This window comes from Podarcis muralis, chromosome 5, assembly GCF_964188315.1.
Source record: "Podarcis muralis chromosome 5, rPodMur119.hap1.1, whole genome shotgun sequence".
Taxonomy (NCBI): domain Eukaryota; kingdom Metazoa; phylum Chordata; class Lepidosauria; order Squamata; family Lacertidae; genus Podarcis; species Podarcis muralis.
This window is the reverse complement of record NC_135659.1, coordinates 22248372-22485023: the sequence shown is the minus strand read 5'-3', so window position 1 is coordinate 22485023 and position 236652 is coordinate 22248372. Positions and strand designations below refer to the sequence as shown.

At 40.9% G+C, this 236652-nt stretch overlaps 4 protein-coding genes, 3 long non-coding RNA genes and 1 pseudogene across 18 annotated transcripts; 4 read left to right on the top strand and 4 right to left on the bottom strand.

Annotated features, from left to right (window-relative positions):
• Window positions 1–1816: 1816 nt before the first annotated feature.
• WDR47 (WD repeat domain 47) lies at window positions 1817–40498 on the bottom strand. 4 transcript variants are annotated; one of them, XM_028732597.2, is made up of 16 exons: window positions 40131–40491; window positions 26959–27125; window positions 26240–26323; window positions 22677–22761; window positions 21266–22068; window positions 18729–18855; window positions 15351–15529; window positions 14763–14993; window positions 12260–12335; window positions 10601–10758; window positions 9021–9101; window positions 6815–6984; window positions 5602–5772; window positions 5147–5278; window positions 3863–4081; window positions 1817–3357 (listed from the first exon to the last, which is right to left on the bottom strand). In XM_028732597.2, the coding sequence occupies exons 2-16, from the start codon at window positions 27114–27116 to the stop codon at window positions 3215–3217; spliced, it is 2817 nt and encodes a 938-aa protein (XP_028588430.1). In that variant the 5' UTR covers window positions 27117–27125; window positions 40131–40491; the 3' UTR covers window positions 1817–3214. The 4 variants fall into 4 exon arrangements, with proteins under 4 accessions (XP_028588430.1, XP_028588431.1, XP_028588433.1 ...); XM_028732598.2 differs by lacking the exon at window positions 9021–9101 and having other exon boundaries at window positions 40131–40490; XM_028732600.2 differs by lacking the exon at window positions 40131–40491 and having other exon boundaries at window positions 26240–26319; window positions 26959–27080.
• LOC114598679 (uncharacterized) lies at window positions 3208–9639 on the top strand. The gene is made up of 4 exons (XR_003707119.2): window positions 3208–3347; window positions 3899–4131; window positions 5066–5284; window positions 9040–9639. It is a non-coding gene; the product is annotated as an uncharacterized LOC114598679 (long non-coding RNA).
• On the bottom strand, window positions 24356–25457 carry LOC144327708 (uncharacterized; annotated as a pseudogene).
• Window positions 40499–47880: 7382 nt separating the features above from the next.
• Window positions 47881–125163, bottom strand: CAMSAP2 (calmodulin regulated spectrin associated protein family member 2). 3 transcript variants are annotated; one of them, XM_028732573.2, is made up of 18 exons: window positions 124735–125163; window positions 104516–104775; window positions 82582–82743; window positions 82173–82256; window positions 76214–76246; window positions 75308–75449; window positions 73623–73762; window positions 63586–63679; window positions 61762–61855; window positions 60706–60788; window positions 58623–58692; window positions 54561–56736; window positions 53224–53360; window positions 52161–52381; window positions 51202–51271; window positions 49800–49915; window positions 49278–49396; window positions 47881–48548 (listed from the first exon to the last, which is right to left on the bottom strand). In XM_028732573.2, the coding sequence occupies exons 1-18, from the start codon at window positions 124871–124873 to the stop codon at window positions 48243–48245; spliced, it is 4446 nt and encodes a 1481-aa protein (XP_028588406.2). In that variant the 5' UTR covers window positions 124874–125163; the 3' UTR covers window positions 47881–48242. The 3 variants fall into 3 exon arrangements, with proteins under 3 accessions (XP_028588406.2, XP_028588407.2, XP_028588408.2); XM_028732574.2 differs by lacking the exon at window positions 76214–76246; XM_028732575.2 differs by lacking the exon at window positions 104516–104775 and having other exon boundaries at window positions 124735–124864.
• A 723-nt stretch (window positions 125164–125886) lies between these two features.
• LOC144327761 (uncharacterized) lies at window positions 125887–139080 on the top strand. Its single transcript, XR_013392855.1, has 3 exons — window positions 125887–126201; window positions 126618–126697; window positions 138060–139080. It is a non-coding gene; the product is annotated as an uncharacterized LOC144327761 (long non-coding RNA).
• Window positions 139081–145931: 6851 nt separating this feature from the next.
• Window positions 145932–155354, top strand: DDX59 (DEAD-box helicase 59). Of its 4 annotated transcripts, none has more exons than XM_077928385.1 (8): window positions 145936–146137; window positions 146952–147781; window positions 148674–148841; window positions 149410–149499; window positions 150279–150530; window positions 152616–152768; window positions 154300–154428; window positions 155049–155354. In XM_077928385.1, exons 2-8 carry the CDS (start codon window positions 146963–146965, stop codon window positions 155310–155312), a joined length of 1875 nt encoding a protein of 624 aa, XP_077784511.1. In that variant the 5' UTR covers window positions 145936–146137; window positions 146952–146962; the 3' UTR covers window positions 155313–155354. The 4 variants fall into 4 exon arrangements, with proteins under 4 accessions (XP_077784513.1, XP_077784511.1, XP_077784512.1 ...); XM_077928386.1 differs by having other exon boundaries at window positions 145938–146050; XM_077928384.1 differs by having other exon boundaries at window positions 145938–146133.
• A 5490-nt stretch (window positions 155355–160844) lies between these two features.
• On the top strand, window positions 160845–192676 carry KIF14 (kinesin family member 14). Of its 3 annotated transcripts, none has more exons than XM_028732571.2 (30): window positions 160845–160954; window positions 162744–163976; window positions 165389–165640; window positions 166759–166849; window positions 167424–167522; window positions 168403–168455; window positions 169222–169252; window positions 171233–171340; window positions 172108–172224; window positions 173182–173300; window positions 174406–174578; window positions 175281–175428; window positions 175885–175948; window positions 176108–176292; window positions 177113–177215; window positions 177421–177581; window positions 178386–178533; window positions 179894–180046; window positions 180914–181031; window positions 181975–182065; window positions 182479–182617; window positions 183304–183404; window positions 184395–184471; window positions 185329–185550; window positions 185673–185857; window positions 186551–186709; window positions 186942–187064; window positions 188018–188092; window positions 189339–189477; window positions 190560–192676. In XM_028732571.2, the coding sequence occupies exons 2-30, from the start codon at window positions 162862–162864 to the stop codon at window positions 190952–190954; spliced, it is 4944 nt and encodes a 1647-aa protein (XP_028588404.2). In that variant the 5' UTR covers window positions 160845–160954; window positions 162744–162861; the 3' UTR covers window positions 190955–192676. The 3 variants fall into 3 exon arrangements, with proteins under 3 accessions (XP_028588404.2, XP_028588405.2, XP_028588403.2); XM_028732572.2 differs by having other exon boundaries at window positions 181972–182065; window positions 186945–187064; XM_028732570.2 differs by having other exon boundaries at window positions 181972–182065.
• LOC114598669 (uncharacterized) lies at window positions 168240–228501 on the bottom strand. 2 transcript variants are annotated; one of them, XR_003707111.2, is made up of 3 exons: window positions 228010–228500; window positions 224701–224785; window positions 168240–168352 (listed from the first exon to the last, which is right to left on the bottom strand). It is a non-coding gene; the product is annotated as an uncharacterized LOC114598669 (long non-coding RNA). The 2 variants fall into 2 exon arrangements; XR_003707112.2 differs by lacking the exon at window positions 168240–168352 and adding an exon at window positions 196909–197014 and having other exon boundaries at window positions 228010–228501.
• Between the last annotated feature and the right edge of the window lie 8151 nt (window positions 228502–236652).

The following is a 236652-nucleotide window of genomic DNA, read 5'->3' as shown; positions in this document are numbered from 1 at the left end:
ATAACAGTGCTTAGCCCATTTGCAAAACTAAGCAGGGCCCGGTGTGGTTTCAAATTGGATGGGGGACCGCCTGTTGAAATACCTACATTGTAAGGGGGTTGGACTAGATGATCCTGAGGGTCTCTTCCAAATCCATGATTTTGCGAAACCCGGGACTCTTATGCAGAAGACGGAATTGTAGCTGGTGTACTACAAAACGGCTGAAAGGTGTAGTAGCCCTGTCCTCCTTGGCGGGTGGGCGGGCAGCCGCTTTAATTTAGAAGTACCCACTGATGGGGGACGCGGGTGGCGCTGTGGGTTAAACCACAGAGCCTTGGACTTGCTGATCAGAAGGTTGGCGGTTCGAATCCCCGGGACGGGGTGAGCTCCCGTTGCTCGGTCCCTGCTCCTGCCAACCTAGCAGTTTGAAAGCACCTCAAAGTGCAAGTAGATAAATAGGTACCGCTCCAGCGGGAAGGTAAACTGCTCTGGTTCGCCAGAAGCGGCTTAGTCATGCTGGCCACATGACCTGGAAGCTGTACACCAATAAAGCGAGATGAGCACCGCAACCCCCGAGTCAGCCACGACTGGATCTAATGGTCAGGGGTCCCTTTACCTTTACCTTACCCACTGATGGTAAATTCTGTCACATCCTCAAGCTTCATTTAAGCTGTGTAGGTTTTGTTTTTGTTTTTTAAAGTGTATTGTCTTTAATATAGTAAAACTTTTAAAGAGGTCCATTACAGAACACTGTTGCAGAACAGTATGTGCACCTACCGTTCTCCATTAATCTGTGTTGTCTTTTGTTGAGTTTTCAGGGATTTGTTTTACTGGATTATTATATAGGCCACCAAAACTGAGCACCTTTTTAAAGGGAGAACAGTAACACCCACAGGAGATAGACCAGCCAAGATTTTAGGTACCATAATCGTGTAATGCACTGGTTTTCCAGCTGGTGGATTGGGAGAGTTTCAGCCTGATCTAAGTGGGGTCACAACAGCAGCATGCAAACATATGTTAAATGATTAAGAAAAATTCAGGTTCAGCTCCTGAATTCTCCTGTTAATGGTCTTTTTGTCAGGGAGGTGCATGCCTTTGCCAGGGTATGCTCCTACTGTCTTGATGCAAATATCTGTTTTGTCTTGGAAGGTTAAGTACCCTGAGACTTAAGCTGCATACACACTTACCTGTTGAAAGTGTGAAACCATATATCTGAATAAGGTATTATGCATACTTGCTTACAAGTTGCTGCTTTCAATCCACAAACATTATAGATCCTGCCATCCACAAAGGTGGGTATGGTTAGGTGATACACACTAAAATCCCTCCCTTTGATAGGGTTTCCTACGCTTTTTCTATACACACCTATACAATATCTCCCACAGGAACTTGAGTACCTGTGCATGTAGGTTATAACTGTTGTTGTAATTTGTACATTAATATTATTGGACAAGTTCAGATTTTCAGACAATCAGAAAAAAGCAGGAACTGTCAGTTAAAAGTATTGCTATTTTTCTAGGGGAAAAGGTGCGGGGACACCTCCCTCGTTCTTTCAGAATGACCCTTGCCCACTTTGAAATAGGCATAAGACCTCTGGAATATGTGGGTATTTTCCTCCCTGCCTGAAGGAAAGCCACCCAAGCACACCCATTTGAGTTGGCAATCTAGAAAGCCCTGGAAGAGGAGTAGCCACATGTATAAGACTAATTGAAAGACTTAATTAAGATCAGGAGCAATATTTTTAAATTTGTCCCATTCCTTGTTTTAGAACAGCATCCATAGTGCATTGTATAATAATTAGTGTATGACATCTTTGAGCATAGAAATGCCAAAATAATTTCTCATTTCTCTATCAGGTGTCAAAGTCTTTATTGAGTTTAAAGCACATATACATTTCTATGGTAACCTCAACTTTTTATGATAGTTAAAAAGGTCTTGCTACAGTGCACATAATTTATTAATAAGAACCAAGTCTTAACTGTACTTCAAATAAATAACCTAAATATTCAAGAATTTAATTTAAAAGCATAACTGTACAATATGAAAATATAAACAATACATAAAACATAATACTCTAAAAGATATTTAGAAATAAATTTGTAATTCTGTATTATATAGACAGTGCAAGAAATAAAAAAAATTCAAATAAGCCTCTGAACTGGGAAATCATTTACTTTTACATTATCATGCAGACATAGCATTTCAAGCCATGCTGTTGCCTTTAATATGGTACTCTACATGCACACACAGGAGAAACAGCATGTGCAGCCAGAGGTTGCTTTGAAGACTTCATCATAGTCATTTCCAGAGTTACAATAGCAAGCTACTTCTCCGCTTCATATATATTAAAATCTTCAGCAATACAATCAGTTCTGATAGAAACTTCAGAGAAATCTCTAGCTGCATATAGTTTTCTCCCATGTGTGCATGAGGGTTTGAGGGATCGTGGCTGTAGTTATTAAAATTACTGTTACCAACCTTATCCAACTGCATGCTTTCTTTCCTACAGTACCTTACAAAGAGGTATTTTGTTGCATTCAAAAGTTTTAACATCTCTTCAGCAAACCAATAGGCTTTTCCCCCACCTAAAGCTTAGGAGTGTAGAACATCCAATCAAAACAATCCCAGTTAAAAACCAATATATTATACCTAATGGACTGTGATCAAGAGTCAGCCACTACCTAACCACCTTTCAAGTTCACAATTATAGATACTAAAATCAAAATATGAAATTTTGATGCAAAACAAATTTGACCACTAGTTAAGATGTGATGTAAGCAACGGTGTAGAATACAGCATAACTAGTTGTTGTTTTAAAAAAATCTATTTTGTGTGGACCTAGCGATATTTCATGTGAACTTGAGTTAATTATGAATCAGTTTTTATTCCTGTAGAAAATAAAATAGTCATAGAGGCAAAGACCAGAGAATGCAATAAACACTAAACTGTAAACACATAATTAGTCTTTTGGAGTGCACACTGACATTGCAAGAGCTTGTTCAACAGACTTCGGCAACAAGACTACGATAGGTCACAGCAGCATGAGATCACATGGAAAGCACTGAACAATAATACTATCACACACCAACACCTCCTAGCAATCAGGTAACTGAAGGGAAACATCTCTTCTCCATGAGATGCTTTCCTGATCAAATGCTGCTCTTTTTAATGCCTAATTTAATGTTCCAATAGTCTTAAATGTGTGTGCTTTATCTGTTGGCTTAAAAACTACTCTTTAGCCGTTATAGGTCCAGAGTTTTACAGTTCTGTCTGCAGAAGATGACAAGAAGGAAAGATCTTGTGTATGCCATCTGCACTGAATCACTTTGTCTTTATGCTCCCCTACCACCATTGTTGGGAGCTGCTTGGTAAGGTCCCCTGTGAAAAAGAAATAGAATCATTATTGTTTACCTGAACTTTTTACAGAATCACCATTCACTTCACTTGATTGCATTTACAACTTTTACATCACATCCTGATAACTCAGTAACTCATTAAGGTCGGTTCATATGCTGCCAAGGGGTAGTGAAAGCAGCAGCACAGATGATTTGTTCTTCTTTCCCCATTTCTACCTTTACAGCACAAGGCTATACATGTCTACTGAATTGAGGGGAGCTTGCTCCCAAGTAATTCAGCATAATTCCAATGTGTAAAGAACTTGCAGGCCTCAATAGCAACAACCACCTTGCGCTTCAGAAGCCCTCTGAGGTGAACAGATCTTGCTCACAAATCCCACTTCATACTTTCTAGAAGTAGTAAAGTTTGAAGCAGCAGCTACCCATTGTATTTCTTTCTCTGCCTTCTGGTAATCCATGAAATTGTCTTAAAAAATGAAAAATGAAAACTCCCTGTTGTTTCATTGCTGATTTAGCAGTTAAATTACCTTGCAAGTCTGTCACTTTTATTTTCATATCATAAGAACCCGTGAGAAGGTAATGAGCCCCAGGGGAAAAGCGGACAGAACGGACATCACTGGAATGAGGATGGTAACTCTGCACCATTCGCCCTCCACGAATATCATACAGCATGCAGCTGGAATCCTCCTGGCCTGTAGCTAGAAGACGACCACTAGGATCTACAGCTACTGATGCCACAGCACTGCCTGCAAGGAGAAATCCCATAAATGAAATCAGTACCATTTCTCTAGATAAGGTGTGTGTTGTTTACAATAAAGATTTTTTAAAGAAGTCTTTATAAAATATAGATCAGAATAAAGGTAGATGCATTTCCAGGCATCTGATACAATTCAGCATAGGGACCAGGGGAGATGTAACTGAGCCAAAGCATGTGCTATTGAGATAATCATTATTCTTCCCCTGCCTTTGCATGCCTGCCTTTTCTTCCATTTCCCTGTTTATTATAGGTTGTAAGTCCCTTGGGGCTGGGGCCTTCCATACCTGTTCCTTGGCGGGGGGGGGGGGACCACATGTACATAGATGATATGATATGATATTAATAAATCTTTCTAACTGTACTATCACTTAATTGTTTACTTGTACTGTCATTTAAATTTAGATAAATATGGCAGATATGGTTGTTTATCCTTGCAGATCTGCTATAAATGTACTTTTAACTAACAGCAAACACTGGTTAATGTTTCAAACAAGTTCTTCTGTATGCTAAAAAACAATCTTCAATACCAGTATGAGACAGGAAATGGACCTAACCCTTGGCTCCTTAAAAACTGGCAATCATTGCCTTTATTTTGCTGATAAAAGGCATCAGATAAATTTTAGAAGGATTGCTAGCCTTTGCACTTACTCATTTTAAAATCTGATGTCCCTCTCTTCATCCAAAGACAATAGCGTGGGTTGCAACAATACATGAAGCAGTCAATAGTTTAAAAAAATTAAATCAGCAACATAGTAAATTAATGTGAAAGTTTTATAGAGGGCATTCCCCTACACCAAAAAAGTCTGATTGAAAAAGAAGGTTTGCAGCTGGCCCCTAAAGCTGAAAAGTGGTACAGCCACACCTCCAGGAGTTAGTGCTTTCTATATCCAGGGTCCTATTACTGAAATGGGCCCTTGTACCTTGTGAACAGAAGTTAATTTATGTGAATTTGTTTCCAAATATTTATGCACAGAACTTGCTATTTTCCAAGCAGCAACTCTACTGGCCAACCATGGCAAGGATTTTTTCTTGGCTTCATCATCAGTAACCTTACCAGTTCCATGAAAAGTTGTTCCAACAACGCGAACACAACTAGGTACTCTGAGATCCCAGAATCGTACGGTCTTGTCTTGGGAGCCAGACGCTATCATCCATCCACTCCATGTATAAAGTGCTAAAATGTGACCTGCATGTAAGGAATTTTGATTTGTATTAATTATTAATAGAAATATTGATATTATTACATTGATGATTAAAATTATGGATATATTAGCTAGGAATGCACGTTTGTCAGCAAAATGCACTTTTGTCATACAAGTAAGAGAAATGACACGTTCTACATGTAACAAGGGTAGTTTTGCCAAAATTTGCGAATTTACACAGTAAAGTGTACAATGTGGTACATTTTAAACTTTATTAAAATGGTTCATCAATCCAGCAACACACACTGTTTGTTGTTAGTAAAACTGATTGAGACCAAAGGCTACCAAAGCTTGACCAGAAACGTACCAGTATGACCACTCAAAGCATGGAGGCCTTGCCCTCGCTGGCAGTCTGTTGTATAAATATTGCAGTCCCCAGCTCCAGCGCTTATTAAAATGGCACCACCACTTTCGGGACCTTCCATAAAAGCTAGATCCCTAATGGTTCCATCATGCATGCTGAATTCCAAATCTGGCCCTAAAACAGATGGAGAACAGAGTGAACAATTATCACACACAGAGAGAAAATTAGGAGTTTTATAACCATTCAGGACACTACTTAATGTTAAAACACAGCAACGTTTGAGTCTAACCAAACTGTTTACAAAAAACAAAACTCTCAATCCCACACACAGAAAAATTGTGCCAGTCTGGTATCGGGTTGAAACGTACCGCACTACAGAATTACTGCCTTCAGGTAGGTAGATGGCACAGTATATAACAAAAGTTATACATTTATACAATGGTTTACATTTATACTACTACAACTGGTCTGGTTTTTATTATAAAAAAATCTTCCAAAGATTTAAAGCTAAGGTTCTTAATTTTTTTAAAGCTTTCTTACAATACCATAATCTTTATTGTCAATGTCCCATACAGAACAACGAAATTGAAAATCTACATCATACATTCTGAAACCAACAAGCCTGCTATCCCAGCTATCTCAGCCTGGTTAGCCCGCTAAAAACTCTGATACCCCATAATTAAATACATAAATACAAATATTCTCCCATAGAGACGTTACACTGTGTTTAAAACCAAAATCGCATTTGAATAGAAACTGTTTCTCAGGTGGCTAGTCCTAGTCGTTATAACCCTGTACCTTCTTCCAGAAGGCAGAAGCTGAAAGAGATCATTTCCGGGGTGTGCACTATCCTGCACTATCTCTGCAGCTTTCTTATGGCACCTGGAAGCATAGATTTGATCCAAGGTGGGAAGAGTGCACCCAATTAATTCTCTCCGCAGTCTTTACAACCCTGGACAGCATTGCTTTTTCCCTGACCATGCAGCTCCCAAACCACACACACAGACCATAAGTTAAGAACAACAACCCAAGATGGTGGCGCGTGCAGACGCTGCGACTGACAGCTCCTTGGAGAGGAGTCGGGGTTTGTTAGGACAAATTATTTATAGCCGATATGCAAGCTTTCTCATCCCCTAAACAATGCAAGAAATTATATGCTCTTAAGTGTATAAAAAGTCAATTGTTACAAGCAATTGTAACAACAGTTTGTACTTACCTGTTGCATTGCAGGTGTCTGCATTGAAAGGTAGCACTTTAACATATTTGTCATTGGAACCAGTTGCCAGCAATTGTCCACAGGGACTCCAGGCCACACAATAGATTGATCCTTTGTGATGTTTGTTCCTTTTGAAACGTACCGCGGGCTGCTTAGGAGTGTTACTATCACTAGGGGGGGGCAAATGAAAGTGAGATGATTTAGTGCTTTTGCATGTCTGGACAGGATCTGTAACAAAAGGCTAATAATTCTACTCTTTTGGAAGGATAGAGTAATTAGCAAATATTTTAAAACGACATAACTGCATTTAAAATTATTTATCGTTTCTTTTGTATTAAAAATATGAACTATAGAAAGGGTCCCTCTTCTAAAGTGATGCACTTTTAAGGAGAGTGTGTTTTTCGTGAGCATGCAAAAAAGCCTACCTTCAAAAGGCTTATATTAATTGTTTTAATGAGCTGTAAAGTGCTTTTTAAAAAATGGTGCAGAACACAGCTGCCCAGCTCCTACTGGAACCTTCTGTAGCAAGGCAGGTGCTCTGCCATTGAGCTAAGGTCCTTCTCCAACATTTAGAAACCCTTTAAATTAATAGAAATACATTTTAAATGAAACACACAATAAACAAATGGCTTGGTGGGAACAAGGTAACTTCTGCCCAATACCACTGTCCTTGTCCAATATGGGATCCCAACACACTGTTCTTAAGAGAACCTGAGAGATCTAATTATCAATCTCTAATCACTAATCTAGTTTTGCCTTTAGCAGAATGTAGGGAAATCCATACTTTCTAAACTTGTAAAATCATTTCCCTCACCAATGCACCTGCCTACCAGAAGTTCAGCTGAGACAACAGAATTTAATTAATTAAATCAGAATTTAATTAAAACACAACAGACTGCTTCTGGCACTACCGCAGCTAAAGCCAAGCCACTTTGTTTTCAGATTACAGGAGTCTCCTTCAGATGTGCACATTCAGCATTAACTGAACAAAGGGGATCCCAGCCTGCATCCCCATTTGCCAAAGCAGGGTGCAGGCTAGGATCCAGTTCCTGATAGGGGGGGGGGGCTTCTGCCCACCTATCAGGAAGGGCACGGCAGTTCCAGTTCCCATGCTGGGGCTCCAGTGAAGCCTCTGCTGTCCTGCAACACCGCCGCACCAAGAGGGGTGAGCAGACTTTCAGAACATTTAGGAAGCATGACAAACATTGGAAGGCAGCTACAGGAGACTTGCAAGACTATTGGTCTCTTCAGATTTTGACCATTGCATTAATGGAAAAGTTAACAAGGTAATAACAATAAGCAAAAAGAAACCAACAAGGGGGGCATGGGAATGAGTGCGCAAGCGCCACCCCCTGACCCTTCATGAGCACAGAAGGTTCTCTACTTCAAACAGTCACCTTCCAACACACAGAAGATGATAAGGATATTGAGGATGAAGCTAGCACATTCAACCCCTACAGTTCCCCACCACAGTACGTTTTTGTTACTACTGAATGTGCATGCCTGAAAAGCCGGGATACCACAACTTCCACTTTGCCAAAGCGAATTAGCCACTTCTAATATAACACTTTAAGCATTGTAAAGGCAAAAAATCAATGGAAAACAAAGGACTTCAAGTAATCTTGGAAGAGAGGAAACCATATTTCATGATTTTCAGATACAGTCACATAACAGTTTCCATTTCTACTGTAGTTTTTCATGTGCAAAAATCTTGTCTCTTGGAAATTGCAAGACTGCTTTAAAGTTCTTAGTTAAAAAGGTAACAGAAATAATAATCTGCCTGCCATTATTTTTCTTCTCTATCTTAATTTAACCATTATTTATTAAAGATGCAGGAAAACAGCTGATTAACAATCATTACTTACAAGCAAAAGTAGAAACTGTAAAAGCAGTGGAATCATGTAAATATTTGGCTACTGGACAGTTTAAATAAAAGCAAGATGCTAATAAGGCAACTGAAAGCTAATACAACCAAGAAGCTTTTAGTGATAGCAGATTTTTTTTTAAAAAAGGTCATGCTGCAGAAGCTGTAAAGTGAGGCTGTTGTAATGAAGAGTGAAAGCAGAGGAGTACAAAATATGGAGAAAGTGGTATACTCAAGTAGTTATGGAGCAGGCACATAATACAAAGCCAAAAGAAACAAAGCCAAATGATCTGGCAACTCCAAAGTGTTTGTAAGAGGAAATACTGTAAATTTACTAGTTACTTTGTTGTCATCTTTACAGAGGAAGACTGCGAAGATCTGCCTAAGTCAAATACCAGTTTTCGAGGAACAGCAGAGGAGGAGCTAAACAGCATATAAGCAAACAAGTTATAAATGGACTAAACACACACACACAAAATATTCTGTAAGAGTAACATATTTATGGCTTTTTAAATTTCACAAGGTGAAGGCTGGCTTGTGATGGGTCACATTTAAAACAGCAGCAGCACTACACTCGGCAACATTTTATAATGCAAACAGCCAACTCCCTGAACAAACATCCCATCCTACTACAGCGTTTGCTACCGACATTTGCTCCCATTTGCCATGCTTGCAGCCACACAAGTCCACAGAGGTGAGAAAGGTAAGCATGATACATGGAGGAGTTCAAACTACTTCATATTGTTTTTTGTTTTACTCAGATGTTTGAGCAAAAGTGAAATAGCATGGGTCCAAAAACAATTTCAAGTAATTTCACCAATTTCAGTGAAACAGCTTGCCAAACTCACTAATATTAGAACTCGCTACTGGTCACCTATGCATAGTAATTGATGTTACTATGAGCTACAGTGAACCTCACAAAAATCCTGTAAATAATAAAGTAACTTCTATTTGGCATTTATTTTTTGTTTGTTTGTTTATTTGCTAACCATAGTTGGACAGTCAAGAAGTTCACCTTACGGTAGTTATTCAGGTAGGAATCTGCTGAAATTCCTTTTTTAAGACTTCTGTTTCTGCTTGTTCTGCTTCCTATACATCAGAATATTTAAGATTGCCACTGGCAACCTCCATTTTTCTATGTACATAAAAATGTAAGGTTGTTATCGTGCAGCCCCCATTGAAGGATATGTAACCATCACAATCCTGAATTTGCAAGAGAGGGGAGCAAAGAGATGGCAGATTTAAACAACAGCAGAGGTTTGAATAAAACATGTTTGGAGGTACACAGAAGAGCTGTGAGGGAACAGACGTTGATCTGAAGGAGCTGGGGGGGGTGTAAGGCGTAAAGATTTATTTAGCTGGGTTGGCGAGCAACAAGAGCAGGGACAGCAGCCCCAAGTTCATACATAAAAAGTTGGGCAGGGAGAAAACTTTATTTTCACTACGTATAAGCTTTCACTTCAATATCAACAGCAAAACATATGGTAACTTCTCAGCAACGGCACAACAGTAACTGGCTTCCAGTTTAGCATTGGTTCTAAAATGATCTTGAGAACAGTGTGAATGTTTTGTCTGCCTTAAATTTCCTAACCATGCTTATAAAAATGCAATGAGGATAATGGGGCAAAAATTGTGTCACTTATAATGCCAATGTTTCAGATTGCTTTTCAAAAATGAAGTTATAGAATACTCATATTCTATTAATATAAGAGAGTTTTACATTTTTCAGAGTAGCCCGATTCGTGTGAAATACCTAGAGTAATATTTTTGTAGCCCTCAAGGGGTAAAGTTCCACAATAATCAATGACATGTTAAAAAATAAGAAATGGAGAAAATGAGGGTCAGAAAAGCAGAGCAGAAATGGATACAAATGTCAGACATAACTGATGGGGGACAGATTAACAATCAATAATTACTCCTACCTTGATTCCTGGAGTTCTGGATAGGCACATACTCTTAAAGTTTTAGAATTTGAGCCAACAGCATAAAGAGTGCCACTTGGATGAAAAGCCACAGCTCTGACAGCTTGTGTATCTTCTAGGGTATTGACACAAATGAATTGCTTTTTTGATTTGTCATCCTGTTGTGTCAAAAGTTACAATACAAGTGACTATTTCTCCATAGTTCTTTACAACTAGAATGCCATACATGATATTATTCTACTATTAGGAAAAGGTTGCATATCAACTCAACATACGAAAGCAACACCTGGTTTGGGCAATAGTTCAGGGATTCATAAACCGTAATTTGTGAAACTGTGAGAAACGGTCAGGGTTGAAAGCCAAAACTTAAACTCTCTACTGTTGTCCAAGGATTTCCCATGTTACACATTATGATATAATGCCACCCCCAACAATTTTGATGCATGGGGAACACACTACATTTAGAATTCTGGATGTAAAAACTAAGGGTACATTTTCACCTTCACTGGGGTGGAGTCTATTTAAATGAGATATTTGGTTGGTGTGCTTCTAAACACACTGCAATGCTTGTAGTGTGCTACTAGGTAACACTATACTACACTACACACAGGTTTTGATATTGGAATGTTCATTATCCGAAATCTCAGTTATCTAAAAACAAAAAGTATACCCAAACCTCACTACACAAACAGCTGATTCAGATATCTGAACAGCCAGAGTTTGCCCACTTCCTGACTTGCATTTATTTTGCTGGCTAGCAGCAGCCATTTAGGGCAGAAACCATGGAGGGAAGGAGAGGGATTGGACAAAGTGGGGAAAGATTGCACAAATCAACTTTTCCTTTGTTTGGCTTTTGCTGATTTGCAGCAGTTTCAGGTAGAAACCATGGCGAGGGAGGGAGGGACAGACAACGGACAAATCACAGATTAGAAATGTTCCCATGGGAAATAATTGAAATCATCAGCTCATTATGTGAATGCTCCCCTGATGAACAATTTCCTGGGAATGCACTGTCTTCAGAAAGTTGGACCTGTGTGTACTACGTGGCAGAATACAAGTATGATAAGGAACTCACATTTAGGACATTTGTGAATTTACAAAAATAATGATAATGAATGCTATATTTGCACCAGCCCTGATGCTGCAACAGTGACATGATTATACAAACTATGGCATTTAGGTAGCCTGGGCAAGAAGTTCAAGTTGCATCCATCTTAAATGCTTGGGATAAGCATGAAACAGTCACGTTCTAGTTTACAGCCTTAACATTTTTGTGTGAAATGAAAACACACTCATTTAAAAGGTCAGGTACTACAAAACACATTTTTAATATAGTTTAGTTTCCTTTTATTAGTTATGTGAATAAAAACAGTAATTTTCCTCGGCTTTCTGGGACACATGAAGCCTTATGGAAAAGATACCTAGCATGAGTCTTAAATATGGGACTGTCATTTTTTTAGATATTCCACAGTCATATCTGTTCTTGATGTCCAAGTGATTGGCAGTAAGACTATGACTATATTTTGGGGTACTCCACCATAGCACTGTACAGTTTCTTATTGTTTACCTGTCATTTTTTACATTTTGAAAAAACCAACAATAAAACTTTTTTTAGGATGGAGCCTTTTCATTGTAATGCAAGATGCTATTAAGTCCTACCTCATCACCACTTGCTCTTGTTAAATTCCCTGGAGAATCTTCACGTTGTGCTGGAATGGCACCATGCTCTGGCATTCTGTTTTGATACACAAAATTTAAATTCAAATTTAAATGTAACTTTCCCTGTTATTTACACCCATGTCACCTTCCTCTGCTTCCCCGTCCCCTTGCTTTCTTGGTGCTGCCCTCCATTCTTCTCCTTTCCCTTCTTATTCTAAATCAAGCAACAAATGTAAATTTATAATTGTCTGTTGCTAGTTATTCAGCAATAAACTGACATCTTCAAATTCTAGAGTAAATATTGAAGATATTTTTATGTGCTGCCATAATTGAAGGACATTATTGAGGAATGCCCTATGAAGAGAGTTTGTCTACGTGGAGGTAATCTGCCTGAATACTTGCCCACTACTTACTGGTTTGCCCAAGCTATGAGGACTTAAAAGCAGCCATGTTCATATAATTAAATTGTTTAAGTATTTGACTAACTTGGGGGGGGGCAGGTTCCCCTGGACCTCTGAAAAAGTGGCCTGTTTTGCTTTTAAAGTAGCAATTTTAAGGAGAAAAGTTTATGGGGATGATGAGTTAAATTCTTCAGGGTAGCAAATTCTTATCTGATGGATAACTGTGTAATGTATTTTATTCTGTTTTATGTGTTTTATCTTTAGTAATAGCTTCAAGTAGACTAAATAATTAATGCTTTTTTGTACAGCTCATGAACAAAGTTCTCTGAGCAGTTCACAAAAGTTATGAACCAAATATATAAGAAAATATCAATGCAATGCTCACAAAACCATTAGATATTCAGTATAAAACAGCTACACACTAAAACAGTATAATTAAAAAGATCCCCACCTGGCACCAAAGACCACAATGCAAAGACCAGACAAACTTCTCTGGTGAAGGCACCAATGCAGCACAACTCAAAAGGTCCTTCCTCCCCACTTCTCCCCATCTGATGGGCACACCTGGAGATTGCCAGCTCTTCAGTCCTTTAGGTAGCCTAGACCCAAGCTATTTAGGTCTTTAAAAAGTTAACAACAGCACCTTGAATAGGGTCCAGAAATACAGTGGAAGCCAGTGCAGATGACAGAGCCCAGTCTACTGAATATGGCAAGTTAGAACTGTTGTGGGCCCCAACGGACAATTATGTAACTATGTGATTTTTAACCCTGCCTGACGGAACAGTCCAGGGAGGGGAAAGTATACACAGAAAGAGGTTTTTGTGGGGCTTTGTTTGTTTTTTTTATTCAGGGGAACAGAAAGGTTAGGAGCTAATTGCATGAGGGGGAAAAGCCCGTTAAATTAAAGGAGGGGTAAATAAAAACGGATTAAGCCAAAGTGGTCGATATCAGGGCAGAGAGTTGAAAAGAGAGAAAGAGGAGTGGCTGCTGAAGGGAGAGAGCAAGGCTGACAGAAAGGAATACTGACCGCTAATATATAATTTTTTTATTATTAATTTTCATTTAAAAAACCCCAAAAGTCAACAAATCAATAATACCCGCACAACAATAAACAACAACAAAATAATAATAATATAGTTTCCATTACAATCCTTCATCATCTTGTTTATATCCCTCCTATATATACATGTTGACCTCCTCCCCCCCCCCCCCCCGATTTCGGGCTTCATGGAAAAGCTTCTTTTTTGCAGTTTTGTTATTAATTATTTACACGTCGTAAGATGTATGTCAAACCTGCTATGGTTTTTAAGTTTCTAAAATTTTCTTCAATGTATGTAAAAAACTTACTCCAGTCACTAATAAACTTTGTACCTTTTTGGTATCTAATTTTTTGCGTCATATTTGCTAGTTCCGCATATTCAACTAATTTTATTTGCCAATCTTTGACAGTTGGAATATCCAAATTCTTCCACTTTTGTGCTATTAATATCCTGGCGGCCGCTGTTGCATATTGAAATAATGTCTGATCTTCTTTTTTAATTTCATCTCAAATTATTCCCAACCGCTAATAGACTTTGAGAAGAGGCTCTGCAAACTGCTTCTTCAGGCAGGAGAGAAAAAACAGAGAGAGACACCTGCCTCCCAGAATTCTATGTTCTCCTGCCTCATCGCCAGATGAGATCATACAATGAATGGATTCCAACCAGCACAAATAGACTGAAAACACTCCAGGAAATGAATGCTCACTTGCTCCTTGTATGTTTACTTGTAAAAATTTTATCCAAATTTGGGATGGGTGGTATCCATTACTCCTATTTTGCTGGTGCAAGAGATGTGGGCTAGCAGAAATGAACTTTCCCCTCCTCTCTTCAGCAACTCCCTGTGTGCAGCCTCCAGATCAGCTTCAGGGAAGATTTTGGTGGTGCGGGTGAGGAGGAGAGGAAACTCCACTGCTGCTGCTCTGGATACAGTCAAAAGTATTCTACCAAATGACTGAGCAAGGCACAATATGTTGCGAGGGCGGCACATCAAATTGATCTGCATATTATTAATCTTAGTTCAGAAGTAGCACTGACATGCACAAGAGTGTTCCAAGTACTTACATTTTATTTCCATGGACAGGTGATTCTTCAAGAGAGGGTATCTGATTAGTGGACCCAAGTTTCTGAGGTGTGCTTGTACTGAACTGTACATTAGCATTTGCTGTTCTCTGACTAGAATCTGGAAGGATGGATACGGTTCCTTTGCTGCCACTGCAATGCTGGTTTAGTGTTTGCACATCATTTCCCAGATTGTCAATTCCCATATTTAACTCCCCCAACTTCTGAACAGACCTGCAGGATAACATTAAAAAAACATAAATGAAGAGCTATGAAAGCATAATTACTATTACATTCAATGTAATGTTGTCATCAATATGGTATTTGGTTAATAAGACTTAAGAAAGGCATCAAATCAATACAAAAAGAACGTCATCACATCCTATCAGCAGATGCTGGGGAATTTACTGTGAAAGTCATTTTATAACAAAATTATACTGAAAATTATAATCAGATTTGAAAATATTCTTTTTAGCGACTGTCAGCATTTATTTCAAAGTAAATTCCATTGACTCTAGAGTAAGGCTAAGATTGTAGTCTTTGCTATTGAACAAATCATGGCCTGAAAACCACAAAGATATCATAGCCAACCTGTTAAGAAACTGCTCTGTAAGATTTTGCTGTGCATCTGAACCATCCTCCTGGTTTACCCCTCCTTCTAATAACATTTGCTGATATAGTTGTCGCTGTTGCTCCTTCTGTTCTAAGTGCTGCTGGTATCGTAATCGCTGTCGGTAATATTCCTGAAATTGGTCTGTTGAATCACGAAGCTAAACAAGATTTGACATAAATAAAAGCTTAGACATCATCATTCTCATTACAGTTCTTTATCACCACGCCAATAAAACTTTACATTACCAGAGGCAGGAAAAAAAGCAATGGCTCTTTACTTAAGTGTAACACAGCATTAAACATTTGGTGGTGTATGCTCATTCTGTCTTTTACCTCACCTGGAAAACATGAAGACACACCTGTAAACTTACTGAAAGTGGTTGTTTTTTTAAAACAAAACAAAACAAAACAAAACAAAACAAAACAAAACATAAAGGCTTGGAAAATCATGAACAAAATTCTAGAATGCATAATTTGATTTTAAATGGAAATCTCCCATGACTAGACAACAAAGGAAACACATTTCTACATTTGCTGCTGCCACAAATTTTGTGTTCACTTGCCAGCTCAAAAATTTTGGTCAAGGCAATCAAGTTTTAAAATTTATTGCTTCGTAAAGGTAGATACTGAATGGAGTGGGAAGAAACATTTTGCAAGCATGTTACAAGGAAAACTGCAACCTCACCAAGTATACCAAGAACGTATGTTGTCCTATATACTTGCCCAAATTAATGGCAGGTCTGCTTATATGCCACAGTCACAACTTTTATCTCATTTTGTACTGCAAGCAGGCAAGCTTCAACAAACAGGCATGAAGTCCTAATGCATGGGTAGGCAAACTAAGGCCTGGGGGCCGGATCCGGCCCAATCGCCTTCTAAATCTGGCCTGTGGACGGTCCGGGAATCAGCATGTTTTTACATGAGTAGAATGTGTCCTTTTATTTAAAATGTATCTCTGGGTTATTTGTGGGGCCTGCCTGATTTTTTTACATGAGTAGAATGTGTGCTTTTATTTAAAATGCACCTCTGGGTTATCTGTGGGGCATAGGAATTCATTCACCCCCCCCCCATCAAAATATAGTCTGGCTCCCCCACAAGGTCTGAGTCCCCCTGCTGAAAAAGTTTGATGACCCCTGTCCTAATGCTAAGTAGTTCCAAAACAGAACTAGCTTTGGAGCATGGAGGCAAATTGCATGCTTTGCCTGGTTCTGTGGCTCCCTGCTCCCCATTGGTTGGCTGGCTTTAAAAAGAAGACTGAAGTGGAAGACATCCCTCCTGTGCTGTGCTGTGCTGTGCTGTGCTGTGCCACATCTCAGTCCTCATAAAAGAGCAGGGATTTTAAAAATAGCAGTACTGAGTTTCTAAAGAAGAGCTGTTTTCTGGATTTCAGTGGAGGACTGAACTTCTGTAGAAGTTTTATCACAATGGACTGGATCAAGAATTATAGGTTTCTTAATTCTTCCTACACCATGACTGCAGCTCCTGAAAAGCTACTCCTGACTATGGTGGACCCTCTGGAACAGTGTGAGGAAGAGCTCAAGGGTCATTTCAGCAGAAGGGATAAAATTGGCTAAAGCAGCAGATGCACCTTTGTGAGTAGAGATTTTCATTGATCCCCTTCTCACTATAACCCCTCCCCAACCCTCATGGGATACTTTGGAACAGATGCACAGGCCTGAAATGACAAGGAGTGGATTGCAAAGAATTATTCTCCCCTTGATCCTATCCATTGTGTTATAAATTGTAGGAATGGTTTCCCCCATAATGACACTTTCTTCTATATACCCTGGAGAGAGTGTGTAAGCAAAAACATCAAAACATCCACACAAAATAATTTTTTAAAAAAGAAAATCTTGAATAAAAATAAATTAAAAATAATAATCATAATAAAAACATCCACACAAATCTACTTCTAAATACTGGGACTGCATGCCATGAAATAAAATTGCTGCATAAATATATTTGGGACCCCACAAACCCCTTTTTACGTTTATTTTTTTTTTTTCATGCATAATTTTTATTGGTTAGCAAAATCATAATACAAAAGTAAATAGTGTCCATATTCTTCTTATTTCACAAAAGACTTCCTTCAGCCGTTCCACGAATCGTCCATACAAACATTATAATAAATCCGCATTTCTTTATCTGTAGTGCCGCAAGTCATTCTCCTTCATCTGCTTTCCTTTGGCATTACCCTTTACTTCTTACAGAGCACCTTTAAAACCCACTAGTGTTATCTGATCATCTGTTAAGCTTTCCAGATATTTCGTAAAGCTTTCCCAATCTTTAATAAACCTCTGATCTTTTATATATCTAATTTTTCCTGTCAACCTGTCCATCTCCGCATAGTCTAGTAATTTGGATCTCCATTCCTCTATTGTCGGCAAACTCTCTTGTTTCCAGTTTTTTGCTATTAGGACCCTTGCTGCCGTTATTGCATATTGGAACAATTTGTGGTCTTTCTTCTTTATCTCCCTTCCTACCAGACCTAGCAAGAACGCCTCAGGTCTTTTAACAAAGGTATATCTTAGCATTTTCTTCATTTCGTTATATATACTCTCCCAAAAACCTTTGATCTTTTGGCATTCCCACCACATATGGTAAAAGGTCCCCTCCCTTTCCTTACATTTCCAGCATTTGTTGCAGGATCCATACATTCTGGCTAGTTTTACCGGGGTCAGATACCAGCGATAAAACATTTTCATTAAGTTCTCTTTAAGTGACACACAGGCAGTGAATTTTAGATGTTGCTTCCAGAGTTTTTCCCACTCTTCAAAATAAATATTGCGACCAAAATCTCTCGCCCAGTGTGTCATTACCGCCTTGACCTCCTCATCGACTAAGTTCCAATCTAATAATTGCTTATACATTTTAGATAAGATTTTTATATTGTTCTCCAAGATCTCTGTTTGGAATCTGGACTTTTTGTCAGCATATCCTTTGTCTTTGACATCTTTCCTGAACATATCATTTATCTGGTAGTAGTGCAGCCAATCATATACTTGGGATTTAACCTGATCGAACGGCCTCATTTTCCACTTTCCCTCCTCCTTCATTAACAGTTGCTCGTAGGTTGCCTTTTTACGTTTATATGGCAATCAGTAGAGTATCTTACAGAGGGACACATTCACACACTTTTTAGATGAATCAAGAATTAAGTATGCAGAATGCACAGCAAGCTTGCTTGCTACAGAAAAGCAAGCTTCAAAAAAATCACGTTGCACAGGAGTTCCCATTACAGTACGCATTGCCTATGAGCTGCCGAAGAGAACACTACAGTATGCATTTTGTTATTACCAATCAAAGCAGAAAAATTCAAAGGACCTTTATTAGGTGGAAGCAAAAATATTCCATTACCTCATTTTTTTCTTGCTTGGCTGGTCCTTGATTCTGTGTTCCATTTGCTGGCTCTTTTTCTGGAACTGAGTTCTGGCACACAGTCTCACTGCCTGACAAAGGCTGGGGATCCACTGGCGTGTCACATCTTTCATGGATACAGAGACCAGGAAAAAGCGTTTAAAGTTTTATTTTATGTTAAACCATTTTGCAAATTGCATCTTATATATACAGATACTCATGATTTAAATATATGCTAACCATTTCCCAAACTTAGGCCAGAAAAAAATATTTCCACAACTATGATAGCAACATTTCCCTCCATGCTCACAGTCCTTCACTGGTCTCACAGAACAGCTGGGTGACAAAGAAAGTGACATATCTAAAAGTATGGGGGGGGGGTAGGAACTGAGCTTTACTATCTCTCAAGACAACAACTGACAAAATGTGTTCCCCTGAAAATAGCAGAGGGAATTGGAGTTTGCCACGTGGCTCAAGACCCATAGCAAACTAAGGGAAGCAATATCTCTCAAGATAAACAATCTAGTGCAGGAGCAAATGTTATTGTGAGAGGTCCAGAGGGTACTAAAAGAAAGTAAGGCTTGTCCATACTTCCACTTGTCCTGATGCTTTTTCCCTGAAAACCCAATCTACCAATTAATCGGAGCAAAAGTCATTCAGTTTACACATGGATTTATGTTCGCTCCGATTCAGCAGTAAAGAATCGATTTTCATGGGGAAAGCGGTGGGGGAAAGCAGAAAACTAATCAGACCTATGCTTTCTAGGTGTGGGACAAGCAAAGTGTGGGCGAGCACTAAGTGAAGTGTCCCACCAGGACTAGAAAAGTGATGTGAAGATCCTTTAAGACAAAAGAAGTATCAGCAACAGGAGAAGACCCATCGAGGCACAACATATAGATTACCAATAATGCTGATGCACTCTATTTTTAAGTGGACCACAAAAGTCCCAGCTAGATTCTAACATGCCTACAGAAAATTTGGCAGAGGTCGTTTAAGAGACTCAGCCATCTGTTCAGTAGCGTCAGCATGTGGCAGCCCGGGTTTTAACACTATTAAAAACACAAATAAATATATCATAAAACAGAACAAAACAGCCTCAGGAAGTTTTGGCAGCACCTAAATAACAAACAGTTTCATCTTAGAAGTGTGCATGCACATGAAAGCTTATACAGTGGTACCTCGGGTTACAGATGCTTCAGGTTACAGACTCCGCTAACCCAAAAAAATACCTTAGGTTAAGAACTTTGCTTCAGGATGAGAACAGAAATCGTGCCGCAGCGACACGGCGGGCCCCATTAGCTAAAGTGGTGCTTCAGGTTAAGAACAGTTTCAGGTTGAGAACAGACCTCCAGAACGAATTAAGTTCTTAACCTGATGTACCACTGTACCCAGAACAAATTTAGTTGGTCTCTAAGGTGCTACTGGAGAATTTTTTAATTTTTTTTTACTGTGTCAGACCAACACAGCTACCTACCTGAATCTAGTATATCTTAGTCTATCTACTTTCCTCCTTTCATGACCTAGGCTTCCATGACTCCGCCTTTAGCCAATTCTCTTCTGACCTAACCATTCACTCCACATGAAAGAGTTCTTTTCTCTGGTATCCTCAGGAATATAGTCTCATCCCTTCTATATTACCTCTCTATGACCTCATCCTATCCCACGTATGTCAATACTATTTATACACCAATAAAACCAAAATAAACACTCATCAGCATTCAGGTAGGTAGCTGTGTTGGTCTGACACAGTTGAAATATATATAAAAAACAAAAAAACAGAGAAAGAGAAGCAGCCATATCCACTTTTTGACACATCCTCTGCTGGTTTGAAGCCCAGAGTTGTCTGAAGATGAATGCAGAAGAAGAAGAAGAAGAAGAAGAAGAGTTTGGATTTGATATCCCGCCTTTCACTCCCCTTCAGGAGTCTCAAAGCGGCTAACAATCTCCTTTCCCTTCCTCCCCCACAACAAACACTCTGTGAGGTGAGTGGGGCTGAGAGACTTCAAAGAAGTGTGACTGTGGAGGAGCGGAGACGCGAACCCGGTTACCCAGATTACGTGACTACTGCTCTTAACCACTACACCACACTTTAGACCAGAAAAAGGTTAGCCACCCCTGCATTAGAAGTTAACACAAATGTGTAAGAAAATGGAGACCTTAATGCATTATATTGCACAGCAGGTTCAAGAACCAGTTTCTTATTGTAACTACTGTAAGGTCTAATCCAGTGTTTCCCAACCTTGGGCCTCCAGCTGTTTTTGGACTACAACTCCCATCATCCCTAGCTAGCAAGACCAGTGGTCAGGGATGATGGGAATTGTAGTTCAAAAACAGCTGGAGGCCCAAGGTTGGGAAACACTGGTCTAATCTATACTGGTGGGTTATAACGTTATAAATGCATTATATAAATGTGACACCAGGAGGCGCTGTATAGCAGTCAATGAAAACTGCATTGAGAGCTATACAACTTTTCTCTTTTCTTAGCGTTTTTTAAGATCAGTGTAGATCCAGCCTTAGTGTGGTAAAGGGCAACTTACCGCTCAGGTGACTCTTCGTAAATACTGTGGCAATCTGTATTTTCTAACATTAGACTTCGAGTAAGATTCTGTACTCCTGGGTAATGGAAGTTAGCGAAGGAATGAGACATGGGAGATGTTTTTGTCCCAAGATCTGTGATGCGTTTTTCATTAATTGTCAATCCACAGGAGAGTCCATCCAAGGCAGGGTTCAAGGAACGCGTCATGTAAGCATCAGCAGATTGAGGCCTCCTCATGGGTGAGGATGGGTAAGGAGAAAGTTTACTGATGAGGGGAGTCAAAAGGTCAGCATAGGCAGCTTTTGTAGGTTTTAGGAGTTTATCAACATGAATATTCAGCATCTTTTGTTCAAAAGCGCAAGAAAAAATAGTAGAGGGCAGATTCTGAAGCCATGACAACAAACTAAGGTCCAAGTCATCGCACCCATTACCACATAAAAGGTCAATGCCGAGCAACACTTCACTCTCCGTAATTTCTTCTCCTGTTGCTTTACTCTGACAAAACTCCACACAACATTCATACAATAGCCCCTTCATCACAAGCTGAAACAAACGATTGTTGCTTGCTTTAAAGCCAGCCTCACTTAGTTTTCTATCCGCAGGAATGAACTCAGCTACCATGACGCAAGCCTCTTCAAAACAGTGAACTCGTGCGGTGCTTGGGTTCCAGTCTTTGAATTCTGCATGGTTGGTCAGACGAGGCAATGTGAGAAGTAAACACAGTTTGCTATAGTCTTCTTTAGAAGGACAATATTCTTCCAGAGCATGTAGGCACTGTACAGCCTCTTTCATTGTAAATTCCAACTGAAAAAAAGAGAGTACCCCTATTTAAGGCTAAAATAATGTTTTTTTATCATACATAGCTGCATAAAGATACAGGTAGATAAATTACTTTGCTATTCACCTATTAATAATCAATTGCAGTATTATGAGTGTCATCTTTCCCCACATATGAAAATACAACTTCAACCTGTGTGACCAATAAAATGCTGTTCAACCGAACATTTTTCTATGATATCTAGTGCTGGCACAATTTGTTTTCTAGATAGTTTTCTAGGTCAAGTTTCAGACATCTTGGTATAAGGGCCGTTTCTTTAAACATTGATTAAGGTTTGATACCTAGCTCACTTTTTTCCCTACTCCAACTTGCATTCAGCACCAGATTTATCCACCTTGACACCTTAATTTTACAAGGCACAGTTCAGCCCCACGATAATGGGTTGTGAATCACTGTATCAAGTGGTCTTCAGTTTTTACTTTCTACACAGATATCCTTGCGTTACAGTTCTTATAACAAAAATGTAAGACTTGAAAACGAACTTTAAGAAAGACTTGAATGCCTTCTAAAAAGGAGAATACGATTGTATTTTATACGTTTAGCTAGAGTGCTGTGATTAGATCACAAGGCTTACATGTTGAGGCTCATCTTCTGCAGACATTGCATTGTTTACACATAAGGCTTCTAGAAACTTCTGCTGCAGTATGATATAGCGAAACCTATGCATAAGAAAACAGAAATACAACTGATGTAACAGTGTAAATTAATGTGAACTTTGGTACAAAATTATAGCAGTTAACTGGGACTGCTGTTCCTGAAATTTTGGAAGATCATGTTCTCACACAGGGTTGGGGAAGGTTTAGGCATGCACGGGTTTCAATTTGGTCCACAAGGCTGTTGTTGTTGTTGTTAATTTACTGAATTTATATACCGCCTATTCCCAGAGGTCTCAGGGCGGTTCACAGAACGAAATCAAAATATGAAACCACAAAATAATCAAAATAAAAACAGTCCAATAACCCCCCTCTCAAAAAACCCCTCACATTTTAAAAGGGAATAGGATGTTAATCAAATCAACCAAAGACCTGGTTAAAAAGGAACATTTTTGCCTAGCGCCTAAAGGTGTATAATGAAGGTGCCAGGCAAACTTCCCTGGGGAGAGCATTCCACAGACAGGGAGCCACTGCAGAGAAGGCCCCTTGTCATGTTGTCACCCTCCGGACCTCTCGGGGAGGAGACGCACAAAGAAGGGCCTCAGAAGATGATCTCAGGGGTCCGGATATGTTCATAATGAAAGAGGCAGTCCTTGAGATACTGTGGTCCTGAGCCGTTTAAGGATTTATAGGTCAAAAGCAGCACTTTGAATTGGGCCCGGAAACTAATTGGCAGCCAGTGCAGTCAGACCAGGATCAGTATAATATGCTCAAACCGTCTTGCTCCGGTGAGCAACCCAGCCGCTGAATTCTGCACTAGCTGAAGTTTCTGAACCGTCTTCAGAGGCAGCCCTACATATAATGCATTGCAGTAATCTAACCTTGAGGTTACCAGAGTATAGACAATAGTAGTTAGGCTATCCCTGTCCAGATAGGGGTGTAGCTGGGCCACCAGCTGAAGTTGATAGAAGGCACTCTGGGCCAGAGGCAACCTGAGCCTTGAGCGACAGCAAAAAATCCAGGAGTACCCCTGGAGCTATGAACCTGCTGCTTCAGAGGAAGTGTAACCCCATCAAGAGCAGGCGATCTCCCACCCATCCGGTCTAGGGAACCACCCACTAACAGTGCCTCAGTCTTATCTGGATTGAGTTTCAGTTTGTTGGCTCTCATCCAGTCCATTACCGAGGCAAGACACTGGTCCAGCACTTCCACTGCCTCACCTGCAGATGTAAAGGAGAAATAGAGCTGAGTGTCATCAGCATACTGCTGACAACGTACTCCGAACCTCTGGATAACCCCACCCAGCGGTTTCATGTAGATGTTAAACAATGTGGGGATAGGATTGAGCCCTGTGGAACCCTACATTGAAGATTTCACAGGGCTGAAAAGCATTCCCCAAGCAACACCCCCGGGAAAGACCATCCAAGTAGGACTGGAACCACCGCAAAGTGGTGCCACCCACCCCTAGTTCAGACAGTCACTCCAGAAGGATACCGTAGTCAATGATATTGAAAGTCGCTGAGAGGTCGAGAAGAATTAACAGGGACAGGTTTCCCACGTCTCTCTCTCGACAGAGGTCATCATACAGGGTGACCAAAGCAGTTTCTGTGCCAAAACCAGGCCTAAACCCCAATTGAAATGGAGAAATGGATCCCGAAAATCAGTTTCTTCCAAAAAGCGCCTGGATCTGGTTTGCGACCACTCACTCCAGAACCTTGCTCAGGAAGGGGAAATTAGCAAATGGCTGGTAGTTAGGTTTTCCGAATCCAGGGAAGGTTTCTAAAGGAGTGGTTTTACCACTGCCTCCTTCAAATAGGCAGGGAACACCTCCTCTTGTAAAGAGGAACTGATCACATCCCTGGCCCAGCCAGCTGTTCCCTCCCTGCTGCTTTTTATCAGCCAAGAGGGGCAAAGGTCTAGAGCACAAGTGGTTGCCTTGACTGATCCGAGCACCTTGTTCACATCCTCGAACCTTACCAACTGAAACTCATCCAACACAACAGGACTAGACTGTGCTCTGGACACCCCATGAGATTCATCTGCTATAACAGCTGAGTCAAGATCTGGGTGGATGCAAGCGATTTTATCCTCAAAATGCTTTGCAAACAAGTCGCAGAGAGTTGCCGTTGAATCTATCACTTCCTTTGGGGCAGCCTGTAAAAGGCCCCATACAACCTGGAAAAGCTCTACTGGGCAACATAATGAGGATGCAATGGAGGCAGCAAAATATGCCTTCTTTGCTACCTTTACTGCCACTAGGTAGGCTCGATAATGAGCCCTTACCAGTGTTCGGTTGCATTCATTCGTCTCTTTCCTCCACTTGTGTTCAAGCCGTCTCCCAGCTTGTTTCCTTGCCCTAAGATCTGGAGTATACCAGGGGCCAAACAGGCTCCACGAAGTGGGAGAGGGCACTCAGGGGTGATCCTGTCAATAGACCAAGCCATTTGGGTGTTCCAGAGGTCGGACAGGGCTTTGACAGGGGCACCAGTCATCTCTGCCGGAAAACATCCCAGAGTCATTTGGAATCCCACTGGATCCATCAGCCTCTGAGGGTGGACCTTCCTAATAGGTCCCCTGCCTCTGCAAAGGGGAAAAGGTGCTGACAGCTTAAACCTCAACAGGAAGTGATCTGACCATGACAAGGGACTGATGTCAATAACCCTCACCTTCAAATCACCCTGTTCCTGCCCAGTTGAGAAAACAAAGTCCAGAGTGTGGCCTCCCATGTCCCTTGGGCCAGTGACATGTTGGGACAGCCCCATGTTTCCCTCAAGTCAAGTCTTCCTTCATATGTGACAACAGGCATATGGCAGGCAGAGGTGTGGCTGGATTGGTTGTGTAACAGAGTTCTTCATGGGGAGCTTGATGATGTAGCCTATCCCTGCAGAAAGCAGAGTTGAATCCACAGCCCATCAGCTGAATTAAAGCCTGCCAGATCAGCTGTGCAACTCAGTTCCCCATGGGGAGGAGAGCTTGGCTGCACAGCTGATGCCTGCAGAAAACAGGGCTGAAGCCTGTACTCAGTGCATCTGAAGCTGAGTATACGGCTAACAAAGCCCCTTGTGCTACTGTTCCCCAGCACCTAACAACCAGCTGGCTGTTGGAAGCACTGAGCAACAGACTTTGACAGGTGGGTGAACCAAGCCAGCTGTCAATCATCATCATGGCATTAGGTGAATTGACAAGTGGGTTCTCCTGCTCACCTGTCAAAGTTGGCCCATGCGGGTAGGGACAAATAAGGATCTAGCCCACTGCAACAAAAAGGTTCTCTAATCATTGTTCCTTTGTTATCCCAAATCCTAACTATGAGAGCTTATCCAAACACTGCTATTTTGTTTCTACTTGTGTAATGGAATTTTAGTGAGAGCTGTGATGAAAATGTGTTATTCTTATAGAGTTAATTGAGAAAAGCTTGTAAGGAAGAATGCAATGCAGATATAGACACTGCAACAGTTCTGAAACTGTATGAAGGCTGAGTGCATGTTTAATTGTTGTGTTGCATAAATGGGATCGCCATGGTATTGAAAAATTACTATAAATTTACCTTTTCTTATCAAATTTGTCCATGCACTCCAAAGGTTGGATGAACTGAAGAACCTCATCCCACTGACCATCAAGAATCAACTGTCTTTTAAGAGAGAGAGAGAGAGAGAGAGAGAGAGAGAGAGAGAGATCTATTGAATTCTGCTGGACTTTCAATTTAGTTTTTAAGCTAACCAAAACATCCCTTCCCTCAACTACAGCAGCTGACCAATCAGCTTTACAAAGTCAATGCTTTACAAAGTAGTTAAGAAGATTATTTACTAATTTAAATAGAAAAAGGTAAAACCTTTTTACAGGAAGTCAGAAAATTGTCACCCTCCTCTTTCTGTTAGCAGAGGTGTCCGCAGGATCAAAGGACTGAAAGTCACAACTGGATGCAATATAATTTGTATTGCCTTGTGCTGAACAGTATTATCTGGTAAAAGTTAGGTGGCTCAAAAATGTAAACTGACAATAATCTAATAATGTATTAATGCATGTTTCAGATACTTATAGGTATAGCAATACACTTGTCATGTCTTGCAGCCAAGTGCTTAAAAGGGGTTATGGATAAATTTTATTCAGTACACATACAGAAATGGATAACAAGTCAGTCAAGATACTGTAAAGCCCAAGATGGATCAAAGCATTTTAAAGGCATGGACGTGAGTTTAAACAACAGCAACAAAAATGTGAGCTTTGTTTAAACAGTATCCTTAATACTATGATAATTATTTTTACCTTAAGAAAAGCATATCATCTGAGAACAGTCCATTAATTACTCCACTTTCTTTCTCCAGAGCCAACATACTGATATGAAGTTTTCTTGAATTCAAAAAATCCAGTATTAGCTTGACTATTTCAGCTTCTTTTACATTCACTGTCTCTTCTGCCGTCATTGTGAAAGACTGGAAAGAAGAAGAAAAAGCTACATATAAAATTGGGATTGACCTGCATCTTGTTAGCAAACAGACATCGTCAAATGCATTTTTTTCTTTGTTTACATGAAACATGCTACAGCTTGGTAGCACGCTTAACCACTAAAGTTTATGCAGCTCAATGTAGCATCACTAATAATTTGGCCCAATTGTACAGCTAGCAGTTCAGCTTCATACAGAGGGCCACGAATATCAAGGGCAGATTATGTTTTACTTAACTATGTTTCAGTTTACAAGCGTTTAGTAGCATAAAGAACATTTGAACAACAGCTCCTTTAGAAAAAAACTCAATATGTGTTAAAGCAGAATATCTGGCTATTCAGAAAGTGGACATTTTGTTGGTTACATTGGGGGGGCGGGACCCCATAACAGTAATCTACTTTAGAATTATTAATATTATTAAGCAAAAATAATTGTTAATTTTACCATGAATTATCAGCATGATTGAATAACATAACAATCTTGCAAACTGCTACCTGCATTTTATCAAAGTGCCACTTGCGTGCTATGGAGTATTTCTGCCTACATTTTTGTTTTAGCAAATTAATATTTAAGATCCAGGCAAAAAGATTACTTAATATAGACTTCATGTGATTTGGCCTTTCCTATCGTATGCTCCAAATCAAATCCAAAGATCAAGTAAATGTGCACTATCAATAATGCCATCTGTGCATTATGCACTAACAAAATGAAACAAAAAAGAGAAAGGGGGGATTTTCAGTGGCTGCTGCAACATTCACTTTCTTTTGAATATTATTTTATGATAAACTATGTACAAGACTTTTTCTGTTTAAGTTCCTGCAGAAGGTTAAAGGAAGGAGTAAAAATCATTGTATTTATTTGTTTTTTTTAGATTTGTAGCTGCTTCTCAGTTACTTGTCTCAAGAATGGAATACAGATTGAAATCTTACACTGAGTAATACAAAATGACCATTTCGACCACACATCTCCTTACCACTTGACAGGATATAAACTAGTATGCCAAGTATTAATATGCATACTGTTTTCATTTACCATTTGCTTAATGAACTGTTTGTATCTGCCAACTGTATATGAATCTGTATTTGAAACTTAGTCATTTGTGTTCTAACAGTAAGGTTTCAAATCTCTTATTTAAAATTCTGTTTGAATAAATGTTTCACAAGTCCCTCTGCCCAGCACTTGATACAGTCCTAAACCTCTGTATATATAGAAATTTTGAACTGGTTTCTTGCTGTTTTTCCTTCTTCCCATAATAATGTCACATAAAAATGGTGATTAGCTGTCACTTTCCACTCCACATACACATAAACATGTGCATTTGTCACTTACAACATGATTTCCTACATGGAAATTATATCTGTAGGAAAAGAGTCTTGTGTGAAGTATTCCCAAGAGTGTTCATAAAAAGTCACTATTATGTATTTCATCTACAGAGATAGTCCATAAGGAGGAATCACTCTAGTGTTTGTAAAATGATAGTGAGAGGTAATGCTCATGGTATGCCAGACATGAAGATTTCATCCTGAGCATTTGTACTATTCTACTTCATAGTCTTCATGATTATTCTTTCCATGGTTGTGAGGGTCTCATTTAAACAGCATATCTAGCCCAGCAAACATACTGTTAATAGGTACTGAGCAATACAATACAAGTACTGAATCTTTGTAATCACAAATAATTCTTCATGTTTGAAAGGATTGCACTGTATTAAAAGAAGCATGTACATTTTGCTTAAGGCTGAAGACAGATCTAGAAAAAAGGGATCAAAGGGTAAGCTGAAAGGAAGTACTGGAGAAGCTGCTTCTCTACTAGCAGATGGATGGGGCCAGAGTATACGTCTCTTTAATTCTGCAGTTGCAGCAGTTTCCCAACCCTGACAAACTCCCTACTGGTCTTCCCTCCTTCCATTATGTTCTACCTGAAGAGTAGGGAATGTAGCTTCTTCAGCAGTCTTTAATCCTGTGGCAAACTGGGGTCACAGTGTGCTTGCCTTCAGCTCTGCAGTGCAAGGACAACTCCCATGATTCATTGTTAGTCACAGACATGTCAGTTTCCAGCACTGCTTTCTCCAACCCAGAACTTCAGAATCCCAATTGTAAGAACTCACAGGCAGAGTTGCAATTGAGACCAATGATGTAGGGATATGCACATGTCAATCTGGATCTGTTAATTAGTATGTCAGTTGTATTTTAGTACTGTAGTTATATTTCATTTCCTCGTTTGTATTGCATTTTAGGTTTTGCAGCATTTCATGGCCTGTCTAGCATGCACTGTCTTTGTCAGAAACAAATGTGAGCTCAAAAAGATCCCGCCAGACACAATATCAAGGGAGTGAGATTTTGCATTAAATAGGACTGGCTCTAATCTGCAGTCAGATTTTAAGACACAGAAGGCTAGAATAAGAAGAATCACATATTGACATACACACCCATAAATCTGAGCCTATGCTCTTGGCTGACATATATGGGGGGTTGGGGTGGAAAGAGGGAGAGAGAAAATAAGAAGCAGCTGGGCCACAGAAGGTGTTAGTCACAGAACACAAAACAACTCTTTGCTCAGTGTATGTGGAGGAGAAACCACAAAGACTCTGGGCAAGTGAGATGTCTTTCCCTCTTGAAGGCAGCTGCTCACATTTCATCATAATTGTTTCAGTTCCCATTAAGCATTTGGGACAGACATTTGATCCTTGGAGATATTCTCTGTATAGATGGGAACATCAGAGGAACTAAACTGATTGACAACTGTAAGTACAAAAACTATATAATATTTTATCACAGCCTCTAAAATCGCTCCCCTTCTCCATCTCAAAAGATCCCAGATTTTTAGTAGTATTTTTAATGATACTATGATTTATCAAATAATTTAACAACCTCATTTTCAGGAATCATGTTTAGCTATCCACTAAGTTTCTTAGGATTAGGAGACTACAAATACATCTCATGTGAAACAGGATCCCAAAATTTCAATTTTACAATTTAGAGTAGTACAGATAACATACCTCCTGTGTTAGTAATTTTATTAAATATTTATACATGCTATTGATGCAGAAAGTGGTATGATATACAATACGTTGCCAGGGAGTAGATTTACACTAAGCAGCAGCTTGAATGGGAGTGTCAACAGAAACCTTTTTACAAATTAGATGTCTTACACACTTCCTAATATATAAGTAGAACAGGCACCAATACCTTCCCTAAGTTGTATAGAAGACGAAATTTCAGCATGTGCAGCTTTTCTCAACCTTGCATTACAAACTCAATCTGCTGGAATTCCCTCTCCTACACAACAATCAAAGATGCATAAACCCTTTCTTCTCTTGTATCTGGTCACCCAGAGTAAGATTATGATAGACAGGCTCACTAGAAATTAGCAGAAGGCAATATTCTAAATTCGCTTAAGGAGGGTGCAATCATCAGTTCTATAACAGTAACTAAAAGACAGTGGTGGGAACCTCCAATCCAGCTTAATTAGGCCTGCCAGGACTCAGATGTTGGCTCACCAGGCCATTTGGGGCAAACCACATCCACCTTTTCTGGCCCAACATCGTAGGAAAGGTCAAGCATCAAAAAATTATTTGCATCAGCAAGTCAATACAGTGAAAGAAAAGGCATCAAATTCAGAAAGTACTGATTTTTTTATGCAAAGAAAGAATTTGGAACACACTCTGAATTCAAGTTAAGGATGCAAATAAATGATCTTCATTTGCAGAGAGCCACATCTCCCTAGGAAAGATAACAACAACAACAACAACAACAACAACAATTTATTATTTGTACCCCGCCCATCTGGCTGGGTTTCCCCAGCCACTCTGGGCGGCTTCCATAGAAACAAAAAATACACTAAAATATCACAAATTAAAAACTTCCCTGAACAGGGCTGCCTTAAGATGTCTTCTAAATGTCAGGTACTTATTTATCGCTTTGACATCTGGTGGGAGGGTGTTCCACAGGGCGAGCGCCACTACCGAGAAGGCGCTCTGCCTGGTTCCCTGTAGCTTTGCTTCTCGCAATGAGGGAACTGCCAGCATTCTGGATTAGTTGTAGTTTCCGAGTCACCTTCAAAGATAGCCCCACGTAGAGCGCACTGCAGTAGTCCAAGCGGGAGATAACTAGAGCATGCACCACTCTGGCAAGACAGTCCGCGGGCAGGTAGGGTCTCAGCCTGCGTACCAGGTGGAGTTGGTAGACAGCTGCCCTTGATATAGAATTGACCTGCGCCTCCATGGACAGCTGTGAGTCCAAAATGACTCCCAGGCTGCGCACCTGGTCCTTCAGGGGCACAGTTACCCTATTCAGGACCAGGGAGTCCTCCACACCAGCCCGCCCCCTGTCCCCCGAAAACAGCACTTCTGTCTTGTCAGGATTCAACTTCAATCCATTAGCCGCCATCCATCCTCCAACCGCCTCCAGGCACTCACACAGGACTTTCACCGCCTTCACTGGTTCTGATTTGAAAGAGAGGTAGAGCTGGGTATCATCTGCATATTGATGGACACCCAGTCCAAACCCCCTGATGATCTCTCCCAGCGGCTTCATATAGATGTTAAAAAGCATGGGGGAGAGGACGGAACCCTGAGGCACCCCACAAGTGAGGGCCCAGGGGTCTGAACACTCATCCCCCACCACCACTTTCTGAACACGGCCCAGGAGGAAGGAGCGAAACCACTGTATGACAGTGCCCCCAGCTCCCAGCCCCTCTAGACGGTCCAGAAGGATGTTATGGTCGATTGTATCAAAGGCCGCTGAGAGATCCAGCAGAACTAGGAAACAACTCTCACCTTTGTCCCTAGCTCGCCGGAGATCATCAACCAGTGCGACCAAGGCAGTTTCAGTCCCATGATGAGGCCTGAATCCCGATTGGAAGGGATCCAAATGGTCCGCATCCTCCAGGCGTGCCTGGAGTTGTTCAGCAACCACGCACTCAATCACCTTGCCCAAGAATGGAAGATTTGAGACTGGGCAATAGTTGGCCATACTGGCCGGGTCTAAAGATGGTTTTTTAAGAAGCGGTTTAATGACCGCCTCTTTCAGCAGATCTGGGAATGTTCCCTCACAGAAGGCAGCATTCTACACCCCGCAGAGCCCATCGCCCAGCCCTTCCCAGCTTGCTTTTATTAGCCAGGATGGGCAAGGATCAAGGTGACAGGTGGTTGGTTTCACGCGTCCAAGCAGCCTGTCCACATCCTCGGGGGTAACGGATTGAAATTGATTCCATGCAACTTGACCAGACAGAGCTCTAGCACTCTCCCGCCCCAGCCCTGCTCCCACGGTGGTGTCTAGATCCTTCTGAATATGAGTGATTTTATCTGCAAAAAACTTTGCAAAATCGTTGCAGGAGATCTTGGTGTCTTTACAAGGCCCCGGTGGTAAAGGTGGTTCCGTTAAATTGCGAACCACCTGAAAGAGTCTCCTGCTACTATTTTCTGCAGATGCAATAGAGGCGGTGAAGAAAGTCTTCTTCGCCGTCGCTATTGCCACTTGGTAGGCTCGACGTTGAGCTCTAACCTGTGTCCGGTCAGATTTGGAGTGAGTTTTCTGCCACCGACGCTCTAGCCGTCTCAGCGATTGTTTCATCGCCCTCAGCTCTGAAGAAAACCACGGGGCTGTCCGGGCTCCATGCAATCGGAGAGGGCGCTTCGGAGCCAAGGGATCCTTCACATCCCTGGTTTTAATTCAAGCCAGGCTGCAAAGGAAGAATAAAAAGTGCACTCCCAATTCCTTCTATTGAACTTAAATCACCTGTCAAAAAAGCCCTTGGAGGATGGGGGACCTCAGAATCCACCCCACCCTGATATAGGATGCAAAGAGCACTGCTGCAGCACTAATATTGCTGTGTGTGCTGCTTCTTGTGAGCTTAAAAGCTGAAATAGGTAGCACATGTTGTGGAGATTACACTGCAGTGCTCCTTTCAGCTTTGCCTAAGCACTGGAAGTAAGACGCATCAGATGTTACATAGCTATTATTGAAGTCCCAGTCTAAGAAGTTATCCTCCTCGCTATATATGGAACAGAGAATTAACATTCCTGTTTACATGTAATGCTAAGACCATGGCTTAGCACAAACAGCACACATGCCACCTCTTGGGGAGGAGATTGTGGTTTGTCTTTATGCGTCATCTGAATTTAGGTTCATGGTTTAAGCTCTCTCAGACAAACCATGAGCTGTATATCATAGGACAAGCCAAGCAGAAAAGTGAAGTGTGAATTGGCCCTAAACACACAATCATATTCCCTTGGAAGGAACAATCATTTTTGTTTATCATAGCTTTCAATTCTTGAATTAGAAGCTGGTAATGAGTGTTTTAAGTGGTAAGGAAAAACTAACAGCTCTTATTTAAAAGTCCTGTACTAGTGACCAAGTTTTTTAATTTGATGAAAAATAGAAGTTGGGATGTTTGTCATGTTAATACTGATGGAGATATCAAACATTTATTGACCTAGTATTTGTCTCACAATTGTTTTTATCATGCATAAAAATTGGGATAAAGATAGAAAAAAGTAACAAAGAGTAAACTACAGTACCCTGATCCAGATAAGAAGATCCTGGAGATAAATGTTAGGACAGTGGTGTTGTGTGAGCCCCACAGCACCAAGGGCAGGTGGGCACAAGCACTCGGAGATGGGGCATCCTGGGGGCAGAGGGAGAAGGGGCCTACCACAGTACCCCAGCAGCCCCATATGCCTGGCATGCCAAAGGAAAAACAAGCCTGACTTGGGAGTGGAGCAACTGCTGCTGCCACCCACACCCCAGCCCCAAAGGCCAGCCTGGGCATGGCTTCCCTCGATAAAAGAACTATTGGGGGGTGCCTGGTTGTGCCCCCTTAAAAAAATGCACCCAGGGCAATGCCCCCCAAGCTACGCCACTGTGTTAGGAAGCAGGCTTCTGCGCAAACATTATGTTTTGGATCAGGACATGCACATTCAAATTAACTGTACTTTCCAATGTGCACCCAAACACAGACATCTCCTATAGGTACTATATTCTTTTATTTTCAATGAGATGCATATTTGGATGTGCATCCACAGTCTAGTACAATTATGAGTGAATACCATTTTTACGCATGACTAAAGTTGGATTGGGGCATTGTCTCTGCATTTGGAAAGTTCTGTCTCTCATATACAGTACTTCATTCTGTAGAAGAACCCTACAGCTTAGTCACAGGGCAACAAGACAAAAAGTTTAGTTCTACCAAAGAAGTAAGTCCAGTAAGAAAATAAGCTTATATATGTGGAAGCATTTTGTAAGTAACTAGTCAACGGAATTATAATGTTACTAGAGATTTATAGGCTCAGAATAAACAACAGAAAAATTAAAGGGAATCCTGTCCTCCCCCCATTTTTCCAGTCCCCCACCAGGTCTTTACATCTCTAAAATTAATAAAACACACTGGTTCATCACTATATTCATATCAGGGACTATAAGGCATACACAAAGGAGAGTTTATCACATTGGAAGATAAACCACCATCCAGAAAATCTGAAAGATGCAGCTCAAGCTCCTCAGTATGCCACAGCCAGCACATATGGCACACAACGTCACCAAAGTGATCCAAGGCTAATACTTCAGAATGACTGAAGGATTTAGAATCCCTTTCTTTTTAATACACATTTTGAATTTGCAGGTTCTCTTCCAATTCTGATTTAATTACTTGTTGAAAAAGCAAAGCTTTCATAGCGTACCACCACTCAGACATTCCAATATTTTTTACAGAAATGTAAGTCATATATCCTTACTCCAGATAACAGCTTATATTGGACAGCTATGACAACCAATTGACACAGATGGAAATAACTAAGGCTTTGCTTCAGTAGCGTCTTTCTCTGTGAGAGTTAAATTGTCATTGCATGCAATCTTGACTAAGCCTTTTCTAAGTAGACTAGCAAGCGCTGCCGTCATTGCATGAGACAATGGTCTAAAATAAATGCAAGCATACCATAAGGGATACCAAAAAGAAAAATAAATTCAAGGAGCACATTGCTAAAAATATTAAGACAATAAACAAACATGCATGCTGGGAGGGCTCTGCCCCAAGGCTTGCTCTGCTGTCCAACCCCACCACCAGCACTTCCCAACATTAGCCCCCTAAAGCTTCCCCTTCCCACCCTATGCAACTACTAAATTTCCTTTTCACTTTCGCAGCCCTATTTTTGAAACCACTTCTCTCCTCTGTTCTGCATCTGCACTTTGTCCCCAAAACTAGATGACTTTAAAAGGGGATTAGACAAATTTATGAAGGATAAGGCTATCAAGGCTAGTAGGCCACTGCTGGAAAGCTTGCTGGAAATCACAAGTGAGGAGAATGCTGGTGCTCAGGTCCTGCTTGCATGCCTTCCATAGGTATCTGAAAAGGTGGAGAGATTTTCCTGCCTGAAAAACTTCCTACCTTCTCACTATTTGCAACTTCCAATTTACAGTGCAATCTTATGCATGTATACCTGTACTTGGACCTCATCTACACTATACTGCACTAAAGTAGTAAAGACAGTTTTAAGCAGCTAACCACTTTGAACAGTTATGCTTTCCTGCAAAGCAGCCTGAGACCTAAAGTTTAAGGGTGCTGAGAGCTGTTAGGAGGCCCCAATTCCCCTCACAGAACTACAGTTGCAGGGACTGATTGCTAAACCACACTGGAATTGTAGCTTGGGGAGCAAAATAGGGGATCTCCTAACAACTCTCAGCACTCTCTCAGCAACTACATTCCCATGATGCTTTTGGGGAAGCCACAGCTGTTTAAAGTGATATAGTGATATAATGGAAAGCCAGTGTCGTGTAGCGGCTAGGATGTCTGGCTAGGACCTGTACAACCAAGGTTCAAATCTCCACTTAGCCATAAAGCTCACTGGGTGACCTTGGGCCAGTCACTCTCAGCTCAACCTACCTCACAGGGTTGTTGTGAAGATCAAATGGGGAGGAGAACTATTTACGCCACCTTGAGCTTGCTGGAGGAAAGGTGGGATATAAATGCAATCAATCAATCAATCAATCAATCAATAATTCTGCTTTAAATACATAGTGCAGATGAGGCCTTAGAAGTACGGTAAATCCCACTGAGTTCGATGGGACTTACTTCCAGATAAGTGAGTACAAGATTTAAGGCTTAGTACGCAAGTAACAATTTATTTCTTAAAGGCTGCTTTAAGGTAATAAATTGAACATTGTCTTAAATCACAAATTAATAAATGTATTTTATAGATGCTAAGATTATATTTTAATTATAATTTAGTGCCTTTAGAGCTAAATTACTGTGAGTATATCTAATACTAAGTTTCTTCCCTCCGCTGTAGCTTGTGGTTTGGCTCTCTTCGTATATTTATTCAGCAAGCTAGATGAACTGTGTGATGCAATGTGGCTTTAACACGATCATATTGCAGAACACAAGTTGTCAGGTAATTCTGCCTTGAAACAACAGGCTCACCAACAGTACAATCCTATGTATGTGTCAGAAGAATGCACTAGTATGGTACTTCCCATCTCTAGTGTGTTTAGTATTGAAGCCTGCCTGAAGCACTTGTTGGTTCCTTTCATTTCTTTGATTGTTAAACTGAAGTGTTAATAAAGAAATTACAATCTTCTTTAGAAAGGGAACAAACTGTACTTAAGGTCACCCTCAATTTGAGACAGTCCTTCAAGCCCATAATTTGAAAAATTAGTTGCTATTGTGTAATGATTTATCTCCCCAAATAGCACAGTAGCATCTAAAGTAATTGTAAACAGAAGTTCAATATACAACAGAAAACTAAAATAGATTAATATGCAAATAACTGAATATGCATTTGGCATAGTATTTATTATTATTTAAAACACATCCTGACAAAGCACAATTTCTGCAACACAAAAAGACAGGCACCTAGGGGCCAAGACACTAGTTTATTATTCCATATTTAGCCTCTCCTAACAGCCTTTTAATCAAAGGCTAAGGATAAGTATTTGTGGCAAATAGGTATTAAGGTAGCATTTAAATTTTAAAAGGTACATAGATTTATTTACATTATGACCATGTATTACTTATTGTTCAGTAAGAAGCATATTTGAGGGTCAATAACTTTGAATATGGATAAAAAGTGCCCTTTATTTTGTGATTATAACACATATCCACTGTTTATTACAGGGGTGGGAACCTGTGGCCTTGCAAATTATGTTGGAGGACAACTCACATCAGCCCTAACCAGCAGCACCAGGATGATGGGATTTGTAGTGCCGCAACATCTGGAGGGCCACATGTTCCCCACCACTGGTTTACAATAAACATTCCACACAACTATATGCACTTAAAGGGAAAATCCCAGTGCTTTTCAGCTCTTCACAGCACCCATTCTAGTCATTCTTATAATAATATAAATAGGGCATTCCAATAAAAAGCAAGCACTTTTACCCCCTTTTTATTTTATGGTAAGGAAATGCATATGTTTAACCCTCTGACTGAAATAAAAGGAGAAGTAGAATTGCTTTGTTTTAGAAGGATTGTGCTTCAGCAATATTACCCAAGCCAGGCCACGACAAAGCAAAAGCACTCAGTGACCCACTATTTTTCAACTCTTTGGCTTACTAAGGGAAAACAATTGCTTCTAATTGCAAAAACCAAAACCTCCATTCAATAAATAAAGAGCAAATGCTTCACATCCTCCTGCTCCATAGCTGTAGTCTATTGGCCTGCCAGAAAGGATGCATGTCAGGTGGTACAAAATTACTATACAGTATGTTCCTTATGCTAGGGATGAAAGGAAGATGGTAGCTCTATCATAATTAGCACACCTTTTCTGGTAGTGCCACAGTGCTTGGATTGAACCTAAGATATAAAAATGCAACAGTGCTGCAGACAGGAGGTAGATGCAAAAATCCAGTGTCTCGAAAACTGATCCTGGTGTCAAGATTACTGAAGAGGACAGAAAGGTTTCTTTGGAAGTACTACAATGAGGGGAACCTCAAGGGAATATTAGCTATGATTCCTAGATAGATTTCAGCCTGGCATCTTTCAAGTAAACCCTATATGGGAGAAGTGGGGTGGGAAGAGCCTGCAGCATAACAGCAAGAATAAAACTCTCATCATCATCATCATTATTAAAATTTCTATGCTGTCCTTCATAGGCCAAAGATTGCATAATTAGCCAAAGGCCTGGGAGAAGAGAAATGTTTTTGCCAGGCACCTACATTGGGATATCTACTTCTTACTTTCAAGCGGCTCCTAGAAAATTTATTTGGCACCAAAATTTTGTGAAAATATTTGTGAAAGAGAAAACCCATGAGGAGGCTTCAAGAATAGCCAAGTGCAGAAGTTATCTGTTACCGACCAATGGGGCACTGAAAAGCCACAGCCTTTGCACCTTTACAGAGTGGTAAGCTAAAATAATTCTCATGATCTATGTTGCCCCATTTATGCCAAAATGAATAATTTTTGTTGTCAAATAGCTTTGCATTCTCTTGTTTTCACCTGCTATAATTTATTCTCCAACTATTATTTGTCTAAAAGATTATCAAATTAAATAGATGAGCCAAGCAAGAACCAAAGGAAGGTGATAAAATAAACTAATTACAGCAATTAATCAGGAGATGAAGAGGAGAAAAGGCTATTCAAAAGATTACCATATAGAAACAGGAAGGGGTCACTAGCATAACAGTTATATCAGCATATTATATTTATTTAGCCTTTCTCATGTTTGACCTATTGCTATTCAGGTTTCCAAACCAGAATACACCACAGACACATGGGACTCCTGAAAAGTCATGGGCATTCATTATTATGTTCATGGCATCCTTCAAACTAAGGTTGTCAACAAATTGATTTGTTCTTTGTTCAAACAAAGAACAAAGTATTCCATTATTGTCTCGAACTATTGTATACAGTCGCTGCAACATCTGCAGCTGCCTTCTGCCAATATGTTTTGTCAAGTTTGCATTCCTCTATTCAGAATGCATCCACAATAACTGTCACCCTTCGTTCGTACACTCACAGGATTGTCACTAAACTAAACACATTCTAAAAGAAGCATGCGCATGCATGCATCCACGAACCCACCCTTCCTTCACTGCAGCTCAGTTGTGTGAACAAAGGATTGTAACAGGGAACTGGATACTTGACACTCAAGTTTTTCCTGCTAAAACACGCTGAAAAAGCTACTGTGCTGTGACACAATAAGGCCATCCCTTGCAATGAAATTACTTAGGAGCAGGGACTTTAGGACACAAAACTGGAATGCTTCCTCGGGAAAACGCACAATTAAAAACCTCAGAGCAGGTAAGACAGGCTATAAAAACACCCCATCTTTTTCTTTTTTTTTGCCTCCAGACAGTGACACTGCAAACCTGTTTCAGGCATCCTCTCCTGTCAAGCACACCAAGCACAGCACAGAGAAACAAACAATGTCTCTTATGTGCCCAGGACAGATCTGGGTTACTTAGGGAGAGCAGCTTTGCAGGTGCTTAACCCGTTCTGGGAGGTTTGCCCTGCTAATAATGCTGCAATAACAAAGGCAGAAGAGGGAGGTGCGGGGACGAGAGGAGGAGACGTTCGCCAGAGAACGGGAAGCAAAATGCAACAAAACCATGGGCAACGGACAAAACTGAGCAGCAATGCACACGCATACAACACTTTCCCCTCGCGAGGCCGGCGGAGGGTGAGGAGAGGCAGCCGTGGCGACGAAGCATGCACTGACTCAACGGGAGACAAATAAGAAGGATGGGGGTTTTTTTTGGGGGGGGGGTAAAGAAAATGGTCCTTTCGCTCATTCAGCACCAAAGCAGCCCAAAGGAGGCTGTCGCTTCGCCCCTCCCGCCGCCACCACCACCACCAGCAGCGCCAAGCCCTTGCCCTGCCAACGCCTCCAAGGGGTGCCCCCCAACGGGCCCTCACTCGGGGCCTCCCCTCAGGCCCCGGGCATCCCTTCCCACCCTCCCGCTCCTTCAATCCGGTTCTTTCCCCACTCAGCGGAGGCGCCGCCACCCACCCAAGCCAGGGCAGCCGTAGGGCCCATCCCTCAGGGAAGAGACAGATGCTTACCTCAGGGGAGGCTCCCTCCCAAAGCGGCGAGGGGAGACCGGGGCTGGCGGGGGCGCGCAAAATGGCGGCAAGCGGAGCCTCGCCACCGGGGTAGTGGCAGGGAGGGAAGGAGGGGAAGAGGGTCCCGTCGCCAGCAGCCAACGCGGCCCTGCCTGCCTCCCTGCGCCCAGCTGCTCCTCGCCTTCCCGGCCCGGCTTGTGTAGTGGCGGCAGAGCCCTGGCTGCGGTTGTCAAGCGGCTTCTCCAATCAGTGCCCGGCAGGCCGGCTCCTCAGGGCCCCGCGGCGCCTGGGCGGGGTGACAGCGCAGCCGCCTGACTGGGAGAGCCAGGGAAAAAGGGGCGGGCGGGCGCAGGGGCGGCGTCCCTTCGGGAGGAATGGCTCGCCCAGCCCATGTCGGGGAGCGGCGCGGGCGGGAGGCGCGACGGGGATCGGGGGTGGCAGCGGCGGGCCAATAAGGAGCGAGGGAATCCGGGGTGTGGATTTTCTCTTCTCCTCCTCCTCCTCCTTTGGCAAGATTGCTTTGCATCTGTTTGGGTTTTTTTCTTAATCGCATCTTACGGAGGGTGTTTTTTTTTGTCTCCTCCTTCGCATCCTCTTCCCGCCCCAATAATTCCTAGGGTGGGTGTTTTAAAGGCTGTTCTCCCGTAACATTAATAATGTCAAACTATTATTATTATTATTATTATTATTATTATTATTATTAAAATGGGATACTGCCCTTTATCCATACATCTCAAGGCAGTTCGCAACATAAAGAATGCAAGATAAAAACACCAAAAACAAGAATAAAAACAATAACAAAATACACACATACAAACTAGCCGTTCCCAATGGCATGATTAGCAACCACGTCTTTCTTCCAGACACGTGTACATTCTAGGCGAGCCCCTTAAAGGCAGGCCATTCACACAAGCAGGTTGTTGGGTAATTGATGCAAGGCAGGAGGGTCTGTAGAGGTTTAGCCAGCTACCCCACAGGGGCCAGCCCGACATTTTGGCACCTGAGGAAAAGCACAAAATGAGCGCGCCCACTCCCGCACCATGGAAGAAGGGGTGAGTGAAGATCCACGGGTGAAGGGTGGTATACAAATGTATTTAACAATAACAAGACATTGGGAATACGATCTGGGGAGGAGACTAGCAGTGCCTAATAGAATAGAATAGAATAGAATAGAATAGAATAGATTCTTTATTGTCATTACACAAGTGCAACATTGCACAAGTGCAACGAAATTGGATGCCATCCCTTAAAAACAACAAAAGCAAAACAACAACAACAACCAAACAAACCACATTCCAGCCACACCCACACCAACACCCATCAAACTCCCAGGTCACACTATCGAGTTACAGCATTCAAAAAGGCCACAGCTCTTGGATAGAAACTGTTTTTCAGTCTATTTGTCCTTTACTTGATGTTTCTATATCTCCTGCCAGAAGGCAGTAGTGCAAACAGACTGTGTCCCGGGTGAGATGAATCCTGCAGGATGTTGTTTGCTTTCCTAAGACAACGGGAACCGTACAGTTCTTCCAAAGATGGGAATATGCACCAAGAGGTCGCTGGAGGGGTGACTTGGGGTGGGGAGCTGCCAAGGAAGTAGCAGCAGTGCCAATGGCATTCCTTGGAGGTCAGATCTGCTGCCCCTGTGGATCCTGTCACCTGAGGCATTCGCCTTGCCTTGCCTCCTGGGTGGGTCAGCCCTGTCAACACTGCAGTAATGTGTGCATTGAGTCTTAGACCCCAATTACACTACAGGGAGAGGTAGCCATTACTTGACAGGTCACCATTTTGGCTGTTATTAATTCACAAATTGTCATTTCCCAAACCTCTTCATGATTAATGCCCTTATTATACCCAAATAATGCTTGGTGGCATGGAGTATGTTAATACTTAATTGGTCCCATTTCTGAAGCTAGGGAAAACTCAAAGTCCAACTGGTGCCAGGTGGTTTTTTGTTGCATGCTGCACAGAAATCTCCTCCTTCTGTGTGATTTATATATCCTCCCCCCCCCCCACCTATTTGCATTAGAAGGGTAAAATTCTGATTGATGTGGTTTTGGTAAGAAATCATATTTGTTCCATTTTGCCTTTCAGCTTCTGTTTGTCCTGCTCCCCTTTCTTCTGACTGGGTCAAGCTCAGACGTGGGTTGCTTGCCAGTGCTGGGGCCTGTACCACAGTCTTGACATCACAGTAGCATTTTCCTCTATTTTTGCAGTGGAAGCTGCTGGCTTGTTGCCAGTGCATGTAATTACCATCTGAGAGCTTTCTTGATTCCAGTCTGTCCTTGTCTTTTCTCACATTTTCCACTGCTACAGAAAATCCTTTTTGCCATAAATGTAGTGACTGAATAAACAAATACTGGGAAGTAAAAGCCATTACTGCATCCTTCCTATCTGCTCACCAAAATGGATGGTTCTGTTATTAATGAATTGCCTTAAATCTGTATGAGTTATTAAATGTGTTAACAAAGTACCTTGTTTATCTATTCTTTGCTTGGAGGCACTGGGTGGGAAATACTTAATATTTAGAGCATTAAAAAAAACCCCTCTATATTTTGTTTTCATAGATAATAAAAGAACAAAGCAACAGTGGAGGGTGCAGTGAAGGAAACTGTTATATATATAATATCCCAGTCTGATGAAGAGCTCTAGAGAAATGGAAAGCTTTTGTGACATTTTGGTTGGTCCTAATAAATGTATTCCTTGATGGATTATGGACCAACATCACTTTATTTGCTTTGTGTGTTTTCTTTTGTTTCAGCCTCACAGCTTGTCCCATCAAAAGAAATGCTCTCCTGGATAACATAGCATTCACTGAACATTGTTCACAAATCCACACAAATAGTTTACAAATGGTTTCGTGGTACTTACTCAACACTTCTGGAACTGATCCAAATTCTTGTACTACCGGTTTCTAGGCTTGTCAAAACAATAAGCAATATTGATTTAATGTGACAATTCTACACATCCAAGCAGCTTAATAAATGTGTTTACACTCAAGAGGCACTTGCCAGGACTTGCTATCTTAGATGGAAAGCTCTTTGATATAGTAAGACATGGGTGATGAAATACTACTTGATACAAGAGCTGAGTTTAACTAATTACAAAAAGAGTATGGTGAGAGTATGCATGTATATTAACATATTTCAAAACATCAATACTGAAAAGGATTAGCACTTTTGTCGGGAACTCTCACTCTGTGATGCTACATCAAATTGTGAGCTTCCCTACAAGCCAATCCTATAGCGCTGGGACAGGGAAACTCAAAACATGTTGCATAACAGAGTAAGTGTTAAAACATGTTTGACAAAGAAGAATTAGCCATGGAAATGATGCTTTGGTGACAGATCACAAAAACATCTGGGACAAGCTCTGGACTTGGTAGGATTTACTGTAAATACGCAGTTTAGGATTGGACTGTGTTTATATTGTAAACCGCCCTGTGATCCTGATGAAAGGCAGTGCAGAGATTTAATTAATAAGAAACTGTATAAACTGATGTATCGTAATTTGCACACAAGTGCTCATTAAAAACAATGGTAGAATTAGAGCTTCATTGCAGCAAGAGATAAATTATAATTTCAAGGCACAGAGATTACTGCTTGGTAGTGTGTGCAACTATCTCACGTGTGTGTCTGGTGAAGGTAAGAAAATAACGTGGGAGCTCATATGGGTCAAATTTATACCAGAAATAAATGTGTGAATTAGCTCTGTGAGATAAAATTTGCCAGTGACTTGGGCTTCACATTTTCAGCATGACTGGCCCTACTACCAAAATGGCATATGCAACATTGTGAGAAAGTACAAGTTTTTAGGAGTTTTATGAACAGTCCCATCTCACCTGCACCCCCAGTTTAATCAGTTGGTTGAATCAAAAGCATGAACAAGCTCTGTAGTCTGCTTATCCAGTTAACAGAAGACAGGTTGTTTCTAGCACAAGGCTATATACCTACCACACCTTTAAAGCACATTCTTTCCCTCAAAGAATTCTGGGCACTAGTTTAGTTTGTTAAGAAGAAGAAGAAGAGGAGTTTGGATTTGATATCCCGCTTTAGCACTACCCGAAGGAGTCTCAAAGCGGCTAACATTCTCCTTTCCCTTCCTCCCTCATAACAAACACTCTGTGAGGTGAGTGAGGCTGAGAGACTTCAGAGAAGTGTGACTAGCCCAAGGTCACCCAGCAGCTGCATGTGGAGGAGTGGGGAAGCGAATCCAGCTCCCCAGATTACGAATCTACCACTCTTAACCACTACACCACACTGGCAATCAAGGGTTTTTGGGAACTGTAACTCTGAAAGGGGTAAACTAGTGTTCATAATTTTTGTGGGAAAGGATGTGCTTTAAAGGTATAGTGTGTATGCAGCCTAAATGGGAAGAAATTATCGAGCACATCCGCAGCGCTCCTGTGGTGTGTGTCCTTTGAAGAAGCCAATAATAATTTTCTGGCTCAGTGTTGACCTGTGCCCATGATGAAAGCAGGGCATGTCAAATGGATGTAGTTCACTTGTAGCTAACAAAACCTTCAAGTCAACTCTGGCTAAAATGCTGCCTTCTGAGTTGACTTCTGTCATGAGCCCCATGGAGATGTCACAGAGGGGATGGGCCAATTATGAGGTTTTTTTGGGAGGGTGATAAGTAAAACAGGGAGTTGGAGCTTAATAACCCACAAGAGGACCCAGGTGGGCTGAGGAAGGTGAAACTGGGATCTCAAGGAATGCCTCTGCTGGAGGAGGGGTCTCAAGTGAGTCAGGAGCTGGATCCTGGGGAAGGTTCAAGTGGGTTGTCAGAGAGGTGAGCTACCCCCATGATATCGGACATCTCTGGTCAGGCACCTCCTCAGTAAGCAGCCTCTGCCTGGGGACGTGACAGAGTATGCTGGATACTGAGCTGGCACCTCCATCATCCATGACACAGAGAAGCCAGTGCCAGCACAAACCAACAGGCCCAGCCCACTCCCAGAAGTGTCCATTTGATTGCTCAGATCAGAGATGCCTTCACAAGCTGCATGCTGGCAAAACCTTTTGCCAACCATAAATGTATACATTTAATGGCTTCAGAGGATAAACTGAAAACGCGTACCAAAAAATGAAACCGCAACATTGTTTTTGGTGCCATGCTTTTTATTTAAATGGAAGGGAAGGACTACACTGTACTAGGTAGGTAGCACTATGACAATATCTTACAGCACAGCTTCTGAAAAAATAGGGTAGCAATGCTCCACAAAAGTGGACAAGTAAGCACACGATACACTGTACATTTCTCAACGGACGGTGCCCATTTAAATTAGAAATAAACAGAATTTGGCTTTAAACAGCCAAAGAATTTTTCCTTAAAAAAACCACCAACAGTCATCCAAAAATGGTTTCAGTAGCTACCGTGACTGTCAGAGCTTGAACACCTGGCCTGGAAATTAGGATGGTTGGCAAATTCTGGCATATAAACAATAAAAACACCCCGCTCCCTCGAGGAAAGCACCGGTGTGTAACTGATAATGTCACTGATGAACACCGGACTTCTCCATGAAAGGCTTTTATTTTCTTAAACAAGATCCCAAATGAAGACATACTGTCATTAGAAAATTTGCAAGCTTAAAAAGAAAAAATCCTGTCCTTAGCTCTCCAAGTAAGTAGTAACATTTTAATCGCCAAAGTCTCAATTTTTTAATTGTATTATTCACATCCTACCTTTCAACATTGCACAGACATCTTTTTTTCTGAACGTTAGACAAAATTCATAATACATTCAATAATTTAAAATGACACTATGTTGCCACATTTTAAAAGAAATTATCCTGTTTAGATAGGTGTGCATGAATCAGTCAGTGGTATGTATCATTAAATTATATTTTTCTTTTAGCAGGAATAGTTTAGTTAAAAATCCTTCCATGTGATCTCCTCCATCATCTATCCCATTTATGTCCTATCAGCTCACCCCCAACTTGGGCAAGTTTTAACTTAGATGTATGCTTACATGGGTATGAAATATATTTTCCCTATGCCATTAGTTGGAGGATAAGCCTTGTTGGTAGAATGCATAGACCTTCTATCTCCTATTTTTAAAATATATATAATATATACACAGTATGTTTACACTTGAAATAGAAGATGGGTTAGATATCCTGGTTCATATACATGCAAACAGTAGGAATCAGCTAACCACAAATAGATCAGAGCCACATACCTATTAAACAGGTGGGTTTTGTGTTGGGTTTTTTTACAGTTTTAACAAATATACATAAATATAAGAACATAAGTTAAAGTAAATATTGATTGCATTTCTGGGAAAATGCTGATAAAGAACCCAGACACATTGATGCCTAAGGCCTTTTCATAATTTTAAAAAGGGCTGTTCTCTAAATTATTTAAGGACTTATCATTCCTATACATCATCTATATAAAGAACAGAAGCAGACTGTAGTGAAGTACTACCTCTCCGAGTCAAGCAGTTCAGTGGGAGAAGTGTACAGAATTTTAAGTTTTCCTTTGTAGGATGCATAATAAAAAGTAACAAACACTTTAGACAGCTAGTTCAAAACTGTCTTGAAGTTCCAACACTTGTCACAACACTGAAACGGAACAGGTTTAGCAATAATTCAAGTCTTTTCCTGAGAATGAGGTTCCACCTAGATCCCCTCCCACCCCCCAACTAAGTCCTCTGGTGTACAAATGTCAAAAAAGCAATCACAAAAATAAGGGTAGGTTTCAAGTTTGAGCTTTTCCACCTGCTGAAACAGTGCCTTGCTATATCTGTATAGGAATCCTGACAATAAGAAAGAAAAAGAAAGCAACAAGCAAACCTCCAAACAGAAATAACTTCTCTAAAAGAATCAGATGTGCAGCCCTTTGTTAATACTGAAAAAAGGTGCCCCAGTGATTATTTTGTAAATGTTAACATTGCTGTATGTGTGTGGCTCTCAGCCATTCTCGGTTTCAATACACTCAAGATTGTCATGTATCATCATCAATACCATAATTTATATTAAACAAAATTAAATTGATGTCTTGGAAGAAAAATTACTTTGGTCCATATACTGGATGGCAACCTGGTGACACATCAGAATAGCTTTCATAGAGCAGGCTTACTCAATATAATTTTCTTCAAGTTTCTCAGAAGGACTCATACAAAGTGTCTACTTTTAAGACAATTAATACTGTTTTGCTTAGGATTTTGAAATAGCCATCCAGGCCGTAATCTCAGGAAGCAATGGTAGATGTCTGCATTTGTTTAGTGGTGCTATTTTATTTGGGTCACCTGTCATGCCACAGACACGTATCGTCCCCTTTGCTAAATCTCAGAATGTTAAACAGCTGTTTGGACTGAACTGTAAGTGGACTCCTGTTCAGAAGAAAAATGCAAAACACAATAGTGCATGCAAAGATCTCCCGTCATGCTTCCCTGGATCAGGGCAATGGTGGATTTCTAAATATAATGACAATACCTTTATAAAATAAGTTTCCTTGTGGAACAAGCAATGACAGCCATCACATTTCCTTGCCAGAGGTTAAGACATGCTAGCAACATTTAATCCTGGACATCCTCTCCAAGGAACTTTCCTGGTGCAAAACCCTTTGAAATGAATGAAAGTCAAAAAAAGGAACGGATAACTTCATTTCATTGCAAAAAGGTTTGTGCCCTCTGTTACCGGCAGGCCACTTAAAATTTAACGGTGTGGCAAATCAATACAGAACATTTCTCCAGTGAAGATATAAAGAGCAGAAGCAAATTCCAAAACAAGCATAACACACCAAAGTATAAGGCAATGAATTTAATATATACTTTAATTTCAGTCACTACAGATTTGCAAACATTCAATAATTCAGTGTTTTAAAAATGAGAGGAAATGAACCCTATAAACTGTGAGCACATACCCATCTCCACTCTGAGTCAGTCTTTCATGAGCACACGAATGCATAATCACTTAAGTGTCAGTTTTCTGCAAGTCTTCAATACTGTGTTTACATTCCAGTTGTGCATGATGACAGAGCTTTTCTCTTCAGATCCAAGTTCAAAGAAATCTTGTTGGCAAATAAGAACCTATTTTCTAATAGGCAGCAAATACGAAGTGCAAGTTTGCCACAAACGTGGCAAAGTACCCAACCCCCCTCCAAGTTACTATGCCTTTGCAGGTAAGAGTTTTTTCGGTGTTACTGGTCTCTTGCTCTGCCACAAATGGCTGTGGATGGTAATAGCATCGACACTGGCAGAGAGCGTTTTAGCAGGTATGTGGCTGAACTGCTTCCTGTCAGAGTTGTACTTATAGAGCCCCTCAATCATCTTCTTACTGATGGACTTGGGGCCTATTCCAGTCAACTTACTGATTTCTTCTGTCTCAGGGCAGTACGTGTACAAAGATCGGAACTGGCAGCCTGAGTCGCGGAAAAGGATAAGGAAGTTGTTGGCATCTGATTTCTCCATTTCCTGAAAGGGGGAGGGGAGGAAAGAGGGTTCAAATTGTGCACAAGTTAACATCCGGTTTATGGGTATTTTCAATGCTCCTACACTTATGACAGAAACTATTTCATGTTATTGAAAATGTAATAGCATTGTGAGCTTGGCTTATTTACACATGTATGAAGGCATCACAAATCCAGCAACACAGATACAACTTTCATATCATGGACCTGAAGTTGCACATTCAGTTGCCATTAACTATTCAACAGTAAATTATAGAGAAATCAAGTGTTATACATGCATGTGTGAACAAGCAATATAGGGTGCCAAGAGTAATTTTAAAAACTACATTCCTGGTGCACCAGACAGTTATATTCTTATTTCAACTAATGTTATAACTATTTAACAATCTTTATCATCAGAACAAGCTCATGAGAAATGTTAGTAGAGAATTTCACGGTGTATGTATTCCTATTCTGGCAAGAATATTGTATTAAGGAGACAGCTTAGCTTAGCAGAGGACCCAGAACAGAGGATGAAAAGGAGGTTAGGAGTTTCAGTGCTATGGCTGCACCAGGAATACTATTAATGCACACCATTAATGTTTAAGGGGTCTTGGTAAACAGAAAGACTCCCCTCTGAACTTGCAGTGTAAAGAAATCTGTCCCCCCAACACTTCCTCCCTACCCACAACCTGAACTTCAGATTTTCAGTTTCTTCTCCCCACCCCCCTTCCCCTTTACAGGTTTGCCTTACCTCTAATATTTTATTCTTCTGACCTTCGTTTACTTTTCCAGCCAAGCAGCAATGAGCCAAGGCATTCTGGATTATATGTTTGTTGGATTTTGCACTGGGTTCTTTGTACAGCTTTGGTCCTAGAGAGAGAGAGAGATTTTTAAAAACATATATATGAATAAATGAACATGGTTTAGAGCAGGCAGAGGCGAGGAACCTTTCTGGCTCTGGGGGCCAGACCTTTATAGCTGCACTCCATGGGCCAAATTTGACAGGTGGCCAGGGCAAGGAATTTCTAAGGAATTTCCTTCAAACCAAACTCTTAATACTCCAGCTTCTCAATCTTTATTATGGTTGGGGTATTTAACTACCACCTGATACTAAGTCAAGCAAGATTGTAATCTGGTACACTGGCTTGCTGTTATTACTCTATTACTTTTTCTCTGCTACTTACCGGCTCTCCCCACCACCATCACCACCCCAAAGCATCTACATGTTCTTGTTTGTAGCAAATAATTCAGCACCAACTCTTAATATGCCAACCTGTATATTCTGTAGCAGAAGCCACAGAAGATGTTGTTGATGCATTTTCCCAATCCTTTTCTCCATTACGACTTCCGCAACGACTTGGAGATATGAATCCTTCCACAGATTCAGACCTAAAAGTTGCATTTAAGCAGGAAAGAAGATTTGGCCAATTTATTACCAAGCATGATTTCACAATGAAAAAAAGGTAGCATTTCACACTGAAAGACCTGAAGATAAAGCACTGTTAAACACAAATATGGAATCAAATTATTTAACAGCACGTAAGTTCTTCCAAATGTCCAAGTAGCTTCAGCAATGAGTGGGAAGAATGTCAACTGTCCATCAGGCAAAGCTGGCTAAATTCAGAAAAATTGGTGGGTGTTTCCAGCCCCTTTGCCCTTATAAAGCTATCAATGAATATGAAAGCACCCCCTCTACTTCATATTAGTCAACACAACTTAGAGAATTTAATTCACTCGTAGATATTTCAGTGGCTTCTTAAAATTAAGAAGAGCTGAATGATTACATTTTTAGAAGTGCCATCCTGTGTGTCACGAAATTAAAAGATGCCTGCTTCTTGGGAGACAGCATCTTAAAAAGCAGAGACATCACCTTGCCAACAAAGGTCCGTATAGTTAAAGCTATGGTTTTCCCAGTAGTGATGAATGGAAGTGAGAGCTGGACCATAAAGAAGGCTGATCGCCGAAGAATTGATGCTTTTGAATTATGGTGCTGGAAGAGACTCTTGAGAGTCCCATGGACTGCAAGAAGATCAAACCTATCCATTCTTAAGGAAATCAGCCCTGAGTGCTCACTGGAAGGACAGATCCTGAAGCTGAGGCTCCAATACTTTGGCCACCTCATGAGAAGAGAAGACTCCCTGGAAAAGACCCTGATGTTGGGAAAGATGGAGGGCACAAGGAGAAGGGGACGACAGAGGACGAGATGGTTGGACAGTGTTCTAGAAGCTACCAGCAAGAGTTTGACCAAACTGCGGGAGGCAGTGGAAGACAGGAGTGCCTGGCGTGCTCTGGTCCATGGGGTCACGAAGAGTCGGACACAACTAAACGACTAAACAACAACAAATCCTGTGTGTGTTTTGTGTCCTTTGTATGCCATTCCGTGTGTGTTACTACAGGTGTTGGCTTATACCTAGCAGTCCAATAAAAAAATGTACACATCAACAGAAGCAATTAAACAATTCCCTCAGCCTGGAAATTAAATATGTGTAGATCTGTTTTGTGACGACCGTGTATGGAAACGGCTATAGGAACATACTCAAAGTTGGTCTAATCTGAAGAGCCATGAACTATTCTTAATTATGCATTAACCACTGCCTCACTGAATGCACACTGTTGTGCCAAGTCACATAAATATGATCATTTCCCTCAAATGTAAATTGGAACTGAATATTTACCTTGGTGTTCTCTTGCCCGATTGCACACTATCGTCTCCGGTGTTCAATGATGCCAACGAAAGGCTAGATGCTGAGGGGAGATGGGGGGAACAGCAACACAGTGAAGGTGTGAGCCTAGGTAAATGCAAGGAACTTTAAAAGAATGCAGATACAGAAAACAGAGTCTGTGAATTAGATGCACCACCAGGAAAGAAAAGTTGCTAAGTTTTCTAAGAAATATTCTCTCTCTTTACTGGCCCTATGAACTCTACATCTGTAAACATATAATGCGTATTTTATCCTCATAAGTCTTTATATAGTAAAGGTAAACGATAGCATGGTTATAGGTTGTTCTAAACCTAAACATCACCACGGAGCTCTGTATCAAAAGTATGGAAACCTACTTTAAAAGTAGAGGCAATGTTGTCGTATCGGTCCAGGTCATGCTGACTCAAAATTTAACTATGTAAGGAGTGATGAAACAATCATTCTTTGCAACTTTTCTAATGTGATAACTAGGCATAATGAAAACCAGTAGTCTGGTAGTGTTTAACAACCCCTCTGCCCCCCAATCTTTGGGCAAGTGACTTAAAACAAAAAGCAAGAGGGGAGGACAGATACAACAGAAGGTTTAGTGTCACCCCAGGATTACAGGGCCTTGAAGAGGAAGTAGCTGTGCATCACTTTTCAGTTTCTGAGTACAGTGGTTCCTCATTTTTCGAACATAATTCGTTCCGGAAGTCCGTTTGAATTCCGAAATGCTCAAAAACCAAAAGCCTCAAAACCGAAAACTCAAAACAGAAGCTGCATTTCCTGTTCAACTTCTGAGGCACGTTCAAAAACCAAGGCACTTAGTTCCAGGTTTTCGATGTTTGAGTTCCAAAACATTCAACTACAAAGGCGTTCGAAAACCGAGGTACCACTGTACTGCATGTCAAACCTGGAATTGCAGCATCAAGACTCCTCTTTATATTTATTACCTGGAGGACCTTTGATTGGAGTTTTAGGTGACTCAATATGATCTCTGTGAATGGATTTTGGACGTGGCTTCTTTTGTTTGGACATGTGGAGGCGAGGCTTTATGACAATGTCCATATCTTCCATCAGTTTCAGCTGCTTCCGCCTTATATATTCTTGCTTAATAAACTCTCGACGTGCTCTTTCATCTTCCTTCTTCTGACGTTCTTCCTCAGACTTCCTCCTTAGAAATTCAGCATCGCCATTAGCAAAACCATCCTTCTCACAAACTAAAACCAATTTTTCTGATTATAAGTTACCCAAATGCTAAGTATCTCTCTTACATTCCCAGAACATATCCTGGTTTCCAAATTTTAGTGTACATATTTTAACTGTATGCTCATGCTAAGCTTTGTGGAGCAATTCACACAAGTACTGGCATAGTCCTAAAGATCCAGTTGAACCAGATTAGGGTAAATATTAAGTGAAATGCCCCTTAGTACTTCAGTACCACCTAACACTTTAGTATTGTGTACCCGTAAATATCAAGTGGCTTTTTAGGTTTCTTGGTAATATTCAAAGAATAATTATTTTGAAAGTTTAATATTCCTTAGTTATGCAAGAAATTTATTTTAGAGTGTTCACATTTTCCTGAAGGTCAAGATTGGACACAGAGCGTTTCATTCATTCTGAACACAGGAGAGCTGCAAATAGCTTCTCTTTGCGAGTGATTGTTGCAATGGCTGATGTAGGTGCCTTTTTGCTCACTGAAGGGGTGAGGCACAGCCACACCAATGTGTGGCCGTGCCTCTTTCAGCTTTTTTAGATGTGGCAGCCATTTTGTGTTATGCCACACCTCTGGGCACCCATTTTGTGACTGGCTTTCTAAAATTTCCAAATGTGTCCCACTGGCCTAGAAAGGTTGGTGACACCTATCTTAATCAGTTAGTAGAAAGTTTTAAGTGGTCTTAGCATAGGAAACAGTTTGACAACAAGGATCCCTCGAAGGGTATAGCAATTAGGCATCTGATTTCTAAATTTAAGTTGAACTCTCTCAGAATGACTAGCATCTGCAGTTGATCTTACTTTGTTTCTTCTTTCTTATATTCCAACTCTGCTTCCAGTTGCTGCTTCCGAAGTAAGGTTTCTCTTTCCCTTCTCAATCGCTTCTCCAACAATGCCGCCCGCTTCACTGCCATTTCGTTTTCAGCCTTTTGATCATCCTTGAGGCAACATTTAGGAAGGAATGTCAATCATTATCTCAACATTGGTAGAAGACTTTATCCACAGTACAACCATTGAACTAAAATGGATTGAGATCAAGAGACAAATTTAAGGATTGGTCTGAAGCAGGGGTGTGGCACCTGGGGCTTCCAGATGTTGCTGAACTACAACTCCCATCACCCTGATCATCGGTCATGCTGATTGGGGTTGATGGGGCCAAAAACACGGGGACCGGCACAGGTTCGCCATGCCTGGTCTAAAGTTACTGAGACAACTATATCAAAATATGCAAAGTCTAAGGTAAAGATAAAGGGACCCCTCACCATTAGGTCCAGTCGTGACCGACTCTGGGGTTGTGGTGCTCATCTCACTTTATTGGCCGAGGAAGCCGGTGTACAGCATCCGGGTCATGTGGCCAGCATGACTAAGCCGCTTCTGGCAAACCAGAGCAGGGCATGGAAACGCCATTTACCTTCCCACCGGAGCGGTACCTATTTATCTACTGGAACTTTGACGTGCTTTCAAACTGCTAGGTTGGCAGGAGCAGGGACCGAGCAAAGGGAGCTCACCCCGTTGCGGGGATTCGAACCACCGACCTTCTGATCGGCAGGCCCTAGGCTCTGTGGTTTAGCCCACAGCACCACCCGCATCCCAAGCATGCAAGGTCTAGTACTTATTAAAATTGTTCAGTTGTAGTATTATACCCTGCTGGTAGCTGTGCTAGATTAACCACTCTTCTATAAAGGATCACACTCCTCTATGGACAGAGCATGTCTGTATTACACTCAACTGCAATCCTGTAACCTATGATATGGTTTATTTACAATACATTTGCAGGGAGAAGTGAATACAACTCCACTTGCAGAGGAGCTTAAATCATTTATTATCTGCCCTAGTGTTTTATTTTGAACAATACACGATGGTGAGAAAGGCAACAGAGGTGAGTCATTCCCCAGCTCCTGCCTGTTGCAACTGTGCTTCAAAACAGCTTCTCAAGCAAGTGCTTAGCAAGCTGTTTGGAGCATGACTGTGAGGGGTGGATGATCCATGGGAAGAGTTAACCAAACACAAGCCACCCAGGTCCCACTCACCATAGACTCTTGCCATACCCTCTGTTACACAGGCCCTGACCACCTGCCCACCCCCACCAGAGGCAAAAAGATCCTAAATGCATGCTTGTGATGTCCTCATTCACTTACCTTGAAAAAGAATCCACAGCACACTTTTTGGTCATCTTCCAATTGTTCCTTGTCACTCTCACCCTCTGATTTCTCAACAGACTCTTCTGACTTTTCCGGTGGCTTCAAGTCTGTGAGGGAAACTTCTATGAGGTTCACAGTTTTGGATGCAGGTTCTGCAAATCCTGGTGGGTTCAGCACCTCTTCATTTGGGGTAAGGCAGACAGTTTCTGTAATGGGATGCGAAAGTACTTCAGACACTGTAGATTCCAGAGGCCTGGCCGGTTGTTCCTCTGGCTTCTCATTTTCTGCCTGTTCTGCTTCTTTCTCACCTGCTGTTTCTTTGTTGGCCTCTCCCGTTGTATTTTTGACCTTCAAGCGGTTACGTTCACCATCATCTCCAAAACAAACAAAGGATCTAGTTTGAATTGATGCCTGACTTGGAGAAAATCTTCTCAAACGAGGAAGGCTGTCCACAGATCGCGGTGCAGTCAAAGTGCGATTCAAAGGTGCTAATTTCAGTTCATTTGGCCTAGGAGTCCTTTGCATTTTACTGGGGAGAGTGGAATTCTTCCTAGAGGATGACTGTGGGGACTGGTGGGAAGATCGGGGAGATTCCACGGAAAACGGGGCAACAGGGAAGGGTGAGCCCGCAAACCTTAATGAAGGCTTCAGCTCCTGAACCTGCTTCTGAGGAGAAGGCTGAGGTGGTGAAATAACCCAAGCCTGTTGCTCCCTCATCTGCATTAGCATCTCTTGCTGAAGTGAGAGGCGTTGCATTTCTTGCTGCAGGAAATGAAGAGAAGAATTGAGCTTCTCAATAGATTTTGTATATTCCAGAAGGTCACTGTCATTTAAGTTTTCTTCCGAGGGGCTCACCAAATTGCATTGCTTTTCTATATCAACCGGTGTGTTGGGGGACTTCAGCCATTTCACGTGAGGATTTTCAGTGCTTGCTTTAATTGCCTCTGTGGCCTTGTTTAGTTGTTCACATGGCTTTTGGGCATCTTTTTCTTTCGGCCTACTGCTGTCAGTGAATACTTTCTCATCCTCTGCTCCAGCCGCCTCTTCTCTAAGTGGTGAAATCCCGTCACCTTTCTTTTTCACAATGTTAAGGAACGCCGTCCTTCCCATTTTTTGTCTCTGCTTCGTGAAAGCAGCCTCAACCTTCTTCTTCTGGGCTTCAATCGCTCGCCTCTTCTCTTCCAGCTTCATTTTCAGTTGCACCATTTCAGAGGCCAGTAACTGTGTGGTATCTCTTGCCTGAGGGAGAGGAGATTCCTCAGGTATTTGAGCCCAAGAAACCATGTGAGGAATGTTCAGCTCAGAACCTTCTGGTGTAGTTTTCTGAGAACTGCTGCCACTACTTCTGCTGTCTGTATGATTCAGCTTCTTAAATTTCTGCTCTGCAAAGCTGGTCATTTTAACACCTGAACTTGAGGACGCACTACTGCCTGCTTGTGATTTGGCACTTACTGAGCTTGGACAAGGGCTCAATTGTTCCTTATGGTTGATGCCTCTGCTATCAAATTCTTGAAGGAATCGAGATGGTTCTTCCATATCAGAATCCAGGCTTACAGTATAGTCCCTCAAGGTTGAATCCTCATCCATAGTCTCTGGAATGTCTGAAGGGACATGTATTCCAGTATCAACTTCTGTATTGTCAGTCATGGGACTGAGAGCACCTTTTGTATCTGCAGTAATATCGGGATTACTCTGGTTGGGTTTAATATTTGAATTCAGGATGCTCATCTCCTTGTTGTGAAGGAAAAACCCATTTGTAATTTGCTCTGGCTGAGTAACACTGGGAGATTTCTCACTATCGTGGATAATCTGCAAAGCCTGCTCAATGCTTGGTGTCTCAATCCGATTGCCAAATTCATCGGTAACCAACCTGTTTTGTAGCGCTCCATTGGGCAGGCTATATGGGTTAATCTGGTTCGCATTCCTTTGATTGCTGTCGGCCTCTAGATCACTGCAAAATTCCGTATCCCTTTCTTCTTCAATATCTTCACTTTCCTCTTCGCCATTCACAGGCTTGAAGGACAGGTTCTTTCTAACAAGTCTGGGCATACGGCTGGTATTTTGCGCAATGCCTTCATTGCTGAGAGATCTAGTCATTCCTCTGTTTCGAGTCTCACGGATGCTGTCCTCTTTATCAAAAGAAATGTCAAATGAAACACCATGTGCTGAAGATCTAGAAAGGGAATTAAAAATGAGAATGCCATTAAAGCAACCCTCCATTTAAAATGTTGGAAACATTCCAGCATTTTTATATTGAAAAAACAATATATTTTATTTTATAGCATTAATGCTGGCTTCAAACTCTAGCAGTAAAATGCAATACAAGGTGATAGCATTATTAGCATTATCTAGTCCTACATCCATTGAGCATAAAGATAAGGTCTGCACCAAATGTTTGCTCATTTCAAGGTTTGGGGCCCTCCATATATATAGTAAATAAACAAATCCCTACCTTGCCTCTTTTTGATCTTCTGTGCAGCCCTTGTTTCTCACATCTGTTGCCCCTTTGCTAGGGCTTCTTTCTGCTTGAACTATGTGATCCCAGCCAGCCAGGGATCAAGCAGTGAATATGATATTATATCGTTACAGCACTACATAGCCAATCAAGATATGACTACCTGATGTCACTGAGGGCAAACAAAACAGACAGAGTGAGGGCTGTTCTTCTTGGACTGGTCATATAGGTGATCCCAGCCAATGAGATCACCAATTGCCCTCACTCTGAATGGGCAAACACTTTTACCCTCTTTTTGTTACAATTTGTTGAAAGACTGCCAAGCGGAAGGGTGCTTTTTCCTGCAGAAAATGACTTCAAATCCATTTGGCTCAGGCCCAACAAAAATCTACTATACAGTTATTTAATCTTCTGTTACATACATGTATTTCTTGTTCTGAATATCTTGCAAAATGTCCTTGTGACCATTATATCATTTTTGTAAATATAAAAGTGAAAACCCTTCTCAAAAAGGAGTAGGGATGTCCATTCTCTCTTGACAATTGACAGAAGCAAACAAGCAAGTCAGGAAGAAAGACCCACCACACAATTTGAGCTACAAGAGGAGGCTCCGAAGTGGTGCAGAACTTCCATCTATTTCCCCTTTCTAAAATGCATGTGCTGGGGGACATGTCGTATTCCTTCTAGGGTAGTTTGTCCATCTTTGGTCCCCACCCTGCACTCAACTCTTGCCAGTGGCTCCTAGAAGCTGTCTGCATGGGACAGCAGCCACACCCTGGGAACAGCTTTGACTGGTCGGATAAACCAGGTGAAGGGTAGCCAATGGGTCTCAAACCTTCAGTGAGTTAGGGACTTTCCCTGCATTCAAAGACAGGCTCAGCAGACAAGACCAGTAGTGGGTCTAAGGATCAAGAAGGCGGTTTCTGCACATGCTGTAGAAAGAAGTTAGGGGCAGATGGGGCTTGTCAACCTGGGAAGGTAGCACATCCAGGAGAAGGAAAACTCTTATCCTAAATCTCTGCTGCCTTGTGGGATATTATTTTGGAGATGAAAGCGCTAAGGAGTGAACCATACACAAATGCAGAATGGAGGCCCTAAGATAGTTGGATGGAGACTTGTATGCCTCCTTCCAGCAACTCCTGATGCCAAGCGTATTGCTTTCACATGTAGCACGTACATGCACAGGATCTGCTTATTCTGTACCATCTTCCACAAATGAGAGGTTATGGATCTTAGAAGTGGGGCCTATGTCTATGGATTTGCATCTATAGAGCTTTTCACTTTAATGATTCTCGGCGACATCCAACAACGCTTGCCTGCCTGTGCAAGCATAGCAGGACCCCAACACTGGTTCTGGAGGGTCCCCCAAACCTCTGCAGGGTGAGGAGGAAAGATAAATGCAGAAAGCACACTTGTTCATGCTATATTAGATCTTGCTTTGTATGTGTATATGAGTCCTGCGGCTTTTCAGTGTACTTCCCCATGTGTAATCCATGAACGGTTTTTCAGAGCGAGGATATTCAATTGAAGGATTAATTTTGCATCACACAACAATAAGAAATGAAACATTATAGCAATATAGCACCAACTAACCAATGACTTACCTCTTTTCTTTGGGCCATGTTCCTACGTATCCATCCATATAAGACATAGATGTAGATCGTCTAATGCCGCCTATCCAAAATCAAAACAAAAAACATATAAGGGTGAATTCTTTTGAAACTTTTAAAAAGAGGATTAAAAAACTTCCAGTTAACAAATCAAATAGGTGGCTTCTGCTCTTGATCTGATTTAAAGCAGATAGACCACATAAATTAATTTACATCTCATTCAACATTTTGCAGAAAATTATCAAATAATGCACACCTATGGCTCTGTACATTACTATCCAGGTAAAATCCTAAGCCAAAGTACTTAAATTCACCGACATCAGTTATGTTGGGAATGCAACCATTCAATGTACTTCTGTCGACAATAAATAACATGAATTGTGTTTATGCCATTAATACTCCTCCCCTATTTAAACATATGCTTTACTGTGGGGGAAAAGAGATACACAGAGATGTGAATCACAAAAAAATTAGTTCTGCAGAATATTCCCACAATAGTCTATATTACTGCTTGCCTATGCCTTGTACTTTAAAAATATACGAAATGATTCAATTTAACTTGAAAAGTGTGATTCGCTTGTTCCTACTTCTCTTGCTCCACTTTTTGTGTTAATAATGGATAGCAAGGGAATAGAGTATCAGACTATGATGGGAGATCCAGATTCAAATATCCACTGAGCCATAAAACTCCCTAGGCAACATAGCATCAGTTACTGCCTTCATCATAAGCTACCTCTCTGGGCTGCTGCAAGGATAAGGTGGGCCAGAAAATGAAAAAGCATATTGCATAAATAAAGCTTTCAAGGATAGATCTAACATAGGAATCTGCCTTATATTGAGCCAGACCCAGACCATTAGTCCAACAAGGTCAACTCTGTCTACTACACTGACTGACAGCAGCTCTCCAGGATTTCATACAGGTGACATTCCCAGCAGGGGAATCATGCCTTTCCATGCAGGCTTGCAGCAGCTAGAAGTCTGCCTGCCAGCCTGCACACTTCCCTGGCCGCTCCTCCGCTGTTCTGGGCGGCCGGACGTGGCACACAGCCTCCTTCGGAAAGGGAACAAGGGATGGGATGAGGCACCAATACATCTCCTTGCCAAAGCTGCAAAGCATGGGGAGCAGTAATATAGCTCCCTGCCAAGGGTGCAAGGGAGCCCAGGTACGTGTCAGGAGCCAGAGTCAGGTGAAGGTGAGAAATTAAAAAAACCACCAGTATCAGTGAAGTTAACTCTTTATTCAAAGAAACCAAAACAGCCCAGGCCTAGTGATCCCAGCAACTCTTCCCAATAGCTCTAGCTCCAATGAGACAGTTGTGAGGAATGAAGGTCCCCGTTTTCCCACAGCTGCCTAAGTCCCCTCCTCTCCAGGGCTTTCCCCCCCAAGAAATCAGAGACTATGTTGGTGCGCAACCAAACTCTCCTCTGCTCTTTTCATTTCTATGTGTGTTCTGGGAGACCAGTGCAGAGGGGAGCTGCTCACAGCAGGAGGGGAAGACTCCCTGGCTTCTTCAGTAGCCTGCCTCCTCCCTGTCTCCTGGCCTCACTCCTCTCCAGCCTCTGGTTCTGGACTGCTGTCTGTCACATCCTCTTCCTATTCACTAATCCCTGTTGCCTCTTCAGCTTCTGACACCTCTCTTTTCCCAGTCTGCTCCCTCTGACCACTCATTGCCATCCTACCACCAGCCCCTTGGCTCTGAGCCTTCTTCCCCTGAGGGCTTCCTTGGGGGTTCCTCAGTGGGTGCCTCCCACCACTCTTTTGCATCCAGTCAGTCCATGACATCACACACTTGATTCCCAGCCCTACTTGGAGATCCTGGGAATTCAACATGGGATTTTGTACAAGCAAAGCGGCTGGTCTACCTCTGTGCTGCAACCCTTCCCCTTGTAATTCTAATAGTCTAATAATTCTCGGCACTCATATGTAGCACTCTGTAGTTTAACACTTAAAGATAATGGTTGGAAAAAAGGTTCCCTTCTTCTGGCAGAAGACATGCTACCAACAAAGGAAGGGAACCTTTGGATAAAACAAATCTGAACAGGGCAAAAGCAGAATCTCTCAGCATTTTGCTATTACCTGGAGCAGGTGTATAAGGCTGCTGGTGAGCATGGCTAGCAGCTGGAATCTGATGAGATGGTGGGAAAGCTGGGCCTTCCACACTGCAAACAACCAAAAACAGAACACCACGGTTAACTTCTTCTAATTTAAAATCTTGCAGCCCTGAACATTTCAGGAGACAATATCATGCTTTAAACAAGGCCTGAAAGCACGAATTTAGTGCAATTAAAATATATTTCTAGATTTGAAAGGTCAAATTTTAACTGAATCTGTTATCATATGAAAAGGTATTCAGTAAGACTTGTATTGGCACAATAATTTGTACTTCTGTCTCAATTCAGTCAAAGAGCAAAATAGAAATTTCCTACAACACGTGAGTTATCTGTGGCATCTGAGGGGAACTATTATCTTCATTACAGAATTTCTTAAAACATCACATAACTGCGATACTATGGCATTTTTAGAAATTTTAATTCCATGTATGAATTGCGTGTTGGAAATAATATATTCGGTGCTAGTAGTGTTACAGTCAAATGTGTTTATAGCTCAGTTGGAGAAGAGAAGCCATGGAGTAAAGTGAAATTCTCCCTTAGTTTCTCACAATGCCACATTACTTTTTCACAGATGCGAAAGGCTGCTGGAAGAAAAACTGAAACCCGCCCCCCCCATGGAGGCACAGCTGATTGCGCATTGACCCTTGTATCACAGAAAAATCTTATGGACACCACCAACCAAACATTTATAAAGGCTAATTGACTTCCTGCTGAATAGAACACCAGATCCTTAACAAACAAGATATTTGGGCCCTACAAGGCTCTATTAATTCCACTAGCAAGTTTATAAGCTGTCTCAGCGACAAAATGAGGACTTTGTGTCCTGACACTTGGAAGAACGAGCTTGTTGTGGTGGTGGTTTGAAAACAGACTCACTATAGTTGGTATTAAAGCTTGTGGTTAAGTTAACAATAATAAATAAAAAGAGCCAAGCCAAAAAAGCATTGTTGGGCACTGTTGTTGTTTTTTAGTTAAAACTAGCCATATAAAATACCTACAAAAAGGAGGTTGGGAATTATACCTGGCTATCAGGTCAGAATCATGTGAAACTTCTGGATAGTTTCTTCTGTTGGCATTGGCAGCAGGAACAGAGGATGCTTCTTTTGCAACATCAGCTAAAACAAAGATTGACATTTTATATATTATAGCTGTAGAAATAAAAGTCAACAAAAGAACAACAGCCAAGCTGGGATCCGTAACATCAGAAGAACAAGGAAGTTAACACTATACACATCCATATAAATAACTAAATTTCTTTTTTTTTAATATATCTTTAAAAAGGTAAAGGTACCCCTGCCCGTACGGGCCAGTCTTGACAGACTCTAGGGTTGTGCGCCCATCTCACTCTATAGGCCGGGGGCCAGCGCTGTCCGGAGACACTTCCGGGTCACGTGGCCAGCGTGACATCGCTGCTCTGGCGAGCCAGAGCCACACACGGAAACGCCGTTTACCTTCCCGCTAGTAAGCGGTCCCTATTTATCTACTTGCACCCGGGGGTGCTTTCGAACTGCTAGGTTGGCAGGCGCTGGGACCGAACAACGGGAGCGCACCCCGCCGCGGGGATTCGAACCGCCGACCTTTCGATCAGCAAGCCCTAGGCGCTGAGGCTTTTACCCACAGCGCCACCCGCGTCCCCAATATATCTTTATTAATTTAAAATAAATACATTTATGAGAAAACAGACAGACAAACAAGTAAACAAACATACAAACATACAAACAAACAAACAAATAACAGAAGAATCAAACAAACCACCACACTATAAGATACAACAAGATTAATATAACTATCATCATATATACTCCTGGTACTGAAAGCAATTATAAAACTTATAAAGAAGAAAATTAAAAATGACTTCCAATTAATCTCACTGTACTTTATCTATCCATTACTTTATACCGCACATTTACATATTTCTTATATATTTTCTTTTTACCTCCCTACAAATTTATATTTATACAATACAGGGATCAGTCTAATTCTGCCAAGATGTTTCCTTTTATACCATAGTTTTCTAAATATTCTTTAAAGATTCTCCAATCCTTATAGACTTTTTGTTTTGTTTGGCCTCTTGCCCTTTCTGTTGCTTTTGCTAGCTGCAGATATTCTACCATTAGGATATGCCAATCTTCCGTGTTGGGTATTGTTGTGTTTTTCCAATTTCTTGCTACTAAAATTCTGGCCGACGTTATTCCATACATGAACAATATTCTTTTCGATTTCCCTATTTTTTTTGGCAGGATGCTTAATAAAAATATTTCTGGCCTCTAAATAACTAAATTTCTTAGCCACAAAAATTTAAAGCAACCAGTGTGACACAACTCTAGAGTAAATTCATGTAAGAACCAAGACACAGGCAAAGCTTCAGTTGGTTTAGAATGCAGCAGCAAGGGTGCTCATGACAATGCAGCTGTGTGAACATATTAGAACATTTGCATGGGTTGCCAATATGCTCCTGGGCACAATTCAAAGTGCTGGTTACCTTTCAAATCACCTGCTACCTAATTTTTTTTAAGCTGGCAATGCCAGGGATTTAAGCTGTGACCTTCTGCATGGAAAGCACGTTGTGTGGCATTACCACTGAACTACGGTCCCTCTCCTCAAACCCTGCCCAAGCTCCTGCTGCTATTTGCACTGTGGAAAGGGGGTTTGAGAAGACATTTGCCTGTGTCTGGGCAGATGCAGCTAGTGTGACTTCCCATCCTCACCAACTGTAAATATGACCCCTATTTTAAAACTAGTTGCTGGCCAGGGGGTTATGTTCTGAGTTAATTCTATTTTAACCTGACACCCATGGAGCGCACATAATTTAGCATAATGTGAAGCAACTAAGAAGAAAGGTTACCTTGAGGATGAACTACAACTCGAGGCTGAACAAATGATGGCTTCACTACTTCAAACCACCAGAAGAGCTCTGCCATGAACACCAAATAATTGCTCTGTAAATTAGAGATGGAAGCTTAATTAGAAGTAAAAAACACAGAGATGAATTCAACATCGTGCCCTTTAAACTGTTCCATCAGCACAAGAACTTCAACTTGCTGGACAATATGATCTCCTTTCTACTCCCCACCACCCGCTGTTCTGGAGATTCTACACACACACACACACACACACACACAAACCCAAGCTGATGGCAGGGAGGAGGCAGAAAGTTGCATTGCTCTAGTGAGGCTTTATGTGCTTGAATTTGGTCCATAGAGTATAAAGAAAATCCACCTTTCTAGGGAAGAGCACATGGTTACAGTATATTAAGTCCCCCCCCCCCATCTGTTCTGTACTAAAAAGTGAATCCATGGTTAAAACAACAACAATGTTGTGTGCTTGATATGACAACTACCACAAGAGGCCTCACACTACACAGTATTGCTAAAAACCACATGTAGAAAATTCCCCAAGCCAATGTTCAAAATGTAATTACTTGTCCGCATCTTTGAAGATAGCAGTAATGTGGCTTAATGAAATTTGCTCGTATTCTTGCATGCCATGAACTTAATGTGCAAGTACCAGGTTCCTCATATGGATGTCAAGGCCATAGCCTGACAGACTGACTGGACTACAACAATAAGTGATAGAAGCAGGGAATAGTAAGCAAGGATAATGGTACCAGTTTTGAGGAAGAAAGCCTGTCATAAATGGGAGTCCCCAGACAGGACTGAAGGAAGAAACCACTGCAGGGGGTCCCATTCTAGAGGAACTAGATCCAGTGCTATCTGTAAAATTAATATGTTGCTATGGTTTTTGCCCTCCAAGTAAGAACATTAAAATCCAGGATATTTTTCAAGAATGGCAAAGATGGTACAATTTAAATTACTGTTCATGGTTTATGTTCTTTTTCAAAGACTGAGTAAAATACTTTACGATTCTGGTCAGACTACTAAATAGCTTCTGACTATACCAGTTTGTATTCATTAAATACAGATAAATGGCTTTGAGTATCATTTCCCCTCCTGGCCACAAGATGGCAATAAAATGAAAGACTAAAGCGCTATATTTCAGCTGCCAAATGAAGCAATTAGGGCAACTCCTTACTCCTACACCTTTTACAATACAGAGTTATCTTGGTTGTCGCACTTAATCCATTCCGGGAGTCCGTTTGACTCCCAAAACCATTCAAAAACCAAGGCACGGCTTCTGATCGGCTGCAGGAGTTTGGCTTCCAAAAAACATTCACAAACTGGAACACTTCCTTCTGGGTTTGCGGCGTTCAGGAACCGATTTGTTCGGCAACTAAGCTGTTCGGGAACCAAGGTACGACTGTACATACGTCCTTCATTACCATGCCATGCAACTGTATAGCCATTCATCAACATTTTTCTAAGAGCATGTTATATTTTAAAACTGAAAGTTGACAGAAGGTATAAAAGAACACATAAGTGAGGAAGTAGTTAGAGTCAAGCTGAGATGAAGGCCCCAGTGAGGTACTGTGTATCACTGCCAGCTTGGTTGGCACTAATGCAAAAAAACCCAAACCTCCCATGTATAGCTCCTTGGGGTGGAAGGGGGAAGAAAATGTACTACTTATTGGTCCCAGATACCAGTGCCTTCTCTAAGACCATTGGTTCGTCTAGTTCAGTATTGTCTACCAAGTGTCACTCTACACTTACTGTCAGCAGTTCTCTAGGTTTCAGATGGAGGACATTCCCAGTGCTACCTGGAGCACTGAACCTGGGGCGTTTTGCATGCAAACCAGATGCTCTACCAATGACCTTTGGCTCTTCAGGAAACTGGATATGGTCATGGAGCAGCAGTGGAGGCCAGAGCAAAACCAAACTTACTGTGACCTTAAGCAAGAAATTCAAGGAGCCAAAATTATAGCTAGGACCATCCCTGACAAGGTTGAGGACTGTTCAACTTCTTCCAAATGTTTCCAGTCGTACTACACGATGACATCATAAAGAGATTGAGCACACTGCAAAGTAAACTAGCTGGGACTTTGGAACAGGCAATTCTTTGGACAGATTGACTCTTACTTAGGACAGAATGATCCTCTACTGCTCAGAAAGTTGGTGCACTGATGCTCATGCTTAGGCGCGGACTAAAGAAAGAGAACAAAAGCCTTATGAAATGGGCTCACATCCCAGAAAATGAAAAGAAATGAGGAAAATAAGCTTGTGTAATGATGTCAGATTCGGACCTTTATCATCTGTGTATAATAGATCCTCATGACAGTGTAATAATTGCTCAAACCTTATAAGAAGCAGTGGCTCAATATCAGAGGTATTGTTTTCCCCCCTTATGGTATACTGTGGGTGAATGAGGAAGACCTGTGATCCAGCCTTTCTCAATATTTAAGGAAATTTGATATAGCTGCTTTGCCGGAAACCTGAATGCTCACAAAAATGTGATTAATGGGTGTTTAGTATACATGCTAACAGCGGTAGCACCCATAAAGAGTGGCAGAGCAACAGGAGATCTAGCCTTTCGATAGCCACAACATTAAGGCTTATAGTAACTCTTTTGTTTCAGTACTCTTCCAACCCTGTGTTCCCCACTATATGATAATTATTCTGGGACCAATTGGTGGCTGATTTACTAAATCTGCAAAATGAATATTCTATTGCAGGTGGTGTGTAGGACTTACTTCTGTGTAGACAAAGCTAGGACTGTGCTGTTAACTATCTTAAATCAGTCTGGAAAATGAGTTTTTGATCAAAGAAGATGGGATGAGTAATCAGAACACAAAGGATTGTAAAATAGATATGCTTTCTAGTTCATTCTGTTAAATAGTTTTAATTTAATTATTTTAAATGGGAATTCTAAGGAAGGTTTTGATAAGGCGTTTACATATTTAGGTCCCACAGGAGTGAATGGAGTTCTTAGGACTTTATGAGTGGGAAGAATGTCCAGAAAGTGACCAACAACCTCTGTTGATTCAATTTGTATTTAATGGTAAAACAAAACTTTTGCCCTCTGAACAAAGCCATAAAATTGAATCAGTCCAAACTACAAGACACAAATAAGGACCAGTGTGAACTGGTCATCAAACATATTTTAATCTGCATTTTTATAAGCCTGCAAGCTGTCCAGAAAACCAAGTTAAAGGAGTGGAATATAAATAAAATGAACAGACAAATTCCTTTTTCAATTACTGTGCAGCATGTTTGCTGCAGGATAAGATTTATAAATATGAAAAATAAGGGGGGGGGGGCCAACTGATTTTTAAAAAATGCTTGACATCCAGAAACATAGCACAAACACACACACACACACACACACACACACACACACTACCTCCTCCCCCACTATACATTTCAGCAACATCATGGAAGACTGTTTTTGAGCCACAACATTGTAAAAGCCATTGGCTCTGTTTGACTGATTTCTAAGCTCAGCTTTGAATGAGCCTTTGCCCATGTCTGCAGTTCCTTGGCTCTTCTCTTCTTGTTGCCGCAGTAATTTCATGCAAGCTACAAATGGCATTGGAGAGGGAGGGGGGAATGCTGCCTTTGATATTAAAATGAACAGGAATATTTTCCATTCAAGAGAGAAAAGAGGTGGGAGATAGCACTTCAACATTTTTTTATTGGATTAAAAAAAACACATTATACTGAACCAAGTATTTCATGTAATATACAGGCCAGGCTCCAAAGTGCTGCTCAGGCAAACTTAAAGGGTTTGCACTAGCCCCATGGAATGTGCCACAGGGGGACCAAATAAATAAATAAATATGTATTTAAAGCCTTAAACAAGTTTTAAATCTTGTTCATATCCTGCCTATGACATCTACTGAGCCACCTATTATCTCTCTATACACCATACAGTATTTGACAACATTTCAAAACACTCAGTAATTTATTTAACACTAGAGGGCAAGGTTGAGATTTCCAGTTTTACTTTGCAAGCATATTCTAACCTTCATTATTCTCCATAGGCTAGCCATTGACTTAAATGTCACAAAAGATGAGGTCACAGTGCACTAAAGGAACAATCCCTTTATTCAACTATGTTAGTGAGAGCTTCCAAAGGAGTTTTCATCCTTTGTTAAACGTTTGGTAGTGCAGCACACTCCAGCCTTCTGGATTGCTTATTGTATAGGAGTCTTATGTTCCTATTTGGATGGCTGCTTCCAGAAGGAGGTGCTGGAGGACTGTGGCTTTGCCCCATGGTTTTTATGCTATGGTGCGCTTCAAGGCCCTGCCTTGTCCCCTATCTTGCAAATTGAAGGGTTTCATTTCTCATATTCAGATGAGGCCATGGATGCGTTAAAACTAGCGCCTGAAACTGAAGCTCAACAGAAACAAGATAGAGGTACTGCTGGTGAGTGGCTTGCCTGACTTGTGAAGTGTCAGTCAACCATTTCTGAATGGTGTTGCACTCCACAGAAAGAAGAAGAAGAAGAGTTTGGATTTGATATCCCGCCTTTCACTCCCCTTCAGGAGTCTCAAAGCGGCTAACATTCTCCTTTCCCTTCCTCCCCCACAACAAACACTCTGTGAGGTGAGTGGGGCTGAGAGACTTCAGAGAAGTGTGACTGGCCCAAGGTCACCCAGCAGCTGCATGTGGAGGAGCGGAGACGCGAACCCGGTTCCCCAGAATACGAGACTACCGCTCTTAACCACTAAACCACACAGGAACAGGTCTGCAAATTGCGGTTTTCCAGATTACCCCTTAGTGTTGGAGGCCGAAAAGGTATACATGGCATAATGTACCTGTTGTAACCTTGACAGGGATAATCCGTCCCACCACACTGTTTTATGCGTTGGTGCAAAACAGAGTAGTGAGATGACCAAACAGGACTGGTGGGAAATGGACCATGCTAGTTTTGAATCAGTTACATAGACTACCAATCTGTTTCCAAGCACAATCCAAAGTGCTGATTCTTATCTTTAAAGTCTCTATATAGTTTAGAACCTGGGTTCCTGCCCTTTTCCAATAAACTCATGTGGACAATGGGGCCAGCAAGTGGAGGCTGTTCCATGTTTAGGTCATTGGGTGAGTCCTATCGTATCACCCAAACAGGACTCAGGATGTGTTCTTTTCTACTTAGACACATTGGTTACAGAACAATTTTTCCAGGAAAGCTCACATGGCACAGTCTGAAGGTTTTCCAAAGCCTGGTGAAAATCTTTATCTGCCTAGGCTTTTTACTTTGTTATTATGTCAAGACTGTTCGTTGCTTGCTGGTTTCTTTTTTAAAATGATGATGATGATGTAAAACACTCTGAAAGTCTTTGAGCAGTGGAGTAACAATAAATTAGCAGCTAAGAGACTGAATGAATCCCTTGCTTCTGCCATGAATTCTCTATGAGGTTTTATTCAGATCACTTTTCTCTCACAACCATACAAGAGAGATAATTTTATGGAAATCTCTTCCATTTGAAGTCAGACCATCCCCATCCCCGCGGAACACCTGCTACCTACTGTAGACTTTAAAAAAAATAAAAATCCTGCAGGCATTTTAACTGAATTTTGATTTTATATTTCTAACTGACTTTCTTTATTGTATTTTTGTACATCACTTAAGGGATGGTTGTAGTGAAGCAGTATATAAATTGCTTAAATGAATAATTCTTACAGGGCTGTTTTCAGAATTAGCACAATGCATGTAAAGCATTTAAATTTCATAGTACAAGACATATAAATTCTAAATATTATTATGGAAATGTTGATTGTTATAATCAAATAGCCTTTGATATTTTTCAGAATGAATGGATAACAGGTAAATTCACTCCCCTTAGATCTGGCCATGTTCTCATGTACTGAAAGTCACAGCTGTTAAAGAGGCATATGTATATGAAGCTCAGTAGAAAGGTAATTGTGGATTTATCATATTTATGTTTGAGATAGTGGATATGAATCCAAACTACTTCAAGTCTTTTCTTGTGGACACCTCTATGGCTCCATAAAACACAAGTAAAAGACAAGGTGGAATGCAATGAAGTGCTAAAGAAACTATTCTGCTGTCACAATGATTTCTCCTTGCACAACAGAACGTTCTCCTGCTCTTCTGCCCCTTAAGGTACCCCTGCCCGTACGGGCCAGTCTTGACAGACTCTAGGGTTGTGCGCTCATCTCACTCTAGAGGCCGGGAGCCAGCGCTGTCCGCAGACACTTCCGGGTCACATGGCCAGCGTGACAAGCTGCATCTGGAGAGCCAGCACAGCACACGGAACGCCGTTTACCTTCCCGCTAGTAAGCGATCCCTATTTATCTACTTGCACCCGGGGGTGCTTTCGAACTGCTAGGTTGGCAGGTACTGGGACCAAGCGATGGGAGCGCACCCCGCCGCGGGGATTCGAACCGCCAACCTTTCGATTGGCAAGTCCTAGGCGCTGAGGCTTTTACCCACAGCGCCACCCGCGTCCCCTTCTGCCCCTTACCTCCCCCTAAATCTGTTCTAGGGTTTCTCTCAACACTCTAAAGCAGATTTGGGGACAGCATAGGGTGTAAGTAAGAGGGTGGAGAGGGGGAAAGACCGGCTGCACAAGCGAAAGAGTTGCTCTTTTCATGCAATTGTCTAGTTGAATTCCACCCACAGTATTGAACCCTGGAAGAAGCCTAAGAAATGTTTCCAGGTTCCTTTGCTATATGTACACTTTCAGACACAGAGGCAGGTCCTGAGGTATCAATGATGTATTTTCATATCTTACAAATGGGAATTAGGGCTTTCACAAAAGGTATGTCTTCCAAAAGCAACACAGAAAGCATACTGTATACTATGTGTAATTTCATCCCTCTGCCAACCAAACAAGCTTGATTAGTCCGCAGTAAATCTATAGATTTTAGAAAGGACAAATAATGTTTCATCGACACAAGCCCTAGTGAGGAAACAGTTGTAGCAGCAGCTACTTTTTAAAACATATAAATCATCTTTTAAGAAGTATACCAGCGGGCTGTCTTGGCTTTCGGTCAGTGAAGCATGCATTATTGTACCTGATGCATCTAAAATCCGGCTGACCGACTTTCAAGAAAAGTGGGTTCAGACTGGAGCTCTTTGAACATTAATGTTTCATAAGAAGTTGATGCATAGCAGATACAGGAATTCAGACTATTATGCAGGGCTCAGTAACATGCATGCTTCTTTGGCCAGCAGAGAATTTAAAAGAAAACTCCTACAACTGTCTAAAGTAGGACATGTGTTACAAAGAAGCAGTTGGAAAATGATCCAGTTTCTTCCTCCTTTTGCTGATTCCCTTTGAAAGCAATTAACTCTCAGTGGCTAAACATGACCTACTTCACAGTGCATAATGGAAAACTGCAGAGATCGGGGGGGGGGGGGGAATAACTTTAATGCATTAAAAACACCACACGCATACCTCCTTAAGAATGAATCAAATAACTTGCAATCTACCAGGTATGCAAATCACAGGCATGAGCTGCATTCTGATTTTTCAGTCTGCATTTTCCAGTTCCAGTCTAACAAGGTGGGAAATGAGAGGTTTCTCAGATCACCGGTGGACCACAACTAGTTTGATGGAACACAAGCTGTCAAAAGCTCCCCTGACGTACAAATGTATCCCAAGGATTCCTAATGCTATTTAACATCCCTACCATTAAAGGAATCTACCCTCTCTTTAAAACTCCACAAAATGATTAGATGCTCACTGGTTCTTTCTTAGGGCCCAGGCTCTGCTCTCAAAATCTCACCTTGGAAACAAACTGTTTGGAGCGTAGATCATTTCTTTGAGGCCAGGCTTGGCATGTAACCAGAACTTTGCTATATCTCATCCCAATCCTAGGCAAACCCACGCAAACCTGGGAGGACGGCATGCTAATGTTATCAGGGTGGTTTTGCTGAATTGCACTCACAATCAAGCCTTGGCAAATAAGCATTTCAAGTCCTGGTTCTGCACAAAGCAGATCATCAGAGACGAATCATGTTGTCCTATTGTTACAAATCTTTCAATCCACACACAGATTTTTAGAAAATTACTCATTAAAATGATTGAGGCAGTGAATTGTGAATTTAATAAGTAATTAAGCAGTTATGCTTGCTATTTGAAAAAGTGGAATAAACCACATACAAGCAAATACAGTTTATAATCCACGGACATAAATTATCCTGGGTGCTGTTGGATGCTCTCTGCACCAAGCCTAACTGCTAAAGGCAGAAATTGTACGCACTGCAATCTGCACATACTGCAGCTTTGATGTAAGCCAGTTCCCCACTAACAAGAAGTGGTACATTCCTTAGAGGAGTAGTAAAAGAAAACAACACGAGAATAGCAACAGTGGATCGAAGCAGTCTGGGGGAGCAGGGTAAGGAAGAGAGCGAAATCAATATATATCAAGCTGTGAAAGCAGGTTGCGTCCTTATATGCATTCCCCTCAGAAATTCAATTAAATCAGAACAATCAGAGGTTATTTTTTTCTTTTGCCCATCAAATTATTTTTAGGCCTACACTCCAAAAATGAAGTGCTTAAAGGGTTTTAATGTTCCACTGGCCATGACTATAGGCCAGAATGATTTTTAAATTGTTATTATTATGGTGCTGCATTAACTTTGAAGCACTACAGTATTTTAATAGGAAATCTTATAGTGAAATCCTACGGATTCCTACACAGAGGTATGCCCCATTGAATTCAACTGGACTTATTCCCAAGCATGAATAGGATTGCAGCTTGAAACTGAGGTAACTAAGACATTCAACTGCATCCAAGAGATATTCCAGGAAATCTGTAAAGCCATCTATGATTGATTTTATTCTGTTTACAGAGCAGCTCAATTTTACACATCCTTAACAGAACTCAAAGCACCAGCTAAGGGCTTGGGAAGAAAACCTGGCAACTCTTTCTGTTTAATGTTTACATCCAAGTACGTATTTGTTCTGAAAAGGTTGAAAAAACATAATTGAAACTCAGTTCCAAGAACTATCCATAACATTGCTTTGAGGGGGTGGGGAAGCAAATAGTAAGCTCTCAAATTAATGTATCAAAGTACATTTAGCAAAATCTAGTCACATTTATATCATAATGTTAATGCAATAAGCTAGTAAAACCCACTGCGACAGCAAGCCCTTTTACATCAAATCTAATCTACTGTTGCAAGCTACTATGGCAAAACAAGTCAACTGGAACAAACAGAACTAAAAGGTATTTTCCAGTGATTTCAATGTGGTTTAGTTTAGTTTATGGAGGATTTAGATATACTACAAAATCCTGACTCTACTGAAAACAGTGGCTAAGTTTCAATCAGATGAGGAAAGCCGTTACTTCTCTGTGTAAACAGATCTACAGGGCAATCCTATATATGTCTACTCAGAAGAAAGCCGCTTTGAGTTCAATGATATGATTGCAGCCTTACTGAAAGAGCTTACTATCATTAATGGAGTGGGTAACCAAATACGTTACTTAACAATAAAAATAAAAATATGTTACTGAAGGAAATTACAAACAAAAACCCTTAGCTCTTTGGGTAATCAAGTTCTATTCATACTTTCTTCTGAAAAGTCACTCTGAAACAGTTGTCGTGCACAGAAATATCTGCTTTGGATCCATGAATACCAAAAGAGGGAGAAGACAGACACTGAGAAGAGATGTGGGGAATCCTAAGCCTGGCTGCATGCTAACCACAGTTAATCACCTCACAGTGGAATCCAATAGGAGTGTAGAATCCCAATAGATCCATGTCCGATCCACACATCATTCTGGGGGTTGCAGATCAAGTGAGTCACTCAATTTCCCTCACTCCTGCTCAAGACTGTATTAGCTAGATTCACCTGAATTAGCTAGATTTTTTTAACTGATAATCAATCACAGTCAGTCCATAAAAAAGAAGACTTTGGAGTCGTCTTGCCCAAGAACGGCAACTAGACATTCTGTTTTGGCAACTGGGACCTTGGTTTAAGGAGCCATTTGGTGCCTAGCTTTATATATATAATGCCTGCTCATGGCTTCTTGTGGAGAATTACTCAAAGACACTGCAGGATTCTTTTTTACCTTCACTGAAGAAGCAGCGTAGAGCATATCCTCAAGTGTAAAATGGCAACATCGGTTCAAGTACTCCTGACAAAATTCCTGTATCAGTTGCAGATTATACAAGCTGTCAGCCAGTGACATGGTTTCTTTAAAACATATATCTATAAAACAAAGAAAAATATGATTTAGGCATTTTATGAAAACTGACCCAACATCCACCACTACCCCCATCTCTTTTGCTCATGGCAAAATAAGATTACCCATTTGTTCTTAAGTGTGTTCAGAACAAAATGGAAACTGCAGTTCATTTCAAAGAGATTTATGTTTGCTGCTAAAGCATTTCTGAATTATACAGGTTTTATTAGACCAGTGGTTGTGATGTGTGTGTGTGTGTGTGCAGAACAGTTGTACAGGACAAATACTTAGCATTTCTTCATATTTCATCTTAATCTCTTCACACTGGTGTTTACCCATCAAATTTGGAAATAGAAACCAATTTCAAACTATGGCTTTCAAATCAAGTTTGGAGCAGAGACATTAGCCACAGTCAATCAATTCTGACATCATGGGAAGTACTAAAGTTACAAACTGAAACTGCTCAATAGGTGAAGTGGCTCATTCACATTCTCCTGAACTGGTCTGGAGCAGAGATGGAGGACCTGTGGACTTTAGTTATGAATATACTCCAACTCCTATCAGCCCCAGCCAGCATGACCAATTGTGATGATGGGGACTGTAGTCCAAAAACATACGGAGAGCTACAGGTTCCCCATCCCTAGGTAAAAGTGATAAACATTGAACTTAAAAGCTGTTTGCTCACACAAACATTTGGAGTAAGCCTTTAGATACAAAGGGCAGGTACTACTAATGACACTTGGATTCTGGTTCAATACTAATGATAAATATTAAAATTAGCATATAATACAGTACTTTTCCAAAGCATTCAGGGTTCTTTATGTACACTCTCACAGAATTAATTAGATTTGAACCAAGAGCTTTTTGGCTCACCTTTCCTGCCTGTTGGCTGTGCGAGCCGAAGGGCCAGTGTGCCTTGCATGACTGGGGAAGCGGCAGCTGCTGCTGCTCTAACCTGCATGTCAGCTGTTAGGCAGGAGGCCTCAACAAAGGCTCACTGTGCCTCTAGCTCATTAGGAGATCCTCCCCAGAGCCTCTTCAGGTTCTGGGGAGGGTCCCCTCACAAGACAAGAGGACTCTCCAGGCACTCCTCATTTCCGGAATCCACTTCCAGGATCCCGGCACTGCACCTGTGCGCAGTTGCACACAAACAGAGTTTGCGTAAATGGGAAATTGCCTGTATTAGTATATTCCATGATGTATAGAAGACCTTGCAATTTGTGCTCCTTGATTCCACACAATGTGTAATCAGTCAACAGGTGAGTTGTTTATGAAAACACCTTTATAACACCATTTTCTTTTCTTTTCTTTTCTTTTAATGGTTATTTAGGATTAACTAGGATGAGCAACTATAAAATCACTAACTGGGCTGTTACTAATGTGGTTATTATTTCAACCTAACAGTGCAACACACTCCATGTATTTGATGAATTTGATAAACCCATGCTGGTTTAAATAAATACATAACATTATTTTGGGTGCTTATACCCTTCCAAAAAGTTCACAGGGTAGATTGCAAAACCATAATACAGTTAACAAGCAGAGGTATCATTAAGAAGAAATATTCTTACCCTCCAATCTGACTATATCTGGGCAGTAAAAGTGGATCAGGGCAGCTAAAGCACAGCCATCTGTGCCATCCTTCAGCAGATTTTCCACCAATGGGATACAGGGCAGCTGCTTAAGTAGGGTTTGTTCCTTCCTGTAACGAGCCTGTCATGCAAAAATGAAATAAAATAGACATGCCCAGAAACATATGTGAAAACAGATTGTACTGCAGATGCTGTAACCAATTAGCAAAAAAGGGGGTAGTTCCAAACCAGACATAGTTATATTATTTTATATAGATTTAGCGTTTATAAGCAAAATATAGATTCATTTTAAAGGAAAAACCAATGCCAATTCCATTCAGAGCAATGCCAGTTGCACACATATGGCATTTCAATCAATATGGAACAGTTCACATAGTACTTAGAAAAGGAATGTCCAGCTTCAGTAGAATAATGCAATGGGAAACATCGAACGACAAAGATAAGGCACAAATCCTACTCATCTGAAACCCAAATCTGTACATAGCTGTTTCAATACAACTGTGTTAACTAACAACTATAGTCTTTACAGAGGTCTTAAAAAAGGGAAGTCATTCACACAACATAAAAGAGAAATGAGTTTGCAAACAAACAAACCTATTATTACAGTCATGTAAAACCTGGGGTAAAAAAACATAAATACCAAACAAAACCCTTTGATTTCCGCATTCCAGTTATTTTACGTACACAGATGCAAACACGTACAAATCGCGATGCACAGCATAGTGTTCCCATATAATCTACCTCTGCTGCCCTTTTGGACAGAAATCTACCAAACTGTTGAAAGAGGCACGAGAGCAATGAACGACTGGACCAGCGTGACATGGGCAGAGCCATTCATACAGAATTAAACTGTTGTATCAAAGTGAAGCAGTTGGGCAAACTTACAGGAACCAGTTTCCAAAACCATTTGGAAGGAGACTTCAGATGAAGCAGCAGGAAAAAGAAGGGAAAGCAAAGAGCAAAGGAAAAGATGAACATTTTGATCAGAGTTTACAATTTAATTCCTTCAAGACATTCTCTTCAAACATTCTAATTTTTGCACAAAAGGAATGATCCATAATTGCACTGTGTGAACACTCCCAGTGCTTTCATTAATTGTAAAAGTGGTTAATAAAAGGACTCCTGCGAAAATAATGACTTGGTTTTTGTACTTTTCAGCATGTTTTAGCAGAACAATTATCACTTAGTGAAAAAAAGGAATCCATAAAATGGTGCCTTTTATCCATAAGAAAAGTAGCACTGTTACATCTAATCCATTTTTCTACCTAGGTAATTAATTCACTATTAGAATTCATGTCATCGGATTATCAAAGAAGCAGCAACACATGAACCAAAGGATTACATAGCAGTATTCCTAAATGTGCCTATTTATTGTGGTCAGAAACTGCTATGTTAAAATATCCAATGCCATTTAGTAACATGATTAAAGTGTAAGATTTTAAACTTTTTTAAAAAAAGAACATAGTTTTGCCCTGGACTATGTTCGTAGTGACAAAAAACATAATAAAAAGCATTCTGGGCAACAATACAAGTCATGGAAAGCAGCCGTAATATGAGGTAGGTGTTAATTGGTGAGAATAGTAAATCTATAATAAGAAGACCATGATCCAGAAAGATGTATGAACAGTATGTGTGGAAGTGTGTGAAATTTTCTGAGTATTTTAATCCCAGAATTTGCTGCTCTGACACTCCCATGTCTCTTGAAAAGCAATTTAGGGAACTGGCACAAAAGATTCTTAACTGAGAAATTCTCCTTATGCATTCAGGCTATCTTCTTTCTTAAAGTAACCCTTTAGACAAATATTTTTAAACTTCTTTTCGCTCTTAAAATGAGAAGCATGAGGGTTCTACGGAGGAAGTTTCTGAGAGAAAAACAGGTATCAAGAGAAATCTGGTTGCATGGATGAGTGAAGTATGTGAGCATCTTCGGATCGTGGCCAAAAGAAGCCCATAAATCAGGTGTGGGGAACCTTTGGACCTCCAGATATGGCTGAAATACAACTCCTATCATCCCAGGTCATTGGACATGTTTGTGCAGGCTGGTGGAAGGTGTTGTTCAGCAAGCTGTGGAGGGCTGAAGGTTCCCCACAACTGACATAAGTGATGTTGAAGTTCATTGGATCAAAAGATTGTGCTGGTGGTGAATGCCAGCCCCCCCCCCATAACAAGAATATGTGGGTATTTTGCTTTTAAAAGTACATTCAACTGAAGATTCCATTTGTGTTCCTACAGAAGATAATTGGAATTGGTTCATAGGATTTGATATTTTTAGCTAGAGGCCATTTTTGATACATAAACTGAAATGTACAATTCCTGTAAATGTTCATGCAAAAGGTGTCACTGCGAGATTTACACACACACACACACACACACACACACACACACACACGATATTCACACATGTTTCTGAGCAACAAACATTTGCACTGTGCCAGATACAGGTTTTGCAGGGCACTTGGGCAAGACAATCCCATTCCCTGAGAAGGTCCACATCCTCCTCACCATGGCTGCCTATTCCCTTCCCCACTCCCTCTGAGCCCAATCTGTACAACTGCCTAGATGTAGAATAAGGCAAGTAGAGGATGCTGCTGTGTCTCCTCACTTTTTGCTGCAGCTCGGCTGCTTGGTGCTCAAGTGGCATCTATGGGCAAGGGTGCCTAGTTCACTCTTTGCTTGGTGCAACAGTTGTGGCCCTTCTGAGATAAGGAGTTGCCTACCATGGACTAATACGATATATTCTGCATGTGGTGCTTTGGAAGAGTGTGTCTGGGCAACAGTATAGTAGTTGAGCTCTTAACTGGTGCCAATAGACCGTAAGAGGCTAATCAGAAATGTGCAGTTTTGGTTAATGTTAAGTTTCCAACCCAATTCAAAGTGGTGGCTTTGAGCTTTAAGCTCTGCAAAGTCTTGGCTATATTATGTGAAGAAATACCTCCTCCATGCTGTGCCCTGCCCCATCATGGCTTTGAGTGCCCTCCTCACCATCTGAAATGTGGCAAGATGCCACCTAAACTGGACATTCTTGGTGATAGCACTCTTTGCTGTAGCTATCCCTACCCAAGGAGATCTACAGTGGTGCCCCGCAAGACGAATGCCTCGCAAGACGGAAAACCCGCTAGACGAAAGGGTTTTCTGTTTCTGAGTTGCTTCGCAAGACGATTTTCCCTATGGGCTTGCTTCGCAAGACGAAACGTCTTGCTAGTCTTGCGTCGTCCGCCCCCCGCTTTCCTCCCCCTTTTTCTAAGCCGCTAATAGCCTTTTAGCAGCTTAGCCGCTAATCCTTTAATAGCCGCTAAGCCGCTAATAGCGCTAATCCGCTTACCCGCTAATAGGGTTGCTTCACAAGACGAAAAAACAGCTAGACGAAGAGAATCGCGGAACGGATTCTTTTTGTCTTGCAAGGCACCACTGTACCTAGCTGACTCCCTTTTATCTTTAGGAAGACTTCCTGTCAAATATGACCTACTTATTATATTATAATAATAATAATAATAATAATAATAATAATAATAATAATAATAAATTTTATTTATATCCCGCCCTCCCCAGCCAAAGCTGGGCTCAGGGCGGCTAACAACAATCAAAATAGTCCGACATTCTAAAAACATTCATTATAAAATTAATTAAATCAAATTAAAATCAAATTAATGGCAACCATCAAGCAAAATTCTGTGCAGATTGCCGATTGCCAGAGGAGGGGGTCAGGCTGCGCCCTGACCAAAGGCCTGGTGGAACAGCTCTGTCTTGCAGGCCCTGCGGAAGGATGTCAGGTCCTGCAGGGCCCTAGTCTCTTGTGACAGAGCGTTCCACCAGATTGGAGCCGCGGCCGAGAAGGCCCTGGCTCTAGTTGAGGCCAGCCTAACCTCTCTGTGGCCTGGGATCTTTAGGATGTTTTTATTTGCAGACCGTAAATTTCTCTGTGGGACATACCAGGAGAGGCGGTCCCGTAGGTACGAGGGTCCTAGGCCGTATAGGGCTTTAAAGGTTAAAACCAGCACCTTAAACCTGATCCTGTACTCCACCGGGAGCCAGTGCAGCTGGTATAATACCGGATGGATATGATCTCGCAGCAAGGACCCCATAAGGAGTCTCGCCGCGGCATTCTGCACCTGCTGGAGTTTCTGGGTCAGTCTCAAGGGCAGCCCCACGTAGAGCGAGTTACAATAATCCAGTCTGGAGGTGACCGTCGCATGGATCACAGTGGCTAGATCAGGGCGAGAGAGATAAGGAGCCAACTGCTTAGCTTGGCAGAGATGAAAAAATGCCGCCTTTGTTATAGCTGTAATCTGTGCCTCCATAGAGAGGGAGGTATCGAAGATTACACCCAAACTCTTAACGGACGATGTTAGAAAATAAATTTTAAGTGTATTTTACTTGACTGGACTGCTAAAATAACTGCACGTGACCTTTCCCCTACGGGTAGGATGATTCCAAATGAACTAAACGGACATTATTATAAACCAAATTTACACAAGATTTAACTTGGCTCCATCTCCCACTTTGTCATTTTTAAGCTCATTTAATACAACACCACTGTGAAATTGATTTTAAGATGACAAAACTATTATTAAAGCTCCCTTGATATTATCCTGGGATTACATTGCTGTAATGAAGTTGCTTGAAACCTTGCAGACAAATTAGTGCAGCTTTCTGCATGAATAAGAGTAGCATTAGCACAAACCATCACTTCAGTAGCTAATGGCAACAACCAAACCAATAGCTTAATCAGGCTTCCAACTTTAAAAATATGAATGTTCCGTTATATGAAAGATAAAGGGAGGAGGAAGCACAACTTCCACAAGTCCCCAACCACTGGCTGTGCTGGCTGGAATACCTGCCTCCAACAACTGCAGAAAGCAGCTCTGCAGTTCTTTCCAATTTGGGCAGAGAGGGGTGAAAAATTACAAATCCAAGTGAAGGTTAAAGCCACGACATGGTCCTCCAATCACAGTATCACAGTGTATGTGGGGGACGGGGAGGTATAAATCTATGAACTGGTGTGACTTAACACACTAGTGTTTCTTAACCTGACCCAGTTCTGAGTCAGTTAATTACAGTCTCCAGTGAAGCAAATAATTTAGCTCCCCCATACACAATGAAAACAAACTGGGGACAGGGGGAGGACAGGGCAGGAAAAGGGAGACCAAAGTCATCAGAAGTGACAGCTGCAATTATGTGCCTATGTCAGCAACTTTAGGAAAACTGGTGCAGAAACCTAATGTGATGGCTGCACAGCTGTGAGTGGCACAGTTTAGGAGAGCGCAAGGAAGGGCAGAACACATCCTCTTGAGATGGGAGGAATCCTTGGATCCCAAGAGAAGACCACATTTGAAGACTGCAAATATGACGAATCAAAGGACTGACATGGGTGATGCCAGGGTTTGCCACAAAGTGTAACTCATCATGCACAACTCTTTAAGCATCCACATATGTGCTAGGGAACCCCTGACTCAATCAAGAACCCGGGTGCTATGACTGACTCTCTGTCATCCAGAAGTACTATGAGAAATGCTGGTGTAACAAGCCACTATCATATCTGCTGTGTAAGCTGTGATGCACCCCAAGTGAAATAAGGGAAAATTTATAAACTCTTTAGATTACTTGGTAATTTAGCTCTGGTGAAAGAGTTTAGCATCATTTAAATACTTGAGTTTAAAAAAACACAAACACTTAAAGATACAATTCTATGTGGAAAGAGAAGTCACCACACTCTTTTATATTTCATATAAAAGCCATTTTAATTAATAGGAATAAGAACCCAAACGGTTACAGCTTATGGGTTCTGATTGCATGCAATTCTCTTTAGCTTCCCTATTCCTACAACAATTCATTTCACTTCTTTCATTAGTTTGAAAGAGAACTTGTCCAAGAGTAATAATCTAGGGCAATCGAAAAGCAGGTATGGCAAGGAAATCTCTACCTTCAGCACAATTTTCAATAATAAACGTATCACTTTATCTATTTTGTGTAAATATACAAACTCCTCTAGCACCTTAAAAGCTAACAACTTTAATGTGAAATAGTCTTTCTAAGAAAGAGCTTACTTCAGATGGAATTTTAAATGCATCTTTGAATTAAACGTAAACATCTTTAATGCAAATAAATAATGCAAATAGCAGCTGTTGAGGGGTGGAGTTGGAAAACTGATATTGCAACAGGTGGGGAAGGACAGTTTAACACTTTCCTCCTCTGCCATGGTCATGATGGAAGTTGTTCCTTTGAAGCTATTTGTATTGCAAGAAAATGTCCCATTGAGTAAGTGGTTGATCAGAGTAATTTAAAAATGAAAGTTCTCTATGGGGGGAAGCCACATCATTCTGCAGCTACTGCCAAAAAACACTAAGCCCAAACCTAGGACCAGCCCCACCAATATTTCCTGAAGGGCATGTATGACTCCTGTTCACAGAGGACAGCCTCTGTTCTCATTAGCACACTATCACAAAGGCCTAATTACATTAGGTTTTAGGGCTAGGCTGAAAGTTGGGCTGTGCAGAGGGTGGCCACTCTCGATATGCTACATTCTGCTCTCATTAGGGCAACATTTTGAGCTGAATCCATAGCACACAGCAAAGGGTTTTTTGCCTACCCCTTACATTGTTTTCAGTAAAAGTGTTTTGTGGTTCCTTTGTACCAAATGCAAAATTTCTGCTCAGTTTCTCCCAGAATTTCCCCTGACATCACCAAAACGGAGCCAGGTAAGCAAAATAAGTCTAAATGAAACTCTGATGCTTAAGTCTCTATTCAAAAAGCAATTTTACAGCTCTTGGGAAATATATTTCAAAAAGGAAAGTTGGTTGCAGCTGTACTGGGATGTTTGTTATGCTAGTGCATTTCTTAGACATACCTTTTGACCTCCTGGAGTTTCCACACTATGATGTTCTTTTAGTTTTTGCTCCTGCTCCATGATGTCTTTTAGGTGTTCATTTACCTAAAATGACAAAAAAAAGGCCTTCAATGAATTTTGCACTCTCCCTGAAATGAAAAGGACAACTAATTTAATACTTTTTGCATGTAAAAAAGACATATTGATATAATTTCAGTATGTAATGAATCATTAATATTTTCAAGTTTGATTTATTATTATTATTATTATTAACAACGGTATACCGCCCTTCATCTGAAGATCACAGGGCAGTTTACAATATAAAAACACAAAATACATACCATAATAACTAACAATAACCCCCACATAATCATCTTAGGAAAACAAATATCCTATGTTATATGAAGAGTGTATTTGTAGTATGTCTTACCTTATTTATCCAAAACATGACAGCATCTTCTATGTCATAGGGCAGATCCGTAGCTTGGAAGAAGGAAGAATACTGCTGCACACATGCAATCACCTTCTCAACACTGATCATTTCAACTGTATACGCCATCATAAGGGTGTCAATCATTGCCAAATGAGCACTCTGCAAAGAGATGTTATTACAGGTATTTTGAGACTACTTGCCTACAAAAATTCAACCACTGCTTTTTTTTTCTTAAGCAGATGTGTATCCGAAGGACGCCATTCGCTTAAGACAAAAAAGTATTATTTTTTTGCAAGGTCAATGGTCTTAAAATATATTTTAATCAACTGGAAGCACATCTAAAAGCACAAAGATAAAAGACCATAAGATCTCCCTCAAATAATTTAGCAAAGAGTGCCCATATGAAACTCTTTCCAGCAGCTACCTATGGAAGAGGCTCTTTAGGAACATTGGTGCCAATTGGTATTGAGCATTAAAATAGCACTTTGAGCATCCTAAGTTCTCAACAGTCATCTGAACAACTCTTTTAAGTATTACATCCTTTAAGTGATGTAGCTGTGGGTGAGTGCTGGGTTAGGACTGGGCCACTCAACCACAAACCTCACTGTGTGACTTTGAGACGGTTCCTATCCACACATGAGCTTCTCCTGCAGAGATGTTTTATCCACAGAACTAGCAGGCGCAACAGCCATTGCATCTATTCTAGCAACCCTAAGGATTCCTGGGCCCAAACAAATGTGGTGTTGCAAGCAGGTCCCCATGCAGAGGCCTACCTAGGGGTTCTTTACCCTTGCTTCTTGCCTCGACCTCGCTTCAAGTACATGGATCACGTAAAATGTAGTAATTTCTAATGTGGCTATGGCAGTAAAGTGATGGGGGGGTGAGGCAGCTCCTTGACAAGGGCACAAGGGACCCTAAGCATGCCTCTGTCCCTGTGCAACTTGCTTCCTGAGACCAATCATTATGTCTCCGCCATGCCAGCCCAACAGGACTGTTGATTTCTTAGCCCATTTAGAACAAGGACATGGAACCTGAGACACTTCAGTTGTTCACAACTTCCATGCTCCCCGACCTCTGGCAATGCTGTAGTTGGGGGGGGGGGGTCCCACAACATCTGGAGGGCCACAGACTCCCGCACTCTGATTTAGATATTCGATTTGTACAATCTTGTTTCCACACAGCTTCTTTGGAGACCTGTGGATTGACTAAGTCAGAGCAAAAGGGTGGGATGCAACCCTCTGCTCAACCTTTTCTCCCACCATGAATTATTGCAGGTTTCCACTTTTAAATATTTAATGCAAAAGGTTTTGTTTTTTTAAAGAAACAAACACAAAGCTGCAATTGGATCGTCTGTAGTTAGGCTTGACTTGATCTGCCAAATAATCTCCAAAATCTCCTGTAATTACTGCTTACTTTGTGCGAATTCCAGAAGCTTCAGCCATGCTGGAGATTTAGGTCTGCATGGTAAGAAGCTTATTGAGTCTTGAAGTACAATTATTCTCAAGCACCATAGCTAATGCTTCCTCTGTTTGCCGCATGCTGTTTGGGAATTAAATCACTTTGCAGAGAAGAATCTTGTTCAAACATTCATTCACACAATCTTTGTCACAGTACACATAGGGTAAAGGTTTGCCAGGTCTTCTCTGCAGTACACATGGTAAAGGTACACTTACATTAAAAGGTGTTAACAAATTAGCTCTGAAGGCTTTATTTCAAAACAAGACAATACTCATTTGAGTCAAGGCAATCCAAATTCAACTACCGTATTTTTCGCCCCACTTTTTCCCCTCCAAAAATGAAGGGGAAATGTATGTGCGTCCTACGGGGCGAATGCAGGCTTTCGCACACCGACCTCTCTCGCTCTTCAGGCTTTGCGCAGATCTCCCACGGCTTGCGGAGAGTTGCCTGCATGCTGAAGCCTGGGCGCGCTGAGCTCAGACTTCGCGCAGCTCTCCGCAAGGCGCGGGAGCCCAGCGCTGGGCTCCTGCGGCTTGCGGAGAGTTGCCTGCATGCTGAAGGCTGGGCGTGCTGAGCTCAGCGCGCCCAGGCTTCGCGCAGCTCTCCGCAAGGCGTGGGAGCCCGGCGCCGGGCTCCCACGGCTTCCGGAGCGTGGCCTGTTCTGGGGGCTGGGGTCGGGGGAAGCTCGGGCTTCCCCCGCCCCAGCCCCGCGCCTGGGGGAAATAATTCCCCCCCTTTATTTCCCCCCAAAAAATCTAGGTGCGCCTTATGGGACGATGCGTCCTATGGGGCGAAAAATACGGTATATACGACTTATATTATGATCTGCAAGTTACCATTAACTAGATATTTTAACTGAGCATCGCCACCATAACATTTTTTAAAAAATGGTTGTTTCTATAATTTCAGAGCAGATTATGTCTGATATTTAAACATCTTTTTGTAAAAATTTTTTGCAACTACAGCATTCTTTACAAGCTACTTAAAATTCAGGTATCTGAAATTACATTTTTGTTTCTATTTCTCTTTATATTGTTTTATCTAAAACAACATTCCTACAGATATTAATATGTCAAATAACAGAGGGGGAAAAACATTCCTCAAGAAGTGTAGAAGAATGCAAGTACAGTCGTACCTTGGAAGTTGAACAGAAGTCCGTTCCGACTTCCAAAATGTTCGGAAACCAAAGTGCGGTTTCTGATTGGCAGCAGGAAGCTCCTGCAGCCAATCAGAAGCCGTGGAAGCCTCTTTGGACGTTCAGCTTCCAAAAATAGTTCACAAACCAGAACAGTCACTTCCACGTTTGCAGTGTCCAGGAGCGAAAACATTGGATAACTAAGCTGTTAGAAAAACAAGGTATGACTGCACACATTACACGCACCGCTTTATTGCGGTCCATCGATCCAAAATACACAGTACAACAATAGTATATATCAACAGTTATTAAGGTGTAAGATTGGCCTTGCTAGCCAACAGAGGAGCTTTAGTTTCTTGTCCTTTTGGCTAAGATCAAGTGCAGTACATATTACAACTACAACATAAAATAATGGATCTATATGGTCACAGGAGATCCTAGCCTCATAGGAGGAAAAGATCTAACCACACAACACTTTAACTGTTGAAACTGGAGCCTGCAAGGGATGCCGAATCTGAAGCTTAAAGTGTTATTAAGCAGTGATGTAGCCTATATAACTCCAAGTTTTGCCTAACAGGTGGGAACCATGACAGGCGTGGCTAATCTGCAGTACTCCAAATATAGTTCGGTTCCTAATTTGCATCAGCCCCAGATGGCACAGCCCATGATCAGAGATGATGGGAGTTGGAATTCCATTACATCTGAAGAGCCATAGGTTGGCCACCACTGAACTATGGAGTAAAAACCCAAATGGCTTACTGCATAGCAACAAGCTGCAGGGGTAATGCAGTAAGACCTTCCACGGATGGGGATTCTGCTGCTGCTCCTCTTTCTTGCCAGAAACCTGTGTCTCTTCCAGCCTCAACTCTAGTAGTGGGTGGTGTGGTAGGGCACTTGGTGTGATGCTCACTTGACCTCTGGGCTGCTTGCATCCCTGTTGTTTACATGAAGTGGAGGTACAAGGCACAACTGAAGTCCGCACAGTACAAATGCGCCAACAACTGGTCATATGTTAACTTAGCATGAGGCATGTAACCACTTGGTTAGGTTCTTTGGCTAGCATTCTCCTCACCACCTGGCAGCAACACCTTGCTATGCTTTTCCATCTGATCAGAAATCCAGGAGAATTAAGGTGTGGTTCTTTTGGCCATTTGGCTGAATAACTCGCCAAGTGGCTACTTGCCTCACTAACTGCTTTCTCCCCAGAATAAACCTAGGCACACCCAAGAAAGAAAAAGAAGAGAGAATACACATATTTCTAAATGCTTTCGAGGGGGAATTGCACTGCAAAATCGCGTGAGATCATGACAACCAAAATGGCTGTCGTGCTCTCGTGATAAAAAAAAAAGAGATGTCCTGGTCTGGGACACTTGCAAGGTATGCAATCCCCTATCCTGCCCTTTCCTGTATTTTGCCAGACCAAAGGTGGCAACCCTACTCAGACGGTTGTTGTGAGGATAAAATGGGGAGGGGAAGAACCATGCATGTGACCATGAGATCTCTGCAGGAAAAGTGGGGTATAAATGTAATGTACGAATCATAATAAATGGTAGATGCAGAAAAATCTTGCATGCATACACATTAAATTATCTGTATGTGCAAATGAAAGAGCTATGTGGATAAATGCCTATGCATCTGTTTTCTTGCACAAGATTGCCTCTAGGGAACATTTGTTCTTGAAGGTCAACATAAAGATAAAGCATAAGTAGTCTGGATAATGCTGTAGCTGGCCTTATGTGAGTGCCACTTGCGTTTCATCTTCACAAAAGACGAAGAACGTATTTTACAGCATTATGTGGGCCACCCTCAATTTTTAAAGACTGAACTAGTGAGTGGGGATATTTGTACTACAAAGGGGCTTATTATGGTCAGTTGAGTCCAAGTGGGTGATATCCTAAGTTACCAAATCATTCAAGCTTCATAAACAGAAAACCTTCCTAATAAAGTAACCAATTTGGCAATTGTTTCTATCAGTCAGTTAAATATTTCCCCTCCTCATACCGGGAACACCAAATAACAATAAGCATGAAGTTACTCACACACTGAAAAATGTGGTGTTCTATAATCAACAATAAAAAACCCAAAGAGTCAAATTCCACTCTTGCAAAAGATTAATTGCAGAACTTGCATGTTGACAGATTCACAGGAATTCCATTTAGCAAGAAGGGTAATTACACTATTATTTAAGTCCCATGGAATTATTTTGTACACAGTGCCAAGTTTGGAAATCTTATTTTTTTATTTATGTTGTTTGCAATCTTCTGCATGAGGCATACAATTATTGGAAATAGAAAATGTCTATTTTTAATTTAGAATGAGATTCCCTAGATCAGGCTGGAGAAACTGTAGCCCTGCTGATGTTGGTGGACTGCAAGCATCCCTGACCATAGGCCATGTTGTCTAGGGCTGATGGACCCATTAATTATTCTATAGCTTGACCAATCTAGCAGTGCATTAAGTACAACGATGCATGTTTAAGTCAACATTTTTTTTCTACACTAGGGGCTGCACCCCTGCTTGCTTCACTTGCCAGCCACACCTACCCTCGACTCCACCCCCAAACCTAGCCAACCCACCCAAAGACCTTGGCAAAAAACCCTTTATACTGGGCAGCCGCCAAGGAGGTTGAAGAGTTGGCCAACGTGCAGTGGCAGAAAGCAAGTGGCTTGCTCTTCCTTTGCCCACCTTGGGCATTCCCTCCTGTCCCTGAAGTCAGCACAGGGAACAGGCTGGGCATAGCCTAAGAATTTGGGGGGTATCCCTAGGCATGCTCCCTAACCCTACTTGCTACTGACACATGCAATGCCTGGGATGCAGTGGCATCAATGGCAGCAAGGGATCTGCAGGCTGGCTAGCCAATTGCCGCTTCTGACCACCTTTCTCGTTACTGTGCTGCTCCTTCTGTATCTGATTTGGCCATTTGTGATGCAGATCTCCAGGTCACCTGGGGAAGAAGGTGGCCAGGGGAATCTGGCCTTTCCCCGTGCACCCAGGCCTTTCTTTAACACTCTCCAAATCATTTTTTTTCCATTGTCACCTGCTGTTTGCTTCTTAACCAGCTTGTATGGGAGAAAAAGGCCCACTTACTTGCCCACTCTCCCCTATGTATGCACACTCACTCTGTCACCAGTGTGATAATGGACCATATAGCAAATCTAGTACAGAGAAATTTCCTGCCCCAAATAATAAGATGACAGCAATATAACAACATCAATGATTAAACAGACCATTTATTAACAGTCAAGTCAAATGTTGGGCCGTAGCTCCAACTTTCTTATATAAACAAGTCACTAATTTTAGCCCTCTTGGTTATATAACCATTGATAGTATCAACTTTTGAGATCAGCTGAGTTGGCTATTACTAAAAGCTAAAGGGAGCCCTGACCATTAGGTCCGTCGTGACCGACTCTGGGGTTGCGGCGCTCATCTCGCTTTATTGGCCGAGGGAGCCGGCGTACAGCTTCCGGGTCATGTGGCCAGCATGACTAAGCCACTTCTGGCGAACCAGAGCAGCGCACGGAAACGCCGTTTACCTTCCCACCGGAGCGGTACCTATTTATCTACTTGCACTTTGACGTGCTTTCGAACTGCTGGGTTGGCAGGAGCAGGGACCGAGCACTGTGGGGTTTAACCCACAGTGCCACTGTAGGTCAATTTCTGAGTATAACTTAGTCAGATACTACCCAACGTGTTGCTGGTTTCACCTTTTGAATTAAAGAACCACTGTCTCTCTTTCATGAAATTTCATTTTGAAATACTATCCTCTTAACTCTAGATAGTTTTAAAGCAAATTTGATCCTGCTAGAAGATAACCATAAGGGCCAAATATTTGATTCACCCATCTTTGCTGTTCTCCTATTTCTCTGATGAAATCAAGCATCCAGGTTTAGGGAGGTAACTGTGCCTTCCACTTTTCCTCATTATGTTTCAAGCAATTTCCTTCCCAACCCACTTTCAGTATCAGATCCAGGCTGGGGATAAAATTGCTTGAAGCACAAGATCACACAGCAAGGCAAAGCAAGAGACATGGTAGGATCTGGCTGTTCTCAGAGCAGGCCCCATTTCATGTTTTAAAAAGAGATTTGTCCCCAGCTATGAATGTGATTGAGTGGTCAGACACATTAACACATATATTGGTGGCACAGAATGTGGATGTTTAGTTGAGAAAAATGGATCTACCAGAAAATTCATTGCTGGGAAATTTTTTGAACTAGGCGCAACATGGCTCATAGCAGATGTTATAAGTTGTGCGTGTTTTGTTTCTCAATTAGATCCTTTTACATGGTTTTGCATATATAGTGGTATTTTATGCATTGTGACTTGCAGTTATTTTTATTGATCATAGTTTAGTAATTATTTATTGTAATTGTTAAGAGTGAATTTCTGTTTAATTGTCATTTGCTGATGTTTTGAGAGTTAATTTTATTGTGTACTGTTATATTCTAATAGATTATTGAATATTACTTTTTGGCATAAGTCATTCCATTTTAAAGTTATGTTTTATTATGACTTTTTGTATTGGATCAGATTATTGTAAGGTGTGTGTCCTTTGTTGTGTATTTTGTTACTGTACACTTCCTTGTGTATAGTAATATAGAAAGATGATATACAAATTAGAAGTGGAATGGAATGGAATTCTCTTAAAACAATAACAGCCAAGGTTACTCCTGAGAGATCCAGCAAAAATTTTGCAGAGCACAAAAAAGCATAATGGGGTGTGTGTAAAAAGACCTTTAATATTTTATACAATTTTATACACTATCAAGCTTCAGGCACATATGCTCATGTGTCAGAAAACTGGAAAGAAGCATTTTGTTTTTCCTTCTCTTGTATCTCAGTAACTTTTATACACTGGCTTAATTTGTAAGTGAGTCTAGTATGAGAAGAGTAGATCTGATAAATGTGCTATTGGGAATTGTGTCACATTCCAGATGATTGCTTAGCTGGCATATAATTATAAGCAGCAACCTGATTATACTTTGTAAAAAGCATTAGAGTTATGTCACTGCCACTTAAGCATGCTAAGTAACCTGAAGAAATTAAGCAGGTCTCCATAATGGCATCTAGAAGTTGAATCATTGCAAACTTTTAAAAAGTAATAGGTAAAATTTACTGTTATAAATTAGATCTGTTAATAATGGAATTTCAAATAGCCATCAGCGGGAAAAGTTTGAGAACCACTGCTTTATGATGTTCATATGTTTCATATTCATTCTCTCAAACATCCCAGCTATCAGTCTGCATGGTAAGTCAGTATAACGGTCCTCACATTACAGGTTTGGTGGCCAATCCAAGAGAGAAATAGCTTGCATTGATATCACTAAGTGGCCTTCAGAAGAGGTGAGACTGAATCAAAGATTTCTCTGCTCACAATATTAGTCAGGCACTTGGAAGTGGATATAAGGTAGCCAGGGAAGCATTTGAGACAATCCAATATTAAATTAAAGATGAAATGCTTTTCAGTGGCCTGGCTCCATTTACATCATGGTTTCCCAAATTTTGGGTCTCCAGCAGTTTTTGGACTACAACTTCCATCATCCCTAGCTAGCAGGACCAGTGGTCAGGGGTGATAGGAATGGTAGTCCAAAAACAGCTGGAGACCCAAGCTTGGGAAACACTGATCTACATCAATACTTTGATGAGAATGACAGAGTTACTGAAGGAGTTTCACATTACGCAGAAGGAAATTAGCAAGTGTCGCACATGCATGATTGTGGCTTGTCTGAGAATCCTCAAAAAGTGACCCCCTCAAAGGATCAGTATCCATGAATTGAAACTGCCACGCACAATCCCCTGTGGGCTTCTGCTCCACTTTAGTACATGTTAATCCACTGCACGAGGTGGAAAACCACTCGCAGATACTGTTGGTCTTGTTGCTATGCCAGTTTAGCACCACCCTAGATGCTTTTAAATTGTATTTTTACAAACATGCTGTGAACTACCTGAATGAAGATTGTGGGCCACTGGCTGCCCACGGGCCACCATTTGGGAAACCCTGCTTTTGTGTATGCAAGGATGCAAAGGAGACAGTTTACTTTGTAATGACTCCCTGCCAGAAATATTTGTACTCTTGCGACTGTAACCCACAGAATTCTAAAGATATTGGGGGGGGGGGGAAGAGCTGTAATACATATGTCTCTAACATATACCAGAGGGATCACTAATGTAATTGTTTCAAAAATTGGCAGGTTCTCTCTTTTCACCTTGTAAGCCTATCACCATGGAAACTAAATGGTTCTTAATAGCACCCCTTATGGCAACTGCTGTTTCTTGAGATGCAGGTGGGGGACTATACTGAACCTTTGTTTTTGCTACTGTATGCACTTTCATCACTTCCACACAGTGTTGTTCTGTGACTAATACCCAGCTTAAAATAATCAAAGCACTTTTATTAAAAGGGGGTAGCTTTTCTTTAAAGAGAGAGAGATTTAGTGTCAATATTAAAAAGCACCACTGTTGTTGTTTTAAAAGAGCTCTTGTTTTGAAATCAGACAGTGTGTAATAGAATTCCAGATTCATAGCACATAAAAATGAACACACAATAGAGAAGTACTTTTGCTGGATTGAAGGAAAAGAGAGAAAGAGAAAGAGTGCACGCACACACACACACAGTGGAGAAGGCAACATACTGAAAGGGAAGGTATTATGGGTTTTTGGTTGACCTCTACAATGCATAGTTTTGCTGATCCATAAGCAGGGCACTGCTGGATCAGAACACAGGCGGTGGCCAACCAGATGCTCCCAATTTTGTAACTTTAGCTAGTGTGCAGTAACAGACTTAGGACAGGAAAGCTTAGGTTTAAACCCAATACAGTACCCAGTACCTTGGTTCCGAAACTCAATCCATTCTGGAAGTCCGTTCCAAAACGTTTGCAAACCAAGGCCCGGCTTCTGATTGGCCCCAGAAACAATGCCGACAGCCAGAACAGACGTTCGGCTGCCAAGCCATCTGGGAACCAAGGTACCACTGTATCAGCTTTGACATGGAACTCAATGGATTGCCTTGAGCATGTCGCTGTTTTGCAACCTAAACTATATCACAGGATTGGGCTGAGGATTTAAAGAACAACAACAACAAATGACTTCAAGAGTGTCATGGTGAACTGCACAGAGGGAGGGGGATACAAATCAAAAGTTTATACGAAAAAATGTTTCACATAGCCCAAACACACATTTTGACAAGAAATAGTGATTACAACAAAGCTGTTTGTAGGAAGGGCTCAGTTCAACCTCCTGCTTCCTCTACCAAAGAGAACTGACTTTGTCAACATTTTGCTAACCAGGGTTATGCACAAGCATCAGCTAAATCAGGCAGGGACACAGCATCTGCACTGACTGCGTGGGGCTCATCATCTAGCAAGGGATGTGTGCTGATGCTTACTTATTATGCCTCACTGGATTGAGACAGCTACATATAAAGCAGCTCTTGGCAGGACTGGATTTCAGATATAAATCAACAAGCTTAATACAGTAAAACTCATCCCACAATGCCATACAAATGTTATGCAGCACTCACACAGTGCTAGCTTTTCAGCTGGGAGTCTAAAATTAGAAAACTGCTGGTATCTCTGAAAATCATTAATAGTGAAATGTATCTCATCTCAGTTGCTCTTATAAGCTTCTGTTCAAAAGGAGCTTGTAAAGAGGACTGTTCATTTGTGTATCTGTAAATCCAGGAAATGCTATTTTTAAAGGCAGGAGGCACACTGCAAAATTTAGGCTTCTTTGGAATATATATATTTCAAACTGGGTTCTTTTATTCAATTCTGAAATACTCATTTATTGCAAGGTACTTTATTTCTATAATATTCTAAAGTGCATTCAGTAATGGCACATTTTAGAGAGAACACAGGCTTAAGGAAGTTTCTAGGAAGCAAAAGAGCAACCACATAAGGGCACTCATTGTTTATAATTGGCTTTGAAAGAGCGCAGCCCCAGCGCCACACAACAGTGGGAAGTGATGAGATGGATTCTGTCAGACTCTGCTTTGCACAAAGATCCAGGTTAGGAGGTCTCAGCCGAGCATTTCTGACGCTCCAACTTAAAACCGAACACATTAGTGGCATGAGAGAAGTGGAGATGGACAGGTGGGGGGGGGGGGATACTTATCACATAAAGACTTGTGTCCCCTTTAGTCATTACAGTAATACAAGCCCTACAGAGTGATAAGCTGCTGACTAACAGATTTACTAGAAAGCTGACCTGCACATTTCCTCATCTAGTGGATAAGGGACTGACTGTGACAAGCTGGCAGAGCAATGACAGCTAGACAGAAAGGGAAGGCCCAGTGACTGGGGAAAAGCTCAAGCACTGCGGGAGGAGATGAGACGGCACTGTTACATCACTACATTGAAGTATCTCGTGGTTTAAAATGATAATTAGATATAAAGCCACAACGAAGGGCTTATTGGGAATCCGGAAGTTAATGCTGCTTTAGAGAAGCTTTATTCGGGGAATGCTACTAAACATTACGAGGCAAGGGCAAGGCATTTAAGCTACAGCTCAGGGATCTCTTGACTTTCCTGAGCTCCTTCACCTACTCTTCACCTGAGTTGGAGAAGGAAAAGCTTCCTCTGGGCAGTAAAATTAACTCTCATTAACATACTACAGTCCTATGGAAGTGTTTCTGTTCTATTTATCTTGCCTTGTCTCTCTAGGGTGCTGAACTATTTGAAGTATAACCTCGATTAGAGAGGCATGCTCAATCTCTTCACTACAGAAATTAAATTATTATTATTATTAATTGTAGTAATTATGTTAAACATTTAAAATGCTCTGTCAAGTCATGGGGAGGGGGAAATTTCACAAAGCTTAGGATGAAAATGGACTTATCTGCAAGAGCTGTATTTGTTTCTTAACTCATGCCTGTGCTATTCATATATAAAAGAGGTGTGCATTTAATTAATTAATGTGGATAAGGGGAGGTAAACCTTGCCACCCCTCCATTTTTCTTCTAGCCCAGCTCTGATGCTGAGAATGAGTTGACCTGGAAGTAAGCATATGGGCACCCAAAACAGCCTTACACAGAGTCAGACCCTTGGTCCATCTAGCCCAGGATTGTTGACCCCCAACTGCGAAAATCTGCCCAGCATTTTCAGCAGAAGTCTTTCCCATCACCAAGAACAAGGTCCTGGATGTGCCAAGGACTAAACTTGCTTGCAACAGAGGTGTTCTTCCACTGACTGAGCTATAGCCCTTAATGCAACAGAGCACGGGGACATGTTGAAGGGGAAAGCATCACTGATTGCCCCTTCTGGCATGGAAATTAGACATCTTCCACCTCCTGCTTTTCTGATTATCACCAAGACGACCCTGACCCACCTACAATACTTCAGCTGTCAGTGCGGGAAACAGATCAGGGCCTCCAATAAGCATCTAACATGCAAGTGCCACATGCAGCACACAGGGACAAACACACCCATATTTCTACAGCCAGTCCTGGTGCGGAGTTCGTTGAAATATTAGGGTAATGTTGACTACTGGGAGAACAAACTGCTTGACTTTGCTTTCTGTAACTTACTGACTTTTAAAAGTATCCCAAACCCATCTGACGCCTCAGTCCAGATACATTCCCCATCTCCTAACATATTTAATATTAAAGTGATTTTCTTTTGTTTAATTGCAGCTTTAAAGTGGTGACACTGAAGACCGATGTATTTCCTAGTTTGGGGAGATGGGAGTGGAGTGAACAAAACCAAGACAAAATTTCTTGGGTGGGTGCCCTCAGCAAACCACTTTCCAATATATTAATTACAGTAAGCACTGAACTGTAGCTAACAGAGTTTCACTTATATACAGAGTTCAATGAGTACTGTACATTAATTAGGCCCCAGAGAGATGGAAGACCTTTTCACTATTTTACTCATACTGTATAACTAAAGGATTGACACACAGAGGGTCAGATTTTTAACATTCACAAGCCTAGGTATTTATTTAAGCTTAGGATGTTGGAATGTAGCTGCAGGATATTGGAAATCAGAGATACTGATGCCCTTGTAGTTATTCACTAGAGCAGTCTTCCCTACTGTTCTAGTTTGATTTGTAATCTAGAATAAAGCAACATGACGCAATTCAGTGTGTGTTCAGAAAGCCAAACATCAGACACAGAGCTTGCTAATATACTGGAATATTAAGCAGGTAGCACCAGTAAGAACACAACATTGCTCATTCCAGTGTAACTGATTAGGAGGTAGGTTCTCATCTCAGTTCAGCTTGCATAGCTTTATTGATCAGAGCCACATAGACGGATCAGATATCTGCCAGTAGCTTTGCAGCAAGTGTGCCTTATTTTCTATATATAACTTGCCTTATTCCCATGAAGAAGCCAAGAGAAAAGAGAAACACAGCTTCATAGGTGGTTAAGTATGATTGTCTAAATCAGAGCTTTCTATGTTGGTGACACACTTTTTAGGCATGCAGCATCTCAAGACACAGTAATTCAGTTTTACTAGCAAACTGGAGGTTCAAATAACCCCTTTCCAGATCCGGAAGGAGTGTGGGCAGCGTTTGCATGGTACACACTTTAGCCAACACACTAACGTGTCACGATACATGCTTTAGAAAGCTCTGGTCTAAAGTCTAAATAATAATAATAATAATAATAATAATAATAATAATAATACATTTTTTTCAGAACAAGCTACGCCTAGGATTGTGCTGACTGCTCACTTGAAAAAACAGGTAGCTACGATTCTATATGCATTCAATCCCAAAGAAACTCCAAATTAATCAACCTGTGTAATTATGCAAATTGAATAACTGGCATGCTCTTTTATTTTGCCAGTCTTAAAGGAGAAGGGCAAGCAACAATTGCAGAGCACAGGAAATGCAGCGCAACTACTGGAAATGTTATTCCACCACCTTTGTGACTTCTGACATTTCAGCAGAGGCTGCTGACTTATTCCCAAGCCTATTTTCACAGCCACAAGAGACAGAAATTTTTAAGAGTGTTAAACCCATTATGACGTTCTGTGCTTTTTCAGCTCTCAAACAGAACTGTGGTACACACATGGCCCTTTCAAACCCACCCTGCCCTGGTGAAGGAAAGCTCCGTTCCTCCTTCCCTGAGAAAAGATTGTACCTATCATCTCACTCATCTCTCCATACTGATCCCTGACCATACCTTGTCGAGATCCACCTACAGCAATGTAACATACAATTTGATCAAACACCAACAGTAAGGGAGTATAGCCATATGCAGGCACATCTGTTTTATATGGTCCTTCCTTTAAAAAAATATCCTCAAAGAAAAGTGGTATATAAATTTATTAAATAGATATAATAAATTAACGCCCCCAAAAGTGGATATGGGCAAGTACATATACGTACACAAGGCAAGATATATGGCCATATAATGCTGTGCAAAGCATAGCAGCAGATAAATAGAATCAAATCAATTTAATAAACTTAGCAAATTGTCCTAGAAAAATGAATACTGGAAGACAGTAATACTGCTCTCACACAGGTCTGCCATTTTATGCCTATATTCTGTTAAAAATGCCACATCAACTTTGTAATCTCCAGACAAAGGATAGTTCTCAGTGCTAATTGCATTATAATAAAGCTTCCCCTTCTTCCAACCATTCTCACATTAACAACAAAGCTAATTGCCCCTCCGAGAAATGAGAGGCAATCTGTAGGCAGCATCCAGTATAGCGTAATAATTCTTCTTAATGCATACTCTTAACCTGGATTACTCAAAACAGATTTAGCAGATTTTTGCCTTGCCTTAGGCCTCACTAACAAGATAACAGGGAAAAGCATATGACATTTAGGCCTTTTAGCTAGTGCAGGCAAAAAAATCTAAGTAATGCCAAGGCTTTGCATGATTGAGATGCTGTAAAATAATAACAATAAAAGGTTGGTAACCCACGCTTTGTAGATTTGCTGGTGTACAGGTGCTGAATACCTACGAAGCTGCATGAGTACCACTTCAACCTTTATTGTGGCAGTGCACACAGAAGCTACCAAATTTATTGGTTCCTACAAGTCAATCCTTCTAATTGGAATTGCCACATATGGTGGCCTTATTCCTTTAAAAACCACACACACCACTCTTGTAGTAACTGTTTACAAGTCTCAGAAGGAAAACGGTCTTCACAGTCCTAAAGCTGCAACAAGATTCTGGTTCTCTCGTTAACTGTAATACCACCATGATTTTAGTGTTACACAAATAAGCCTCTAATTCCCTGCACTCCTTTCTCCCCATAGTCCCTCTTGCAATTCCTCTTCTGCAGCAAATTATAGCTTTCTCAGTTCCAATGCAACAGCAAACTATGGTTTGCTGCAAAAGTGAATGTGCAAGGTGACATAGTGAGAACATGAGCCCCATGCTCATTCTTGCAACATCAAAGCAACAGTTTTATGCTATGTCTGAACTGAGCCACACTTTTTAGGGAACGTGTGAAAATCTGAAGTAGTAAGAATAACACCAATGTTAATATCCAAAAAGAGGTACCAAATTTATTAAGTCACACATATCATCTCAGAAATAGCTCGGAAACAGGGATAGGGCCATAGGTCTGTGACACAGCACACGTTTTGTGTGCATAAGGTCCCAAGGTCACCCCCATGCATCTCCTATTGACCTAGAGTAGCAAGAGCCCTCTGTGCCTGAGAACCTGGAAAATCACTCCTAATCAGAATAGACAATACAGTAGAACCTCTATTTGTGACCATAATCCGTTCCAGAGGTCCATCCGGAGGTTGAAACGGGTCGCTGGGAGAGGTGCTGTTGTGTGCAGAGGCAGGCAGCGATTGCCCGCTTCTGCGCATGTGCAAACAGTGATTGCCCGCTTCTGCACATGTGTGAACGGCGATTGCTACTTCTGCGCATGCGCAAATGGTGGCAAACCCGCCGGTTACTTCCAGGTTTGCTGCAGTTGCGACTTGGAATGACCGTAAGAAGAGGCAGTGGTAAGTAGAGGTTTGACTGTACTGAATTAGACAGTGTCTAACTTCACGTTTGAGTCAGCTCCCAGTACAGTGGTACCTTGGTTTGCGAACAGTCTGGTTTGCATACATTTTGGGTTACAAACATGTCAAACCTGGAAGTGCGTGTCCCGGTTTGCAAACTTTTTTTGGATTACAATCCAATTTTTTTTGGATTATGAACAAAATGTTTTTGGAGGCCCCATTGGCGAAAGCGCACCTTGGGTTACAACCCGTTTTGGTTTATGAATGGACCTCTGGAACGGATTATGGTTGTAAACCAAGGTACCACTGTACTGAGTCTACAGCTATATCGAAGGGTTCTTCCCTGCAGGGTTGCACAGTGGCAGTACTCACCAGGTTTTGCAAATGGCAGCACGCGCCTGCCTGGCACTGAGCACTGGTGGACGGAGGGGAAATAAATGAGGTCAAGGCTGGGCCACTGGCAGAGGACCCTGCCAGCTTCTTTAGGATGCTGCATGGTGATGCCAGGCCTGGCTCTGACTCTTCCTCCTTATTTATTTAATAAATTATATATACTGCTCGGTTGTAATAAGACCTCTAAGCACTTTACAAGAACTAGTAGGATTATCAATAAAAATCAGTTAGCAACAAATAATTAAAGCATTTAAAAGATAATTAAAATCTCTCTCTCTCTCTCTCTCTCTCTCTCTCTGTGTGTGTGTGTGTGTGTGTGTGTGTGTGTGTGTGTGGATAGGCTTGCCCAAACAAAAAGGAAGCTTCAAGAATGTGCAAGGCACCTTCCAGAAAACAGACAGCAGGTGTTCCTCTCTTGATGTGGAAGATAGTATCCATAAAGATGCAACACCCATCATGCTGAAAAATGAGCGTTGAGTACCAACGCACTTAGAGAGTACAGCATGCACTCTGTGCAACAGTCAGTGCAACTGCTTCTTTCTAGGGCATTCCTCTTCTTCCAGGAGAAAATATGTGGCATACACAATGAACAACACTCATGCAGTCCATACATTTCTGTCTCTGAAAAGAAGTGGGGTTCTGAATCACCTCTTGGTGATGGAACTATACATGTAGGGTCAAGTTTTCACTCGTATGTTTCCTTGCTGTTTAGAAGGACGCATATTCTATTCTTTCCCATGAATATGGGCAACTTCTGCAGGTGTGTGGATCTGGATCAGTCACATCTCTAATGTAAGCATTTATATTAATATCTCTTTATAATCGGCGGCATGCAGTTAGCCATTTACTAACCGGTGGAAACTGAAACTACCACCCAGAAACACCATTGTCAACCTTTTAAAAGGTTAGAAAGAAGCCAGTCCAGTAAGCAGTTTTCCATGTGTAACCTTAGTTAGCACATGGCTATGCCACATGAAAGCACACCCCTATACTTACTTTTTGGTCCAGTGATTTCATGGGTCTAATTGTATGACTTTGCTGGATATCACCCCGTACCTTCATAAGATTGATTTAAAGCAGTGTTTCCCAAACCTGGGTCTCCAGTTGATTTTGGGCTACAACTCCCATGATCCCTGACTAGTGGTCAGGGAAGATGTGAATTGTATTCCAAAAACAGCTGGGGACCCAAGTTTGGGAAACCCTGCTCTAAAGTATGTTGGCAAAGATAAATGATTTGCTCGAAGGCCACCTAGTGAGCGTCTAACCTCAGCATGCCTCCTCCCAATTAAAATAATAACAATCCTGTATTTCAGGATACACTACCAGCAGAATGCCACCTTTTCTATCGAAAATGTGAATGCTTACCTAAACACAAATTAAGAGTCGAATGTCACAACAGTATTATAGCATGGTATTTTACCAAAGTTTAAACTACACATTCATCAATAACGGTAATTTCTTACTACACTGAATATGTGTAAATGGCTTATTATGAATGAGCAGTGTATTAGTGCACACTGATCATTTCCTCAATATGATCGTACTAAACTCAGTTTGAGATAAAGGGATCTTACTGCTGAATAGGCTGAAGGAATGAATAATTTAATCTGGCAAAATACGTTTCACAAATTTAAGGTTTTGTACACATTATAATAGATGGGACACCAATATATATATATACATCTGCTTTAAAAATAGAGCTGATTAAAATGCATTGAAAAAGGTTCAGGGAAAGGATCTGCATTTGTGTTTTGGTCTAGTCCCCAGCACGAGGATGCACTCTTTCTGATTAGTGAATAATACAGGCTGCATAGTGCTGAATAATAATTAACCATTTTTACAGCCACCACCTCCTGCTACCCATAATTGCAAGCAGACACACAAGGTTAAGTGAAAGACACAGAGCTAAAGAACAGCCATATAAGAAAGTAGGCTTTTTTATTCATTGACTTATTAATTGATCCCAGTTAATAAAAGCATTAACTGCTAGCCATTTCTGAGATAGGTACTATGAAGTGCTTTATTGTACACCTCAGATAGGCTTAATTTTTAAAAAAAAATAGGTGTTGATCCCCAAAACAAAATATAAACAAGATTTGTCTGATAATACAATACTCTTTCTTCATCCAGTGAAAAAAGAGCACATGCAGAGAGACTGGTTGAATTGAATCAAGGTTTTGCTGTTAGCATGTAAAGCCCTAATGACCCAGGATCCAAGTACTTTACTATTAATTACATTATTATCGCACTGTTCCTTGAAGGAACTCGAGGCGGCATACATAGTGCTCCCCCTCCCCATTTTATCCTGGCAACAACCCTGTGAGGTAGGCTAGGCTGAGAAGCAGTGACTGGCTCAAGGTTGCTCGGCCAGTCCCTGCCTGACAGTCTAACCCAGTGAGCTTCATGGCCAACCAGCAATCTGAACATTGGTCTCCAGGTCCCAGTCAAACACTAACCGCAACACCACATTAGCTCTAAGTGTTTAAGCAGTGCCTCCTTCAGTGGTTCTCAAGCTGTGGGTCCCCAGATGTTGTTGGACTACAACTCCCATCATCCCTGACCACTGGTCATGCTGGCTAGGCATGATGGGAGTTGTAGTCCAACAACATCTGGGGACCCACAGGTTGAGAAACACTGTAAGCTGTGCATTAAATCAGCAGGGAATGATGCCTGCTTTTTGTTCCATTTGTAGAAAGTCCTAGGAGGCCAGTAACACAAGACAGGGCATCTCAGTGGCTATGCCCACCTTAATGGAATTTCCTCCCGGGTATTTTCAGGGGGCATGGATAGTGAAAGCGGCTCAATCCCTGGTATCTGCACGACTTAAATTTGCAGTATTGATAGCAAGCTAGGACAGTGGGGAGTAAGTCCCATGTTTCTGACCTCTCTCTTCCCAAGGCAAAGCTGTTTAAAACCCCAGAAGAGTACTTAACCATTATGACATAAACCTTGCTTGAGACACAGAGAGCAGCTGCCAAGTTTCTGTGCACAGAATAGATTAGCAAAATCCAGATTAGAAAAAATTTAGTGTACAACTAAAAAAAGCAATGCTTCATCCTGGTTGGTAAATATAGTAGCCCTTAAGCATTTAATATGGATCTCTTTCTCCACCTCACACACTGCTTTACTCCTGCATAGATACCAAAGCTAAAACAAAACAAAACACTAGAAGTCCCGTACCATTTCAGCAACACTTCCAATATTAGGAATGGGGGAAAGGAAATCCTGCTCTTTCAAGAAAAATAATTTCCCCATCCACTTTAAGAATCTAGTATTGCCTGTCTTTACTGGCCACCTAAGTCCACTGCAAGGTTCTGGCTTCCCCAACCTGGTGCCTTCCAGATATTTTGGACAACACTCATCATTCCTGATAACTGATGCTGGTAAGGCTGATAAGAGTTGTGCTCCAAAACGTCTAGAGGGCACCAAGTTGGGGAAGGCATACCAAGACTGTTGCTCCTTTCCTGAAATTATTTCCTGTTCCTCTAACAATCTTAACAACAACAACAAAAGTATTCTGACAACTTGCATCCAAGCACCAGCACTATACTCGGTGAATGAATACATGCAAACAACATTTAATTTGCTTGATTTACTCTGGCATTTCAGGTTCTGTGCCTAATTTTGTGGAACACACAGGCCTGATAACAGCTTGCAGCCTGCTGCTGTCAACAGAGTTCTTGAATTAAAGGATCTGAACAAAGAGGCAAAAATTCCCACGTGCAAAGTGTTGGTAGCAGTTGTCCAAACATCATGATTAGCACAGAAAAAGCCAAAAGGTCACTAGTACACACTAGTGTCAAGATGACATATGAAATGGATGTCATTCATGCAAAGTTTTCTCCACCCCCAGACCTCCTTTCCTGTCCGCTTTGAATTCCTGCCTTGTTATTTTACTCTTGTTCTCACTTGAGGGAAAGAGGTTAGTCGGGAAACAAGCCTCAGGCACTTCCCATAACCTAAGTATCCAGCAATCCTTGTTTTGCTTCAGACACACCAAAGAAGGAAGCCTACAACTCACGCTGATTTTCCTCCACCCTACAAGAAACCCCATTGGACACAGGAGAATGCCAGACAAGTTCATCAAAACCAAAGCAGGCGCACCATGGAATCCATAGTGTATGCAGCAGAAGAATGGACATTCTAGGATACATTCAACCTCTTGATGTATGATAGAAAATAATCATTATTAATAAAACTCAATAAATATTTTAATTAATTAAATTACCCCAGATCACTGGGCTTAGAATGGAATTAGTAGGCATATGTGTCAAGTACAGGGATAATTCAGTCAACAGCTACTTCAATGAATCCACAGGACAACAACCTGGAAGCAATTCATCAGCTTTCACTTATAACCTGACCACATAAAGACAGAAGAGAATGGCAGTACAGTAGATGTATCACTTAGTAAGAACGTTTACAAATTCTCCGGAAAACCAAAGACAAGTTTCAAAGGTTTATACTAACTTGTGGATCACTTAATAAGAATTTGTTTTACAGATGTATACTGTTAGAAGTTGTGCTGTAGGTAGGGAAATACAGGGTTTCATAAAGTATTTCAAATGTATCTTAAAGAGGCTGCCTTAATTGTGCAATGAGGGTGGCAGTAGGGAATGCTATGGGATTTACAGGGAAAGTGTTTCGTTCATATTGCCAAGTATCTTAAAACTAGGAAAGTATAAATAGGTACTGGGAAACAGGTTTTCTAAGTTGTATGGTTCCTTATATTCTCAAGTTTCTGCAATTTGCTCCCCTTTCTCCCAGACCACCCACATTTTGGAAGAATTCAATTGGATTAAACCCTTGGAAGTGAAATTTGTGAATGGTCATTTTACTGCCTGAATGGCTGACTATGCTTTATGTATGTATTAGTATATGTATGACCCACTGAACACATGCGTGTGCTTTTATGTTTATGCTTGCAGTTCTGTACATTCATAATAAAAATAAATATAAATTTGTGGTTGTGGTTTTATTCCGGTCTTCCATTTTAAACTGTGAATTGTTTTTTATTAGTCATAAATATTTCCTTTTATTACTTCAAGCCAGTGTTTTTCCGAGACTTCACACCCTTGGGGAACTCTTTCCACAGTGATTCATCTTGCCAAGCAACCCCTGCACGTTGGCGACAAAACTGTTATGTGTTACAAAGAATTCTGGCAATGAACTCTGTTCAGTCTGGGTTCTGTGCCAGGCTTGCTGGGTGTAGATGTTATCCTACAGTAGGATACCCTCCAGATGTTATGGACTACAAAACCCATCATCCCTGACTATGCAGGCCGAGGTTGACAGACATTGTAGTCCATGACATCTGAATGACATCACACTGGCTACCACTGTCCTATGGAAACAAAGTGCACCCTAGATTCTATGTTTCGCTGCTTTCTGGCCTTCTGAACTGATGCCCTAGTAAATTATGCTACATACTATGTTAAAAAATAATAATTCACGTGCTTGTGATTTTTAATCTAAATCTAAGACTCTATATAACTAGGCAAAGTATACTTTTATTCAAATAAAAGACAATGGGTTGTATTCAAGTAAGTCAAACTCTGAGCAGACCCACAGTTAGTAATGATGAACTTATGCCCACTGATTTCAATGTGTATGTTCCAAGCATAACTTAGGTGGGTAGAATGGAATATAAAAGTCAAATGTTCTTACTATCCAGAGCCAATATGGGGCCCTGCAGATGTTGTGAACGACAACGCCCATCAGCACCAGTTGGTACAGCCAATATTCAGGAATGATGGGAGCTGCAGACCAGCACCATCTGGAGGGTGCCATGTTGTCTGCCCTGGTACCCAAAAAACAACTTTCTGAATTTCCAGAATTCCTGAATCTGAATATTGTGAAAAAGTGAGAGAAACACTGAAGAAATAGGTCTATTTACTTGTAAAGTAAGATGTGACTTCAATTTATGGAACGTTTTTAAAAGCTAATTCATTACAAACTTCAAACCCAAACAGAAATGCTGCTAACAGCCAGGTATATGACTAATGCCAAAACTCTAATGCCAGAACTCACCATCTGAATGGGTTTCTTGTGCAAGTCTCTCTCCGTTACTAGCTTCTCTTGGTCAGTGACATAGAGGCCTTTTTGTGCCAAGGCTTGGATAACTGCATCATGGCCCAGGAGCGGTTTGGCAGCATCACTCTTGAGAATAAGACTCCCAGCACGACAGTAGAATTCAGCAGATAGCAGCGATTTAACAACAGGAGGTTTAATATGTTCCTGGTCATACTGATCCGTATAAAATGGTTCTCGAAGATCCTCTGGTACATTTTCTACAAAAGAAGAGGGGAAAGCCTTTGAATTACATTATTTGTAATTATTTGAATTATTATAGTAGGAAGTGCAAAATTCCTACATTTTATCATTTTTTAGGAAGCGAAACACTCACATCACAAGAATGCCTTTCACTCCCCACCCTGAACTTCCCAAAGCCTAACCTGGGGGTAAGAGGGGTAAATAATGCCAACTTTAATTATGCACATTAGCTCCTGCAGAGCTGCAATGGGTCAAATCAATGTTTTGGTATGCAACTGCAAACCTTTCAATTGGCTTACGCCATCCTCAGGTCAAACTACACAGGATGTCAGAAATCCATGATTGAGATCCCATCCTTAAGGTTTGTTAGCAGGCAGGTGCTTTGAAGAAGGAGCAGGTGGTAGTAGGACTGGGGGTGTTTAAAAAGCCCTTCCAGCTGCACCATTTCCCCAACAGAAATAGCCCCAGAAGCTGTCCCTAGCTCAGTGGGGAAATTTCAACCAGGCATTTGGAATGGGGGAAAGTGTTCATATCCTCCTCTGGTGCCACTTCCCCACCCTTGTATTTTACCACTAGCCTGGTAGTCACAACGCACAGAATTCTACTGCATACTCCATCCCTCCTCAGCGCCCAGCAAAGACAGTTTGCTAAAGAAGGGGAGCTGCTTCCTCTGCACACAGCAGCTCTCTGTTCCTCCTCTGCCACATCCAGCAAGCTAGTGAAAAAAGTGTGGAAGCTACTAATATTAAGTGGCTGATTTACAAGGATGCACTTCCCCGATCTCCAAAGCAGCTGAATAAGGTTGTCAATTAGTTGTTGTTTTTAATGTGAGGTATTCAGATTACTACTTTCCCACACTGTTCAGTCTGCTCCTCAGGGACACCATCCTACTTGATGGAGCAAAGCTAATAAGGAACCGACAAGTACTGAATGAGTTGCACAACATATGGGGGGAACCCTTTTAAGTTTTTAACCGCAGCCTAAAGCAATTATTTATTGTTTATATATTGTGGGGTTTGGTTTTGTGCTTCCTCCCTGGCACACAACATAGAATCATAGAACTGTAGAGCTGGAAGGGACCACAAGGGTCATCTAGTTCAACCCCCTGTGATGCAGGAATGTTTGCCCCATGTGGGGCTCAAACCCACGACCTTGAAATTAAGAGTCTCATGCTCAACCGAGCATTTCTTAAAATGTGAAAAACTTCCAACCTGTGCCAGTTTATTAATACCATCTTTATCTATTATTGCACATTTGTGGAAACAAGATGGCATCAGGCTGAATCCGCTAACTTTGGGGTTTGCAGCAAATTTCTGGGCAACCCTATTAATTTTGTTCATTTGTAGAAATTAAAATTATACAATAAATAATAAGCTGAATTTTGTGAACAGTATAACTAGGATCAACATCATTGCATTAGGATGAGCCAGCTTTTGTCAAACGTGCCTGACATGAAATTAGAACATTCCTTAAACAACATGTGGGCGCCATCAAATAGAAGAGGATACCTTCACCCCAATATGGCTCCCTTTTATTACATACACAGCCCAACAAGACAACAACAAAAACCCACTGACAGTATGCAAAATAATCTGATTAACTTGACCCAACAATTCTGCCCACCACGCAAACAAATCTCACTGCAGCCAACTAAACACAACCAACCATGCCCGGGCCCCCCACCCAACCTCTCTCACTACCAAGGAAATACAGTAAACAAACGGAAAGAGAACCTACCCAAATGACACTGACATAAAAACCCCAATACACACTAAATATAAAAATATAAGTTAACCACTCCCCCCCTCTTTTCTTCTTCCCCAACCTTATTCTGTATACAACACCAATGTCTCACATCATATGTAACCGATATATGGAAAAGACTTTACAACCTAAGAAAAGAGATAATGCATGTACTTTTGTAAACAAAGAAAATCTTTAATAAAAATTTTTTTAAAAAAAACGAGCAAACAAACAAACAAACAAACAAACAAACAAACATGTGGGCCCATTTAGACAGTATGTCAATGTCCAATCCTGCCAATAAAGAATATTTTCTTCCTTCAACCACTATATCTGTGCCAGTAACCAAAATAGTACCAAAAAATGGCTGTAGAACATGTAATGAACAAGCTAACAACAACTATGCTTCTTATTGATTGAAATGTTTTTGGAGAGATCTACCCAAAACTGCAGGTGAGGTTGGTTTTGATACTTGGCAGTTGCAGATTCAATTAATAGAAAATCCCGAAATATTCAAAGGGCATATAGGGAAGCTAAACTACTTTGACATGACGTGTCCATGCAGCTGCTGGGAACTCTGCAAAATAATGCAACCTTCAGAGCACTTGCATAAACTAAATGCTATAAAGTGAATTGACCATTGGAGGGAGGTAGCAGAAAGAAGAGGGTGTCGAAAACACAAGACTGGTTTAGCGTTGATCAAAGAGGTTTATTAGAGTGTGCTGGGTTGAGATTTTTAATGCAATTCTGTCTGCAAGACTATTTAAGTCCCAAAAACATGAGCTTCCATATCATGTTCACGGCTGCTGTACAGCACTCATTCTATGGGGACAAATAAATTTTAAAAATTAAAAATTGTCCAGTAGCACCTTATAGACCAACTAAGTTTGTTCTGGGTATAAGCTTTCGTGTGCATGCACACTTCTTCAGATACTGTATTTTTTCATTTATTTCAACTGCATCAGACCAACACGACTACCTACCTGAATCTAGAATCTATGGGTACAAATACTGAAGCTAAGGGGTGCCCCCCAAAAAATAAAGGAAGTCAGCAGCTAAGTTCTACATCTTTTGTCAGTTAATGGAATTCAAGCCCAGAAACCAAAATGATGTGGAGGACTGAGAAACATCTGCCTCCTTCACTAGCTCACCTTGAAAATCAAGGGCAGAACCATGGCAATTAACTTACTTGTAGGAAATAGAACTGCCTTCAGAGTCTCATCCTGCCCACTTTGTACTCAGGGTCTAAAAGGAATTCTTATTTATTTATTTATTTGGCCAGCAAAATCGCAAGGTGGTATTACAACGCTCACTGTGAACTTGCTGTACTTGGAGTGAAGTTCTTGTCTCACCCCACTTTAAGTAGGAGGTTACACAATGTCATTCTCCTAATGGTTGAGTCTTTACCCAGTGTTACAGAGGACAAGATGGTTGGATAGTGTTCGTGAAGCTACCAGCATGAGTTTGGCCAAACTGCGGGAGGCAGTGGAAGACAGAAGTGCCTGGCGTGCTCTGGTCCATGGGGTCACGAAGAGTCGGACACGACTAAACAACAAACTTTTCTATAAAAAGAGGTGCTGTAGCTCACCATGAACTTCTCCCTTGTTCTCTTAGAATGGCGATGGCACCCACCTGAGAGGGGCCGGAGCTGAGCTCTGGCTGAAAAAAAATGCCCTAGTCTTTATATGAACTCCTGGCCGCAAGCTTTGAGTAAAATTAGAACAACCATCTTTGTTCTACATTTGTCTCTACCCATATATCATTATTCACTGCACAAATTAAAGATCTCTACCTAAACAGGAAGAGGCTTTAGGTCATCTCTTTATACTATAGGAATGGTCAAGACGCAAATCCAATAACAACAAGCATTCATATACTGCTTTAGTGAGTATGAAGTGTCCCAAAGAATGACAGTAAGCCCTGCAGCGGACGGCAGCATTATCCCACCATAATTGCCTAAAGCCACCCAGTGAGATCGTACAAGAAGAAATTTGAACCCAGTATTTCCTGATTCAAAGATTGGTTTTAACCCCATGTATGATATACAGTGGGATGCGGGTGGCACTGTGGGTTAAACCACAGAGCCTAGGATTGCCGATCAGAAGGTCGGTGGTTCGAATCCCCACAACGGGGTGAGCTCCTGTTGTTTGGTCCCTGCTCCTGCCAACCTAGCAGTTCGAAAGCACGTCAAAGTGCAAGTAGATAAATAGGTACCGCTCCAGCAGGAAGGTAAACGGCGTTTCCGTGCGCTGCTCTGGTTCACCAGAAGCGGCTTAGTCATGCTGGCCACATGACCTGGAAGCTGTATGCCAGCTCCCTTGGCCAATAAAACGAGATGAGCGCCGCAACCCCAGAGTCGGTCATGACTGGACCTAATGGTCAGGGGTCCCTTTACCTTTACCTTATGATATACAGTATGTGACTGACACAGCACCCGAAATCCTCTTCACCATCCACTTACTCATGCCAACCATTTCCTTGAAACATCAGCAACCGGGTCAGAAGCACCCTAGCTATTCCTCAGCAGGCATTGTAGGGAAATGTAATTCGAGGAGAATGGCTGAGATTTCCTTTGCCGGCAGAAGAGGCACTTACGAAGTGCCAATCCGGAACATCATAAAACATGTTCCTACTCTGCTGCCAGATACACTGGCACGAACATTCAGGATAATGCAGGTCAGAATAAACTGAAAAATACACACATCCACCCACTCTGGCACACAGGATAATGAACACAGGACTATTTTTACCTTCCAAACTGCATGGCTTTACATAAAAATAAAATACAATTGCACTGGTGTTGTTTCTGCCTACTCTAATATTACAGCTATACTACCAGATTAGTTAAAGTCAGTTATTGGTGACTACTTCTCCTAGGTTTCAGTCAAGCCTTCTCACTGACTTGCTCATGTTTCTATTCCATAGTTTTTATTTTTATTCTGGAACATTCAATCATGTAAACCCTAAACTGCAGTCTGATGTGGTACAGCCTAATACAGGTTTTATTCCTCATCTGCCATATCTGAGAATTAAGCTTCTCTTTCAGGCAGATTCATTGTCTGAATTCAGATTCAAAACTAAACATGCAGTTTAGATTTACAAGGAACCCCAGTGAGACTTGGGAGTCATATGCTTTCCTGGCAAGACTACAAAGGTGAACTGAAACTTTCTGTTTTTGATTAACTACAGTTTACTGTTTCACCTGAACCAAGAACCATGGTTAACCTTAACTTTGTGTTGTAGAAACAAGCCAGCTTCACAGCCCATTGTTTGAAGTTCGCTATTTAAGCAAACCAGAGCTAAATAAATTAATAATAATAATAATAATAATAATAATAATAATAATAATAATAATATAATATTATGTATACCCCGCCCATCTGGCTGGGTTTCCTCAGCCACTCTGGGTGGCTTCCAACAGAATATTAAAATACAATAGTCTATTAAACATTAAAAGCTTCCCTAAACAGGGCTGCTTTCAGGTGTCTTCTAAAAGTCTGGCAGTTGTTTTTCTCTTTGACATCTGGAGGGAGGGCGTTCCACAGGGCAGGTGCCACCACCGAAAACAAGTTGGTTCCCTGCAACTTGGTTCCCTGCAACTTGGCTTCTTGCAGCGAGGGAACCGCCAGAAGGCCCTTGGCACCGAGTCCAGAGTTGGGCAAAAAGATTCCTGCATTGAAGGGGGTTGGGCTAGATGACCCTCATGATCCCGTCTAAGATTCTATGTTTTTCTTCAGATTTTAACACCAACTCAACTTAAAATGAAAAGGATAACTTTCACTTGCCACTTTATCACCATACTGAAGGAGATGCGAGTTTTGAAGTTTTTAAAAAGAGATTCAGAATAATATTCATAGCCCCAATGAAGTTTGTTGAGATTTACTGTACAAACATTGCTTTGAAGAAAGAACATGGATTGCTTATCTTCTACTATCAAATCAGAAAACCGCTACTTCCTTTATAGGGAGAAAAAACAGCTTGGCGAGTTACAGAGCCAACAACAAGCAGGAAGATCAACAAAAATGTCAAAGCCTTTTTTTAACGTATGTGTCATCTTTCCTGCCCTGGCTTGCTACACTAATTAGATTTTCTAAATTATCCTGTGATTCTCTTTACCATACCATTTTGTTCCTTCACAAGAACTGAAAATATACTTTCAAATAGAAGCGGTTTTGAAGCGGTTTTAAACATGTGCTCTTGTTTATACGGCTATTTTTTTTAAAAAAAGGACTCCTGACTCCCACTGAATTTAATTTTCTCTTCTGCAGAACGCATTCCAAAGTAATCCCATTTCTGTAGATTAAGTTGCTTGAATTCACAGAGATTTGGCTCAGAATACGTATTAATGAACTATAATGTCTATTCACCCTGCTTCCAAAAAAATTAGATACGAAAATTAATTGGCTTAATACTACAGCAGCTTACTTTCACTAATACTTCTGAGGTAATAAAAAGAATTTGTACTTGCATCATATGAGTATCAAACTTTATTTCGGTCACAGAACAGCGTAAGATAAAACATACGGATAAAATGAACACATAAGACTTAAAACAAGTAAGGAATAAAAACTAGCAATTAAAAGGTGATTGTATCAAACATACTTTAAAAAGATAGAAACAGGGACAAACAGTTAAAAGCGACTATAAGGGAGGAAGCGTGATGGAGCCACAGGTCTTGCATTTTGGGCCTCATTTGTGGCGCAAACCATCCTTCGCTGAATAGCCATCATGACAGCGCAGAATCTAGCAACTGAGTATGTAACATCTGGGTTTTCATCTTGAAGTAGCAAGGAGGTGTAAAGTTGTTCTGTGCGACCTGGGAATTTATATAGTACAGGCAAGATGAACCTATATCTGTATAAGTATTGGCAGTGAAAAAAGACATACTCTGTTGTTTCTAGTTGCCCAGAGCCACATGGGCATTTTCTCTCCTTGTACGATGTCTTCCTAAAGCAGCCTTCCTGAATGGCTGAAGGGAGGGCCTGGCAGTGGACCAGAGTGAAAGCCCTTCACTGTTTTGGAATTTTAAGGTTGGTTATATATGGCATCTGGGAGGTGTCTTCTGGTTTCACTGATTAAAAATTTCGGGTACTTGGCTAGATCTGCTTGGCATTTGGTATCTTCCAGGTGCTGTTTGATGGTTTGTTTGTTTTTTGCTTGTTCATACTGTTGTAAATAAAAATATGCCCTTTTCCCTTATGGGGTATCCAAGAGCCCATATAGAGTCCTTACATAGGTTCCCTATTGGTAGGAGAAAGTAACAGAGGCCAACCAGAGAATATTGAGAAGCAAAGCAGCTAGTAAGCTTGATCTTTATTGATCTGTTGCAACAGGGTGCTCCCCTCACTCGCAGGAAAGGAGGAGGACCCACAAAAATGCTGTGCAATGGCTTATAAAGACTTTTGAAATTCCCATCCTCTAGATCAAGACCACCCCCAGAAACATTATGCATACATCACAGAAGGGGTGTAACCTAAGATCACCCCTCAGATACATCCCACCTACATCACAGAATTTTAAATGTTGTTTTTCTCTTGTCCTTGTTTATCTCCTGTCTGGCAGGTTACTTGATTGGATTTCTTTGGTAGCCTGGCCATTCTTTTGTAGTGATAAATAGTTCCTGGCCATGTCACAGGCTCACACCCTATTAAGAGACATACTCTTAAGACAGGATTTGTGAAGGAAAAGACAAGGGGGAGGCTTTTCCAGTTTGACCTTGCAGAGAAAACATTTGCTCAGTTTAGGAATCAAAATGGTTCCAGGTTGGCCTTCCTGTGTTGATCTATGTATGTGCGGTTATGAACATTACCATATATCTAAGACCATAAAATTCCTATCACAATACCCCATGTCAAGTAGGATCTGCAGGGTGAAGCCTAGAGTTATTATGTTTATCACTAAACATTTCCGTGTCGTTTGGAAACGGTTCTTAATAGTTAAGGGAGCAAGGCTCCAATGTACCATGGACAAAGTTTGGGCCTTTTGCAAACCATGATTTTGGTTTTCTGATAATGTAGTTCTAGTCTGCTCTCCTTGCAGTACGCTGCCAGTGTTTACATGCTTCTTTTAAGGCCTAAAGGAATTCTGGAGAGGTTTGCTGTGTCATCTGCGTAAAGCAGCACAGGGATATGCTTTCCTGCTAGTTTCGGAGGGTTGAAGTTCATATTGTGGTACAGGGGTACCATATCATTTATATAGAAATTGAATAAAAATGGGGCCAATATGCACCCTAGCTTGATACCTTTCTTGGTTTCAATTGCATTAGATAGATGGCCCTGAGAGTTACATCGTATTTTTAACGAGGTCTCTTCATGTAGTGTGTTTATTAAGTATAGCAGGCGTCTGTCTAGTGTGGAGGTCTCCCATAGCTTAATTCTGGATATAGAGTCCAAGGCTGCTCTGAAGTCAATTAAGGCCACACAGACTGAGACAGTGCTACTAGATGAGTACTTTTCTATTAGGCATTGAAGAACAAAACATTAGTCGATAGTTGAGCGGGCTTCTCTGCAAGTATACTTTCTAGTTCCAGCCAATCTTGGAATTTCTGTTGTAGATGTCTTACATACAGTTTACTTATTGTGTTAAGGAGATTGGTTGGTCTACAGTTTGCGGGATCCTCTTTCTTGCCTTTTTTGTATATTGGGACAATGACTGAAAGTCCCCAGTCTTTGGGAATACATTGATAAGTATCAATACATGTGTAAAGTGAGGCTAGGCTAGGGGCCCAGAAATCCAGGTTGTTTTTAATGACCTGTGCTTTTCCCCTTTTTCAGTTGAGCTACCAGGCTCTTGGGTGGCGCTGTGGTCTAAACCACTGAGCCTTGGGCTTGCCGATCAGAAGGTCGGCGGTTCAAATCCCCATGATGGGGTGAGCTCCCGCTGCTCAGTCCCAGCTCCTGCCAACCTAGTAGTTTGAAAGCACGTCAAAGTGCAAGTAGATAAATAGGTACCGCTCCGGCAAGAAGGTAAACGGCGTTTCTGTGCACTGCTCTGGTTTTGCCAGAAGTGGCTTAGTCATGCTGGCCACATGAGCCGGAAAAAGTGTCTGTGGACAAACGCCGGCTCCCTCGGCCAGTAAAGCGAGATGAGCACCGCAACACCACAGTCGTTTGCAACTGGACTTAACGGTCAGGGGTCCTTTACCTCTTTACGAGGCTCTCAATCTCTGTCCTTGTTACAGGGCCCCACTTTGGGAGGTTTGCTATGTTTTGAGTGATTTGGCCTCTCCCGCCATCCCACCTTGTAGAGTTCCTGAAAATGTGTCTCCCATATCCATGGTGGGAATATGACATTCTGTCCTTGGCAATCTGTTAGTTTGGGAGAGTCTTATGCATCATATAGATTAACAAAAGTTCAAAGGTAACCAAATCACAAGTGACTACAGATTTGCACTAAAAAGAAACTTATTTTTTGGGGTAATCTTAAAAAATAAAATAAAAATGAGAATTTATACTTTATACAGAAGAATACACTGTCCAAATTACTTAATGACCTTCATTTCTTCCTAGTGCAGGCTTCATACTGTCTAGGAGCACTGGGCATAAAAACATTCCTACTGTAGCTTTCTTTCAACAATGAATTTTGAATTTAAAAAACACACATTCATGTTATGTCGCTCATTCATAAATTTGGAGCTATGAATTAGGTTTGTATAGCTGAGTCTGTCCAGTTGAGTTAAGCATAACGACTGCTCTGATCTTAGTATAAGTTGATGGAGTGAATACCTAACCGCTGCAGCTCAGAAACCATGTGAATCCAAATCCTTATAGCAGATAGCACTCCTAAGGGATAACTAGATGTGATGTTGCAGCTGTGTGTACTCATCTATCACACTCATGTAAAAAGCAGAGGCTGGGGAAAACTGTGAGGAACATTTTGGCACTTTGTAAGGATTCCCAGCACCTTAGCAGTAGACAAGGCCCGGCCTTCTTCCTAATGGTTCAGGAAGAAGATCACTCCTACAATCACACTGAACTAGGGGAGCACAACAAAACAACACTCCAGCCTTACTCTTGAGCTTGGAGCTGCAAAGGAAATAAAGGATCACTCCCACATTTTCAGTGCTTCTGAGGCCTTTTGAGTTTATCCCAAACACAGGAAAACTACTGTGAAACACCTCCACCCTTTCCTCAGCTTCAAGCTGAAAAAGAGAGCTGGGGGTTATTGTGGTGCATTTCCAAGTGCACAGAGTGCTTCGTTGGAGATGATAACCCATTCCTTCTCCAGCTTCTGGGTTGAGGTTCACCACGCTCACCAGAGGGAGGAGTGGGGACATTTACCCTGGCAAACCTGGATAGAAGATTTGCAGATCTCTGGTAAATTGATTTGGTATGGAGAAATGCTTCCTTTGGTCTGTCCTGTACCTCCTGCCTATCAGTTTAATTAGATGACCAACCATGTCCTGGTCCTTTAGGAGAGACATGTTTCTCTCTCTTCTCATTCACTCCCTCACCCACAGCTTTCTTCTTTCTAGCGTCTCAACATCTTTTAGACTTTCATTGCACAAAAGATGCTTTGAGTTGATCACTTAGTTTTCCTTTCCTTTGTTAGCTCTACAGTATCGTATTTTTTTAAACTGAGGGATACTTCAGAAGTAGACTGCAATCTGGCATTAAGAAAATAATTTGAAGCTCCAGTGGACATGCCTCAAACAGCTTCTGGAGATACAGATAAAAAGAGGACATCTTGGGTCGTGAAAATGAACAGTGTACACTTAGGAATTCTAGCTAACCTATTTCCACTTGCATAAGTACCATGGATGTGCACCGTGGGTTTTAGCTTTGAGCAGCATAAATAAATAAATAAATAAAGCAAGCAAGCAAGCAGCAGTTGTGAACAAGAAGCATGGGGCTCCCACCTCAAGTTTACAATAAGCCCGTAACTAGGAACCCGATACTAAATTTGGTAAATTAATGTTCTGCTTGCTTCTCTGCTATCCCAAAGGGCTATGAAGTCAGACAGTAAAGCTAATGAGCAGTTTTAACTAGCTATTTGTGCACATACTGGCTTGCCATAAGTATAACGTTGGTAAGATTATCAACTGAAGTTAGTAGGAATGACTTTAAGATGGAGGAGAGATAGCATCAGGAAGTAATTTATGTTCCACTTTCAGAAAGCATTTACCACAAAGAGGCTGAAGTCTTGATTATAGAAACACAGCCCAGTTTTATGTCGCTCTGAAGATTCTGCGGTAGAAGCAGAGGTTTCCCCTGGGAGCAGCCTATACTACACAAAGCAGGCAAAGTTGGACAGCTCTGCTGCTTATTTCTTTAGGCACAGGCAACTAAGATGAGACGCAGGCAACTCCACCTCTGTTCTGTCCTTACCTCACCGGTAAGTGGCACTCCTGAAGCACTGGTGCCCAGAGATTATCTTGAACCTCTGGCTCTATATAGAACAAAACATTCCCAAGTGCAAGATACAATACAGATCTCTAGATCTCTGCCCCAAGTTACTGGCAAGAAAAATGAAGGTTTAAGAAAGATCCCTTGCTTCTCAATTTAACCAATAATTAAAATCCTTTGATGCTACTAAATATACACAAAGCAGTACTCAGCAGAACCATAAAGCAGTGCGATCTGATCCTAAAAATACAACAATCAATTTCTAAAAGCTACAGCAGACATAATACAACCAACACCATAACAAACAACAACAAACCTTAACAGCAGCAAGACTAATAATAATAATAATTGTACTTATTATTTTTATTCTTATTTATATGCAGCCCATCTGAATGGCATTAAACTTGGCAACCATAAAACTAAGTGTTGCATATTACTAGCCTGTCAAAATATGACTCTGAGTTTTGATGGAAGAAACACAAGAGGAAGCCTAATGAAGTTCAATCAAGAGAGTATCCAGGGTTGCACCACCACAAAAAGGTCCAATTTCTTGTGCTCACTCAGTCAAGGTTCCACGATGACAATGACAGCAAAGCCTCTCAATTTATCTTGATTCCATGGCAGATCTACTACAGTGGTACTACAGTGGTTAAGTACTTAATTTGTTCCGGGGGTCCGTTCTTAACCTGAAACTGTTCTTAACCTGAAGCACCACTTTAGCTAATGGGGCCTCCTGCTGCTGCCGCACCGCCGGAGCACAATTTCTGTTCTCATCCTGAAGCAAAGTTCTTAACCTGAGGTACTATTTCTGGGTTAGTGGAGTCTGTAATCTGAAGCATATGTAACCTGAAGTGTATGTAACCCGAGTATACACTGTATATGGGAGCAAGTGGTCCTGAGCGAAACCTTGTCCTAAGCATTGAAGGCAAATAGGTGGGGAAAGAGCTCACATGGTCAGAAGACTCATGAGTTCTTGCCAGAATGGGCTGCTTCAGTCAGAAGGTGGGAAATGGGGTGGGGAACACATTTTATTTAAAGAAATAAATCTACAAATTCCACAGCTCTATTTATACAAGTTCTCCAAGAAGAGGGCAGCTAAAAATAAAAACAAAATTTAAACAATAAAATTGTAGCTGATGAATAACTACAAACCATCCAAATCATTCAGCAAATAGGTAAAGCATTAATTTCCAGGATATTTATAGATGGAAGCAAGCCTTCAAAAGGGAAAAAAGGGGGGTCTTAGTTGTCCAGGTTTTTTGCCTGGATTTTTTAAATAAAAAACAAACAAATTTTTATTGGTTTTTAGACAAATGTAAATATAGTAACCATTAAACACTTATCCAGCAGTACAGCTAATGGTGTTTGTTTTATCCATTGACCCTAGACATACACTTACACATTCAACATTCAAACATATGGCCCTCTAGATGTTGTTGGACTCCTCCAGCTCCCATCACCACAGCTACTTTTTGCAAAGGGAGCCCTATCACACCACCTTATACTAGTCTGGTACAGAAGAGGTATGTGGGAGGTATCTTTTCCAGAAAGAGGAAGAGCTGCTTTATCATCTACAACTGAGAAGACGCACACCTACAAATCCAGGAGGAAGCCCAGGAGGAAGCCTTTCCAGCCTGCAAACCTGCTGCTTACTTGAGTGCGACACACACCTTTCCAGTTGAAATTGGTTTTGCGTGGGGTTTCAATTTATTTACCTTACTCAGCTGACTACTAACCTCAGGCAGTTGTTCAAGGACAAGACTGCCACTGCTGGTTCATATGGAAATGAAATATATATTTAGCTTTGAAAAGCCCTCAAGGAATTCCAGAGGGAGGGGGGAAGACAACAGAACCACCCTAAGTACACATAGGGACAAATATTTTTATTTATTTTTTGGCTTGTGCTTAAAGTGCACAAATACTGTAAGTACATAGCTCTTTTTTATTATGATATTCCCCAGTGGGCAACATCAACATAGTTAACTTGCAGAAGGATGGGAGGTAAGGTAGCGATAGAACAAAGAAGAATAAAGCTATAGGATAGTCTATAGTTGCTGAATCGATGTAACAGAAACAGGCAAGTTTCTGCAAAGGCAGTGGCACACCAGAGATCCACAAAGTCAGATTGATATCCAGGAATAATCTACAAGACGGATGTAGAAGAAAAAGCTCCCAGATAAACAAGTACAAATCATCATCAAGGATGTACAACCCATCCTAGACAATGGAACGTCCCTTTTACAGGTCTTGGGGTGGTAGGTCAGTCCTTGCTTACAGACACCCATCTAACCTAAAACAGCTACCCACCAGCAACAATAGGCCACAGAAAAGAGGCACAAACACAAGCATCAGACCCTGCAATATAGCCAAACACCAGTTTTCTCCCCAAATCTATCTCCTCAGCAATGCTATTATAGATCCTAATACTGTAATGTTAATGACAATATCAATGATTTATTAATCTGCTCCATTTCCCACTGTTACATGCTACTATCTGCTGGCAAGTGAGACAAACAGCCCAGTCCCTACATAAAATACAAATCTCACAACAGAAATGGCAATATTCAGAAAACAGCATCCCAAGAGACACTGCCACTGACCTTAAGGTGGCCTTTCTCAAACAGTGGAACTTCTAAGGAGAGCTGCTGAACTGCAATTTATCAAACAATTTAATTCTATCAACTGTGACTTGAATTAGGTTAAACGTTTTTTATCACACTGCATGCGTTAATTAGGATTTTTGTGCCATCACTTACACATTATTTGTGAATGGTCGTGGGCAAAATAGTTCACGTACCGGTACTTCCTGCATTTAACTTCCCTCTGTTTACAATTGTCTCCACAGCCATATATATTTATATAGGCCACTTCTGGACAACTCACAGAAATAATTCATGGTTCTGATGAGTGGAATTTTAAGTGTATGGATTTTGCACCTAGTACCATTCGTAGGTTACAGCAAAAACAAAGCAGATTCTCCAAAACTGTCATCTGCCCAACTGTGTTTTAGAGCAATAACGATATTCATTTCCAGACTATCGCCCAATTACTTGTAGTGCTGAATGATTTTTAAATAAGATACATTAAAATCCTGATTTGAAGTGACAAGCAGAAAGCCAATCTGCTGAAAGGGAGCCTATTAAAAAAAAAAAAGGATACAAGACCACCCAAGCGCTTACAAGCGTGATGACTTTTCTAGCCTCTTGGAACAAAATCAGACATGACATCAGGAGGTGCATACTTTTCGCTGTGGGGCAAATTCTAGCTTTGAGGAAAGGACAACTTAAAGCTCAAGTGGCACAGGAGCAAAGTAATTGCAAGCATCATGTCACCTTGCTACTAGTGCTACATGGTTAGATGATGATGACAAGGTAAGAGATGCATCTCAATAAAAGACAAAGTTAAGTCCTGCCTCACTCAAGATAGGCCAATATCACACACATACTTGTGCAGCTATCACAGCGCTGCCAATCTGGGCCCTATGAGTAACATTCACATTGGCATGGCCTTTGCCTATAGAGGAGCAAATAGAATGCAAAATGGTTCTGGAAACATGATTTACTACACCGGTTGCTTTTAGTGTGATAAGGTAGTGAAGTTTACAGTTAGGCTGGAATGAGGTGGTGAGATTTGCCTGTCAACCATGCATTTGTCTCCATGACAGGTGTCCAACAAAATACATTTACTCTGTCATTAACTGTTTGCCTTGAGGTGTTCTTCCAGGAATCCTATCCATCCAAACACCAGGATGCTCCGCAACAAATTCTACTGTAGTGCATAGCTTTGCCTTCTTTAGGCACTTAATAAAATTGTATAATTTTACTAGAAGCAATGCATGGGGCAATAAGCTAGGTGCTTGTTGGCACTTCATCTAATCCAAGAGTTGACCCCTAGTTGCTTCCACATGTTACATAACAAAAAAGGTTACTTGGGTTGTTATAAATATTCATAGCATTGATATTTTATTTAGCATTTCATAATTAACCTATGATACATGCAGATACTTTTCTTATATATATTTCTAATCATAAGTATTACTATTTATTATAATTTTAAAGTAGATTAAAAACAAAAGAGAACCACAGAACCTGTGCAATACATCAACATAAATCTGTGCAATACATCAACATAAAAGGCAGATCAATGTGGAAAAAAAGTTTCTTGATGGTACAAAGTTTGAATTCCACACCTTTGCTGAATGCAGATTGCAAGTTGTGATGTCCCCAAGCTGTAAGGATGTATGGCAGTGTGTCTACCAAACATGGGGGTAGATATTTACATTTAAGTGAAAGGAGTATTTGACTTGGATCCAAGATGTTCTAAGTTAAGGCAAAGCAAGTAATTTATCAGGCCCTAACAGTGCACATCCAACTTAAAGTGCTTTACACCGGACACACATTCATTTTGAAGGAGCCAGGTTGAAAATACACCTCTGGAACTCATCTTCAGAACCTTTTCTAGCACACGGTAATGCAAGTATTTCTTTAAAAACCGACAAGAAAATCTTCTAGTTTATGCAAAAAGCCATTGATTGTCAATTAAAACCAATCTAACATTATGTTGGGACAGAGCCAGTAAACCAACTTACTCTGCTGAATTACAGCAATCAACAGGTACTACTGAAATGTATCAGAGCCACAAGATCCCTGAATGAATACTGCATTTTTCCTCAGTGGGATATTCAAAATAATCAACTAACGAAAAAATAACTAAACTTTATTTGCTTTACAGAAATGACAGTGTTCAAAAAATACTAGATTGTGGGTTGCTAGTGAAGTCTAATTGCAATTTATACAATCAGACACGTAGTTGAACAAATGTAACTTTTTTTTACTATAAATAACCTTTCAAAGGGTTAATAAAGTGAGGCTTTTTCAAGTTGTCAGTGCCAATTAACCTAGAATTGTGAAATAAGAAATGGGCTGCAGCTGTAAGAAGCAATGCTAACTCCTGGGTCAATATGTTGGACAAGACAGATAAGCTCCAAAGACTAATTTTTGTAGGACTGCTACAATTCAACTCATGAAACCACACTTCATATATAAAACTGTCATTACTTTTGTATTTGTAGTCTTGGAGTACAATGTCTACTTTCAAAAACAAATAGCCTATTCACTCTTCAAAGAAAGGGAGAGGAACCTCTGGCTTGTGGGCTACGCTTAGCCTGCCAGGGGGGTTCCCTTTGGCTCATGATGCCATTTCTCCCCTGTCACTCAGCTGACATAACTGGGTGATGTCAGCTGATGGGGGGGGGATGAGTTCAATCATGCTGACTGCTGGTGAAGCAGACCCCTGCAGAGAGCAAAACTGAAGTATCCACTAATTAGCTGGTGAGCAGAGTTCCATCCTACCAGGTCCTGCTTCATTTGTGGAGAACACAATGGCAAAGAAGACCCCTCTCCCCACACTGCAAGTCAACTCTGACAGTTGGGTCTGACAGCCCATGTATCAGTCACCTGACATCATGATGACATCATCTCCACCCCTGGCTGAAAGGCAAATGGATCTTTTGTGGCATATGAGTTCGCAGGCTGATGCTGGAGCATACAGTTGCAGCCAATGATCAGACTGAGCAACCACGTTCGCCCGTCACAATAAGCAGCCTGAGTTGCTGTCTTATTGTGGTTCACTGTGCACAAATAATGTACTTGTGCACGTGGCCCAGCCATTTCCACTTCACTTCTTTCATAAGTGCAAGCAAGAGAAGCAAATCAGAAAACTACAATAAAGACAGGCTTCCTATTACATCCAAACTCGGGATCACAGTTTCTTGCTTCACAAGAAGCCAGGATTTCTAAGCCAACAACAAACCATGACTTAAGGCTGGCGAACAGTTATGGCTTTTACAAAGCAACAAAGTTTAAAAAGGGTACAAGCCAATACTTAATTTAAATCTGCACCCTTAATATATATAGATTAATGTGCCCAATAAAACTTTTAAGAAGAATACATATAAAACCTGCAGGTCTTACATCCAGTATTTGGACATTAATAGAAAATTGAACTTATTTGTGGCTTCCTGGTTTGCTTCTCCCACATGTAGCAGAGGAGGGGTGAAGAGGGAGCGATTGGGAAGTGCGCAGCAGCATGCTCCTTATGCACAATAAACCATTAAAAGCCAGTAAATCTAAACAAAGGCACAGTGTAAGTTCCTCGTGTCCCACTAGGGGAATCAAGTAAGCTGTGCATCTTTACAGGCAGACAACCCATTTTAGGTATCAAAAATAAGCCAGTGAACTTTTCCATCCCTAAGAAAAAGTGGAGGTTAATGGGTCTTCAGGTTACCCAACTGATGGAATAGGTCAAAAACAAACATATGCAGTACTACTGAAACACAAACCACTTCACCATTCCAATTCAAGGATCAAGGAAAGGATTAATTGAATAAAGTCACTTGAAACAATCAAAACAATGGCAGACATTATACAAACAGCACATTTACACACTGATAATTGTTACTCTCAGCAGGAAGCAAAAATGTCTATAAAGCAAATTATGGCTTTCTCTGTGAAGAGGAGTAACAAAATCCATTTGAAATAAAGGATGTTCTTACTGTCTTTGCTGTGTACGCTGTTCTTCAACATTCTACTTAGGTACAAAGAGGATATTATTTCACTCTTTCATACTGTATGTCTTATTCCCAACTTTCTGTTCCATCTTCAAGTTAATGTGGAAGGCTTACTTGAACCTATTTGATTGATTAAGATTACTTATATGCCACTTTTCCAGCATCAGCTGTGCCCAAAGTGGCTTACAACAAACATCATATAATAATTATATGAAATAGAGAGCATGTCAATAAATTTAAAAATGGCAAAATAAACAATTTAACAAGCATAGAATAAATCCAATATTACTAAAAAACAAAAAATATAGGTTTAAGTATATAAATACAAAGCAGAACAAGAGCTAATTGACAATTAAGTTTCTGGTACTGGTCTTCCTGCACTCCCAGAAGCCTGGCTTAAATAAGAGTTTCGAAGGGAGGAGTTCTCTTACCAGGCTAAATAGCGTACAGCTATCTTCCATATTCTTACTCTAGAGGAGGCTGGCAGCAGCAAAAGGCAAATGCTGGAGAACATAATGATGGTCAGCTGCTTCCCCAACCTCCTGGAAGTGCCAACTGCTGGTACAGTTCTTACTGCACTTCAAAACACCTAAGCAGCACAGTTCAGAGGGAAAGGGTCATATCACCAGGAAAGATGACGTACAACAGGCTCTCATATCCCAATTTCAACTGCCTGCAATCTGACATACTTCGGTGTCCCATACTTATTCCACAGGCAGTTGCTGTAGTTAGATCAATGCAATAAGCTAGCACCTTAGCAGAGTTAAAGATAAAAGATTGCCTTGCTTGTGTTCCCCCCACCACCACCCATAACAACAAATTGCATATCCCCATGTTGAAAATAAATTATTCTTTAATTATTCCTGATCCTATATGCATGTCTGCTTGGAAATGCTCTCAGTGAATTCAGCAGGACTTACTGCCCAGAATGAGCCTTAGGTCTCATCCACACATCTTCTCTGTACTTGAATACTGTACTCTTGGTGACTAGCAACTGAAAATGCAGGAATGCCGTTTCACTTGTTTACCAGACAAGAATGATTTCAACATTACCACAATGTGTTAATTAAGATGTTTTCATGATTGTACCTGCAGAACTGAATCTTAAGAGGAGTGGGGGAAGAAGAATGTTACACCATTTCAGAAACTTCCCATAGTTAGTTGTCTACAAATTTTCAATAAATCAGCATTTTCTTACACAAACCCATGATAATTAGAGAGTAGGGAAAAAATATGTTTTGCAAAGCACTGAGAAAGATAGTCTGCAGCATCCACAACTAAAACAAAACAAAACAAAACACTTATTTGATGGCCTACGATAGGACTTGCTATGGTTTGGTTCATTTCCGTGATGTCTGGGTAACCACCTGAGGCACCCCAAAGGCCTTTTGTCATGTCACACACTGCCAGTTTCCAGATGACATGCTTTTAAAAAACACACACAAAACCCCCACATATTTTTGCCCTGGTACAATATGCAACAATGCCCTGGCTTCAAATGCAACAGTTGCAGAATTGCAAGGAAGAGGAGGAGGAACCTTTTCCTGTTATTCTACAGACAAAATTATGGGATTGCTATTTCACCTTTCTTTTGGAAAAATCATCACTGGTTATTAATGCATGCTATTTAAGAACAACCCATTTAATAGCAATATATATATATATATATATATATATATATATATATATATATTGCCTAAAATCCTTTATTCGGAAAGCAATCTATTCCAAATAACAAAGCTAGCCTTCCACAAGGCCTAGATGATAAGCAGCAGGAAGTCTCTCACCTTTTAGAGAGTATTCAAAGAATTCACTTCAATACAATCAAGCAATGGGAATTCCTCATAGGCTTGTGAAAGGTGACAAGTGTCATGAAATGCCCTCCTCTCAGGAGGGAACCTTCAGCTCCCACTGACCCAATTGACTTCAGGCTATCCTCAGATGTCAAAAACTAACAACGCCCATACATTTCTCCCATTTTCTGTGCCAGCTACTAAATGGGAAAAGGTGTATATTTTATGACAAGGGGAGGAGGGAACTGCCTGCACACATCATCTTGCAAGATCTGCATTTTAAGAATTCACAGAAATACAAGTTGCCATTTATATTTCATGAAAACAATAGCAGCACCCCCAAAATTAGATTAAATATTGCACAAGCAAAAACACAACACACACCCAGGTTACTTGTCATATATACCACCACCATCCCCTTCCCTGGCACAGTCCCCCAACGGCTGGATAATTCACCCCAGTAAAGAGAACCCCGTCAAGAACGACGGATGAGGAAAAGGGAGGTGATAAGAAGACATGCTAACCTACCTGTCCCGAAGGCTTTGGCCACCAGCCACGCTAGATTACAGGCGATTTTCGCTCTGTTGAAGTCGTAATGATCAAAGGGTTTGATGGCAGGGACAATGAACGTCTTTCTCATTTCCTTGACGTCTGCGGCATCCCCCATTTTCCTTCCCTCCCCCCCACACCCCGGGCCCACAGAGCCTTAATTTTATTTTATTTTCAAAAAATCGATTTACATGATTCACCTTCTAGAAGGCAACCTTCAATATATAGAGAGATATATTATATATAGATGTATGTTTAAAAAATCTAGTAATATATAGGTCTTCCTTTTCTTTTTAGGAGACCGTAGCAACGGAGGATGGAGGCGGTGCAGCGAACTCAGCTGTGTTTATGGGGCGAAATCCCCCCCGCCACCGCTTCCCCTCCCGCTGCATAGGAATGTGAAAGAAATGCCCTCTTTTTCTCCTTCTCCCCCACCCTACGCCACCCCACCCCAGGGCCCTTTGTCCGAATGCCCTTTTTCCGATTCCAAACAAATAAATTGCAACCGCAGCCGATGGCCAGCTCGGAGACTCCTCGGGCGAATGGTGAGGATTATTGCTGCTGCTGCTGTTATTATCAATTATTCTGCTTGCTTCTTCTTTTTTGAAAGAGAGTCTTCCCCACAAGCCTGAAGAGGAGGCTCCTGCTCGGCTCGGCTCTCCCCTCCGAAATGCAGAGGGGGCGGGGAAAAGGGGCCAGACTCTGGAGGGAGGCGGCCGGGATTTTCCTGCAGCGGCTCGGGAGGAAGCGGCGCCCAAGGCAGGGAGATGTCCGGGCGCTCCAGATACGGCTCTCCAAGCGGGAAGGCGAGGGAGGGACCGGGCGGCCGAGCCGGCCGCGGCGCTTGTCAGTGCTCCTCCCGGCGCTCTGAGGGCCGCCTCGCTTTCTCCGGCGTCGCCCCTATGTCGCCCCCTTCCCAAGCTTCGCCACAGCTCCCCTTCCTCCTCCTCCTCCTGCCGCGCTCAAGACTGAGGAAAGCAGCCGCGCGCAAAGACGCATGCGCGCTCTCCCGGCTAGCCGCTGCCCCCTCCTCATCGTGCGCGCTTCCCCGGCTTGGGCGGAGCTGCCGGGAGAGGAGACGGGGTGGGGTGGGGGATAGACCAAGGGGAGGCGCAGAGGGGTGTTGCCTCCCCCCCCCTACGTCCCGCACCGACGCCCGGCTTGGGGAAACGGAGGGTCACGTGGCCGGTACAATGGGGCATTCTTGACGCGCGCGCTCCAGCTCACCATCATCTGGTTCCAAGGCGCCTCAGTGACCAGGGCGGAGGCTGGCCCACCACTAGGGCGCACGGGGTGGGGTGGCAAATGGGGAGGGCTTCGGGCAGCTGAAGGCCTGGGGCAGGCGGGGTGGGCGCGCGGCGGAGCCCGGCCCTTCTCTGCACAGGAACAGGCTGAGAGGAAACGAGGCAGCTCCCGGGCATGCATTGGCACCGGCGATGCCCCATGGTAATTATGGACTTAATAGTCTTCCCCCGTCGCCGCCTTTTGAGTAATCATCATGTCTATTATTAGCTCACCTAGTTCAAGAGACGTTAGCCCTGTTATTGGGGGGGGGACTCCTCATTTTGTTGAGGAGGAGCCCCCCCCCCCGGATTTCTACCGCAGAGTCCTGCCTTCAGGGCATCAATGACTAGCAGGCCCATTCTGGAGCGCGCTTTTTTTTTTTTTTTTTAAGTTGCATTTGACCGCACTGTGGGAAATGTTGTCCAATTCGTGAAAAATAAATACAGATTTTTTCAAAAACACGCATATGTGCCTACATCTTAGTGTCTGGGCCACAGAGCAATTGCAATTGGTTAATTATCCGTTGTTGTTGTTTTTTTTTTAAAGCTTCTCAAATCCTTGCCTTTCTTCCAACACAGGTCATGCAGTTTGCATGTGGGAACTGAAGCTTTGATTTTCACTTGGGCAGCGATAGGATTCTTGGAAAGCACATGTGTCAGTGAGTTATGAACCTTATATAAGCATTTGTGCAGAAATAAAACTGCTTGCACATTTGCAAAGCTATGCCAGCCCGGTGTGGTTTCAATACAGCATGTTGAGATTCCTGCATTGCAGGGTGTTGGACTAGATTACTCTTGGGGGTCCCTTCCAACTCTATGATTCTACGTGTTAAAGTAAAATCTGTTTTTTTTAATTATCTGAGAAAAACATGGGTGGCCACTATCACTAGTGCAATCTCTTCAGAGTCAATGTAAATTACCCTGATAGATGGGGCAATTAAAACATGTCTTAAATTTGGAACTAGGCATGTTTATAACTAACTCGGCTATCTGGGAAGAGAGCCAGGGAGTACTATATGTTATATAGCCTTGCCCTCTCGGGCCAGAGCAGGAAACTGCTACAATTACTTAATTCTAGGCATGCAACAGTGAGGGACCAACTGCACATTACATCCACATGTGTATAACCAAGCTCATAACTAGTATTCCAGGCATACTGCCTCTGACAGTAAAGGTAGAACATAGCTAGTAGCCATTGATAGTCATATAGTCCATGAATTTATCGTCTATGAATTTAAAGCCATACAAGTTGGCAGCCATCAGTACATCTTGTGGGATCAAATTCTATAGTTTAGCTTTGTGCTATGTGAAGAAACACATTCTTTTGTCGCTCCTGAATCTTCCAACATTCAACTTCATGGCCCTGAGTTCTAGTATTACCAGGGAGAAAAACCTCTTCCTAGCTATCTTATCCACACAGTGTATAATATTTCACACCTATCACACAGACACCCCTTCCACCCCCACCCTCACCCCCCCATATTAAGAACCCCCTTGTTCATTTTGGTTGCCCTTTTCTGAACCTTTTCCAGGTCTTAATGTTTTCTTTTTTTAGGTAAGGCAATCATAATGGAACATGGTATCCCAAGTTGTGGCCATGCCATCGATTTGTATAACAGCATTATAATTATGGCAACTGTATTTTCAATCCCTTTCCTAATGATCTCCAAGATGGAATTGGTCTTTTTCAGAGCTGCTGCATACTAGGTCAACATTCTGACCTTGAATTCTACAGCGGATAAAACACATCCTCAATTCCCTACATTATCAGTTTGGGATGAAATGTCACATAGCCCCCAAATCTCCTCCCCCACCTTGTTAAGTATGGCTCTTAGTCTGTGAACCATCTTATTTTCTAGAGATGTAATTTTCCAATTCTGCTTCATGAAGCTCTGGTGTTAATGTGGAAACATCACCATGCATTTAATAAGAAGAAAATCAGTAATGAAACAAAACCTTCCCTGGATCACTTTTGCCAGACCACTTGTCTTCCCCTGTAATACATTACCATAAGGGAATGTTGGATGTGTTCAGCAGTGCACATTCATGAGTGACAGTAGTGAAACCCAAGATGCCTAGTCACTATTTCATGTGAATTGAGTATATGGACATGCCTCATTAATATCTGCAATGTGTGTAGGGGTGATCTGGTAGACAATGTTAAGTAGGGATAAATGTTCCCAGAAGGTATATGGTTTGAAATCCTCTGTTCAGTAGAAGGTAACCAATTACTGTCATGTGGAGAGATTGCGATTGGGCCTCTGAGCAAAAAACGTTGCACATCGCGTCAGGAGAGTCAGGAGAGTTGGCCACTGTAACCATCATAATGACAGAAAAGGGAGATAAGAACGAAATAGAATCACAGAGCATCATGCCTTCAATGTTAGCCAAAATCATTGATCTTAGTTCTGTAACTCAAATCCTGTGGGAGGAGAAAGCAATAGTAGCAGTGCTGAACAGTGTTTGTTTATTTTATTTATTAAACTTATTAGTTGCCTGTCACCCGAAGTAACTTACAGCACTGTTTGTGTGCATGTATACATAAACACACACACACAGTGAGAGAGAGAGAAATACACACTGCCATAAGGGAAAGGGGGGAATCATACATCAATATATTGTCTAAAAGAGCTTTCCAAACTTTTCATATCGGTGACACACTTTTTAGACATGCATCATTTTGTGACACAGTAATTCATTTTTACTAGCAAACCGGAGGTTAAACTAACCCAGGCTTCCACAATATCAGCCCTCCAGATGTTTTTGGCTTACAACTCCCATGATCCCTAGCTAGCTGGACCAGTGGTCAGGGATGATGGGAACTGTAGTGTCAAAACATCAGGAGGGACGAGTTTGAGGAAGCCTGAACTAACCCCTTCGTGTGGTCTAAACCACTGAGCCTCTTGGGACTGCCAATCGGAAGGTCAGCAATTCAAATCCGCATGACGGGGTGAGCTCCCGTTATTCTCTCCCAACTTCTGCCAAAGTAGCAGTTCGAAAGCACACCAGTAAAAGTAGATAAATAGGTACCGCTGTGGCAGGAAGGTAAATGGCATTTCTGTGTGCTCTGGCTTCCTTTAATGTTCTGTTGCACCAGAAGTTGGCCACATGACCCGGAAAGCTGTCTGTGGACAAATGCCGGCTCCCTTGGACTGAAAGGGAGATGAGTGCCGCAACCCCATAGTCACCTTTAACTGGACTTAACTGTCCAGGGGTCCTTTACCTTTTTTTTACCAGCCTTGGGAGCAGCATGGGGAGCATTTGCCTGACACACCTACATACTGCAGCTGACACACGTGTTGTAACAGTAAGGAAAGCTCTGGTCTAACATAACATTTATGGTGGTGGGGGGAAACCAACTGCCTTATAAATAATAACAAACAACATTAACTATACTTTAATAATAAACAAACAATACTCCCTCCCACTAATTAGCAGATAAAGAACTATTTTTCCCCTTGGAAATTCTCCACCTGGAAGTCTGTTAGTCTGTTATCAGGCCAGCTGTTGCAAATCGGAAGTGGGTGGGTCCACCCTCCTCTTCCAGGCATGATCCTGCATCTCCTCTCTCTTCAGGAGGGAGCAGTAGCAAGGCAAAACAGGAAACTAGTAGCAAAAGTTTTACCTGGTTTGCAGTTTGTCTGGCTACTGCTTCCCTCCTGCTGTTGGGGCTGAGGGTGTTGTCCACCCTTAATTTAGAACAGCAAAGGAAGGGGAATCAAGGAAACTGAAATAAAAAGTCACCTTTTGGTCTTGGTTTTTGTGTTCCCAAAATAAAAGGCCCCAGAAACTCTGTTAGTACAATGCAGTATAAAGATTCATAATTTACTTCTCTAGCAAAGCCTGCAAGAAGCAAAGTACAAAAGGTTATAATGCTATATGTACATGGAAGAAAACTCTAAATTGAACTTCAGGACTTGCACAGCAATCCTAGGCATGTCTATTAGAAACAAATACTCTTGTTCAGAGGATTTGTATAGACTTCTTCAATTGATATTATTTTATATCTTTGTTACAAATTTTATGAGTTCCCTTCTTTTTGCCAATGTGGAATTTCAAACGGACTGTAGGACTTTAAAAAAGCTGCACTTAAGTCCCATTGAAATTAACAAGTCTTAAATTAGTCACAATCACAACTGATTTCAACAGGATTTAAACTGGATTGTGACACCCGGAGAGGACTGCTGTGGATTTCAGAATTCTACAGAAGACAGAATTATTTTCCCATAACTACTTGCCTCAATAGCGCATGGGGCTGAATGTCTTACTGCAACGAAATATTGCAGGCTGGAGTGCTCCTATAAAGAGTTCCAACCATCTAGCTATGCCTTCTTTGAGTATACTTCATCCAATCCCTCCATTTTTCTGTTGGTTCTTCCATACACACACCTCAGTCTTTGTTGTGCTGTCTTTGGTTCCCCCCCAACCCTTTGATTCCCCACCTATCAAGCCTGCTGATACCCCTTCCTTGTTTGTGTGAGGCGCTATTTTGCCTACATAAGGATTCATGATTAGTGAATGAATTCACTCTTAGTATGTAGCATATTGTAGTATGTACAGCAAGAACCACTGTGTGATTAGATCTTATGAAAGGGAAACTGCCATGGTCCATTTATTAAGACGTTTTGCTTCAGCAGCCACTACTGTTGCAGAGTAAACAAAACAGAGCTCAGGAAAACTCAGTACTTTGGCAGTGTTCAATGGGGTAAGACAGGCAGGGACAGGAGACGACATTCTTTGATCTGAGAATGGAGGTATAACCTTAAGAAGAATGTTCTTATCTGTGAAGTGTTAGGTGGTGTGCCACTGCATCTGGTCATCCTAGCTGAAATTCAAAGCTATCTACAAGTAAAATATGTGCAAAATGCTGCCTTTTTAAAGGAAACATAGCAATTCTTAGAAAAACATGGAAGTAAATACACGCTTCCAGAAGCAAACCCTTGCAGAGTAACAGCAGCATGGATTTGTTCACATTATCTGTGATAAGCAAAGGTCAAAGACATTCACCTTTGCATGAAATATTTCATCCCTACAAAACGTAACTGTAAAAAGAGGAAGGCAAAAGAGCCAGCTTTATTAATTTTGTAAGATCAGCAGCTGAGGAACAGCATTCTGTGACCATAATTCAACTAAGCAGTGAGAATGATAGTTTAACTTGAGAGTGATACAACTGAAAACATGGCTTTTGCAAGAGTAGGCAGGAAATAATGTTGAAGATGGAACTGTACCACTTCTACCAGTCAGGCTTATCTGCTAATAGTAGGCTTTTACAAGCAGGAAGAAAAGGTGTAAGTGACCAGAACATAAGATTCAGGTAGGTAGCTGTGTTGGTCTGAAGCAGTCAAAATAAATAAAAAATTGTCCAGTAGCATTTTAGAGGCCAACTAAGTTTGTTCTGGGTATAAGCTTTCATGTGCATGCACACTTCTTCAGAACAACAAGAATCATGTTACCTCAGTTTTGAGAAAATTAGCAATCAAATTTTGGCCAAACTTACACCAAAGTATTTCCATTATTGTAAATATGAAGGTTGCTTCAGGCATGACTTTCCCCTCCTACACAGTGTTAAGACAAATATTTTGTGTGAAGTGGCCATCATAGTAAGGACAGGTCTAGGGAAACAGGAGAGTCAAGAATTGAGGCTTACTGCAGCAGGCACAGGAGGAGGGGGACAAATATTTGGTTAGAAAACGAAGAAAGACTGGGAGCCCCAGAGGAGGTTGGAGACAGCTTGGGAAGGTGGAGTCAAAACACATTTCCTCCTCTCTTTTGGGCATGGTCTGCGATTTTATGCTCCATGTCCGGGCACCCTTTTTTGCTCCATAACTTTCCCCATGAAAACCAGCTCTTTTAAAGCTCAGTCAGAGCAAGTATCAATCTGTGGGAAATCTTAATTGATGCTTGCTCTGATTCAGCTTCAAAGAGTATGTTTTGGGAGGAAAGCCCGGAGCAAAAAAACACCACCACATTCAGCCATGGAGTGTTGAAACACAGACCTCTGCCTGGAAAGAGTGGGGTGAAAGGTAAGAAAGTGTAGCCAAGCCCTCAGTCTGGTTACTAGAGGGTGGAGGCAGCACCAACTGTGGCATGTTCTTGATAAATGTAGCAGGACCTGGTGCATCCCAGTTGGGCCTGACCTGAAAAGTTGCCAGTACAGTATTGGGGATATCACTGAGGTGGTATGGGGTAACCTACAATTACTTTGTTTCCCACTGTGTTGGGATGTCAAGGTGTAGCGTAGAAGCAATAGCAACTTCATGAACCTTGACAAAAGTACGTAGGCATTTTCCGTTGCAAGTTGCTATATAGGTATCCAAGGATTCAACCACTGAATAAAGGAATTGATGAAAGCACTGCCAACACTTGGGGCATATTTGGGACAAAGCAAGGTATGATGGGGAGTGGTGCGAGTGGCGCTGTGGGTTAAACCACAGAGCCTAGGACCTGCTGATCAGAAGGTCGGCGGGGTGAGCTCCCGTTGCTCGGTGCCTGCTCCTGCCCACCTAGCAGTTCAAAAGCACACCAAAAAATGCAAGTAGATAAATAGGTATCGCTCCGGCGGGAAGGTAAATGGCGTTTCTGTGCACTGCTCTGGTTCGCCAGAAGTGGCTTAGTCACGCTGGCCACATGACCCGGAAGATGAGCGCCGCAACCCCAGAGTCGGCCATGCCTGGACCTAATGGTCAGGGGTCCCTTTACCTTTACCTAAGGTATGATGGGGGGAGTGGGTCTGAATCACCATGCTAGGTTTTAATCCATTTTTGTTTGAGAAACGCCAGTTTATACAAGAGTATACCATGTAGCACAAATGCAAAATTTATAAAAGTGTATTGAATATCAAAGGCCATGATGTGCAGATAGAGGACAAAGTCATCCTCCCTGTGAAGGTTACTAGTTTAGTTTTTTTTAAGTTTTATAGATTATAAGTTTAAACACTTAATGCTCCATGTACCAAGGATGAGACTGATGTAATTTGAAGTCACTGACCTGGAGCCTTGGCTATGGTTTCTCAAAGCAGCAATAAGTCCCAAGATTTTCTGTCTGAGAACCAGAAACATTTTTAACCTAGATTAATCATTCTAAGCCTAAACAAACTGAGGGCCCTCTTGCCGTACAGGCAGACTGGGGAGTCAGATTGGGTGACCCATTACAAGGTGTGCCTGTCATGATGGAAGCAACATAAAAGTTTGGTCCTGACTCTGCTCATTAATCAGGGACTGAATGGGGCATATGTAAGGAAACTGAAAAGTTCAGCTTGTCATCTTGACTCAGGTTTATTTATTTTAAAACTGCTTTTGATTTCAAAAAACATCATGTAGAATTTGGTTATGCAATCTTAAGAAGTATCCAAATGCAAACAAACAAGTTTCCAAAATATACAGCAGATTTTATTGCACTTAGTTTTTAGTCTTTGCAACATCCCTAAGAAAAGGAATCGTTGAAAGGTAGGATTACATTAAGTAATTTTAAAAACATATCTGGTGACCACACCTAGTACCTTCTTCTCTTCAATATATTTTGGTTATGTTTATTGTACTATTGTATTATTATTATTATTATTATTATTATTATTATTATTATTATTATTATTTTATTATTACTGGAACACCTAAAAACTTACAGCTTTACATAAATATGTTGGCTATAGGTGCCATGGTTCATGTGACAGGTGCTGCAAGTGTATGGGCCAGCGTCAATTTTGAAATAGGACTTCTGCAGGCCATGTGTATATCTACCCAAAGTCTTTCCCATTCCAGACTACCGGTATATGTCATTAAAATGAAATCTGCCATTAGTCTTGGCTTTCCGGTGAATTTTGTGGCCTGTTTGAACTTGGAATAACTGCCCACTGCCATGATTTGTATTCATTATTACTAACATGCATTAGAATCCCCGCTTCATCTATATTAAGCATGGATCTAAAAGAGTGAGGGAAATCCTCTTTTAAGCAGCCCTTGAGCACTCTGCACTGTAACAGCACAGCTAAAAATCGCCAAGGAGTAACTAATCCACTTTAAGTGATCTTGTATTTGTTCCCCAAGGGTATTTAAGATTGCCACTATAACTGCAAATAGGCTGGGTGCCTGTAAAACAGCAGTGCCCCATTCTGACAGACCTGTTCATAACAAGAACTGGGGTGCTGGATATGAACAGTGTGATGTAAATGAGGATAAGAACATATCCAACCCTCAGTGTTTTTATATAGGATGAGCGAGAGACCACAAATTATTGGGCATCATGTGCCTTTATCTATGTTCCTCTCTTTCCAATAAAGTAATTCAGAGTGCAGTGGTTTGTTATGCTTTGAAGATTTACCTCCCTACCACCTCTTTGCTGTTACAGCCAGAAAGGCTTTTTTATAGGAATCCACATCAAAAGGAGAATAATGTAAATCCTTTACTTCAGCCTGCCACACTCATAAATCACTTCCGCTTTTAAAATCGGTTTCTAGCTATGAATGCTAAAAAATGTATTAGGCCATACGTTTATAAAATTAAACATTTTCTGATTAATTCCCAGCAGTTTGTGCCAGGTAAACATAGTTTCAGCCCGATCACACAGCCAGGTTAGGCAGCTGCTTAATGTAGTTACTACTGCAGGGGTTCCTGCCCTGCTGGATGCAATGTATGCGCGGCATTCAACTAAGTTTTACTCACTGAAATTAATGAGCATGACTAAGTTAGGTCCATTAGTTTTAGTAGGTCTACTATGATTAAAACTTAGCTGAATACTGTACCACCCTGTGTGTTTAATGACTTACACTGCTTCCAACTTGGCTGGCTTCCCTGCTTTAACAGAAAGTCAATTCCAGAATCCTTTGTGATACCACAAGGGTCCTAGGGTACACTTTTAAGAGAACATTCTTGCCATGTTCAGTTAACAAAGGTCATTCTTACCATGCCCTACCTAGGGCTGAAAAATGGAGCTGGAGCTGAGTGTATATGATAGAAAGAGGGAAGGGGGATGAAAAAGAAATAGTCTAGTGTGCGGGGAGTGGGCTCCATGAACTCTTCTCTCCTGGTGCCGTGGCCCGAAGCATTATTTTTAAAAAATGAACTGAAACAAAAATTGGCAAAGTCGAAATCTGCAATCCTGTAAACTGCCCTGTGAAGGGCAGTAAAGAATAATAATAATAGCACTCACTAAAGAGAAAGTCTTTAAAAATTCTGTTCTAAATTAATATGTATAGCAGGTATAGGCAAACTCGGCCCTCCAGATATTTTTGGGACTACAATTCCCATCATCCCTGACCACTGGTCCTGTTAGCTAGGGATGATGGGAGTTGTAGTCCCAAAACATGTCCACTACCAAGATAGAATATTAAACACACAAAACTTGCCCCTATACTGTACTAGCTGTTAAAGGCACACAAGGCCTTCGGGGGGGGGGGGGAGATTGGCAACCTTAATTGGAACATCTATGAAATAAGGCTAATAGTGCAATCTTATATATGTCTGCTTAAATAGATGCCGTGCCTCGGAACTCAAATGTTTTGGAAGTCGAACGGTCTTCCAGAATGAATTACATTTGAGTTCCGAGGTACCATTGTACACAATAGGATGTTGCTATAGGCCTGCAATTCTATGTACTTACATGGGAGTAAATCTGCCCTCAACACAGTTAAACTTCTACGTAAAATCTATAGGCTTTCTTTTAAACTGCTTTGAGGTTTTTCCCACAATCAAGCAGTATAGAAATTTTATGACATAAATAACTCTTGAGGTTCCCCCTCCCTCAATCAAACAGTATATAAACTAACAACAACAACATACTTTGGACTAAGCCCCATTGAATTAAGTGGGACTTATTTAAAAGTATTCCTGCACAGAATCTGGGCACACTGTAACATCAACTAGCATAGTATGTGATACACATATCACTTTCCTGTAAATCCCAGTAAAGAAAGCAACATGCGGGTGAGGAAGTTGGCTAATGGTGAGATCATGGAGTCTGCATCTTGTCATAGTCTTAAGACAGAAAGTAGGAGGAAGGAAGGGACCTTCCAAGGAAGCTGTGTAAGGAGCTTTGCAGGATTCAGATTGAACCTAGCACTGCTATGGAGAAGGAATGTATGATGGTTGTTGCCTCTTCTTTGAAAATATACAATCCAACTGTCAAGCTGATTTCTCTCCATTCTTCCATGAAACAAACAAGTATTGTTTCCCCTCTCTCCATTGCTCTGTTTATCACCTAGCTAGCCTAATGAAGAGTTCCTGATAACCCAAAGGCTTGCACATTATTTTGTGACCTTTTGTTCAGCCTAATAAAAGGTATTGCTGTAGTATGGATTTTTTCTTATGGGCCAACACCGCTACCTTTACTGTTTGTGTATTGGATAGAAACGATTTTGCTCGGAGCCATGTAATATTTTATTGATCTCTATATAACACATTGGGGGCGGGGTTTGAACGGTTTGCTTCATGAGAAAACTAGGAATCACTACTGCAGATGATGACAGATCATGAGGCACAGCAATTGCTGCTCTGTTGGAAATATTAAAAACTATATTAAAAAGCAAGGGGGTGTTTGTCCATAAAAAAGCAGCTCCAAAAAAAACCAAAATGTCACAAAATCGTGACAAGAGTTTTAATTATCCAATACAGTGGTACCTTGGTTTACAACCATAATCCGTTCCAGAGGTCTGGTTGTAAACCAAAACAGGTTGTAACCCAAGGTGCCCTTTTGCCAATGGGGCCTCCAAAAAAAGGGGGGGTTGTAATAAAAAAGGGGGGTTGTAATCCAAAAAAAAGGACACACACTTCCAGGTTTGACGTGGTTGCAATCCAAAACACTTGCAAACCAAGGTACCACTATACTCATCATCAGGCAAGATGTTACACTATGAAATGGGGGTGGGTTATGAGGACAAATATAAAACAATAAAATACAAATACTAGGCTGGATGTTGCAGCCGTAAGGTCAGCCTCCAGACTCACTTCCAAGGTAAGAGATTGAATAAGTCTCTGCTCAGTGCTGAAATACCAAATTAAGCAGCTAGGATTCTGAAATAAAGAAGCAATCACCACTCCTCTTTATATATATATATAAATAAAACCTAGCTGTTACATGTCTCCCATAATTTAAGCAAAAAGCATGAGGTCCTGGTTGGGCAAACAGCAGAAATTAAAGGTAGAGGTGAATTTTGGATGGCTTTCCAGGTACGAGAGGCATAATACTAAAACCTGGGGTCAACCAGGGTACTAAATGTTGGAGGATTAAAAAGAGACAAAAGGAAATACTTCTTCACACAGAACATAGTTAAACTATACAAATTCATGGAGGATAAGGCTATCAAACACTACTAGCCATGATAGATAGTATATCCAGGATCAGAGATAGCATGCCTGTAAATATGGGTTGCCTGAGAACTATTGTGCTTGCTTGTGGGTTTCCCACAAAGTTGTTTTCTTTGGTAAATGGGCTACTGGACTGGATAGGCCTTTGCTCTTATTGAACAGGGCTCTTTTATAATATTTTAAAAACGGGAACCTTAATATATATATATATCAATAGGAGCAAACACATAAATTTAATAAGTTCATTGGGTGAGATGAATGAAACCTTGAATGTGTCCTTTCGTAACATTTTTCCAGCTTGCAATGCAAATAAGAGATGTAGAAATGCCATAATTCACTGTCATTATTTTGAAATAGTATGCTGCACATTGTCAAAAATAGAAATGCATTCCATCAGGAATGAATCACCAATTATTTGAGAACAGAAAGCACTCATTCATTTCATTTCCCTTGGACAAACCTCAAACACATACTGTACTAGAAAATGTGTTGACAGCTACACAATAATCACAACTACCACACACCTTTTATCTGTAACAGGCAGTGTTATTAACCTTCCTCATGTAATCCTTGAAGTATTTATGGGATCTTAAATAACTACCAAAGTGAAAACTGCTGCTAAATTGAATGTTTCAGCCTTAGCCTTACTAAATTTCAACATCAAGTCATTTCCATGTCAAGATACACAGCTGCCTAATTTTGTCTCTCAAAATTAATCTTTTAGGTCTGTCCCTATCATTAGGCAAAGTGAGGCAGCTGCCTCAGAATGCAGATACTGTCACTGCACTCCCAGCTTTCACCCGAGTCTCCCGACTGTTGCCATCCTTCTGAACTGGTGCTGATGCTTGCTGCTGAGCTACTGTGTTTCACAAGATCAAATAATCAAATGGACAAACCATTTCCAACACACCACTATCCGACTATCAACTCATCTTCTAAAACACTTTATGTTTTATACTGTATACTGGTACAAAACTGAGTAAGATAAGAATGGATTTCTAAAACACGTAAGATCTTGTTTCGAAGTTTTACTCCAGCTGAAGCATATAATTTTCATCACTGCAAATAAAGATGACTGATTCAAATAATCTCTATTTCCCTCTTAGAGATGGGTAGCTTAACCCATAATACACAACATATTATGAATGTAATCCTCCACCCTTGCAGTGTATTTAGCTGACAAACCATTTGATACTTGCCTTAACCTGATTTTCTCGGATCAGCTTATTCTGGCTTCAAAAAAGCCTCACTTTTGTGAGGGGATAGTTCAGAACGATCTAATGCCCAAACTTGCTGAGATTTGTTAACAGAAAGCTTTGATACTATTAGTAGACTGACTTACTATAGCTGCTCTAGAGCCAGGTATAATACAGATAACGTATGGCACAGGCAATGCCCAGAAGACGTTAATACATTCAGGCAGTGGGGTATGAATAAGAGAAAGGGTGTTTCCTCTGGCTAATTTACAGCTAAAGGAGAGCAACACATGAGACACATTTTTTAATGTAGTTTTTCTATTATTGTTATATGGTACTGAAAAACTACCTGAAATTCTTCCAAAACAAACTGTAAAACACTTCTGAAATGCAAAAGAGATGCTATACCCCAAAATACATGTATGTCAGGGCACTGAAAAATATTCAGATTTCTAACTTCACAAAGGTCATAACTAATCACCATTGCATTTTCTCTCATTATTGCAATATTGCATTGTTGGAAATAAAGAATTTGAGTCCAAAATTGTATCTATGGTTTACACTTAATTATAAATAAATATAATGTTTGGCGTCATTCCTCTCCGTCTCACAGAGTTCGTAAATTTAGCTATTACAGTATACTTTCACATTTTATGAATCCATTCATCCATCTGCAGTATTTTTGGTCATTCCCAATACTTTGCATACAGCATCTGAGCAGCTGCTGCAATATAAGCTAGGGAGTTTTCAATGTTCCCTTTTTATTGTATTTTTTGCATAGGAAAATATAATGATGCATCTATTTTTGAAGATTTCTTGCTGCAAGTAGGAGGGGAAATGCCAGAGCGGGGGTGGGGGGTGGACAGAGTTGCATACTTGTCCTCACTTTTCCTTATCATGTGAGGAATTTAGAACACCTGAATAGGGCTAAATTGTGACCATTAAATATGAAGCACTCGGATATACAAAAAAGTAAGATGAAAAATATATCTATTCCAATGACCATTACTCCAGGGGTCAGCAAATTTCTTCAGCATGGGGCCGGTCCACTGTCCCTCAGACCTTGTGGGGGGCCAGATTATATTTTGGGGGAAAACATGAACGAATTCCTATGCCCCACAAATAACCCAGAGATGCATTTTAAATAAAAGCACACATTCTACTCATGTAAAAACACACAGATTCCTGGACCGTCCATGGGCCGGATTGAGAAGGCGATTGGGCTGCATCCAGCAGACGGGCCTTAGTTTGTCTACCCATGCCATTACTCAGTACGTTATAGGAACATACATACCTATTGTACATTAATTTTGGAACAATTAAATTAAACTTATTTTGGCTAGGATCCAAAGAACCTCTTGAGAACATGCAAGAGAGAGAGAGAGAGAGAGAGAGAGAGAGAGAGAGAGAGAGCGCTCACTGGGGAAAGAGGGGTTCTGTCCATTAATATTTTTGCTATGCAAAAAGTATATTCATTCTATTTGTGATCTGTCCATTTTTCTTGTGGGGAAAAAAAATACTCATTTCCCACAGGTCAAAATCCAACACAAGGCACAAAAGGTCTGTATTCCAGGGTCCCAGGCAGACTGTCATCTATGCCAGCTAGACAGGTACATTTTGCAGATAGTATCTACCCTTAGGTTACAATTTATTATCCCAATTAGCAACTTCCTCGTGCAGTATTATGCCAGCTGAGTAAGTGCACCTGGAAGGTGTACTATTTGACTCATTAAACTGCTGTTGATTTTTTTACTTGACTATTAAATAATTAATTTTAAATTTATACTGTGTTAAAATAAATATCACCCCTCTGAGCTGTTATGTTTTAAAAAGAAGAGAGAAATAATACAGAATTTACTGGGGAGAAAGGAGAGCAAGCTAGGAGTGTAGATTCTCCCTATGTTATTTAACATCTATATGAAGCTGCTGAGAGCTGTCATCAGGATATTTGCAGTGATGTGTCATCAATATGTAGATGATACCCAGCTCTATCTCTCTGTTCCTTATGAATTAGGAGAGGCTGTTGAGGTGTTATGACTAGTGCTTAGTAGGCAATGATGGGCTAGATGTGAGCCAACAAATTGAAGCAGAAATCCTGAAAAAGACATGTGATATGTGTTCCGAGTTCTCGAGTCTGCGGACTGGCGAGATGACCAGTCCTGGACACTAGTATTCCACTGGAAGATGCAGTCCATAGCTTGCAGGTGCTCCTGGATTCAACTATGTCACTGGAGTACTGGGTGCACTAGCTCTGGCTAGTTTGCCAGCTATGGCCCCTTTCGTACAGAAATGACTTGGCCTCTATACTCTATGCTCTGGTAACTTACTGACTGTATTACTGCAATGCACTCTGTGTGGGGCTGGCCTTGAACAAAAGCTCAAGAAACTTCAACCAGTCCAAAATGCAGTGCCAGATTACTGGCTGGGGTTCCATTTAGACTTCGTATAACCTCTGCTTTAAAACAGCTGAATGGGTTGCCAGTTCGTTTTCAGGCCCAGTTCATGTTAGTGTTTGGAGCCCTAAATGACTTAGGCCCCCAATATCTGAAATACCATCCCCTTCTCTATAGACCCTCTGGGTATTAAGATAAGTAGAGGCGGCCATCTTGGCATTTCCCTTGCCCTTAAAAGCTTGGCAGGGTGGTGGTGGTCTGGGACAAGACATCCTTTGTGGCAGCCCCTAAGTTATTACACTCCCTCCCCATAGTCTTGCATTTGGCAACTTAACTTACACAGTTTTCACTGAATGCTGAAGATGCGCCTCTTTATCCTGGCCTTTGACCTCTGTATACTTACCTTTCTAATTTGTTTAAAACTGTTTTAAATGTTCTATTTACATAGTTGTGATCCATCCTGGGATCTCAGCGTGAAGAACAGGTTAACAAATCAAACTAATAATAAATGTACAGTGCAGTCCTATGTACATTTCTCAGAACAAAGTCCTCTTGAGTTCAGTGGTACTTATTCCATGCTTTCAGAATGGGACTTGCATCTGAGTAAACTTGCTTAGGATTCCATTGCATCTCTGAGGCTATGGACTGGAGTAGCCAACCATTTCCACTGTAGATGTTCTGTGTGAAAATGAAAGGACTAGACCCTCTCTCAACAATCTAGCCCTGGCAGATGCAATAAAGTATGTGATAACACTTTAATAAAATCCACTACGCGAAGACTAAACCTAATCTAAATATTTATTTGTTTATTTATTATTTTTATTTATTAGATTTATATACCACCCTTCATCAAAAGATCTCAGGGCAGTTCACGTGATAAAAACGAGATAAAAGCAGTTCTTTTTTTCTAGGAAAAGGTGAACACCTCCCTTCTTCTCTTATAATGGCAATGGCACCCACCTGAGAAGTGCCGGAACTGAGTTTCAGTGAGTTCCGGCTTAAAAAAAGCCCTGGATAAAAGTACCAAGAAATAGTTAAAACAGAAACAATAAAACAATAACTCCCCTCCCACAAACACATTTAAAAGGCTGTAGAATATTAATCAGCCCAAGGCCTGGTTGAAGAGGAATGAATGTGCTATAAGGAAGGTACTAGACAAACCTCCCTGGGGAGAGCATTCCACAAAAGTAACAGACTCAGTCAAGGAAAAATAAAATAAGCATTAATAAGGCTAAATTACTGTAACATTAAATATATGGCTGCTACTATTTTATACAGAGCATCGTAGCTAAGTTTAGTATATATACAGTGGTACCTCGGGTTAAGTACTTAATTCGTTCCGGAGGTCTGTTCTTAACCTGAAACTGTTCTTAACATGAAGCACCACTTTAGCTAATGGGGGCTCCCTGCTGCCGCCCCGCCAGAGCATGATTTCTGTTCTCATCCTGAAGCAAAGTTCTTAACCCGAGGTACTATTTCTGGGTTAGTGGAGTCTGTAACCTGAAGCGTATGTAACCTGAAGCGTATGTAACCTGAGGTACCACTGTACCTGTATTTTTGCTTTTCCCACACTGAATGAATTTAACATGTCCTGGCATGGAGACGTAGAAAGCAGCTCCTATTGGCTTCCTTCCTATCATGCCACTGCTAAAGGAACAAGTAGGCAAGTGAAAAGGAGAAAAAAGTGGCAAACATATGTTACTTAGAGATAAAGGGTGGGAGGTGCAAAACAAGGTCCATTTGAAAGCCTTGCTAAACTAAATAAGCCAAGAGCAATAATATGGGTAAAGAATATATAAAGTGCAGTAGCACCTTTAATTGAATCATTACAGCAATTGTGGGTTTCCAAGGCAACAGTCAGCCTATTTCATCAGATGCAGGAACTGAGTATGGCAATACCTTAATTTATACGACCGGCTTTCTAAAAGTACAAGAACTGCACAAGTGTACAATCTATACAGAAATTTGCTCCAAAAAGATTTGTTTTGTGTAGTTAGAAAGCAAGAAACAGTTGAATATCCAGGGTCAGCCAAGGCATTTTGCTGCCCGAGGCAAATGAGAATATGTAACTCTCCTCCATTTAATTACAAGCCAACCAGATGGGCAGTTAACTCCTAGTTCAACAATGTGGACAAATTAGTGTCCTCTCCTATTCTCTGAGTACATCAAGCCACCTTAGAGGTAGGTGCACTCATCCTTACACCTCACACATACTCTCATATGCTGCATGAAGCAATCACCTTGCTCTGCCTAATGGTTGGGTCAGCTCTGAGAACAACTGATGGAAGTAGACTCATCAACAAAAAGCATATGCCATTATGCTAGTCTGTAAGCTTGCAAGACTCTTTGTTGCTTTTACTTAAAACTTCAAAGGAAACAAAATGCAGATAACTACATCATTTATTACATTGAGTGACTACTGATGACCAACTCACCCAGTGGTAAATGTGAGGAAGCCTTGCCACTTGATAACTGCCCCCCATTACATTATACATTATAGACATGATCTTTAAAAAAATTAATTCTGATTAATAGACAAATCTGTGGTAGACATAGCTAAAGGAAGCTGCTTGTATTGAATTGTCTGCACTGAGTGACAGCAGCTCTCAGTTGGTTAGAGCATGCTACTGATAATGCCAAGGTTGCAGGTTTCATCCCCATATGGGAGAGCTGCATATTCCTGGATTACAGGGGCTTGGACTAGATGATCCTCTGGGTCCCTTCCAACTCTACAATTCTATGATTCTATGAAAGGGGAGTTTTCCCCAGCCCTGGTTGGAATTAGGTTGAAGCTCAGTGGCAGAGCATCCGCCTTTCATTCCAAAGGTCCCAGGTTCAATCCCTGGCATCTCCTGGCAGGGCTGGAAGAAACTCTACAACCCTAGAGAGCCACTGCCAATCATTGTAGACAATGTTGAGTTAGATGCACCAAAGGTCTGACTCGATATAAAACAGCTAACTATGTTCTGCTAACCTAGGAACCTCTTCTTCCACTGATCTATGGCCCTAGAAAATATTAGCACTTGATAAATTGGTCATCTGTTTAGGGTCAGTGTTCCTCCAACAACTCTAAATATAGGAGTCCTAAGCAAGAAAAATAATGTGCCTTGGTCTGTGAATGAAAAGGTAGTGACAACCCAGTTAGAATGTATATGATCAGTGAGCAGAAGGGCAGTCGAGAGCTTGATCTGCAGTAGAAGACTTAATCATAATCATATACTGTATACTAACAGCAAACTCATTCTCCAACTGCCAAAACCATGTAGCAAAAAACCATGTCATCCATGAACAAGAGGGAGGTACTGGCAGGCCTAGGTAAACCCATGTATTTTATAAAGGAAACCTCCTAAGGCAGAATTCCCCAAAATAGTCTAATGAAGACTGAGCATTCTGTACTCAGTAGCCACAAAGAGCAAAACATCTGAGGATCTATGCTTATCTTTTCCATCAGGTTGCATCAGAAGGAAAGCAGAAAGTTTGTGCTTAAGAAGTTTATCCTGAGCAAGGTAGTGTCATCCATGCCTAACTATCAGTTCTAACAGACTCGTCCATCCTTCAGCTTCACCTGGAAACAGCCATTTCTTCAGGCTGTGGAAGCTAAGGAACAGATTTGAAGCAGGTTGATTCCTACTTTCATTCTACTGCTTCAATTTCAGCTTAAGAAAAAAATGCTTGAATTTGTTTTGTTTTACTCTCCTCTCTCTCAACACTCTTTACTTTTGTGTTGTGTCTTTTAGGTTGCAAGCCCAAAAGCAGGACTGTCTTTTTATTACTGATTTTTGGAAGCCACTCTGAATGTCTTTTGGACTGAAAAAGCAGAGGGGGAAAGCCTGAAATACACACATAAATAAGGAAGTTAAAGCAACAGTTCAGTGACAAGAACACAAGCTAAGTCAGATGGCCCTATAGTGTCCAAACAGGTACAACGACCATTATGGTGATACAGTGATGCTGAATTTCTTAAAACCTTTGCTTCAGATCTGCCTTCGCACAGGCATCAAACATATGTGCTTATGCATGCAGTGCAGTCCTAGTATGTTACTCAAAATATCTCACTGTGTTCAGCTGGGCTTCCTTTCCAGGGAGTGTCCATATTTTGCCTAGGAGTAGGTGCTATGGAACACAGTGTGCCTTACCTGTGAGCAAAGTGTGTATGGTTGGGTTGTTAAGTCTACAAAAGATCAGTCCCACAGACTCCTTTCCATTTCATTCTGACCGAGCAAACAGCTAACTTTTGCAGTCCCTCCTTCCAACTGCCCCTTTCACAACCCCTCTTTTCCTGGGGTTTCCCCCCTTTCGTCTAGATAATCTGAACGTGGGCTCAAGTTCTGCCAGTATGACTGGGGCTGAGGAGACACAGGAGCTCACACTCATTGCGATTCCTCCTTGTGAACCAAAGAACTCCTATTAGAATAAACAAGTTCCGTTTTAAATACTGAAATACTAAATAAGATGGATAACAATGTGTAATAGAAAAAGAAGCATGAAATTAGGTTAAAGGTGTGTGAAAGAAAGGAATAGAAGTGGAAAGAAATTGCAATTGAGTAGATTGGAAGTCTAAAACAAAGGTGGGGTGAGGGGTGATGGAAAAAGGAATTAACTGTGAGATTGAGTGTAGGTATGTTTGAACATTTTTAAGGATTGTATGAAATGTATGTTTGTATGCTTGTATAGTCGCAATATGTGTGTATTAATGCTGAATTATTTTAATAATAAAAACTTTTCAAAAATTAGAAAAAAGAAAAAAAGAAATCAGTTCTGTAAAGCTGAAGGCTTTACCTTCCTCATACCCAGTTCCTTCTTTATTTTTTTGCTTCCATACCCAGCTATTTTCTTTTTAAAAACGCCAACTCCAGCCCCCCAAAAGCCAATCACCCAAATCACTATGGGGGGGGGGGTGCGGGGGGAATGGGCATGACCATCCCGAAACCACTACAAAGGAACCTTAACCCTCTGCTTCGGTTTCCACCACCCCGCAGCTCCTGCCATGCACATGCAAACAGGAAGTGGAAGTACGGAGCTTATGGTACGTCTCTTCCGCCCCGGTGCTGAGTGCCTAGAGCGGCCACAAACATTGCAAAACCCACGGAGGACCATCTGCTGCGGCGGGAGACCATCAAGCTACGGTATCTGGAGGCGTCAGGGTCAAGGGAGGTGCGGGGACTGTCGGACTAGAGCCCGGAGGCTTTTGCTTCTCCACCACGACCACGTAGGTGATTGTGTTGCATCGGGAACAGTCGCTTTGCTTGCTCTTAGCTTTGAACAGAATCGTCCCAAACTGCCCCATGGACTTCTATGCGATCTTGTCTAGCCTGCAGATAATGCGTGCTTTTGGGTGAACTGGTTCTAGTAGTCCGGAAAAGCTTGTGCCACAAAAACAAACAAACACCCAGCTCTTGGGGGCTGTGTCGTTCTTTGCTGCTAACAGCAGAAGCCCTGCACTCGTCTGCTCAGAACTAAGATAAGGCTGCAAATACACGCCATGCATTCGAAGCATGTTTAAATCTCATGCCCTGGAAACTGTAGTTTGTCAATGTGTCAAGTATAATTTCCAGGATTCTTGTGTGGGTGAGTGATTTAAATGTACCTTACACAGCCTAAGCCTTTCTAAGAAGCAGTATGTTGTCTGGGTTTGAGGCTTGCTATTCCGGCAGCAAACAACTTGTCAGCCATGTGCAGTAAATAGCTCCCTCAGGAGCTATTGTTTGGGTAAATTGTTTTAAGAATGAAAAACCCAAATTATGAATACATAAATGAATAGAGGCACTATGCAGATGACTGTGGTGTCATCATGACCTGCTGCAAGAGAATGTTCTCTGTCAGGAAATGGAAAATTACAGCCTGTACTAGTTCAAGCTTTTAGACAGCCGTTGCAGTAACTCCCATTTGGATGGCATTAATATATTTTGTTATGCTTCATTATTAAGGTTTGGACTATTGGAGTGCAATTTAGTAGTCCCTGAATTATTCTGAAATCCTACTTTATCAGATGTGAACAGTAATATATATTCTATGCTTTCATTACAGGCTGTTGAAGAATGTTTGTTCCAAGGTCTATTAAAGTCAAGAGGAATGCTGGTGATGAGGGCACCTGTGTAACTAAGAAAAATAAGCCATCTCCAAGTGAATCCTCCCTTGAAAATGCCACAGACTTCCGAGATGCTAAGTCAGATACAAAAGACATGCCAAGCTCAGAGAGTGACTTGTTTGAACCAATGGAAAGAGACACTGAGCCTCACATCTCTCTGGATTCAGCTGTAGCTCTTACTGAAGCAACATTGGAAAATGCAAACAATGAGGACTCTTCTCTTGCTGAGGATCCCATAAAATCTTTCAGCAAAATGCAACGTTGGCCACAGCCTGGGGAACCTGTCTGTGTGGTTTGTGGTCGTTATGGGGAATACATCTGTGACAAGACTGACGAAGATGTTTGTAGCTTGGAGTGCAAAGCCAAACACCTTTTACATATCAAAGAGGAAAAGGAAAACTCAAAATCTGCTAGCAGTTGTGAAAAAGCCGAGACTCAGTCCACATTACTTGATGGTACTTACATCTATGAAGAGAATCCATTTGTGCTAAGCCTTCAAGAGGAGCAGATTGAGAACTTAAAGCAGCAACTAGGCATTGCTGTTCAAGGTCAAGAAGTTGCAAGACCTATTGTAGAATTTGAACACTGTGGCTTCCCTGAAATTTTAAACACCAATTTGAAAAAATCAGGCTATGAAGTCCCAACTCCTGTCCAAATGCAGATGATCCCAGTTGGATTACTGGGCAGGGATATCATGGCCACGGCTGACACTGGCTCAGGAAAAACTGCTGCTTTCCTGCTTCCTGTTGTAATTAAAGCCTTGGGAGAGGTAAAGTTTAAACCTGCATTTTCAAAAAGCTGTGGGAAATGTGCAGCACGCTCCTGTACATGTTTACTTAGAAGTAAATCCCAGTGCATTCAAGGGGATTTCTCTTTGGGAAACTCTGCATTGAATTTCAACCTTAGTTACACTGAGAATTCTAGAGAAATTATTTTTAGCTGTTTGTTTCTTCTTTGAACTTATGTCAGTTGACTTGCAAAAAGGGAATATTTGGAAAACAGTACAGTGCAAACTGATAGAATATCTAATATATTCTTTCAACTGTATATCTGTCAGTTGACGGGATAAACGATACAATTACTAAATCTGCCAATTGTCCTAAAACGGTCCTCCGTGTCTCTGCTTACACCTGTTGCTCAAGAGTTCAGCTGCAGTTCTGCAGTGGGGATCTTTTTATACACATTGAGGCTCCCCATGTGACTTCAAACCCTTTCAGGCTTCTGAATACACAGGCAGCAGCCACAAGTAGAAAAGGTTTTCTGTCGCAGAAATTACAACTGAACTCTTGAGCAACTGGCACAATCAGGGGGCAGTGACCTAAAAGCCCTGTCCCACAGCCCCTTTTTCATTTGCTTTACCTCTTCATACGGATAACCACTGAAGAGTGCTCCAGTATTCAGAAATACTCTGTAACAGCTTATCCACTTACTCTTATTTCTGTACTTAACAGTCTTAGTAGGGTGGGAGTAGATTTCCACAGTTTCTAATGTTACACTGTGACTATTTGCTGTCGTCTCCATTGACATCTGAATGAAAAGGATGTTGTAGAGCTAATCTGATATGAATTACAGTAACTGTTCTCTTATTTTCCCCTAATCTGATACTTTTAATTGAGAATGCAGATTGGCAACTCACAACTTTTCCCCACTTTCTGCTTCAGGCAGAAACCCCATCTGCTCTTATTCTGACGCCAACGAGGGAGTTAGCTATACAGATAGAGAAGCAAGCTAAAGAGCTCATGATTGGACTGCCCAACATGAGAACTGTTCTTCTGGTTGGAGGATTGCCATTACCACCACAGCTTCATCGTCTGAAACAAAATGTTAAGGTAAAACCTGCTGGTGTGATTTCTGGGTTTTTTTAAGTATATGGCAAAGAACTAGAGGTGATACTGATTTCGTTGTTTAAGGCTTCCAGAACTTCAGCTCTTGTTGAAGAGATTGGGTCTCAAGTCCTTAAAAAAAAATGCTTGCCCCAGTATCAACCATATTGGGCTTTACAATTGGCAAGGGAGGCCTTATTTGGTGTCGGGTGCTGACCCCTTTATAGTGCCTTGCCAGTAATAGTTCCCTGCTTATGGGATGCCCTCCTTGGTGAGGTGCACCTGCCCCCCTCATTAACCTTTAGGTAGAATTCAAAAACATTCCCGTTTACCTAGGTATTAGATGACTGGAATATACTGGTTCTTGCAGCCTTGAAAACATTTAGCAGAGTGGATATTTTATTTTATTATTGCAAGGGGAAAAAAGTATTCTTTCTGACCTTTTGTTGTTTCCCACACTGAGTTCTTTTGGGAGGAATGGAAGGATAAGAAACGATAAATAATAATGATGAAAGATTGATCATTGATTTTATTTCTAATGTTGGTGTTTTTGCCTCCACCCTCTTTCTGTTAGGTTATCATAGCTACACCAGGAAGGTTGCTAGAAATTCTAAAGCAAAGCTCCATTCAAGTCCATAATATTAAAATTGTTGTAGTGGATGAAGTAAGTATACATGGTGGGACAAAACACAATATATATATATATATATATATATGGGTATTACTTAAATATGAAATAACAATGGTTGAAATGGCTTGATTTCTGTCTGGTGACCACTAGTAGATTTCAAGCACATGCAATGCATATGTACTTTGGCTAGTGCATGGTATGCTTGGAATGCAGTTCAGATGGTGTATTGGCCCATTTATGTGTCAGGAAGGAAGAGATGAGAGCACACCCGAGGATTAAGCATCTAGGTCACTTTTTTTGCAAAGTGGGAGCAGCTGCTGCAGACACTAGTGTGCATTTTGGACAGTAGTGAGTTGCTGGCAGGAAAGAGAAGCATAAAGTAGAACTGGAAGGTGCTGCGAATAGGCATAGTGCAGGGTTGGGGAACCTTTTTTCAGGGCTGCATGTGGTGGGCTAGGCAAACTCATGGAGGATAAGGCTATCAAAGGCTACTAGTTATGGTGGGAATATAATTTGCCTCCAGGGTCAGAGGCTGCATACCAATCACTGGGGGACAACAGCCAGAGTGGGCTATTGCTATCATTTCCTGCTTGTAGGCTCCCTAGAGGCTGGCCACTGTAGGAAATGGGATGCTGCACCAAATGATCCATCAAGGCTGTTCTTCTGACAATGCTGGCAATGAAAGTGAATTAATTTTTTATTTCCTCACCTCTGCTCCTACAATGGAATGTTAATGCTTACTGGTCTGTTTCTCTCTCTCTCTCTCTCTCTCTCTCTCTCTCTCTCTCTCTCTCTCTCTCTCTTTAACATAGGCTGATACCATGTTAAAGATGGGTTTCCAGCAGCAGGTTTTAGACATTTTGGAAAACATCCCCACAGACCGTCAGACTATTCTGGTGTCTGCCACAATGCCTTTCGGCACTGAACAGCTGGCCAATCGACTTCTGCAAAATCCAGTGAAAATAACCATCGGAGAAAAGAACCAGCCATGTTCCAATGTCCGCCAGATTATTTTGTGGGTAGAAGAACCGTCCAAAAAGAAAAAGCTTTTTGAAATATTAAATGTTAGTATTCTTGGAAGGAAGAACCTGTTGTTTTTCTTCCACAAATTGTGATTCTTTGCAGATTTGGAGGAGAGAAACTGGAAAAGGGCTGTTTATCTGATTCAGCTTTGTTCTTGAGAGCTCCCCAGCAGAGAGGCATAAACACAACCTTGCAATTCAGTTTAGCTAATGCTTTTGTGGAAACTTGTGGAAGAAGAAACAAAATGTTTATTGTTTCAATATTATTGGTGATATTCACTAGCTTATTATTGTGTTTTCAGTACTTTAGAATCTGTGATGCTGAGAGGTATTTAAGTAACCCAGTGTTGACGTGTTTAGAAAGAATAGCCAGGGTCCAAAGCATCATAGCTGGGATCCAAGGAAAAGTTCCTTTGCAATTCTAACCATCTATACTTAGAATTAAGTTCTATTGAATTCAGTGGACCTTATTCCAGGTAAAAGAGGTAGCGGTAGCAACCCTTACCTATGTTTCCCCCCCCCAAACAGCAGCCCTAGCATGTTATATGGCAAACTGCTTTTTAAACAGAGGGTTAAAAGCAGTTTGTGATATGGAATAGTGAAAAAGAAAAAGCATCCAGTTCTATTATCCTAGTACAAGTATATTGTTTATACTCTCCTCTTGCCAGAAATAGGATGGGGTTTTTTTTGGTAAATACATTGTGCAAGCCACATAGAAATAATCGTGCAAAAGCTGCAGTAATGCTAATATCACTGACAAGATTCCATTTTTAACAGCATTTCAAAGATACCTGCACAATCTACTTTAAACTTGTTAATATTACACAAGCTTGGCAGACTTGGAAGGGCGTTACTTTGTTCAGCTCTGCCACCTCCCACAGCTCCCTCAGTTTAGCAATATGCTTAACATTCCAGTACATACCATATAGAATTCTAGCTGTAGTCATGTGAGACAGCAAAGTTTCCTTCTCATTAGAATTTTTGTTTTATGAAGGTCAACAGGAATGTTCAAAAGGGGTAACCAAAATGATCAAGTGAGTGGAGCAACTCCCCTAATGTGGAACCGTTGCAGTATTCTGGGCTTTATAGTTTAGAGAAAAACCAAGTAAGAGGTGGCATGATAGAATTGTGTAAGATTATGCATGGTGTGAATAAAGTGGTTGGAGAAATGCTTTTCTCCCTCTCTCATAATTGTTGAAAGAATCAGGACAGGCAAAACAAAGTACCGTATTTTTTGCTCTATAAGACTCACTTTTTCCCTCCTAAAATGTAAGGGGAAATGTGTGTGCGTCTTATGGAGCGAATGCAGGCTGCACAGCTATCCCAGAAGCCAGAACAGCAAGAGGGATCGCTGCTTTCACTGTGCAGCGATCCCTCTTGCTGTTCTGGCTTCTGAGATTCATAATATTTTTTTTCTTGTTTTCCTCCTCCAAAAACTAGGTGCATCTTGTGGTCTGTGGTGCGTCTTATAGAGTGAAAAATACGGTAGTTATTTATACGGCTCATAGCTAAACTCTGGAATTCGCTCCCATATGAGACAGTGCTAGCCACCAACCTGGATGGATTTAAAAGAGGATTAGACAAATTTGAAGTGGTGAAGGCTCTCAGTGGCTACTAGTCACAGTGGCTATGTTTTGCATCTGTGGCTGGAGGCTGTATGCTTCTGAATACCAGTTGCTGGAAACTGCAGGACCTCCTGTTCTCGGGCTCTGCTTACAGCTTCCCACAGGCATCTGACTGACTGCTGTAAGAATAGGATATTGGACGAGAAGGGCCATTGGCCTGAGCAGGCAGACTCTTCTTATGTTCCTGGGTCTAAGGATAATCTAATATTACTCTGCCTCCAATTCTTACTGATGATTTTTAAAACCTTCCATGGCTGAGTCAATGAATATTATAATTTAAGTAAAAAAAATCTATATTTGCACTCGAAACCATCCCTATAATATATCCTTTGATAATAAAGGATATATATCTGAAATGTGAAATTGGGAAGCGTGTAACATTTTTAAAATTGACATCGTTTCAGTAGAATGTATACACACTAATTAAGAGAAAGAGTTGTAAGTGCCATTGGTAACTGTGTTGATCATGCAAGACTTAAAATGAGACTTTGCTTTCTTTTAGGATAAGAAACTGTTCAAACCTCCTGTGCTGGTATTTGTAGAATGCAAACTGGGTGCAGATCTCCTGAGCGATGCTGTACATAAAATTACAGGCTTGCAAACAATTTCTATGCATGCTGATAAATCACAGATAGAAAGAACTGCCATATTACAGGTTTGTAGATATCTCTGATGCCCATTTTCTAAACGATTCCTATTCTTAAGGCCGTAGTCCTGTACACATTTACTTGGGAGTAAGTCCCATTGAACTCTGCTGAATTTACTTCTGAGTAGATGTGTATAGGCTTTTACCGCTGAATTATTTGTACTTTCTTGCCACATTTTTGAAACAGGTTGCAATTTTCTGTGAATTTCATGATTGCTTTGTATAGGTTCCAATCCATCACAGTTCTGTTCTATGCAGCATTCTAGATTGCTGCACAGATGCTGCTCTCCAACCAAATTAAGCTGTACTTTGTAAGCAGCAATGCTCCATGTGAACCTACCCAGACCCTGAGATCATCATCTGAGGTCCTTCTTTGTATTCCTCCTGTACGAGAGGTCTGGAGGGTGGCAACCTAAGAATGGGCCTTTTCTGCAGTGGAATGCTCTCCCTAGGGAGGTTTGGCTGGCGCCTTCATTGTACACCTTTAGGTGCCAGGTTAAAATGTTTCTCTTCGACTAGGCCTTTGGCTGATTAACATCCGATACCCTTTTAAATGTGGCTGTGGGGGGGTATTGGGTTGTTTTTGTTTTTATTACGTATTTTGTGTTTTTTATCTTGCATTTCTATGTTATGAACCGCCCTGAGATCTACAGATTTTAATAAGCAGAATCATAGAATTGTAGAAGTGGAAGGGACCATGAGGGTCATCTAGTCCAACCCTCTGCAATGCAGGAATCTTTTTGTCCAACATGGGGCTTGAATCCACAATCCTGAGATTAAGAGTCTCATGCTCTATGGACTGAGCTATCTACAGAAATAATAATAATAATTAATAATTTGCTGACCCTGTTGCCATGCTCATTCTGGGAATTCATCAGTGGTCTGGGAAAATTACTTGATCAGATCCACGTACAAATTTTAGGGCTACAACCATATTCCATGAGGGTATATTGAAAATAGTGGTCAGCAGGGGGAACAGGGTACCTGGGGCTTTTAGTGTGCAGTAATGTTAGTAAGGCTGGTTTTAGGGGATGGGGGTCCTGTGGCCAACCAGATGATGTTTGGCTACAATTCCATTAACCATGGAGGCTGTGACTGATGGGAGTCCAACCACATTTGAAGAGCCACAGCTTACCCACCTAGTTTTAGATGCAGTTTATCATTAATGTTTTTAAACATACTTGAACATTCAGAGCAGCAGCTAGTCTGGCTGTGAGTTCAAGTTCAGAGTATATATCTGAGAGGAGCTAGCTTTTAGTTCTATTTAAATACTTTAAAGTTATTTTTCTTCTTTTTTATTTTTTTGCTTGTTGCCCGGTTGCCCTTTTCTGTTTCCTTTTGAAATATGTCCAGGATTTGGCTTCACTGTGAATTCTGCGGCTTAATTTTCTTTGTTGGAAATCTTGTCTTGTAACTTTTGATTACAAGACAAGCAGCAGAATTCTTAATGTTTCATATTTATTTCTAGTTACATCTTGCACCTTAACAACAAGGCAGTTTCAAGGAAGCTGAAATAATGTTTCTATATGCTTTGCATTAGGGATTATTTCAAGGCAAGTATGAAGTTGTAGTAAGCACTGGAGTCCTGGGACGTGGACTTGACCTTGTCAACGTTAAGCTGGTCGTGAATTTTGACATGCCATCAAGTATGGATGAATACGTACACCAGGTAAATATACTTTTCTGCTGTACTATTTAATTTAATAGTTATTTTTTATTTATTTATTTATATCCCGCCCTCCCCAGCTGAAGCTGGGCTCAGGGCGGCTAACAACAATCAAAATAATCCAACATTCTAAAAACATTCATTATAAAATTAATTAAAATCAAGTTAATGGCAACCATTAAGCAACATTCTGTGCAGATTGCCAGAGGAGGGGGTCAGGCTGCGCCCTGATCAAAGCCTGGTGGAACAGCTCTGTCTTGCAGGCCCTGCGGAAAGATGTCAGGTCCTGCAGGGCCCTAGTCTCTTATTGGTTGCATTTTAGCTCTATAAGCTCTGTGAGAAGCATACAAAATAATGGAAAAATATTTTATTATAAATGGTTAACACTGCTACTCTTCAGCAGCCTCAGGTGGAATCACTGGTTGCTCATTGGAGTTTCTCGCCCTTCTGGAAGGTAGCAGAATCTGCTACTTGAGATAAGAGAGGGAGGTTTTCTTACTGTACAGAAACTAAACTTTGATTGTAAACTTTGATAACCTGAGGATTACAGCTACCTGAGGGATTCTTTTGGTTTCATGAGACAGATAATTGGGCCAAATTTAAATACAGTTGTTTATTTTCAGGTTGGAAGAGCAGGCCGGCTGGGTCACAGTGGAACTGCAATCACCTTTGTGAATAACAGCAGCAAGAAACTTTTCTGGGATGTTGTGAAGCGTGTTAAACCAACTGGCACTATTCTCCCACCCCAGTTATTAAATTCTCCATATCTACATGACCAGAAGAGGAAAGAACAACAGCGAAATAAACAATCTCAGAATGGCCTTGTAACGAGTGACAATCTTATGGACGTTATTAGAAAACACAGCAAAAGTTCTTCTCAGAAGTAACAAGTGATACTGTCCTTCTAAATACAACTGTTTTGTACAACTTGTATGACTAAGTGATGAATTTTTAACATTGGGGGCATAATCTAACCAAATTTTAGCAGCTTGAAGACTTACTGATTTTGACCGTAGAGTTAAAGCAAAAGCTTAATATTTTTCCTTGAAATTTAATGGGACTTCTGCAAGGTTATTAGACTGAAAGAGTGACTTAAGTCGTCCAGCAAGCTTTGTTATGAGAATGCTTTTATACTTCATATTTTGTACTCAGTATTAAGTAGTAAAATACATAGCATCATGAACTTTAAACGGAATATGCACATCTTAAAGATCTGGGTTTCCCTTGCAAGAAATGTAACATGTAATTCACTGTTATATCACCTTTTGCTATGGGACCCTAAGCAGCATACGTGTGGCAATCGGTTAGCCTCCCATCCAGTTACCATCCAGTAACCCAAAAGGTTGTGGTCTCATGTCCTTGCAGAGGACAAGTATGATAAGGAGACCAGAGCAAACGTGCTATAGACAAGAGTTGGATATAGCATACCATAACGATGGTTACTGGGCACTTAGACCCTTTTAGTTCAGGCAACCAAAATGGCCAGTACTGAGCACAGGAAGGGTGAAAGAGTTGATTCCGGATGCTCTGCACTTCTTTAAATTTAGACCTTGTCCAACTAAGGGAGGTTAGCCATGTGCCTGACAAGCAGAGGTGCTGTGGGTATGTGAGATGCCAGTCTTTTCTGAGTTTGTTTGCTGTGATGGTTGGCAAGAGAGTATTGGAGGCATTGAGGAATGACCAAGAGGAGGGCCAAGGAAAGAATAAGAAAGAGGAGACTCAAGTAAGCCTTCTCGGTAGTCACACCCACCCTGCGGAATGCCCTCCCGTCAGATGTCAAGGAAATAAACAACTACAGTGGTACCTCAGGTTACATACGCTTCAGGTTACATACGCTTCAGGTTACAGACTCCGCTAACCCAGAAATATTACCTCGGGTTGAGAACTTTGCTTCAGAATGAGAACAGTAATCATGCTCCGGTGGCACGGCAGCAGCGGGAGGCCCCATTAGCTACAGTGGTACTTCAGGTTAAGAACAGTTTCAGGTTAAGAACGGACCTCCGGAACGAATTAAGTACTTAACCTGAGGTACCACTGTATTTGACTTTTAGAAGACATTTGAAGGCAGCCCTGTTTAGGGAAGTTTTTAATTTTTGATGTCGTGTTGTATTTTAATTTGTTGGAAGCAGCCAAGAGTGGCTGGGGGAGCCCAGTCAGATGGGCGGCAAATAAATAATAAATATTATTATTATTAAAGTCTAACTGTTAGGAAGATCAGCTAAAATATCCCCATTTGCAGTCCAGAGGCTTTCCGGGGAAATTGAAGTATAGCTGGATACTTGGAAGTTCACTTTCCAGTCAGCCCAGTACTACCCATGGTAAAAATAGGGCCAAAAATCATTTTTTTAAAAAAAATAATACAAGGCCATGCAGAATTTATAATACTGGCTTAGATGGTCTGAGCTGCTATAAAGCAATTTCACATGAAGTGTTCCTTATTAGAATGCAGCAATTTCCCTGCCCCTGTTTCAAATACACATCTCTTTAACTTTTTTAAATAATAAAATGTTGGTCATATGGAAGTGCTAAATTCAACTGGTCAAATAATATCATGAACTCTCATCTGTGAAACCTCATCCCACAAAAAAGTGTTAGGTCCTGCTTTTTACAAAATCCTCTAATTCTTCTTTTTTGTGATACATTTTTTCAGATGAGAAATTAATATTTTTTAATAAAATATTTTGTAATTAAAGTTTTCAGGTTTTACATTTCTACATTTGCATCTTTCGTTATACCCATACATTCAACTTCCCTCCTTCCTCTTCCAAGTTTTTTTATTTATTTATCCATAATTCTTGCATATTCTTATATATCCATCCAAATCAGTTTTCCCCCATTTTACACCCTTTTAAATATGCTATACTGTTGAATTTACCTTAACACTATCAGGGTTTTCAACTGTGTACAATTATTTTCCACATACTCAACAAAAAAATTCCACTCCTCTTTAAATATCTGTTCTTCTTGCTCTCTTACTCTACTTGTTAGACAGCAGGTCTAACTCTGCATATTCTTTCACCTTAAATTGCCACTCACCCTCCATTTTGGGGCTAACAAAATCCGGGCCACTGTTGTCGCATACATAAATAGGTTTTTCTGACAATTGGGTACCTCTTCTGAACCATTCCTAACAGGAATGCCTTGGGGGCTGGGTTGGGGGGAATGTTTTAAACCATTTTTTATCTCATTATATATAATTTCCCAATATTCTTTAACTTTTTTGCATGCCCATCACATATGAAAAAAAGTTCCTTCTGCTTCCTTAGATTTCCAGCACAAATCAGATTCTGATTTATACATCTTAGCTAACCTGCTCGGTATTAAATACCATCTATGAATCAATTTCATATAATTTTCCTTCAAATAAATTATATTTGGACACTTAATTGGTCTAAATAAATGCTTTCCCTACATTTAGGGGGTCTTTTTTTAGCAGAAAATGTCCATTGATCTATTTTTAAAATTGGCAGGGCAAAACTGAAGAGGTTTGGAACAAATGGCAGCTTGAAAATGAAAATGCGTTTATTAACCAAGATGAAACATGGCTTCATTCATTCATATGTACCGGTAACTTCTTTCAGTTTCAGTCAGATTTAATCTGTAAATCAGATAAATGCAGACAATATTGTTGAATTACCATAGTGAGAATTTTTTTTTGGGGGGGGGGTACAGCATACTCTAGTAGGGACTGTAATAATGCATATGAAATTGGTTTCTAGGTTAATTTGGTTATCTTGTTCTTGATCATATGTTCACGTTTTGTGTTTTATATATAGAACATAATACAAAGTAAAGACAAGAAGAGTAATGAAACATGGGAGGAACCAAAATGGTAGTAGACCTAGGCCTGTAGCAGAAAGGAAACGATCATATTCCAAGAGCTGTAGGTTTAGACTAGAGGTGCCAACTTGAATAAAATATTAGAGGGGAGCAAGTAAGTCCTATCCCACATAATCACATGGCGTGGTGCATGGACACCATTTGAATGGCAATGCCCATCAACTTTAGGGGCCCCCAGTCCCCTCAAATGTTTTATTGGGAGGGGGGCAAAGGGACCTCAGCCACTAGAAGTTTGCTCCTATGGTTTAGACTTTATTTATTGAATTTATATTCTTCCCAAAAGGAACCCAGGGTGGCAAACACATTTTTACTGAAACCATGCAATTAAAAATAAAACCTTAAACATCTGAAAGCATACCTAAAACTGCTTTTGGTATAGCCAGACATTAACCCTAGGTGAGAACTAGTCTAAATGGCAAATTGGGTAGATGCTGTCAACAGTACGCAACAATTTCAAGAAAAGTGAGCAGCGCAGCAGGTGTGACTTTTACTTTTGTATAGTAGGCTACGTTCAGCTCTGCAGAAGTTCAGGTTCTGCAAAAGTTCAGGTTTCTACACACCTCTCCATTCAGGCGAGCAACAGGTGTCATCACAATTCAAGGTCACATTCCAGCCAGCCCCAAAGCACTTGAGAAGGGTGGGGAGCAGGGCAGCACAGTGGGTGTGGCCTGGGGGGGTGCCTCAGGGTCACATTCAGCCTTCTGGAAGAAGGTACAGGGTTATAAAGACTAGGACTAGTCGCCTGAGAAACAGTTTTTATCCAAATGCGATTTTGGTTTTAAATGCAGTTTAAGGTAGTCTCTGTGGAAGTATATTGTACAGTCATACCCCGAGTTGAATGTGCTTCGGGTTGAGCGCGTTCGAGTTGCGCTCTGTGGCAACCCAGAAGTAAGGGAGCACGTTACTTCCGGGTTTCGCCGCTCGCGCATGCGCAGATGCTCAAAATTATGTCATGCGCATGCATGGGAGTGGCGAAATGTGACCCATGCACGTGCAGACGCACCATCGCATCTTGCACTCCATTCAGGAATGGATCCCGTTCGCATCCCGAGGTACCACTGTATTTAATTATGGGGTACCAGAGTTTTTAGGGGGTTAACCAGGCTGGGATAGCAGGCTTGTTGGTTTTGAATGTCTGATGTAGTTTTTTTTCAATTTCGTTCTGTATGGGAAATGACAATAAAGATATATCGTATGTATCGTATCTTGAGACCGAGGTGACTACCCTTGCTGTGAGGTCAGGAGTTACCATTATAATTATTTATAAAAATTTGTATACCTCCCTTCATCCCAATATCACACAGCTGTTCACAACATAAAAATACATAACGAGAACACATGAGCTAATTAGCTTGACAGTGAGTAGTAGTCACTTCCCTCTGGAAGTGGACAAGAAGTTCCACACTGCTAAGATGTAGCTCATTGGTGAGCTTTGCAAGACATGATCTCTGCCCAAAAGGAAGAGTTCCCACATTCGGGCATTCCAACATCACTTGCTGGGAGCGCTGATGCAGGCAAGCTGCTACCTCAACCAACTTTCTGTCTTCTCATATTAAGAGTCACAGGGCAGCGTCGGCAAGAAAAATTGACGGACTATGCAGAACTGGCAAAACTGACATATAAGCTACGGGACAAGGATAACTGACTTTAAAGATGAATGGGAACCCTTTACAAAGTATTTGAAGACGCAACAAAGCGAACTGGACTCCTTGGCAGGTTTTGAATAAACATTCACAAACTTTTTATTGATAATAATCAGCTAAATAGTTTGAGGATCTATGCAACTTTGTAACATGCAGAAAACTGCATTCTCAGAAACCAACGACTGGAACTGAGGGAAGCCGGGGGTGGGGTGTGTGTGGTTTGTGTGGGAGGGTGGGGGGAGCGAGGGAGGGAGGAAAAATGGGGGGGGGGGGAAATAAGGATGATATGTTTTTGGATAATGTTTTGTTTTAATTTTGAATATATATTTTTTTTAAAAGGCAGGATTTTGAGGAGTACCAGGAGGTACCAGAAAAGGGTGGAAAAACCCGACTGAATAGCTGTACGTGCTGTGGCTGAAAGGTTTGGTTGCATGTTGCTTTGGGCTGCCCTGGGCAAGTGACCGACAAATTTAATAAATAAAATTTAATAATAATCTCAGAATCTTGTCAGCAGGAAAAACTGAACTGAAAACAAGAAGACTTTCCGTAATGGAGACACAAACAGCACCCGCATCTAGTATCATTTAGTTGAGATTGCATTTCAGGGGGTTGGACTAGATGACCCTTGGGATCTTTTCCAACTCTCCAATTCTATAATTTAAGAGTGTTTAGATTTGCAAGCACGAACGGTACTGCTTCCCCCCACCTTGCTCCTCTCGGTCTATTAGTGTGGCGGCGGCCCTCCGTTTAATGCTCTTCCCACTAAGAAAGGAGCGGAGTCTCCATGTAAACGCCACCCACCCGCTCTGCAAAAGCCGACGGCGCCCTGCCTCTTCTCCCGCGCATCCGTCACCCCGCAAATGGCCGCAGCTCCGTTGAGAACCGGAGATGTCGCGAGCAGCCTGGCTTGCTCCGGCTTCCCTCTCGGGACTGCGTGTGACCTCACCGTCCGTCTCAACCAATAGCAGGCGGCGCCGCCTTATTCGAATGGAGAGTTTAGGAGGCGCCGCAGGAGGACGGGCTGTTGGTCGATCTCCTGGGGACAGGTGAGTCGCTGGACAGGTATCCTTCCTGGACAGGTATCAGCTCTCTCCGAGAGGTCAGGTCGTCCTTTCCCCCCTGGGTTTCCTGCTTTAAAAATGCGGGACGTGTGGCTTTTTTTGGGCAGTGGAGAGGGTTGGTCTTCTGCTTCCTGCAGTCTAGTGCCTGTTTAAGAAAGGGGCTCCTTTGCTTCTGCCTACTACAGTATTTGATGCGGAGGGAGGACGCTATTCTTGCAGGGACCAAAAACTAAGCATCGTTTACTTCAACGGATATCCTTAATAGCTGCTCTTCCGCCCCGCCCGAGCAGCCCCAAAGGCTTGCTTTTAATCCTTCTCTTAAACTTCAAGCCACATATTTCCTGGTCGCATTCCCTAACCGATTATAAAATTCCCACCTCACCCTGAAATGGAAGAAATATTCACTCTATACACAGACTGTAAACTTCTCTACCAGGTGGAAAGTACAGTCATTCTCTCTACATACCCTGTTTTTCTTTCCCAATGCTTACTCAAGGTGGCTTTATAGTTTTAAAGCAACAGTAACGAACAACACACACACACACAAATTGTATCTTGCTGTTTCAGCTCCCTGCCTGTTGAAACCTGCAGCACGCATTTCTATCACCAGAAATAAGTTGCCTGATGGAATTTGCTAGCTTCCCACCTCTCACCTGCAAATCAAGTGTCAGTAGCTAAGCTGAAATGCGTTCCACCACTTCACTTGGCCAATACTTACCGTACTCCACTTTGCACTACCTTCCCCCCCCCCCAGCAGCTGAGGCTGAATATGAACAGGATTTGTATAAGTTTTGAGGTGGAGAACCTGGATTGGACTGATGGCTGGACGTGGGCAGGAAAAAAATGGGTTCCTCTTGGCAGCTTGACGCCCGTTTTCTCTGGGTAGAGGATTTACATGAGATGGGCAGGGAAACGTTATTTCCCTTTGGCAACAATATTGCCAAGTAATGGCAAAGGCTGGGTGGGGTTAGACATCAGTGACAGATATTTTAGTAATGCTGTCTATGGACTTCTGCTTCAGACACAGATCCTGGGAATTTCCTCCCCTCCAGCACCAACTGTCAAACACTGATTTAAAGTGATGAAAAAGACCTATGTAAATAATGGCTTTAAATCAAACCACTATCTTAAAATGTTGAGGCAAGTAGTTTGTGTGACTTTTTGGCACTGTATTATATATACTTAGAAGTAAGAGGCAATGTAACAATGGCTTTCTGTATGCATACAAGGAAACCAAGCAAGGTAAGATGTCAAAGATCAAGATTCCTATGTTCTGCATTGTAAGCCAAGTACTCTGAACCCTCTTGAACAAGTTATGTTAATGACTGAGCAAAACAATTATCCAAGAGATGGAAAGATGCTGTTATGTTTTTAATTCTAAATATTCATAATTTGCTGCAATACATGTAATATATGAAAGTAAGTAAACTATTTTGTTTCTATTTATCCACCTTTACCATAGAAAGGTAGGGATAAATTCAGTTGTCTTTGACAGAGTGATAATTCTGAGTTTTAAGAGAAGTATAAAATTAATCACCTAAGTTATTTTTTAAATGTGGCATTTTGTGTAAATTGAAGTTTAAACAAAATGAAATTGATGCTAAAATATCATTTAAAAATCTATTTAAAGTAATTATTTTAAATGTTGATTTATCCATCCTACAAGGAAGACTTTACCTTCAGCATAGGTACGGAAATAGGGTCTAGTATATTACCCGCATGACAGTAGTTGAGTATAAATAGAAAATAATAAAGGCTTATTTTTTTTTAACAGATCCCATAGTGATACATTCTGTGCTGTAGAGAAAATAAGATTACAAGTCAAGTATACTCTTCAGGAAGAGCTTGTATGATAGTTTCAGTCCTGCAGTTGCCGCTTGCTTTAGGTCTCAATGCCTATTTATATTGTTTCTAAGAAAAGCCATATTAGTGCACCTGGTGGATCTTCACAAAAGCATCCTCCAGAAAATGTCATTGCTAGAAACAGGTTTGCACAGACATTTACATCCCACACACTGGAGAATGAGGGAAGCAATCCTCAGTCACAGTCCCTGAGTAAGACCAAAGAAATAAATACGACCTATGTGCTTTCAGCCTGTAACAAACTGGCTGACACTTCAGCTGCTTCCACGACTGAAGGCAGGCTGACACTCCAACGAAGGACTGTGACGAGCAAAGAACAATCTGATACAAATACAACACATGACAGTGAAAATACACGAGTGGAAAAAAGATTGACGCTGCAGCGCCGAACAAGGACTGCGTCAACTGAGAAGCACAAAACAAATATTCACGAAGCCAGAGCAGAAAAAGGAGACCCTCTTCCCCAGAAGAGTGGCAAAACATTGTTTCCACCAAAAATTAGCAGCAGTGACCCTCCATTTGTTAAGACTGGCCTTTTGTCACTTCAAGGCCTCACAGATGGAAAGAGAAATCCTGATATGAAAAGTGATGTACCTTTTAATCAGAATGGTTCAAGTGCTACTGGTAGTTACACACCTTTAAGATACAAGACAGTTGTTGGTGATTCTCAGAGTAAAAACAAAGTTCCTAGACCATCATTCTTAACTGTAGGAAAACTTGATGAAAGGACGTCTGTATTAAAACTAGCTGAAAAGCGTAATTCCAGTAAGGAAAATGGAACTGAAAGTCTGCAAAATAGATTTATTAAGAATGAAAATCTGGAAAAGCAGAAGACACCAAGGAAAGGTTCAACAGAAGGAATGAAATTCACCCCCAGATGTGGAGCTGCTCAGCATGCCAAGATTCCTGCTGCCCCAAGCATAAAGAATAAGATTCTGTGTCCTCAAACAATATCAGCCAAGAAATCTGGTACTAATGAATTGACTCTAAATAGAAGGTTGCAAGAAAATACCACATATACTCAACAAACTGCTTCACAGAAAGAAGATACTCTAATGCAGAACATATGTGGTAAAGAAGACCCTTTCAAAATAGAAAACAGCAAAGTGACTGTAGCTGTGCGAATACGGCCCTTTAGTGTCAGGTATATAACCATTATTTTTTTTTACTAATATGTGAAATTATACAAGTTGTTACCATGATATTGAGTAGCATAACATGCTCTCCAACCACTTAGATATATTACCCAGTTTAATTCCCACTGTGTCTGTATACAAACTGCTGCACTTCTCTTTACTTCCATTGTCCACTTTATAAGGGATCTGTGTGTTCTAACTAAGGCTGAGACAATTTAACAACTATATGAAATAAATAAAATGGGATGATAGTTGATACTTTGTTAGCTCAGTAGCCCACCTTGCAAGGGAAGCTAATCCAATCCCCTTTGCATAACTCCATTTTAATAAACCTCAGATTTTGGGGGCAAGAGTATAGTCATATCCAGCACTGTTGTTCCCTTGTGCAGCAGACTTCTAGTTGTGCAACAGAACTTGTCATTCCTCTTCTCTGCAGCCCACCATGCATTCACAAAATCTGCTCCAGGGAGTTAAAGGACCCTCTGGAGCACAATTTGAGGGCTCACTCAAGAGGACAGGAAGGGGAAGTCCTGTTGCAAAAGGAACTCTGCATGCACAGTAATGTCCAGCTTTTTGTCCCTCTGTATAATTTTTTTAAAGAAATGCTATGCAGCACAGTGGCTTTTGAATTTTTTATCAGTCTTCTGATTTTTAGGCAACCGATCTGCAGATGCTAGCTTACATTTTAGAAACTGGACACTTGCCATGGAGTTTATATTAGTAGTTAATTTAGTCTTTGATCTTGGAACTATATGTTTTATAAATATATAAATTATTTTCTTTGGCTGATTTACTGTAATCCTGGATTGGTTTTTGTTACACATGTTAGCATTGGATCCTAAACAGTATATTTATGAATTATTTTGATCTAGGTGTATTTTGTACATTAGTTCTATGAATGGCTGATGTAGTATACTGAACTTCAATACAGTCTATCTCTATGCTAACATTTTACATATAATGAAATTTCAAAAACCTTTAAGGAGAAGATTCATATAGAAAATTCATATGGCTGATGCACAATTAACCTGAAGACGGCCACATATTATAATGATTTAGTTACAACATCAATTAGACAATTTAGATTAAATTTGGTTTATAAGATCAGTTACAAAGCTGAATGTTACAGATGGGTAGCCGTGTTGGTCTGCCATAGTCAAAACAAAAAAAAATTCCTTCCAGTAGCACCTTAAAGACCAACTAAGTTAGTTCTTGGTATGAGCTTTCGTGTGCATGCACACTTCTTCAGATACACAGTGTATCTGAAGAAGTGTATCTGAAGAAGTGTGCATGCACACGAAAGCTCATACCAAGAACTAACTTAGTTGGTCTTTAAGGTGCTACTGGAAAGCTGAATGTGTTCAGTGTTTTGTCGTCCCTCGCCCCCTATAACTAACATTTCTTTTGTGCCTTTATTCAGAGATAAGAATGAAGAAACATTACAAGTGGTTTCCATGACAGGGCAAGAGACTGTTGTGCACCATCCAAATACAAAACAAATCTACAGTTTCACTTTTGACTTCTCATTCTGGTCTTTTGATAAATGTCAGAATTTTGCAAGCCAAGAGATGGTGTATCAGTCTCTGGCAGTACCTCTCCTAGAAAGAGCCTTTGAAGGATACAACACCTGCCTTTTTGCATATGGACAGACTGGTTCTGGAAAGTCATACACGTAAGTTGGACTGGAAGTGTTCCATTTCTGTTGCTGTTGTTGACACCCAATACATGTCATATCCAGATGCTTTTTTGTTGTATGTTTGTTTCTTAAGTGAATGAGATTATTATTGAAACGGAAGACTGACTTGAATGAAGCCAAACTAACAGTATAGAGGACATTTTATTTAAATCTCTCTGAAGAAAATTATGGTATGTTTTAAACAGAAAAACCACCTATCTTCAGGACTGTGATTATCTAGTGCTTTAGGGTAACAGTAACTAAAAGACTAAGATCCGAAGCAGGAATTTCCTTGTTCAGATCTCATGTATGCTGTTAAGTCGCTAGGCTCACAGGAAGCTCTCTTATACCAAGACAGACCATTCCGGTGTTTCCCAAACTAGCTGGAAAGCTGGAAAACTAGTCTAGCTGTTTTTGGACTACAGTTCCCATTATCCATGACCACTGATCCTACTAACTAGGGATGATGGGAGTTGTAGTCCAAAAACAGCTGGAGACCCAAGTTTGGGAAACACTGATCTAGCCTAATAATGTCTACTACTGACAGCAGCTCTCCAGGGTTTCAGGCAAAGTATCTCCCTCAGCCCAACTCTGGCGAACTTCATTTTACCTTCAGTAAAATGGTGACAGTAATGTTGGCCTACCTGGCAGGGTTGCTGGAATAATGGCTGAGATGATACTTGTGAAGTGTGTAGAAAGTTCAAGATAAACATGAGGTATTATAAAAAATAATATGGATCTAATATCTTCTCCTAGCAACTCTATGTTGTGAACTGCCCTGAGATTTGCAAATGAGGTGGTATAAAAATGTAATAAATAAAACAATTAATATGGAGTTAGGTGACCAGAAGCCACGATAGCCAAAGCTTACCATATGGTGTGTGGATTGCCTTAACTTCAAACCATGCAGTTAAGACACCATAGTCACCTGTCCTCTTTCCTAGCTAATCCATTTTAAGAATCTTATTAGATTTTACAATATTATGCAGAAATTTTCTTCTAGTTGTCTTTTAAAACTGGTACCCACTCTGTATTAATGCCTCATTAGGAAGTGTGAACGTCATATTCTGCAGAGATATAACCTGAGCCTATAATTGCAATATTTGTCATTACAGTATGATGGGATTTGATGATGACGAAAGAGGAATAATACCAAGATTCTGCGAAGATCTCTTTACTCAAATTGCAGAAAAAGAAACGCAACAGGTATTGCTGCAGCATTACTTTTCTTTCTGAACTTATTGAGGCTGCTCCACTTTCTTTGGAAGTACATGGAACCACCTTTGGGTTCACTTTTGGGCATCACTGTTGTAGAGGCACTGTTAATGTGAATCAACACTTCCACAAAGATGCACTACATGTGATTGCAATGATTTCCACAGTGGCAGCAGTGCTTTTTTGGAAGTATCCTGCAACAATTGCATGGGGGTTTTGTAGCCGACCCTGAAATTTGCCCCATCCTTGTGGCTGCTTCATACAGCCCATATTCACAGCTTATATTCATCACAGCTTCCATGTGGCTGTGTGTAGGAAGCAAATTGCCAGAACAACATATTTCTAAAGTATTTGATATTTCTGTGGTTTTGGGGTGTTGTTTTTTTTACCATAAAATAAAACCAGAAATCAATATGTACAGACTATAGCTCCTCTGTTGGCTAGCAAGGCTGATCTTACACCTTAATAATTCTATTAATAATTCTAATAATTCTAATATATTCTATTGCTGTACTGTGTTTCTTGGGTGTACGGGCAGCAATAAAGCTGGTTTTTTTTTAATTAGACTGATTTTCATCTTGAGATGAGCTATTTTGAAGTCTACAATGAAAAAATTCACGACTTGCTAGTCTACAAAGCTGAAAATGGACAGAAGAAACAGCCTGTAAGTAACTAATTACGTTCTGAACATTGACGTATTGTCAGTGTATAAAACAGTAACTCTCTGGATGTGGGCTAGTCTCATAACCATAAGGAATTTGATCCTTTCTGTTCTTGGCTCTTACAAGCATAGAAAAAGATGGGCATCTGTTCAAAGGCTAATGTATGAGCCTCAGTGAGGTTATATAGGGGTGTATATAGCCGCTTTCGATCCTGGCAGCATTTCTGCTGCACGGCACTCTCAGCCCCGTATGGGACTTCCAGCTGGCCATTTAAAGAGCTTCTACTTTGACTTGCAGACTTTTAGTTTTACTCATCTCTATTTTGTTTTGATTCCCTGTTTTTGTAGGTTTTGCTTCTTAAGCTGTGCTTGCATACTGTTTTGCATGGTGTGATGCTTGCAATGAAAAGTTTTTATTGCTCTTTATGTTTTTTTTAAATAAAATGTATCATAAAGATGCATTCTGTTGTTTTCAGGGTTTTCAAAAGTTATTTTGTGGCAAAATAAAACAAAAACCATTTGTTTTGTTATCTGTGGTTTACTAGGGTTTTCACAAGGTTATAATAAAACGCTTCAGTCTCTTATTTTTCCTCTGTCCCCATGCCCTTTTTAGTTTTTTCATTTGTGATGTCCAGTTGTTTGGCACATTATTCAACCCTCAGGTTCACATGTGCAAATATGGATTAGGATACCAATGTCACTGCTGTTCTGGGATCCCAGATTAGCAAACACCGAGTTGGAGAAGTTTCAGTCCTTCTACTTATGGATAATAACTTGTTAGATAGTTCCATAAATGTGCTCTAAATCTCTGAAGTTTTTAAAGCTGATCAACACTGAAAAAATAAAAATAAAGTTGATCAACACTGACTTTTCTGATTAACAGCTTCGTGTGAGAGAACATCCTATCTTTGGACCCTATGTGGAAGACCTGACTGTGTAAGATTTAACTTTATGATTTTTTCTACAAATGTCTGTTTGCTGACTTAAAATGGACCTATTAGTTATTCACATAACAAGAAGCCTGCAGTCAAGGAAATTGTTGGGTTTTTCAAACAAATTTTGAAATTAAGCCCCAACCAAACTGGCTATTGACTCTACTTTTTCACAGTGTCATTTCTCATTAATTCCCTGTCCCTCAGTTCTCTGCTTTCCCCCGGAATGCAGTTTCCTCCACCTACTGTCCTCTCAGACTTGTTTCTGTTCCACTGCCTGTCCTCCAGCCTTCCTTCAGCCCCCCTTCCCCTTCATTTTCTTACTCAGTTTTTGGGTCCTTAATCTGCCCCATGCAAGCAATTCTCCTCTTCTGTTTTGTATTAATCTCAAATATATAGTTTGCCCTTTTCTTTCAGATGGGTAACTACAAATGTTCTGATGCTAACCATTTTCACATTCTGTAACACCACCTCAATTGTACTGGAGGTGTCGCCACCACAAGCAAAATATAATATTGATTCTCTTGTAAACTCTGTTGAACCTATAATAAAGCGTGGGTTTTCATTCCTTCAGGTGTACATATTTGGACCATAATACTGCTAGAATTGTGTAGTAAATCCATAATTTCTGAGGTATCTGTAGGCTTCATTGAAGCTTCTTGATGAATAATTGTAAGCTGAATGGTTTGTAGGACTGGGTCTGTGTTTATATGTGTAGAACTTGGTTTTTCCCCCTTCACAAGAGATAAAAATTATTATTTTTCTTCTAGGAATGTTGTTAGCTCTTACTTGGATATTCAGGTAAGGTTATTGTTGTTGTATGTATCTCATAAAAAGTCTCATGTAAAAAACTGATTTCTAGTTTTCAGTGATGGTAGATAAGAGATCATTGAGTAATTTAATTCTTCCAAACAAATAAGTATTGAAATAGTTGAACTAGCAATTACTTCTTTGTGGTAGATCCTTGTACTGATAGAAAATTACTTGCAGGATCAAAATTTCTCCTTTTACCCATTTCTCCAGAGTTCCTGTGAGAAATTGTAAAAGCTTTTGTTTTAATTTATAGTATGTTTAATTTTCTGATGTATATCTCTTAATGATAGAAGTATCAATTAAATATAAACAAAATGAAAGGCCACCAACCAATTCTGCCATAAAATCAAAGTTACCAATATAGTTGGTAACTGTTGCAGCTCAGATAAAAATGTCTACTCCAAAATAATGAGGACTTGGGTAAGCTTTTGGGTAGTGATTTGGCCATTTTTTCACACCTAGTGCAGTGTGCAGAGTTGTGCCATAAAGGACAGTATATCCCCTTCCTTCCCCCACTGACTTCCTGTCAGGTGTGTAGTGTTACAGAAAATCTTAAGTATTCCAAGGTAAGATCTTCCACACCTGCGCTGGAAGCATCTAGCTTCTTGCCATCCCCCAGAATTCTGACATGCAAGATACTGCTGGGGAAAAACAGGAGTAGAGCCACATGCAGGTCCCTGCATACAAAGACACAATATATGGCAAGCAAAGTACAATGAATGTGTTCATCACAATGTACCCGCTATTACAAGACATGTGGTACATACAAGCGGTAATCCAGAATCATCAAAATAAGTACAATTAATATATTTTCATTATATCCAGCACACGGAAATTATTGGAAGCAGCAGAGCTGCTGTAGCAAACAGGACTGGAGCCTGGTGATCCCAGTTTCAAAGAGAAACTCCTTCTTCAGCCTGTGAAGTTAACAAGGTCCCACATCGGGTACAAGTTGGGGCAGCTGCCATGTGCTGGCTAGCTGTCTCTTCGAAACTGGGATCACTGGGCTCCTGTCATGTTTGCTACAGCTGCTTTGTACTTTGCTTGCCATATATTGTGTCTCTGTATACTAGCTTGAACCGCTGTTTTTTCTTTTTTGAAAGAACACTTGTAATCTTAAGGACAATGTTTAAAATTGGAAATATTTAAGGATAAGAAAATTATAGACATGTACTATATAAGAAATTATAAAAGAACCGGGGGAGGGAATGGAGGGAAGTCAAGGGATCTGAGGAATCCCAAAATACGGATTTAATATGGTATGAAAATGTTTTAAATTTATTTATTTATTTTTACTTTAATTGCATCTGTTTATTATGGTATGTGAAGATAATGTTTAATTGTGAAAACTATTTTTTTAAAAAAGAAAAAGAAAAAGAACCCTTTTTTCTGTTTGTGTATGTTTTATACACAGTAGGTTCCTTATTTTTGCACAGGATGAGTTGGCGGGAGATGTGTAGAATGCCCCACCTTGGAGTGTACAGTCTAAATACATGACTAGCAGAGCACAGCTGCAACCCAGTAGGGGAGGAAAGCGCTATGCTGTGAGGTGGAGCTACTTGCTATATTTATAGTAAGACCCTACTACTAGCAGCAGCAGATGCGTGATGGATTTCAAATCTGTGTTTATTTTTAATATTTCAATGCCCTACTTCATTTTGGCTTTTTAACTTACTGACAACTTGAAAATCTAGATAAATCATGTGGACTCTCTTTCACTGGACATTTTTAAGCAGAGGTTGGATGGCCATCAGTCATGGATGCTTTGGACTCCTGCATTGTAGGGGGTTGGACTAGATGATCCTCAAGGTCCCTTCCAACTCTACAGTTCTATGATTCTATAAGTGGCTTTTGTGTGTGTTAGCACAAGTTGTTCTAGAAACATTTATTTTATTTTATTTTTTTAAAAAACCCTCATGGTGCTCACAACTGTTTTCTCTAAATTTTCACATCCTCTCTTTCTATCAGAATTGGCTCCAGTTAGGAAATAAACACAGAGCTACTGCTGCCACAGGAATGAATGACAAGAGTTCTCGATCTCATTCTGTTTTCACCCTGGTGATGACACAAACCAAGGTACTGGGCATTTTGGTTTGCTTTTAAACTTACTTTTTTATAACATTTTGTAATGCAGGTCAAAAATTCAACAAAATTATTCATCCCCCTCTCTTCCCTTTTGCATAAAGGGGAACTTTTTAATTTTTAAAAAAATGTTCAATAATGCAGCAGACGTTGAGCAGAAAATTCACTTATTGATATAAAACCTGGGAAATAACGGTTTGGATCTCAAGGCGCCTGGCACAAGTGGAGAGACTTAATTCAAGCATCAACAAAAGTTGTTTAATCTTACATAAAGTAATTTTATGTATGGGCAGAGTGACTGCACACTATGCTCCCCATTTTTCTTTATACTTTTGTTTTCTACTGTAAACATAATGAAAGCATTAGCTTCCTATCGATGTGGTTGCTAACTTGTTTTATGAAGTTTTAAATGTTAGAGAATTAGAGCAGGCTAAGGGGGAGATTGTCTAGCTTTCTTTTTTTTAGGTTATACAAATATTCATGATCTCCGGCTTTGTTTTTAAACTGTTCGTAGGCTGCAAGTCAGGTATAGCACAGGAGCATAGGAAATCATTGGTCCATCTAGAGTAGTACTGTATACACTGAATGGCAGCAGCTCCAGAGTTTTAGGCAGGACTCTCCCAGCCCTATCTGGAGATGCTGGATATTGAATCTGAGACCATCTGCATGTAAGCCAGATACCCTACCACTTACCTACATCCCTTCCTCACAAGCTGCATCCCTTCCCAACATGTCCAATTGTAGTCATTTCTTTATTTTAGACGGATATTGTGGAAAAGGAGGAACGCGAACACAGAATTATCAGTCGTGTGAACCTGGTAGACCTTGCAGGCAGTGAGCGCTGCTCTACAGCTCAAACCAGTGGAGAAAGACTGAAGGTAAAATGTATATAAGGTACTCTGCTGGGCCTTATATTCTCAGAAACTGGGCAACTGTCCAGCGGAGCCACCTTGTTAATCCCCACGCCAAGCAAATCGTACTGCAACACAACATGCAATATTATGGCATTGAACTTGAAACACAAAGAAGAACCACTTAACAAGGTCTTTTATACAGTGTCAGATTACTGGTCTACCTAGCTCATTACTAGTCCTTTCTACACCCACAGCCTCTTGCCACTTTATCCCATTTCTAGATCAGATTCAAGAAAGAAAGAAAAAACTATGGGCAAGTTCAGCCCTCCTGGGGCCCATATTCCCAGGACAACCAGCCATGGGTTCTGACTTGACCTGACCCCAGTTATGTTTATGGTTCTTCAGTAGCAGCTCCTGAGAATACAGTGGCTGGGAAAGGTGACACCGTGAACTGGTATTGGGAAGCCGTAACAAGAGATGTGCCAGATTGCAACTTCAATATATATGCCCCCTGTTTATGTGCATCTATATAGCCGATTGTAAAATACTATTCTTCCTGTAACAAATGTGTGAACTAGATGGATTAAGCATCTTCCGCCTGTGCACACTTTAAGACATGGAATATTAGTATTGTTAGATACAGGTAGTCATTTGGGTATTGGAATATATAGATGGTGAGGTGACTAGTAGAATGCCTTGGTTATATTTAGGCAAATTATTTATTAATTTATCATTTATTAAATTTGTATACTGCCCTATACACTCAGGTATCAAAATAATTAATTGTAAAAGTGGCCCAGAATTGAATCTAAATGATGGGGATGTCCCATGCCTCTGAAATGAACAGCAAATAGAAGTGGATATTCCTCTGCCTTGTGCAATAATGTAACTGGGGTTATGCACCTATATTGTGGCGCCTGTAGGAAAAACTAGAGCATAATATGTTGATGCTATTGACTGTTTCTCTCCTTCTCAATATAGGAAGGTGTGAGTATAAATAAATCCCTGTTAACTCTGGGGAAAGTTATTTCTGCACTGTCTGAGCAAAATCAGAGCAGGAGGAAGGTGTTCATTCCATACCGTGAATCTGTTCTTACATGGTATGTACATATTTTGTGTGCCATAACAGCTTAAAAAAAAAAGCTTCATTTTTTGTAGTGATCCTTTCTTTCTTGGCAGCATTTAATTATTATCAAAGTTAATAGATCTTCATAGAAACACAGCTTTTAATGGTAAAAAATGGAATTAGATCCAGTTATGTACCACATTAATCAACCCACTCTTCCCCCTCTCCACCCATTCATTTTGGTCCTCTGCTTTTCTATTTCCTGACAATGGAACTGAGCTAATTTTCAAAGTGATTTTGATTGATCCTGTAGGGCATAAAACTGCAACTGGTAGAGTACATTTACTTTATTCTCAACTGATTATTCTTGCATATAGGAAAAAAATGGATAATGCCTTAATATTTGGGGCCTATTTCCACTAGCACCTTCGGCTAATATCTGTGGGAAAGGCACTGCTTTTAAGCCAGCTAGTGTTTAGACTTCTGAGTTCTGAAGGCCCCCCAAAACATTCCTTTCTTCAGCACTAGGGGTGGTGGGGTGAGGCATGCATTCTTTGGCCCGGGCTGCACTGTTTCTTGAACAAGTCTTTGGGAAACAGCCCAGGCCAAGCTGAATGAAGTACACCTAACAGTTGTGCACCACTTTTGACTTTTGCTGCAGTCCCCCCACAGTTTTCTTAGCACTTTGGGGAGAGTTAGTCAAGAGGCCTTTGTAATGGTGCACACACCTCTGGGTATCTGCCTGTTCCAGTACTGGGAGGGATGGGAGGTTTATGAGTTACGCTTCCCAACTCTGTTCTGATGAGAAGATGCCCCCTGCAAAAAACCATTGGTGTTGTCCCAGACTCCTTTGGTCCATCCTTTCCGCTAATGCTAGCAGGAGTCCAAGGGGAAGTGGAAGGTGAATGGTGACATGTTGTTTGGAGGAAGGGAACCAATTGGGTAGCGAGGTGAATGACCTGGATCTGATTCCACAGGTGAAGAACTTAGGCATCCTTATTCTAATCTACATAAAGAATTGGATCCTGCAAAATGCTCAAAACATGTACTGTACTTTGTTGTATCTTCAGAGAATATAGTCTTAAAATAAATCCAGACTGGGGAAAAATCATTGTGCCTTTATTTTCTTTCAAATGTAGGCTGTTAAAGGAAAGTCTTGGTGGAAACTCGAAAACTGCTATGATCGCCACAATTAGCCCTGCTGCAAGCAATATAGAAGAAACACTGAGTACCCTTCGATATGCTAAACAAGCTTGTTTCATAATCAACATTGCCAAAGTCAACGAAGACATAAATGCAAAACTAATCCGAGGTAAGCCTGAGAACTATTTTGCTTCTTGCCGAAATAGCCCTATGCCAAGTTGTTCCTAGATTTCTTACAAAGTATACACTTACTAAGAGGAAGTAATTCAAAAGAAAGCTGCATCAATTTATGGACAAATGCTTGCAATTGAAACCCACAAAAATGGCAAGAATCATTATTTTAATGATAATGTGATGAAATTGCTTATTGGTAGCCTGGAGTGCAAAATACTTTCAAACAGCTCAGAGGTGATCACAGCTCCCTGACAAGCATGTCTGTATGTTACATGTTTGCAAATATGTGGGTTTTTTTTTACATTCATACTGTACATTTTTAGGTGTGTAGTTGATATGCTGCATTTTTTTTAAAAAAACAATACTTGCATTTATTCAATATGCAGGTAATTTTTAAATTGCAAACATCGTGGGTAGGATTCATCTAACAAACCCTGTCAGCAGAAGCCCTGCACAAGGACTTCCACTTGCAAAATGGGTCTTCCCCCTGTGTTCCACGAAATTGGCTGGGGAGGGCAGAAGAACTCCCAGAACAGCAGAGAGGGGGAGGGGAGTAGATCCATTCTGTCTGGCAAGCTGAAATGCTTGTGTAGCTATAACATTTGTCACTGTGAGACTCATAGATGCCAATCCAGAATATTTGCCAATATAAGAGATGCCATTTTGACTAGCTGCTGAACTCTCTTGTTAAATGTAGAATTGAAAGCTGAAATTGAGAAACTGAAATTGGCTCAGAAAAACGCTCAGAATGTTGACCCTGAAAAACAAAAGCTTTATATGCAAGAAATAACATCTTTAAGAGTGAAGCTATACCAGCAAGAGAGGGAGATGGCAGAGATGCAAAGGTACTTGGTGTCTTCTCAAAAATACAGACTGCTAATGGAAGGTTCCCCTCTATTTTTTGGTTTTTTTACTATTGAAATATAGTCTATACAATTAATTGTGCATTATTGCATAAATATTGCACATAAATAATAACTAATTAAATAAATAAGAATAACAATGTTGGGCCCAGACTGTTTAACTCAAATTGATAGTTTTAACATTCACCTAAGCAATTATTGATTTAAGACTCCTCTTACGTATTTCCAGTGATCTTAGTAAATTTCCTGTTATGCAAATATAATGATGGTTTTTTTAATTGCTTAAACTTTGTTTCCAATAGTATGTAAGGATATAAATATTATTCAGTGATAACTCAATTCTTCTTTAGATTATGTATCCCTTTTGTTAGCCTCAGAATTACATTTGCAAAATGATAATAAGCTGAACCACCATTTTATTTCCCCTGATAAATAAAGGGCCTGGAAAGAAAAACTCGAACAAGCAGAAAAAAAGAAATTTGAGGAAACAATGGAGTTACAGGTACCATTTTTCAAGTAAATTCAATTGTGGATGAAAAATAATAGTTTTCCCAAGTGTCATTCTTCTTCCTTACCTGCATCATATTCCTACAACAGCAAATGAACAAAAAGTTGCTTTCATTTGCATGCAATATGTAATGTTCTGAATCTTTTATTTTAGAAAGCTGGCATTACATTCAAAGTTGACAATAGTTTGCCTAATTTAGTCAATCTCAATGAAGATCCCCAGCTCTCTGAGATGTTGCTATACATGATCAAGGAAGGACAAACAACAGTTGGGAAATGCAAGCCAAATTCACGTCATGATATTCAGCTGTCTGGTGTCCTGATTGCCGACGACCATTGGTAGGTGTTTCTCTAAATTAACAAATAATGATAAATGGGTCTTCTGCTCTGCACAATTCCCCTGGTTAATATGCAGCTCCACTGAAATAAACAGGCGCATTAGCTTGTGTAGATCCAGGCTAAAACAAATTTAGCTGAAAGTAAATGGGGCAGAATTCGTGTGTTTAGGTTGACAGATTAGGATGGTGATTAGACAGATTCATGGAGGGATAAGTTTATCAATTGCTACTAGTCAAGGCTATAGGAAAGTTCCATATTAAGAGACAGTGTGCCCTTCAATACAAATTGCTGGCGAGCAACAATGGACGAGGGCTTATGGATTTTTCACAAGCATTTAGTTGCCAGCTGTAGGAAACGGGATGCTGCACTAGATGGAAGTGAAAAACACCTCCTTCCTATCCCTGCTCATATAAGTCTGATGCAGTATAATTTCTCTTGTGCTCTCATGTTATATTTGTAATGCAGCATAATCATTTTTTAAAATCCTATTTGTTTTCAAGCGTATTGGCTACTGTGCTGAAGCATGAATGAAGCTATGATCCAAAGAAACTAGTTATGTGAATGCAAAGAAGTTAAAACTGCTTCTTCCTCTCTCCTCTCTCCTCTCCCCCACCCCCGGCAGCAGTTTCTCATGTGGAATGCCTTTGAAACACAGGCTTGTTTCCAAAGTATAATGTCATGATGTGGCAAAGGGGTCAAAAATTCGATTGGGGTAGGAATCAGCTGTTTGATTCCTGGTATACGTGTGTATCCCAAAGTGATTTGTCACACTTTTCCTTACTTGAAGCTTTACTGATAATAACATATTTCTTATTTGTAGTATTATCAAACACATGGATGGTGTTGTGAGTATTATTCCACTGGGAGGAGCGAATACATACGTTAATGGAAAATGCATTTCAAGCCCTACATTTCTCCATCACGTGAGTTGGTTGGAACAGAGATTTATTTGCATGTCAAATTGGGACAGAAGTTTAAATTCATGTGTCATATGCTGGTTTAGTGTAGATTTTGAATGACTAAGCATGGTATTATTTGATGTCACTCATGTGCCTAAGCGCTTGCATGCAAGCACACACAAAAAAATCATGTTTAACATGCATCAAACATATATCTTGGGTTTTTTAGGGTGACCGTGTCATTCTTGGAGGAGACCACTATTTTCGGTTTAATCACCCAGTAGAAGTTCAGAAAGTCAAAAGTCTTTCTTGTGGCACTTCCCTTCCTGAGGACGGTCCAAGTGGCTTTGAATTTGCGAAGAATGAATTGCTGGCTTCACAAAGGGCTCAGTGAGTACTAGTAGAAATTCTGACTTAAATGGTAAATGTGTTTTCCTTCTTGTGTGTGACATGAATGTTGCACCCTAGTTTTTAGAACTTTGATTTTTGTATAGGTTGGAGATACTAAAATGAACAAACATTTACTTTCTATGTAAGAAAGGTGTCTTGCGGAATTCCCATCAACATCTAGAAATTCTGTTGCCACTAAAAGCTTAAGTTTAGACAACTTAGAGCCCACTGTTGTTCTTAGAGCTGATATGGTAAGTTTCATTGGTGTTCAACCAAAAATTAGCATTAAATTTTGTTATGGTGCTAACAGGAATATAGCAAAGCGATGAGTGGCAAGACAAGTTACATTACCATGTAGGCTTCTTTCATGTTATCTTTGGAACAAATGGGTCTCCTAATAGCAGAAAAAAATTACGTTGATATTTGAAAAACTAATCTCTTCACTTTTGGAAAAGTAGTGAGTTTCAGACTTGCATTTATACTGTAATGTAGGTGAAAGGATTGTTTAAAGGTCCTGCACAGCATATTAAGATGACTGAAGCTCCTACATTTGGGTGTTCATATGTTTGGGGATTGGAAAGAGTAAGCTGCAATCCTGCACCCTCTTACCTCAAAATAAGCCCCATTGAACTCACTGGGTCTAACTTCTGGGTAGAGATATATAGGATAGTGGTATTAATGACTTGGGATAACTAGTGTGTTTCTGTACTACTTTTCTTTTGTGTTAAAAAAATGCTATAGAACAGTCATAGCTAGTTGGATATAGGTTATATCAGTTAACTTGGTTTTTAAAACACCCTGTAGACTTGAATCAGAAATAGAAGAAGCACGTCTGAAAGCTAAGGAAGAAATGATGCAAAGTATCCAAATCGCAAAAGAAATGGCCCAAGAGGAACTTAGTTCTCAGCAGAAAATTTATGAGAGCCAGATAAAATCATTAGAAGCACAGCTGGTGAGTCATTAATAAGTATTTTAAATACACTTGATCCCATAGAAAGTGACACTGAATGGGGAGGATAGGGTTACATTGCTATCTGCATCAAAAGATGTAACTGCTCCGTTCAAGAGGCCTGCATGTACACTGCTGTCTAGATGAGGATATACATTCAAATGTGTACCCCTGCTTACACAGACGGTCTGCATTAGAGACTTCCTTCAGGATGGGAAGGAATAAATAAATATGCACAGGACAGCTTTTCATGGTACATCACCTCTCTGTGCTAAAGCTGGAGGCTAATGGAGTGAAATCCACTTACATTCTAGTAGTTTACTATAACTGGTTGTGAATTGGGCTGTTAGAGAATGGCACCCAGGTTCTTTTTTATTAAAACCCTCTTAGAATCATAGAATTGTAGAGTTGGAAGATTAAGAGTCTCATGCTCTTCAAACTGAGCTGTCCCTAAGAAGAAGAAGAGGAGTTTGGATTTGATATCCCACTTTATCACTACCCTAAGGAGTCTCAAAGTGGCTAACAATCTCCTTTCCCTTCCTCCCCCACAACAAACACTCTGTGAGGTGAGTGGGGCTGAGAGACTTCAGAGAAGTGTGACTAGCCCAAGGTCACCCAGCAGCTGCATGTGGAGGAGCGGGGAATCGAACCCGGTTCACCAGATTACAAGTCTACCGCTCTTAACCACTACACCACACTGGCTCTAACTGAAACAATTGAGACAATCTGGCTGTTATGTGTTTCTACTAGCTCATTTCATGTCCTAATGACAGCAACTCAACTGTGAATATTCTGGGATCTTGGTTCCCAACACTATCCTATACCACATATATGTATGTATGCATTTGGCTTATTTTTAGGTCATCTTTTAGGCCAGGCTCTCCAAAGGTGGCTTCCAACATATAAAACCCACAAATATAGTATCTTCAGGAAGTAAAAAGATATCTTTCTTCTTCCTCATCTTTCCAAACCTCTTCCCCACTGTAATATATAGCATTAGAGTGTTCAGATTAGGTGCTGGCTTCTGAAAAAGGATGAGCATACTCAGTTCTCAGTTTCAGCTCAGCTTTAGAACTTTTTTCTTTTTAATTTAAAAATTATTTCTGCGCGTTTGAATTGTCTCTGAGTATACCCAAAGCACTGTCACTACCTTGTCTGGAGGTGGTCCAGGAATGTATGGAAATCTGAAGAAAATAGAGTGAGAGAGAAAATGAAAGAGCTTCCAAGATTTTTGTGAAATGTGTGTATGTGTGTGTTTATGTGAGCAAGTAAAGAATATTGCTTATTCTGGGGCAATGGTTTTGCTTGGGTCAAGCATATTTTTTGTTATTGGCACATATTATTAATTCTTTTGTTTTCTTAGGAAGAAGAATCCCGGAGGAAACAACTGCAGGAAATGAATAATAAAATAGCTGTAAACAAAATTCAAGAGCTGGAGCAAGCAAAACGGGGCCTTGAGCTAGAGGTACACGTAAACAAGAAGCGCTTGGAAATGGAGACATTGGCTGCCAGGGAGGTAAATTTTAAAAAACGAAACATAAAACCTAGCATCTTGTCTTATCAATTGGACAGTGTACTGTGATCTAGTATTGCTTCTCTGAATCTATACATTCTATGCAGCATAACTCCAAGGAACTATGTCACAGGCGCCCTCTAGCTCTACCCTTTCATGAGATCGACTGATATTTGGGAAATGATAGTTTATATAACTTTGGGTACTCTGCTGATGTGCCTGTTACAGCAATGGAAGGCATCCCTCGAAGCTGTGTTGTGTAATCACTCTTTGCAATGTAAAATATTTGCAATCATATTGGAAGGAAACGAAGACCTCTTTTTAAGATTGTGCTTGGCAAATGTGAAGATTAAAGAAAATGGCATATCTGTCCCTGTGAATGGAATATTAACTTAGCTGAGGATTAATAGTTGCAAGTTTGGTCTGAATCACTTTTACGTAACTTTTTTTTTTTTTTAAAGATCCGCTTTGCTGAATCAGATCATAGTTGGCTGTACCTCTGGAAAGTTGTAAGCATGGCATAAAAGTGATGGCCATCCCTTGTAATTGTCATTTTGCCCCCTGCAGCTGGTACTTAGAGGTTCCGTGCCTTAGATAAAATCATCCTAGTTTTAATTAGTTGTTTTCTAAAATCAGTTTGTGCTTTCCCCCTCAAGCCTAAATGAAAGGAGCATTGTTTCACAACTATATCTCTGTACTGTATATGTTTTGAGGGTAATGGATAAGGCAAGGTAACTAATAGAATTTATTTCATTTAGGATCAACAGTCTGAACAGAATATTATGTGTATGGTATTAAATAACACCCCTTCCATCTCAGAAGCTGTGCAGCTTTTGCTGAAAAATCTCATTATCCCTTGCTTTGTGGTAGGTTTTAGAAGATCATGTCATTCGTCGTGCCAAGATTCTGGAAGCTCTAGAAGCTGAGAAGCAGAAAATTGCTCAGGAAGTGGCAATGCTTCAGCAGACTCATGGAAACAGAAATAAAGGTATGTTTACATTATTATATACAGCTGCCTGTATGGTGGTTAACCACAAACTAACGTAAGTGTGTCTATATAAAGACTTTTCTTTCAGCAGGAATCCAGGAAGGCCCTCTTCATCTCTGTGTTGAAAATATATATTCTCCTTGCAACTAGGGAGAAAGGGCATACTCGTTTTTTAAGGGTTTATATATTTGCTTGCAGTGTTCGAAACTCCCAGTGTTCTAGGTGCATTTTGTGACAAGGAATTTCATTAGCGCCAGCAATTTCTGAGCTATGGGCGCAGTACAGTGCCTAAGATTTCAGAGTAAAACTGCAGAGTGGAAGGAAAGGAGGACCTTTTTCTGCCTCCCCACTTCCAGCTACTCCAGCTGAAGACTGGAGAAGAGACCCTCTTAAGAATATTAGGGGGGTGGGCAGGGGAAGGACTAGACCATGTGAAAAATGAATGAAATATTTTAGCTGCAGTTCATTCATTTTCAGCTTTGCATTATTGTTATAGAAATGTACACCTAGACATTCCCTTGTTGCGGCCATAAACTAGGTTTGAGGTACCATTTGGCTCCTCAGTTTCATATCTCAGTTTCTAACACTGTTTGCTTGGAGGGCTACCCTTTTAAAAAAAACCAACCCCCCCCCCCCCCATTTCTTATCCATTCACTTGGGAGCTTTGGAATATACTGCTTATCAGTTTCTTTCCAAACCTGTTATGAGAGCAGACTTGGGAGGGAGCAGTATGAAATTATACAGTACGGGTGGACAGTAGTCTAAATGTTTTTGTGCATTCCTCATAAATGCAAAAGTCATCCTGTCCTGTCCTGTCCTGTCCTGTATAGAATTTAAAAAGAATTTCAGGGCTTACCAGTTCAATGACTGATTGCATAATTATTAACCAGTAATTAAAGAAAAAGTCCACTATCTTTTTCTTTGAAAAATATATAATTAGCAGAGCCAAACTGGAATTCTTTGAAGCTGTCCATGATGATCAAGGAGGCCAACACTATTAGCAGTAAATTGGAGAAACACACAGTTTTTTGTAGGTAAGTATTTTAACTAAAATATTAGAAGTGGTACTGTATATGCTTCTTATGTTCTGTGATTTGATGACTTCCTTTGAATAATCAAATATAGCATTTTTGATAAGAACGTATAGTTCTTAAAAAAGAAAAGGAAAAAAGAGGGGAAATGTGATTCTGGAAGGACAAGGGTTTAGTGAAAATTCAGTGAGATTTAATGTACTCGTGTTTTTTTCTGGAAAGGCTAACATAATGTTCCGGGCTAGTTGCAGGCTTTTTCATTCCAAAATCAAGCACCTATTTGTAAGGTGTTTTGTCTTGTAATCTGTGTGTAAAGTACCCCAACACCACAGAAAGATAATGGTAATCAAGGGACACGTCAAGTAATTACAGATACTTCATGTTCTGGGAGTAAATTGATTTGTTTGTTCCATCAGGCATGATGCAATGGATAATAAAAATGGTCCTGGCCATTCCCTTCAAGTTCAAGTCCGTAACATCAGGCTTGGTGTTGCAACATTCTGGAGTTTGGAAAAATTTGAAGATAAATTGGCTGCAATGAAAGAAGTCTATGAGGTTTGTTTGGGAATAAAACATTATTTGCTTCCTAATATATTGCTTTTATGAGAAAGAGGCAGTTTTAAAATTTGCCTGAGTAAATCTGATTTAAAAGACACCGCATCCAATATAAGTATCTGTCCATGTTGCCAAAGGCTGCTGACTCAGAATTGGTTGGGTGTCAGTGTCCCTGGAACCCAGTGAGGGGTTTGGTTTCGACACTTCACAGAACAGCCTATGGTTGTAGGGGAGGGCAGAAGTCAGTGACCTCAAGCTGGGGATTTGGAGAGTGACAGAGGCAAGGGAGGAGATGCTGGAGGAGCAAACAGCGGTGGAACAGAGAAAGAGATCTGGAGGAAAAATGTTTAGAAAGGGTAGTGCAGCGAAGCATGGAGAAAGAAGGTGCTTGCAGGAAAGCCTAGCTGATGAGGATTTAGCCAAAGGATCAGGGGTGTAGTGGGGAGAGAGAGAGAGAGAGAGAGTGAGTGAGTGAGTGAGTGAGTGAGTGAGTGAGTGAGAGAGAAGATTCTGGTCCAAACTTCAGTCCCTATCCTGAAGTTAAGGGATGGTAATATCTTTTTCTTCTTGTGCTGCCCACATAACAGACTTTGTTTTGGAGCTAACAGCTTTTTTCCAGATTGATGAAGGTTTTAGGCCTTCCCTTGTCCAACACCTTTAATGAAACGGGTTTCTTTCCTTTCCAGATGAACAATACTAACAAAGCTGATGAGATTTTTTATGATCCCACTGATGAATGGGAACCTGATTTTTCAAATGCATCCATCTCTTCTATTTCTTCAAGGAGGTAAATAATTTCTAGCTTGAATTTAATGTTAAATCCTGCCTCTTTACAAAAAATATCTATAGAGAAGTACCGTATTTTTTGTCCCATAGGACGCTCCGTCCTATAGGACGCACCTAGTTTTTTTGGGGGGAAATAAAGGAAAAAATGTTTTCCTTTATTTCTCCCCCAAAACCAGGTCGGGGAACAGCGGGATGGCGGCGCTGCGCCTCCCCGCTGTCCCCCGAGCTTGTGGGGCTGGCCGATGTCTGCCCGGCGCGAAGGGCGCTCCTGTTTCAGGGCGCGCTGCGCGCTGGGCGGCAGGCTGCTATCCGCAGCGTGGGGAGCCCTGTGGGAACTCCTGCAGGGCTGCCTAGGCTGCGGGTGTCTTCCTGAAGCCTGGAGAGCGAGAGGGGTCGGTGCGCATCGACCCCTCTCGCTCTCCAAGCTTCAGCGAAAGCCTGCATTCGCCCCATAGGATGCACCCAGATTTCCCCCTCATTTTTTGGAGGGGAAAAAGTGCGTCCTATGGGGAGAAAAATACGGTATATACAAATAGTGAGTGGAAAGGAATTACGACCCTTTAGGGATGCTTATAGGTAGTTCAGTATCTACACCTGTAAAAAAAATTTTTTTTTGGTAATGTAGTAATGATGGGAAGCTTAACTTCTTCGCCTCCTCTGCAAAACAGGACAATACAAGAAATGCCTGTGAAGAATCTCCCGCCAAGACTGATCTTTCCCCACCCCCTTCATTGGGGCAGCCAAGGTTTCTGCTGGGGGAGCCAGTACAAGCCCAGATTAATATATTTAGAAAGGGATGGTTTCCAGCGTCCTTTGAACTGTTGCTGTGTTCATCCTGCAGTGGCAAGATAAATGAATAGTGTTTCTCACTAGAAACCAGATGTAAATAAATGTATGCATGAGTTTCAGAAAATTAGTGGAAGCCACAAAAGTTTAAAAACACCTGTGCTGCTTTGTTTTCTCCCCTTCCATACTTGGTCAATTTCGATAGAAGTTTGAGGAGGAGCAAAAGAATTTCTGGATGTTTGTCTGAGGTAAAGATGAGACTGCACAATTCATACCTATCAGGTGTGTATGCACTTATAATCCTGTCACCTTCAAAAGCTATATTTAATGTTGCGTTCATTTTTAGTGGTTTGCGATTTTTCTTAAAAAAACTAGTGTTTTTTTAAATATTCCCATATTTATAGGGCATAGTGTTCCTTTATATATTTTTGCCAGGTGTGCAGCAACACGTGAGAGGGCATTCTCAATATTGGTACCCTGGTTGTGGAATGCCCTCCCTTCACAAATTTGACTGGTGAGTTTTTGGTGCCATTTGAAAGCACACTTATTTACCTACACTTTTGGTCAAACCAGATGTGGAGTAGGCAACCTGCCCTTGCTGATTTGTCAGTTTACTATATGCAATGATGAGCTGGTTTTACTGGTAATATTTGCTTACTTTTTATATTGTAACTTGTTTTGGGATCAATTTTAATGAAGAGCAATATATAAATCATTTCATTAAAGAAATATATCTTGCTCTCTTTCAAGTCATATTTAGTTTTATATTATTTATTATTATATCATCATCATCATCATCATTATTTACAAAGAGCAAACCTGCTTTTTCAAAAGGGCTCTACTTATTTGTCATAGTTCCGCTCTGTACAGTATTTTAAAAAGTAGGGTAAGAGATCCATCAGAATACTGACTTACTCAGTGGAGGAGTGGAGCATACAGGAAAGGGTTAATCTCTTCTAGAAGGTACAGTCAAAACTAGACTGATTTCTAGACTAGACCCCCTGACTTCTGTAAGGGAAGTTAACCCTTTCCTGTATGCTTCACTCTCAGCTAACTAGAAGAGCACTTCACAATTAAGTCCAGTTTTCCATTTTGTCTAACTATACGTATGCCTTCATCACACTGTTCTGTCATCACAGACTCAGCAAATAAATTGGGCAGCCTGGGCTCAGACCTACCTGAATCATCTCTACCTGGCATATGTAAGGAACTGATAGATTCAGCTTTGGATGTCTTGGGACAGACTACAGAAGAGGAAGAGAGCATAGCACAAAGCCTTTTAGCAACATTGTTTAACGTTTACGCTGGCGTCTCTGCTTTGATAAAGGCTTATGAGCAAGCTGAACAAAGTCAAGAGAACTGTAAGTTCTATTGCTGAGTTAGTAGCCCCTTTTTGAGTTCTAGCTTTGAACCTCATATAATTTATTTACAAATGCACATTTCCTTCAGTCCAGAATAATTTGCCTTCTTTCTATCTTTTCAGTTTTCGCTGTTAACTATACTGCTCAGTCCTGCAGCATCAAGATTAGTTCAGCTTTCGAACAGCTTGTTGTTCTAACCAAGCACTGGCTGAACAGTTTTCGAAAAAATGAAGAATTTGTAATGATTCATGTTGAACTAAGGGAGAGTGTAAAACACCTGGGAGCGTATCTGCAATTGCTCTTGCGGGTAAGTTTTCTTATTATGGCCATCCTTTAGGAATGAAAGAGAACAATTGGAAGTACAGTCGTACCTTGGAAGTTGAACGGAATCCATTTCGGAAGTCCGTTCAACTTCCAAAACATTCGGAAACCAAAGGGCGGCTTCTGATTGGCTGCAGGAAGCTCCTGCAGACAATCGGAACCCGCGGAAGCCCCGTCGGACGTTCGGCTTCCAAAACTAGTTTGCAAACTGGAACAGCCATTCCAAGTCTGTGGCATTTGGGAGAGAACTAAGCTGTTCGAAAACCAAGGTGCGACTGCATTGGCCAAAACTGTATTATCTATCAGTGTACATTGCAAATATTATGATGTCATGTTTCTGATGCTGGAACAAGACTATACAGTGGTACATCTGGTTGCGAACGGGATCCGCTCCGGAGCCCCGTTCGCAACCTGAATGGAACGCAACCCGCATCTGCGCATGCGTGGGTAACGATTCGCCGCTTCTGCACATGCGCATCACGTCATTTTGTGCGTCTGCGCATGCGCAAGCGCTGAAACCTGGAAGTAACCCTTTCTGGTACTTCCAGGTCGCTGCGGGACGCAACCTGAAAAGACGTAACCCGTAGCGTTCGCAACATGAGGTATGACTGTACTGTTGTCACAATATGAATAGGAATTCATAAAGATGCATGCAACAACTGTATTTTTGTTTTCTCAGGGCGGTTGCTCAGATTTGTCTTCAGTAGTAGTAGAAGCACAAAAGAAAATAATGCAGATGTTGAAACAAATGGCAAAATACACAGGACACTTGGTGGTACTTACTGGCTCAGACCTACATCTTTCTGCAGAAAATAAAAGTGATGCAAGCAACCCAAAGGTAAGAGAGACAGAGACAGAGGTGTCTAGTTCACATGTCACAGTAAGTCAAACCATGGTTTTGCAGATCTGTGGATAAAAAGACCTGATAGGGTGGACGCAACACAATGGATAAAGAAAGTACCAACAGACCACTGTAGGGATGGGGAATCTGTGGCCCTTTCAGATGATGAGACTTCTAAAAACTGTAACTGGCTTAATTTTTTCTTCTTCTTGTTTTTTCTTGTTTTCAGAAGCAGTTCATACCAGACATCTGTGATGGAATGGTCTCTGGACTGGAACACCTTTTAAACTGCATACAGAAAAAATCTAGGGCAATGTGGAATGACCTCTTAAAATGGTATCCACAAAATGAGGTGATGTGGGGATAATTATAAACTATCCTTTATGCATGAGGAGGGAAGCATATTTTTTACTATGTCACAAATTTAATAGCGCAGTTTTAAGCTTCACACTGTTTATATTTGCAACTGGTGATATTCATTACAGACTTGTGTATATATAATCAGCATTTGCACTACACTTTTTCTCACAGCTACATATACCACAGAAACACTTAAAACACATGGCATAATGAAACTGTTGACTGCTGAAAGGTTAAATTGTGTCTGCTACAAGGGCAGTAGATTAAACCAAAACCAAAACCAGAATGCTGTCTGTAGTGAACAATATTTCAATTTTTTTGTATTGGTCTTTGCTGCCTTGGCAGACAGACTGTAGCATTAAGAGGGGATAACTAAAGTGTTAATCTTAAATGCATTGAAACTCTCTGTTTAATTATGCTGTAAAATTAACAAGGAATCATAAGTGGCAAAATGGGAAGCATTTTTCTTATGACAGCTGATATTCCAAAATATATTGTCCAAGATGCAAAATGCTACTACAGTGGTACCTACTCATTAGCACAACCATGGTTTGCCATGGCTTTGCATGTAAATGAGGTCACTGACCGCTGTGACCCCCTTCATATGGTATAGTAGTAGGGGCAACCTTTTATATTTTCACTTGCATTACACAATTTTGTAATGTCTGAAACGGGCATTCTGTGTGGATATCCACATGTGCAATGCCCCAATATACACTTCTCTCCCCTTTCCCTGTTGATATTAGAACGTTACATTTGTTGGGTGACAAAGGGGAATGGGCTCCAGCCACTATGCTACATCCCAAACATTGTAGAGGCTGTTATTCATGAACCAGGCCAAAGTTTCTGCATATCTCAGCTTGTGTTATGTTAGAAACTTTTTATGTTTATGGTTTAAATTTAAGTAGAAAACAATTTAAAACGTCTTCACGCTTTTCTTTGCAGGTTCAGAATCAAATAAAGACTAAAGCTATGGATTTGGCTAAAATCCTTGAAAATATAATAGCTGGTTGTAAAAAGGTAAACGGAGCTCTTGCTTAGTTACATTTTTCACTTTGGACTTAGCAGAGTAGTATAACATTGCTTACATATTACAGTGAAATTCAAATGAAATTAAACATTTTCCTGTTATTCTTGAAGTTTGGGCACTCAGAAGAGATATTTAGTCAATCAATGCCAACAATAAATGGGTTTTCCAGGATTTGCTTACATCAAGGATGGGAAACCCTGTGGGCCTCTAGATGTTGCTGCATTCCAACTCCCATCAGCCCCAACCAGCATGACCAATGGTCAGGGATGGTGGGAACTGTAGCCTAACAATATATGGAAGGCCAGAAGTTCTCCTTCCTCAATTTACACGTTATGGGTTGTATCCAACTGTCTCACTTTGTGGATGGAAGACACTTTGATCCACTTCTCTTAGTGGAACAAAGAGGCTGGTGCTTCTTGCCAATCCCCCTGTCCCACCCCATCCGCAGCCCCAAATGCACACTCTGTCTCAAATCTCATTGGAACAGTGTGGGAGCTAGTGTGAGGGGCTATATAGGGAAGGGGGAACTGCAAAATAATTATGATTAAATAAAAATGCCTCCCTCCCTGTTCCACTTTAGCAAAATTTTCTAAGAGGCCCATGTCAGTGGAAGGACACAATTAGATGCTACCCTATATTTATATATATATACCTAACAATGTAGGGACGTGGGAGGCGCTGTGGTGTAAACCACTGAGCCTTGGGCTTGCCGATCGGAAGGTTGGCGGTTCGAATCCCTGTGACGGGGTGAGCTCCCGTTGTTCAGTCCCAGCTCCTGCCAACCTAGCAGTTTGAAAGCACGCCAAAAAAGTGCAAGTAGACAAATAGGTACCGCTCCAGCGGGAAGGTAAACGGCATTTCTGTGCACTGCTCTGGTTTTGCCAGAAGCGGCTTAGTCATGCTGGCCACATGACCCAGAAAAACTGTCTGCGGACAAACGTCAGCTCCCTCGGCCACTAAAGCGAGATGAGCGCCACAGCCCCAGAGTCGTTCGTGACTGGACTTAACTGTCAGGGGTCCTTTTTTTACCTAACAATGTAATATGTGAAGAGGGCCTTATTGGACACAGGTTGCATCTTTACAGATCTTTAAAAGACCTACATAGTTCTTGAAAAACCAAGGCCACTTGTTTTTCAAAATCAGTATGATAGGCAACCCTAAGGGACAGTATTCTCAGGGATAAAATTGTTTCTATTGTCTGTCATTTTCTGAAAACCATTATATTAATTGCCACAGAAAGTAGCAGCAAATATATCATGGACTGAAGAAAGTGTTGATCAGGAGTTAAAGAAAGCAACTAGCAAAGCTGCTGCATTCTTGGAATTACACCATTGCCTAGATCAAGTCTGTCGGATGGTTACTTCTTCATTACAAGGTATGCTAATTTTCGTTATAAGGTATTGTGATAAATGACTGGATTTTTAAAACCATTTTAAGAGTATGCTTAAAGAGATACATCAGTTGGTGCCAGAGTCCTCCATTTGCTTTAAAATGTCTATGATGGAAAATGGTCATTGTGATCTTTTTTCTTTCTGAGTAAACTTATTGCCTCCTTGATCAAGGCCAAATTCACATTAGCTCTTTAGTCTTGCTGTTGCAGAACTGCTTTTCTGCAAGCATTCCCACATTTCATTGCTAACTTGTAAAAGTTTCTTAGATCATGTGGTCCTTCTCATGCTAAAGTCAGTGACTGTGATGGAGATATAGGCCTGGCATGGAGTGTACAAACTTCATATTACTGACTGAAAGCAGAAGCCAACAATGAGAAAGCAGGTTTGCTGCTAGAGCTTCACCAGAGGGTAGCAAAATGAGTGAAGAAAGACTTTTGTGGGGACCTCATGGTGTTCAGACCAGAAACATCATTGTTTCTTCTGTATGCAGTGTATTTAAAATTTAGATCCCTGCAGTTTCTCTCACTGCATCTATGATAAGTAATATACGCTTGTTTTTATTAAGGTCAGCTCTGTTTGGCTACTGTCTTTGTTCTTGACAACTTTTTCTACTAGCTAAGATTGCCTATTAGGGAATGCAACCATCAGATTGAAAAAGGGTTCCCCATTCAATCCTTTTCTACAGTGAATGGCAGCCCTTCTGCCTTCTTAACATATAAAGTTTAAAAAGCATGTAGTAGGATACCTAATACTTGAACAAAGCTTGCATGCAGTATTATTTTCTGGGTGCCTCAAATGCAGCACTTTGTTATGTCAATGGTTGATTCTGCCAGTGGAAGCCATGAACATATCCCCACCTTGTGGAACAAATTATAGTAAGGTAAACAATCATATTTCTGCAATCATTCTCTAAACCTCCTGAACATTTTTTTAATGAAAAACAAAAATAAGCTATGTGTATAAATCTGTTATTCCTTTTTGAGTCTCTTCAAACGATGTGCAGATTATTCAAATTTCTTCCTAATTATTTTTAACTTACTGGCTTTTTTACCTTTGTTTTTCACAGGCTCATATAGAAACAGAAGTCCACTTAGGTATTTCATAGAAAAGATTTGCATCTTAACTGGGAATTTTAACACTCTCTGCAACCCATTATCAGTATTATCCACTGATACAGCAGACAATCCTGTTTGCACAATCCCAGAGCTTTCTGTGAACCACAGAGAATTGGACTCCGTAGCAAAGTCACTCATTATAAGTTTTGAACTTGAACAGGGACAGAATTCATCAAATGTTCAGGACACTTGTATGCAAAATTCTTGTTCTGAAGGAAAACAACTTGAAGAGGATGAAGTTCTAAACATCTGGGAGCCGAAAGAAGCTCCAAAATGGGAACATCTACTTTGGTCTCTACCTAAAAGCTTAGGGGAAGCTTCACCTAGTGGAATCCACTGGGTATAAATTATTGCTTAAGTTATGGAATGCAGGTAATAAACACTGTAACGGTTATCTTGGCTATTGTGTTGGCATCTGGAAAAAATGGAGCCTTGGAACAATAAGTCTTTGGGCTAGTTCACATGCTCACCCAGCCAAGATTGCCCTTCTGTGGTGAATGGAATAAGTGCAGGTCTTCCTCTTTTACTTGCATATTTAAGGTATTGTGTGAATCCATTCATGAAGTCTCAGTTCCCTAAATTTTTATCTCTTAGGGTGCAAGTAAAAGTTGCAAATCATCCTATGAGAAGGGTGCCCGGTTCCCAAAATATCTTATATGTACTGTTCAGAGGAGTGGTCTTGCCTGCTCCCTCTATCATGGAATGACAGTTCTTGGCTGGGTGATGTAGTCACTGGTCCCTAAAGAAGCTGCAAATTCACACCAAAAGGAAATCCAGTCCAAGACCCATATTTTAAGCTGTCAGAAAATTCAGTCGTTAAAATTTAATTCACTCTGCATGCATGTAATAGCTTCATTTTAAAACCATGCTCCAACATCGAAGGAGTTGCATTAACCTTGCTGGTCATATTTCTTAGCACTTGGGGTCTATAAATGTTTAATGTTTAGTAGGCAGTCGCAGTACCTAGGCCAAATATATTTAAAGCGAAATTCTTGGAAAATGGGGACATAGTTGCTTGGGTAGTGATGTGTCGTTTTATATGAATAATTTTAAAAATGCACCCCTGTTTTGCAGCCATTCTTTGGGCACAGTTCAAGTTGTAGAACAAGAGGCTTAGAAGAGGTCTCTTGCTGCCACTGAACCCTCAGGGTGGTTAATCTCCAAAGAGACTCATGTCTGCACTCATGCAAATGGCTTGTGTGTACCACAAGGGTGTCTAAACATGTGAGCCAATTTCCCTTTCAGCAGTAGCTGCTCATTGTTAGTGAGAAGCCACTTCAAAGGACCCCAACCTTTAGGTATGGTTTTCTAGGGCACAGAGGAAAGGAAATGGCAAGACTGCCCTTTGGATTCCATTTGATTACATGGAATAACAGGGTATGAGGTAAAGTGATTTAAAAAGTAACAGCTTTGTCTCAGTTTGGTGATGATGATTTTTAAAACAAACAAGTGAAAGGGATGTAGCTTCTGAGTATGGTAAGTTCCCTCAGCCTTAATTTTAAAGAACAAGCTTTTCATTATTTTGTAATTTATATGCTGTACTTGTTTAGGTTGTTGTTTTTTAATAATAACATATTTAATTCGTTTTAGCAGAGCTTTTCCAGTATAATTATGGTTTGCTAACAGAGTTGTTCGGACACCTGAAAGTCAACTTTACTTTTAACGGTGTACCACACAGTACAACAGAACTCATTCATCATTTGTTAAAAGGCTTTAAAATGATCGTTGACTGGACACAAACTATTTCAGTTGTTGATAATTTTAAAAATCCCTTAAAACAAAAACACAGTGCTGGCTTTCACATTTTTATAGTACCAGTTTTGATTGATGCTTGTAAATGTAACTCCTCCTAATCATGTATTGTCTATACACATCTATTTACATACACAAATTTGTATATAAGGTGCTTACAAAGATCAGAATTGAACTGTAAAGATTTGCAAATAGAGCATAAGGTACATGTAAACATTATTGGTTCTTTTTAAAAAACAAGTATCTGCCTCGAGCCATATATATTGAGTTTTAAATGCTGTACAAAAGTGATATTAAACTATTCTATTCAAGTGTATATGTTTTTAGAGGGTTTTAAAAAACTTATATAGTCATATTTTGGAGCTCACCTGCTGTGTGTATGTGTAGAGGGTAACAGGTTGACAATTCCCTGCTTCCTGTGTCCTGCTTCTCATGCCTCATAGGGTTGCTTTTCAGGGTCCCACGGGGCAGGACTCTTCCTACCCCCTTCAGAATAAGGAAGCTAAGAAGCCCTTGGGCAGTACACTACACATGGCTCTAACTATTTATAATATAGTGTTTTCGCATGTACTCACACGCCAAGCAGAGTTTAATTAAATTGCTACGTTTTAGATTTCAGAGGATTTGTCCCCCGCTTTCTTGAACATTCAGCACTTACATTTTTTTAAGCCAGTAGATAACATTGCATTGGCAGAAGACAAGCAAAACTCTTAATGCAGAACTACAGATGCCTTGTAAAAGAAACATGAAATACATGAAGCCACTTTACACAAAGTCAAATGATTGGTTCTTTCTGCCTGCTGCCATCTAGCAGCTTTTGTCTAGCCTGGTAAACAAAGTCCCTTCTTACTTCTGCTATGTGTGAAATTGATGCCTGAGCTGTAACCCCTCCCCTTTAATATGAATTTGTCTGATAGTATAGCCGTTTTAAACATCAGTGCCAAACGTGGTGCTTTGCAGACTCTGCTGTTCATTTATTCCTCCTACATATATGACATAGGCCTTGCCTTTTCTCTTCTTTCCTCTTGAACTAACACTGACCTTTCCTGTCAATGTATCTGAGTCAATTTCCACGCCGACACCGGGTAATTTTGCTGAAAACATTCCCAATCTATCACTCTTGTTCCTTTTTCCTCGGTGACTAAGCAAGCTATGTTCATTGTTACACTCAAACTTGAAAGGATTATGGAAATAGTTGCTCCATAATAGGTTAGGAGGATGCAAAGGAGAGTTCTTATCCTCAGATCTCTGTTGTATCTTGATGGGCCAGTTTTCACAGACACATCTTGTTAGGCTCTTAACAGAGTCTTTCTGCCAGCTGAGACAGAATTAGATTTGGTTCTCTCAAAATTACCCCCCCCCCCAAAAAAAAGTTGTATTTTGTTTCTCATGCCAATTCTCCCACACCCTGGAACCTGAAGAGACACGTCAGGTGACCACTCAAATGTGACTCCACAGTGGCTATCTGGATATCTGGCTTAGAGCAGTGTTTCCCAAACTTGGGTCTCCAGCTGTTGTTGGACTACAACTCCCATCATCCCTAGCTAGCAGAAACAGAGGTCAGGGATGAGGGAATTCTAGTCCAAATGCAGCTGGAGACCCCAGTTCGGGAAACACTGGCTTAAGAGTGTACCACTGAGTCTGTTTTGAACTTTGTACCTGATCTTTACTCTTGATTCTAAAACATTTTTAAGAGAAGAAATGGATTCCAGCTACTTATGTTCTGTGTGGCTAGTTAGTGCCTCATAACCCAGCAATTTAAAATGCTTCAGTAAGTGTCTTGAATAATTTTCTTCCATTTCCACTATTTTGAATCACCTCCTTCTATAGCATTGTTAAGAATGTCGTATTAGGAGTCCTCTGGAAACTATATTGCTCTATAACTCATAATTTGCATATAGGTTTCTTTTTTTTAAAAAAACTGCATTAAAAGTGAGAACATATTCTTCCTTTCTCCAAAGAACACTAAATACAATATGCATAGCTGATGTACAGCTTCCGTCTTCACTTGGTTCAATAATGTCACCCGCAGGTAAGAGAGAGAATCACAGTTATTTTCCTCCTTAAAAAAGTTGTGCCACAAGCACATGGCTATATACTGTACTATTCACTTTCTAATCTACTTATGGATACAATGTTCAGACATTTTTCTGGGCAGAAGCAAATATTTCTGTTAAGTTGGCTATTTATATTTTAGTGTTTAAAACCCCTACAAAAAGAAAGGAAACCTTGCAGACATTTACATTGTAAATAATCTTTCAAAATACAGGCCTCTCAACTTCTGCACAATAGTACAGTAATTGGAATGCTAAGAGCCGAATTTTAACTGCGTATCTCTGTCCAGGTTTTGCACAGTGCATGTATATGTCTGTAATATGTATGCAAATATGTCACACAAACATGCTGCCAGAGTTGCTGAACTACATTTGGTTCTGTCAAAGGCTTTCTTGCTCACAAAGGCAGGCCGTTGTGCACACATTGTGCGTATGGGCCCCTTACCATCTGTTGTGCTTGCGATTTGTAGCCAATGATTGTGTGTATTGACCCAAGGTCTTAACCACCCAGACCTTTCTGACTGAAAAAAATCAGTCATGCTCAGTTTATTCATTAAAATATAAGGCTCTGAGAATTCCAAATTGGCACCAATTTCTGTGCGTTTAGTTCTCTGTCTTTCTTTAAGAGAAAAAGGTTTGTAACGGAGCCCAATATAAATGTTGGGAGCAATAGTTATTCTTCTGTTTCCAACTCTGCTCTCTTCTTGGGCGACTTCTTGGATAGCAGTATATTTTGCTTGATTCTCTACAGCGGGAACAGCTGGGGGCCCTTTCTTGCTGCCTCCCCCAAAATCTGAGCACCTGATGAACCAACTATTTGGGAACTTGCTCAGATTTGTTATAATGGAGGTTTGGGTTGAATCCTGATTTGCTTTAAAAACCTTAAACCTTGGGTCTGATTTTGCTTCAGGTTCAGTAGGCCCACTTTGTTAACATTCACTTTTATTTGTGGATCATAAAAGAAAAGAAGCATTTTTTTTTCAGCTGCAGGAAATATAGAAAAGTCTTAAAACAGTCATGACAGAAAATTAGCAAAAGCAACCCTTCTTTTTACAGTAATATTATTACTCAGTGCTTACAAGCCTGAGGGTGGCTAGTTGGTTATGTTTCTTTTTAAAAATGCTGAAGTGCAGCTGGTATTCCTTAAAAAATTAACTTTGCAGCCACAAAAGTTCAATCCTGGAAAAAATTACTGGGAAATGCAAGGATAGTGATGTCATGTATTTGTTTTAATGCTTATACATTCAAGGGGAAAGCATTCATCTGCTTTTATTTCAAGTCATTTTGAAGTAAAATCCATTTCCTTTTTGGCAAGCCTAGCACGAGCATTTTTAAATTTAAAAACTGGTACTTGTAATTAATGTAGAACCACTCGATGGTTATGTTTCTTTAACAATAATTGCACGGTATTGACTATAGCTTACAGCTTCATCCACCAACAAGAGTGTCTTCTGCATAAGCCAAAAAGGGTCCCAAATCCAGCAATGATGGGCAATTTTATGGGTTTTACAGGACATAAGTATTTTAATTGCCTAGCGCTTGAGCCTCTCTGCTCTTAAATTGGGCTTCCGAGCATGGCTTGTGCATTGTGGTAGAAGGCCAAACATTGTCCATTACTTCTTTCTCCCAGTGGTTGATAAAACAGCTCAGCTGCAGATCTGCAAACTGCTTGCGGTGTCTGTACAGTATTTATCAAAATCAGCTGTACAGTATCAAGATTGCAGGAGCCAGAAATGGGGCCCAAATATTAAATAAAAATAGATTGGCATAAAAATATACATAGTCAATTTGAATTTGTAGATTGAAGACAATGGATAAGTAATTTGCTTATCTTAGAATGTCACTTCGCTTTCAATAATTTAGAGATGGGTTCAACAAGCACAAAAAAATTCTAATTGGATTTCATGGAGCACACAAAAACATCTCAGGTGGGGGGATTGGAGAGCAGTCCAACATGATGATGTGTGTTTATAAAGTAAGTTGGGGTTTTTTTGGGGTGGGGGTGGGATGGAAATGCAAGTACAATTTTTAGTATTCTGCCTTATTTCAGTAGCATGCAGTTTCCTCATCTTCCACTAGATGGAAGTGTTTCACAATGGTATTACAATCTGTAGGACTTTTAAGGACTGTTGAATACCATCCAAGGTGTGAAAATTACCAGTTTTCATCCTTCCCCCCAACATATTCCAGAGGAGTTTCTGAATAAAAATTAAACCCCAAATATAACCCCCCCCAAATTACATATTCAGCAGAAATAGCCCTTTCCTGAGATATAGATAATTACATGGATGCACATTATACTAGGTAATACTATTTTCCCATATGTCCCAGAATTATCTACTCTGATGTAGAGATATACAGATGAGAAAATGTTTCTCCTGTTTAGGGTGCTATCTCCACTGAAATAAGTGGCAGTTGTGCAAACTAACTATGGTGCTCTTGCAGTTTCCATACTTTTTGATAGGCTTTGCACACAAGAACTTCTCTCTCAGTGGACGGTGCTCTTTTTAATTTGTACAGAAATGCTTTATTATATAGGACCGATGTCCTCATTCCAGTGGTAACCTCTTCAGGCCTACTTGGGTTTTACCACCTCTAACCTGTAGTAAAGAAAAATGAGTTGTTTAAAAACTACAGTCCAACAGAGCTGTTTTAAATAGGATCGTCATTTAAAACCAAAGCCCTGCAGTTCCTGAGCCACCAAAGCTAGGAGTTACTCAGATCCATCTCCAACACTAAGTAAAGCACAAGGCTCTACACACACGCACACACACACACGCACACACACACACTTAATTTTTCTTACCATGGCTTTACAACACTTTGCTTGGTCCTAAGGAAAGTATTGCTTCAATGTAACTTTCTTCCCAAGGGAGAATGAGCACTACCTATGATTTTTGCCTATTTGGGAGATCATGCTTAAATGTGTGGGTTATTCATGATCGTATCTGTTGAGAATTAGAAAAACAGCAAGGGGGGATTTCTCTATCAGGAAATGGAGCATTTGCACCTAATACTTCATCTGTTTAATTAAGGCAGCATTCAACCCCATAACCATCTGACCAATGAAATTTACATCGTAATTGTGTTATTAATCTTGGGGTTTCCAAATGTCTCAACACAAATACATCTACATTCTCTTAACGTGGACTAGCTCTGAAAGCAAAATACATTTCTGGCCTTAGTGAGTGAGCAACTTGCATTAATCCACAAATAAGGATATGTCACACCCTAAATCAAAGATGCCATCCAGCCTGTTAACTTCAGAAAATCAAACTACATAGGACCATCTATCGAAGGGCCAAATTACCTATTACTAAAAGATGCAGATGTTTCTACGGAGGAGCAACTCCAAAAGTGTCGCAACTGTTGGCAGCATCTGGAGCTGCCTTCATCAAAGGCCACCCTATTGATACCTCTTTCATTGTGGTGTACTGCGTTGATAACTCTACTGCTCACAAAAGTTTTGGTTTTAACAGGTCAATGATTTGTACAGAATTTATTACTGGAGTGCGGAGGATGTTTCTCCCCATTTTGATTAATCTTTCCAAATTGCAAACTGACTTGTGTCCTAGAGAACGTCCTTCTGAGCACTAATTTTCCATGCCAAAATAGCTGAAGACAGCATGTCCTCTTTTGTAGGTGAGCCACAATTTTGGCTGACAAGTCTCATGACAAAATGTTCCCTGAAGTTTAATATTGATGCAACTGTAAGGTTACTTGTCCAGTTGGGAGTATCGTAAGAACCAATATGTCTGCCAATGGTCTGGGGAGACATAAGCCTAAAGTGTACAGCTAGGGAAGCACTCTCGCTCACAATAAGGCAATTTGCACAGTTGTCAGGTGTGGATGTGGGTGATGTTCATATCTCGTTGCAATGCAAATGCTAATGTGCACCCCTGAGCATTATAATAGGGTGTGAGCATGTGGTTTATACAACTGTAGCTGTCATGGAGCTAGCAAGTGGTATCATGGCCCATTAGCACTTGTGGAGATAGGTCAAAAACTGATTTGAGGACCTGCTTTTATGTTAACAAAATGGTGCTAATGACTATCTCTAAATGCCTGGCTCTACACACACACATACACTCCCCCCCCCCCCCATTGTAGTGTGTGTTCATTCTTTCAAGCAGACCTAGCCACACATCCAGTGTCTTTGTCTTGCAATAGGTAAAGGTAAAGGTACCCCTGCCCGTACGGGCCAGTCTTGCCAGACTCTAGGGTTGTGCGCTCATCTCACTCTATAGGCCGGGAGCCAGCGCTGTCCGCAGACACTTCCGGGTCACGTGGCCAGCGTGACAAGCTGCATCTGGCGAGCCAGCGCAGCACACAGAACACTGTTTACCTTCCCGCTGGTAAGCGGTCCCTATTTATCTACTTGCACCCGAAGGTGCTTTCGAACTGCTAGGTTGGCAGGTGCTGGGACCGAACGACGGGAGCGCACCCCGCCGCGGGGATTCGAACCGCCGACCTTTCGATCAGCAAGTCCTAGGCGCTGAGGCTTTTAACCCACAGTGCCACCCGTGTCCCCCCATGTCTTGCAATACTTGCTCTCAAACAATATGAGCATAACTTTCCCATAAGGTCATAATATAATGTGCTGATTGCAGGAATCTGGCAACAGGCACATGGTTTGTTCTGACTTTAGGTTGGCTAAAATCCCCATAAAACTACTGACAGATGTAGGAAGAGCACTGTTTCTTTCCCTTGGTTCTGCTGGTTGGGTTTCCCTTTAGACAGCCAACCCACTTCATTATTATGTGAAATGAAGGTAAAGGGTAAAGGGATCCCTGACCATTAGGTTCAGTCGTGGACAACTCTGGGGTTGCGGCACTCATCTCACTTTACTGACCGAGGGAGCTGGTGTACAGCTTCCGGTTCATGTGGCCAGCATGACTAAGCTGCTTCTGGCGAACCAGAGCAGCACACGGAAACGGCGTTTACCTTCCTGCCGGAGCGGTACCTATTTATCTGCTTGTACTGCGTGCTTTTGAACTGCTAGGTTGGCAGGAGCAGGGACCGAACAATGGGAGCTCACCCTGTCATGGGGATTCAAGCCACCGACCTTCTGATCAGCAAGCCCTAGGCTCTGTGGTTTAACCCACAGCGCCACCCGCGTCCCAATTATATGAAATACTAGGCTTTTATTTAATGCTTATAGCAATGGGCCAGCAAGGATGAAATTTCATGCAGAGGGATATGATACATGCGGAGCAGCAATAGTAGACAGCTGTAGTGTGTCAGAAGCTTTATGCTATGGATGGGGAAACTCTGGTCCATCAGATGTTGTTGGACTCCAACTCCCATCAGCCCCAGCCAGCATGGCCAGCAGTCAAGAGTTGATGGAAGCTGTAGTCAACATCTGGAGGGTGATAGGTACCCTATAAAATCAAAGAATTGTAGAGTTGGAAGGGATCCTAAAGGCCATCTAGTCCAACACCCTGCACTGCAGGAATCTCAACTAAAGCATCCATATCAGATGGCTGTCCAACCTCTTCTTAAAAACCTCCAAGGAAGGATAGTCCACCGCCTTCCGAGGGAATCTGTTCCATAGCTCTTGCCATCAGAAAGTTCTTCCTGATGTTTAGTCGGAATCTCTTTTCTTTTGAATTGAATCCATGGGTTCGGGTCGTAGCCTCCAGAGCAGGAGAAAACAAGCTTGCTCCATCTTCCATGTGACAACCCTAGATATCTGAAGATGGCAATCATATCTCCTCTTAGTCTGCCCTTAATCTCCTCTTATCCTATCCATGCTTTACATTGTTTGGGGGAATAAAGATAGTTCGATGCCAAATGCCACATTCCACCAACGTTTTGCTTAGGCAGTGGCACAGCCAGTGTAATTGCTTAGCCATGGAACTTCATCTTTCCCATAAGAATTATCAATGACGTGGGAAAGACCTACATATTTGTCTTCGCTCCTGCAATGGCAATACAGTCTACAGGCTTGTTTGTTTGTTTGTTTGTTTGTTTGTTTGTTTGTTTGTTATTTCTGTACCGCTTAATATTTTTAATAAAAACCTCAAAGCATTAAATCAATAAAACAGTAGCTGGGCACAGTTCCTCCGGTCTCATAAGGAGCCTCTTTAGTATAGGAGAGATGTGGCTATTTTGTGTGTAAGGAGCTGTAAGATGTTGAAATCTGGTAAAGATTTTGATAAAAATATCCAACTATCAGCATGGGAAAGATTATGGAATAAAGAATGGAAATTTACGGCCTGTTATACACTAAAGGAAACTCTTTTGAAGATGTTTTACAGGTGGTATATAACTCCCAGCAAACTATCCAAAATGTATAAGATGAGATCTAATATGTGCTGGAGGTGTAAACAGGCAGAAGGGACACTTTCATATGTGGTGGGGTTGCAAAAAAATTAAAAAAAATTGGGATATTATATATTAGGAATTGAAAAAAATGTTTAAGCAAACTTTCATAAAGAAGCCAGAAGCCTACCTCTTAGGCATTTTAGATTCAGATATTTCAAATGGAAAAAAAAAAGAAGAGAATATTCTTATAGGCTACAACAACAGCAAGAATATTAATTGCCAGAAATTGGAAAGGAGAATTAGTACCAACAAAAGAGGAATAGCAGGATAAATTATTTGAATATCTCAAACTGGCAAAAATGACAGAGACAATTAGGAGACAGCAAGACCAAAAGTTCAAAAAGGAGTGGGAAATTTATAAAGAATATTTTAAAAAAAGATGCCCTCAAGTTAAAACCTGGACATTGCAAACCACAATATGGATTATAAGTATAGTATTCAGATAACAGAAGAAATGGCAAAATGATTAAAGAAGCAGTTTATTAAACAGATAAGACAGACCTGCTTTGAGGAAGACGGAAGTCTATTGGGGAATATAAGGATTGGGAATTAAGAACATGGTGGCATAAGTTCTTTTGCAAGAATGTATGGCTTTATGGATGGATGGATTTTTTGTTTTTTGTTTTTTATATTTTTTGTTAATTTCTTGTGTGTGTTAAATAAGAAAACTAATAAAAAGCATATTAAAAAAGATGTTGAAATTTGGGTGGATTTCACATAATCTCTAAAAAAGGGAGAGGATCTTGATCTCTTGATGGACTTTGAAGAGAGGTTGGGCATTTGCAATTTAATGTGGGGGTAAACTAAAGTTAGTAATAAGATAAGTAATAAGTCTGTGGGTAATTTATTCAAGTTTCAACGTAACTCTTAAGTATTTCCATATGGGTGATGCACTAATAATAATAATAATAATAATAATAATAATAATAATAATAATTTATTATTTGTACCCCGCCCATCTGGCTGGGTTTCCCCAGCCACTCTGGGCGGCTTCCAACAAAGATGAAAAATAAACTAAAATGTCACATATTAAAAACTTCCCTGAACAGGGCTGCCTTCAGATGTCTTCTGAATGTCTGGCAGTTGTTTATCGCTTTGACATCTGATGGGAGGGCGTTCCACAGGGCGGGCGCCACTACCGAGAAGGCCCTACTCTACAACAGGTGGAAAGCAATTTTTAATAAGAATCAGGATAAGTCGATGTTTGACAGTAACAAATGTTTATAAGTAAATAATTAAAATCTGTTACCGTTTCTGTTCCTTCAAGTCTTTTAACTGAAAATGTAGCACCCCCACCGATCAGTCCCCTTTTGATTTCCTTTTCCACTCACCCTTATAGCAATATAGAAATCTCAGAGGGGCAATAGTCTTTTATAATATCTTTTCTGATACAGCACTAAAGTATAAGATGAATAGCTAAATCCAGATAAAGTTGGGAGCGATCTCTGGTGAAAAAGTGGAAAGATATACATGTGCACACACAGCCTGATAACGTTGAAGGAGGTGGGTTGGAAAATTGCCAGTGCAAAATGGGTCACATAAAGATCTTCAAGTGACCACTACTAGCATTGAATTCCACGGCCCCCTGATCCAACTGTACTTGTGAACTAGTAATGTGCAAAAACTGCCTGCTTTAGAAGTGATGCACACTACAATTTGCACTGAAGTATGCATCAGTCCATTTCAATATGGACACAGTGAGTATCAAGCAAATGAGGATGTTCTTATCCAAAAATTATTCTCCCAACCCCCACCCATCTCCAAAATATTGAAAGTTGATAGGAAAGAGATGGTGATGATGCCCAGTGGGTTTTTACTTCTTCTTTGAACAACAGATTGTGCCATGCCATGTAATCTGCTTGAGAGGCTCCCTCGGTTTCAAAAGATGTTTGCCAAGTGATAGAATCAAGAAGAGAGCTGCTGTTCAGAAAATAGAAGACAAAAGCTGCTTTGGGAAGATGGAAATAGTTGTACTTGGGATCCCAACCACAGTGCCGGACTGATGTAAGTGAAAAAGCCAAAAATAGAGGCTTTTGCCCCACAGAGCTTGTGGTCTAGATATGAACTTTGCACACGCTAGCAGTCCTAAAATTCACCAAGACACAGGTGGGTGGGTCTTCTATGGATTTTATGTGGAATGTAATACCAGTGTAAGTGATACAAATGTGACTGACCTATGACGGAGCAGTGTGTTGGAGTCCTTATTCATTCTTCTAAATGTCAGCTGAGTTGGTGGCATGGAAGCAAGAATCTAGTGCATAAATTACCTAATAAAGCATGTTACAAAGCACTAAAAGCAGCATGAATTTGCAATACTATCTTTACAAAGTGCTTGAAGAACAATTCTGAGGAATGAGTAATGTCCCATAATTGTCACTACATGAATCCAACTCTTGAGAAAGGATAATGCTGTCCAAATGCGTTTGTTCTTCCCCAGCCCCTTACCTAAAAAAAAGCTACAAATATAAATGTGCAAGTAAGGAATGACGACTGGGCTAATAAACAGGCAGTTAACTGGATAATTATTCTGAAATTATGAAGCTAGGTATTTAATTATGTAATTAAAAACAACAACACTGAATAGCATTCAGAAGAAAGACTATATATTTAAAAGTTATGGGACCTGTGTTCTTGTAACTTACTGTTCGCTTGCAAATATTATTTTTGGCTGCTTGCTAAGTATGTAGTGTAATTAATCTACACAGTACAGTAGAGGATGGGGAATCTTTTTTTGGCTGCATTCCCTCTTTGATAGTCCTCCAAGTGTGAGGCATGCCACCAGTGGGTGTGGCCATTGTGTGCATGACCACACACACATATACATGCATGCAAATACACCCCATGTACTTTCACGTGGACCACAAACCATGCAGGCAAGGTTTGTGCACATTAACATATACAAAACACACTCACTAGACATGGGCGTACATACATATATGCATATGTATGAACACAGATACTCTCTCTCTCTCTCTCTCTCTCTCTCTCTCTCACACACACACACACACACACACACACACACGCCACACACCGGATCAGTTTGGCCGCAGAGGAGGGCAGGAGATCACCAGTGCAAATTACACCCCCCCCTCCTCAAAGTTCTAACAGAGAACATCTAATAGAGAAATCAGGTTCTGGGGCTCAAACCCGTTAACTCCGAGCTGCAAAAGGGGAGATGTAGGAGCACAGCTTCTAATCATGTCTGAAAGTGGGTGATGCTCCTCTGCTGTTCTCTAAGCTTCCTGGAAGTGCCCTGAGAAACACTGCCAAGAAGGATGGAAGTTGATGAGTGCTTGTGCTGATACTGTTTGAGCTGCACTCTGAGCTGCCCAGCACTGCTGCTGTGCTGCAGATGTTACAACTAGTGCCAGGCAATGATGCCCACCCCAGCAGGAATCTTTTTACTTGAAATGCTGCTGCTGATCTTACAAAACAACAACAACCCGTGATAAGGCTGATGGGCAACTCTGGAAGGTCTTGTGGGTTGGTTCCAGTCCATGGGCCATTAGTTCATCACTCCTGCATTGCAAGCAGCAGTACCTCTGACATACCACCTTGAACACATCTGAAAAAAGCTATTGTCTGCAGTCCATTATTCAGTATATTCAATTTCAGCTGGGCTGACATTGCTCCGTGTGTAATCGCCGGCATATTTTTGTGATATTATTTTCATAGCTTGATCCCAGAGTCTTAATTAATTTCCTTACATACCCCTAGGATATATTTTTAATGACTCTCTTCATTCTGGCTAGGGTAAAGGTTAGCTTGTAATTTAGTCACAGTAAACAGATGGGATTTGGGCTGCCTACAATGAAAAGTCTGTAGGAACACGTACAAGAAAGTTAGACAAGCGCCACTTGTGTGAAAATCAAACAAGACGTTTTGCAAAGAGGGACGAAAGGGTCCTGCAAGGTAGAAACTTGTGAATGTGTTTTATAAACAAAACAAAACCTAAGTATCACATTGATACTTCTACTGCTAGTGGGCAACAGTTCCTCTGCCATTTCCTCAGATGAACAGTTTTTCAAGTGGATTACAAGGCTGAGCAGTCAGTTTTTTGAGAGTTGGAGGGTGGTTGACTTGGTGGGCCTGCTGAGATTGGAATTGATTAATGGGTGTTGTGATAAGCAGGGAAACAGATCAGTGGCGGCTTATCCTGCTTTCAGCTGTCACAGCTGTGCCTCTTCACTCTTCTTCTAACCCTATCATGCTCTCCGGCAGCCTTTAAAGTACCTCTTCCCCTCTGGATTCCCCCCCACCCCTCTCAAATCATTTAATCAGATGCCAAGATACCCCAGAAACAGCTGGTTCTTTGGAAATTTGCTGCAGGCTTACATATTTGGTATGGGTAAGAATATTGCTAGTGGCAATTCCTCCCTGCGGAAACAGAGTGAACAGAGGGTGATAGGACCCAGAGGATTAAGTTCTATTGGAGTGGTTTTGTGAAAGGCAGAGGTCCAGAAGACAGGTGTTGATCATCTCTATTGGATCCGATATATAGTGTAATATATGCATATTACTGGGGAAAAAATGCTTAAGTGACTTGCAGCTGAACATGTGAACTGCCTACACTGAAAAAACGGGAGAAATGTTTGGAATAGAAAATATAATGATTTTAAATATAGCTAGATGTAATGTGAAAGTAAGTGGTGCTCAATCTGTGAGGCAGCGTCATAAGGTGAGTGCCAAAGGACAATAGCAAAGGTTATGGTGCAAAGGGAGAATGGCTCAATTCAGCATGATGCTTAATTTTGTTTATAACTGTCCTACTGATGTCAGTAGAGCCACTTGTAAGAACACAGCACTCTTACGTTTCTCCTCACTAAATACCCATTCTGTTGAGTTGGAAAGAACACAAATTCCTGCATTTCCTGCTACCGTTTGCTTTTGGGTGGGCATACTACTGTCCAGTCATGACTACACTGTATCCAACTATTCAGAGCAGACCCAATGAAATTGATAGGTTTAAATTAGTTGTGCTCATTGATTTCCATGGGGGTTGGTAGGGCTTAGTTGGACACAATGCCTGGATTTCTCAATTACTTTCATTTAGCAACAATCACTTCTTTACCAGAGAAGACAACAAAACCAAACCAAACCAAACCAACAACTTCAAAATGAGCCAGGAAGTCCTTCTCCATTGTCTTAATCCAGAGAGGAAAAATTAAGATGATACACACACCATGGAAGACCCAAGACTTCTTGGATCATTTTGAAGCTGTTTTTAGGTCTTCCCTTGGGCATATATGATTCTCCAATCACAGCTCTAACTTCAGCCATTGACTAAAACCCTGGGAGATCATGCTTGCAAAGAAATTTGAACAGCACCTGTGCATTTGGCCTCATAATTTTTGTTCTATATGCGCTAGAGACCTGGTATAGATGAATCTCTTGAACCCATCTGTAAGTGGCCCTGTATAGATGTAAGAAATAAGGCAATCCAAAGAACTGCTTAGGCTTATACAACAGAATGTTTACGATTACTTTTTATTTTGCAGTCTCAGACCTGCCTTCCCTACCCTAATGCCAAATCTCTTCAAGGAACAGGTGAGTTGTGAGCTTGTGAAGGATTTGGAAAGCTTGGTGGAAATTATAACTCCGAAGTATAAACATGAGTAATGAACCACCTCATTTTCAGAGTCATTTGCTCTGAAACTCAGTCATATGCGAGCATATGATGTATCGCAGTTCAATATTATGGTAAATAGCAAAGAGCTTGTAAAATGCAAATTATGGTGAATTTGTATAATTATACTGCATTAGTATTTATTTATTTTTAAACGATTTAAAGTAAGCATGAATCTTCATCACTATCAGCACTTTTCTTAATGGGTGCTTCTCTAAAAAGTCAGGTTGGAATCCAAAGAGCAAGCAACTAGTAAAGTTATCTTTGTCAAAAAGTGCCCCTCTCCCAAAAATACATAACAAACTGCTTTTGAAACTGGTGGGACTGGGATCTTACAAAAGCGGACTGTTCTATTGCATGGTGGGAGATGGAGCGGGTGATGATTTATTCAAAGGGAAGAAACTTAAAAAAGCTCATGCTTCAGGCCAAGCTTCTGGGCACAATAAATTGCTCTTTAGATTCCTGCCCATGAGTTATTCAAAGTTGAGGACATGATCCATCCATAGTTAACCCCTTTGATATTCCATTGATATCAGTGGGAAAGCTAGGCATATCCCTACATTTTTTCCTTCTAAATTAATGGAACTTGATTTCTAGAGCTTCATTTTGCCCATGTCACACCTTAAGATTTTAATCAAATGACACAAACATCTCCCTCACACTCAACCTAATTCAGATTGCGTACAACCTGATGCCCAGTTGTTCACCACATATTTTTGCTGCTGTATAAGGGGCAGTGTCGGAAAATATAAGTGAGTGTGTAAGTGTCTCTGTGTGTATGTATATATTTCAAGGAAGATTGCTTGTTGGCTTTTCCGTAGCGTATGCTAACACTTATATATGACAAACCCTACTTTGGTTATTTGTAGCTCAGCACGACACATTTGATGGAAAACTATTTCTGCATCAAACAAGCGAATAAATCTTTGGCTTTAAAGAAATATAAAAAAGAACATTGCTCTACAAAACATATCTAAGAACCTTTGTATTTCAAAATCAAGCTATTTATTTATTCAACGATACTACCATGTGTCAGCCATGTCTTGTAATGTCTTCTGTCATATAAAAGCAAACAAAGTCATATTACATTAATGACTTGTCTGAGATCATATGACTGACTGGCTATAATTCCATGCCCCTTTGCTATTATAAACATGACCCTGAATCTTAAACAGCATTTGAATAAAAACACCTACACTTTCGACATGGTTAAGAAAGTAAATGAAATTATTTACGATTTTGTTGTTTTGTGTGTGTGTGTTGGAAAATTATCTCATGTTTCCTATGAATGTTGTTGAAAGTGGATAGAAATATATTCTTTTCTTTAACTGATGTACAGCACAATTGGTACACATGTTTATGCTTGAATTTAGTATGCCTTACTTCCAAGTAACTGTGCCTAGGAGTGCAACCTTAGGGTCTGTGGGTTTTTAAAACAACACAAAATCCAGCAAACTCCTTTTTACTAGATTCAAAAGTACTATGAATGTACACACCCTATGAACAGTGGTTCCTCTTCCAAATAGCCTTCAATGTTCCGAAAAGAAAAATTGCCTCTCTCTGGTTCTTGGGTCAAACTGCAGACTCCTGTGTCACTTTCTTCTGCGGTGAGAAAAGCAACATTGCCACACCCTCCAACATTTCTCTGATGAAAATAGGGATGTCCCATTCCACAATGTTAATTTTACTATTTATACCCCACACATCTTACTGGGTTGCCCCAGCCACCCTGGGCAGCTTCCAACATATATAAAAACATAACAAAACATTAAACATAAAAAACCTCCCTATACAGGATTGCCTTCAATGGTTCAGGGACTGGATAATTCCATACCCTCCAACATTTCTCCAGTAAAAATAGGGACATCCTAAGGAAAAGAGGGACATTCCAGGATCAAATCAGAAACTGGGACGGCTTTTCTAAATCAGGGACGTCCCTAGAAAATAGGGACACTTGGAGGGTCTGCATTGCAAGGGGGTGGGATAGAGTAGAGATGATTTTGAGAGGGACTATAGCAAGTATGGGTCAGTTAAAACACCACCCTTCCTCTACACCAGGCATCCCCAACCTTCGGCCCTCCAGATGTTTTGGACTACAATTCCCACCATCCCTGACCACTGGTCCTGTTAGCTACGGATCATGGAAGTTGTAAGCCAAAACGTCTGGAGGGCTGCAGGCTGGGGATGCCTGCTCTACACTATAGGGTCTCCAGTCTCCAATGGCTGCTTCCTATTAGGAAGGAAGTGGGGACTTGGGAGAAGATTGCTTGGAATTCAGTGTAATGTGTAGTTCAGTCCTAAGACATTCAAGAAGTGTTGGGTTTTTTCCTAGCAAGCTTTCTCACTCCCTCTCAAAGCTACATATATATCAACTTAAAGACATGACCTATTTGAGGAGAACATAATAATGCCTGCATCCAGGTTAGCTAAAGTAATACCACAAGCTACCACAGCAAATATTGTGTTTGTTCAAGTGAATAATAGATGTTGCAATTCCAGTATTTAGGTCCTTCGCTAGGAAAACTATTCTTTTATAAGTTCTCACTCATGCAGATTTGTACTTCTTCCACTGTTCCACCCCCCACCACACCCGCTGTTACTGCCCCAAGAGAAAGCGTCCACTTTGGAATAATTTCCTTCAGTGCGAACAGCTTTTATTCTCTTCAACAAGTGTTTATAGGAAAGTGTTGATGCTTATTAATCTGTTTCTTGTCTTACAAGTGTGCTTGTGCATGATTTGTGGCAAAACTGGCATTTCTGATAGCTCTCAATGTATTCTGCATGGTTCTACAAGACGGTTACATTGAACAGATGTGTTTTGGAATTGTTGTTCTTTGTAATTACCCTCATTAAGTGAAAGCGTGTGTCAATCAACTTTATACTTTATACACACCAATCACTTGCAAGAGATTTACATTTTCATTTTCATCTACGCATAATATGTGAAGCATATCCAAAGAGTTGAAGTGTTTTATTAAATTTAATAATTTGGCAAGCATCTACAAATACTGGCAAACAATGATAGTCTCTTGTGATCGGGTTAAAGTAATTCAGAGAGACTTTTTCTTTTAATATGGGTTGCAAATTTTTGCCTGCAAGTACAAAGAGTGTGGAGTGGCTCCTCTGGTTTGCTAAGAGTTGCTGGGAATTGTAACTCTGTAAAGGGCAAACTACAGTGCCCTGAATTCTTTGAAGGAAAATATAGGGCAGGATTCAAGTAACAAGTCCCACCAGTGCAACAGATCTCCTCTCCCTGCATGCCCCCAGCCCCCACTTAAAAGTGGCTCTGGGGGGCCAGGAGAGGGAACGTCATTCCATCTGGCAAGCTGAAAAGCTTTTGCTGAAGGAATGGTTGCCAAAGCACTACACTGAATTCTTCTTATGGTGTGTATGCCGCCTAGAACACACCACTGCTGAATAGGGAAAATGTACATGGTTCCGCACTGCAGCAACACCCAGAATATCCCTATAAAACCATACAACATACGCACATATGCGATCTCTTTCTGAGCCAGATAGTCTGAATTATAGGTACGCTCTGGCATGAGGTATACAGTTAAGTACATAGCAACAATATGCAGCTTCATAATGAATAATGTGGTGTATTGGAGGGAAACCACAGCGAGCGCAGCTGCAGGACATTTTTTCAAGGCAGGGGCAATAACATCATCTGCCTGAACTTTGTGCTCTGGCAAGTGAATGAGGTGATAATAAGGCTTCAAGTTTGTGAAAGAAAGGCGTAGATAGAAGAAGTCACAGAACAAGGAAAATAAGCAGAGGCTAGGTATGTCTTTCCTTTTCTTTGTTGAGGTCCCTACTTCACACTAGCAGTTTCAACAGTAAAATTTATTTACAATATGGTTTGCATTTCTAATTAAAAGCTAAAGGTCACATTTTAGCTAGCTAAGCTCTTTCATTAAGGCTCAGTGTATTTTACAAGTTGAACCTACATAGTCAGAAAAAAGCTCTGAGTAAATTATGCAAAGGATTGTAACCATGTCAAACTCAACATGTACCACTGGGATGTGTGTATATGTGGATGGACAATAAAAGGTGCCTGCATTTTTGCACTCTACTTGGGGGCGTGGCTCATCATGACAGTTCCCACGCTTCAAAATCTGTCGCTCCAGCACTAGTGAGGGATGTTCTGGGTCAGCATTAGTTACAATCACCCTAAAATATAAAAACCCTGGACTTCAGGTTACCCATCTGAATATGGATAGTGAACATAAAGGTAGATGAAGCACTAAAGGCAGGTGTCTATACACTTTTGCAGCTCATCTCAATGTATGGTGCAGATTGGGGGTTGTGGGGTTGGGTTAAACACACCAAATGTGAGTGCATTTGAACCTTAAATAAAGTTCAGAGTATACACTCAATGATGAAACAGCTATGATGCAGCAGATTCATGATATAACCCTTTAAACTTCAAAGCAGCTCCTACCAGCCCTGATTTTGATCAGAACAATAGTGGTGGGGGAAGATTTAATCCTCCTTGAAGCACATTTTCCTGATCTAAATTGCTCCCCAAAGCTGCTATTAGCTAGGTAGTGAATAAAAAATACAAGTACTTGTATTGGCCCTTTATTTTATTCCCCTTGTGGGACTTGTAACAGCTCATTGGTAAGGAAAAGATTGAGGAGGCAAAGGGTTAACTATTAAACACTCTGTGCCCCAGTGCTGCTGCTCAGATCAAAACTGGAGCCTCCTGCAGTGATTTAAAGGCTTTTTAATCTTTTTAAGATCACGGATCTTCAATGTCACATATGTTTATATTTTTCAGTGAAGCAACACATTGCAATGGTTTCTCTTAACCATAAACCTCTTTTAAATTGTTTTGCACTGTCACTTTAATTATGTCTGGCATTGGGAATAAATATGTTATGCACAAATATATGTTGTGGATCTCTGACACCATTTTGTAAAAAACGAAAGAAATGCAGCATGATTAACCCTTTCCCTGAGCTCTGTTCCAGTTGCCCTCCTTCCCCACCAAAAATAATCTGTGGAGTTCAAATAAGAGAGAGAGAGATAAATAATTGGAGGTAGTATTCAATACATTAGAATTGGGTTTATCTATGAAGTTCATGTAATACTAAAACTAGGATGGCTCCTAAGATAAAGCTGAATGTATTGATAAAATTTAAATACATTCAATTTCAAAAAAGGCCAATTCAGGGTCAAAACCAAACATGATATGGAGACTCTGAGTTTGGTCAAAACGGTTGGCACTGAGGAAGAGTATTTAAATTCCCCTCTATTTTTCAAATCTAAATTGTTTCTGAAGCCAATAAGGTCCACAGAGGGTTGTGTCCAATGGGGACCATGTGTAAGTGGAACAGACTTCCATGAGTGGAATGGGATCTTCCCTTCCTCTCCCTCTTCCTTCCTGCAGGTCACCAGGTGCTCCCAAAATTTGTTCTAGAGGGTTGAGTAACACCCTAGAACAGAGCTTTCCAAACTGTGTGTCATGACATGTGTGTTGGCTGCAGGGTGTAGGTGTGTCGCACAAACACTCAACTGTGCTCCTCTTGGAGCTGGAAAGGGGTTAGCTTAACCTCTGGTTTGCTAATAAAACTGAATTACTGTGTCGTGAAATGATGCATGTCTAAAATTTTGTCACCAACATGTAAACTCTGCCCTAGAACATGTATGGGGGTGGGATTGGGGGCACTGCAGGACATACTAGAAAGCCCTGTTGCTTGAGTGGAAGTCTGCTAGTGTAACTTTGGATTCCACCCCAAATTTGTATTGTGGTTGTTTTGTCCCATACCTCTGCACCTTGGGGAAAACATTTAGTTTCAGAAACTGGCATAGCAGTAACTTCCCTCCACTCTGCAAGGTTATTTTTTAAAGTATTAAGAAAAAATGTTGGGCCATGCTATGTCTGTTTTATTCCGTATTTTCCCATTGGACAAGCACTCTTAAATTTGTGGCCATAGCACAGCATGTTTTTTAAATAAACTTGAGTGTATCTCAAGTCATGTTATGTTTTATAAAGTAAAGGGTAAAACGAAAAGGTTTCAGGCTTGAATATGGTACATAAATTACACAGAATATTACACAGAATAATACAAAAAATGATGTATACCGGTGCATATTCGGTGGGAAAATAATTGTATGTGCAGAAAAGAAGAGGTTGGCATTGCAATGGAAATGTAAAACTGAACAGTGTCTGTCATGTGCGGGCAAATGGATGAACCAAAAAGCCAAGCCAATGGGTGCACAAAAATTGTTTACAATATTGTCAAGCAATTCCCAATATTGTTAGCATAGCTAGTATTTCAGTATCAGGGGAAATCTCCCATGAACTATGAATCCAAGACACACAAATACTACCTTCCACCCAGTATTTGACAAGAGAAGCTTGTGTCACCAGGTTCAAAACACTTCTTGCCAAATGATGGGTATAAGGTGGTATTCATGTGTCTGAGCAAACAAATCTTTCCCAATGAAAACAACACTGAAAAGTATACTGGTAATTACTTAGCAGTACTAAAACAACATTGCTATTAGCCCCTTATAGTTCTTCCCCCCATTGCTGAGCAGCAATCCGATTCTAGGTTCCTCCACACCAAGTCCAAAACTCTGTCTGCTAAAGTACACTGGCTCTCTAAAAACAATAATTTGGATTTATATTTCAAATTTCAAGCGCCTAGTACACTTCACAAACATTACCGCAGTTGCAGTCTTTGTGTTCTCAGTCTTTGATTTTGTTCCTTAGATTGCCTATATTGTGAATGTTCCGATAAATTTTAAATATAAAAGATAGATGGAAGAATTAAAGAAGGAAAATATTAATTTCTTCGCCCTCACAAATCGTGTGCCAAATTGAGATGCAGCAAACATATATGCGAATACATCTGGGCCCTTCCACAATAATAGCTCCTATCTTAATTAAGTTTAATACCCATAGCTATTAGCATCTATTCTTTCCTGAACCTCTTTCTTCTTATTCTGTTTCTCCAGTGCAGAGCTGCAGATAAATTCATTTGGAATGTTGCACTTAGATAGAAACAGCTCGAAATATGTACCGGATATATTGTGTTGAGAATTGCAAATATGTTGTAAAAATCAACACAGTGGGACCACTGTCCCCTCCTGGGGTACATATATAATTCCCATTAATGTTAATGAGAATTATGGAAATACAGCCAAAGGAGAATATAGCCCAATATATGTTTTATGTACTGGATATTAACATCTTTGCCAGACGTATATGTGCTCTTGGACATGGTATAGAATATAAAGATGCACAAAGGACTTACCCTGGGCAATGACATTTCTTTTGTTGTGTCTCTGATATGATTCTCCTTGGAGTATAATTAGTTCTTTCTGAAAATCGTTTGTTTTGTTTTGGGGTTTTTTTTGGCAGCATTTTGATGTGTATCAGCACACAATCAACACAAGTCCCCCCCCCCCCACAAAAAAAGTATACTAATAACCAGGGAGCCAAAGGAAAATAAGGTACTATTTTTGTCCCTTGTATGTTAAGCACAAGTCTTAACAAGCATTTTGCCTGTGCTGGAAATCAATTTTTTCCCTCCTCATAAAATAGAACATAACCGTGTTTTGTGTGTCTGTGTTTGCTTATGTGCAACACACTGTAATTATCTCTAAGGATCAATCAAGAACCTGGCTACTGTTTGTAAATTTTAGTTTAGGGAAGATGGTCACTTAGGCAGCTAGATAGTTTTAAGATGCTTTCCACAATTAGAAGGATGCTTCTGTCTGCCTGCTCCCCTTACCTAGCTCCCCTCCCCGCTCAAAGAATAACAGTACTTGACAATAACAGGGCCACAGGAAGAGATGAAATCCTATATTTAGAAAACATATATTTTTAACGTGTACTGTTTAAATGTGTGCACCTCCTCCTGGCTGGAACATCTGTTTCTAACTCGTTGTTCCTCTTGGCTGCTTTTCAATTGGATTTCCTCGAGCAGGTCCAAAGCTTGTCACCTTAGCCAGGGTCTGTTAGCTATCACCACTGGTCCTACATTAAGTAGGAGGTTCAGGGCTAAGCTAATAACTCTTCTGCCTTTCTGACTGATCACAGCATTTCTCGCTGTGGCTACTTATCATGCTAGGCTCCTCAGGGAGGTTATCTTCTTTGTCTATACCTCAGGGTAGAAATTGTCCTCCCCCCCCTTGCCTCCCTCCATCATTCCTAAGGCTGCATATAGAAATATTGAAAGCATTGCTGCTCGTATGAAGCCACTGTCGGATCCTTGTCTGCTGTTTGCGTGCCACTCGAGTCCAAATAGTGCTACCTTTTACATCTAAATTGCTCATGTACCTATTTCCTCCCCCACTTTCCCCTCAATAGCTGCTTATTTCCTGAGGACAGAATATATCCAAAGAAAATGAAGTGGTATAATGCTGACTGTACCTTACATAGGCTTCTGTTTTACTGAACAGTTTATTTTGGAAGGGATAGCATTCCCCCTCCTTTTCTTTTATTTCTTGCATTGTTTTCTTGCTTCCCTTCCATAACTTTAAAACAGAGGTATGGATATTGCACAAATGCAACTATGAAATGTTTATAACACTGATATTTCCACTGCATCATTTGAATCTCACCAAAATCTCTGTCCCTTCAGGTAGTGAAGTGGTTTTTGTTTAGGGTTGCCATATTTCAAGAACTAAAAATCTGTTTAAAAAAAGTTGTTGAGCTTTTTTTGTTAAGAAAATCAACATTTTGCCAATTTTTTGAATTCCCCCCCACAAAGCTTCTTTTGCTGGGAATGTCTGGGAAATTCTAGACAAAAATGTCTTGGACTGGTCCTACACCGAATGTTTCACTGCTAGTACCAGTGTTAATGGGACAAGGGTGGCGCTGTGGGTTAAACCACAGAGCCTAGGAGTTGCCGATCAGGTGGTTGGTGGTTCAAATCCCCGCGATGGGGTGAGCTCCCATTGCTCAGTCCCAGCTCCTGCCAACCTAGCAGTTTAAAAGCACGTCAAAGTGCAAGTAGATAAATAGGTACTGCTCCAGCGGGAAGGTAAACGGCGTTTCTGTGCACTGCTCTGGTTTGCCAGAAGCGGCTTAGTCATGCTGGCCACATGACCCAGAAGCTGTACGCCGGCTCCCTTGGCCAATAAAGCGAGATGAGCACTACAACCCCAGAGTCGGCCACGACTGGACCTAATGGTCAGGGGTCCCTTTACCTTTTACCAGTGTTAAAGACACAGACGCTAATTTCAGGTCAGAGTCTGGCATTTAGGGTAGCAGAAGCAAAGGAGGACAGGGCTGCTGCATGTTTAACAGTTGGAGAGGAGACAAGTGCAGCTCATCATGTGAAGTCTCAACTGCTGACATTTGTGGAAATTAATCCGGACCTCAAGTTCTATGCATGGCTTTCTGCAATGGAAAGCAGGTTTCCATTATCCCAAGCAGATTTCCACTTTCTTCAGAGTAATACATATCCCCTTTCCTCACTGTAAACCCCCTAATTCCTTTCATTCAGCGACATTCACCTACATTTACATTTACAGTACCTATACACTTAAAATGGATACTTCCTCAGGACAGTCTTCTCACATTTTGGTCACTAGTCTGTTTGAGGTCTGCTCCACTACATGCAGTAGTATGTGGTTGTAGAGGAGACCGTAACACTCTGGGCTGTGTGCATATGCCATTTTTTAATGCTGCCCCATGCATACATTGTGAAAGAGAGGCATTGCCAATAGGCTTGAAATCTAAAAGATGCTTGAACAGCTTTTAGAATGTAGTGCATTTGTGTCACATTCTTCATCCCTATCTGAGAATGAAGTGAATAGGAGGTTTTTTAAAATAATGGAAGCAATCCATGTGATATTCCATGGTAATGAAATATATTTGGGCACTTCAATAACGTTTTCTCCAGAAATTGTGAAGACATACAATATAGTTGCCAAGGGGATATTGTCAGAAATAACGTTCCCATCCTAGCTGTAATAGCTAAAAGTGCTTGCCATGTGAATTGGCGCTATTATGGGATGCATTTCTACATGCTCATCCCATGTTCCCATCAGCTACAGGGGAGAGTATGGCATGAAGCCAAACACAGAAATTTGTGAATTCTACCAGATGCCTGGGATACAGATGTGATTTTCTATTGGGAGTCCAGTCACAATAATTTCCTCTTGGTGACCAAGACATGTATTTTGATCTGAGCTCCAGAACCTCAACCTCCTGGTGCCTCAGTTTCATTATCTAAGGGCTCATCTATATTACTAGCTTGTATCTGTTGAATATGAATTTTGGATCTTATGAATGCTCTAACACATGCCCAGATAGCAACTCATCACATCATTTTATATGCCACATCCTGCTGTATTCAGTTATGCCAACTATATATGATGAGAGAGAGAGGGTGGGAGAGAGAAAAGAAACAATGGATTGAATAAGAAAAGAAGACAGAAAGGAAAAGGTATTAATAGCCCAATAATGATATGAAGTTTATTTGAGGAGTGAAGTTAAAACTTAATGGTTCAGAAATAGTGAATCCATTATGTTTTTAATACTCAGGTTATATTAATACCATATAACAACTTTATAGTACCATTAGTACCACTTAATCCTGGGCTCATCTTGGAAATAAACAGTCTATATCTCCCCCCCAGAATTAAATGGCCAAATATATTCGTTAACAAAATAAATATTCCCTTCTATTGCATGGCCGATTGGACATAAACAGTCTTCTATTTGTTTTGCATGGTTCTGTTAGCACATGACTTCTTCAATGATAATAAATTCATTAATATTTTTAAAGGCCATTTCAAGGTGAAAAAAGCTAGAACCTCAGGCATCATGAAGGCCATTTCTCACTCAGTCCCTATTAATGAGAGAGATATGTGAAGACATAAAAATGTGGCATAGTTTGTTAAATAGTCAGTTATAATGTGTATTCATCATTACTTAATCCTGTGTTTGTCGATTAAAATTCATGCTAAATGCATAAAAGGATTGCAACTTTTGGTTTTAAAAATTCTGCTGAGGAAATGAAGGACCAAAGCAGACCCTGAGGGTCATCTGTCCAGCAACTGCACACCTGCAAGGTCAGGAGTGGAGGCTGAAGGAATCTGGAAAGTAAAGGCAGAACCTGGTGCAATCAGACATGGACCAAGAACACTACAGAGGAAAGACCAGCGGATTCTGAAATTTAATGGCTTTGACAGCCCAACATTTAATGATTGCAGCACTAAGATTCTGGTTCCATATTGAAAAGCCTAATGAGTACATACCTCATTTGAAATACACATATAAACACACACACACAAGATGACAATAAGCATTTGATATGTAGCTTTGGAAGGTTAAGTAGAATGTGCCAACATGTTTGCTGTTAACGCGCTTTAATTATTCTAAAGAGTTTCACATTGATGTTGATTTCAATAATTCATTTCTGCCTGCGGGTCATTATAAAATAAATACCTGCCTGGGGAGATAGCCTTTTCAAAGATGATTAATGAGAACTTAGCTTCCCAACATGGTATGAGAATACTGTCACTTACTGCTTTCCTCATCTGTGTAGCGTGGCAACAGCAAGACTGCACTGGCAAACAACAATAAACCTTTTGAAACCTGTTGTTGCAGAAGTTGGTGGTACTAGAACTTTGTTTCAGGCTGTGTTCACACACCCATTTTATGCGTTTCCAGTGCTGGGTATTTAATCCATGTTCACATGTTACTGTCCCAAATGCATATGTATTTTGTTTTTTGTTATAAGATACATCTGTCTGGTGTGTGATTGTAGTTCTTAAGCTTTTGCATAAGATAAAGACACTCCCACCCCATCACTGCCCCTGTTGTACGCACAAACAGAAGAGAATTGAAACCATGCCGACGTGAACAGCTGGGGAGAAAGAGCTGAGAAACGCACCAAAAATTCAAAAATGTGTAGTATGCTGTAAGAATGGAAGACAAAAGATGAATTGGTCAAATCAGCAATGATACAATGGGCAAAAGATGTGAGGCACAATATTGAGATGGCAGCATGGGAAAAGTTGTGGAAAATAGATATGAAATTTACTGCTTGGCGCTGTGGGTTAAACCACAGAGCCTAGGACTTGCTGATCAGAAGGTCGGTGGTTTGAATCCCCGGGACGGGGTGAGCTCCCGTTGCTCAGTCCCTGCTCTTGCCAACCTAGCAGTTCGAAAGCACATCAAAGTGCAAGTAGATAAATAGGTACCGCTCCGGTGGGAAGGTAAACGGCGTTCCCATGCGCTGCTCTGGTTCACCAGAAGCGGCTTAGTCATGCTGGCCACATGACCTGGAAGCTGTACACCGGCTCCCTCGGCCAGTAAAGCAAGATGAGCGCCACGACCCCAGAGTAGGCCAATGGTCAGGGGTCCCTTTACCTTTATGCAATGAAGAAAAATTATATGAAAATGATACATAGATGGTATTTCACACAAAATAAATTAGCCACAATGTATAAAACAGTGTCGCAGTGTCGTACGCAGTGTCACCCGCGTCCCTACGCAGTGTCACCCGCGTCCCTACGCAGTGTCGTAGGGACGCGGGTGGCGCTGTGGGTAAAAGCCTCAGCGCCTAGGGCTTGCCGATCGAAAGGTCGGCAGTTCGAATCCCCGCGGCGGGGTGCGCTCCCGCTGCTCGGTCCCAGCGCCTGCCAACCTAGCAGTTCGAAAGCACCCCCAGGTGCAAGTAGATAAATAGGGACCGCTTACTGGCGGGAAGGTAAACGGCGTTTCCGTGTGCTGCGCTGGCTCGCCAGATGCAGCTTGTCACGCTGGCCACGTGACCCGGAAGTGTCTCCGGACAGCGCTGGCCCCCGGCCTCTTGAGTGAGATGGGCGCACAACCCCAGAGTCTGTCAAGACTGGCCCGTACGGGCAGGGGTACCTTTACCTTTACCTTTATAAAACAGTGTCAAACAAAGGTTGGAAATGTAAACAGACAGAAGGGTCCTTTTTCATATGTGATGGACTTGTAGAAAGGTATCAGGCTTCTGGGAAATGATACATAATGAATTTAAAAAGATGTGTAAAAAAGCCATTCCCAGGAGGCCTGAAGCATTTCTTCCGGGGATTATAGGGACAGAGGTTCCAAAAGAGATGGTTATTTGTTTGTGTATGCTACTATTGCAGCCACAATCCTGTCTGTGCAGGGTGAAAAGAAGTCCCAATGAAAGAAGATTGGATTTTAAAGTAAATGGACTATGCAGAGATGGCAAAATTGACAGCAGAAAAAGAAATGAGAACTTTGTTGAAGAGTGAAGGTTCTTTTTGGACTATTTAAGGAAAAAATTAGTCAGATGAAATTGTGAGCAGGCAAGGGAAGGAGAATAAATAAATGATTGTAATATAAGTTGTAACACAATAGAAAATATATGGCAGTTATGGCAGAGGATAACGGAATACAACATCATGGAAGGATGGGAAGTCAATATGTAATAAATCGTAATATTTAAAATAAATTGAATAATGCTAAATTTCATGTAAAAAACTAATACACACACACATATGAAATGCACAAAAAAACAACAACACACACACAACTTCACTGTGCTCCAAGGCAGTAATGAAAACACACCCTTAGTATGCAGTCCCTTAAACCAGTGATGGTCAATTTTTTTCAGCCAGCTGCGGGGCTAGCTTCCTCCAAGCTTAGCTACTTGAGAATCAAACTCCTTCAGAGGCCACTGTGATAACATAAAATGCCAGCCAGGCCCAAACTCTGTTCTGGCTGGTGTCATTTCTGGGTGAAGTTACTTAAGGACTGGCACTGGCCAGGCCAGCAGTTTCTAACTGGGCACTGCCAAGGGGGGAAACAATAAAGGGTGGATTGTGACAAATCAGAAGAGTTGGTTGCAGTTTGTGGGTTGACCATGCCTGCCTAAAACTATTTGAGATCTGCAGTTAAGGAGGGTTTTGCTTGCCCTCCTCCCTAACTTTGGTATTTGCTGAACTTCCACTTGTGCTATACTTTAATTAGCCATTTTGTAAACTGAAATGTAAGCACCATATGAGAGGACTGAATGTGACAGAGGAGTGATTTGTATTGTAGGAGACCGGGAGCTTTCCAATGAACCGTGTAAAAACAGTTCATTAAAATGTTTATGTGCTTGGCTACTTAATGCCAAGAAAGCTTTATTGCTGTCTTATAAAACCCTGGCAACTTTTGGGCAGAAGTCACGTGTGTACATAGGAAATAAATTAGAAATTTATGTAATCCCAGTTATGAGTCTCTACAAAAAGGAATGAGAACATCTTCAGAAGTGGGGAACAGCTGCAGAGCATCACCTTTTCATGTAGGATCCCAGGTTCAATATCTGGTAGGGCTTGGAGAATTCCCAGTCTGAAATCGTAGAGAGATGCTGCCAGTCATTGTAGACAATGCTTAGCTACATGGACCAATGGTCTGATTCAGTATGAGAAAACTTCCTAGGTTGGTATTACAATTATTGTAGCAATTGCTACTTTTGATAATTTATGTAGTGCTTTTTGTCTCAAATCTTCCCAAAGTGGTAAACAGAATATTTAATCAAAAAGCACAGTACAGTACAATAAAATACAAAAAATCAATCAGCAAATTAAACAAACTTTGACTTCAAAATATACGACTTCAAAATCACAATGTTGAAGAGCCTTCCCATGATGGAAGATTAATGGGTGCTCTCACAAACCCTATATACCACACACTTAGGGGCTAGAAACCTGAGCAAACTATGATTACCCCAGTTAGAAGAATTAAGGGTTATTGTTGCTATATCAAACCAAAATGCAACTGAATATGGAATTTTCAGACTGTTGTATTAGGAAACCAGAATTGGTTTCAGATTTTTATGGACCTTACCCAGGCAAATGATCTGCCCTGTTCCAGAGTGGCTGTACCAAAGTCTAATTTACACAATAACTCTATGCATGTGTTTGCTTCCCACAAACCTTGAACAGTTACCATTGCATGGTGCACTTCCTGGCATCACCATTGATGCTGTCACATCCCCCCACATGTTAGGAGCTAAACCTCTGAAGCAGGAATGATTCTGATTTGGAACACCAGAAGATCAGGGCTCTAAAGCTCACAGGGTTCTAAAGCAGCTGCCTGCCATATGCAGCAAAACAAGTGACAGGGAATTCCTGCTCTTTTCCTAATACCCCAATACACATCTTTTTTTTTAAATATAAAAACATACTTAACAGAGCAGCAGACAGCAGCAGATTTTCCTCCAGTACTCCACACACATAATGCCCGCAGGAAGCAAAGCAAAGAGGAGGCAAACAAGCCCTTGTACTTCTTGTTCCCTTCCCTTTTCGATAAGCGCTTCCATGGGCAGCAGAGCAAAAGAGAAGGCAAACAGGCACAACACTTCTTGGCTCCCCCCATCTTTTCAAAAAGATCTTCCATGGGCAGCCAGAGCAGAGCAGGTGAAATGTCTTTGGCATTTCCCTCAACCCACAACATCCTCCCAAAACCCAAAGTAGAGGCAAGAATCCTGCCTCTCCTCTCCACTCTTATCTCCGAAAGGAGAGGGGGAGTTCACATCATAGGCAACTGGAGTTGGAAGTGGATGGGCCTTTCCGTTTCCAACAGCAGCTCTGCACTTTAAAGTCAGAATAAGTGTTATACTTGTCACTCAGCTTGTGTTGGTCAGGAACTCCTCCAACTTAGAAGGTAGTCTGCACATTATGCTTTATAACTTTCTTTCTAGAAGGGCTAGAGACCTAGTTTAAAAAGTTAAGTAAAGAACAGGAAGTCCAGAGTCTGGCACCCCTGTTCTGGCATGCCAATGAAGCTTTTCATGGCTCCCATGCTCTAAACGGACCAGCCTCCACCAACTTTAATTGGAGAGTAGGATAAACAAAGAGTGGAAACCACGCAAAAAACTAAAATGCTAGATTTCAACAATGGCAATTCATCATTTGTAGTCATGTTTCAAAAGTATCCTCTCAGTTAACAAAGTATACTAATAACACAGGGGGCCCTCAAGAACATGGGAGCCCTAAATCTGTACATAATTATCTGTATAAATCCACCACTGAGGCTGAATGCAAGTGTGGAAACGCTTTGTGTCTATCTTCTCCAGTTTTCAGCCAGATTGGCTGTTATGGAGGCACAGCTGCTTCACAACTGTACATTACACTGTGTCTTCGTCCAAAAGAAAATAAGTCCAGGAGTCAGAACAGAGTACAGCACAGAAGGCAATTGTTGCCCAAGTGAAGTTCATCCTCAACAAAAGCGCTTTATAGCTCCTCCTGTTAAAGAAATGCAGTGGACAAGTTGGCTGGCTGGAAACAGATCCACTGCCCAGGTAGATGTTGAAAACTACAGCCCTGGTGGCTCACACCACGCAGGGCAACTAAGGGTTTTAGGACTGGTAGTTCACAGTACCATGTCATAGTTTGACTCATGCATCCAGACATTTTCCAAGACAGGATATTTAGGCATTAACTGCTTATTATTCAAGAGTTAGGATGATATGGTTTCACAAACCTACCAGCCAACTAGGCACTCAAATATAAAATAATAAAAGAGTAAACTTTACATATTCAAGAAACGTGTATGGTGGCTAATAGCACCATAGAGCGGTCATCACTTTACAACGTACAGAGGGTGTTCCAATAAGGAACTAGAGAGGTTTCCTAAGGCACATTTTGATGCTGAAGAGTTTACTTCCTGTAATCTCCTGCCACCAAGAGAGTGGTGGTGGCTAACTTCTAGCCACAGTTTCAAAAGAACATGAAATAAAGGGAGCTTTAAAAGTGCCTGTTGCCAGACCAAGCATCAAGTTTCTAAATGACCACTCTCTTCTCATCCTCCTTGAATGAACATGGACCATCAATTTCCTCAGAGGGTGAAGGGAATGTAAAGCAGTGGTTTAGCATCCTATACATTATCTTGCTTTTATGGTTACAAATAGAGCACTTATGTGCATTGACCCATGTCTCATACCAGTTATCGGTAGCCAGATTCAGGTCATTGTTCCAACAGTGTATTAGGGCCTTAAAATGAAATCTGGTCTCAAATTTATCTAATGCAATTACATTATTTGGACAATTTTGTCGTTATTGGTTGTTGTAGTGGCATACACTGTGGCAGGGGATGAAAATATTGGGACAGAATGCCATGTGCATTAAATTCAAATCCACCTTGCATTACGGTCCAATAATTGTTTGTTGTTATTTAATTAATATTCATCGTTTTTGCTTGCAAACTTTAAGACTTTTTAAAGAGGGGAGGGGGGGAATCAGTTTTTACCCTCTCTGGGTTTCCCCAAAGCCCTCTCAGCTATAATTGCAAACTTAAAACGGCCCATGGTCCTGCAGCATATCAACTTGATGTCTATAATTGACCAGCAAACATTTTTTACAGCCTGCTAAATGGTGAGACTAAAATATAATATATATAATGTTGATTAAAGTACTTTTGTACAAAGGGGGTCAGAGACATTAGGAAGTTAAAAGAGAGTGCGAGCTCTGGTGTTGCACTTTTAACCTATGTGCTTTGCTGAATTTCCATAATTGATCCCACATGCTGGCTTTTTAAGCATTTCTTGTCAAATTTCAAACTGCAAAAATCAAATTTATTTAGAAAGGAGCACACTTTTAGGCTGGGACACTAGACAGAATGCCCAGCAATGCAGATTGCTGGTATTATAATAGCAATGATTGCGAAGAGTTGCAATTTAAAGGGCCACAGTAGCTTATAATTGCCTGACCCGATATCAGATCTTTAGGTGTAAAAAGAAAAAAAGCTGGAGGGGAAGGAAAAAAACACCCAGGTTAACAGTAAATCTGAAATGGATTAGAATGGACCCCCAAATGATAATTGCTACATAATTTTGTTTAGGTTGTAATTTGTGGTGTTATTTTTATGGCTGACATGAGACATAATATGTTTTCAGGGTTTTGCAATTGCCAGCCGACAAATGGAATCTGTCACAAAGTATTTGCAGCTTCCCCCTTGTGAAGGTTATAATGCTCGTGAAGCACAAGTGCATACTGCAAATTATTTAGTGTAGAGATCCATGAAATATTTCCCTAACAAGGTAATAATAACTAGGGTCATACATAGTATAATAAGCCCCGTTCATGCTTATTGTCATTATCCAACAGCAGCAGATACATTCCACAATATTTCTTACTTGTACCTCTTGCATTCTGCAACATAAGCGTTGCTGAGATGTGCTGGAACTGATGCAATCCTTGGGAATAATCCAGAATTAATATTTTGACACTGGCATCAGTGAGATAGAGATTGCCTGAAGTGATTAAGAGGTGCTGGGGCCCATACCTCTTGAGAAGAAAACCCAGCCCACAAATACTGGATGGGTGCTCTGCATATGCTCAGAAGGATACTGTCATCCACAACATCAGAGGCTCGCTTACCTTTTGTTCATCTTCTAACGTGATATATGCCATCATCTGCCAGCGATGCCTTTCTGCATTCTACATATGACAAACAGGCCAATCTCTGCACAAAATAATAAAAAGACAAAATTGAAAAAAACAATGGAAGAACACATCAGCCACTCAGACCTTAAGGTGGCCATGCTGGAAGAGAAGAACTTCAGAGGGAAAATGCAATACAAAAATGCTCAATTACAAACATCAGGTGGTTCAGGGCAATCACCTGTGGATTGAATTGACACCTTGGATTGTTTTATAATCACATTACATGTTGTTAATTGGCTTACCAAGTCAGTTTGCCAGTATAGCTGCTTTTTAAATTTCCCACAATGCCCCAAGCAAGGCTATATCATGGCCACAGTGAGAAATTAAAATGGCAACAAGTCTCAGACGTCTGGCACACTGCTGCAGTTGGCATCAGGTAAGCCTGCTGGGAGCACACCAGGGTACAGCAAAGCCCTCTACAACAAACTGAGAGTTGCAGACCCTTCAAGTGTCGCTATTTTCCAAGGACATCCTTGATTTAGAGAAGCTGTCCCAGTTTCCTATTCTGTGTGGAATGTCCCACTTTTCCTTAGGATGTCTTTATTTTCATTGGAGAAATGTTGGAGGGTATGGAGTTATCCGACCCCTGAGCCGCCTGAAGGCAATCCTGTACTGTATAGGGTAGTTTTTTTTTAAAAAAAAAGTTTAATGTTTAATTATATTTTTAATATATGTTAGAAGCTGCCCAGAGTGCCTGGGGCAACCCAGTAAGGTGTGCGTGGTATAAATAGTAAAATTATTATTATGGATTGGGGTGTCCCTATTTTCATCAGAGAAAAGTTGGAGGATAGGGAGCTGGGTCTGCTGCAGTGAGAGGAAAAACTGCAACTAGCAGGATTCACTGTTACTAAACCTAGAAACTGCTTCCTTTAGCTATCCTACCATTTGTCAAACAGGGGACAAATGAGGCAGAATAGAGGGGAGATCAGGATTGTGCCTTTTTTTTGCCAAACAGCGGTCTGTATTTTGTGTGCATCCCAGTGCGCGTAGGCCTCTGTGCAGAAGTATTTAACAATGGGCCTATATCAGGGATATAGCCTGACTCCCATTCAGCCTAATTGCTTGCCAAGAACTAATGCAATTTAATCATTTTGAACATATTGGCCTATCTATGTTTATGAGACAGCAAGAAAAGAGAGAGAGATTTGCTTTATGTTCTGGTTGATAAAAATACGTGAGCGTCTGTGGGAATTAAAGGAGGAGTGGAAATCTTTACCTTCCCAAGTGAAAGATGTGGAAGGGAGTAAGAGAAGAGATCAAGGTGAAAACTGGGAGGAAGGATGCCTCAAAGTGAGAGGTGTGATTGCCAGGCCATGTATGTAAGTTAACTGTGGAGAATCCCACGTTGCCTTTGTAGAATGGAGATCTATTTGGCCTCATATATTTCTATAGAGAGCATAAAATAGTTTTTATTTCTATCTTAGACTTCAGGCTCCTGACACTTTTCAGCTGTTGGGTTAGGTCAATTTATTTGTTGGGTCAATTTATTTGTATTGTTTTATTCAGAGCTGATTTTCTTTATTATACATTCACTTAAGTGAAATTGGTCCTATTTTTCTTATATTGGTTGCTGTTCATTTTATACATTGTGAGCTGCCTTTGGGACACCATCTTGTGGGAAAGTGGGATACAAATAAATGGGTAATGACAAGATTTTGATGGTGCTATTATTCAGCGATCCACTGCCCCAATTAGCCACCTCACAACAAAATTTCTGTTTATGAGCCTATATATTTTCCTGAGCTCCTCCCCCACTAAACACAGGGTGGTATCTGACTTAAGTTATAGAGTAAACCCATTGAAATTAATGGATTTAAGTTAGTGATCATTACTAGCATTCGGTCTTCTGTATGTCTGAGGCCCCATCTGCACTGCACACCGAAAGCAGCATCATATCACTGTGAACTGTCATTTCTGGGAACTGTAGTTTGTTAAGTGTGTTGAGAATTACCAAAAGACCCCTATTCCCCTCACAGAGCGACAATTACCAGAGTTTTCCTGAGGAAAGAGGCCGTTAAACCACTCTGAGAATTAAAGCTTCATGAGGGGAACAGGGGGTCTTCTAACAACTCTCTTAGCACCCTGTACAGACTACGGTTCCCAGGATTCTTTTGACTGAAGCCATGACTGGTTTAAAGTGTTGGGACACTGCTTTAAATGAATAGCGCAGAGTTGGATATTAGCTGCTCGTTTTGAGTATAGGGTTTATGCCTCCTGACCAGCCTGCAGGGCCCAGCCAATACGTTCTGCCGCCTGAGGCAAAGGACAAGATGGTGCCCCTCACCCTACTTCCACCTACAGAAGCGGACTGGACCGGTAGTTAAATCTGACTTCAGTACTAGAAACAGAACACTGTTCAACCATATTTGAAGGCAAAAGGTTAGCTGGGGACTCAAGACACGACTCTGTTCTCTCAACACTTTAGTCTGCTTCTTGAGGCCTGACTCTACCTAATAGTAGGGCCGGGCAGGGACGCGGACTTATAAAAAATATTGGGGGGGCCCGGGAAAGCTCATGAATAATAAATAAGCTCATGAATAATAAATAAGCTCATGAATATGCAAATAAAGTGGCGCCGCCTCCTCGTGAGCGAATAGGGGAGAGCGTGCTGCGCCTAGCCCCATGGAGTCGGCGCCTATGAGAGAGCCAGAGAGAGAGAGAGAGAGAGAGAGCCCGAGAGAGAGCGAGAGAGAGAGAGAGCGCAGCCAATCCCCCTTCACCGCCTGCCCCCCCCGCCAGCCCCCTCTCCCCTCCTCCCTAGGCGGCAGCTCCGCCATGACCACAAACGGCGGCGGCAGCAGCAGCAGCCGCGCGCGGCCCGGGCTCCCCTCGCCGGCCGCGGGAGCCAAGGCGCGCGATAATTTGCTTAAATTATGTCAGCGGCGCCCGGCAGAGCAGCCCTCTCGGCCACGGCAGCCCGGCTCTCCCAGCCCCCGGGGGCCGCCCTCCTCCCTCGCGCAACCGCAGCGTTCCCGCCCGGGGAGGCGGCGCCCCCAGGAGAGGCGGCAGCAGCAGCCGCGCGCGGCCCGGGCTCCCCTCGCCGGCCGCGGGAGCCAAGGCGCGCGATAATTTTTTTAATTATTGGGGGGGCCGAGCCCCCCCAATAAAATTTTTGAGGGGGCTCGGGCCCCCTCAGGCCCCATGGGGTCGGCGCCTATGGGGCCGGGTCTACCAGACTTCCCTCACCGACCCTCCTTACTTCACTTCCGTGTCTTTTCTGCCTCTTATTCTCCAGCCACCTACCTTAAATATTCCTCTTTCACAGTCAGTTCTGTTCTCAGCATATTTATTTCCTTCAGCCTCATTGTCTCTGCCCGCTTTCAGGACATTTCTCCCCCAGTTTTTCCCATTTTCCCAGACTGCCTCTGCATGAAGTTTTGATCCCACCCAAACTGACAACATTCTTTTCTCTCACAAAAGCCGAACTGCAAACTCTTAAAGGTCTTGGAGCAAGGCAATTGAATCAGCTCAGCTAATCAGAGCCTGAGTCTGTAGGAGAACAATACAATATAGATACCAAAAGTGGTGGCTGCTGTGCAGCAGCAGTGATGTTTATCTCTCTCTTACTGGAAGGAAATGACTAAAGGTGACCCCTTTGTTTATGCATCTGTAGGCATGGGAAGGAACCATGCATAAAGTTTGGCATGGTAAAGATATCTTCAAATCCACCCTAACACCACATTCACAAAGGGATGATGGACAACAAGAAACACTAGACTAGAAATGTGAAAATTTGACAATGATATTGCACAAACATTGCATAAATGATTAAAGAACCCTCAGGAAGGCTGATTGTATATATTGTTTTTTCTGTTCATTTTACTTAAAAACTGTCTTTTTGTAAAAACAATTATTTTTCCTTATATGGAGTTTATTGTGAGCTGCCTTGAACCTGTTGTGGTCGGAAAGAAATAATGAATAATCGTAAAACCTATGAATAAAATTAAAATTATAATAATACATATAGAGAGAGAAGCAGGTTTGTTTTAATTTCGGCAGATATTTCTGTAAATAGTAAATAAAAAATAAAATAGATATAATCTAGTGGCAGTTATTTCTTATTTTTTATAACAGCAACAATAAATAATTAAATTTATTAAGCACCTAAAACCAAGTGGGTGGTGTAAAAAATACTTGAATTATTTTGAATTTTAAATAAATTGATTTTTAAGGCCTGAGTAGCTTTTCACGATTTATCTTATATTGTTTTGCCAGTTATGCTTATTGAAAATTAGTTATGATTCCAACTGAATAATTTCCACATCTAAAGGACATTAATTCAGTCTTGATGCACTTTGGCAGAAGTTTCATTTAAAGGACAAGAGCGCCGAAGTCAGAAACATGTTTGTGTCTTTTTTTTTTTTCATGAATAGCCCATGTCTATTCTCTATGAAATTGATGTCAAAAAAGTATTATATATTTTCTGTGGGAAATAGAAGGCTGCCCTCTACTATCCTTGTCAGGTCGTCGTATCCTTTTAATCATACTTTTCATTTCAGTACATTGAAATTTCCGTTACCAAGGACAACATCATAAATAAAAGTGTTTGTGAAATTTTTACCTGCAGCTTCCTAACTTTGTGCATTAAGCATGAGACTAGCAGAGAGGTGGTCAAATGTGAAAATTTATAATCATTTATTACGTACGGCTGAAGCGAGAAGGGAATAAAAGCGTGAAGGCATACATCTATAAACTGGAGCAGAAAAGCTTAAATGAAAAGTAAAGTGAATTTCTGTGTCTTGTCATAAAGTAATGAGAAGCTAGAGCTTTTATTCATAGCAACCCAAGATGCATTTACTCTCAATCTAGCTTTAGCAGTAAATGCTCCCCTGATGTATTGCTTCGGACTTACAAAGAAATATTTGTGCTCTACATAATCGTATAGTTAGGAGAATTACTGCACGGTTGAGAAGATTCTATAAAGGTTTATAGCTGGTGATGTTACTGTAATTTAATCGCGATGTAGCTAATGTAGTACTTTAATATCATAGGTTACTTTTTTTTATTTACCATTTATTAGTAAGTGACAGAGTCAATCATCACTACATCATAAACAAATCACAGAGAATTCTGCCGGAACCCTACAATCCCAGAATAGATGTACTGTAGCATTTTTATAGAAGCCGTTCCATAATGAGTTAACCATCAAATTATTATTTAACTGAGTAACCATGTAAGTAAGGGTTCTTGTTCTCAGTCCATTGGCCAAAGAAAACCCTGATGCGTGTTTTACTCCATGAATACAATTAGTGCTCTGTGTGGTACGAACATACCAAAACATGTTGTCCATCCATTATCAGTAATGTGGAGAGGTGCCATCTCAGGAATATTAAGCATGCTCTGGTAAAGAGGACTTCGTAGATCCCTTTCTTTTAGCATTTTGATGTGTTTTGTCAACACAGCCAATATGCTGCCTCGGTGCTAGCTGATACTCTTTTTTTAAAGCAAGGAGTAGAAAATGTACTTGAAATGTCATGGGCACTGCATTCTCTATTAGGGTGTCTTATGATGCCCCTAATACTGCCATTGACTTATCCAACATAGGGACTATGCATCTGATAATATAAACTGGTACCTATTGAAATATGGTCCCAGATCCATTGTGGAATATCACTTTTTAAAAAAAGTACCTTTGCCATGGACACGGTTTAGGGCAGGAGTGTCAGCCCCAGTTGGGGGGTCTGAACAGCCTCTGCCAACCAATTCCCCCCCCCCCCCCATTTGTCAGTAATAGACACATGGTGGGTATGCAAATCATCCCTTGCCAATCATCAGATTGATAATTTGATGAGTTGGTGGGGGCGATAATCCCCCTTTGGATAATCTGCATGGATAAGATGTGAAGGGGGCTTTGTGTCCTGTGTGTGTGCATGGATGAGAGTGTGCACATGAGCGTGTGGGTTGGCCGCACCCCACTTTTGGCCCCAGCATGTGGGTACTGTAGGCTTAGCCAAGGGAGAATGCAATTGCCCCTGTTTGGAAGAATGATCAGTGGTGAAGGGAAAGAATTAAGATTGAACTGTGAGGAGTCTCCTAACAATCATCAACACCCTTAACAAACTACAGTTCCCATAGCTTGTTGGGGGAAATCATGACTGTGAAAGTGGTATAAAGGTAAAGGGATCCCTGACCGTTAGGTCCAGTCATGGACGGCTCTGGGGTTGCGGCACTCATCTCGCTTTATTGGCTGAGGGAGCCGACATACAGCTTCCGGGTCACGTGGCCAGCATGACTAAGCCGCTTCTGGCGAACCAGAGCAGCGCACGGAAACACCGTTTACCTTCCCGCTGAAGCGGTACCTATTTATCTACTTGCACTTTGATGTGCTTTCGAACTGCTAGGTTGGCAGGAGATGAAAGTGGTATAATAGTGCTTTAAATGTATGGTGTGGATGTAACCTAGGAATAAAGTCACATGTGATATGGGGTTATTTCATTTTAAAACACACATCCTGGCGGTCTTGATAGGTCTAGCGATGCTTGTAAGGGACTGTTCAACCCTATCCCTCTACACAATTTCCCTAAGCTAAATTGCCTTCCTAAAGTTGTCATTTGTACCTCAAAGGAGCCTACATTCCAATTAATAAATTATGCATATTTGCAAATGTAATTAAAGTGGTCCAGTTACACATTTTGGTTCCGATAGGTGGTTGAGTCTTCACACAGAAAAAAATTGGGAGAGCATTCATGCACAGATGTTTCAGTTTTATTTAAATTATTGTGGTAATTTGAATATTTAATAATGGAATAGGAAGTGGAGATGGTAGGGCATGAGCAGGGGTGCTAATAAGGCTCTGAAACAAAGACTAGCAGCTACTTTTACACTTCATGTAGTAATCATTGGTACATACTGTGTTTGCTATGGTAAAGAGACAAAGTGTGAAGGGAAGTTGCACATCTCCAAACCATTTAACACGGATCCCAGCCAAGTTCTACTCAGACTCATTGAAATCAATGGACCTAAGCTAGTCACCCATTAATTTCAATGCATCTACTCTAAGTAGGACTAGCATTGGATACAAGCCTATGTGTTTACTGCAAATAAATTCATTTTTTCTGGGCTTTTCACATCTCTAGACTCTAGCACTTCACTTCTTTATATACAGGGCATGCTTGTATTTCTGAGTTGAGAGAAAGAAGGTTATTCTAAATATTTTGAAGGAGCAGTTCAGCTCTTTTAAGTAAAGGCAATATATTAAATGCCCATCAAAAGGAGCTGTAATGGGGAATCCTGGACTTCTCTGTTTTTCAGTCAAGCAGATATGCCTGCTGGGGAACAAGAATTGACTGGGGCGGGGGAGATGATAAGATGTTATTATTTGCAGTTCTTGAAAAGTGAAATCACCCATGCCCATCTCCTGACAACACCTTTGCACTCTTAAAAAATAATAATCAAGCACTAGTTTACTTTTTAAAAAAAACTAATATTTATGTTAAAAAATGTGATTTTTATCGCAAAGTAAAAGAAAACATTAATCTTTTTATAATAAGGGGTTCCACCCTTCTGGAAAGCTCTCTTGACTTTGCTCTGCCCCTGACAAAATGGCAGGAATAATAGACAGGGAGATAGGGGAGGAATGAAAGATGTCTCCATCTCCTCCTTATTCCTTTACTCACTGAGGTACTTGCTGTTTGCTTATATTGAGCTTTTTAATCTTGCTTTTCAATATAATGCCCAAAGTACTGTGTAATATAAGCCAACATGTAATAATTACCAAAATCGGGAAGATGATAAAACCATCTAAAACAGCAAGGGGTGAGATCAGGCCAGCATCTGTACCTGGAAAGTGACTGTGGTAAATGGATGTGTTAGGGGTGGGATTTCCATGTCTGTGTCATGGCACCTGCCTCTGGGTCCAGCATCTATGCCATGCACCCTGTGAGTGAATGTGAAGGTCGCAATGCACAGTACTATTAGGGCTGCTGTACCGTGAAGTTTTGGGTTTGGGGTCTAAGAGAACAATGCATGTGGACATTGGCTATAATTCAGCACAATATACTATGGTTTTCAGTAACATCTTTGAGGAGCAAAATTAATATCTAACATGGAAAACTTGCATGATTTTTTTTTAATGTAGAAGATATATATATTTTTAATGAATAAATATTTCTGTTGAGCCTGTATATTAGGATAGAAGTCCTGTTACCATTGCACCATAGATGGATATACCTTGGAGTGCGGTGCCTGGTCCGGAAATGATAAAATGTTTTATATCTTCATCAAAAACAACATTTGATATAATTCCCCATGATCTCAGTTGTATTATTTGTATAAATAATGTGACAAGTATTTTCCTAATCTAAGCAGGGATTTAAATAAAATAAAATAAAATATTCCATTTGACAAATGTTAAGGCAAAGCATGCCCATACACTTGTTATGGAATAAATGAGCACAATTAATTCAGTGTGCATTCGTATGAAGTATTCTCTTTCTTTGTCTATCTCCCCATGCTATACGTATATAACTGTAAGTATCTTTCAGTGTAGGAACTTATTCCTCTAATAAACAGTTTTATTAGGGTTGTTAATATTGGATGCATATGTTAAAGTGGTATTTATTTGTTCATATCAATAGTTTATTTGCTAAGGGTGAAATCTTGATTTTGTATGTTTCCTTCCTGTTTTATTTTTAGTAATTGAAAAATGTAAGCATTAACGTTATAGCTGTCAACAGCTAAGAGGCTTTCAAGTCTCTTAAACTGCCTCGTTTTTAACTGATTGGCCAATTAATGCACCAATTAGAATAAATATTGTTGCAGCCTCTCAGCTCAAGTGAACTTCTTGAGGATATCTAATAAACTTTAGACAAGAAAATAATTCCTCCTTTGAGATGACATTTTTAAAGATATTTCAAAGAACAGAAGCATAGAAATAGTTTAGAACCAACAGCACAATTCACTAGTCAATTCCTAGGAGCAGATTTCCTTGACGTGAATAGGAGTTTCTATGTAATGACTTCAGTTCAAGGGTGTCTACATAGCAGTGGCTTCTGCTGGGTTGTGTCCAGTACTGCCCACATTATATCTTCCTTAAGAACATAAGAACACCTCAGCGGATCAGACCAAAGGCCCATCTAGTCCAGTATCCTGTTCTCACCATGTTCAACTAGATACCTATAGGAAACCCACAAGCAGGACCTGAATACAATATTACGCTCCCCACTTGTGATTCCTAGCAACTGATATTATCTTTGACAGTGGAGGTTTCCTACTGTGACCAAGAGCTGCTCCACCAGAAAGTCATGAGAATCCTCCAAAGCAGCCTCTGATACAGCATCAGTGACAGCATTCAGAAATCCAGAGGGGGCTGGAAGATGTTGACTGTGTGCAAGGGGCTCTTTTATATCCCAGCCGCTGGAAACCTTGGCAAAGGATAGTTCTGATTAAAAATGCCTTTTTAATCTACAATGACTATACAGTGGTACCTCGGGTTACATACTCTTCAGGTTACATACGCTTCAGGTTACAGACTCAGCTAACCCAGAAATAGTACCTTGGGTTAAGAACTTTGCTTCAGGATGAGAACAGAAATTGTGCTCCGGTGGCGCAGCGGTAGCAGGAGGCCCCATTAGCTAAAGTGGTGCTTCAGGTTAAGAACAGTTTCCGGTTAAGAACGGACCTCTGGAACAAATTAAGTACTTAACCCGAGGTACCACTGTATATGAAAAAAAGAGTCATTCCATAGTCTGGAAAGGTCATTTCCTGGTTCGCATGGAGAAGCCGTTTTCAGTGGAGCCCAGTGTGCTGACTACATTCCGCTTTCCCTTGCCTCTATATCATGAAACCCAAGAGGACATGATCACTTCCTTCCAAGGTTCTCAGTACTTCCACTTTGCCCTCAGAGGTTTTTTAGTATCAACCATCTGAGCCAACTGAGACCATCAGAGTATTGACAATCTCATTAGGATTGGTACACATGGTTCCGCTGATTTGTGGTTCAGTTCCTATTTCAAGACTAAACTCAGAAGGTGGTGCTTGGAGACTGATGCTCTATCTCATGGCTTTTGGGACCGGACATGGTTCTGTCTTGTGCAATGTGCTTTTTAGATATGGAACTGTTAGGTTAGGTTATCTGGAGGGTTGGAGTGAAATGTTACCAGTCTGCAGTTGTCACCCAACTCTACCTCTCATTCCCATTGTCTGATTTCATGGAGGCAGTGGAAGTGATAAACTGCTGTCTGGAGCCAGGTTAGGAATGGATGGGGAGTGGGAAACAATCTGAAACTTAACAAAGAGGTGATAGAGTCATTATCAGTAAAGAACACTAGGAGAGTTGGTTCAACCTTTTATGGATGGTGGAGCATCCCCTTAAAGGAACAGCTGCAAACTTTGCAAACTTGGGGATACTTCCTTGATCCATTGCTTCCCCTGCATGTTTAAGTGGCTAGGAGTGCCTTTTATCAGTTTTGGCTGATAAACTACCTCTAGGCTTTCCTGCAGAGGGTGGACTTGTCCTCAGTCATCCATGCATCAGTTACATCCAGACTGGATTATTGTAACAATTGAATGCCTTTGAACAGAGTCTGGAAGGTGCAGTTGGTGTAACATGCCAATTCATTAATTGATGTGCTCTGGATTAAGTGGAACTGTTCATTTTTAATTGGTAAAATGTGGTTTTAATTTTATTATTTTATATAGTTTTAAATATATATTTATTTAGGAATTTTGTACACTGCCTTGTGATGGCAGCAGTGTTCAGAAAGGTGTTTTAGAAATCTATTAGTACTAAATAAAACCAAATACATACCGGTAAATGTATTTAGGCTACATGTGGTAGTCTAGATTTTGTTTGATGCTTGAAGATCTGAACATATAACTCCAGTTGTATGTCAGCTCCATTGGTTTTCTATTTGCTTTTGAGTTCAGGTGCAGTCCTGTTCAGGTTTACTCAAATGTTAGTCCCACTGAATTCAATAGCATTTACTGTGCAAATATTGTATAATTAGGCTGCAATACTCAGAAGTAGATCCCATTGGGTTCATTGGGGCTTACTCCCTGAAAAAGATACAAGATTGAGGACTAAGTTACCTTAGAGACTGCTTGGTCCCAGGTAGGCCAGGAATCAAGTTAACATCAAGGGGCCACCTTTCCCTGGGAGCCACCTCTGAATATTTGGTATATAAATACAGTGGTACCACTGGTTATGTACTTAATTCGTTCCAGAGGTCCATTTTTAACCTGAAACTGTTCTTAACCTGAAGCACCACTTTAGCTAATGGGGCCTCCCACTGCTGCCACACCGCCACGCGCGATTTCTGTTCTCATCCTGAAGCAAAGTTCTTAACCCGTGGTACTATTTCTGGGTTAGCGGAGTCTGTAACCTGAAGCGTCTGTAACCCAAGGTACCACTGTATTCAGGACATTTTCTGTAGTGGTGCAATCTGATGCTCCTGCCAATGACATTGTAGTTCAACAGCCTTTCATTGGTAAGCAGTAGAAACTCAGCTATTGGGAGGTTAGGAAGTTAGGCACCCCCTGCCTCATGAAATCCACTACCTGCCCACAAATGCCCTGGATCTCTTAGGAGGGGGAATTTGCCACTGAGAGTTGAAATGAAGGATTTATCTTGGGAGGGTGTCCCAACACTTGTTAGTGTTTGCCACCCTGGGATATATAGCATAAAGAGTGCTATACAAATATTCTAAATAAAGTAAAATGCACCAATTCTCTCCCTACTGGAGTCTTTACTTATGTTATCTTGGCTATCACAGCTTTGGAAACCTACATTTGCCAAAATATTATGTAAGGTAGTTCCTTCTGTTCTGTGCACACACAGGATTAATTCCTATTAAACTCAGCACTTTCAGCTAAATGCACAAAGGATTGGTTTGCAAGAGGCACATAACACGAAGAATTAATAACTCATTGAACTGACCACTATGTTTT

Bases quoted from the DNA above. Each gene is read 5' to 3' on its own strand.
- DDX59 (XM_077928385.1), top strand. From the start codon at position 146,963: ATGTTTGTTCCAAGGTCTATTAAAGTCAAGAGGAATGCTGGTGATGAG. The intron at 150,531-152,615 runs GTTAGTATTCTT...GCTTTCTTTTAG, and splicing joins AGCTTTTTGAAATATTAAAT to GATAAGAAACTGTTCAAACC. The intron at 154,429-155,048 runs GTAAATATACTT...GTTTATTTTCAG, and splicing joins TGGATGAATACGTACACCAG to GTTGGAAGAGCAGGCCGGCT.
- CAMSAP2 (XM_028732573.2), bottom strand. From the start codon at position 124,873: ATGGGGGATGCCGCAGACGTCAAGGAAATGAGAAAGACGTTCATTGTC. The intron at 76,247-82,172 runs GTATGTCTAAGA...CTTCATCTGAAG, and splicing joins AAACTCCAGGAGGTCAAAAG to TCTCCTTCCAAATGGTTTTG. The intron at 51,272-52,160 runs GTAATAAATATA...ATCTCCCCTCAG, and splicing joins TCCAATCAAAGGTCCTCCAG to CATCTAGCCTTTCGTTGGCA.
- KIF14 (XM_028732570.2), top strand. From the start codon at position 162,862: ATGCCTATTTATATTGTTTCTAAGAAAAGCCATATTAGTGCACCTGGT. The intron at 183,405-184,394 runs GTAAATAATTTC...CAATTTCGATAG, and splicing joins TCTTCTATTTCTTCAAGGAG to AAGTTTGAGGAGGAGCAAAA. The intron at 189,478-190,559 runs GTATGCTAATTT...TGTTTTTCACAG, and splicing joins GGTTACTTCTTCATTACAAG to GCTCATATAGAAACAGAAGT.
- WDR47 (XM_028732597.2), bottom strand. From the start codon at position 27,116: ATGACGGCAGAAGAGACAGTGAATGTAAAAGAAGCTGAAATAGTCAAG. The intron at 5,773-6,814 runs GTAAGTACAAAC...CATCTGTTTTAG, and splicing joins AGACACCTGCAATGCAACAG to GGCCAGATTTGGAATTCAGC. The intron at 3,358-3,862 runs GTAATTTAACTG...TCTTTTTCACAG, and splicing joins AAAAGTGACAGACTTGCAAG to GGGACCTTACCAAGCAGCTC.